Source organism: Pinus tabuliformis, chromosome 5_2 (genome assembly GCF_031772625.1).
Source record: "Pinus tabuliformis cultivar Carrire ecotype Pingquan chromosome 5_2, CPIR1, whole genome shotgun sequence".
NCBI lineage: Eukaryota > Viridiplantae > Streptophyta > Pinopsida > Pinales > Pinaceae > Pinus > Pinus tabuliformis.
In genome coordinates this window covers 369,429,869-369,718,226 of record NC_142306.1, presented here as the reverse complement: position 1 = coordinate 369,718,226, position 288,358 = coordinate 369,429,869, and the positions used below count along the sequence as shown (strand labels likewise).

The 288,358-nt window shown below is 40.5% G+C and overlaps 1 protein-coding gene and 1 pseudogene across 1 annotated transcript; one reads left to right on the top strand and one right to left on the bottom strand.

The window, feature by feature from the left end:
* Window positions 1-65,831: 65,831 nt before the first annotated feature.
* Window positions 65,832-232,808, bottom strand: LOC149158990 (uncharacterized). The gene is made up of 10 exons (XM_089434146.1): window positions 232,642-232,808; window positions 216,790-216,926; window positions 216,513-216,686; window positions 127,834-128,069; window positions 127,610-127,711; window positions 127,413-127,485; window positions 126,755-126,823; window positions 126,431-126,538; window positions 92,958-93,083; window positions 65,832-65,897 (listed from the first exon to the last, which is right to left on the bottom strand). Exons 1-10 carry the CDS (start codon window positions 232,796-232,798, stop codon window positions 65,832-65,834), a joined length of 1,248 nt encoding a protein of 415 aa, XP_089290272.1. The 5' UTR covers window positions 232,799-232,808.
* Window positions 204,932-206,648, top strand: LOC149158991 (putative glycosyltransferase At5g03795 pseudogene; annotated as a pseudogene).
* Window positions 232,809-288,358: the final 55,550 nt, after the last annotated feature.

Below are 288,358 nucleotides of genomic sequence, written 5' to 3'. Positions count from 1 at the left end.
TCGTTTACCGGCACCCATCGGAAGGGAGCTCCTACCCCCTGATCTAATTTACCAACTACCCCTGGAAGGAAGCTTCGAATCCCTCATTGAAGGCTCTAACCCTCGGCTCCAACCCTCAGCACCACCGTGGAGCACGTTTCATAAAATTTCACATTGGATCCACCTGTTACAAAACATCACAAATTGTAGGCCACTTTTCATCAATTTTTCAAACTGGACCCACTACCATAATTTAAGCCCAATAGAAAAAATCAAAATTGACACTGATCACTACAACAAATCACTCAATCATTGAACCCACTGAATCAACAAATCACTGAACCAAATGAGACCCAAATCAATCAACTTATTCTCAAACAACCAAAGCAGTTAGATCATTGTAACCATAATACCAATCAACATATTGTTGTTCATTACAGAAACTAGATTCTGTCACTACAAACCCTCATAAACCATATACCAAAATATGTACGCTATTGTTCTCAAGCATATTCACATATATACACGCTTTCCATGAAGCATACTCACACACAAATCTCAAAACAATGAACCCTGAAATTGAATCATTGTCATATTGAAATAAACATTGAGTCACACACAGAACCACTGAATCATTCTGAAATAATCACAGAACCATCACTGATCTTCAATCACATACAACTAGTAGCATCATCACTCTTCAACATACCAATCCTCAATCAATTCATCTTAAAACATCACATTAAGCCTAGATCATAAAGTAAGACTTCATTGATAGACAACATAAACATAGCAAGACTGATTAGACTGATTAGACATCTTATTCAATAAAACTCTAGCTTATATACGTGCTTTCCTCAAAACATTTCTGCGTATATACATGCTTTTCAGGAATCAAACCCGTGTACAAATCTGAATCGATACGCGACTTACCAACATTAAACTCGCGTATGTATGCGCCTTTCAACTTATCGAACCCGCGTACATATATGCAATTATTGACTTATAACTTCGCTGCACATCAAACCTTCAGAACAAACCCATCTCTTGACATACATAATAAAAACATGCATCAAACATAAATATTACAGATCAACTCAATCCATTATCAATATAGTCATTTCAGATCTATTGGATCTAATCCATCATCAAATTCCCGGGTGCATACATAGTTTCAGATCAAACAAATAATTAATAGTCCATTACATGCACACTTGCTTCAGATCTAACTATTCATGAAATATTCATTACTTGCACACAAAGGTATTTTGATTTTCATCTCCTTATATAGCTTAGGCCTTGTCCAATACCACTAGTCAAAACCACACTAATGTCGATGGTATTCTTTGATGGGATCAAATATCCGTTGTTGGGCTCAATACCATGGTAAAGACCTTTGGTATTTATAATACCCGAAGAATCATGTGGTATGTCACATCGCTAGCAGAGGGACTGCTAAAGAGATGTGGGATGCATTGTCTATGCTATATCAAGGATCTTCAGAGCAGCGGAAGATGTACCTTGAACAGAAGCTGAGATTTGCTCAGATGTAGAAGGGGGAGCGTCTGGATCCATTCCTCACGAAGCTTCAGGAGACCCGTGATGAGTTATCTATTGTGGGGTCTACACCTCAAGACTCAGAGTTGGTGAGACTGGCCCTCAATTCTGTCTCAGATGAGTGGCAAGTCTTTGTTAAGAGTATCCTGGGCAGGGCGGCTTTGCCAAATTAGGATGAGATGTGGGAAAATCTCAAACAAGAGGAGCTGAGAAGAGATTTGGTCAATTGCAAGCTTGACGGAAGCAGCAGTAGTGGGTTAAAGCCTAAGGAGGAGGAGGATAATGCAGCCCTTGCATCGAAGGGATAGAAGGAGCAACAGAGACGTAAGAAGGACGTTTTGAAGATCAAGTGATTTAGGTGTGGTGAGATGGGTCACTATGCAACTCAATGTCCTCTCAGGAAGAAGGACAAAGATGAGAAGCACGATCTGAAGGCGGTGCCTACGAAGATCGAGGAGGAGGAGTTCGCCAAGACAGCTGAGATACCTCTAGGAGGGAGGTGGGATGATTTGGAGTTGTAGTTCGAAAGATCTATAGATGGGGAGGATCCTTGAAGAGCCCACCTCTTGGATCAATTCCTTGCTACATGAGCCCATATCAGAGGTAGCAAGATGGGCTAGTGTTGGATGATGCCGAGGAGCGTCAGAGAAACAGTTGCAGTGGCTAGGAGCGTCAAAGTCTGAGCAGAGTTGGTAGTAGTGCAGATGGCACAGAGCAGAGGTCGGCAACAACGCATTAGATTCGAAGGGTCAACGTAGAGACTAGCAGTAGTCAGGCTCCAAGATTCATGTGGTATCATACTGAACACAGTTAGTTCAGTAATTTGGGATGTTTTTCCATTGCTGATGCAATAGCAGCAACAGTTTGTCGTGCAATAATAGTTCGCAGTGGTGGTGGCAACAACAACACAGATGAAGAAATTCAGAGGGAGTTGTAGTACAGATGTAGTGGTAGGGTTAGAAACAGTACATATGCAACATTTGCGCAGTAGTTGGTGGAAAGGATGTCAGAGATCAACAATGCATAAGAAGATGTTACAGAACAGAGTGATGCTTCAGTAGGGTGCATTGCTAGAGCACATTCCTCGCTAAGAGGGAGTGTTGATTTCTGGTAGCATCGAATGTGCTCTAAGTCTCAAAATTTGCAGGGAGGCTTAGACACATGCATTCTCTAATACCCAAACATCATTTTGGGAAATTCCACTCAGAGACAATTTTATTAAAATAATTAATTATTTTTAATGGGACCCTAACTCTAAACTTAGGAAATTAAAATAATTAAAGGGTATTAATATAAATTGTGGGTGAAACTTCTAGAAGAAGGCGGAGATCAAGTCAATATGATCCTAGCCATTGATTAGATTCTAACCTGGGTCAGTGATTGATCAATGAGAGGATTATAAGAGAAGGCTTGATGGACACTTGGAGAGCACATATAGAGGGATTTCAGAGAATCGATTTTCTGAAGCAGAGCAACTGCTGGGAGATTTTCGATAGTGAGCTTTTGCAGTGAGGGGCATAGATAGATGGCTTGAAGTATCTTCTCTAGGACCCAGGATCAACAACAGAGAGGCAAAGAGACACCTGGATGAGGCAGCGCATACCCACGAGGGGTTGATGCTGGGCCAGAAGGGCCCACGCAGAGCTGACACAGAGCCAGAAGGGCTCACGCAGAAGCAACACATTCTTCTAGTGCAAAAATCTAAAATTTGTCGTGAAGTTGAGATTTCTGAGTAGGGAGGGCTGGAAACTACTCCAGAGGGCAGGCGTTTCCCTGTTGGGCTGACGCAGGCCCAACGCAGAGATAGCTGGGGACAGTTGGTTCAACTACCAGAATAGTTGGAATTGGCTGGTAGAGTGAGGTAACCTCACTAAGTTTTTCTGCCAATTTATTTTCTCTATAATTGGATTGTTGGAAGGGCATCCAGAGTTGTATTTAGAAACTACTACTTAATAATATAAAACCCTCAGAGCTGTTGCATTGGTTTTCCTGCATTGGGATTTTCCGGGGACATTTGTCCAAAAAACACTGTCACTTGTGCATCTTTCTCTATTTGTTATGTTCTTGTTTTGGACAAATTAATAAATTAAGAGAAGGTTGCAGTTTGTTAGCTTCGATATTTGTTGTAGGAAACAATAAATAATTTGTTTCAGTATTTAACAGATAGGAGAAGTTTAATCAGTTGCAACAGTAGTTGATTCGAGTGGGATTCTCGAATTTTCACAATACCATGGTGTGGAAACTGTACACGCCTTTTCCTCTTAATACCCACGTATGTACACGACTTTGTTTCACAAAACCTGCGTATACTTCTTCAAACATCACCTTTATCATTCTTTTGTCCCTGAACTACTATGCCTTTAACTAAACTCTCTGTCACATGTAGACACATCCTCTTGACATCTTCATCAAGTAGGTTGCCATCAAAAGACAACTCATCAAGTAGGTTTCCATCAAGGACAACACATTAGTCATAATGCCAACAAGATTAAAACTTAATCAATGGATGATATTTTTTCCTAGTCGATCCATGTGAGTTTCTAGAGAATTCTCACGTTTCTCAATTAACACTGATTAATTAATCCCTTTTCCTAAGTTTACACTTGGGAAATATTTAAAAATAGGCTAATAATCTAATTGAGACACTCCTAGGTGGAATTTTTAGAAACGATTTCTGGGTTATGGAGAACTCTTGCGTTTTACCCTCTCCACAAAGTTTTGAGACTAGAACACCTCTGATGCTACAAAAACTAACAGTAATCCCATGCAAAAACGTTGCCCCACTCTCTGGTAAAACCAGTTAGAGCAATTCATACCAGTTCGCACTCCTCTGGTTTCTCTCCCACAACTTCTAGCTCATATCGGACATTCTAAATTCTGGTGAGATAGGAGTCACGCCTTCACCCTTCTGCATCTTCGTGGTCCTCAAATTCTCCTTGAGAATCATCTTATATTTACTTGACAGATCCTAGTATAGTTTCACGACAACATCCCACATTTCCTTTACTATTGCCTTATTTTCAATATGTGGAACAATATGATCTTGGACTCCATTCGAGACTGTCCTTTTGCTTTGGCCATATCCTTCTTATACTCATGAAAATGGATAGGGTTTGCGGGTACAACTATGGATGTTGTCACAAACTCCTTCATGCCATGCTCATCCAAAAGGAATTACATCTTAGCCTTCCAAACACCAAAGTTTGAGGCTTCGTTAAGTTTATCTAATCTTTGAGACCTACTGCGGCCATCTCTACGAAACTCAAATAACCTAGAGGTTGAAACTGGAAATCTCCTTCTTCTTACTGCTTGGCCTTTCATCTGCTACTAGCACTCCCTTAGGAATGTGCATATCTGGGATTGTTTGCCTCTAGAAATCATTCTCCAAGTCTCACTCTGTCTGCTTCTTCCTACTAGGCAACTCGCTGAACCTTTCAGAATTCCTTCTTCGTAATCTAGCACATGATCCACTGCTCTTGATTCTCGCATTGGTTAACTGTCAAAATTGTTATGGTCTTCTGCTTCTGGAAATTATGGATGTCCTCCTGAAAACTGGATCTGGAAACCCTTTGAGAAATTATGGAAATTTATCTTAGTGTGCTTTTGTCCTCCTTTCCCTGCACAGATTTGTAGTTGAAACCCTTGCCGCAAAACTTCTGCACCTAGATTTGCTCGATGAATTGACTGATGTGCTCACCGGAATTGCTTCCTGACAAATCCATTGCCTGCAAATTCTGTTTCTAAGGCTATTCAAACTTTTTTAGCACCTGCAACTGGAAATTGAACCCCACTGTCTCTGCAATTCGCACCCCTGGATGGCCTACGGAGATCTAGAGAAATTGTGTCCAGATCTCTCTATGAAGTGACACAATTTTTCTCCTCTTACTTCTGAGCCTTTGATATGTTCTTCAAAATTGCTCTGCTACCATGTGAATTTTTTTTTATTTCAATTAACTAGAAATTTATATTTTAACTGTTCCGTAATCTATTTGTTATTACGACAAATATTGAAAAACTCACAATTGCAATCTTCACCAAAATAAATTACGCCGTGGAAAATAAATTGGAAGCTGAGAAAATAATGCACACACACAATAAAATCGACACAATAATTTTGGACTAATAGTCCCTGGAAAAACCCCGAAAGGAAAATTGGTGCAACAAATGAGGGTTTATTTTATTATTATGTAGCAGTAAAAATATGAGTACAATAATCTGGATGCCCAACTAGCAATCCTATGGAAAATACACTGGCAAAATAATTTGGAGAAATTTTCTCCCTTCTACAATAATTTGGCCTCTCTCTGGCCTGCTCAAATTCTCTCATTGGCAACTCGCTTTGCCAGAATTCACACTGCCTGCCCTGGGAAAATCATACAACTTGCTAGCTAGCTCCATATGAGTCGTACCTCTGCCTCTAGAATGAAGTCGCTCTGCCTCTCGGATAATCTTTCGGCCTCCAACAATTGAATTGACCTCCTTTTTGACACTTCTTACTAGGAACTCACTCACTTGCACTGGCTATGCAACTCTCTCTGCAGAAATATTTGGCCTCCTCTCTCCTTCCAAACTGGAAATGGAGAGACATTGGAAAATTCTCCTATTCTCTTTGCTGTTGCTCCCTCAATCACTGATGCTCCTCCACTGGATCCAATTCTTCCCTCACTGAATCATTGTGCACTGGGAAATTCACACTGCCTAGATAATTTACTCTCCCTCTCGTGTCTATCTTCATCCCATCGATTCGCTCTTATAATTTCTTGCTGGAGCTTCAACGACCATGATTAAATCTTCATCAATGGCTAAAATTATCTCAAACTCGATCTATGTGAGTTTCTAGAGCATTCTCGATCTTTCTTAATTAATTCCCATTAATTAACTAGTTTTCCTAAGTTAGATTTAGGAAAAATTTAAATGATGGCTAATTAATTTAATTAAGACATTTCACAAGCTTACCGCACGTCAATTTTTCTAGGTTTTGAAGATCTTGTGTTCCTTAGCCTCTTAGACACAAATCGAGACTAGAATACCTGTCCGATCCTACAAAATCTAACACAGCTCAATTGGCGATGGCCATGAAATTGAAGTGTTATGTGCAAGGAGGTTCAAGGTTCAAATCCCTTCGATTCACTTGTGTCCATAGAAGAGGCATATGTAGGTACTTAGAGGTTATAGTGGTCATGGTTGGAATCAAACCCATGTCACGCGAGTATGAGATCAACCTAGTTTCCGATTCCTCTAGATACAAAAAGAAAAGTAAAAAAAGGTCAAAGCAAAAGAGGGCACTACAGTGTAATAGTACCCATTCTATTCAATTTAATTTAATATCTATACTCTTCAGCTTTGATCTTGTCCTTATTTGTTATGTAGACTACATTATTTTTCATATATTTTTATCTGCATTAGTTGTTTCTTATTTCTTGCATGTGTGTGGCTGTCACATGTCAAATATAACTTGCTACCAGATGAGTTTGATTTCTGTAAGTTTCGAAACTACTGTTTCTCATTGCTTGAATATGTGCAGCTGTCACATGTCACATCTAACTTACTATCAGTTGAGTTTGATTTATGTGAGTTCTTATGTTCTAACCAATTGTCTATTCTAATGCAAGCCAATGTTAAGTTTTCCAAGTAGTGTCAAAGCGTATTTATTCATTCTTAGCATTAGTAAATGAGTTCTACTTTGTAATTTCTAAACAAATTTTTAGGTATTAAAACTATTTCAAGTATTTTGAACCGTCGAAGCTTGGACCTTGAACATTCCCACCTTCTCATGTGGCTTGGGAGGTCTGCACCCAAAATAATATGGTATAGCCACATGCAAATCAAATGGCGGAAAGGCACTAGGAAATATGTTTACTACAGAATTTTAATATGCATATAATGTTCAAGTTAAATAAAGTATCAGACTGCATAAAATATTCAAGCAATAACAATAAAAAAAAAAAAAATGTTGTGATATCGAGGGCTAAAAACAAATTCTGTTGCTAAGTTGATGTCATAAATACCTACAAATTGACCTACAAAATAACTACTGTGGATTAATTCCAGAGGATTTGCATTCTGAAGATAAAGACATGTATCACTCAATCTGCAATGTAACACTTCAAGTGAAAAGGAAGATGCTAAGCCAAAAACAGACATGATTGCTAAGAGTTGTTGAACAAATAGTTTATAAAGAAGAACATGAATGAAATAGTGATACTGATGATTGAAAAAACAAATTCTGTCACTCAGTTGATGTAATATATAAGATAAATACATTTGCCACTTCATCCTGTAATGTGACACTTCAAGTGAAAGGAAGATGGTAAGCCAAAAACAGACATGACAGCTAAGAGTAGTCAAATAAATGGTTTGCAAATGAAGATGTATGTATCTATCTTATTAGAAATAATTGCTCCAGAGAAACAACACATGGCTGGAAAAGGTATTAGAAGACAGGCTTTTTCCCTTTCAACATTCCCATTAAGTAATCAAATACCCGACTTCCACTGTCATGAATGCCAGAATGCCTGAATTCATTTGTTATCCAAAGTCTGATGCCAGCAATCCGTGAAGCCGTATCTTGAGAAATGTGGACGTTAACATACATGTCTTCATAATATACTGCTGCTGCAACCGGTACCTACACAGTATTAAACCAAGTTTTCAATTCTTTAGAATTCTGTTCACGTGCATCTTTTTATGTTCAGCATAGTCCTCTTTTCATTCTGTTTTCTATTCAGCAGCAATATAACAGCCAGAATATGAAATGCAGTGCCAATATTCTTAATGAAATTGATTTTGAGGCTTAACCTACAGATTCCATCTTATCTTATCCCTACAGTCCGAACATTTTACTTGCATCTTGATAGAAATTTTATAACCTCAGTTTTCACTTTCATATGGGGATACTTTTGAAGTTTTATACTTCCTCCATATCCACGTTTTTTTAAATCCAAAACATTTCTCTCAAGGCCTATGAAGCCCTTGCGCTGCACAAAGAAAATTTGTGTTTTTGGCAGGCTATGATGTGTATTGTTCATAATCATGCACAACCACTAATTGAAGTGCATAATGTTTGTAAGTATGTGCCATAAAATTCTAGTAATTCAAACATGAATTGAACAGAATACTTAGATGTCCACATTCATGACATTAGAACTACATCAACTGCATTTTCTGTATGGCATGATTGATCCAAATGGCTCTAGGCACATGCAAAAGTCCAAGGGGACTCAGAAAGAGTCAAAATTCAAAGTGGTCAGATTGCTCCCAAACTAGCACCAGATCGAGGTGCTCGTCGCTCTGATTCCAGTGGTGCGAACGGCACTCAAATCCGAGCTTGTATGGAGGAGATAGAGTCAATCAAAGTTGCGGTCAAAGTCGGGAAAGTGCCCTACAAATTTACCATCAACCGGCTTAGGAACTTAGCTTTCGAGAGCGGGCGAAATTATTGCCTCTTTAATTTGTCTAATATCCCTTATATTAGACAAAAGAAAAAATAGCCTATTATTATAAAAAAATATATATTAAATTAGGAGGCAGGCCATGACCCCTGCCACCTCCATCCGACTCCAAATTATATATTAACAAAAGAACAAATTTTAATGGGTCGACAGGCCGTGACCCTCACCGGCCCCAACCACATCATATTAAAAAAAAACATTAAAAAGCACTGGCGGCCATGACCTCGCCGGACCCTCCAACAAACATAACATAAATGTATTTTAGGGTGGGTAGGCCACCTCCGATGGACCCGGCCCACGCCCCCATCCCCATATCACTTTTAATATATGGAGGCCGGCAGGTATCGAACCCGTGCCGTCCATGTGGGCCGGCCTGCGACCATGCGGCAGCCCCATTTAACGCCAATACACAACACCATATTGTATCAAACATAAACATTAACAGATGCCGCAGTTAAAGGGTAGGCCGCCCCTAAATTTAAATCACGGTATGTTAAAAAATAGGAGGGGCGGGATTTCATCCCCCAACCCCTCCTCAACCACTTGTTTGTTTTTACCAACACGCCGAAGGCCTTTTCCTTGGGAAACTTCGCCGCCCATTTATATTTAAACATTCAAATTCATTTGCATAGAGAAGGGAGGCGCCAAACGGGGAACGAAGAAATGAATGAGCAGTGGAACCATGACACAATCCATAGAGGCGGAACCATGATGGCACAATTTTTGAGACAGAATTTTTGCAGAGAATCTTAAGATGCTAAAAAGATTCCTTGGGAGGTAAAAATTCATTTTGTCAGAATGTAATCAAGTTTACAGTCATTTTTCTCAAATTTTCGCAGGGAATGCAATGGCGAGGTCGGATTCGCCTTTTGAGCAACGGATTTGCAGATTCCCAGTGGAGGAGAATCTTGAGGGAATCTTCCAAATTCCTTGGAGGCTGAAATTTCCCAGATCCAGAATGCAGCCAAATTTATACTCATTCTTCTCAGAATTTCGCAAGGATCTCAATGGCGAGATCAGTTTTCTAATTTGAGTTGCAGATCTCCAGTCAACCCAGAGGAGGGAATCTTTGGAGAATCGCGAGGGAATCTAAAAGATTCCTACAGGCCCAGATTTTTCCGGTGTCAGAATTCAGAAAATGGATAGTCGATTTTACACTTCTCGACAACACAAATTCAGTGGTGTAGTCAATTTTTGCAACTGAGCCTTTTATTTTTTGGCCATTTTCCAGATTGGAGTGACAGTGTCAGATTTCAGAGTGTGGACAGTTGATTCTATGCCATTCGACTCCACGATTTCGATGGTGCATTCAGATCCAGCAGCTGAGTATTCTATTCTTCAACCAGCAACAGATTTGAGGTATATGGAGTGTTGTTGTCATGTACTTCTTTGATCATTTACTGTGAGATGTACTATGTTGTTTTGATTCCCGCTTGATGTATGATACGGAATCTTTGTGTCTATTTCATGTGAGATGTATTCATCATGGACTGTTATGTATGTTTTGATTGAGATCCCTTTGTTGCCATGATGGTGGGACACTCATTGTCACCATGTGTAAGTTTATGTCATGCTAATAGGAGGTTTGTTGTGAGTGATAGTTCTTGTAGCGGAACGTCTCGTGGAGAGAATTTGCCACTCATGTAGAGGGCACATATCCTTGTATGACAGAAAACATAGTCCATGTACATCTTCACCATTTCCATGTAGAAATTTCTATTTTCCCACCCCGGTTTTCAGTTTCTCCTTATTTCTCCCATGTAGTTAAATGTCCATTCCCATAACCATACATTTAACAGACTGAAAAAATAAATATTGCTGAAAACACAAATTCTGGAAATTTTTCAGAATGCTGGAAATTGCAGAATTAAAAATCAGCAATAAAAAACAGCCATTAAAACACATTAAAACACTGATATTTTTGGTCAACTTGACCCTGGAAAAACCCCCTACAACTCTTGGGGAAAACCAGTTTGAGAGCTCTTCTTTATTTCTGAAAATTGCCTTTTTACAGTGAGAATTATTCAGCAAAAAATCAGCAAGCAAATTTACAACTTATCTCCTTTCCCGTGCCTCACAGCAATCTGGAAATTACAGCAAACAGGACAGCAATAAATGCTGTACGGCCTCCGTTTTGTGTGCAGAAAAATCAGCAAACTGCTCCTCGATTTTTGTGCAAAAATCTTCCTTTCACTATGTGCTGAATCAGCTGTACAAATCTGCTCAACTGCTGCCTTGGAATGTGTGCCAAGCTGCTGTCTCCTTCTCCTCCCTGCTCAGAAATCTCTCTTGCTCTCTTGCTCTCCTTCTCCCAATCTGCTCATGAAAGAATGAATGACCTTTTCCTCCTTTTCCTCCTTTAATATAACTCCAAGTGACTTTTGGGTGATCCAAGTGACTTTTGGGTGATCTCTAAATCCAATGGCTGAAATAGATTTAGATCAATGGCTGAGATTAAATGCTCATTTAAATCTCACTTTCTATTTTTTAATTCACCCCACTTTAATAAAGACCCACTTAGTCATTTATTTCCAAAGTCACTTTTCATTTCTAATTTTTCATTTACTTTAAAATTAGACTTAGTAACTTTATCACTTAAAGTCACTTTTAAATTAGATTTAACTTTATAAAATTATAAAGTCACTTTAGGAGAAAAATTAAATTCTTTTGGACACTTTTCCCTAGGCCAAAGATCAAAGCCTAAGGGAACCACCTGTCCTCCGGTACCAAATTTCAACACTCCCTCTTACCGAGGAAGGTGTTCCTCACCACACCCATCTTGTCTCTGAAGTAGACATGCTTGCCCCGTGGTAAGGCTTTGGTAAGAATATCTGCAACCTGCTCATTAGTGGAAATATACTCAAGCTTCACAGCTCCCTTCTGAACATAGTCTCTGATGAAATGATATCTGATCCCGATATGCTTTGACCTGTCATGAAATACTGGATTCTCCGTGAGTTTAATGCAACTCTGATTATCACAGTAAATCACTGAAGGTCTCAACGGCTGACCAAATAAGCCAAACAACATCTTGCGAAGCCAGATGGCCTCACAACTAGCTAGACTGGCTGCCATATACTCTGCTTCCGCTGAACTCAGTGCTACTGACTACTGCTTCCGGCTGGACCATGACACTACTGCTGAACCCAACCCAAAACAACACCCTGAAGTGCTCTTCCTATCAGAAGCACAACCTGCCCAATCAGAATCAGTGTATCCTGCCAATCTCACTCCATCTCCCTGCCTGTAGTCCAGACCATAATCCACTGTCCCCTGCAAGTACCGCAAAATGTGTTTTGCAGCCACCCAGTGAACCTTCCTAGGCTCACACATAAACTGACTCATCGTGTTGACTGCAAAACAGATATCTGGTCTAGTGTTGACCAAATACATCAAGGAACCAATCAGCTGCCTGTACAATGTGGGATCCACCAACTCGGAATCCGAAGCATGAAGCTTCTTCCAGTTGGTGATCATCGGTGTCGACATGGGTCTACAATCCTCCATGTGGAATCTGCTAAGGATGTCCACAATATACTTCCCCTGCCCCAGGAAGAAATGCCCCTCCTCCTGCCACACCTCCAAACCCAAAAAGTAATGCATCAAGCCGATGTCCTTCATCTCAAACTCCGCCGCAAGATCTCTCTTGCAGTGCTCTATGAGTCTCTCTGCACCTGTAATGATCAAGTCATCCACATACAGCACCAGAATGAGAGGCTCCTCACCAATCACAATAAAGTAAAGGTTCGGATCTGCCTCACTCTTTGTGAAACCCATCCCCTGCAAGTATGCATCTATCCTGGAGTACCAAGCTCTGGGAGCTTGCTTCAGGCCATAAAGGGCCTTCTTCAATCTGCACACATGGGACTCCTTCCCATGCACATCAAAGCCCTATGGCTGCTCAATGTACACCTCCTCCTGTATGAAGCCATTGAGAAATGCGGTCTTCACATCCATCTGGTGGATCTTCCAACCCATCTCCGCTGCTATCGATATAATGGAGTGGATCGAAGTATATCGAGCCACGGGAGCGAAGGTCTCCTCATAATCAACTCCCTCTACCTGGGAGAACCCTCTAGCCACAAACCTCGCTTTGAATTTCTCAATGCTGCCATCTGCAGCATGCTTTACCTTGTAAAGCCATTTGGAAGTAACCACGGATTTGCCCTCAGGCCTCGGCACCACCTCCCAAACATCATTCTTCATGATAGAAGAATACTCCTCCTGCATGGCCTCTCTCCAGACCTGCTGGCTAGCTGCCTCCTCATAGCTAGAAGGCTCAGAGTCAAGGATGCTGGTAACCATCGCCATATAGCTACAAAACCTCTCAGGTGGTCTACTCTCTCTGACCGGCCTCTTCGGCTCAGCAACAGATGTGGCATCTCTCAAGGTGTCCTGAAGCCACTTGGGCTTCCTCTTCCCTGAGCGCACTTCTCCCACCGGAGAATGAAACTCCTCCTCCTCATCATCATCAGTAGCCTGAACTCCTGACTGTCTGTCTGCTGTCCTCCTGCCTGCACTTGAACCTGTAGAAGCTGAGGTACCGTGTGAACTGTCCATCAATGGACTCCCTAGTGAACTGCTCTGCATGTTGCCCGGAGCACCACCCCTCTGGCTCGATGAGCCACTGCTCACTGACGGACCTGACATCCTCATAGATGTACCTTCGGATCCTCCTGATCCCTGCCCACTGGATCCCTGCGACTGACTCAACTGCTGCTGAGGGTCTGGCTGATCCAGATACTCTAACTCCCGTGACTTCCTAAAGGCCCTGTCCTCCTCGAACTTCACATCCCGTCTGACAACAACTCTCCTCTGTGCAGGAATGTAAATCCGAAAGGCCTTTGAGGTCTCACTGTAGCCCACAAAGATACCCTTCTCTGCGGTGGGCTCTAGTTTGGTCCTCTTCTCCTTGGGTATATAGGAGTATGTTATGCATCCAAAGATATGAAGATGACCAATATCAGGCTTCTTCCCAGAGAAAGCCTCCTCCGGAGTCATGTGCCCCAAGGCACGATGCGGACTCCTGTTCTGCAAGTAAACAGCTGTGTTGCAGGCCTCTGCCCACAAGAACAATGGCAACCCCTGATCATGTATCATGGCTTTGGCAGCCCCTATGATGGATCTGTTCTTCCTCTCCGCAACCCCGTTCTGCTGGGGGTTGTAAGGAACAGTGAACTCCCTCCTAATGCTTGCCTCCGCACAATAGTCAACAAACTCTCCAAGGATGTACTCTCCTCCATTGTCCGACCTCAAGGACTTGATCTTTCGACCTGTCTGAGTCTACACAAGAGCTCTGAACTCCTGAAACCGCTTGAAGACCTCACTCTTGGTCTTCAAAAAATAAATCCAGGTCCTCCTGGAGTGATCATCAATGAATAAAACATAGTACTCATATCCACTCAAGGAAACATGAGACATCCGACCGCTCACATCGGAATGAATCAAATCAAGTATCCCCGTCGCTCTGCTGTCACTGCTGGGAAAAGGGGATTTGGCAAACTTGCCCATCGCACAACCTCTGCAAGTATCAAAGTGATCAGTACTGAAATCTGGCACACCTGTAGTGATCTCCCGCAATGTCCTCAAGGCTCCATGATACATATGTCCCATCCTGCGGTGCCAAATCTCACACAGCTCAGAACTGCTAGCTCTGCTGTCGGTACTACTGCTCAATGCCAAAAGGGGCTGAAATGCAAACTTGTACACCTTTGCATGGCGTACACCTATCACTCTAGCTGAATCAACTGGAGCAATGTTGCACGAAGCGGGAGCGAAGCGGAAGCGCGGAGCGCGGAAGCGTCATTTTCCAAAAATCTAGGGAGCGAAGCGTCCGCGGAAGCGTCTGCTATATATATATATTTTTATATATTTTTTTGCATTTATACTCAAAACAAACATCCCAAATACCAAATTAATTGTAGAAGACATGAAAACATGCATATTTTTGCATAAATCAAGATAGATATGGCATCCATGATTCCATTGTAGTTACTAGTATGTACAACAATCATCTATATTCTAGCTATTACAAACATACATCAAATTTTTAAGCATATTATAAAACATAAAACATTTAAGCATATTATAAAACATAAAACATAGAGCATATTATGATTTATCTAGCAAGTGAGCAACTGTCAACATTTGTCATGTCCAAAATTCAAATAATAATGTTTACAAAATATGTCACTTGGTCACCGCCAAGCCAAAAAGGTTCAAAATTCAAATTCACAAGTCTACAAGTCTAATGAGTAATCTATGACAAAAAGAAGTAGATTGTGAATATATCTACTAATCTCTCCTCCTTCCACCACGAATAGAACGTGATGGCGGGCCTCCACGTGGTGGCAATGAAGAAGATGGTCCCTGTGTAAGTCGTGGCACTGGAACTGATGAAGAAGAACCCCCTGCCGTTGGTGTTGAACCATGGAATCTAGAAACCAAGGGACCAGATGGGGGTGGGGGTGGTGGCATATCAACACCCGTGTCATCATCCTAGAATCGCTCAAAAAATTCATGCAAAAAAAAAAACACTAGTTAACAAAAAAATTAAAAACATGAATTCTTTATAAGGGAAAATTGGAAAATTCATACCACAATGGACATACCTGGATAAGAGAATCCTCTAATTGCTCTAGTCGCAACACTCCATCCTCCAAATTGGGCTCCTCTGGATTCTTGTCCCAAGTCAACAAGTCTTTATTAGACTTTGCATCTTCACAGTAATGGGACAACAATCGCAAGTTGTAATGAACATAAACCAAGCTCTCTGCCCGGTCTAAATTCAACCTGTTCCTTTTAACACTGTGGATGAAAGAATAAGAGCTCCAACACCTCTCTGCAGAAGAAGTGTTTACCACCTGTGATAGCACCCGCAATGCCAAACTCTGTAGAACTGGAGTAGGCCCTCCATGCATGTTCCACCACTCAAGAGCAGAAAAATTCTCTCGATCTTGAATTGCATGCATGCTCGAAAATGGACCAGTGCTGCTCGTATAGTTGCTCACGTGTCTCCGTACCAATGCAGCCTCCTCCTCATCGGGGATTAATCTACTCAATGCAGCCATATATTTTTCGTGAACCTCTTTATCTTGGTGTGGTTTTCTCCTGACTCCCCCCCCAGGTGCTGGTTTTGAAAGCCATGATGGATGATAGTATTTAGGTGTCAAAACATATGCTAATGCATGCAATGGAACATTTAGCATATCCCATCGTTTTTCCACCTCTTCACGAATATAATTGTACAAGGTGGTATCTCTAGGCTCAACAATGTCTTTAATCTGCCCCAACATGCTATCCATTTGCTCATACACCTCCCCAATTACTGGTCGATCTGAATCTGCAAACTTGATCATGTAATAAATTGGTTTGGTGAATTGCAAAACATATTTAACCTGTGACCAAAAGTAACTGTCAAGAACAGTGTCCTTGACTTCATTAGCACCATCTGTACTGACGTTAATTTCATCCCATGTTTCAGCACACACCAGATTAGTTAAAGCTTGTCTCACCCTCACTAGCCGCCTAAAGGTGAGGTAATAACTAGCAAATCTTGTCTTTGCAATTTTAAGCAATTGCAACTTGGAGTAAGTGCCATAGAAGTAGTTTACCCTTGTATGCCCTGTGATGAATTTAATGAGCTGCTTCCCTTTCCTGTAAACCTCAGCAATCCACCCACAATCTTTGTGTTTCACAATATCATGCATCAAAAGGTTCAATGTGTGAACCAGGCACCCAGACCAAAAGATGTGTGGATGAGTACGCTCAATAATTTTTCCTGCTAACTTACAATTTGCTGCATTATCTGTGATCACTTGAACCACATTATTCGGACCAACATCTTTGATTGATTTCAATAGGAGATCTGCAATGTTTGGTGCAGTTGCACTGATGGAGGAGGAGTCATGAGATGCAATAAATACTGCACCACTAGAAGAAACACCAAGAACATTTATCAAATGTTGGTTTCTAATATTTGTCCACCCATCTGATACAATGGATACCCCAGAATCCACCCACTCATGTGTAAAACGTGTCAAAGCTCTTTGAACCTTAGCTTTTTCTCTTTCTAATAACACTGTTCTAGCTTTCTCATAGTTGGGGGCCTTGTATCCTTTTGGGGCTTCATTGATGGCCTTTACCATGTCATGCCAATAGGGAGAGCGAAGCACATTGAATGGTACACCGCAAGCACAAAGAAAACGGACTATCTTTCCATCCACATCATCCCTCCCAGCAACATTAAGGAAATCCCCTATTGTTTTTCTACCTCCAGAGGTTGCAAAAGTACCATGAGGAGATGGGCAACTACCAAATTTAGAGGTTGCACTTGATTCAGAATGAGTTTTTTGTTTCTTGTTTTTTCGTTGTGCAGCCATCTCTATTTTGATGTATTTTTGTCTTTGTTCACTTGAAATGTTTGGGCAAATGGTTACCCCCACGGAACCCTTTTTTTCATCACTGTCTAGCACCCCACAAAGATGCCTCCTCAGACGGGTATATGAACCCGTATATGGTTTTCCTCCATGACAACCATGAGGGCACATCCATTTGTAAGATCCACCACCCTTTCCCCCTTCAAGTTTGGTCACATAGTTCCACAAGGGATTTGATGTACCTTTCCCATCTTGTGCTTCAGTGTCCTCTTCAAGTTCATCCCCTTCCTCTTCAAACCCTTCCTCCTCATCATACATTGGGTCACTACTATTAGGACCAAGTTCATCCCCTTCCTCTTCCCCTCTATTCCTCACCCTTGCCATCATTAAAACCAAGAGTGGAATGATACATAGAAGCCAAAAGAACACCATCTTGGAATATGGATATAGGTGGTGGACAACCTGTAAATAAAGGAGCAAGTAGAAACAATGGGAAAGAGTAGGAGAGGGAGGAGAAAAATACAATTTTTTTTTCAAAAAAACAAGGGAGTTTGGGGTTTGAACTTACCTCTTTAGCTCTTGTAGATGAAGTCCTCCAAGCTCTTGCTCCAAGCTCCTCCTCCTTCTCCTAGCTCCTCCTTCTTCACTCCTCCAAGCTCTCCTCTCTTCTCCTCTCCTTTCCTCTCTTCTCTTCTCCTCTCCTCTCTTCTCTTCTCCAACTCTCATAAACTCAAAGTGAGAAAATGAGAAGAGAATGGGGGCTTTATTCTTTTCTAAAGTCACCCTAAACTCACCCTAAACTCACCTAACCCACCCCCTCATGCTAGTTAAGTTACATTTTAAAACAAATTAAAAAAAAAAAGAGTAAAAATCGCTGGCCCGCGGGGTTGCGTCCGGGTTGCGCCTGGGTGGCGTGCGCTTCCGGGCAGGTTGCATGGCGCCACCCCGTGCCCGAAGCGTCCTCCGATCCGCGGTTCCGGGCGGCCGCAACAGCAATTGGCAGGAATCGTTATTTTCTGCCGGAATCGCGCCACCTCCAAATCCGATCCGCGCTTCCAGGGTGGATTCCGGGACGCTTCGCTCCGATCCGCGGTTCTGGGTTTGGATCCGGCGGGGGGGGGGGGGCGATTCCTGCAACCCTGAGCTGGAGTGCCCCTGGGATACATCAACACCTGTCCTCCCCTGAACAGTACCTCATATCCTGTGTTGCATGGGTACCCGCACCCGGGGGTGGGGTTCTCGAACCCGTCCCGGGTTCCCGCACCCAAGTACCGGATTCGGGTACGGGTTCTTCCCAGACGAACCCAGAAGAACCGGGTTCTTCCATGAAGAACCGGGTTCTTCAAAAAAAAAATTGGGTTCTTTTCCTTTAACAGGTTCTTGGGTTCTTGGGTTCTTCGGGTGCTTGGGTTCTTGGGTTCTTCGGGTGCTTGGGTTCTTCGGGTTCTTCGGGTTGGGTTCTTTGGGTTCTTCGGGTTCTTCATAAAAAAACTATATTAAAAATTTAATTTTCAAATAATTTTTTTTATTGAAATTTAAAAAATAACTTATAACAAAGGTAAAACTTATAACAAAACCTAAAAAACCCTAAATCAATTCTTGTAAATCAATTTGGAATGAAACATTCTTCCACGGTCCTTACCATCAAAACCTGTGTTGCATGGGTGCTCGCACCCGGTTTTTTAAGTTTTTTACAAGTCTTGTTTTTTAAGAATTCTTGTAAATCAATTTGGAATGAAACATTCATTCCCGAGCCAAATAACCATCAAATTATAAACTGTAAATGCACACATACAGGTTCAGACATTGTCGGTCAAATAGAAAGTAGGATTGAGACCAGCCATAAGTTGTAATCAGCTGATGCTGTTAAATGGCGAAGGGCTATTTTGGACAATGGTTAAATTAAGTATCAAAATCTGCCAATTTCTCACAGCATTCTGATAACATCATGTTAAGATTAAAACTAGGAAAATATGCCTAAATAATATATGGTCTCTACAGACTTGTACACCAAGTAATCTCTAAAAACTGCGAAGATGTTTTATGTTTATATAAATAATATTTAGGCAGAGCTTCACACTCAAAGACAAACTATCCCTCAAGCCATCAGATGGCTGCTGTGCATTTTATTGGGAAACAAAGACTGATAAGCGTGTTTTGTGGAAGGGTAAGGCTGCCACTGTTTTTGGGATTGCTTTACCACAGAGCACACCATGCATGGGGCAGGTGGATGATTAGACATCAAGAAAATTCTAGACCACTATCAAGTTGAGAAGAATCTCCTATGAAAAAATTGTGTTTTTATATGGGAGAGACTAAACATTCAAAGCAAAGTTACAAGCTCAAGCTCTAGCCAGAATGAGTAATTTCAATAAGGAGAGAAGCTGTCTTGAAATTAGAGCAGGAGGCAGAAATGCTAACACTCCTTGGTTGTGTAGGAGGAAGGGTCCGTACGACCACAGCCTGATTCATTGATAGGCATCCTTGCAAATGAACCTAAGCTGCATAGTTATTTTAAAGCCTGTGCGTGACAAAATCTGTCCCAAGTTTCACCAAAATCGCTGAGTCTAGCATTTATCCTAGTATGTATTTTGAATTTTCAGTTTTAGTAGTAGCCTTGAGCTCTCTCACATAGCTGTCACAGTGTCATGGTTACACGGAAAAGATTCAAAAGAATAGTTTTTTGGTGATAAATTTTGAAATATCAATGTCAATGTTGAATGTTCAATGATGTGCATGTTTAAATGATTATCATTAAAGTTTTCTTGTTTAAAGTTGAAAAAATATACAAATTCAAATTTCATATATATTATTAATTATAAATGTATAATTTATAAAATATAATTATTAAAATTTAATATTATTATATTACCCGACGAACCCACGCACCCTGTTTCCAAAAATGCCGTCCCCGTCCCCGTCCCCGCACCCACGTTTCCTGGCAACATAGCTCATATCCTCTGTCCTCCAAAGCTGAGACGGATATGAGGTTCTTCCTCATCCCTGGCACATAAAGAACCTCTGACACCTTCAAGGGAGGTTTGGACTCCCTCTGAAATGTCACTGTCCCCACCCCGACCGCTCTAACAACTCTGTCATCACCGAGTACTACCTCAATATCAGTGCCACTCTCTGAAAGCTCTGAGAAGTACTCACGGACTCCTGTCATGTGACGTGAAGCCCCACTGTCCACATACCAGATACCTGAAGATGCTCCGCTAATCGAGGGAAAAGCATGCTCCCTCTGAACTTGTGTGGCAGGTGATCCTGCACTAGAGGACTCACACGTAGTGAACACAAACTCCAGGTCAAACCGACCTGCAAAGTCCTCAATCTCTGCTGAAGCTGCCACATCCTGGTTCTTCCCCTTCTTCTTCTTCTTCTCCGGACACACAACTGCATAGTGTCCCATCTTTTGACAATTCCAACACTTCACTTTGGAATAGTCCTTCTGTGTGTTCCCCTGTTTACCTTTACCTTTGCCTTTGCCCCCACCACTGCTTGTGGAAGCCTGCTTCTTCCCTTTGCCTTTCTTGCCTCCTGCCACCAGTGCTACATCCTCATCCTGCTCAACTGGCTTGGCTGCCCCAAGCTATCCTTTCCTGATCTCTGTCTGAATGCAATCATCCCAAAACCTCTCCCATGTGGGAAGGGTCTCACGTGCACAAACCCCATCAGCAAAGTTCAACCATGAACGGGGGAGGCCATTCACTGCAATCCGCACCAACTCAGTGGGTGGAATGGCCTCTCCAATCGCTGCCAACTCATCTCTCACATTAGTAATCTTTGTGAGATATCCAGCTGCACTATCATTACCCATCTTAATGTTCTTCAGCTTCTCCTTCAGGACCATCTTCTGGTTCTCATTGGTACTCTGGTAGAGATTGGACAATGTTGTCCACATCTCATGGGCATTGCTCTTTCCTCTCACATGAGGAATGCAATGGTCTTTGATTCTGTCTAGAATCAGCCTCTTACCCTTATTGTTCTTCTTTTTATACTCAGCCAACTGAGTAACATCAGTGGGCACAACAACAGGGTTCTGTGCGGTATGCACCATGATATCCCAGACTTCTGCCTCCTCAAAGATACTCTGCATTCTCTCCTTCCAAACGCTGTAATTTATATGCCCATTCAGCCTATCTTCCACCCTCAATTCCAATGACATCCTGCTGTCCTAAAACTGAAAAATAGCACTGCTGTAGTAAAGATAAAACTGCTGTTTATGAAAAAATCAGCTTGCTGGAATTTTCTGAGTGAAAAATCAGCAACTGTAATTTTTCCTTTTGCTGTCCCAAACTGCCCTTCAACACTCAAGCTCTGATACCATGTAGAAATTTCTATTTTCCCACCCCGGTTTTCAGTTTCTCCTTATTTCTCCCATGTAGTTAAATGCCCATTCCCATAACCATACATTTAACAGACTGAAAAAATAAATATTGCTGAAAACACAAATTCTGGAAAATTTTCAGAATGCTGGAAATTGCAGAATTAAAAATCAGCAATCAAAAACAGCCATTAAAACACATTAAAACACTGATATTTTTGGTCAACTTGACCCTGGAAAAACCCCCTACAACTCTTGGGAAAAACCAGTTTAAGAGCTCTTCTTTATTTCTGAAAATTGCCTTTTTACAGTGAGAATTATTCAGCAAAAAATCAGCAAGCAAATTTACAACTTATCTCCTTTCCCGTGCCTCACAGCAATCTGGAAATTACAGCAAACAGGACAGCAATAAATGCTGTACGGCCTCCGTTTTGTGTGCAGAAAAATCAACAAACTGCTCCTCGATTTTTGTGCAAAAATCTGCCTTTCACTATGTGCTGAATCAGTTGTACAAATCTGCTCAACTGCTGCCTTGGAATGTGTGCCAAGCTGCTGTCTCCTTCTCCTCCCTGCTCAGAAATCTCTCTTGCTCTCTTGTTCTCCTTCTCCCAATCTGCTCATGAAAGAATGAATGACCTTTTCCTCCTTTAATATAACTCCAAGTGACTTTTGGGTGATCCAAGTGACTTTTGGGTGATCTCTAAATCCAATGGCTGAGATTAAATGCTCATTTAAATCTCACTTTCTATTTTTTAATTCACCCCACTTTAATAAAGACCCACTTAGTCATTTATTTCCAAAGTCACTTTTCCTTTCTAATTTTTCATTTACTTTAAAATTAGACTTAGTAACTTTATCACTTAAAGTCACTTTTAAATTAGATTTAACTTTATAAAATTATAAAGTCACTTTAGGAGAAAAATTAAATTCTTTTGGACACTTTTCCCTAGGCCAAAGATCAAAGCCTAAGGGAACCACCTGTCCTCCGGTACCAAATTTCAACATTCCAGCACTGAATGAAGCGGCCAACACCATCTTGACACCGGGCCTGAAGACATAATCCATACTGGACGAACTCCGATATCAATGTCTCATGTCTATGATTTGTTGATTGCCATTATGTTTCCATTTGATTAAGCATTCATGTATGTTCATTTATGCTCTTCTAAAATGCAATTCTAATGACATCACGGAAGCAAAAGATCTTGGTTAAATCCAGAAGTTGAGTAAACTCGGATCAAGTTTGTTATTAGAGCAGTCTTTGCGTGGATGTGAATTGAAAGCATGAACAATCGAACGTGTAGCGATAGAAGATGACAAAGCGATGTACGAGACCATGCTCAGAGTGTCCCAAAAGATGGACACAAGTATGAAGCTCTACAAGAAGTGACAGAGGAAAAGCAGTGATTGCAGCTTCAGTTGCTAACCACAGAAGAGGCCATGGAAGAACTGAAGCACAACAACCAGAGTCTTTAAGCAGATAACGATGGATTGAAGATGCTTTTATGAGAAGAGAAAGAGGAGAAACAAAGGCTCTTACGACAGTTGCAAGCTAAGGACAAGGCCTTGGAAAAGCTGCAACGTGACCCCTATGAGGTAAAAAGTAATTCTCCGACTTCACGTATGTTTCCTGATGATGATTTTGCTGTTTTTGAAAATCATACCACAGGAATTGGCTCCAAACTGTTGAGGAAAATGGGGTATGAAAGAAAAGGCTTGGGCATTAATGGCCAAGGCATTGTCAACCCCATCAAAGTAGAGGAATTACCCGGTCACGCAGGACTTGGGTATGTCGGGAAGGAAGTTGGGGAATGCGCTAAGACAACCAAGTTGGAAATGTGGAGAAACCAATTACAGGAACAAACATGAGGCTCCTTACCAGGATGAGGTACAAGGAAGAAGGAGGACTTGGTGTTAATAGCCAAGGCATAACTCAGACATTGGAGGTTGTGCAGAGACCTAGATTTGCAGGCTTGGGATACACCGAAGGAGAATGCTCAAAGGTGTCAGATGCTTCTGAGACATCGTCGAAATCGTCAAGGAAAGAGAATGATGGGGACACATCACCATCATCCCATGGCAGTTCCCACTACAGGGAAAGAGCTGAGGCAAGCTCTCATCGCCATAATTACACCAAAGACAAAAAGGAAAGGTATAACAAGTCTCAATGTTCGAATGTTCATTTCGATTACAGTCATTTTGTTAATGATGAACATAAAACGTGGCATCGAAAAACATGTACTTTTTGTGGTTTACATAACCATGTATTTGATGAGTGCTGGAAGAGAATGGCAACATGAAAGAGGATGAGGCGTGAAAGGCCTTCTCCACAGCAGAGAAAGAAGCAGGTTAAGCAGATCTAGAGGAAGAAGACTTATTGCAGTCATTGCGACAGAGGTGGCCATCAAAGAGCCACGTGTTGGAGGCTCCATCCAGAGCAACGCCTTAAAGACAAAGCGTCGGTGCATGAACCAGTTGAAAAAGACGTTCGACAAGCAAAACCACCACAGGGGGGTGACCCATTCACATTGATAAGTGAAAAATGGTTTCTAGATATGTTAGCTTGTCATGGCCGTGTTTTTGTGAATCATTTGTTGCAATTTAAAATGTAAAAGTGATGATGTGTTTTCCATCACTTGTTAAACAACAATGATGTCTGGTCTTATTTTGTGATGCATTTTAAACTGTGAAAGTGATGATGTGTTTTCCATCACTTGTTAAAGCAACAATAATGTTTGGCCTTATTTTTGTAAATCATGTGTTGCAGTGATGATGTGTTTTCCATCACTTGTTGAAGCAACAATGATATTTTGGCCTTGTTTTCATAGCTGGGGTATTGTTTCCATTTTGATGTAAACTTGACCACCGAGTATGTGTTATAAACTCGTGGAAAGTATGGGATGCTTGGGTCATTAGTTGGTCTTGTAAATCAAGCATGTAATTTGCAAAAACAATGTACTACAGGTTTGCAAAGGTTGCAGGTGTCGGCTCATCGCTTATGGCTTTGAAGGACAAAGGTGAAGGAGAAGGAAGGGTGACTTATCAGACACTTGTAAGTGCAGACAGGGTACAAAGAAGTTGCAGATTATTTTCATGCTTTTGGAGGACCAAAAGTTCCCCAGTGGGGAGGATTGATCCAGATGGCTCTAGACACATGCAAAAGTCCAAGGGGACTAAAAAAGGGTCAAAATTCAAAGTTGTTAGATTGCTCCCAAACTAGCACTAGATCGAAGTGCTCATCGCCCTGATTCCAACGATGCGAACGGTACTCAAATCTGAGCTCGTATGGAGGAGATAGAGCCAGTCAAAGTTGTGGTCAAAGTTGGGTAATGAGTCAGGGTTAAGTGTCCTACAAATTCACCGTCAACCGGCGTGGGAACTTAGCTCTCGAGAGGGGACGAAATTGTTGCCTCTTTAATTTGTCTAATATCCGTTATATTAGACAAAATAAAAAATAGCCTATTATTATTAAAAAATAAGAAAAAATATATTAAATTAGGAGGTGAGCCATGACCCTTGCCGGCCCCAACCGCATTCATATTAAAAAAAGACATTAAAAAGGGTCGGCGGCCATGATCCCACTGGACCCTCCTGTTGACCACTACCGGTCAACTGCCCATAGCAGTCCCCCCCCCTTTTCTTTGCAAAAAGGGTAGCGCTTGATCGACATGTCCGTGCCATTCTGCAGTCATCGACAACTTGATCAATCTATGTTGTAAACCCAGTCTGCATGTATAAATTGTAAATAATCTTAGCAGATATGAGTCATGTATGTAAATTGCCTAGGTGGACCTAATTTTCTAAGTGATAATCTACGTTCCGGAAGGTTTTTTGTCTCACCGATCCATGATCGGCAGAGTTTTCCTTCAGCCTAACCCCAAAGCCGGGATGGATTTTGTCATTAGAATCTTAGGAGAATCCTAGTGTGTTAATCTGCTAGATTATAGTTGTGTCGCAGAACTGGGTGGTTTATGAGGGTCTATGTCAAATGGGTTTTCCCCCTTGAGATGTAAAGTTGTAAAAGTCATGATGTAAAGTGTCTTGAGGGTTAGAAAATGTTTTAATCCCCTCATAAGTCCTAAGTCCTAGGTCCTAGGTGATTTTTCCAAAGGCTAAGTTCGAGGATCCATTTAAAAATGAATTAAAAATTAAAAAATTAAAAATAAATAAATAAATAACTGAAAAATAAAATAAAAAAATAAAAGTAATAATAAAAAAATTATAAAATAAAGCAAAAACCCTAAAAAATAATAAAATAATAATATTTTGAGTAAATACATGCAAAATTTCATTTTTTAATGAATTAACAAATTCGACGGATGAGATTAAGAGATGTCTTGATCCTCATCGACGGTCGAGATCATTTCGACATGGATCAATCGAACTAGCCGTTGGGATCATTTCCTTTAAATAGGGTGCTAGGGGTCATTTGAGATCAGAAGATCTAGGAGTCTTGTGCTGAAGAAGCTCTCTTGTAGTTCATTTTTTTGGTGCAATAAAGAAGACTTTGGGGTTAAAAATCTTGCTGGTGTTACTCTTCTGAAAATGCTGTAAGATTGTTCTATTTGTTCTGCATGATTTTATTTTCAGCCATTAATGATAGCTTAATGAAGATTGATCTAGGCACAGGTATCTTGTCTGATCTTTGAGGTTTTGAATGATAGTTCAGATTCTGAAATATATTGGCAGGTATCTCCATTTGATCGGGGTTTCACTATTGTTTTCTCCTTCTATGTTGATGGTTGAATTTAAGCTGTGCAGGAAATCCTTTTTTCAGATTACCGGGCATTAGGGGAAGTTCTCGGCTGAACCAGCCAACTCCCGAGTTGTGTTTTCTGAAAGAGCCCAGGTAGTTCTTGATCCCGGGCTTATCATTCGAAATATTTTATATGAATGCATGCAGGGTTTTCTGAAGCGTTTTACATTTAAATTAAATTCTGATAATATTACTGTGATTATTGATAAATCTGGCTACTAAAGAGCCTTAGATCTGTAAATACTGTAATTATTTAGTTGGCTTTAGGGTTTTGTCTCTAGCATATTTTATTTCTGGGTTTTCTGTTATTGTAGGTTGCAGGTACAAGTTTTGAAAGTTTTGCAGGGTCACTGTTTCGCTGTCCAGGGGTTTTTCAGATCTGGAAAAATTTTCACATCAGTTTCATTTGATAATCAGCTCCTGAGTTCTCACTGTCAGATCATCATTCAGCAAACTCAAACCAGCGCAGCTGAGCCTCTCTACCAGGCTGCCAACTGCCTCACGTCTATCCCATTTGCTGCGAAATCTGCCATTCAAACCCTCTTCCTCTCCAGCTCAGCCATCCATAAACGATTCTATTGATCCCCTCTGCCTACCATCACGTCCTTCAATTTCCAAGCTCTTTGCAAAAGATCGTGCCTTTTCCCGCCTGCAAATTTCCTTCTGTCTGCCGCCACGAAGAAGCACGTTCTTCTGGGGTATATACTGGTCATCGCATTGCAAATACAATATTCCGCCTGCACAAAACAGCGAGGACGCAGAGCCGAATTTCATGTGCACACATTGGTTGATATACTCTCAGAGCGTTGTCGTTGATCAGGTGTTTAACGTGAGGCAACCGCAGTATTTCGCAGGGGCAATCGGGATCAGCCCGCAGGCCTGTCGTGCGTTCCACCGTCACCTGAGCATATCATAAGCTTCAGAGGCATTACGATTTGGTCAGCCTGTCGGACGTCAAACTTGAAAAAATACCCACGCGTTTTTCTCACCGCCGCCTGGTTGCTGGAGGCTGCACGCTTCAGGTCTACGCAAAAACCAGTTGACGTGAGGCATCGATTTTCATTTTTCTATGCGTGGGCATGACTGCGTGTGATGCCAGGTTGCTTGAAAGCTTTCCGGCGTGAACCATTTCGCTCCAGGTTTTTATCGTAGATCTGTTTTCGATATCTCGTAGCCACCTGAGCAAGAACGAAGTTGCTGCCGTCAATTTTTTCTCCATCATCTGCGCAGTAGAGCAGTAAGCAAGACTTCAAATTTTTTTTTTCAGGTGAACGCCGTAAGGTATTTGCGTTTCAGGTTTTGACGTAAGTTAAACTGTAAGCAAGTATATTACACAGCAAGTGTGGTGATCGTTTTCTTTTGCTGAGTGATTCAGGCATAAGTTACGTCTTCGCTTTTTTTTTTTTTAAGGTATAGCTTAGTCTAGGATCAGTTTAGTTTAGGTTTAGATTTCTTTTAAATTAAAAAAAATATGTATATATAAAAAAAACGGATTCCATTTTCTTTTGAGTTAGATTTAACGTTGATTTTATTTTTATTTTATATAGTTTAGAACTTTATAAGTTTTGCTGAAAGATCCGTTTTCATTTAAATTAGATTAGATTACCTTTTTTTAATCTTAGGCTTTAGTTTTAGTTTAGATTTAATTTTTTAGTCTTGTTTGATTTAAAAATAAATAAATAAAATATGTATATATTTTTATTTTTGTTCATGAATTTAAATTAGGGTGTAGTTCTAGATTTAGAATTAGGTTTCATTTTGTATTTTTTTTTTTTTTTAGAATCAAACCAAAAAACCTAAAAAATATATAGATATTATAATAAATAAATAAAATAATAATAATAATAATAAAAGGGTTCAATCTTTAATTTTTATTTAGTCTTAGATTAGATTTTAATTTCGGGTTTTGTTCTAGTTTTAGCTTTAGATTATATTTAAAGTTTTTTTTTGTGTTTAAAAAAAAAAAAAATTTCTTCTGAAGTGTAGACTGAGTTTTTTTTATTTTTTTATTTAGTTTTATTTCTTAGCTTCAAATTTTTTGCCGTATTTGAAAAGCATAAAAAAAAAATTGTGGAAATTTTTTTCCAGATTCAGTTTTGCTCCGGGACTTATCACATTTTTCTGCTGAGATTCAAATTTTTTTGATGTGGAATAAATGTTCATCATTTTAAGCGAGTCCGCACATGAATGATCATTTTGAAGATTAGTTGCATGAATATGATATCTGGTTAATGTTCAGAATTGCGTGGTTGTTTAAAGCATTTATCTTTCGAAAATTTTAATCGCTGGATATCGTCCTTAATTTTTAATTATTCTAAGAACATTGTGGTTTTACTGGATATCTTGCATTGTTCAATTTATTTGATGATAAATGATTGTTGTTCAGGGTTTATATTTCTAGAACATCTGGCAAGTAATCATTTAAACATTAACTCCATAAGGCACTGGTCTATTAAATTCAGTAAAATCAATTTAGTGCTTGTTCCTTCGTGTCTCCCAACCCAACTGGTTGACAGTTGGTCTTCATCATCTCATAGGGTCTACCCCCCTTAGCCGCGGGAGACAGGCTTAAACGGAGAGATTGGGGATCAGAGTGACAGCCCCCGGTTTGAGCGTTGTCGTGTCAATCTGTGCGACAACACCTCCAACTAACATAACATAAATGTATATTGGGTTGGGCGGGCCACCTCTGGTGGACCCGACCCACGCTCCCATCCCCATATCACTTTTAATATACGGAGGTCGGCGGGTATTGAACCCGCGCGGGACATGTGGGCTGGCCCACCACAATGCGGTGACCCCATTTAATGCCAATACACAACACCATATCGTATCAAACATAAACGTTAATGGATGCCACAATTAAAGGGTTGACCGCCCCTAAATTTAAATCACTATGTTAAAAAATAGGAGGGGCAGGATTTGATCTGCCGACCCCTCCTCAACCACTTGTTCATTTTTACCAACACGCCAACGACATTTTCCTTAGGAAACTCCCTTGCCCATTTATATTTAAACCTTCAAATTCATTTGCATAGAGAAGGGAGGCACCGAACGGGGAACGGAGAAACGGATAAGCAGTGGAACCATGACACAGTCCACAGAGGTGGAAACATGATGGCACGTTTTTCGAGACAGAATTTTTGCAGAGAATCTTAAGATGCTAAAAAGATTCCTTGGGAGGTAAAAATTCATTTTGTCAGAATGTAATCAAGTTTACAGTGATTTTTCTCAGATTTTCACAGGGAACGCAACGGCGAGGTCACATTCGCCTTTTGAGCAGCGGATTTGCAGATTCCCAGCGGAGGAGAATCTTCGAGGATCTTGAGGGGATCTTCCAGATTCCTTGGAGGCTGAAAATTCTCAGATCCAGAATGCAACCAACTTTATAATCATTCTTCTCAAAATTTCGCAAGGATCTCAATGGCGAGATCAGTTTTTTGATTTGAGTTGCAGATCTCCAGTCAACCTAGAGGAGGGAATCTTTGGAGAATCACGAGGGAATCTAAAATATTCCTACAGGCCCAGATTTTGTCAGTGTCAGAATTCAGAAAATGGATAGTCAATTTTACACTTCTCGACAACACAAATTCAGTGGTGTAGTCAGTTTTTGTAGTTGAGCCTTTTATTTTTCGGCCATTTTCCAGATTGGAGTGATGGTGTCAAATTTCAGAGTGTGGACAGTCGATTCTATGCCATTCGACTCCACAATTTCGATGGTGCATTCAGATCCAGCAGCTGAGTATTCTATTCTTCAGCCATCAACAAATTTGAGGTATATGGAGTGTTGTTGTCATGTACTTCTTTGATCATTCGTTGTGAGATGTACTATGTTGTTTTGATTCCTGCTTGATGTATGACGCAGAATCTTTGTGTCTATTTCATGTGAGATGTATTCATCATGGATTGTTATGTATGTTTTGACTGAGATCCCTTTGTTGCCATGATGGCGGGATACTCATTGTCACCATGTGTAAGTTTATGTCATGCTGATAGGAGGTCTGTTGTGAGTGATAGTTCTTGTAGCGGAACGTCTCATGGAGAAACTTTGCCACTCATGTAGAGGGAACATATCCTTGTATGACAGAAAACATAGTCCATGTACATCTTCACCATTTCCAGCACTAAATGAAGCGACCAACACCATCTTGACACTGGGCCCGGAGACGTAGTCCACACTGGACGAACTCCGTTATCAATGTCTCATGTCTATGATTTGCTGATTGTCATTATGTTTCCATTTGATTAAGCATGCATATATGTTCATTTATGCTCTTATAAAATGCAATTCTAACTACATCACGGAAGCAAAAGATCTTGGTTAAATCCAGAAGTTGAGTCAACTCGGATCAAGTTTGGTATCAGAGTAGTCTTCGCGTGGATGTGAATTGCGAGCGTGAACAATGGAACGTGTAGCGATGGAGGATGACAAAGCGATGTACAAGACCATGCTCAGAGTGTCCCAAAAGATGGACATAATGTATGAAGCTCTACAAGAAGAGACAGAGGAAAAGCAACGATTGCATCTTCAATTGTGAGCCACAGAAGAGGCCATGGAAGAACTGAAGCACAACAACTGGAGTCTTCAAGCAGATAACGATGGATTGAAGATGCTTCTATGAGAAGAGAAAGAGGAGAAACAAACGTTGTTACGACAGCTGCAAGCTAAGGACGAGGCCTTGGAAAAGCTACAACGTGACCCCTGTGAGGTAAAAAGTAATTCTCTGACTTCATGTATGTTTCTTGATGATGATTTCGCTATTTTTGAAAATCATACCACAGGAATTGGCTCCAAACTGTTGAAGAAAATGGGGTATGAAGGAAAAGGCTTGGGCATTAATGGCCAAGGCATTGTCAACCCTATCAAAGTAGAGGAATTACCCTGTCAAGCAGGACTTGGGTATGTCGGGAAGGAAGTTAGGGAATGCGCTAAGACAACCAACGAACCACCAACAACAGATGATGAGAAGCCCTCATCAGTGCTTTCCAACTCGACAGTGGAGGTAAAAGATGTTGATTTCCCTTCAGTTTCATCTTCACATAGTATAATTTCTATTGGAAATGTGGAGATACCAATTACAGGGACAAACATGAGGCTCCTTACCAGGATGAGGTACAAGGAAGAAGAAGGACTTGGTGTTAATAGCCAAGGCATAACTCAAACATTGGAGGTTGTGCAGAGCCCTAGATTTGCAGGCTTGGGATACACCGAAGGAGAATGCTCAAAGGTGTCAAATGCTTCCGAGACATCGTTGAAATAGTCGAGGAAAGAGAATGATGGGAACACATCACCATCATCCCATGACAGTGCCCATTGCAGGGAAAGAGCTGAGGCAAGCTCTCATCGCCATAATTACACCAAAGACAACAAGGAAAGGTATAGCAAGTCTCAATATTCAAATGTTCATTTCGATTACAGTCATTTTGTTAATGATGAACGTAAAACATGGCATTGAAAAACATGCAGTTTTTGTGGTTTACATAACCATGTATTTGTTGAGTGCTGGAAGAGAATGGCAACATGAAAGAGGATGAGGCGTGAAAGGCATTCTCCACAACAGAGAAAGAAGCAGGTTAAGCAGATCTGGAGGAAGAAGACTTATTGCAGTCATTATGACAGAGGTGGCCATCAAAGAGCCACATGGTGGATGCTCCATCCAGAGCAATGCCTTAAAGACAAAGCGTCAGTACATGAGGCAGTTGAAAAAGACATTCGACAAGCAAAACCACCAGAGGGGGGTGACCCATTCACATTGATAAGTGAAAAATGGTTCAAATATAGATATGTTAGCTTGTCATGGCCGTGTTTTTGTGAATCATTTGTTGCAATTTAAAATGTAAAAGTGATGATGTGTTTTCCATCACTTGTTAAACAACAATGATGTCTAGTCTTATTTTGTGATGCATTTAAACTGTAAAGTGATGATGTGTTTTCCATCACTTGTTAAAGCAACAATAGCGTTTGGCCTTATTTTTGTAAATCATGTGTTGCAATGATGATGTGTTTTCCATCACTTGTTGAAGCAACAATGATATTTTGGCCTTGTTTTCATAGTTGGGGTATTGTTTCCATTTTGATGTAAACTTGACCACCGAGTATGTGTTATAAACTCGTGGCAAGTATGGGATGCTTGGGTCATTAGTTGGTCTTGTAAATCAAGCATGTAATTTGCAAAAACAATGTACTACAGGTTTGCAGAGGTTGCAGGTGTCGGCTCATTGCTTATGGCTTCGAAGGACAAAGGTGAAGGAGAAGGAAGGGTGACTTATTAGACACTTGTTGAAAAGTGTGCAACAAGAAATGCTTGTTGAGATTGCAACAAGATGATGGAGCTTAGTGAAAAGAGTCGCCTTCACTAAGTGGGCCCGCAGGCTATTTTTGGCGCAAGTCTATTTTTAGACTATGTCTATTTTTAGACATATGGATCATATCTATGGATTGCAGATTGCAGTTTATGGATGATTGGTCAAGTTGGGAAAAATAGATGGACTTCTATTTTTGATGAAAGTGTGAGTGATCACAGTGTGAGTGATCAAAGTCTATTTTTAGACTGGCTGTCAAAAATAGAAAAGTCAAATATTATTGTCTCATAATAATATTTGGACTATAAACTTGATCTTATTCTCTTGGAGCACTTCAGTTTGAGCTACAGAGGTGGCACATGCAGCTGTCAGAAGGAAATACGCTTTTCTTATGAGTCATTTGAGTTGTTGCATGCATGACTTCAGTTAGAACTCAATCACTTGAGTTTGGTGGAGTTGATTGTGGAGTTGATGGAGTTGTGTTCAGTTTGACTTGGTTAAACTAGTTGTAGTTAGTCTAACTGCAGATAGACTAATGATGAGTTGTTAAACTAATTATTAACTCATGATGCAACTAATGAATACATCAGTTAACTCAGTTGCATGTCAGTGCATGTTCAGTTCAATAGGGACAGGTGGTAGAGAATCAGATTGCTATCAGTTGTGACTATAGTTGTGCACCAGATCTTGCACAATCAAGGGATTGAGTATGCCAATGAGTTTGCTCACGTATTTGCCCAGTATTGTAGCCTTTGCTCACATCCAACAAAGTGTGAGTGATTATTTTGAGGTGAAATACGAGTTTGGTAAGCCATTCTCATCAGTTCTTGAGTAGGTATTGAGCAGTGGAGGCAGGCAAGCAGTGGAATAGATTTGGAGATCAGATCTGAGCTGTATTGTGTGTAACAGGTGGAGCTGGTACTGGAATGCTTGTGATAAGCATTGTACTTTGTAATGTTACATGATTCAATCAATATAATATACAGATAGTGTGGGGTTTTTAGCGAGATGCTTTCCCCGGGATACATACTGTGTTAATGAGTTTGAGTGATGCTTCTATGTGCGCCTGTGAATGTTTCTGCTTCTGTAAATTGATGATCAACGTAGAGGAGATTATGTATTATACATGTTCCGCTTATAATTGTATGATCAGGATAATCTCTGTGAATATGTGTTAAATTATTCAAAATTTCTACATGGTATCAAAGCTAGATGATTTGTAGAAAAAATTTCTACATGGTATCAGAGCTAGATGATTTGTAGAAAAAGTTTCTACATGGTATCGGAGCTGCTTGATTTGTAGAAGAGATTTTTACAGGATATCAAAGCGAGGATTGATCATCGGATCTATTATTCAGAAAGTGTTTACATTTTATTTCTTTAGGCAGAGTCTGTAATCGGGCCAGGTAGCCTCTGGATTCATCCTTCGTTTGGAAGGTGAGATATCCGGTGAATGCCCATGCAGTCGATCTCTGTACAAGAAATACTTTGTTCTCACGAATTCTAGATCAGAAGCGGTTGAGTTTTGAGCTGGTGGAATTCGAATTTAATTCCAAGGCAAGAGATAAAACTCAGAAACATTCAGTGTGAGTCTTGAGAATGGAGACAGTATGCCCCAGTATCTCACGAAGTTCACCCAATGCCAGGATGAGCTGGGAAGTGTGGGGGTGACTGTCGGATGAGGATGGTGAGTCTAGCACTCCTTGACCTTCCTAAGAGTTGGCATAGCTACCAGAACTCGGTGAATGGAAGGGAGAAACTGCCAGGATGGGAGAGACTTTGGTCGGATCTTGTGCAGGAGGAGATTAGACGGAGCACCAGAGACAGTTCTTCATCCATGCAGGATGAGGAGAACTGTGCCTTAGCGAGTAAGGCGAGGAAGGGGAAGGAGAAGGTTTCTCTTTCCGAATCCAGTTCTTCCAATGATGGGAAGAAGGTTGACAAGGCGAAGGTGAGATGCTTTCGTTGTCATGAGTTGGGTCATTATGCTACTAATTGCCCAAAGAAGAAGTCCAAGAAGGGATCCGGGAAGGATCTGAAGGTGAGGCAGCCTCACTTGCTTCACAGTTTGAGTTGGACTTCACACTCTTCGCATGCATGGTTTCATCCATGGTGGGAAGTGGTTGGTTTCTTGACAGTGGAGCTTCTTTCCACATGACCGGTGACAAAAGTTTGTTCAGTACTTTGGAGGAGAAAGATCTCCAGATACTCATAGGGATGGGTAATGATGAGAAGTATAGTGTCTCAGGTGTAGGCACGATTATTTTTCAGAGGGAGCATGGAGCTCGCCTTACCTTGACCGATGTCAAGTATGTACCAGGATTGAAGAGAAACTTGGTGTCGATCGCGATGTTGGAAGACAGAGGCTATGATGTGGTCTTTAGTAAGGGAAAGGTTTTCCTTAGACACATCATCACTAGACAGGTGAAGCAGATTGGTTCACGGGTCAAGAACCTGTATGCTCTTGAGGTTCAAGATGCATGCAAAGCCTTGAGCAGCGAGGCAACTGATGGAGACTTGGTGGTTGAGAGGGAGCGTATATTACCTCTCAACATGCAGAGCCAGAAGAAGTCTCAGACGATTGTGGAGGAGCCACGATTGGTGCAGCAGCTTCAGGAGATTGTGGAGGAGCCACAACAGGGGAAGCTGAGAGGAGATCGAGTAGAGACATCTACTCATGCAGAGACCTCCAGTAGCGGGAAACTTCGAGCTAGGTGGGCTGAGGGATCGCATGCAGCCATACTTCCAGGTAGGAGGTGGGGTGATGTGGATTGATCATCCCAAGGAGGAGGGGCAGGATCCTTGAGGTACCCAACCTCTTGGATGAGACCTTGCTACGGGAGCCCCAAATGTGTAGTAGCAGGAACTGACTGATTGGGTAGAGACAGATGCGGATGGAGCGGCAGAGAGAGCAACAGTGCAGGGAATCCCAGGACAGTGCATAGCTAGCAGGTTGTAGCAATGCGAGAGGCACAAGTGTTTTGCACAGTGCTAGGTGGCACAGAGAGGTGTGCAATGGTGCGAGATGCATGGAGATGTTGCAGTAGCGCAGATGTCAGAGAGGGAGCACTTGTCAGTAGCAGGTAGAGCTTCAGCATCAGAGGGTGTTTTTATCCCAACAGGGAGGTCAGTTGGGAGGTGCAGTGCGGATGCAATGCTGGGAGAAAGAACCAGCAGCAGCACGGATGCAGTCAGAGATCAAAGTGACAGAGGCTAGAGCAGTCAGATACTGAAGAGCACAGAGATGCAGAGTTTCAGTCGACAGAGGCAATAGCAGTCAGAGACTTTGATGACAGAGCAAGTGGACCGACCAGATGTGTTGCATGGAGAACATTCCAGAGTTACAGGATCGGGTTTGAGAGGAAGCCTTTCTTGTTGAGAGGGAGTGTTGAAAAGTGTGCAACAAGAAATGCTTGTTGAGATTGCAACAAGATGATGGAGCTTAGTGAAAAGAGTTGCCTTCACTAAGTGGGCCCGCAGGCTATTTTTGGCGCAAGTCTATTTTTAGACATATGGATCATGCCTATGGATTGCAGGTTGCTGTTTATGGATGATTGGTCAAGTTGGGAAAAATAGATGGACTTCTATTTTTGATGAAAGTGTGAGTGATCAAAGTTTATTTTTAGACTGGCTGTCAAAAATAGAAAAGTCAAATATTATTGTCTCATAATAATATTTGGACTATAAACTTGATCTTATTCTCTTGGAGCACTTCAATTTGAGCTACAGAGGTGGCACATGCAGCTGTCAGAAGGAAATACGCTTTTCTTATGAGTCAGTTGAGTTGTTGCATGCATGACTTCAGTTAGAACTCAATCAGTTGAGTTTGGTGGAGTTGATTGTGGAGTTGATGGAGTTGTGTTCAGTTTGACTTGGTTAAACTAGTTGTAGTTAGTCTAACTGCAGATAGACTAATGATGAGTTGTTAAACTAATTATTAACTCATGATGCAACTAATGAATACATCAGTTAACTCAGTTGCATGTCAGTGCATGTTCAGTTCAACAGGGACAGGTGGTAGAGAATCAGATTGCTATCAGTTGTGACTATAGTTGTGCACCAGATCTTGCACAATCAAGGGATTGAGTATGCCAATGAGTTTGCTCACGTATTTGCCCAGTATTGTAGCCTTTGCTCACGTCCAACAAAGTGTGAGTGATTATTTTGAGGTGAAATACGAGTTTGGTAAGCCATTCTCATTAGTTCTTGAGTAGGTATTGAGCAGTGGAGGCAGGCAAGCAGTGGAATAGATTTGGAGATCAGATTTGAGCTGTATTGTGTGTAACAAGTGGAGCTGGTACTGGATTGCTTGTGATAAGCATTGTACTTTGTAATGTTACATGATTCAATCAATATAATATACAGATAGTGTGGGGTTTTTAGCGAGATGCTTTCCCCGGGATACATATTGTGTTAATGAGTTTGATTGATGCTTCTATGTGCGCCTGTGAATGTTTCTGCTTCTGTAAATTGATGATCAACGTAGAGGAGATTATGTATTATACATGTTCCGCTTATAATTGTATGATCAGGATAATCTCTGTGAATATGTGTTAAATTATTCAAAATTTCTACATGGTATCAGAGCTAGATGATTTGTAGAAAAAATTTCTACAACACTTGTAAGTGCAGACAGGGTACAAAGAAGTTGCAGATTATTTTCATGCTTTTGGAGGACCAAAAGCTCCCCAATGGGGAGGATTGATCCAGATGGCTCCAAACACATGCAGAAGTCCAAGGGGACTCAGAAAGGGTCAAAATTCAAAGTGGTCAGATTGCTCCCAAATTAGCACTAGATCGAAGTGCTCGTCGCCTTGATTCCAACGGTGTGACGGTACTCAAATCTGAGCTCGTATGGAAGAGATAGAGCCAGTCAAAGTTGCGGTCAAAGTTGGGCAATGAATCAGGTTTAAGTGTCCTACAAATTCACCGTCAACTGGCGTGGGAACTTAGCTCTCAAGAGGGGGCGAAATTATTGCCTCTTTAATTTGTCTAATATCTGTTATATTAGACAAAAAAAAAAAAGCCTATTATTATAAAAAAATAAGAAAAAATATATTAAATTAGGAGGCGGGCCATGATCCCTGCCGGCCCCAACCGCATTCATATTAAAAAAAGACATTAAAAAGGTCGGCTGCCTTGACCCTGCCGGACCCTCCAACAAACATAACATAAATGTATATTGGGTTGGGCAGGCCACCTCCGGTGGACCCAACCCACGCCCCCATCCCCATATCACTTTTAATATACGGAGGTCGGCGGGTATCGAACTTGCGTGGGCCACGTGGGCTGGCCCGCCACAATGCAGCGACCCCATTTAACGCCAATACACAACACCATATCGTATCAAACATAAACGTTAACGGATGCCGTAGTTAAAGGGCTGACCGCCCCTAAATTTAAATCACAGTATGTTCAAAAATAGGAGGGGCGGGATTTGATCCCCCGACCCCTCCTCAACCACTTGTCTATTTTTACCAACACGCCAACGACCTTTTCCTTAGGAAACTCCCTTGCCCGTTTATATTTAAACCTTCAAATTTATTTGCACAGAGAAGGGAGGCACCGAACGGGGAACGAAGAAACAGATAAGCAGTGGAACCATGACACAGTCCACAGAGGTGGAAACATGATGGCACGTTTTTCGAGACAAATTTTTTGCAGAGAATCTTATGATGCTAAAAAGATTCCTTGGGAGGTAAAAATTCATTTTGTCAGAATGTAATCAAGTTTACAATCATTTTGCACAGATTTTTGCAAGGAACGCAACGACAAGGTTAGATTCGCCTTTTGAGCAGCGGATATGCAGGTTCCCAACAAAGGATAATCTTCAAGAATCTTGAGGAAATCTTCCAGATTCCTTGGAGGCTGAAATTTCTCATATCCAGAATGCAACTAACTTTATACTCATTCTTCTCAGAATTTCGCAAGGATCTCAATGGCGAGATCAGTTTTCTTATTTGAGTTGTAGATCTCCAGTCAACCCAGAGGAGGGAATCTTTGGAGAATCACGAGGGAATCTAAAAGATTCCTACAGGCCCAGATTTTGCCAGTGTCAGAATTCAGAAAATGGATAGTTGATTTTACACTTCTTGATAACACAAATTCAGTGGTGCAGTCAGTTTTTGCAGTTGAGCCTTTTATTTTTCAGCCATTTTCTAGATTGGAGTGACAGTGTCAGATTTCAGAGTGTGGACAGTCGATTTTATGCCATTCGACTCCACGATTTCAATGGTGCATTCAGATCCAGCAGTTGAGTATTCTATTCTTCAGCCAGCAGCAAATTTGAGGTATATGGAGTGTTGTTGTCATGTACTTCTTTGATCATTTGCTGTGAGATGTACTATGTTGTTTTGATTCCTGCTTGATGTATGATGCAGAATCTTTGTGTCTATTTCATGTGAGATGTATTCATCATGGATTGTTATGTATGTTTTGATTGAGATCCCTTTGTTGCCATGATGGAAGGATACTCATTGTCACCATGTGTAAGTTTATTTCATGCTGATAGAAGGTTTGTTGTGAGTGATAGTTCTTGTAGCGGAACGTCTCGTGGAGAGACTTTGCCACTCATGTAGAGTGTTGAAAATAGCAACAAGAAATGATAAAAATAGAATCTAGTATATTCCAATTTTAATTTGTCCTTGAATTAAAATTCGAATTTAGTTTCATCAGCTGCTTGAAAAATAATTAATTAATTCATTATGGATTAATTAATTGGAGGAAATCAAGCTAGAAGTCTTTGTGAAGTCATGCAACAGTTATCCCTTAATTAAGGAGATAAGGGTGAGTTATAATTGAGTTGTAATTAGTTAGCTCAGTGAACTAAGTTATGTCAGTTAAATTAGTTCCAAACAATTTAAGGAACTAATTGTGAGTTCAGTCAGTTAATGCATGCATGCATGCAACTAGTGTACTCCAGATAATTGAAGATTCTCTCATAAATAACTCATGCATGTCTATTCAGAGAAAGACCCAGTGGAGATTAAAGATAGGGACAGTGTACTATTAGTTGGAGGAATTTTCCTATAAAGGAAACTCATCCATGCAGTCAAGGCAGAGGTTCCTTGAGGATTGCGCAGTTTTATAGGGTGTGAGATCAGTGTGAGAGATCAGTGTTACACTTGGTAACACGAGGATCACCCAAGAGAAACTGCGCAAGGAAATACGAGTTTGGAGGGCAGAGGAGAAGGGTTGTGAGAAGCTTTGATTCCCTGTGAGCATCCACGAGGATTGTACTAAGAGCTGGCTAGCTGTGAGAGCTAAGCCTTGTATAATTCTGATGTATTTCCACCTTGTATGATAATACATATAGTGGAGTTTTTAGCTAAGGCTTTCCCTTGAGTATTTTCTGTGTTTCATATGCATTGATTCTTCTTCTTTTGGTTATATGTGTTCAGCTCTGATTCAGCTCGATCTTTAAGTTTCCGCAAAGCAAATTGATAGTAGAAGTAGATTATAGTATTTTGCTTTGGTATATTGCATTATCGGGTTAATCTACAATCAAATTTTCTACATGGTTTTAGAGCTAGATTTGTAGAGAAATTGCAGAATTTGTACATGGTATCGAAGCAAAGGTTATCAAAGCAGTAAATGGTATACTGAGAAGAGACTTCGAAGTTTGAAGTTTGGGGTTGCAGGTACAAATCTGTAATGCCCAAATTTCGAGATACAGCAAACATATAAATTCTCATAAACTGGAAAACAATAATGCATAAAACTGTAATCTGCACATACCTGAACTGCTAGCTGATTGTTGATTCTACTACTGAACTGACGATCCCGCTGCTGGTGATGCCGTGGCTGTTTTGACCCAATTTCGAGATGGCCAATACCACCCAACCAGACAGAGCAAACCTAGTTGCTCAATCCAGAAAGCTCTCCACAGAGGCTCTCTGTCCCTCCGTGCCCAGAACCCCAGACCACTTAAAGCTCTTCAATTGGTAAAATCCCTTCTCTCGGCTTCCTGTTGATGAATTTATCTTTCTCGTCCTCTGCTGCCCCTCTCTGGTTTTTCCCCCCTTCTCTCGGTTCAGACCTCTGCTATTTATTTACCGGCTTGGCGGTGGCCGCCCTCCCACTTGCAGCCACCGCCTTCCACGCATTGATGGCTCTCAGATATTTCTCACTGTCCTCTGCGCTCTGCAATAAGTATTCAGCTGGTTCGGGCGCCTTTATTAATGGACTGTGGTATATATATATAGATCTTTTAGGACAGCTGAGATTTACGCTTACAACTTCCCTTTATGTTTTATAATACTTCCTGTATATTCGTTATAAAGTTTAAGTGATATCTTTTATAAATTTTCATTATAAGTATTATAAAGTTAAATGACATATTTTATAACATTTATATTATATAAGCTATAAAGTTTAAGTGATATTTTTATAAATTCATATTATAAGTCTAATTAAATACTTTATAAAATTTAATATATATATTATAAAGTTTAAAGTTTTAAAATTTTATTAATGGGTCGTTACATACATTCCCCCTTCTGAAAACTTCGTCCCGAAGTTAGAGCTTTAGGTTCAAGGTTTTAATGGACATGCCCTTTTCTATCCAGGTCCCCAAGCTATTCAAACTCATCCTATCCTCCCTAATCTCTTCTGCTCCCATCTTATCCGTCCTCTATTAGAGTATGCCATGGCGTCAATTTACTGACCTAACCATTCATAACACGAAGGTAACAGCGTCGGCTATATCGACCTGATTCCTAGTAGGCATCTGGCAGTCATCATCACACATCTAGGGGAGCGTGACTCGCACAGTCCTCCCATGACTCCAGGATTCGGAGGATAAACGGTGGGTAACACCTCCACCCCTCCAGTAGAATTAAGGCTACTACCCTATCATAGAATCGCTTTGAGCTTTAACTGATCTGAGGTTCTGTCATCATGTGGCCATCTCGAAAATTGGATCAATTATCTGCAATCATAGTTTATCTGCAATCATACACTTACCCATGCATTTGTAAAATGTGCATCAGCATATTCAAAATAACTCATGTATTCTTTACATATGATACTACAGCATAACATAATTTGTCATATTCTATGCATGTAGTTTGACTTTTATTTAGGATGTATTCACTTCCTGTCTTCCACTTCAGTTGCTCATTTTTGACATGCATAAATGAAACAGATTTATATTGTTTTAATTTCTATCAGAAGTAAAATCATTTAACGGCCTTTAACCTTATTTGACAACTATAATTTAGTAAAACGAACCACATATATTATTTTGGTATCCATGTACCAGCAGGAATTAAACATATATTATGCCACAAAGTTTCATGTTTATCCATAATTATTCAAAATGTTTATGAGTCTCTGATTGTAGTGAAGTAAATATATACAAAACATATTGTAAAGTTTTTCAAAATGGACATAAATTAGGGTATCTCTGACATATTTCCTCTGTATTTTCCCAAGTTGCTGATCCAGGACTATACTTGTCCCATTGGACCTTAACTTGGTCCACCAGACGGTTCCTCAACTGTTGAACTCTACGTTCCAGTATACGTAAAGGTTCCACCGTTATGACTCCCTCGTCCGATACCTGCAATTCTTTCCACTGGATGTTATGAGATAGATCAGCTACATAATGTCTTAATACAAAAACATGAAATACATTATGAATTCTATGCAGGTGGGGTGGCAGGGCAAGACGGTAGGCAACAGGTCCAACTCTTTCCACGACTTTAAACGGTCCTATAAATCGGGGTGACAGCTTTGTCCCTTTTCCGAATCGAATAGTACTTTTATTTGGTTTGATGCGGACGAAGACCTGGTCCCCTACTTCATACCTCCTATCAGTTCGGTGAGCATCAGCATAACTCTTTTGTCTATCCTGTGCTTCCTTTAATCGCTGTCTAATCTGTCTGACCTGCGCTTCCATTTCATGGATTAATTCTGGTCCTATTATCACTCGATCTTCTAACCTGTCCCAACTTAACGGTGTTCTGCAAGGTCTGCCATATAAAGCTTCAAATGGAGGCATCCCAATCGAACTGTGGTAACTGTTGTTGTATGCGAATTCAACCAAGGGTAAATACTTTTCCCAGTGTGATTGCTGATCCATTACATACATTCGCAACATGTCTTCAAGTACTTGATTTACTCTTTCAGTTTTCCCATCAGTCTCAGGATGGTAAGCAGTGCTTAAATTTAGCTGAGTACCTAAGGCTGTCTGCATGCACTTCCAGAATCTGGAAGTGAATCGCGAATCTCTATCGGATATAATCTTCTTAGGTACTCCATGAAATCTGATAATTTCATTTATGAATACTCGAGCCACGTCAACAACATCATAAGTATCTCTTACCGGAATAAAATGGGCGCTTTTTGTTAATTTATCCACCACTACCAGAATGGCATTGTGTCTTTGAGAAGTAAGAGGTAGTCCAGTGATGAAATCCATAGAGATGGTCTCCCATTTAGACATAGGTATGTCGTGGGGTTGTAAGAGGCCCGCTGGGTGACAATGATCTGCCTTTACTTGCTGACATTCCATACATTTTGCAACAAATTGAGTGATATCACGCTTCATGCCTGCCCAAAAGAAGAGTTTCTTGGTATCCGCATAAATTTTCCCTACTCCAGGATGAGCACAATATACTGCTTTGTGAGCTTCCTTAAGGATGGTATCTCGAAGATCTTTATCATCAGGGATGTACATCCTTCCATGGAATCGCAGGATCCCATCGTTTTCTAATTCATAACCCGCAAATTTTGAGTCTTTTGCCTTAATTCCTTCAAGACTCGCCTTCACTTTTAAATACCAGCTGTCTTTTATAAGACGATCGTAATGCCCAAATTTCGAGATACAACAAACATATAAATTCTCATAAACTGGAAAACAATAATGCATAAAACTGTAATCTGCACATACCTGAATTGCTAGCTGATTGCTGATTCTGCTACTGAACTGGCGATCCCGCTGTTGGTGATGCCGTGGCTGTTTTGACCCAATTTCGAGATGGCCAATACCACCCAACCAGACAGAGCAAACCTAGTTGCTCAATCCAGAAAGCTCTCCACAGAGGCTCTCTGTCCCTCCGTGCCCAGAACCCCAGACCACTTAAAGCTCTTCAATTGGTAAAATCCCTTCTCTCGGCTTCCTATTGATGAATTTATCCTTCTCATCCTCTGCTGCCCCTCTCTGGTTTTTCCCCCCTTCTCTCAGTTCAGACCTCTGCTATTTATTTACCGGCTTGGCGGTGGCCGCCCTCCCACTTGCAGCCACCGCTTTCCACGCATTGATGGCTCTCAGATATTTCTCACTGTCCTCTGCGCTCTGCAATAAGTATTCAGCTGGTTCGGGCGCCTTTATTAATGGACTGAGGTATATATATATATAGATCTTTTAGGACAACTGAGATTTACGCTTACAACATCCCTTTATGTTTTATAATACTTCCTGTATATTCGTTATAAAGTATAAGTGATATCTTTTATAAATTTTCATTATAAGTATTATAAAGTTAAATGACATATTTTATAACATTTATATTATATAAGCTATAAAGTTTAAGTGATATTTTTATAAATTCATATTATAAGTCTAATTAAATACTTTATAAAATTTAATATATATATTATAAAGTTTAATGTTTTAAAATTTTATTAATGGGTCGTTACAAAATCGATTTCATCTCACTTCAGGTTGGTTAATGGCATTCTATGGCTTGAGACTCGAGTATGCCTTGGATGGCAGCTCGAATTACATAGCATGGAGGTTGTATTAGAAGACAATGGTTTGAAGGATTTCATTGATCAAGAAGTCCCAAAGCCAGGTTCAACTAATGCACAAGAATTGGCTGAGTGGAAGAAGTGTATGGCGAGGGCAAGAAGGATCATCCTTGAGGGAGTTCGAGACCATATTGTCTCGAGTCTCCATGGGAAGGATACTCCATATTCAATGTGGAAGATATTGAAGGACCTCTACCAGAACAACAACGACTAGAGGAAATTGGCGCTCAAGGATAAGCTTCGAAGAATCAAGATGGAGAACGACGATACTTCTACATATCTGAACAAGCTCACCACCTGCAAAGATGAGCTTGGTAGTGTGGGAATAACTATTGCCGATGATGATATGGTGAGCCTCACTCTCCTTGGTCTTCCAAAGAGCTGGAATAGCCACCAGGACTCTGTGAATGGAAGGGAGAAACTGCCGGATTGGGAACGACTGTGGTCGGATCTCATGCGATCAGGAGGAGCACACGAAATGGTTCTTCATCCAAGGATGATGAAGAAAATCTGGCCTTAGCAAGTAAGGCAAGGAAAGGGAAGGAGAAGGATTCTCATTCCAAACCGAATTCTTCTCATGGAGGGAAGAAGGTTGACAAGTCTAAAGTGAGATGCTTTAATTGTCACGAGATGGGTCATTATGCGACTAATTGCCCATTGAAGAAGTCCAAGAAGGGATCTTCGGAAGGATTGGAAGGTGAGGCAATAGCCTCTCAGTTCGAAATGGACTTCACCCTCATCGCATGCATGGTGTCTTCGATGATGGGTTGTGGTTGGTTTCCTGACAGTGGAGCCTCATTCCACATGACCGGAGATAAAAGTTTATTCAATACCTTGGAGGAGAAAGACCTCAAGATACTCATAGAGATGGGTGATGACGAAAGGTTTAGTGTTTCACGTGTGGGCACGGTAGATTTTTAGAGGGAGCATGGAGCTCTCATCACCTTGACAGATGTGAAGTATGTGCCTGGACTGAAAAAGAACTTGGTATCGATTGCGATGTTGGAGGACAAAGGTTACGATGTTGTCTTTAGTAAGGAAAAGGTTTTCCTTAGAAACATCACCACGGGACAGGTGAAACAGATTGGTTCATGAGTCAAGAACCTGTATGCTCTTGAGGTTCAAGATGCATGCAAAGCCTTGAGGAGCAAGGCAAATGTTAGAGACTTGGTGGTTGAGAGGGAGAGTAAATTACCTCTCAACATGCAGTCCCAGAAGCAGTCTCAGACAATTGTGGAGGAACTACAATTAGAGAAGTGGGCAGAGGGATCACATGCAGCCATACCTCCAGGTGTGAGGTGGGGCGATGTGAAGTGATAGTCCCAAGAAGGCTGAAATAGGGGCAGCATCCTTGAGGTACCTAGCCTCTTTGATTAGACCTTGCTACGAGAGTCCCGACGAGGAGTAGCAAGACTGGCTGAGTGGGTAGAGATGGATGCGGATGGAGTGGCAGAGAGAGCTACAGTGCAAGAGAATTGAGACTGCGCAAGGCTAGCAGGCTGCAGCAGTGCGAGAGGCACAGGAGTGTTGCACCAGTGCAGAATGGCACAAAGAGGTGTGCAACGGTGCGAGATGCAGGGAGTTGTTGCAGCAGTGTAGAGGTCAGAGAGGGAGCACTTGTCAGCGGCAGAGGGAGCTTCAGCATCAGAGGATGTTTCTAGCCCAACAGGGAGGTCAGTTACTTACTTCTCAATAACTGAGTCGCAGTGCAGCAGTGGGCAGCACGATGCAACATGATGAGAGGAGGTGCAGTGCGGATGTAGTGTTGGGAGAAAGGACCAGCAGCAACACGGATGCAGCGGGAGGAATCCGTGGGATTGATGCAGTAAGAGATCAAAGTTTTCAGTTGACAAAGGCAATAGCAGTCAGAGACTTTGATGACAGATGCATCATACTGATTCAGGTTGGATGTTTTTCTTTTTGTTTCTGGAGTTGCTAGAGCAACAACACTAGAGAGAAGTGTTGCATGCATAACATTCCAAAGGTTCACAATCAGGATCAAGTTGAATTCCTTTCTTGTTGAGAGGTAGTGTTGAAAATAGCAACAAGAAATGATAAAAATAGAATCCAGTATATTCCAATTTTAATTTGTCCTTGAATTAAAATTCGAATTTAATCTCACTAATTGCTTGAAAAATAATTAATTAATTCATTATGGATTAATTAGTTGGAGGGAATCAAGCTAGAAGTCTTTATGAAGTCATGCAACAATTATCCCTTAAATTAAGGAAGTTATCCCTTAATTAAGGAGATAAGGATGAGTTATAATTGAGTTGTAATTAGTTAGCTCAGTTAACTGAGTTATGTCCAGTTAAATTAGTTCCAAACAGTTTGAGGAACTAATTGTGAGTTTAGTCAGTTAATGCATGCATGCATGCAACTAGTGTACTCCAGATAACTGAAGGTTCTCTCATAAATAACTCATGGATGTCTAATCAGAGAAAGACCTAGTTGAGATTAAAGACAGGGACAGTGTACTATTAGTTGGAGGAATTTTTCTATAAAGGAAACTCATCCATGCAGTCAAGGCAGAGGTTCCTTGAGGATTGCGCAGTTTTACAGGGTGTAAGATCAGTGTGAGAGATCAGTGTTACACTTGGTAACAGAAGGATCACCCAGGAGAAACTGCGCAAGGAAATAGGAGATTGGAGGGCAGAGGAGAAGGTTTGTGAGAAGCTTTGATTGCCTGTGAGCATCTAGGAGGATTGTACTGAGAGCTGGCTAGCTGTGAGAGCTAAGGCTTTGTATAATTCTGATGTATTTCCACCTTGTATGATAATAGAGATAGTGGGGTTTTTAGCTGAAGCTTTGCCTTGAGTATTTTCTGTGTTTCATGTGCATTGATTCTTCTTCTTCTGGTTATATGTGTTCAACTCTGATTTAGCTCGATCTTTAAGCTTCCGCAAAGCAAATTGATAGTAGAAGTAGATTATAGTATTTTGCTTTGGTATATTGCATTATCGGGTTAATCTACAGTTAGATTTTTTACATGGTCTTAGAGCTAGATTTGTAGAGAATTTGCAGAATTTTTACATAGAGGGAACATATTCTTGTATGACAGAAAACATAGTCCATGTACATCTTCACCATTTCCAGCACTGAATGAAGCAGCCAACACCATCTTGACACCGGGCCCGGAGACGTAGTCCACACTAGACGAATTCCGTTATCAACGTCTCATGTTTATGATTGGCTGATTGTCATTATGTTTCCATTTGATTAAGCATGCATGTATGTTCATTTATGCTCTTATAAAATGCAATTCTAATGACATCACGGAAGCAAAAGATCTTGGTTAAATCCAGAAGTTGAGTCAACTCGGATAAATGATTGACCTACTTACTAGTCCATTATATATTTTGAGGGCATTGAAGACAGTTCATTGCATTAAAAAGGAAAAGAGAAAAAAAAATTGCTTGGTTTACAAAATGTAATGTCCCCGACCACTTAGGAGGCACAAGGAGAAATTTTGCTAGCCAAATAAAGTCCTTGTAGGCCAAGGCAGGGAAAAAATTAACCAAGGGAACATGATTCACATAGGAGAAACATTACAAATGCTAAATTGGTGAAAAAGGGGGACATGTCCTAGGCTAATGAAAAGACACTTCTAATTATAAAGTGAAAAAATCACTGAAGTGACTTTATAAAAATAAAAGGGTAAAAGGGTGGTAAAAATGGCAAATAGGTTATGAAAAGGGGAAAATGAGGAGTCTCTCCTCATTCTATCTTTTGCCATTCGAGAAAAAGAAGTTTTGGAGAACTCTTGGAGAAGAGTCTAGAGTTTTGGAAGCCTTACATGCATACTGCTAGTTTTAGTGTTGAAACCATACACCCTAGCTAGTTGGAGAGCATAATCACTCAAATTTCGCCATTATGTTGCATTGAAGAGGAATATTTGTGGAAACCCTAGCTAGTTGGAGAGCGGAATCACTCAGATTTTGCCATTATGTTGCATTGAAGAGGAATATTTGTGGAAGATATTGGAGGTAACAATGTTATTAGTTGATTTTATCATATGATTTTGTTTATTTCATAAATCTCTTTCAGGTTGAGTTTCCAAGCAAAAATCTGAGGACGAGTTGCTAAGAAAAGGGGCTGAGTCACATTTGATGAAGAGGCCGTCTTCTAAGTTTCCAAGAGGCCGAGTTCGGCAGCACTTCTAGGTTGCATTTATCTTCATTTGACTGAGACTGAGCTACTTATTGAAGGCTGATACAAATTTGTGTTGGAGGGATGGGTTTTATCTTTAGTTGGAGGTTGAGTCAAACATCTTTTTGTGGGTTGAGATTGCTGAAAAGTATTGCTACACATAGTTTTAAAACTCGGTTGGTTCAAACCAGACATCGACCAAAGCAACTGATTAGCTAAGCTCGGGACCAAACTGGTCCAATAAATCAAATCCATAGGCTGGTCAAGACTGGTTAGGTGCCAAACCGACCGTTTTTTAACCAAACTAGCCAATTTGGCACCAAACCGGTCCAGACCGACTGATTCGATCACAAATCGGCAGGTTCAGTTGGCAACCCTTTCTCTTGTTGCGATAAGGTCTAGCCCTACCCAGTGAGGCTTTGCATCGGGTCTACTTGATTTTGCAACAACAATCCCTTAAATGACTCCCATAACCAAGCCATTTATATATGTCATGGTTTGTGGATTATAAGATTTACATTTCTCAAGTCTGCATTTTATTCATAATTTGGAGTCCTATTTTAATCCTCTTGTATATGATACTATATTTATTCAGTTATTCAAGCATCTATTTTGGGTTCATATGTTAGCTGTGTATTTGCGCATTGCATTCTATCCTCAGCTCCCAATAGTCTATACTTAGGCTACGTAACTAGGGGTTCCTAAAATTTTATTTAAATGTGGCACCTCTCTATTTGGTTCACTGCAATATATAGTACATTCCCTTGCTTAAAGAGACATTCTACCAAAGTTATCATATGCAACTGGCAATCGGTTTTCTAGTGTTTCACAAATCTTTCTCATCTTTGATTTCTTTCCAACCTCGATTTTATCTAGAATTTCAAGTATTATTTGATAGATTTGGGGGGTAATTCAACTACTCATAGGAACTATACTATTTCAGGGCCATATAGAAATTTCAATATTCAAGCCTCTTCGCCTTCTATATCATTTAAAATCAACAAATGGAAATTCTCATCATTGACGATTAGATGGCTCACGAATTAAAAGCATCACCGTGTTCAATTCTTCATTGAACTGAGTATTATACCAATTGTGAAATAATTCCTTTTTTACATCAATTTTGTAACTTTCTCTCAAAGTTCTATGTAGAAATTTTTAGTTATAAAACTAAGAAAGGAAGGATTAAATCATTATTAATGGGTCTAGGGCCTAGGCCATATTTTGCCTACAATAGAAATTTGTGCAGTTGCCAGCCAACTTCAGAATGCTACCTCCCTCTCATAGTTTGGACATTCACATGCAAAATTTATTCCTTAAACAATGGGATGAAAGAAATTACATCAAAGGGTAATCACCACAATAAATATGATCTATGTTTAGTGATAACAAAAGGTACCCATGTAGATATGGGTTCATTAAGCAGACAACCTTCAATTAACTCCCGTTGTCATCACATTATTATGTTAAGTAAATCCAACATGATCTAGGCACAAACCCACATATAAGTACATAGTATAAAATCCTTCTAACATCATGGTTATTACCAAGTTCCTAGAAGCATTGCTTGTTGCAAACTAGAAGCAAAACCTTCCTAGGAGAGAGTAATAAGCATTCAATCTAAATGAATTTAATACTGGTGTGAAGCCTTGTGCCTCCAAAATTTAGATAAAATACTAATGTAGTAAAGTAACTAATAATCATGGCAGAGATGCACATTTGATTTGAAAGTAGAATAAGAGGCACTATTAGTGGAAATGTACTTATTACTTTGGAATAAGCAAAGCCAAATTATCCAATGCATAGGCATGCAGGGTGCGTTATCCACCAAAATGGGTAACCCTATAGGAGAAAACCTTTCTCCCATTGATTACAGCCAGTCGGTTAGCCATGCAACCAACAACCCCTGATAGCCACCACTAGCTAAAGATATGCCATTATATCTCTGCCACTTGCATCAGCCATATGCTTCTCACCCATTCAGCATAAACACATGGCCTAAGGTGGGCATCCGATCAAAAGGTACATTGATCATTTTGCAATCAGGTGGTTATGCTTGTTTGTATTTGAGCATTTGATGTGGATTATGGGCTATCCTGGAAGGAGGGGTTTTGACCGTGATCTTGTTATCTCACCTTAAATGGAGGGTTAAGCTTTGATCCTAGTCCAATGGGACCTCCCCTAATGGCCCAATGGATATGAGAGGGGCACTACTTGGGAAGCCCTGATTTAGATATCATAGTTCCATCTATCCCTATGACATACTTAACACTTTCCATCTTACAAGTCCTTATCTCACATCCATTCTTCAGGTTCAACTAACCATTGATTCTTTGGGATTTGGCACTCATATATCCTCATACCTGGGTACGTCCCATAAATTTTCCCTAGGAGGTTGATGTAGTTAAAAGAAATAGAAAGAGCATATCAACGCTACAAAACAAAATCAAAAGAAAGAAGATCAAAAATGCAAAAGATGGTCGGGACATACAAATTAGCATGAGCTCTAACTCACTCCTTATGGCCATCACCCGATTCTTCGGCACATGTTGCTCCATTCATCATTAAAAGGAACCCTTGCATGTCCCAAACCTGATGACCAATGAACTGATTCATCATTAAGGAGTAATATAATTGCTATAACATTCAAAGGAAACTTTGACCCTTGAGCTATGAGTAATATTACAAAGAAAAATCAAGAAAAAGTAAAAGGTGCACAAGAGGGGTGGAAAACAAATGCCGAGTTTGTAGATCATGCATCCATGAATCCTCCCTCCTCACATATATACACTAAGGATGTGGATACCACCATTAGCCGATCCCTTTGACCATGGCACTTGGCCATGAAGTCTTGTCTGTTAGTTTTTGTAGCATCGAATGTGTTCTAGCCACGAAATTTGGTGGAGAGGCTAGAATACATGAGATCTCTGAAACCTAGAAATTGTTTTTGGAAATTCCATTTAGAGATGGCTTAATTAAATTATTAACCTATTTTTTAATGTTTCTTAAGTCTAAACTTAAGAAAACTGGTTAATTAATCAGAATTAATTACGTCAAGGTGAGAATTCTCTAGAAATTCACACAGATTGATCTAGAAATGGTCTGAGCCATTGATTAAGATTTAATATTGGTCGTTGGAGTCCCAATAGGAAGATATAAGAAGGGATTGATGTGGTGATGGAGAACACACCAGAGTCACTTGAAGAAGTCGATTTTCCAAAGTAGCAGTAGTCAATTGCCGGAGAGTTCGAAGTTCAATGAGGAAGCAAAGATAGTGATACGGAGGAAGTTTCCCAGATCTAGAGAGGCAGCAACAAGGAGGCCGAGTTATTCCCAGTGAGGCAATGTAGAGGACTGCACAATTGCTTCAGAAAAGCAACTTGATTTAGCTGGAGGAAGAATCATTTTCAGTTCCAGAGGCTGGATAGAGGTTCCAGTGAGCTCGAGAAGCGATTTCCTCAGTAGACACAGGTAGAACAATTTCATCAGAGGCAGTTCAGAGGTTAGATGTCATAGTGCCTATGCAAGCACTGCGCAGAGGCTGACGTAGAGTGTCTAAGAGGATGAATTTTCTGAAGGGAAGTTGTGTTGGGGTTGCTTGTGGAAGAAGGGAAATTCCCTTAAAATAGTTTTGCCAGATTTCCTTGCTGTTTAGATTGCCAGTTGGGCATCCATAGATTGTATTCAAAATTTCACTGCTGCTTAATAATAAAAACCCTCAGTGGCTACACCGGTTTTCCCAAGTTGGGTTTTTCCGAGGACTTTGGTAAAAAAATAACAGTGTCATTTTATTTTGTGTGCTAGTAATTTCTCAGTTTCCAACGCTATTTTATTTCCGCAGATTTAATTTTGAAGGTTGCAGTGTGATTAATTTGGTATTTGTCGTAGCAAATAAATTGTTAAATTAATTAACAATTAGAAGAATTAATTCTAGTTGCTGCAATAGGATTTAAATTTTGAAATTTTCACATGGTATCAGAGCGTAAGCGATCAGTCGGGAAGCGAAGAAGAAAATTTCACTACTTAGAGGGAGTAGTAGGCCGAAATTCTTAGAGGCAACACAGTCCATTGCTAGGCAGACCGAGTTGCTTGGGGAAGTTCAATTTTTGAGTGCAGAGTGGGAGAAAAATTTGACTTTCTAGATTGAGTGATTCCAACAAGTAGAGGGAGTAACAACATCTTAGATTTTCACTGAGCAGCTTCCTGGTTGGACGCAAAGGTTTTTGCAGCAACAAAACCAACGTTGGGTGGAAGAGAAAAGCACACACAACAGAGGGAAAATTTCTCTCAGGGAACTTCTAGTCTCGAAAGTTTGATTTTTCCAAGCAAATTAGCAATAGCAACTAGCAGATCTGCACATTCCAGGAGGGAGTGCGAGTAGCAGTGAAGCAGAGGGAAAGAGAGGGTTTTCGACTTGATCAGAGATGGCCACAACAGGGCTTAGAGATCAGGATAGGTTGGATGGAGCTTCCAACTATGTCATCTGGAAGGCTAGGATGTCCTTCCTTCTAGATGAATATGGCCTAAAAGCCTACATAGATAATGTGGTGGCAGTTCCCCAAGATGCAGATCAACTGAAGGAATACAGGAAGGAGATGGCATGGGCGAAGAGGATGATTTTGGATGGAGTCCAAGATCACATAGTCTCGCATATTTCTGGCAAGAATATTGCCTCCACACTATACCAGGGTACTTCTGAGTAGCGGAAGATGTTCCTGGAAGAAAAGTTGAGATGCATCAGGATGCAGAAGGGGGAAGGCATAGATCCCTTTCTCACCAGGATTCAGGAGGTCCGAGACCAACTTGCAGCTGTTGGGGCAGCGCCTCAACCATCAGAGCTAGTGAGGTTGGCACTGAACAATGTCTCTGAGGATTGGCAAGTCTTTATCCAAAGTATATTGGGTAGAGACACACTACCAGGATGGGACAGAATGTGGGCTGACTTACAGCAGGAGGAGTTGAGGCGAGCTCTTCTAAAGAGCTCCATCAGTGGCAGTAGTAGCAATGGATCGAAGGGTGTGAAGGAGGAGGAGAATGTGGCCCTCGCATCAAAGGGTCCCAATCAGGGATAGGGGGAGCAAAAGAAAAAGAAAGATCTGTTGACCACTAAAGTTGCACCTGAAATTTTTTTGACGACTCCATGCTCGAGGACGTGTCAGAGGCTTCAATGTACCATCAAAGTTCTTATTATCATCAGAGTTTTTAAACTCTAGCTTCTTCTTCTTCTCATTTTCTTCTTCAGTCCTCAAATTTTGCAGCCCTATGGGGATATTGTATAAATGTCACTAGCATGATGAATAAAGCCATGTAACAGGCATAGGGTGTTGGGACTCGATCAGCAAGCGAGTACACCTTGGAGTGGTCTTTTTACTTGGCTAATTATTCCTACTTTTAAGTGGCGAATAATTTTCCAGGTTTTTTCATTCATCGCATACCACAAAGCCGGGGTGATGGCTTGAAGCTTGAGCTCCTAACTCATCTTAGTGTCTAGAGTCAATGTATATTACCAGGCTAGGTCATCTCTGAATTTTCGTGGAATTTGACTAGGTCTAAGTAGGATTTTTTCATAGTTAAAAATTTCCCACAAAACAGGTTTTTTAATTAATTTCTATGTAATGATATAAATAAGTGATCTTCGGAAATGTCTAGGGCGTGTGACTACTCGAATTCATTCTCAGAGGCCCAACATCACCTTACGACCCACTTTGGGGGCCAAAAAATGACTTATAGTCCCTCAAAAGATGATTTTCCTAATGCCAATGGCAAAAATGAGGAAATTGTTTTAAAAAATGAATAATTGGAAAAATTTAGAAATTTTTTCAAAGTCAAAGTAAGTCAAATTTTAACACGGCAGATTCAGTGAAAGTCAAAGGTGATGTGGCAACCATGTGGGCCCACCACATAAGGTACAAGTCAAAGTCAAAATGCCAAGTGCCAAGTCAAGGGCAATCAACAAAGGTCCAATGTTGAGTTCATGAAATGCTACGAATTGCTGAAGACTTAAATTAAATTCAATTTGGGTATGTTAAAGTCTAATGATAAAGTAAGTGAGTGGGGAATGGACCCCACCTCACTCTCCTCTTCTACACATGGTTATTGAAGGAAATAGGCACATGCTGAAAGAAAAATCCACGCTACAGCAAGAGGAAATCAGCGTATGGTTACAAAGATTGGGTTAATATTTCATGGAGAATATTATGGAGATATGTCTCCACAAAATACCTACCATATTACACTTGTACGCAGGCCCTTTTCCTCAGCATCTACGCACAACAACTCTCATCTACACACACAATAGTTCTGGCAGCTTCTACGCAGGGCAGATTGGGTTTGGTTTGTTGTGGTGTCATCACAACAGGGATTTGTGACATATTTGATGAGGATTTCATGCAATTTGCTCCTCATTTCACCCATCATTGATCACACATGGCAGCTACTAAGAGGAAATTCGAATTTGGCACATGAGGGAAGAAGAAAACACTATCCACTTGCCAGAAATCAATTTTTATGCTTGGAATTGGAGCTCCATTCAACAAATTCAAATTTCTCTTTGGGATTGTCACCTCATGCCACTTGTTTGATCACTTCTACATTGAGATTTTCTCCATTCTTCTATAAATTGAGCCATTGGGCTCTCATGATATCTTTGTAACGAGCTGTTGTGCTTGGGAAAGCTCTACTTCGTACTCTTGTTCTTCATTTGAAAAAAAAGGCTTTGGAGTTCATTCATGATTGTTATTCCATTGGAGCCTAAGAAACCAGATTCATTCCCCCCCCCCCCTCGTGTCCCAAATCCCACGAATCGGACACGATTCTCTAGGACACGTGTTTGATTCTCGTGTCCAGCGTGTCCTAGAGCGTGCCCAATGTGTCCTGGAGCGTGTCCTAGAGTACACCCATCTATCATTGTTGAAGATTGTAGATACAAGGTTTGCCTCTTCATTCATCATGTTGAAGAGGTTAAGAGAGGTCAAGACTGCTCTTAGGGCCATGGTTATTTCAGAGTTTTGGTATTTCTGGAGAAAGACAAATCAAGCAGTCTCACAATGAGTGAAGGACACAATGTTAGATGATGCTTGGTGGGAGAGGGTAGATCTCATTATTAAGATCATGGACCCTATCATTACTTTGCTACGATTTGCAAATATTGACCAACCAATCATAGGAGAGGTTTATGAGGGACGGGATTCCATGATTGAGTCCGTGAGGACCATTATTTTACAGAGTGAGTGCCCTGAGTATGAGACATCATTAGAGGCCTTCTTCACCACCATACAGGATATTCTTGTCAATAGATGGGACAAAAATTGCACACCTTTGCATTGTTTGGCTCACTCATTGAACCCAAAATACTACAACCATGAGTGGCTGAATGGTGGACCTTCCCGCAGATTCCCTCCTCACATGGATGGTGAAATTTCACAGGGAGGAAGGATGCATTGAGGCGGATTTTTCAGGATAGAGCATCCCTTGATGAGGTGGAGGATGCCTTTGTAGAGTTTTCCACTGGCACTGGGCAATTTGCAGGTTATGATGTGATTAGAGACAGGGGGCTAAGAAACCCTATTCTTGGTGGGAAACTCATGGGCAACAAGCCCTCCTCCACAACAATTAGCCATGAGGCTCCTCTCTCAGGTGACTTCATCCTCTTGTTGCAAGAGGAATTGGAGCACGTATGGGAATTTTGATTCTGATGACTTAATGAGAAAACTGCAATTTCTTGTCTTTCTCCTATTGGATCATTGATGAATTTGTCACAATTATATTTGTATGCATAATGTTACTTTGTAAAATTTACAAATTTTATATTTACAATGTTGAATCTAGATCTATGTCTGAATTTGTATCATAAATAAGAATTTGTGTAAGAAATATGTATTTAGTATTAATTTATAATATATATATATATATATATATATATATATATATATATATATATATATATATAACGTGTCCTAACTGTTAATTTTTGTAGCATCGAATATGTTCTAGCCACGAGATTTGGTGGAGAGGCTAGAATACATGTATTTTCCAAAAGTCAGAAATCATTTCTAGAAATTCTACATAGAGACGACTTAATTAGATTTATTAATCAGTGTTTAGTATTTCCTAAGTCTAAACTTAGGAAATATGATTAATGAAGTCATGGTGAGAATGTTCTAGAAAAATACATGGATCAATTTCTAGTTAATCCTAGCCATCAATTAAGATTTAATCGTGATCGTTGAAGTCTCAACGAAGGATTACAAGAAGAAGTTGATGGGGCTTGGAGAAGATACACCAAATTAGTTGAGCATTTGATTTTGTTGGGAAATCGATCTCTAGAGTAGCGACATTCAGTTTTCGGAGGAGATTCAGTGAGAGAGGGGCAGAGATAGTGAGGACGGAAGAAGCTTTTCCAATTCCCGTGAGTACATTGCAGAGAGGTAGTGATTGCCACAAAGAGGCAGCGCAGAGCCCTCTTGGGGAGATTTCCATTTTGCCGGGGAGAATTCGAAATTTTGAGCTAGAAGTTGGGCAGAGGATCCAGAGGCAAAGAGTATTAGTTTCCCAAATAGCAGCTCACGAGACAGTAGGAGGAGACGTAGTTTTGAGCTTGTGGGACACAGTAACTGCGTAGGCTGACACAGTGACTATGTAGAGGGAGTAAGGCACAACTCAATTCGAGCTGAGGTTAGTGTTGGATTGCCTATGGAGTGAGAATTTTTTTCTCACTAGTTATTATTGCCAGTTATTTCTCTGTTTGGATTGCTAGTTTAAGCATCCATATATTGTACTTAGATTTTCACTACTGCATGGTATTAAAACCCTTAGCTGCTGCACCGGTTTTCCCGAGTTGGGTTTTTTCGGGGTCTTAGTCCACAAATAACGGTGTATTTTGTGTGTGCATCTATTTCTTCAAGTGTTTTTATTTTTTCCGTAGTATTTTATTTGTGAAGGTTGCAGTGTATTTATTTCGATATTTGTTGTAGCACACAAATAATTTGTTTAATTAAATTAACAAATAGAAGAAATAACATCAATTGTTGCAATAGGATTTGGGGTTAGTTGAATTTTCACATGGTATCAAAGCGCAGATTGTAAGTCGGAGAGCTCAGTAGCAGAGGGGAAAAGGAATTTCGTAGCTTTGCGTAAGCAACAGTTTGAAACCCTCATAGGCAACGCAGTTTCTTGGCTAGGAGAGTCAATTTCTTGAGGAAAAATCAATTTCTCTGAGAGAGCTACAGAGAAATCGGATTTCTCCAGTTTGAGGATCACCAGAGGCAACCAGTACTTTCCTTGCAGAGCAAATCTCTAGCTGGACGCAGTGTTTTGTAGCAGTTGCTAGTGAAAAGTAGCGTCAGGAGAAAGAAAGAACACAAATTGAGGGAAATTTTCCTCAGGGGACTTCTAGCTTCAGAAGTTCAATTTTCTCTTACAGATTGTTAATTTTGGGTAGCATCAGATGTGATCTAGCTCCGAAATTTTGTGGAGGGGCTTAAATTCATGAGATCTCCAAGACCCAAAAATCGTTTGGAGAAATTCCACCCGGATGATGAGTTGTTAAAATAATTAATATTTTTAATGGGGTTCCTAAGTCTAAACTTAGGAAAATAAAAATATTAATGGGTATTAATAAAGATATGGGTGAGAAGCTTCTGAGAGATGAGGATCAAGTCTATTTTAATCTTAGCCGTTGATTAGGGACTAAGCCATAGGACACGTCCCTTAGGGTCATGTGCCTTTGTTAAAATTGGCAACTAGGGCCAAACTCCATTTGGGTCATCTTATTCATGGCTGATAATATTTTTATTAGATTCTTCTCGTCGAGAGGTGTAGGATTGATCTAAAGATCATCCGATTCCGATAAGTATTTATGGAGATATGAATTTATTTTGATTATGGAATAATTATCAAGCCGACCTACAACTCATGTAGGCTCAGAAGCCCAACAGTCGCATCTATTCAAACATCAACAGTTGTGTATAAATACAGGAGGACTTTTCCTCATTTGTACTCACTCATCCCATCACATCTCTCTCTCTCTCCTGGGAAGAAAAGAGGTTGTTCTCTACTACGCAGAAAAGAGACTCTCTCTTACACATATGGAAGGAAGCTGCTGAACCTGACGCTGCAACTGCAGATCCAAAGTTTGACTAGCGTTGACCATCAGATCTCCTCCTCCGAACTGCGCTGTAGGTCCATCTGGACCTCTTCTAAAGGCCACATTTTTTGGTGGTGGAATCAAGCCGATTCGACGGTCGGTTTGCGAGATATCGACTGCCCTAGTTTTGATGATGAAGCCGCTAATGTTGATGCTGCTGATCTAGGGTTGGCTATTGCTGATATAAATCAGATTTATTGTACTATTTCTCTCTACTGAATTATTGAAGATAAAAGAAGATTTGATCAAAGGGTTTCCCCACACATTGTGAGGTTTGTCCCTAGCTAGCCGCCACATCTTGTGTCTCTTGTCTTGGCTTGTTTTCGGTTGATTGTTTAATGTTCTATCTGCACTTATGCACATGTGATTGCTAATTTATGAATAATAATAAGAAAGAAAAGTAAATTGCTCTAAGCATAGAACATACCATAACTTAACATGGTATCAGAGCTGAGGTGAAGACAAAGCCCGAGCAAGAGTAAGAGCAATCACCAAAGAGAAGATTAGCAGGCTATCCTACAAGAACTATGGGGTCCTCAACACTCTTTCCTGCTGAAGACAAGCTCTGTGAGAAAGCTGACTATCACGAATGGAAGATGTCTATCGATCTAACCTTAGAAGATCAAAGAGTGTTGGACCATGTGAGAGGCAATATTGTTGAGTCTCCATCAAGTGCACTCGCTGCTGTTAGGAACAAATGGAAAACCGGTGAAGTCAAAACAAAGAAGATCATTCGGGACTCTATTGACAAGCGCTTGGTGGCCTACATCTACGATAGGCTAGTGAGTTTATTTAAAGTTAATGATGCAAATCAAGTTTTGTTTCTTAGAAATAAGCTGAAGGAAATTAAGAGGGGTAAAGATGAGAGCATGCAAGCATACTTCTTCAGAATCACCGAGATCAGGAACGATCTCCTATCTATTGGGGAGACTATTACTGATAGGGAAATGGCACTCACGACTCTTGGAGGATTACCATCCGAATGGTACGTGTTTAGGACTACTCTTCTAAACAATAATGTAATTCCTGGTTTCGAGGAATTAATGGCTAGATGCATCCAAGAAGAAACAAGGGTAGAAGAGCAAGAAATGCCCATGCCTAAAGGTCCTCCTATTGCCTTTTCTTCTCATGCTAAGAAAAGAAACACTTCCGGGACTAAATCAAAAGGAAAGGCTGGACCTAAGGGTGGAAGAAAAGGATGATGTTACATTTGCGATAAAGCAGGTCACTATGCAAGGGAGTGCCCTGATAGAAAGGACTCACACCCGGACGATGATCAAAATTCCTCTCATGGCAATCAAAGGAATGGCAAACTCAATAGCAAAGGTAAAAGTAGTGCTGGAAATCAAGAAAGAGGACAACCATTCAAGAAGGCTAGAAATTCCAGGTATGAATCCAACATTGTTGAAAATAAGCAGGATGAATATTATCTACCAGCTACTCTATCTACCTTTGCTCCTTCGGACTTAATGGGAATTTGGCTCATTGATAGTGGTGCCTCAAGGCACTTCATTGGTTACAAAGAAGTTCTCCATAATCTGATAGAGAAAGAAAATAACCTGGAAATTGTCCTTGGAGATAATATGAAATATCCCGTGAAAGGTGTAGGCAATGTCTCTCTCAAATTGAATCAAGGTAATACGATCCACTTACAGGATGTATTATATGTACCTGACCTAAAAAAAAACCTAGTGTCTATCTCGGCAATGGAAGACAAAGGCTACAAGGTGACCTTCATCAATGGCAAGGTACGTGTATGGAAAAATAATGTTAAAGATGCCTTTACTCTTGGGTTTCGTGTTGATTCATTATATCGGTCGGTGGAAGTTCGCTAGGTGTCATGTCTTATGACACATCTCTTCAGTCTGAACTTTGGCATCGGAGGTTTGCCCACCTTCATTATAAAGCTCTACCCAATGTAAAACAAATAGTGACAAGGATGCCTGAATTCTGAGTAGAGAAAGAAGGTGTATGTCAAGATGTGCCGAAGGAAAGCTCAAAAGGGGACCATTCCCCTCAAGCCAAAGCAAGACCTTCGATATATTACAGTTGGTTCACTCAGGCATATATGAGGCTGGCATTAAGAGGGAGACTATTGCACCACATACTCCCGAGCAGAATGGTGTGGCGGAAAGGAAGAACCGTACAATTGTGGAAGTTGTTCGTGCTATGCTCCATGATCAAAGACTTCCGAAGTTTCTATGGGTAGATGATGTAACAATGCCTGATATGGAGGAACCCATGGATCCTATTTATCCACCTAAGCCTTCCTCTTCTAGGAAGAGGCCTTCATGGCTTAGGGGGTTACTTGATGATGCTGAAGGACATGCTGCACCCCGAGGAACCTTCCATGAAAGTAAGAAACCTAACAGGTATCAGGGATACCTAACCATCATGAGCACGATCATACAAAATGAGCCTTCATCTTTCTCAGATGCCGTCAAGCATAAAGTATGGAAGGATGCTATGACCGAAGAATATGAGTCTATTATGAAGAATGATGTCTGGGAAGTAGTTCCCAGACCCCAGGACAAGACAGTTGTCACTTCTAAATGGCTTTACAAGATAAAGCATGTAGCAGATGGAAGTACGGAAAAGTATAAGGCACGTTTTGTTGCTCGTGGTTTCTCCTAGAAGGAAGGTATAAACTATGATGAGATATTTGCCCCTGTTGCCAGATATACGACCATCCGCTCGATCATAGCCCTTGTGGCCTCACAAGAACGGAACCTACATTAGATGGATGTCAAGACCGCGTTCTTGCATGGTCCGATCAAAGAAGAGGTCTACGCAAAGCAACCCGAAGGATTTGAGATTTATGATCGAAAATCTCATGTATGCAGGTTGAAGAAAGCTCTCTATGGGCTGAAGCAAGCACCTCAAGCATGGTATGAGAGGATCAATAGCTACTTGATGAAGCTGGGATTCACTAGGAGTGAAGCCGTCCTAAACTTTACTTTAAGGTTGAAGATGACAAACCTCTCATACTGGAGCTGTATGTAGATGACCTCTTCCTAACAAGCGCAAACCCTCTTATTCACAAATGTAAGAGGGAGTTGGCTTCTGAATTTGAAATGAAGGATCTAAGACTGATGCACTATTTCCTTGGACTTGAAGTATGGCAGAAGCCAGGGGAAATTTTCCTATCTCAAGGAAAATATGTGGTGAAGATATTGGAAAGATTTGGTATGGTAGACTGCAAGCCTGTAACTACCCCGATGGAGCTTGACTTCAAGAAGTTAAGCGGTAGTGTTGCTGGACGTGTTTTACAAAATGCTACCGAGTATCGGCAACTCATCGGAGCATTAATGTTCTTAGTGAACTCCCGTCCAGACATATGCTTTGCAGTCAACACATTGAGTCAACATATGGTTGAACCTCACCACATACATTGGATTGGTGCCAAGAATCTGTTGAGATATCTTCATGGCACAATCACTTATGGGTTAAGATACACTACCGGAGATGTGAGACTACTTGGATATACTGATGCTGATTGGGCAAGCAATGTGGAGGACCGTAAGAGCACTTCCGGGTGCTATTTCTCCTTGGGATCTGCTTCGATATCCTGGATGAGCAGGAAGCAGAAGTCGGTGGCTTTGAGCACCGCCGAAGCAGAATATATTGCTGCTAGCATGGCCTCCTGTGAGGCAGTCTGGTTGCGAAAGCTCTTCAGTGAGCTGTTTGGATTTACATTGGATACCACCGTGATCCTATGTGACAACCAGAGTGGGATTCGTTTGTCAGAGAATCCCGTATTTCATGATCGCTCCAAGCATATCGATATCAGGTATCACTATATTCGAGATATGGTGCAGCGGGGAGCTATAAGGCTCCAACATATTGGTACAGATGAACAGGTCGCCGACATTCTGACAAAGCCCCTAGGGAAAGTCAAATTCCTGACTTTCCGAGAACAACTTGGTGTTGTTCAAAGACCCTCTGATGAGGGTCCTGTATGATGCATTGAGCTTTGGGAGCTCCGAGGGGGTGCGGGGTACTTCTTGGAGCGACATATGACCACAGGGTGATTCACCATCCCCTAGTGGTATACATGTACACCCCGTGGCGACTATGTAGCAGGATGATTGGTTCTCCTGTGAGGTCTGGATGATGTGTTCTCCATGACAACTATGTAGCAGGATGATTGGTTCTTTTGTGAGGTCTGGATGATGTGTTCTCCATGACGGTTATGTAGCAGAATGACTAGTTCTCTTGTGAGGCCTAGATGATGTGTTCTCCATGGCGATTGTGTAGCAGGATGATTAGTTCTCCTGTGAGGACGGGATTGATTAAGTTCTCATGTCAAGGCATCCTACCCATGCAGTCAGGGACTCATGGGGAGTACCTCTCATCTGATCAATGAGTAGGGAAATGAAGTTAGGGACCATAGTAGTACCGATGGACGCATTGCTGTATCTACCGCACTCCCTATGTTAGGATGATCTTCATTGATTTGGGATCAATGATACTAGTCTGGGACCAGTGGTAGGAGTTGTACCCACTATGACACTGACTTCGGGTCAGTTGAGACTGGTCTGGGACCAGTGGTACATACTCTGAGACTGATCTCGGGTCAGTGCAGGACTGGTCTGGGACTAGTGAGAGTGGTACATACTATGATGTTGACTTCGGGTCAGTTGAGACTGGTCTGGGACCAGTGGTACACTCTTTGAGACTTCAATACTGGTCTGGGACCAGTGGTACACTCTCTGAGACTGCGATATTGGTCTGGGACCAGTGGTAGGAGTGGTAGATACAATGACGTTGACTTCGGGTCGGCTGAGACTGGTCTGGGACCAGTGGTACGCACTCTTAGACTGACTTTGAGTCAGTGGAGGATGACACTGGTTTGGGACCAGTGGTAGGAGTTGTACTCACTATGATGCTGACTTCGGGTTGGTTGAGACTGGTTTGGGACCAGTGGTACATACTCTGAGACTGACTTTGAGTCAGTATGATACATCCTCGATCATTTCTTCTTCTTCATAATTCGAACAAAAGCAGAGCAAAACAGAACAAAGCAGAGCAGAGCAGTACAGATCAGTACAGGGCAGAACAAGACAAAGCAGAACAGGCAGAATAGAGTAGAGCAGGCAAGGGTCAAGCTGTACAGGGCAGTGCATTTGATGGATGAATAGTAGCGACCGACAGACAGATTACAGATGGAGTTCTCCCTAGTTGAGAGGGAGTGTTAAAATTGGCAACTAGGGCCAAACTCCATGTGGGTCATCTTATTCATGGCTGATAATATTTTTATTAGATTCCTCTCGTCGAGAGGTGTAGGATTGATCTAAAGATCATCCGATTCTGATAAGTATTTATGGAGATATGAATTTATTTTGATTATGGAATAATTATCAAGCCGACCTATAACTCATGTAGGCTCAGTAGCCCAACAATCGCATCTATTCAAACATCAACAGTTGTGTATAAATATAGGAGGACTTTTCCTCATTTGTACTCACTCATGTCATCACATCTCTCTCTCTCTCCTGCGCAGAAAAGAGGCTCTTCTCTATTGCGCAGAAAAGAGACTCCCTCTCACACATGTGGAAGGAAGCTGCTGAACCTGAAGCTGCAGATCCAAAGTTTGACCAGCCTTGACCGTCAGATCTCCTCCTTTGAACTGCGCTGTAGGTCCATCTGAACCTCCTTTGAAGGCTGCATTTTTTGGTGGTGGAATCAAGCCGATCCGACGGTCGGTTTGCGAGATATCGACTGCCCTAGTTTTGATGATGAAGCCGCTAACGCTGATGCTACTGATCTAGGGTTTGCTACTGCTGATATAAATCAGATTTATTGTACTATTTCTCTCTGCTGAATTATTGAAGATAAAAGAAGATTTGATCAAAGGGTTTCCCCACACATTGTGGGGTTTGTCCCTGGCTAGCCGCCACATCTTGTGTCTCGTCTTGGCTTGTTTTCGATTGATCGTTTAATGTTCTATTTGCACTTTACTTATGCACATGTGATTGCTAATCTATGAATAATAATAAGAAAGAAAAGTAAATTTCTCTAAGCATAGAACATACCATAACTCAACAATCTCGTATTTCACGTGTCAGACACGAAATACAACCTAAAACATGTCCAAAACGGTTTTTATCATGTCCTCCAATCGCGACATGCGTTTTCGACGTGGAAAAAATGTGCCCTAACGTTTTTGCCTCTTAGGACACGTGTCCCACAAAAAGTCACTCATAAAGCCCGCACATGGTTCATTTTTTTGGTTTTTTCGGTCATTTTTCGTCGTCAAAGCTCGCTGGAGTCGCTGCTGTGTTGGAACTTGGTCATTGTTTGCTCGTTGGAGTCGTTGTTGTGTTGTGTTGGAAGTTCCTTCAACGATTCCCAACTATCAACTTCACATCGACCTGGGTCCTGGATAATAGCGTTCATGGTTTGGAGCTCGTGGTTTGGGGCTTAAATTTCTTGTTTTGGAGCGCGTGGGGGCCAGGTCAACATTTTCTTGTATTCCATATGCCCATATCTATATAATTTGTATCAATGTATTCAAGTGCCTTTTCAGGTGTTAACTGCCATTCACAATTTTTAACTTTTGAAATAGCTTTCTTCATGGTCTCTATAGCTCGATTCATTTGCTTGTTCTCTAAATATCCATCCACAAACATTTCCCATGTTTTGAAATTTGGTTTTCCTCCTTTTTCTAAAACATGTTCAAGAAAGACTCTATGGCTTGCCTTTTCAATCATTCCTTTTGTGATATAGGCATCAATTAGTACATTGGGCACTCTGATATCATAACTTAGGCCATCAAATTCCCACTCTTCAAAACATTTTTCGACTCCCTGCATATCTCCAAGTTTGACCAATGAAGAAAGCATGCATATATAGCCATTGTATTGTTTTAATTGCAAATTTCAATGGCTACAGAGAGTTGACTTAAATATATAGGGCTCTACCTAGTTGAGTCTATCTTGCAATTGCCCACATTTTCCAGGATGTGCAACTTGAGTAAGTCAGATTCATATACTAGTCAACAAGAGAGCTAGAACTATTGAGAAAGAAAATATCAGTCTGATGTCACATGTGCAATACGCAGAATGCCCCTGTTGAGATCCTTGATTTGGTTCTCAATCTGTTTAATAAGTTAATAACATGAAGATTCAAGAATGAACATTGAACTGTGAGCAATGAACATCATTGATGTAGTAAATTAATAAACTAATACTATATTTCAGTAACTTAATATGGACCGATAACTTAATATGGATCAGGAATTATATTTCAGTATTATATATATATATATATATAAAACGTGTCCCTCGTGTCCTATTTCCGGGGTCATTGTATCTCGTGTCAAATACTCGTATTTACGTGTCCTTTGTGTCTCGTGTCCTCGTGTCATGTGACTTAGATTAGGGACTTAATCTCGGCCATTGATTCATCAACAGGAAAAGTATAAGAGAAGACTTGAGAGTCATTTGGAGACACACTGGGCAAATACTCAGTAACCCAAGGGAAATTGATTCTCAAGGAGAAGAAGTTCGATTTCAGAGGGAGAGTAGCAAGGTGAAGGAAGAGGAGGGTATCAACATCAGTCAGAGACTGAGGAAGAGGTGACGCAGAGCATTTGAGAGACAATGCAGAGGGAAGATCAGTGAGACAGCGCAGCTGGAGACGCAGTCCTCACGCAGGCTGATGCAGAAGTGACGCAGAGGAGGGTAGAGGGTCTCCAGGGTGTCAGAACTTCTCCAGGAGGAGGAGAAAAATTGTCTCAGGTGTTTCTCTCAGAAGTGTCTCAGTATTCTATAGAATCTTTCTTTGTAAAGAGATTGTTGCTGAAGATTAATAAATAAACCCTCATCTGCTGCACCGGTTTTCCCGCATTGGGTTTTTCCGGGGACAATTGTCCAAAAATAACTGTGTTGATGTGATTGATTCTTGTGCTTGTATATCACTGTTATTTTTCTCTATGCTATTATGTGATAACTGTAGTAGAATTTATTTTAATGTTTACTGAGAGTTTTGTAAATAACTTATTGTGGAAAATAAGTAGGAGAAATAAATCAGTTACTGCAATAGAATTTCGTGTTAGAAATATTCACATGGTATCAGTGTAGAGATTGTGCAACAAGATTAAAGGATCTGCTATGAGTTAGGAGCATGATGCTAGGGCATCAACTTAGAAGGATTCATGCAGATCTCTAGAGAAAGAAGAGAGCACGAAGAACATGGATTATGATTATTCTATGTTAGCTTCCAAACTAGAAGAAGAAGATGCTTGCTTAGTGAGAGGTTTGGTATATACATAGTGGAGCTTCCTGGCACATGACAGTAATATGACATTGTTTTTCGAATTATCCGGAAGAACGGATGAACTTTCAGATCACCATGGGAAATAAGTCAGAATGTACCCCCGTAGGAAGAGGTACTGTAGTCTTTCAAACAGAAGCAAGGGATTGTCTTTGAGCAACCAATGTGTTGCATGTGCTAGAATTGGGGATGAACTTACTCTCTATATCTCAGCTTCAAAACAAGGACTATGATGTTTTCTTCATTAAGGAGAAAGTATATGTCAAACACTCGAGTTGGAAAAAGAAGACCTAGATTGGAGTCAAAAGTAACACAGGCTGTATAAATTACAGCTAGAATCTCCAACAACACTAATAGGCGGCAGTGGGGAAAAAGATTTGAATGAACTATGACACAGGAGGATGGGACAGTTACACCATGGGTCTCTGAAAATTCTCGGAAGAACAATAACAAGAGTTCCAGAGTTGAGTACCAAACGACATGATGTATGTAGAGGGTGTGCACTAGGCAAGTACGCCAAAGCAGCATTTTCCAGAAGTAACAATAGGGCTAAGAGTGTTCTAGGATTGATATACTCAGATATCTGCAGACCCATGTCCACAAAAGCTCTTAGTGGTGCCGAATACTTCGTCACCTTCATTGATGACCATTCCGGAAAGACTTAGATCTACTTTCTAAAAACCAAGGATGAGGTTTTTGGTTGATTCAAAGAATTCAAGGCTCTAGTTGAGAATCTGACAGGAAAGAGGATAAAGATATTGTGCTCAGACAATGGTTGAGAATACATCGATGTAGAAATTTATCATTTCCCACCCCGGTTTTCAGTTTCACCTTATTTTCCCATGTAGTTAAATGCCCTTTCCCATAACCATACATTTAACAAGCTGAAAAAATAAATATTGCTGAAAACACAAATTCTGGAAATTTTACAGAACGCTGGAAATTGCAGAAATAAAAATCAGCAGTAATAAACAGCCATTAAAACACATTTAAACACTGAGATTTTTGGTCAACTTGACCCTGGAAAAACCCCCTACAACTCTTGGGGAAAACCAGTTTGAGAGCTCTTCTTTATTTCTAAAAATTTCCTTTTTACAGTGAGAAATATTTAGCAAAAAATCAGCAAGCAAATTTACAACTTATCTCTTTTCCCATGCCTCACAGAAAACTAGAAATTACAGCAAACATGACAGCAATAAATGCTGTACGGCCTCCTCGATTTTCGTGCCCACTTTCAGCATTAAATGTTGCTGTACGACCAGCATTAAATGCGCTGTACGGACTGCAATAAATTCGATGTACGACCCTCGTTTTGCGTGCAGAAAAATCAGCACACTGCTCCTCGATTTTTGTGCAACCCACTCCTCGAAAATCGTGCCAAAATTTTCCTTTCACTGTGTGCTAAATCAGCTGTACAAATCTGCTCAACTGCTGCCTTGGAATGTGTGCCAAGCTGCCGTCTCCTTCTCCTCCCTGCTCAGAAATCTCTCTTGCTCTCTTGCTCTCCTTCTCCCAATCTGCTCATGAAAGAATGAATGACCTTTTCCTCCTTTTCCTCCTTTAATCTAACCCCAAGTGACTTTTGGGTGATCCAAGTGACTTTTGGATGATCCCTAAATCCAATGGCTAAAATAGATTGAGATCTAAGGCTGAGATTAAATACTCATTTAAATCTCACTTTTTATTTTTTAATTCACCCTACTTTAATAAAGACCCACTTAGTCATTTATTTCCAAAGTCACTTTTCCTTTCTAATTTTTCATTTACTTTATAAAAGTCACTTTAAAATTAGACTTAGTAACTTTATCACTTAAAGTCACTTTTAAATTAGATTTAACTTTATAAAATTATAAAGTCACTTTAGGAGAAAAATTAAATTCTTTTGGACACTTTTCCCTAGACCAAAAATCAAAGCCTAAGGGAACCACTTGTCCTCTGATACCAAACTTCAACACTCCCTCTTACCGAGGAAGGTGTTCCTCACCACACCCATCTTGTCTCTGAAGTAGACATGCTTGCCCCGTGGTAAGGCTTTGGTAAGAATATCTGCAACCTACTCATCAGTGGAAATATACTCAAGCTTCACAGCTCTCTTCTGAACATAGTCTCTGATGAAATGATATCTGATCCCGATATGCTTTGACCTGTCATGAAATACTGGATTCTCCGTGAGTTTAATGCAACTCTAATTATCACAATAAATCACTGAAGGTCTCAACGGCTGACCAAATAAGCCAAACAACATCTTGCGAAGCCAGATGGCCTCACAACTAGCTAGACTGGCTGCCATATACTCTCCTTCCGCTGAACTCAGTGCTACTGACTGCTGCTTCCAGCTGAACCATGACACTACTGCTGAACCCAACCCAAAACAACACCCTGAAGTGCTCCTCCTATCAGAAGCACAACCTGCCCAATCAGAATCAGTGTATCCTGCCAATCTCACTCCATCTCCCTGCCTGTAGTCCAGACCATAATCCACTGTCCCCTGCAAGTACCGCAAAATGTGTTTTGCAGCCACCCAGTGAACCTTCCTAGGCTCACACATAAACTGACTCGTCGTGTTCACTGCAAAACAGATATCTGGTCTAGTGTTGACCAAATACATCAAGGAACCGATCAGCTTCCTGTACAACGTGGGATCCACCAACTCAGAATCTGAAGCATGAAGCTTCTTCCAGTTGGTGATCATCGGTGTTGACATGGGTCTACAATCCTCCATGTGGAATCTGCTAAGGATGTCCACAATATACTTCCCCTGCCCCAGGAAGAAATGCCCCTCCTCTGCCACACTTCAAGCCCAAAAAGTAATGCATCAAGCCAATGTCCTTCATCTCAAACTCCGTCGCAAGATCTCTCTTGCAGTGCTCTATGAGTTTCTCTGCACCTGTAATGACCAAGTCATCCACATATAGCACCAGAATGAGAGGCTCCTCACCAATCACAATAAAGTAAAGGTTCGGATCTGCCTCACTCTTTGTGAAACCCATCCCCTGCAAATATGTATCTATCCTGGAGTACCAAGCTCTGGGAGCTTGCTTCAGGCCATAAAGGGCCTTCTTCAGTCTGCACACATGGAACTCCTTCCCGTGCACCTCAAAACCCTGTGGCTGCTCAATGTACACCTCCTCCTGTATGAAGCCATTGAGAAATGCGGTCTTCACATCCATCTGGTGGATCTTCCAACCCATCTCTGCTGCTATCGATATAATGGAGCGGACCGAAGTATATCGAGCCACGGGAGCGAAGGTCTCCTCATAATCAACTCCCTCTACCTGGGAGAACCCTCTAGCCACAAACTTTGCTTTGAATTTCTCAATGCTGCCATCTGCAGCATGCTTTACCTTGTAAAGCCATCTGGAAGTAACCACGGATTTGCCCTCAGGCCTCGGCACCACCTCCCAAACATCATTCTTCATGATAGAAGAATACTCCTCCTGCATGGCCTCTCTCTAGACCTGCTGGCTAGTTGCCTCCTCATAGCTAGAAGGCTCAGAGTCAAGGATGCTAGTAACCATCGCCATATAGCTACAAAACCTCTCAGGTGGTCTACTCTCTCTGACCGGCCTCTTCGGCTCAGCAACAGATGAGGCATCTCTCAAGGTGTCCTGAAGCCAATTGGGATTTCTCTTCCCTGAGCATGCTTCTCCCATAGGAGAATGAAACTCCTCCTCCTCATCACCATCAGTAGCCTGAACTCCTGACTGTCTGTCTGCTGTCCTCCTGCCTGCACCTGAACCTGTAGAAGCTGAGGTACCGTGTGAACTGTCCATCAGTGGACTCGCTAGTGAAATGCTCTGTGAACTACTCTGCATGCTGCCCGGAGCACCACCCCTCTGGCTAGGTGAGCCACTGCTCACTGACGGACCTGACATCCTCATAGATGTACCTCCTGATCCTCCTGATCCCTGCCCACTGGATCCCTGCGACTGACTCAATTGCTGCTGAGGGTCTGGCTGATCCAGATACTCTAACTCCCGTGACCTCCTAAAGGCCCTGTCCTCCTCGAACTTCACATCCCGTTTGACAACAACTCTCCTCTGTGCAGGAATGTAAATCCGAAAGGCCTTTGAGGTCTCACTGTAGCCCACAAAGATACCCTTCTCTGCGGTGGGCTCTAGTTTGGTCCTCTTCTCCTTGGGTATATAGGAGTATGTAATGCATCCAAAGATATGAAGATGACCAATATCAGGCTTCTTCCCAGAGAAAGCCTCCTCCGGAGTCATGTACCCCAAGGCACGATGCGGACACCTGTTCTGCAAGTAAACAGCTGTGTTGCAGGCCTCTGCCCACAAGAACAATGGCAACCCCTGATCATGTAACATGGCTTTGGCAGCCCCTATGATGGATTTGTTCTTCCTCTCTGCAACCCCGTTCTGCTGGGGGTTGTAAGGAACAGTGAACTCCCTCCTAATGCCTGCCTCCGCACAATAGTCAACAAACTCTCCAAGGGTGTACTCTCCTCCATTGTCCGACCTCAGGGACTTGATCTTTCGACCTCTCTGTGTCTCGACTCTCCACAAGAGCTCTGAACTCCTGAAACCGCTTGAAGACCTCACTCTTGGTCTTCAAGAAATAAATCCAGGTCTTCCTGGAGTGATCATCAATGAATAAAACATAGTACTCATATCCACTCAAGGAAACATGAGACATCCGACCGCTCACATCAGAATGAATCAAATCAAGTATCCCAGTCGCTCTGCTATCACTGCTGGAAAAAGGGGATTTGGCAAACTTGCCCATCGCACAACCTCTGCAAGTATCAAAGTGATCAGTACTGAAATCTAGCACACCTGTAGTGATCTCCCGCAATGTCCTCAAGGCTCCATGATACATATGTCCCATCCTGCGGTGCCAAATCTCACACAGCTCAGAACTGCTAGCTCTGCTGTCGGTACTACTGCTCAATGCCAAAAGGGGCTGGAATGCAAACTTGTACACCTTTGCATGGCGTACACCTATCACTCTAGCTGAATCAGCTGGAGTGCCCCTGGGATACATCAACACCTGTCCTCCCCTGAACAGTACCTCATACCCTTTGTCCTCCAAAGCTGAGACGGATATGAGGTTCTTCCTCATCCCTGGCACATAAAGAACATCTGACACTTTCAAGGGAGGTTTGGACTCCCTCTGAAATGTCAGTGTCCCCACCCCGACTGCTCTAACAACTCTGTCATCACCGAGTACTACCTCTATATCAGTGCCACTCTCTGAAAGCTCTGAGAAGTACTCACGGACTCCTGTCATGTGACGTGAAGCCCCACTGTCCACATACCAGATATCTGAAGATGCTCCGCTAATCGAGGGAAAAGCATGCTCCCTCTGCTGAAGCTGCCACGTCCTGGTTCTTCCCCTTCTTCTTCTTCTTCTCCGGACACAACTGCATAGTGTCCCATCTTTTGACAATTCCAACACTTCACCTTAGCATAGTCCTTCTGTGTGTTACCCTGTTTACCTTTACCTTTGCCTTTGCCTTTGCCCCCACCACTGCTTGTGGAAGCCTGCTTCTTCCCTTTGCCTTTCTTGCCTCCTGCCACCAGTGCTACATCCTCATCCTGCTCAACTGGCTTGGCTGCCTCAAGCTGACCTTTCCTGATCTCTGTCTGAATGCAATCATCCCAAAACCTCTCCCATGTGGGAAGGGTCTCACGTGCACAAACCCCATCAGCAAAGTTCAACCATGAACGAGGGAGGCCATTCACTGCAATCCGCACCAACTCAGTGGGTGGAATGGCCTCTCCAATCGCTGCCAACTCATCTCTCACATTAGTAATCTTTGTGAGATATCCAACTGCACTATCATTAGCCATCTTAATGTTCTTCAGCTTCTCCTTCAGGACCATCTTCCGGTTCTCATTGGTACTCTGGTAGAGATTGGACAATGCTGTCCACATCTCATGGGGATTGCTCTTTCCTCTCACATGAGGAATGCAATGGTCTTTGATTCCGTCTAGAATCAGCCTCTTACCCTTGTTGTTATTTTTATTATAAGCTGTCAACTGAGTAGCATCAGTAGGCATAACAACATGCTTCTGTGTGGTATGCACCATGATATCCTAGACTTCTGCCTCCTCAAAGATACTCTGCATTCTCTCCCTCTCATCATGACAATCTTCTTTAACAAAGCATTAACATCCTCATGGTTCATCTTCATATGAGTCTACCTTTATCAGAGTGCCCAAGGATCCAATTTGATTACCAAGTTACTATTATCTTCATTCATCATGCTCTTTATGGCATAAGATCAACATTTCTTTTATGTACCTGCAACATTCACTAACAAGTACCACCAAAAGTATACAAGAACAAGAGTATGATTACAAACTAGGGATTTCATGGAATCTTTAGAGAGAGAAATCCTAGGGTTTTCAGATCCAAACCCTAAGTTTATTGATGTTACCTTTCAAAACATCAACCCTAGGATTTGAATTTCAAATCCAATTCTATCTTTACTAGGGTTTTCCATTTTACCTACAAACCCTAGAGTTCAAAGCTAGGGTTTTTATGAGGGAATAAAATAGAATAGGGTTAGGGTTTTTCTACCAACTAGGGTTTACAATAACTTAGATGCCAACAACCTTCAACAATATGAAGGCTACAAACCCTAGATCCAAAAAAATGAGATCACAAAACCCTAATCTAATTTGGGTTAGACCTTATATGGATAAAAACAATTATACGTACCTCAAGGATTACATACCTTAGTCCTCCAAGATCACAAGAAGTCTGCTGCAATGGTTTCTTCAAGATGCCATGATCTTCTTAGTACTTTTAAGAATGAATACTTTCAAAGATACTGAGGTCAAAGACTATCTTGCAACTTTTATTGATGTCAAGATCTTCTTAAGAGGAATGCTTAGTATAAATTTCTTCCAACCAGGCATACTTTCTTCACCAATTTGAATTTGAATACAAATATGGATGCAACCTGCTTCTCATTTTTACTCAAGAATTTATGAAGATTGTAATAAGGGTAACTTATGAACTATATGATAATCCTTTATTGTAGAATGAGGCTTTTCCTATGGTCTTCAGTTGCCTTACTTGCTGGATTGTAAGTTTTGAAATGTCACTTGTGCAATTTTTGGATGGGTAACCTTTTTGTAATTTTGATTTCTAAGCTACTTGTAGATTTCAGACTTTATGTATAAGACTGTATATATTATCTTAGTCTTCTTCATATAAAAATTTATGCCTTGATTCGATTTCTTATAGTGCCTTTATTTATTTTGGTCTTGGTTAGGCTTGTAGTTTAGCCTTTTGGATCCCCAACAAGATGCTTCTCAGCTCCTTCAACTGATCTTTAAAGGTTCAAAAGATAATACTTCTCTACTCCTTATGATCTACCTTGAATCCTTATGAGAGAAATTGACCTTCAAGCTGCCTTTTCCCTTCTACTTCACCTTAGCTCTAATACCATGTTAGAAAATCATAAAGGCATAAATATTTTCTTATCTTGATAATTACTTGTGATTTCTTAGTATTCTTATTATCTTCTTTTATCTTCTTATCATCAAGCAACCATCAAAACATAAATGCATGAAGATCAAAACAACAAGGAGATAGAATGTAGGCTCTCAGCCAGGGTAAAACCCCTCTTCTAGGGGAAAACCCAAAAATTTTCTTCTCTTCTTCAAGAACCAAATCAAATGAGACAACCAAGACCCTTGACCCAACAATAAGACCTCCTCCAACCCACCAAGTCAGCCTCCCAAGAAAACAAGTCAATCCTTCAAAATCAAGTCAAGTCAAACACCTCAAATCAAGTCAACTAGGGTCTCGTCCCTCTCTTCCACTTCTGCAATTTTTGGCCTGCTATCTCAGTCCTACACCTTTGGCCCTGCAGTGCTTCAGTCCTCTAGCACATCTGACAGAAAATGACAAAGTTTTAGACCTTTTCTTCTTCGCTTGTCTTCTAGTCTTCTTCGCTAGGATTCCTCTTCTTCTTGCAACGAGATAGGCTCCTTTTCATGTATTTCACACTTCCTTTTCTCTTCTAGAATTGCAGATCGAAATATTCTTTGTGAAAATTCTATCACTGCAGCAATTGATTTACTTTTCCTACTTATTTCATCATAAGTTATTCATGAAATTACTTCAACAAACATTAAAATAAATACTGCTGCAGATATCACACCGTAATACAGAAACAAACATATGCACACATTGACACAGTTATTTTGGACTAATGTCCCCGGAAAAACCCAATGTGGGAAAACCGGTGCAGCAAGGGAGGATTTTATTATTCAGCAATTTTCTTGTACAACAGGGTGCCAAACTGGCTTACCCATAGATAGACAAACTTCCAGCACTTTTCTAAACCTAGCGTAGGCCCTACTGACCTCTGCTACAGCCTGAAACCCTCTGCGTCAGCCTACTAAGGCTCTGCGCAGCCTCTTTGGGCTTCTGCGTCACTCCTGCAGCCTCTGCGTGGATGACGCAGGCCCTTCTGGCTTTGTGCAGTCTCTGCTACCTCTGTGTGGCTTCCTCTGGCTCTGCGTCTGCCTCTTCTGTGTTGATATCCCGTCTCTCTATTCCATACTTGCTGCCTCCTGACTGCTCTCCAGATCACTGGTTCAATTTCTCAGCAAACCCCGCTCCAGAAATTGAACTAATTGGTCTCCCTCAGTGTGTTCTCCAAGTGCCCCTCAAGCCTTCTCTTATACTTTTCCTATTGACATCTCAACAGCCGAGATTAAGTCCCTAATCAACGGCTAAGATTAGATCTGGCTTGATCCATGTCTTTTGGACCATTCTAACACAGATTCATATTAATACAAATTAATATTTTATTTTCCTTAAGTTTAGACTTAGGGACTGTTGACCACTACTGGTCAACTTCCCATGCAGTACACCCTCTTTTCTTGGCAGAAAGGGGTAGCACCTGAACGACGTGTCCGTGCCAGCCTACAGTCATCAACAGCTTGAGGATTTCAATTGTAAACCTAGTCTGCATATATGAATTGTAAATAATCTAAGCAGACAAGAGTCAATGTATGTAATTTGCCTAGGTGGACCTAACTTTCTGTTGATAATCTACGTCCCGGAAGGCTTTTTGTCTCACTGATCCACGGATCGGCAGAGTTTTCCTTCAAACCTGACCCCAAAGCCGGGATGGATTTCGTCATCAGAACTTTGGGAGAGTCTTATATGTTAGTCTGCTAGATTATAGTTGTGTCGCAGAACTGGGTGTTCTATGAGGGTCTGTGTTAAGTGGGTTCATCCCTTTGAGATGTAAATTGTAAAAAATCATGATGTAATGTGTCCTGAGGGTTGAGAAATGTTTTAAATCCCCTCGTGAGTCCTAAGTCCTAGGTCCTAGGTGATGTTTCCAATGGCTTAGTTCGATGATCCATTTAAAAAATGAAATAAAATAATAAACATTTAAAATTTTTAATAAAAAATAATAAAAGATTAAAAATTAAAAAAAAAAAAAAAAAAAATAAATAAATAAATAAATAAATAATAATAAAAATTCAAAAATTCAAAAAATAATAATAAAAAATAATTTAAAAATTTAAAAAATAATAATAAAAAATTAATTGAATAAATCGACGGATGAGATCAAGAGATGTCTTGATCCTCATCAACGGTCGAGATCATTTTTACATGGATCAATCGAACTAGCCGTTGGAGCATTTCCTTTAAATAGGGTGCTAGGAGTCATTTTCAATTCATTCGATCTGTGAGTCAGTACTGAAAAAGCTCTCGTGTAATCTGATTTTCTGGTTAATAAAAGAAGACTTTGGGGTCCAAATTGTGCTGGTGTTACTCTCTGGAATTGCTGTGAGATCTTAAAATTTTCTGCATTATTTCAGTTTTCAGCCATTAATCATAGCTTGTTTTTTGAGTAGTGTGAGCACAGGTATCTTGTTCACCTGCTAGGGTTTGAAGGCTGCTAGGGTTTCTGAAATAATGGCAGGTATCTCCATTATTTTCTGAGATCTAGCAGTTTTCCTTCTCTCTGTGCTGATGGTTGCTTGAGATGTGCAGGAAAACCTGTTGATAGAGAATATTGGTGGGCGTTTGGGGAAGTTCTAGGCTGAACCAGCCGACTCCCACAGGCTTTTCTGTGCAGAGCCTAGCTGATTTTGGCCCTGGGTTTATCATTTAAAATTTCTTTTCTGGTTTACATGAGAGATTTCTGAAGCATTATCTGATACACTGAAATATTTCTGTGCCCATTGTTTAAATCAGGCTTTTAAGGGGCCATATCTGTAATTCTTTTGCTGGATCTAGGGTTTTCATTTTATTTTTATTCTTATTTTTATTTGTGACTTTAGGTTTTACTTTAAAATTTTGTGCATCTGCCAGGTCTTGTTTTTCTTCTTGCAGGATGCAGATCTGAGGTAAGACCTGGAAGAAAACTCAAGATTTGAAGGTTCCCTGTTTTGCATTTCAGGTGTTTAAAATTTTTCAGATCTGGGAATATATTGCCGAGGGTTCCATATGCAAAAGTCAAATCAGTTGCTGCCTCAGCAAAATTTTTAACTTCAAACAAAACTCTGCCATTCAAGCGCTCTATACAGGCCATTCTCTGCATCACGTGATCCTGTCAGAGGCTGCGACTTTCTTTTTTGCTGCGTCCAAATGCATGGTTATAGCAGCATAAATACGCCACCCTCCCACCTGCGTTTCCATCACGCATCAAACTACCAAATAGCAGTAATCAAAGCAGCGTTCACTTTCGGAAAACGTCTGATCACCTGCCATATTCACCACCGTGTCATCACCTGTGTGCTATAAGCTCTATTGTTCAGCATTTCTTGGGCCGCCGACAAAGTTCTCTGCATAACCAAAGACAGAGAGCAAATACGACGCAGAGATCAGAGTGTTTTTTGGGACGGTTGACGAGTATTTGCAGACACTGGAGCTCTAAAAACGATTTTCGATCAGAGGCATCAAACATTATTCGTGCCGGCAGCATCAGGGCGTGCGTTTTCATCCTGCGGGTGTGGTTCTAACTGGTATTACCTCCATCGAAAAACTTTGCAAAACGATTTCTGTCACGTGGTCGATTGTGCATCCATCACTATACACGCCATCAACGCATCCTGCCCATCGATTTACGCTCAGCGAATTACATTCCACGATTTTTTTTGTATCCTCAGTAGCGGGCCAATCTCCCATTGAATCTTTCACGCAGACGGAGCAGGCATAAGCTGTCCACCGTGGTTTCACTCGACATTTGCTGCGCCATACTCGAAATCTGCAGGTGATCTCTTCCCCGGTTACGCATAAGGTAAATCGATTATCAAGGTTTGTGGTTAACGGATAGGGTTCTTAAGATTTTTCGTGGGTTTCGTTGTTTTATAGCAGGCGTAACCTTGAAAGGGTCATGCGTATTTCCCTTTTGTCACCATAGTCTATAGTTTAGATTTTGTTAGGGTATAGCCTTTTATTTTAATTTTATTTCTTTGTTAAATTTTAAAAGGAAAAGGGTTAGCGTAGGTCTAGGCTTGGGTTAGAAATTAAATTTTAGATTTTAAATTTTAGATTAACATTAGATTTTAATTCATTTAGTTTAGTTTAGATTTACTTTGTTAAGTTTTAATATTTTAGCTTTAGTTTTGTTTTTTTTATCTTAAAGAGTTTAGATTCAAGTTTATTTTTTTTAGATTTAAATAATAAAAATAAAAAATAAAAAAGGATTTTTGGGCTGATTTTTTTTTATAGCTTAGTTTTAGCATAGATTTTAAGTTAGATTTTTTTTAAAAAGTTTCATTTTTATAATATAAAAAATAAAAAAGGGATTTTTGGGTTTAGTTTAATTTTTTTATTTTTTTTAATAGATTTTAGATTTAGGTTTTAGGAAAGTTAATTTTTTTTTAATTTAGGAATTAACTTTTTTTTGTTTAAAAAAAAAAAAAAAAAATTTGAATCTTTTGTGGAAAATCAATTTTGCCAATTTCAGTGGTTTCTCATGTTATATCTTTCATGCTGAATTTTCAAGTCGAGATGCGAAGTTAACATATGATTACTGTTCATGGTTCATGTTTCTATATCATTTAACCAGTGATCGTTTTTATAATCATCCCTTAAGGCACTGGTCTGCTCAATTAATCAAATCACTTTAGTGCTTCTCTTGCTCGTGTCTCGTGTCTCCCAACCAACTGGTCGACAGTTGGTCTCATCATCTCATAGGGACTACCCCCCTTAGCCGCGGGAGACAGGCTTAAACGGAGGGATCGGGGATCGGAGTGACAGCCCCCGGTCTGAGCGTTGTCGTGCCAATCCGCGCGACAACAGGGACTCCATTAAAAATATTAATTATTTTAATATCTCCTGATCTGTTTAGAATCTACCCAAACCCTTTTTGGGTATTGGAGATCTTATGTGCCCCAAGCTCTCCACCAAATTTCATGCCTAGAGCACATCCGATGCTACCCCAAATCAACACTACCTCTTAGCGAGGACTATGCTCTAGCAATACTCCTCACTAAGTATTACTCTAATCATCCGGCATCAATACCTGTGCTGATGCTAGGCCTTCCTGCCCAACATCCTCTGCAAAGTTGCCTCCTGTATTGCTGCCCATGACTCTGCTACTGCCACTGCTGCATCTGTACGACAACTCCCTCTACATTCGTGCTGCTGCTGGTCCTTTCTCTCGACACTGCATCCGCACTGCAACTCCCTCTGCATTTGTGCTATTGTTGGTCCTTCCTCCCAACACTGCATCTGCACTGCAACTCCCTCTTCATTTGTGCTGCTAACACACTACTTCTGAAAGGGGTTCTTTACCATCCCCATCTTTTCCCTGAAGTAGTCAAATTTTGACTTTCCAAGGGCCTTGGTGAGGATATCTGCCAACTGTTCCCCCGTAGGAGTGTAACTCAACTGTACAGCTCCTCGTTGGACACAATCTCTGACAAAGTGACACCGGATATCAATATGCTTCGACCTATCATGGAATACTGGATTCTCAGAGAGTTTGATGCAACTCTGATTATCACACATGATCCTAGTTGCCTCCATATTTCTTCTGAATAGGTTTACCAACAGTTTTCTAAGCCATATGGCCTCACACGAAGCTGTGCTTGCTGCCATATATTCTGCTTCAGACGAGCTCAGAGCCACAAACTTCTGTTTCCTACTGCACCAGGAGGTTATTCCTAATCCAATGTGGAAACAGTACCTAGAGGTACTTTTCCAATCCACTGAACTTCCTGCCCAATCTACATCAATAAATCCACTCAACCTGATATCCTTCCCCTTGTTTTACAAAAGCCCATAATCAACTGTTCCTTGTAAATACCTGAGAACGTGCTCGGCTGCTGCCCAGTGAGCCTTCTTTGGTTCCACCATGAACTGACTAAGGTGTTGACAACGTAGCAAATATTTGGCCTAGTATTGACTAGATACATCAGGGACCCTATGAGTTGTTGGTATAGGGTGGGATCGACGTCCATATCTTCTGATGCATCAATCTTCTTCTAGTTGGTGATCATTGGCGTAGCCATAGGTCTACAGTCTCCCATCCCGAACCTTTTTAGGATTTCTGTAGCATACCTTCCTTGCCCAAGGAAGATTTCTCCTTTCCGTTGCCAAACTTCCAACCCTAGGAAATAGTTCATCCGTCCTAGATCCTTCATATCAAACTCTGTGGCCAGATTCTTCTTACAGTCCCCAATGAGTCTGGATGATCCTGTCAGAAAGAGATCATCCACATATAATACTAAGATAAGTGGCTCGCTCTCTACAACCAGATAGTAGAGATTCAAATCCGCGTCACTCTTGACAAACCCCATCTTCTGCAAGTAGCCATCTATTCGACCATACCACGCTCTTGGTGCCTGCTTCAGCCCATACAAGGCTTTCTTCAGTTTGCATACATGAGACTTCTTCTCATGAGTTTCAAAGCCCTCTGGTTGTTCAATGTATACTTCTTCTATTACCCCGTTCAGAAATGTCGTCTTGACATCCATCTGATGGATCTCCCATCCCATCTGGGCTGCAAGAGATATCACGGTCCTAATAGATGTATACCTGGCTACCGGGGCAAAGGTTTCCTCATAGTCAATCCCTTCCTTTTGAGCATACCCCTTAGCCACAAACCTGGCCTTGTATTTTTCAACACTGCCGTCCGCAACATATTTGATCTTGTAGATCCATCTTGAACCTACCACAGATTTGTCTTGAGGCCTTGACACCACCTCTCAGACATCGTTTACCATTATGAAGTTATACTCCACCATCGCATCTAGCTAGACCTGATGCTGAGCTGCCTCCTTGAAGCTGGCAGGCTCTCCATCCTGAGCTACTAACGCCTGATACCTATCTGGCTGTTTTCGCTCCCTTTTACTGTTCCTTGGCTCTCTGATGAAGTTCTCTGCATCACGCAGAATCTGACGAAGTTCCCTGCTGGTTCTTCCTCTGCCAACAGGTGCTTCTGTTCGCTCCTCTTCCTCATCCTGAGAATCTTCCTGATCTGAGGAAGGATTCTTCACTTTCGTTGGTTGAAGAGGCATGACCAACGGATCCTCTTTCGACTGCTCCTTGGAAGGCATTTCGCGAGATCTTCTGAAAGCTCTGTCCTCCATGAACTTTACATCTCGTCGTACTACTACCTTCCTGCTCCCTGGAAGATAGATCCTGTATGCCTTAGCGTTCTCGCTATATCCTGCCAGATACCCCTTTTCTGCAGTCTGATCCAGCTTCTTCCTCTTTTCTTCAGGTATGCGACAATATGCCAAACTCCCAAATATCTTGAAATGACTGACTTCAGGTGTCTTCCCAGTGAAGACTTTCTCTGGAGTAATCTTGCCCAATGCCCGATGAGGAGTCCTGTTCTGAACGTAGACAGCTGTGTTGCATGCTTCTGCCCACAGGAATTTTGGCATATCCTGATCATACAGCATGGCCCTAGCTGCTTCTACAATAGTCCTGTTTTTCCTTTCTGCCACCCCATTCTACTCCGGATTGTAGGGAGTTGTCCACTCTCTTCTGATGCCCTCCTTAGCGCAATAATCAGTGAAGTCCTTATCGACATATTCTCCACCATTATCTTAGCGTGATAATTAGTGAAGTCCTTATCGACATATTCTCCACCATTATCTGAGCGCAAGACTTTTATTTTCTTACCTGTCAGATTCTCCACTACAGCCTTGAACTCCTTGAATCGATAGAAGACCTCATCCTTGGTTTTCAAAAAATAGATCCAAGTTTTCCTCGAGTGGTCATCAATGAAGGTAAGGAAATCCTTGGCACCACTGAGAGCTTTGACAGGCATAGGTCCGCAGATATCTGAGTGTATCAATCCTAGAACACTCTTGGCCCTGTGGTTGCTCCTAGGTAATGCTGCCTTAGCATATTTCCTAGAGCGCATCCCCTGCATACATCATCTCGTTCCGTACTCAGATCTGAAACTCCTGTTACAGTGCTCATAAGAATTCTCAGAGCTCCATGGTGCAAGTGACCCATCCTCCTGTGCCATAGTTGATTCAAGTGTTTGTCCCCATGACTGCCTATTAGTGCCATTGGAGATTCTAGTTGTAAGTTGTACAACCAATTACTTTTGATCCTGATCTGCACTTTCTTTTTCTAGATTGGGTGTTTGACGTATACGTTTTCCTTGATGAAGTAGACGTCATAGCCCTTGCCTTGTAGTTGTGACACAGAAAGTAAGTTCATTCCAAATCCTGGCACATGCAACACATTTGTGGCACGGAACCGCTCTTCCTATTCTGTCTGAAAAACTATGGTACCCTTTCCTACTGGAGTACACTTTGCCTTGTTCCCCATGGTGATCTAAAAGTTCATCTTCTCTTCTCGATATTCTGAGAAACACTCCCTGATTCCCGTCATATGCCACGAGGCTCCACTGTCTATATACCATACTTCTAATGATGCAACACTAGTCATGCACGCCACTTCTTCTTCCAACCTGGAAGCCAACATAGAGAAATCAAAATCTCTCTCTCTTGTGCAATCTTCTGAAAATCTGCGTGAGTCCCCTGAGGTGGATGCCTCTGCATCGTGGTCTTGACCCATAACTGATTTTCCCTTTCTGTCTCTGATTACTTGCTCTGATACCATGTGAAAATTCTATCACTGCAGTGACTGATTTACTTTTCCTACTTATTTCATCATAAGTTATTCATGAAATTACTTCAACAAACATTAAAATAAATACTGCTGCAGATATCACACTGTAATACAGAAACAAACATATGCACACATTGACACAGTGATTTTGGATTAATGTACCCGGAAAAACCCAATGTGGGAAAACTGGTGCAGCAAGGGAGGATTTTATTATTCAACAATTTTCTTGTACAACAGGGTGCCACACTGGCTTACCCACAAATAGACAAACTTCCAGCACTTTTCTAAACCCCTGCTGCCTCTGCGTGGCTTCCTCTGGCTCTTCGTCTACCTCTTCTGTGTTGATCTCTCGTCTCTCTGTTCTGTACTTGCTACCTCCTGACTGCTTTCCAGACCACTGGTTCAATTTCTCAGCAAACCCTGCTCCAGAAATTGAACTGACTGGTCTCCTTCAGTCTCATCTCCAAGTGCCCCTCAAGCCTCCTCTTATACTTTTTCTGTTTACATCAACGGCTTAGATTAAATCTCTAATCAATGGCTAAGATTAGATCTGGCTTGATCCATGTCTTTTGGACCATTTTAACACAGATTCATATTAATACACATTAATATTTTATTTTCCCTAAGTTTAGACTTTGGGACTTCCTTAAAAATATTAATTATTTTAATATCTCCTGATCTGTTTAGAATATGCCCAAACCCTTTCTGGGTATTGGAGATCTTATGTGCCCCAACCTCTCCACCAAATTTCGTGGCTAGAGCACATCCGATGCTAACCCAAATCAACATTCTTGTTGAGTAAACAAATGAGGTCGAGTTCCTTTTTATTTATAGTGGTTGGATCACCCCTTTTGAGGTCGACTTGAAGGAAGGGTAGGCCGACTTGATGGAGGAGGTTTACATGACCATTTTACATAAAATATATTTTCTTTCTTTGACAAAATAAGCCCAATAAGCGCCTAGAACATAACAACAATGACAATGAATCATGACTGAATCCTAAGTTGTTAAAATTGGCAACTAGGGCCAAACTCGATGTGGGTCATCTTATTTATGGCAGCTGATATTTTTCTTAGATCCCTCTCATTGAGAGGTGTAGGATTGATCTAAAGATCATCCAATTCCGATAAGTATTCATGGAGTTATGAATTTATTTGCATTATAAGACAATTCGTCAAGATCAGCCAGTGACCAAATAAACCCCACATGTGCTCAACGTTTTAGTATAAATAGAGGTGGCCTTCAAGTCATTTCAACACACTTGGGATCTAATCCTCTCTCTACTTCTCTTTGGGTTTTAGTAGGAGGAGAGATCCTAAGGAATAATGTTGCCCTGATCCAGAGGGCAGAAAGTTGGAATTGCCGGAAAAGCCGGAACTGTCGGAAAAGACGGAAAAGCCAGAAAAGCCAGAAAAGCCGAAACTACCGGAAAAATTGGAACTGCCAGAAAAGTCGGAAATGCTAGAAAAGCTAGAACTGCCAGAAAATCCGGAAAAGCCAGAATTGCTGGAAAAGCCGGAAAAGCCAGAAAAGCCGGAAAAGCCAGAAAAGCCGGAAAAGCTAGAAATGTCGGAAAAGCCGGAATTGCCAGAAAAGCCGGAAAAGCCGGAACTGTCGGAAAGGCTGGAATTGCCAGGACTGCTGGAACCGCAGGGAACAACCGGAACTGCCGGGAACAGCGGAAATTGCTGGGAACAGTCGGAACTGCCAGAATTGCCGGGAACAGCCGGAACTGCCAGAACTGCCAAGACTTGTAGAAATAGTTGGAGCAACTGTCTCCGAAGGAGAGCAGCATGCAAGGGACAACTAACTAACATTGGGATAGTCGTATGGTGCTTAGCAGTAAATACACCAAGCATGCAATATTACAGCTAGCATGCAAGGGACAACTAGCATGCAACAACAAGCATGCTAAGGACAACAAGCATGCTAGGGACAACAAGCAAGCAAGGGACAACAAGCATGCAAGGTGTAGCCAACACATAGGTGAGGATGGCAACATGGTGCAGCAATGGCACATAATGCAGTACAATGATGGATACAGTCATGATTAATGAAGCGTGATGAGATGCAGCATAGTGATGATGGGTGCATCATGGTGCAGCGCGGTGAGGTGCAGCATGATGACGAAATGCAGCACAACGATAAGTGAAGGAGTCACCTTGGAGAATTAGTTGAAGCAACATGTCTTCAACTGATCTCATGTATCATCTTCTTAGAAATGATCTATGCTCTTATCTAGATAAGTCAAAGTGTTGACTTCTGTTGTAAACGTACTATCTCTCTCTCTCTCTCTACTGAACTATTGAAGAACATATAAGAAGAATTGATCAAGGGTTTCCCCACATTGGGGTTTGTCCCTGGCTAGCGCCACATCTTGTGTCCTCTTGTCTTGGCTTGTCTTATGCGATTTATGTTTATGTTCTATCTGAAGTTTACTTTAATGCTGATGTGATTGCTAATTTGGAAAAGAAATGGAGCTAATTGTGAAATTGAAATAAATTGCTCTAAGCATAGAAGATACCTAAAATTAACATGGTATCAAAGCTGAGGTGAAGACAATGCCCAAGCAAGAGTGAAAGAGCAATCACCAAAGACAGTTGGGAAAGGACAAAAGGATCAGTGGATTCCTCATCCCTCTTCAAATTCACCAAGGATGAAGTCGAAGCAGAGAATATTATCAGAATGGTGCAGCGGAATATGGCCTACCTAAAGATCACTTCATTGGAAGACTGGATCTCAGGGTGGAAGGAAAGGCAGATAACTAGTTCGGCCATTATGTGAAGGAGTGTCCGAATGGCAGGGACACATTACTTGATGATGATAACAATCATTCCAGGGACATCTTCAATGATCGAAGGAATGACAGGTAATGCAGGTCATCAAGGAAATGGCCGACTCTTCATAGAAAGCAAGGAACCTCAGGTATGAAGAATCAAATGTTGTTTCTGATAAGATAAAGAAGCGTTATCTTGTATTGGCCCCCTCCTTCAGATTCTTTGGGAAACTGGCTTATAGATTGTAGTGCTTCAAGGTACTTCATCGGATAGATGGGTGCACTCTCTAATTTGGTAGAGATGGAAACAATCGTGGGATTATACTTGGAGCCAATGCCACCTATCCTGGAAAGGGTGTAGGGAATGTTAACTCTCAATTGAATAAGGGTAACTCGATTCATTTACAGAATCTCTTTTATGTACTTGATCGCAAGAAGAACTTGGTGTCTATCTCGAAAATGGAAGTCAAAGGTTTCAGGGTGGTATTCATCGATGGAAAGGTACGTGTTAAAAAATATAATTTTCAAAGATGCTTTTTCTCATGGGTTCAGGGTTGGCAATTTGTATCAAGTTGCAGGATGGTCCATTGGGGATCATGTCAATTGACATATCGCATTTATAACACCGGAGGTCTACCTATGGGGCCCTACCTGATGTGAGTCAAATGGTGATAGGGATGTTTGAATTCAAGTAGAGCATGAAAGTACATGTCTAAGATGTACCGAAGAAAAATCTTATAAGGGGACCATTCCTCTCATGCAGCAGGTCCACAGGTTTGGAACAACCCGAGGAGTTTGAGATTCATGATTAGGAATCTCATGTATATAGGTGGAAGAAAGCCCTCTATGGCTTGAAGCAAAACAATTCGGGCATAGTATGAGAGGATTGATAGCTGTCTGATGAAGTTGAGATTCACTAGGAGTGAAACCGATCCAAACCATTACCCGAAGGTTGTGGATGATAGACCCCATACTAGCACCTTATGAGGACGACCTATTTCTGACAGGTGCAGGCCCTCTCATTTGCAGAAGAGGGAGTTGGATTCTGAATGTGGAATGATAAACTGCAATCCTGTGACTACCTCGAGGATCTTAACTTTCAGAAGTTATATGGTAGTGATGTTGGACCAGATTTGGGAAATGCCTCTAAGTTTCATAAACTTATTTGCGTTGATGTTCTTGGTGAACTTCCGTCCGGACATATGTTTTGTAGTTAGCATGGTGAGATCATATTTGGTTGAGCCTCACTGGATTGGTGCCAAGAATCTTCTGAGATATCTTCGGGGCACAATCTCTCATGGATTGAGATACACTGCTGGAAATATGAAACTGCATGATTATTCGAATGTTGACTGGGTAGGCAGTGTGGAGGATCACTAGAGCACTTCTCAGTGCTGGTTCTCTTTGGATTCTGCTTCGATATCATGGATGAGCAGGAAGCAGAAGTCAGTTGCTATAAGCACCGTCGAGACCGAATACATAGCTACGAGTATGATTTCATGTGAAGCTGCATGGTTGCAGAAGCTCTTAGAAGAGTTGTTTGTACACATGATGAATACCACTATGATTCTCTGTGACAACCAAACGGGGGATTCAATTATTGAGGAATCCCGTATTAGATGATTGCTCCAGCAGATAGACATCAGATACTGCCTTATCTGCGATATGGTAAGTCAATGAGCGAGGAGGCTCCATTGCATTGAGACTGATGTACAGGTCGCAGACATTTTGTCAAAGCCCCGGGGAAAGGTCAAATCTGTGACTTTCCCGAACGACTTGGAGTCGTTGAGAGACCTTCTTATAAGGGTCCTACATGTTGCATGCATTGAGCTCTGGGAGCTCTGGGGGGCTTGGGGTACTTACTGGAGCAACATACGACCACAGGGCGACTCACCCTCCCCTGGTGGTGTGCTATGAACAAGATGATTAGTTCTTCTATGGGCTGGGATGATTAGTTCTCTCGTGGCAACTGTGGAATAGGATGATTAGTTCTCCTGTGGGTCGGGATGATTAGTTCTCCTGTGGCAACTGTGGAACAGGATGATTAGTTCTCCTGTGGGCTAGGATGATTTGTTCTCCGTGGCGACTATGGAACAGGATGATTAGTTCTCCTGTGGGCTAGGATGATTTGTTCTCCGTGGCGACTATGGAATAGGATGATTAGTTCTCCTGTGGGCCAGGATGATTAGTTCTCCGTGGCATCCACTGACAGGATGATTCGTTCTCCTGTGGATAGGATGATTAGTTCTCCTGTCGAGGCATCCTACCCATGCAGTCTGGGACTCATGGGAAGTACCTCTCATCTGATCAATGAGAAGGGAAATGAAGATTGGGACCATAGTAGTACTATCGATGGACGCATCGCTGTATCTACCATACTCCCTATGCTAGGATGAGGCAAAAGGGAGCAGCGTATTTTTTCCTTGCAGAGCAGATCTTCAGCTGGGACGCAGATATTTTGCAGCAGTTGCTGGCAGAATAGCATCAGTGAGAGATAAGGAGACACACTGAGGGAATTTCTTCCTCAGAGAATTCCTAGCCAGGGAATTCAAATTCTCATTTGCTGAGCAGCAGCAAGGGGCAGCAGATCTACTAACTCTAGCAGGGAGTGTGTAGGCTAGCCCAGTAGCAATGCAGAGGAGAGAGGAGGTCATTCGACTTTTTCAATTGGTAGAGATGGCAGCCAGTGGGTTGAGAGATCAGGATCGGTTGGATGGTGCATCCAACTATGTGATCTGGAAGGCGAGGATGTCATGCCTTTTGGATGAACATTTTCTCAAGATCTACGTCGACAGTGTGGTAGCTGAGCCTGTGGATCTAGATCCGCTCAAAAGGTACAAGGGAGAAATGGTGAAGGCCAAGCGGATGATCCTCGACGGAGTGAAGGATCATGTAGTATGTCACATCTTAGGCAAAGGGACTTCCAAGGAGATGTGGGATGCCTTGTCCACGCAATATCAGGGATCTTTCGAGCAACGAAAGATGTACTTGCAACAGAAGATGAGATCCACACAGATGCAGAAGCGAGAATGCATTGATTCGTTCCTTACAAAGCTTCAGGAGACTCGAGACTAGTTGGCAGCTGTGGGGTCAACACCTCAGCCTACTGAGATGGTGAGGCTGGCCCTAAATTCAATTTCAGAAGAGTGGCAAGTGTTTGTCCAGAGCATCTTCGACAAAGAGAGATTGCTAGATTGGGAAAGGATGCAGGCTGCTCTTCAGCAGGAAGAGATGTGGAGAGACTTAGTCAAGTGAAAACTTGACAGTAGCAGCAGTAGCAGTGGGACGAAGCCTAAGGAGGAGGATGAGAATGCAACCCTCGCATTTAAGGGACAACAGGAGCAGCGAAAGAAAAAGAAAGATGTTTCTAAGATCAAGTGTTCCCGGTGTGGCGAACTTGGTCATTATGCTACACACTGTCCTCTCAAGAAGAAGGACAAGGATGAGAAGCATGATTCAAAGGCAACTTCCACACAAATCGAGGAGGAGAAGTTTGCCATGATCGCCCAGAGGTGGGGTGATATAGAACTGTAGTTCGAAAGAATTGCAGATGAAAAGGATCCTCGAGGAGTCCATCTCTTGGATCAATACCTTGCTATGGGAGCCCAGAATAGTAGTAGTAGGATGGACTGGGTTAGTTGATGCAGATGAGAGTAAGAGTGACAGTTGCAGTGGCTAGGAGTGCCAGAGACTGAGCAACACAAAGTTAGAGTTGGAAGCAGTGCAGTTGGCACAGAGCAGAGTCAGCAGCAGTGCAGAGGCTTCAAAGGGTCAGCGCAGAGACTAGCAACAGTCAGAACTCCAGCAACAGATGCATCATATTGAACAACAGTTCAGTAATTTTGGATGATTTTATGTTGCTAATGCAGAAGTAACAATAATTGGAGAAGCAGGGCCAGTAGCAGCACGAATGAAAAATTTGAGAGGGATTTGCAGTACAAATGCAGTGTTGGCAATGGCAGTGTTAGTAGCAGTATAGATGCAACATTTGCATAGTAATTGATGGGGAAAGATGTCAGGCATCAGCAACATAGAGGGAGATGTTACAGAGTTCGAGTGATGCTTCAGCAGGTTGCGTACTAGAGCACATTCCTCGCTAAGAGGAAGTGTTGATTTTTGGTACATCGGATGTGCTCTAAGCCTCAAAATTTGTAGGGAGGCTTGGACACATGCATTACACAATACCTAGAAATCGTTTTGGGAAATTCCTCCCGAGACAACTTTATTAAAATGATTAATTATTTTTCATGGCTGCCTAAGTCTAAACTTAGGAAATTAAAATAATGAAAGGGTATTAATATAATTGTAGGTGGAACTTCTAGAAGAAGACGAGGATCAAGCCAAAATGATCTGAGTCATTGATTAGGATCTAATCTAAGCCGTTGATTCTCAACAGAAGGATTATAAGAAGAGGCTTGATGAGCATTTGGAAGACACATCTAGTGGAGATCAGAAGATCGAACCTCTGAAGCATAGTAGTTGTCAAGAGAGAAATTTGAAGTGATCTTTTGCAGTGACAGGGATAGTATCTGATGGGGAGTTTTTGCAGGTCGAAGAGTACAAGGCAGAGAGGGTAGAACGACTTCCAGAGAGGTTAACGCTGGGCCATGTAGAGCTGATGCAATGGCAGCGCAGAGCCTGAAGGGAGATCGGATTCTTGTTGAGGAAATCGAGTTTAAGAAGCTGAGAGTCGGAGTGTGAGACTGGGAGGTTGAGAGGTGAAGTTTCCAGCCAACAGAAGGTCAGAAGGAAGAGCAGTGTAGTCCCCAGCATAGGTGACACAGACACTGTGAGGGGTTGACGTAGTTCTGCACAGAGGCTGATGTAGAAGGGACGCAAAGGCTCACTTCCAGTAGATCAGAGCCAGATCTTCTAGTGACAAGGTGAGATCATCTCACTATTTCGTTTGTCCAATTTCTCTCTATATCGGATAGCTAGTTAGGAATCCAACGAATTGTACTCAGAATTACTATTGCATAATAATAAAACCCTCAGTTGCTGCACCAGTTTTCCCGCATTGGGTTTTTCCGGGGACTTTTGTCCAAAAACAATGGTGTAATGTGTTGTGTATTTCTTTCTTGCTCAGTTTCTTGTTTCCGCTTATAATTTAATTGGTGAAGACTGTAGTGTATTAGTTTCGGTGTTTACTGTAGGAAACAGTAAATAATTTGTTCAGTAATTAACAAATAGAAGGAGCTTAATCAGTTGTTGTAGTGGTGATTCGGGGTTTCTCGAATTTTCACATAAGATTCTCAACCCTTGCATTGTTGGCAATCAATGGTAATGTTAAATTCTTAAAGTAAAAGTGACATTTCCTTTATCTTTCATTTTCATCCTTTTACTTAAATTTTTAACATTACCATGAAATGACTTCGGATGTTTGAGAGTGGATTCAACCTCACTGATTTCATATGAAGAAACTAGATTTTTAGATATCACTCAAAATTTAGCAGACATAATGGTTTTTAGGATTTCAAGATTTAGGGGATTGCAATGTTTCCAATTGATTCTGTCATGCGTGAGGGTATGAGATTAACATTTGATCAAGAGCATGAAGCCCTTTAAGTACCTTGATGTTGGTGTCATTGATTGTTGAACTTCATTGATGTTGGTGGTATTGCTTGTTGAACTCCTCTACCATGGCCTTAACTAAAATGTACCCTTCACTCAAAGGAAAATAATTGGTTAGGCATGCTAAGCTTTTTCTACCATATTATAAGGTTGAGGAGATGAACCCTTCACTCAAACCAAAATCATTGGTTAGGCATGTTAAACTTTTTCAATTTCTACCATATTATAAGGTTGAGCAATCCAAGTCTGAAGACTTTGAGCTAGATGATGTTTATGTAGCTCTTGTTGATGATCCCATTTCTAGTAGTGCTAAATCAATGATGAGTTTCATGAGTGATCATGTTGATCAATGATTTGTAGTTTTGATGTCTAGTTTTGCTGCTACTACTACTACTATTGAGGTTGTAGAGGAGTCTGAGGAGTCCTTAGACTCTGAGCCAGATGATGTTTATGTAGCTCATGTTGATGATCCCATGTCTACTAGATGATTGATGTTATATGGTTTAATCCATGTTTTTATGCTTTTTATAACTAATTCATCATTCTACATGCTTTTGTTGACATATATGCATCAAAATATATAAAAATATATATTATATAAAATTCGCTCCCAATTCACTCCCGACTCAGAAGATTTAAAAAATTGTCGCTCCCCCCTCTGGCTTCCGCTTCTGCTCCCCACTTCCACTGCTGCTTCCAAGCAACCTTGGTCAAGAGTGCCCTAGTTTGGGCTCTCTAACAGAAGTGAATTGCCTTTCCTCATTGCTTGAGCTTTGTACCTAGGTTGTGTCATCCCTTAGAAGCCTATTGTGTCACCTTATACCTTTAAGCCTCGAATCTCTTTTAGGTGACCTATATGCTGGAACTCCTCCCATTGGTGAAAATCCATAAAGAGTGGAGGTAGTAGCTGTGGTGACAGTGGGCTACTACCTTATTGTTGTCACTTGGTATAATGAATGCCTTCTAGGGTACCTCTCTACAAGGCTAGCTAGATTTTGTGGCAACAAGGTGCATGGATCTTAGAACTAAATAACACATCTAATTCTGATTTTCAATTGATAACTTGGCTTCTATGTATCACAGCCCACATAGGTTATAAACATTTGTATTTTGTATTCACAATGTATAGTGAGACTGGACACAGGTCAAATCTGTTTTATTTTTATTTTTATTTTTATTTTTTATTTTGGTTGAGAAATCCATATAACAACATGATTCAAGATTTTTCCTCACAAGGGTCAATGCATTTCACTAAATAAGAAAGAAAAATAAAAGTGATTGATAAAAAATGTCATTGCTCCGTATTTTAAAAATCATTCAGGACTTCATAATAAAATCAGAATGATAAAGCACATCAGAACAGTCTTTAATCCATACATAGTTCAAGCAAAGCATAAACAGATTGGCTGTCAAATTCTAGGCCTAGAAGCTTCACCAAAGAACAGCATTGTTTCATTTTCAAATCCTCCAATTAAACTTGAAACACACCTGGTTTTGTCTTAGTCTTTCAGTATCATAAAGTGGTGACCAATCTTTTTTCTCAGCCAACATATGAGCAGCCTCTTTGAAAGGACGGAGAACAGAAATCTCGTCGAACATCCAAGGGAAGACCATCTGCTTGGCAATATTCATTCAAATATCCGTGCATCAGTCCCGGAGGAACACAAAGGTTAATGTTAAACTTTAAAATTCTTGCCTTGGAATACAGAATTCCTGTCTGAGACCAAGATTAAGTTTCCTATTAAGTCCAAGCATTGTGCTACTCTACCTTTTCTTCAAATTTGAGCAAAAACATGATACCAATCAGTACACTTCAAACTGTAAGACCAGAAGCACACATAGTACCTCCTATATGTAATTCAACTAACTAAAACATCAAACAAACTCATAACCAAATTATCCTTCAAAGTCATTTTGTTCATTTCAATCCCAACCTGGAGTACAGCCAACTTGAGGAAGTAGATGGTTATAAGGAAGCATGTGTCATTCACTGAGAGTTGTGCAGTGAGATAGAGCGCAAGAAGTATTTCATAGGAGTTGCATACTCAAGCAGAACAGAAACCAGTACAATAGCAAACACAACACAAGCAGAACATCAAGACACCAAATCTCCTACTCTATAGCTATAAAATTGCCATTATACATTACAATGTATGAGTAGTTGGCTGTGAGACTGTGTTCCAAAACAAAGATGGAATGTAAGGCTAGCCCCTGAGAAGGCTTAGAGACTCTGTTCCAAAACAAAGATGGAATGTAAGGCTAGCCCCTGAGAAGGCTAAGAGACTGTGTTCCAACACAAAGATGGAATGTAAGGCTAGCCCCTGAGAAGGCTAAGAGAAATAAATGCAATCAGCTGAAAAACTGTAGAGAGCCTTGTATGACAGTTGAGCCAAGAGTGCTAAGAGTACCAAGAAGAATTACAGTAGATTTGGAGCTCTATTCATACATCAATATACAAGAATCAGTTACACGGTGCCACCAAGAACTGACAGTTATAGTTGAGCTCATTGGTGCTACATGTCTGACTGTTTGTGGTGGTCTAGCACAGGTCTGCACAAAGTCCATATTTGTTGGAATGATAATGAGAGTCACTGGTTGTTGGCTCTTTGCCCAGCATGAAATATACCCTAAGGTTTCGTTGCATGACCCTGTCATTGTCAGTTTTTTACCTTCCATTGCTCAACCAGTATTATCCAGCAGTAATGGTGCTCCAGCTAGGGCCTGGGCTGTTCTTGATTCCTATGCACAGCAGCAGAAAGAGGACAGTTTGTAGGAGGACACAGCACTAGTGGATTAAAGAAGGCAGACAGTTGTTATGCAGAAGAGGGTACATGCATGTCTCTAGCATGGTGCATTACAATATTTTCAGAATTAGAGCTGCTGTTCCAATTTTAGCACCTTAGTTAATTCCAGTTTATGTCCAGGTCAGATTTAGCAGTTCTAGTTTTAGATGAAGTTAGTCTATTTTCAGAGTATTTCTTTTGTTATTCTTCAGTTCATCTATCAGTCACCAGTGCAGCTTTCAGTTCAGTTTGTTTTTAGTATGCATGGATGATCTAACTTTAGACAGATCACATGAGAGAGAGGAGTCTTCCAGGTTTAGATGGGGCACTTCTACTGAGGCAAGCTGTAATGTCCCAAATGAGAATTTGAACAATAGATACCAGAAATAAACTTGAACAGCAAAATAAACATAAATAGACACACAGTCAGCAAATAATACACAAACAGATGCCGATCAAATCACTGAGCCATTTTATTAATCAACTGAAAAGAGTACATCAACATGGAGGAATAGTGGAACCTGAGCTTGCTAAGCAAGCAGAGCAAAACCGATCTCTAACCCAACTGATGAATGGCTCTGGCAGCAATGTAGATGGCTCAGTGAGAAGATTGCTGCAAACTGGCTACAACAAAACTGCTCTCTCCAAACTCCACTGAAGCATTGTGAGATTTCTGAGTGAAATCTCCTCAAGAGTATTGGGTTTTCATCCAACACCCACTAGCACACCCAAGGGTTTCCGTCCTAGGGCTACCAATGAAGTAGAGAACCGGGTTCTCAACCTCTCATACAAGAAGTAATATCAAATCCAAGATGTCCTCCAATGGCCTCCTCCTCCTCTTTAATAGATCTGATGGACCCCTCTAGACCCTCCTATTTTATTATTATTTTAATTATGGAGCACTTTTCCCTCTTTTATTTTAATTAAATTATTTTTTTTAATGCAAGAAAAGGGTAAATTGGCCACCATGACTCCCCAGGTCATTGAAACTCACATCTAACCATCTCATCATGTAGATTTTCTCGTTCTGGTTCCAACAAGCTATTACATTAAAGCGTCCTGTCAAGTAATGCCACCTTAAGCATAATTAATTGAGTCAGGCCCAATAATAACTCTGTTTTCTAAAAGTTATCAGAATGTGTCGGAACGAAAGACAAACTGTACCGCTGAGGGAATATACCAAGCGAATTCCATCGGACCTCATAGAAACTCCACAAAACCCCTCCAAAAGCCCTTGGGCCCGCTGATGACACCAACCTGCACCTATGACCTGTCTACCCCTAACTTTGAAAGTCCATCCTAACCATGTCATAAGGAACACCAAAAAAAGGAACATTACAAATCCTCCCGCCCCAAGATTGCTTTCCCTCAAGCAATCCAAACTTGTGGACCATTCTGGTGGCCCAACGCAACTGAGACCCAATGCCCGGATCCCATACGAACCACTGGGTGATGTTCTGCCTCTATGTCAACACATCATGAATGGACCCCTCAATGCCCGAATCCCAAACTGATCTCTGATTGTACTGGTCATCAACCAACCCTCCTAGATCCCAATGCCACCATGGCCAATCATTGCCCAAGTCCCATGGCTCAAACTGTGCTCTGTCTCCGACTATAGTTGTTGCTCCATAAAGCGAATACCAACTCATCAACTCTCTCCAATCCCACCTCTGGCATAGGCCGAGGTCAACCCCACTCTGCTGATGCTGGGCTAGTGCTACTGAAATATTGATGAACTGTCGGTCCACATCCCACTACCCACTGAGACATGTAGTAACCCTCTCATCTAAGTGCCCTTGTTGTACTGTGCCCCAGACTAAGGTTGATACTCCATCAAAAGGATACCAACTCATGATCTCTCGCCAATCCATCTTGTGGGAAGGATCAGATGCATAGGCACCTGTATATGTGATAAGTCCCCTATGTTGCATCGTGCCCCACTCATGCAACCCTGCCTGGTCAGTCAACAATATCCATCAAGAAACCCTACCTCTCTCCCTATAATGGGTACAAGTGGCCAAACTATGTTGCAAGCCCTATCTATGTACTCCTGGAGAGGGTTGCTCCCTAAAAGTACTGCAGCTCTGCCAGCTGCCTGTGCATCTACTTGCACCTCATCAGTGGGTCGACCCAAAGATGGATGCACCACCATCTCCAACAACTCCTCCCTCCTCTGATCGGAAACTCCATGCTCCTGCCATCTACTAGCCTCCTGCAAGACTACCCTGTCAACCTCCAACACCTCCTGAGGACAAGTGTCTGCAAATACTGCCACCCTGCTAGATGTCTGTACATCTGTCTGCTCCTCATCAATGGCTGACCCCAAGGGTGGTTGCCCATCCTCCTCCATCACAGGCTCAATATGAACCTCCAACTGGCTCTCCACAAGGCTCATCATGCATATTGTGTGCATCATCCTCCTCAACTGACTCATGCTCCATCATATGCTGCTCATGCTGACTCATCATTGGTGACACACCATCTTGAATGTCTCCCATAGGGTCCACTGACTGCTCATCATATAAATCTGGCCTGTTGTCAACAACTCCACATGACTCATGCTCCTCAGAGGCATCCTCGTATGAACCCATGGACTCGTCCAAAGAAGAATCCTCACCCTGAAAGTCAGAAGGAATCTCCTCCTGCTCTACCTCTATCATCTCCTCAGTGTCACTCAAGCATGAGTGATCAGGTCCCCAAGGTCCCTTGCAAATGAAGCAAAGACCCTTCCTCCTCAGCTCATTCTGTTGCATGATCCACCAAACCTGAGCAACTCCTCCCTAGTCAACTGTCTCCTGAACAACCCAATGTTTTTCTCAACCAACCTTTTAGCCAGTTCATAAGCAACAGGTGAAACTAGTTGTTCTCTCCTCCAAATGGTCAACAATCTAGCCCGCAACTCCCTGCAAATGGCATCACGATCTCCCATAACTGAAGACAAAATGGACAACATGTTTGCTTTGACCGTGTCAGGGTGATGTTTCTTAATGCTAAAGAAACATTGGAACATCTGATGGATCAAGTCATCACACCCCAAATCAAGCATGATGTCATAAGATCTAACCAGGGCCATGGCTTTTAGAATCTCAAGCTTCTTCCCAAAAGTAGGACCCTCATTGTTATCCAAGTCCTGGAAAGTCTCCACTATCAGTCTGAAAACTCTCCATTGAGACAAGATGCAACTGGAAGTCTAACCCCTTCACAAGGTTCCTCCAAGAACTTGTGTTGTCTGAAAGCAAGCATCGCTGGTTTTAGAGCCCAAATTAGTTTCTTCCCTTCTAACTGGCTCACTTTGGAAAGGTGTGCATCTAGTTCATCCAATTTGAAAAGAGCTTTCACTGTGACTCTCATGTGTTTCAAATTTGTCCCAAGTGAAAATATTTTGTGTTCAATCTCTAACTTTTTCTGCAGATGCCTTGGCTGTTCTTTTTGAAGAATAGCATAGACCCCTCTGAAGAAAGGTCTGTTGTTTTGTTTTTCTTGTAGCTGCTCTGAAGTGGTACCGCTACTAGAAGGTTCGAATTGTTGTTGACCAAGCCTTTTGAGGATGCCCTTGAGGATTCCTAGGGACCTTTCAAAGTCCATCTTAGAATACCACTGTAAGATTTCCTTGAAAAACAACTTAGGAATTCACTGAGTTTTTTGAGTGTGTTTGAGGTTGTTTTGGGGAGAATCAATTTATTAAGTGCTCAACAAATACCCACAGAATTTGAAATTAACTTGCACTAATTCATATCCGACTCAAAAATTGACATATTGTTGATGTTTGACAATATGGAAATAGCACCAACATAAACAATGTTTTCTTCAATTTGAAATATAAATAAACAATGAGCGGATGAGAGCGATTAAAACCCGGTATTATGTATACATAACAAGATGTTCTTCAACAACCTCCAGATTTCAGCAAGAATATTTCGTGGGTTGCTTCTCTGTTGATGTCCTCTATTTGCTGCAACAATTGTGTTGACAAATATGTCAAGAGAACAATGGATAACTTCAGAAAATTTATCTCTATTGAGTTTGCTCCAAACTTAGTCAATTCGGCTGAGCACTATAATATCTTGTGAAAATTCTATCACTACAACAACTAATTTACTTTTTCTACTTATTCTTCAATAAGTTATCTATGAAATTCCTTCAATAAACATTAAAATAAATTCTACTACAGATATCACACCGTAATACAAAAACAAACACATGCACAAGAATCAACACATTGACACAGTGATTTTGGACAACAGCCCCCAGAAAAACCCAATGTGGGAAAACCGGTGTAGCAAGGGAGGATTTTATTATTCAACAATTCTTCAGTACAACAGGGTGCCAAACTGGCTTACCCACAGAGAGAAAAATTCTCCAGCACCTCTCCCAATCCCAACGTCAGCTTGGCTGACCTCTGCGTGGCTCCCAGACACTCTGCGTCAGCCCTGGGCCTCTCTGCGTCACCCACGCAGGCCTAGTGAGTGACTGCGTAGTCTCCTACTGCCTCTGCGTCTGCATCTCTTGCCTCAGCACTGGTCTCCAGTTGCTGATCCCATCTCTCTGTTCTGTACTTGCTGCCTCCTGACTACTCACCAAACCACTAGTTCCAATTTCTCAGCTAAACCTGCTCCAGAAATTGAACTGACTGGTCTCCCTCAGTATGTTCTCCAAGTGACCCTCAAGCCTCCTCTTATACTTTTCTCGTTGACAATTCAACGACCGAGATTAAGTCCCTAATCAACGATTAAGATTAACTCTGGCTTGATCCATGACTTTTGGACCCTTCTAACACAGTTTTATATTCATTCATATTAATATTTTATTTTCCCTAAGTCTAAACTTAGGGACTCCATTAAAAATATTAATTATTTTAATATCTCCAAAACTGCTTAGAATCTGCCCAAACCATTTCTAGGTATTGGAAATCTCATGTGCTTTAGCCTCTCCACCATTTTTCATGGCTAGAGCACATCCGATGCTACCCCAAATCAACATATCTTCACTTGGAAATTTTTCCAAATTATCCTTGAATTTTCTGAGTTTTAGTGAATTTCTCCAGTGAGAAATTTCGTCAAACATCTTGAGAGTGTTATGTAGATGTAGTTTTGTTGGTTTGGTTTTAAAACAATCAATAGCAAAGGAATGCAATCAGATCTCCACTAGCAACAGAAATAATATCGTTCATTGGATTGCTGTAGGAATACATTTCAGACCAAATTACACTGGCAAATGTGCTCCAACATTAAAAATGACTGAGACTATAAATACCAGCGAACAGAAGCACCACTAAATGGCTGCAAGTGAGAGGCTTCTGTGTTGGCCCTGGATGCTGCAATTCGTGCTGCCTTCAAGTAGAAATCTCATGCTCTAAAACTCGTCCAAAAGGCTGATATCCCACTGAAGCTTCTATACCAAAATTCTCTCGGCAATTGCTACCCAGAAGACTCCCGAAATGACACCAACGTGTTCCCTTCCTGCGACCTCTTGGAATACGCACTAGCTGAGAAATAGGCTGAGTGATAAGCTCTGAATCCCCTCCAACTCTTCTCCAAAGTGGTACGTGTTGACCTTGCCGCCTACACCTACCTACAAGTCAGTGAGAAAAGCCTTCAACCCCACAAGGTGTGGTTGGTGGCAGGGAACTCAGAGAAGGGGTTGTCACACTAATCCCGACTCTCTCCGTTTGAGCTATCTCCTAGGTTAGCTAAGGGGGTGGTCCCTAATGAAAAGTTAAGTTAAAAGATGTGAGTTTCTGGGAGAGTGTTATAGTGAAAATGGATTACTTTTAAAAATTTATGAGCAAAAATGAAGTGAGCAACTTGAAATAACAATGCCAATCATTAATATGATTAAAAACCATAAAACCAGTGTCTTATAAGGAATTTGCTCAACAATTTAAAGATATATTTGCTTAAAGTAAAATGCAATGCTCTCAAAAGAGAAAACAAAGTCACCCTGAAATGTAAATAAGAATTGTTCACACAAGATATGTAAGATACAAAATGCTTTTGAGATAATCAACTTTATAAATCAAAACATGTGAAACATATCTTGCCAAAACACAAAAATTAGTAGTTAACTTGGAAATGTAAAAGAAAGGAAGTGCTAAACTAGGACATCAATATGCAATAGACTCGAAACATGAAAAGAAAACACTTGTTTGAAATTATTACAATACTTGTTTTTGGAATAAACTTTTGCATATGAAAACTCAAACTATCAAGAGACAAGTAAAGTAAATGTAATGGAAAGTGCTTTTGGTTAATTTTATTAATTAGCTCTATAATAAAATTACAATTTAACTCTTCAATCCTCAGACCTCACCCTCACCCAATGATATGGATCTCATAGTGAAGAGTCAATAGAGGAGTAGAGGATCCCTAAGATGTCTACTTCAACCAACTTATGTTGGAGGTAAAATTTTAATGAGGCTTGAAGCCTTTCTACATTAAAATGCCTAGATGAAATGCAAGTTGTGTTAATTCCCCAAATTAAAATAATGATACATGCAAATGCTTCAAAGAGATTGATTTGCAATGTTTGAGAATGAAATAGTGTTCAACATAAGTTGCAATTATAACTTCAACTGGAGGAATAAAATTAGCTTACAAGTGTTGCATGTGTTTCATCAATGAATTAAAATGATACAAGTAATTTGCTTGAAAGTAAAATTTGTTTCAAATAGACAATGACAATAAATTGCTCCAATATTCAAGATAACAATGTAGCATAAAATTGAAGCATGTATTCAAGTGCTCATGAAACAATTTACGAAGGTAAATGGAAATGAATCAAAGTTTGTTAAAAATATAAAATGCTTGCATGTAAAGGATGAATTTCCCAAAGTAAAGTGTAAGCTTGTAGCTTCAAGCAACAATGAGATAGATAATGCAAAGCTCAAATGAAATTGTAACAAACTTTAACTTAATGAAATGTGATAGTGAGGTTGTGTTAATTCCCAATTAAAGCATGCATGTAAGTGAATGAAGTATGAAAGCTTAAACCATGCAAATGTCAATCCACCCAAGAGAAACCTCCCTCTAAATGGGGAGATAGGATACCATGGGGGAAATCTCAAGCTCCCACAAGCAAGTTAGATCTTTTATTAATATTACAATGAGAAGAAGGCCCTTCAAATTTCTCAACTATACTTCAAGGAGAGTCCTCACAATAATTGTTTGAAACTTGGACACTAGACCTCTTTTCTTGAGAAAGTAGTGACAAGATCTCACAAAACCTATGCAAGGGAAACAAGGTGTGAGTTTCCTCCAAATGCCCACGACTTAAAGAGAAAAATGGGCAACCCTCTAGTGAACTCGACTTGGCCAAAATAAGCCTCAAAAGGGCTCACGACATCCTTGAAAATTGAACCCCCAACACTTGCCAAAGGTCCTGCAAACAATTGTTAGATGTTGTGGGAAGTTGCTCTTCAAAATCTGCCACACAAGAGTTAGCAAACAATCCAAACAATGGTTGCAAAATAAGTTAAGTATTAATGGAAAAATCAGCAAGATAAAATGTATATGTACAATTATAATTTACAAAAGGCTAAGCTAAAGAATGAGAGTAAACTCTCGTCTTTGCTTAACCATCTTCAAGCTCTTAGATGGCAAATGAAAGAAATGAAGTACAATGTTTTTTTAAAGAGATTTAAATTTAGAAGTTCTCGGCTTGGGTACAAGCTATTTGCCGAAATACCTGCAAAATCACTTTGTAAGATAAGACTATGAAGGTTCAAAGAACAAATGAGAGCTCCTTTAAGAATGTATCAAGAGTGGGTTGGTTTCTCTAAAGACTTCCCCTCACACTTGATTCTGTAATCCCAACAAGATGTTCCCTCTACAAAACTTCAATCAAGAATTAGTTCCATATAGATTTAGCAATAAACAATGATAAGAAACTCTAGAAATTTATTTAAAACCAACTAGAGCATTCTATACCTAGAACATACTTCTAAATCAAATGTCAATGTAAGATAACTCTACATTAACAAATCTACAAGAGCATATGGAAGCAAATTAGATCAAAGCATGAGTAAAAGGAATTATACCAATGCTCAACAATTCATCGCACTCGAAAAGGAGGAACACCTCATGAATGAAACCCCAAAGTCTTTAATGATATTTCTGAAAGTGTCTAAGGCAGTAGCGCTTCAGCAAGCACAATAGCTAGTAACAATATTCTTACAATGTGAGAGCCCATGGTTCTATTATATAGAGAGTTGGGAGCAAATCCCAATGAAGAATGACAATGACAAATGGAATTGGAGCCAATCCCAATGTAAAAGTGATTAAACAAGTGGCATGAGGTGACAATCCGAAAGAGAAATTTGAATTTGTTGAATGAAGCTCCAATGCCAAGTGTAAAAATCGAATTCTGGCAAGTGGACATCAATTTCTTCTTCCCTTATGTGCCAAATTCGAATTTTATGGTGGAAGTATATGGGTGGTAACCCATGTGAGGACAATTTCCCACAAAAATCTCCACCAAATATTCTTCCAAATCCTCCCAAATGTGCATTAACTTCACAAATTCGAATTTCCAAGTAGCTTTTTCATTTAATGCCAAAAATTCGATTTTATTTGAGCACATGTCCTTCCCTTGATTTTAGAGTCCACATCACCTTGGGACTTCACTTTAACTCCCCCATAATTTTCCACCTAATTTAGCATGTGTGGATATTTATTTTTCTCCATTTATTTAATTTCTGGCTTAATTAATTGCCAGATTTTCCACTAAACTTAGGAAAAGTGGGTTTTGAGGGTCCAAAACACATTATTAACCCCTCAAAGTGTGTTATATTAGAAAGATGAAGGTGAGAGGTGTAATTTTGATTACTCATACCCCGTACAACTTCTCTAGACTACACTTATTACAATTTAAATACAATTTTATTTGCAATTTTTGACCTGCGGGAAATCTAAAAAATTAAAAAATGACTACCTAGACTTAACCAAATTCCACGAATTTTTTTGTGTGATCTATTATGGTAATATACATCGACTCTAAACACTAAGATGTGTCAGGGCTCAACCTTCAAACCGTCACCCCAGCTTTGGGGTAAAATGTGAGTGAAAAAAACTTAAAAAATTATCCGCCTATGAAAAAGAAGGGATAATTAACTAGATAAAAAAACACTTCAAGGTGTACTCGTTTGCTGATCGAGTCCCAACATCCTGGGCCTATTAAAGACTCAAAACTCATCATTACTAATATCACTTATTACAATTTCCCATAGGGTGTGGAATTTGGGTACAAGAAAGATGATGAGAAGATAGAAGTAGAGTTAAAAAACTCTGTTGAATGACGATATCTGATGGTACAAGTGTCCTCTGGATCATCCTTGGGCATGGAGTCTTCATATAATCATCAGGTGCCACTCCAGTGGTCAACATTTGGCTCCATATGGGGATGCATGCTAGATACGAAGTGATAGTGTGCAAGAACCTGGAATCTGCATCAATTGACAAAAGACATATATTAGCAGTAACTATTCAAAATATCATCAAATGAAATAAAGTACAGAAACGAAGAAATGGAAATTTATTCTAAGAGCATAAATGACAATTTATTCATGAAATAAAACTACTTAAACAAAAATGACACGAGATAAGGTTAGAAATATGATACAAAAAGATGCCCCATGGCATCAAATGTCTTCGGTGAAATCCATCTTGAGAACCTGTCTTCTCACAGGCAAGTCCATAGGTTCTTTCTTTGTGCCTTGCCCAATTCTAGTTATCTTGGGATTATGACTTGCCCAATTTTAACATGTTTGTGGCCATCAGATATACCAAACCTCTTCCTTTTCCTTTTCCAACTATTGATGCGTTGAGGCTTGATCCTGCTCAAAACTGGTGGTTCATTTTTTATATCTTTTTTCTTTTTTCGCTTTTTTCTTTTCTTCTTGGTTAGTTGCGATGGTGATGATGATGCATTTATTTCCAATCCTACTGCTTTGTCTTGAAAATGCTCTGATGGAAAATTTGAAGTACCCAAGCTTTTTGAGCTATGCCTAATCTCTTCGTTTTGAATCTGTTTTGTTAAGGGGGGAAGGAAATTTGTCAACACTGCATCACTCTCTGTCTGACATGATCTATAGATAATCTCATTGTTGGGTTTCCTTGGATCTTCAACATGATATATTTTCTCTAACTCTCGATCAAGTCTGACAAAGGTATTATCAGGCATGGGGATGGTGGCATATGATAAGTCCATTTGAAGGCTGCCACCTAGATCTGATGCCCATTTTCTTGATAGGAGCATTCCCCATGAATCTGTAACATCTATCACAACAATATCCACAGTCATTATTCTATCTGTGTATGCAGCTAGGAAAACATGTAAATCTTTATTTATCCCACACACTTCAATTCTTTTAGAATCCATTGAACATATGTTGTGATAGGGGCCTAGAAACCCTTAAATTCAGTTGCTCCATGACTTTCTTGGTCATAACGTTTGATGAAGCCCCTAAATCAAGCATGCAATTGTGTAAAAGACGATCATTCACTATCAAAGAAACATAAAATGGTAGATGATCTTCATTCCCCACATAATAGTTCATACTTTTCAATACAATTTCCTCATCTTCTGGTTCGTCACTAGGCTTTTCTTCCCTTTGAGTAACTTCAATGGCACTTAGTAACTTGGCCCTTTGAGATGGTATCTTTAAAAGTTCTGTCACTGGAATAGAAACCTTTGCATTATTTAACCAATTGCCTAAGCCAAAATTCAATTCTGAAGTAGGAGGAGAAAAATTTATGTGATTATTTTGGTCTTGGATATCCCTTCTTTGATAAGTCATCCCTTTGTGTTTTGCCATAGCAAGAATCTGTCCAGATGTAGGTTTTTCCCCAAAAATCTTAGTGACCTCGTCAAAATTTGCAATCATATTGTAAACCCCAAGATTATTAGGCATATGGTCAATCTCTTGATTTCTCTCAATGGTGTATATCTGATCCTCCATGGAGAACATATTGATTTGACTAGTTGTCCCTACATGTTCATCTCCTAACATGCCACTTTCCATGATTCTCTTCACATATGGGCATGTGGCTTCTTCATGGAACTGATTACATGGCCTACAAAAAGGGGGAATTTGATCTACCATGTTGGTGGATTCCAATGGATTTGGAGGCCTATGCTCCTGTTGAGGGCCTTTATTCTTTTGCCATCTATCATTTGGCCTAGGTTGGAATCTTTGCACTTGTGATCTCTCCATGGCCACCAACCTATTTTGCATGGCTTGCATTTCTTTAATGTGATTTTCTTCCATGCTCTTGATGAGTTGAGTTAATTCTTTAATAGGATCATGTGTAGTCTCTTCCTTGGCCTTGCCTTTGGAATCATTTGATTTTGATGGCCCTCTATTGAAACCAGGAATTTCAGATTTTCCTAATTGTTTTCTAGCCCTTTCTATCTTCAAGGCTTTAGATTGAGCTACACTTAGATTCGTAGGCTCCTTCCTCCTCAACTCATAGGTAGTGTCAACCCCAAAAGCATCTAGATATGAGCATAAAAGAAATTCACCAGGAGGTTTAACAGTAGCAAGCATGCTTTTTACTAATTCATTGAATCTCTTGTTAACCTCCTCCATGGTCTCATTCTCATTGTTCTTCATGTTGCTAATGGCATTGATCAAATGCCTATTTTCCTTCTTCTCTCCAGACTTATCTAAAAATGCAATCAGAATGGCTTGTAAAGAGTTATATGAGTTAGCAGGTTGCTCAGTGAACCAATCAAGAGCATCCTCTTCTAAAGATAAAACAAAAAGCCTCATCTTCACATCCTCATAATTAGCAGTGTTACACCATTTAGAGATACAAACATTAAAGTTTTTCACATGTGATGTAGCACTAATGGCATTGTTACCTTGAAAGGAAGGCAACTTTTCAATAGCCTTGTCAGGGTTATTGTGAGGATAGCCATTTATGTTAGTGAAGTCACAAGGAGCAAAAAGATCATTCATAATGTTAGGCTCTACTTGTTCTTGAAAAAGCAAATGAATATCAGAAATAGCCTCTTGCCCAAAACTAGCAAGAGCTCTACTACGAGAAAGTCTATTCAACCTCTCTCTAAAAACCCTTTCAGGATCAGGAGAGGGGCTAACTAGACCACTTGAATTTCTCCTAGTAGAGACTCTTACAAAATTTGGATTCAGCAAAATCGCCACTTGAGCAAGAATCTAAATCTAAAGTTCAAAAATGCTAAAACCAAAAGGTTAGTCGATTTCCCAGGTACAAGAAAGCTTGTCTCTGGCAGCGGTGCCAAAGATGTTGACCCTGCCGCCTACACCTACCTACAAGTCAGTGAGAAAAGCCTTCAACCCCACAAGGTGTGGTTGGTGGCAGGGAACTCAGAGAAGGGGCTGTCACACTAATCCCGACTCTCTCTGTTTGAGCTATCTCCTAGGTTAGCTAAGGGGGGTGGTCCCTAATGAAAAGTTAAGTTAAAAGATGTGAGTTTCTAGGAGAGTGTTATAGTGAAAATGGATTACTTTTAAAAATTTATGAGCAAATATGAAGTGAGCAACTTGAAATAACAATGCCAATCATTAATATGATTAAAAACCATAAAACTAGTGTCTTATAAGGAATTTGCTCAACAATTTAAAGATATATTTGCTCAAAGTAAAATGCAATGCTCTCAAAAGAGAAAACAAAGTCACCCTGAAATGTAAATAAGAATTGTTAGCACAAGATATGTAAGATACAAAATGCTTTTGAGATAATCAACTTTATAAATCAAAACATGTGAAACATATCTTGCCAAAACACAAAAATTAGTAATTAACTTGGAAATGTAAAAGAAAGGAAGTGTTAAACCAAGATATCAATATGCAATTAGACTCGAAACATGAAAAGAAAACACTTGTTTGAAATTATTACAATACTTGCTTTTGGAATAGACTTTGCATATGAAAACTCAAACCATCAAGAGACAAGTAAAGTAAATGTAATGGAAAGTGCTCTTGGTTAATTTTATTAATTAGCTCTACAACAAGATTACAATTTAACTCTTCAATCCTCAGACCTCACCCTCGCCCAATGATATGGATCTCACAGTGAAGAGTCAATAGAGGAGTAGAGGATCCCTAAGATGTCTACTTCAACCAACTTATGTTGGAGGTAAAATTTTAATGAGGCTTGAAGCCTTCCTACACTAAAATGCCTAGATGAAATGCAAATTGTGTTAATTCCCCAAATTAAAATAATGATACATGCAAATGTTTCAAAGAGATTGATTTGCAATGCTTGAGAATGAAATAGTGTTCAACATAAGTTGCAATTATAACTTCAACTAGAGGAATAAAATTAGCTTACAAGTGTTGCATGTGTTTCATCAATGAATTAAAATGATACAAGTAATTTGCTTGAAAGTAAAATTTGTTTCAAATAGACAATGACAATAAATTGCTCCAATATTCAAGATAACAATGTAACATAAAATTGAAGCATGTATTCAATTGCTCATGAAACAATTTACTAAGGTAAATGGAAACGAATCAAAGTTTGTTAAGAATATAAAATGCTTGCATGTAAAGGATGAATTGCCCAAGGTAAAGTGTAAGCTTGTAGCTTCAAGCAACAATGAGATAGATATGCAAAGCTCAAATGAAATTGTTACAAACTTTAACTTAATGAAATGTGATAGTGAGGTTGTGTTAATTCCAAATTAAAGCATGCAAGTGAATGAAGTATGAAAGCTTAAACCATGCAAACGTCAATCCACCCAAGAGAAGCCTCCCTCTAAATGGGGAGAAAGGGTGAGTTCTCTGCTTGGAAAACTCGGTACTAAACAACAAGTGACCCGAAAAAGCAACTCGAGCAACAAGAGTGAGTTCAATTGACAAAAGACCCCAAATGAGGCTGAGCTTCTCCTATTTATAATTAGTGAGCTTCCTTTTCCCACGTGGGCCCCTCCATCTAGCTTTTCGACCTCCCTTCCTTGGCTATTCGAATTTCTCCTTAGGAAAGTGTGTTTTTCCTTGTGTGTGTGGCCCCCATGCTCCACTAACCAAGTATTTCGGCCTCCCTTTTTCTCCCAAAATTTCATGGGTCCCATCGTTACCAAAAATGTCAAAATTGTGGAAAAATAAACTTGGGACAAATTAATTTAGGAAGGGACATTACACACTAATGATGTGGATGCTACAGTCATCTTAGCAATCCGCCTCCTACTCTTTAGTAGAATTTAACCACACCGGAGGCTGTATAGTTTGGGTCATCTAAAGGATATTGTAGGTTTAAGGTTCAAAGGTGACACTTCAATGGGCTTATTCAAGGTACTCAAGCTAAGAACAAGGCTCAATTTCAGGAGATAAGGAATAGTGTACCTACAAAGAAGCCTGCAAGGATGGACTTGTAGCCTAGGGTTTTCAATGTATGAGTCAAAAGGAGCCCAAATAGGCATACAAGGAGAGAGAAAAGGCTTGCTTAATGACATGACCAACATAAGTAACCATCTTCAAGTGACCCAAAGTTGAAGCCTTAGTGCATAATTAGGTTTTTTTCTAGACCTAAAATTGGTTGATGACATCAACCCTACAGAGAGATTTCCAACCATGAAAATTGCTAGGTTTTGATGTTCTAATGCTCAGCAAGGTAGAACAACCTCCAACCAGATCAACGCTAATGCTCTAGTTGAATTCAACCTCAAATGCTAACCCTAGTTGCTTGCCTTGAAGGGCTAAAATTACAGGATTAAGGTAAAAAGGTAAATTTTATGATTTTTTACCATCAATGTGGATTCCAATGCTTTCTATCTACTTGGGTGATGGAGTCTTAAGGGAATTTAACCATGGAAATATCAAATCCTTAAAGGGAGTAAGGGGGAAAACCTTAGGTTTTCACTTGCTAACCCTAGCTATCACTTTATGCAAGGATAAATTTACTAGAGAAAAGCTCTCTAGGAGGTTCTCTAGGGAAGTTCCAGGATACAAATTAAAGCATGCAAAAATTAACCAAGTATTTCATATAAACATAAGCATTTAGACATGGAACATAGAAAAAGCTAGAAACATTACATGCAATAATCATGAGATATATTCAATAATAAGGTACTCATAATCATTAATGTATCCACAAAATAAGCCTTTTTTATCCATCGAACCTAGTTACATTCTTCAACACTCCCTCTTAACTAGGGAGGTATTCATAACAAGTACACGGAAGATCTCGAAGTCTCTCAACAATTTAGGCACTGCAATTCCATAGACTAGATTCTTGACCAAGGCAATCTAGATTCTATCCGAGTGGGACTAATATGGACTAAAGCTTTCAGCCTCTCTAGGTACCATCAAGCTTACTTGCTAACCATCAACCTAGGGATCTAGGCACACATCTGAGGTTAGAGCTCCATGACCAACGCCACGCTCCCTACTTCGGGAACTAGACATCAACACATAGTGCTGACCAGATGTCCTCCCAGGCAATATGTCTCAAACACAAGGCCTTAAAAAATCTCTTCCAAACTTTTAACATCATCAACAAGATCAACAATATCAACTAAACCAAGCATGCTTCTAAGATATTCAAACTTCTTATTAGGAAGAGACTTTTCTAGTTATCAACCACCTATTCGTCTGTCAGGACATATTGTAGCTTCACGATTCCATCTTGCACCAAATTCCTAATGTAGTGGAACTTATTGTTGATATGCTTCGTCCTAGCATGAAACAGGGGATCTCCAGACATCTTGATACAACTTTGATTATCACAATTTATCACAGTAGGATCTAGAGGCGTCTCGAACAAATCTGTTAGAAGCTTCCTCAACTATACAACCTCCTTTCCTACTTCACATGCAACCATGTACTCTACTTCAACACCACTCAAAGCAACGGGATCTTGCTTTCTACTCATCCATGAGATCATGGCAGATCCCAAACTAAAGAATCCACCGATAGTGCTTCTTCCATCAGTGTCACTACCACCTCAATCAGAATTTGTGAAGCCAATCAGATTGACTTCCTTGCTATTGTACTTTAGGCAGTGATGTATCATGCCACGAAGATATCTCAATATATGCTTGGCAACTATCTAGTGATCATGATAAGGCTCCAACTGAAACTGACTAAGAATGTTCACAACAAAGCATATATCCAGCCTAGTATTTACCAGATACATCAGAGAACCCACCAACCGACGATAGGAGGTGGGATCCACGAGACTTGAGTCAGAGTTCCTTAACTTCTTGAGATTGGTGATCATAGGAATAGTCATGGGTTTGGAATTCATCATCCCAAATTTCTGCTATAACTTGATGATATACTTTCCTTACCCCAAATATATCTCCCTAGGATTTTGCCATACTTTCAGACCTAGGTAATAGTGCATCAGTCCTAGATCCTTCATCTCAAATTCAACTTCCAACATCTTATTGCATTCTTGTATTCTTCTCTCCACATCTGAAATGAATAAATAATCCACATATAATAGAATAATGGCTGGCTCATTATTCACAACCTTGATGTAGAGATTTGGATCAGCGAAACTCTTCACGAACTCAATTCTTAGAAGGTATGCATTCATTCTTGCATACCATGCCCTAGGAGCTTGCCTCAACCCATATAGGGCCTTCTTGAGTCTACAAACATGAGTATCTTTTCCATTTACTTCAAAGCCTTCGGGTTGCTCAATGTATACTTCCTCATCGATGGTCCCATTCAGAAATGTTGTCTTCATGTCCATTTGATGGATATTCCATCCCATTGTAGCAGCCAATGAAACCAAAGATCTAATGGTAGTATACATTGCAGTGGGTTCAAAGGTTTCTTCATAATGTATGCCTTCCTTTTGAGAGAAACCCCTTGCAACAAATCTAGCTTTGTATTTATCTATACTTCCATCAACAACATGTTTGATCTTGTAGATCCATTTTGAGGTGACAACCGATTTGTCACTAGGTCTAGGAATGATTTCCCAAACCCCATTCTTCATGATGGATTGATATTCTTCCTGCATAGCTTTCTTCCATACTTCTTGATGAGCAGCTTCTTCAAATGTAGATGGTTCAACTTCAATTAGTCTTGTCATATATGCAGCATATCCAAAATATCTCTTCGGCCTTTTTCTTTCTCTAAAGGTTCCTTTCATAGCTCCATGTCCTTCAACATCTTCAAGAGTAGCTTTTAACCAATTTGGCCTCTTCCTTGCATTCAGTATGATCACAGGTTGAATAGGCTCACTTGGTCCTTCTTCTTCTTCTTGAATTGTAGAAGGATTGTTGGGTTGTACTTCTTCTTCTTCAAATATAGGTAGATCTTCGTCATCAAAATCAATAAGAATATCCTTGGATCTTTTGTAGGCTTGATTTTCATCAAATATAATGTCCCTGCTTACTTCAATGTGTCTCCCTTCCTTGATGTAGATTCTATATGCCTTTGAGGAGAGACTATAGCCAATGAAGATCCCTTTGATTCTTGTAGAATCTAACTTCTTTCGTTTGTCCTTTGGAATGTGGATATAGGCAGGACTCCCAAAGATTCAGAGATGGTCCAGGCTTGGCTTCTTCCTTGTGAATGCTTCCTCGGGTGTCATATTTTCAAGAATTTTATGAGGACTTCTATTTTGAATATATACAACTGCCATTGTTGCTTCTCCCATAGAAATTTTGGTAAGTCTTGACTAGGGAGCATTGTTTGTACACCTTCTTCAATTGTCCTATTCTTTCTTTCGACCACTCCATTTTGTTTGGGATAGTAGGGAACAATAAGCTCCCTCTTAATTCCTGCTTCTTTACAATATGCAATCAATTCTTTAGAAGTGTATTCCCCACCATTGTCGGATCTCAAAGTCTTTATTTTCCTTTCAGTTAGGGTTTCCACTTCACATCTAAACTCCTTGAATTTCTCAAATACTTCATCCTTTTTCTTGAGAAGGTAGAGCCATGTATTTCTAGAGTGATCATCAATAAATGTTACATAGTAAAGATGACATCCAAGTGATTTGTTAGACATGGGACCACACATCAGAATGTATGAGGTCTAATATTTCTTTAGACTTTGTTTCACTATTTGAAAATGGATTTCTTGTATGTTTTCCCAAAGAGCATCCCTTGCAAACTCCTTCACAATCTTCTTTGATATTGGGGGTGTCCTGAACTATATGTTTAAGAGTGGGAATGACCTTGTAGTGAAGATGACCATATCTTCTATGCCATAGCTCAATGGGATTGGTTTCCATATGAACTAGGGCTTGAGGAGGTGGTGTAATGACTCTATACAAGCTTTCTTCACAGAGCAAGGCCATAGGAGTTGCTATCGAGGGTTTCTAGCCAAGGAACCCAGATCGGTGGTGCGATTGCACAAGACGATCAAAGTAGGGGACATCTCGATAGCGGCAAAAGGATTTCCAGGAGGGAAATTAGGACTTAAAGGGAGTCCAGAAGAAAACTTCCAGACGGAAAGTAGAGACTCAGAGGAGTCGAACAGAGAACTTCCAGGAGGGAAGTAGAGGAGCATCATGGCACTACACGGAGTAAGAGACCAGGATAGACTGGACGGAGCATCGAACTTCGCAATCTGGAAGGCCAGAATCTTATCCGTACTTGACAGGAATCGTGTCAAGAACTTTGCCTTGAAGGTAATAGCTATCCCAGTCGACCCCAATGATAATGACAGGTACGAGGAGGCGATGGCGAGGGCCAAGAGCATTATCCTTGATGGGGTCAAGGATCATGTAGTACCACACATAGCTGAGAAGGAAACAGCATTTGAGATGTGGGAGGCTCTCAAGAAGTTGTACCAGCATACTTCTGTGCAGAGAAGAATGCTGCTTGAGAATCAGTTGAGGTCGTATCAGATGAAGAAGGGAGAACCGATTGACACCTTCCTCGGAGGACTGAATGAGATCGGAATTCAGTTGACTGCTATAGAGGCGACACCGGACCAGGAGCTGATGGTGAGGACAACCCTGAATGCTGTCTCAAATGACTGGGAGGTATTTGTCCAGAGTATATTGGGCAGAAGGACTCTCTCCTTGGGACGAGATGTGGGCAGCTCTTCGCCAGGAAGAGATCAGACGGCAGTCGAAGACGGGTAGCAGCAGCAAGGGGATCAAAGTCAAGCAGGAAGAGGAAGATATGGCCCTAGCATCCGAGGGAAAGCAGGAGAAGTGGAAGAAGAAATATCTCTCCAAGATCAAGTGCTTCCACTGTGGGGAGTTGGGTCATTATGCGACCCAGTGTCCAAGGAAGAAGAGTAAGGGAGAGTCTTCTGAGACTAAGGCAGTGCCAGCATGGGCAGAGAAAGAAGTTTTGACAGACGATGATTGTGCCATGAGTGCACATGCGCCACTTGAGAATAAGTGGGGAGACATCGAGTTGTAGTCAGGCGGACTACAGGCGATGAGGGGCAGGATCCTCGAGGTACCCAGCCTCTTGGATTAGACCTTGCTACAGAAGCCCCGAAGAGGAGTAGCAAGACTGGCTGAGTTGGGTGGAGACGGATGCGGATAAAGCGGCAGAGAGAGCTACAGTGCCCCGAGATAGCGCGAGGCTCGCAGGGTGCAACAGTGCGAGAGTCACAGGAGTGTTGCACCAGTGCAGGATGGCACAGTGAGGAGTGCAACGGTGCGAGATGCAGGGAGATGTTGCAGCGACGCAGAGGTCAGAGAGGGAGCACTTATCAGTGGCAGAGGGAGCTTCAGCATCAGTGGGTGTCTCTAGCCCAACAGGGAGGTCAGATTGGGAGATTAGTTATTTACTTCTCAGTAACTGAGTTGCAGTACAGCAGTGGGCAGCACGATGCAGCATGATAAGAGGAGGTGCAGTGCGGATGCAATGCTGGGAGAAAGGACCAGCAGCAGCACGGATTCAAAGGGAGCTGTCGTACAGATGCAGCAGTGGCAATGGCAGAACCATGGGCAGCAGTATAGGATGGAACAGTGCAGAGGATGTTGGGCAGGAAGGCCTAGCATCAGCATAGGTATCGATGTCAGATGATCAGAGTAATACTCAGTGAGGAGTATTGCTAGAGCACAGTCCTCACTAAGAGGGAATGTTGATTTGGGGTAGCATCTAATGTGCTCTAGCCACGAAATTTGGTGGAGGTTGGGGCACATGAGATCTCCAATACCCAGAAAGGGTTTGGGCAGATTCTAAACAGATCAAGAGATATTAAAATAATTAATATTTTTAATGGAGTCCCTAAGTCTAAACTTAGGGAAAATAAAATATTAATGTGTATTGATATGAATCTGTGTTAGAATGGTCCAAAAGACATGGATCAAGCCAGATCTAATCTTAGCCATTGATTAGGGACTTAATCTCGGCCGTTGATATGTCAACAGGAGGCTTGAGGGTCACTTGGAGGATACACCAGAGTGACCAGTCATTCTATTCTCTATAACGAGGTTTGCTAAGAGAGATACAATTAGTGATAAGGAGATGCAGCTGAGGGGTATTTGAGTACAGAGAGACAGGGAGGCAGAGATAGTAACTGGAGAGCAGTGCAATAGCCAAGGAGAGTGACACAAAGCCAGCTAGGGCTCACGCAGGGGCAGCCAAGAGCTGCGCAGAGCCTCGGAGAGGCCAACGTTGCTGACACAGAGGGCCAGAGGGTTGACGCAGGGCATCCCAGCGCTGACGCAGGGCATCCCAGGGTTGACGCAGACCCATCCGAGGTGATGCATGGCCAACGTGGGACAGAGAGGGGCTGACGTAGTCCAGAGAGAGGCCGACGCTGGGGTTTCTGGGGAAGATTTGTGCTGAATAGCTGCTGAAAGGATTATCCGGGGTTTCAGCCACGAGATTTGTCAGAAACTGAGAGGTATTACTGCCAAGGAAATTCTCTGTTGGGTAGGCCAGTTTCGGCACCCAAATTGTACTCTGATATTGCTTAATAAGAAAACCCTCAAATAGCTGCACCAATTTTCCCACATTGGGTTTTTTCGGGGACATTAGTCCAAAAATAATGGTGTCATATGGTGTGTTTGTTTCTATTTCTTTTAGTTATTGATCTGTAATATGTTGAGAATGCACTAGTGTTTATTTTCAGTATTTACATTGTAAATAACTTGTTAAGGAAAATAACAAGTATGTAGTGACTCTCCTAAGTTAAAGAAGTTCTTACCGAAACTGTAAAGATTACTGAACTGTGAAACTGTATGAATTGGTGAAATGGAGTACTTACCTGATCTGCTACGGCTGTTGCGGTGATCTGCTGCAGAACTTCTCCCGTTACCGAATGACCAAACCACCCAGCCGAACCGAGTATACCTGGATACTCAATCCAGTACGCCTCTCAACCGAAGCATACCGTTCCCCCGTGCCCAGAGACTTCAAAACAAGTAAGGCTCATAGTTCCGAATTATAAGCAGTATGGATAAATTTCCTCTCCTTCTTCCTTCAACAGCACTCTCCTTCGTCCTTCAACAACCCCCGGTTCAGTTTTTCCACTCACAGTCAATCCAACCTCTCCTCTTGAGACATAGAACACCCCCTTTTATAGCAGAGGTTCCTCCCTCTCTACGCATCAGTTAACCGCCTCTATGAAAGGATCAGATTTTCTTTAGGCGGTGACTGCTTTGTCATGATATCTGCCTTTAATAGAATCAGATCTTCATATATCGAATGGTGTCACAACACTTTAATTATGACAGATGGTACTTTAATTTAAATAATATAAAACCGTGATCATTTTAAATATTACATATTACTTTATGTCTAATAAAATATCAAGTTTAAACATAAGGTTTATGGGTTTAGTTTTATTAGTACACAATTTGGGTTATACATGTAGATATATGAATAAACTCAACTATATTTCTTACTGAGTGTATTTTTCTTCTATTTACGAGAATTAGGTGTTTAATTTACCCTTGATAATTAATTCATTTATCTTATATTTAGACATTCTCCATGAATAGTCGATATATAGTCGATGTATATATATATATATATACATATACTAGTGCAATGTATATGATGCATGCATATGTAGCTATCATATGCATGCCTCACATGCATGCTAATATTGCTATGCTGTTCGTGATTTGAGATGGGTTGTTACATACACCCCTCCTTCAAAAGAACTTCGTCCCGAAGTTAAGGGTTTATAAGGTATATTGATAATTCCTTTAAGGTATGTAAGGATTGTATTATGTGATTGAATTTTCATTTATGATCGTGAGGACACTTTAAACTTTGTGATTTTGAACGCTGATAGATTTCCAATTTTAATAGTCATGCCTTGCCCAAACCAGGTTCCCAAGCTATTCTAAAATCATCCTATCCTTCCTAATCTCTTCCGCTCCCATCCTATCCGTCCTCTACTGGAGTATGCCATGGCGTCAGCTATACTGACCTAACCATGCATAAACTCTAAGGATGGCAGCGTCGACTATATCGACCTGATTTCCCAGTAGGCATCCGGCAATCATCATCACACGTCTAGGGGAGCGTGACTCGCACAATCCTCCCATGATCCCAGGTTTTCAGAGGATAAACGGTGGGCAACACCTCCACCCCTCCCAGTAGAATCAGGGTTAATACCCTATCATGGAATCTCTTTGAGCCTTAATTGTTCTGAAGTTTCTGTCATCACGTGGTCATTTGGTAACGGATTTTATCTGCAATCATAAACACTTGTTCATGCATTTATAACATGTGCATTAATATTTTCAAAAAAAACACATAGCTTATGTATATTTCATACATGTCATCTAAAGTATAACATACCTTGCCATAATCTATTCATGTCATTAGCTTTCATATTTACAATATAATCATTCTTTCGTGTATTGTTTGTGCATAAAACTCATGACTTTAAATTGCTAACTGACACTTGATATTGATCTGTATGTGTTTGCTCAGTAACAACTAACTGGGTTATTGTCTTACTTGGTAACAAAATGCATCATATGGACAGTCATTAGCAAGGACAATTCTCAATTCCTTCTTTTTAACAATACTGTTAATTGCTGTGTTCTTTTATATATAAATTGATTGAAATACCTAGCTCAAAGTATGGTATGCAACACATTTTGGGAACATATTTTGTACTCCACATTTCTTTTAACAATAATACACCGAACACTGCTCTATGTTTAAATGGTAGTACTCTTTCAACACCTTGGCCCTATAGGTTGAATTTATGCTCACGGAACCTTTGCTCAGGTTGTATTCATCACTTATCTTATTGCTAAATTAGGTCTGAATGTTGCGTAGTATCCGATCCTTTTGACTGTTCCACTACCAAGGACTTGATATACATGCCAAGTAAACTACTGTTTCCAGATCTTTTGCCAGCGCACATTCCAGGGTCCGAACTTAAGTTCTATGCATTATACCAGTTATTTTTATGCCTCTATATAAATGAGTTAATGACTGTTGCAATTCTTAGTTAGTTCCTCATCACACGGTGTTTAATAGTAGTGTATTCCTGGTTGAATAATTGTGAATGGTATATATAACCGCTTGAGCTCAATTGGCTGGTACTGTTATCATTTAACTGGGAGTATAGTGGAAAACTGTTTACCTACCGCTAACAGATAATAACTGATGTGAAAAAAAAGGTCACTGTAACCTTCACAAAAACTCAGAAATTTATTAGAAACTAAGAGAATATACAGGAGGGAATTCTACATCTTTCACTGTGGTATAGAGATAATAATATGGCTAAATTATGTATAACAGCTGGGGCGATTTGGAGTAAGGAAGATATTATATGTGACTCTTTAGAGACCTCATTGAATGTTATTTGTCCACAGTATATATATATATATATTTTCTGAGGTAAAAACTATTATGAAGACATCTACAGAAGTTTTCATACGAAATTGAAGAAAGGTCTTATAGAAGAAATTTATACAACTCAATCATCAAGGAGGGATATCTACGAGGTTGTAGTAGAGTAGAATTATTATCACGTCTCAGCAAAATATCTTAGAGATTGAAATGTCCCGAACAATAACTACAGGAGCCAAATAACAAAAGACTGTATTAACTGTAATCAAATGCACCAGCAGTAGAATGTGTGAGGTTTAAGGTTTATGCCATGGTTCTGTTTATGTGTGAGGCATGTAATAACAGAACTAGCTTTCAAACAATTGTTAAAGATGATCCTAAATTGCATCAATCCATCAGTGAAGAATATATCATTACAGAGCACCATTGATTATAAAAGGCGAGAGCAGATTCTAACCATTCAACAACTTGTGGTTTTTATGTAAGATAGAAGAAGACAGTTTGAGGAGTGGGTCCCCTAGTAATTATAAAGGAGGATGACTAAACAAAATGAATATCTAGAAGTTTGTAAAAATATAAACATCATTACCACTTGTGTGTTACTGGAGCATAAAACGAATTCATCCAAGCAAAATTTACAATTACAAGAGACTAATAATAATTAAAAGCATGATATCAAAATATTCAAGAAAGTACTTATCTCTAGAGAATACGTCAACTCCTTTTCGTTCAACTCTTCAAGGAGTTAATCTCGTCCATACTATCCTCATCAGGAAGTCCATATCATCATCGGCAGGAAAGGCCAGTTTGTATCATCAGGTGGAATATCCTTCAACCACTCTAGGTCAATGCTGCCAATGTCTGTGTGAAGCATCTCAAGAAACCGTTTTATTCTCCCTGCAAGAACATTGTTCATCCCTCGGTCCTTGATGGTATCTGCAGTATCTTCATGATCAGCATATCTGACTGCATCCTAAATCACAGCATCCTCGGTATTTGAGTCCCTTTCTCTTTTAATCTACAATCTTCTACCTTTGTATTCTTCGTGATAGTTTCCCAATCAAATTTGTTCTTTCTACAGTTCCCGTCAATGTGATAATGGTTTATGTGATTGATAGTTGAAATTGAGGTATATAAGAAGGAAAGGTCGAACTCGTCATATAATCTTCAGAATGATAGAAGTTTCATGGTAGCATGATCTCGATTGCAAACCTACAGAGATGCCCTTGCCAACCAATAGATCTTTCCAGAAAAATACCTCAGATTTAAAATGCCACAAAGATTATAACTTGGCTACAGAGGCAGATACGAGCTCATCAGAGAGACTTTGCTTATTGGGTCCAGGGACTTGATTTTGATTGCAGAGATTCAAGAGAACCAATACCACGACTTCTTGATATCGATTCTTCTTACTCATATATATTTGGACCATACCCTTTAACCATTCTTTCACTGGTACCTTCCAAGATTGAAACTTCTGAGAAATACCGCTGATGATTCCCAGTGCAAGGATTGATACTCCAACTGCCACTTCAGGAACCAAGTAATCTTCGACCTTCTTCCTTAACCTAGCTCGGGTTCCTTGTTAGAAAACCAAATATAGTGTAGTACAAGCAATATTTTCTAAACTTCAGATATTATTTGTGAGGTTAACAGTACTTCTTTTAGATTTATTCTTCTATCAACAAATAATTGTACCTCAGAAATTAACCACAGTAGTAAGGAGAAAGCAGAGATCACAATACACAATAAGAGATACCAGAAATTAGGTCCAAGACCAGGGCAAAACCCAACCAAATCCTTCTTAGAGAGATCCTTCAAAATATGTAAAGACAAGGACTATACTGACCCAAGAAGACTTCCACAAGTGCAAGGTTTCCACAATTGAATGTCCTATAAAGATCACAAAGGAAAGGTTGATTCTCTCACAAGACTGGAATGTACCCTTCCTATACAACATTAGATCCAGATCTTCAGGTTCTAAAGCTCGAAGAAATTGTTGGAGTGTTGAATTCCCAAGCAAATCAGAAACCCCTGGGTAAAGCATTTAATTTGCTCTGCAACAGGTGTCACAAAATGACATTGAACCAGCAGTTTAACATATCGATGTCGATTCTTACTGTTTACAACCAAGTCCCTGACTTATGAAGTCATTATAAAATGAGAATAGAAACATCAAATACGGAAGAAACATTGATAACTTGGTGAGCATTGAGATGAAAGACAAGAAAAGTTCTGTTCTGTAGAATGAAATTTTTTTTTTTTGTACCACAGGAGATTTATACAAGTTGTTGTAGAGCTTGTTCTTTACCAACAGATGAATTTTATAGGAAAACGGGTAGCTAGTTTTATAAAAAAAAACACGTCAGTGAGATGCCACATTGACAATGAACTATACTGACACGAGGAGGAACATATTTTATTTATCATAGATATAAGTTTGCAATCACCTGAATCTTGAGAACCCCTTTGAATCTATTGTATACCTGCAATATATGCATTGAAATTCCTTTTGAAAACCATACACTATAACTTCACTTCATAAATATTAAACATGAATGATATAAATTCTCCTAGGAATGAATAATGTCAATTCAGAGAAACACTGAGTTACTTGATAGTTCATTCCTCGGGGATGTGAAAGAAGTGAAATTGGAATAATCAGGTATCTCCTACAATAATAATATAGTTTGAAAATTTCTGGTCTTCTTGTTATTGTAGAAACATCAGACTCGGTGAGAATACAAACAAGAACAGTTGTGTAATAATAATTGTGCAAAGTGTGAATTTTTGTGATACGAGTCATTGCATTAGACTAACAATATACCAATAGTTATGCACTTGGAACTTGTCAAGGCCAGCTTCAAGTTAAAAGGTCCACAACTAATAATTCCGATTGTGAATGCAAGTGCATGCTTGTGATATGACCCAACGCTTATGAGCAGCTACTGTGTTCATTGTTAATCATTTGCATGCATGTAATATAATTCTCAAGCCCCAATAGCAGAATACATTAATTATGTGATAATGTACATCGTACACAGTCAATGAGTCTCTGGTACCAACAACTAAAACTGTTTGTGTAGACCCAACAATAATAGCAGTCTAGATCAGAAACCACTAGAACAATAGTAAATACATATATTTATGTTTTTCTATAGTACCTCTTCTTAGAATCAAAACTGAAACTGAATAGTTTAATTTAAGAAGAAATTCTAAGGTCAATACTTTGACAGAATGCTTATGTGCATCCAGAAATCCTAACTATAAACACAAATTAAAGGTGACATACCCACCAACAATAGCAGTCTGTTTGAGAAACCATAACAATCATTCATATCATATAATTGAAAATTCTAATGAACACTTTGACAAACTGATTATGCTCATACAGAGCCCCTAAGTCCTAATTATAACAACATACATGAGCCAGTAACTTGGCTCAGATTCAAGCCACAGGTTTTAAAAACATAATTTGAAACAAATCAGTCACCAAAATTATATGTAGAGATGCATCTCATGCATTTTCCCTACTTGAAGGAAAGGCTATTTTGATGAAATGATGGCTAGAAGTGTACTCTTTGAAGGGTTGCCAATTGCATCTCTTTTAGAAATTTAAGTATCAGCATTTTCAAAATAGAAAACTAGAAATAAAAAAAATATATACATAAAAATATAATGAATTGGCCAGAGTTCAAACCTTGCCTAAGGCCATCTTAGCTGCTGCTTTCTCTGCATCCTTCTTCTTGGTGAAAACCGCAGAAGTTACTGAAAACAGACTACCAAGTTTATTTTTCAAGGGAAAGAAACAGTTTTGACATTCAGTCAGATTAACTGCAAGTGACGATTACCAGATGGAAGCGGATTCGATCCCGAGGCGAAATCTTTAATTGAAATTCTATTAAATGCGATGTGGTCAAGGGGTCGTAGGACTTGGGACCTTCGTCCGAGATGATCTCAGGCACGAAAATCCTACTGAACTTAAAGGCAAACATAATTCACAGAAAGAAGAAAGTAAAAGATTGTCCAAATCATCAAACACAATGCGAAGACAAATCAGAAAAAGAAAAGGTGCTGCGCAGGAAAATGGAATGAGGGAATCTTATGAAAAATCGGTGTGCCGGGAACATTATGAATTTCGAATCAGGTAATTATAGGTTATTTGGTAAAAAGAAAATATTTTATCTCTTTAAATAGAGAAGTGAGATGCGTTCTTAATTTTCTTTTAAAATTGGTCGCAAATGGGAAGTCGGTGGAGTTCATCCTGATCACTAATGAAATATCGTCGTATCATGACTCATAAGAGCCCACGGGGCACGTATTTCTTTACGCGTCGATTATCTACCAAACTCACGCTTTATTTTAACACGCAATCGTTTAGCTGGCATCAAATTTATGTAATCTGGCGTGTTAATACACCAGTGGTTGAGATACAATGGATTTCGATTTTTTTATTTTTTATTTTTTTTTAAATCTAACCGAACGCAGGGTCAGTGCCAATGCCAGTCGTGCACCCTGTTTCTATATTGCCTACAGCAGCTCGTATTTCTACTGATGGTGCAGCCACTAAAACTGCTCAGATGAAGGACGGTCAAAAATCCCTGAATGCAGAAACTGAACCGAAGCATGATAATGCCATGATGTTAGAGACTGTCTCTCCTGCAAAATCAGATGTTGCGGCCGTGATAGAAAACCTTGAATATGGATTGCGATCTCCACCGCGAAGCAGTTTTTTCAAAGAATAGATCCGTGGAGAGAACAAGACACGGGATTGGATTGCAATCTCTCCCCACGCAGAAGTTTATCGAAAAATAGAACTGCAGAGAGCATTAAATTATCACATGAAAAACTCGGAAATGGATCGGAATCTTCTCCCCGCAGCAGTATTTCAAAGAACAAAAATGCCGGGATTATTAAATTATCGCCGAATGCGGCAGAGTCTGAATCTCCCGTAGAATGCATGGTAAATGGGTCTCCCTCTGGATCTGAGTCTCTTTCACGACAAAAGCCTTCAAAGAATAAAGAAGAGCCGAGCTTTAGATTGTCAGCAGATGCTGCCGAGTCCAAATTTCAAGCGGAACACATTGCTGATGAGTTGCCATACGTGCTACAGTCTCCTCCTAGAAGCAGTCTTTCCAAACACAAAGGAGGGGACAGTGATACATTGCCAACAAATGCAGGAGACTTTGAATCTTTGGCAGAATCCATCATTATATTTTTATCAATAATGTGAAGTACAGCAATAGAAACAGCCGGAAATAATTTAAATCTTCAGAAAACAATCAGTCTTATATGAGTAGGAAGGCAAGGAGAATAGATATATCCCTAATGTAAACAGAAGACGCAATACATTGCAGATGATTTATCAGCAGAATGAGGAAATGCAAGGGGCCAGACAGCGAAAAGGGCAAAACTGAATATAGAGGATGATGCAATAGGTACTTGCAGTCACAGAGCCACATCCAGATTGATGTGCCAAAGTTCAATTTCATGATCAGCATTCACGGAATGAACATCAAGGATCTATTAGATGTTAATGTTATAAAATCAAGTGACTTTAGGCATACTGTGGTAAGATCATATGTCATATAGTGCAGGGGAATGCCCATTCTCCTATGCATGCATAGGTTGAACCTATTACCACATGGAACTTTTGATGAAAATATATGGAGAACACCCTTGTTTGTGACACAACAGAAGCCACTGATGCAGAACCAGAAGCTGCTGATACTTCTAAATATGATCAGAAAAGTATTTCATCTTCAGTGTTGAATGAAAATAGTGAAGGAACAGATATAGCTGAAGCCACTGATACAGCCTCAGAAGCTCTTGAAACCTTTGGTGATGAACAGCACAAATTTTCATCTTTTGCTCTAAAGGAATATGGAAAGGATAAGGTTCATGTGCTGTCGTGACGGGCACAACTATAAACCAATTTCTTCTGAAAAATAATTGAATCTTTTAACAACTTAACAGGTCCGAAAGTTGAACCAGCTCCGATACCATATGTAGTGACTCTCCTAAGTTAAAGAAGTTCTTACCGAAACTGTAAAGATTACTGAACTGTGAAACTGTATGAATTGGTGAAATGGAGTACTTACCTGATCTGCTACGGCTGTTGCGGTGATCTGCTGCAGAACTTCTCCCGTTACCGAATGACCAAACCACCCAGCCGAACCGAGTATACCTGGATACTCAATCCAGTACGCTTCTCAACCGAAGCATACCGTTCCCCCGTGCCCAGAGACTTCAAAACAAGTAAGGCTCATAGTTCCGAATTATAAGCAGTATGGATAAATTTCCTCTCCTTCTTCCTTCAACAGCACTCTCCTTCGTCCTTCAACAACCCCCGGTTCAGTTTTTCCACTCACAGTCAATCCAACCTCTCCTCTTGAGACATAGAACACCCCCTTTTATAGCAGAGGTTCCTCCCTCTCTACGCATCAGTTAACTGCCTCTATGAAAGGATCAGATTTTCTTTAGGCGGTGACTGCTTTGTCATGATATCTGCCTTTAATAGAATCAGATCTTCATATATCGAATGGTGTCACAACACTTTAATTATGACAGATGGTACTTTAATTTAAATAATATAAAACCGTGATGATTTTAAATATTACATATTACTTTATGTCTAATAAAATATCAAGTTTAAACATAAGGTTTATGGGTTTAGTTTTATTAGTACACAATTTGGGTTATACATGTAGATATATGAATAAACTCAACTATATTTCTTACTGAGTGTATTTTTCTTCTATTTACGAGAATTAGGTGTTTAATTTACCCCTTGATAATTAATTCATTTATCTTATATTTAGACATTCTCCATGAATAGTCGATATATAGTCGATGTATATATATATATACATATACTAGTGCAATGTATATGATGCATGCATATGTAGCTATCATATGCATGCCTCACATGCATGCTAATATTGCTATGCTGTTCGTGATTTGAGATGGGTTGTTACAAAGTAGGTAGGAATAAATAAGATAAAGTGCATGGAGGGTTTCTAAGTAAGTTCAACACAACTTAGCGCTAGTACTCTTGAGAAATTCGATCTCTTGATCTCTCTCACTTGATGTGTTCTCCGAGTGCCCATAATGCTCCTTATAATCTCTCGTTGGAGCTCCAACGGCCAAGATTAAATCATAATCAAAGACTAAGATTAATTGAGAGTTGATCCTCGTCTTCTTCTAGAAGATTCACACCAGATTTAATTAATACCCTTTAATTAACTAGATTTCCTAAGTTTAGACTCAGGGAACCATGTAAAATTTTTAATTATTTTAATTAAATCATCTCTAGGTGGAATTTTCTCAAACGATTTTTGGGTATTCGAGAATGCATGTGTCCTAAGCTCTCTGCAAAATTTCGAGGCTAGAGCACATCCGATGCTACAAAAATTAACATTGTTATCTAAAATTAACAATCACCCAAGTAGAAATAGACACTGGCATCCTTAGTGTTGATAAAAAATCTTCAAAATATAAATATTTTCTCTTTCTTTTACTTTCTAAGCCTTTCAAAACAAGGTGCTAGGGCAAATTCATAGGGCCAAATTCAATTAGGGCATAGCTAGATGAACATTGGAGGTAATAGGCCTTGAACTTAACCTTGTTGATCCATTTAACTCAAAATCTAGCCTTTTGCATGGTTAAATCTACCCTAGAAGGGTTGGTGTCATCATTTTCTAAGTAATTTGTGCCCTAGAAAAACCCTAACCCTAGCTAGGGCTTCAACTTAGGGCTTAATTTGAGGGTTTGCCTTTCTCCTTTGTTGATTACATCTTTTGTAAACCCTTTCTTTGATGCATGTATGCCTAGAAGTACCTTTGTTGCTATAAATATTGAAAACCCTGGGCCATATGTGTCATCTATAGGCCTGATGCATGATATGCTACTCCTTTATAGGAAGAATTGTTCCTTTGTCCATTAAAGAGTGTCTTCACCTAGCCTATATCTACATCACCTTGAGCCGTATAATATAGAATACCTTTAGGTGATCACTAGGAAGCCTCCCTTGTGGTGCAATTCCACTAAAGAGCAGGAGGAAGATTGCTGAGGTGACAGAGGCAATCTCCCTCATTGTTGCGACAAGGTCTAGCCTTTGCCTTGTGAGACCTCTCACAAGGCCTGCTAGATTTTGAGGCAACAGTGACTGAGCTATTACAATTACAAATTTCATTACTTATTGAAGTTTTGTCATGTCTAAGCACACAATGTCTCTATAGGGCAAGGGAACAAGGATCTAAATAGTGACATCCAAACAGGGTAGAGAATAATAAATTAAAAACTAATTAAATGGTTATAAATATAGCCACACAAATGGCCATATTCTTACAAAAGGGTTTTGAAGATTATTTCATAAAGTCTGACCAAAACAATCAACAAATTTAAAAGAATGACACAATCATATAGAAAAACAATATCAAATAAAGGCTGGATTCATAACATGTGCCTAAGAATATAATAAGAGTTGCCAAAAGATACCTCTCCTGTGAAGAAGACAGGCCGGCCTTCTTTAGCAGCTTTGACAGCATCGAAAATATCCCCAGTTTCATCTCTGATTCTATGAGCAGACCATCTTGACGCAGCTCCCTAAAATGTATAAGGTTCATATGATGTTAGAGAATGAACTACATCCCAAAATAACAGCGCAAAAATCTGCGTACTCATCCTCTTCTATCTCCCTCTTCTAAGATCTTGTGATGGTGACATGAAAATTGAAATTCTGCTTAAAAATACGGATACAGTAGTGCCTTATATTTGTCTTTCATCAATATCACTGGGGTAAAAAAGGCAGAAATGACTTACTTGGCAGTATACCATCTCTTGCATCATGGCAAAAAGGGGATTGGTATCAAATGCTATCCAATTTTCAAACTATAGAACCACAGATTAAAAAAGAGGCTATCATGATTCAATACACCATGTGAACATTATGTATGCAAGCATGCTTTAAAATTCTTAAATTATCATATAGAAATACAAATCTACTTAGAGTCTCTTCCTACCTGAATTAAGGAGCACTAAGGTCAGTCCAAAACAGATTAACGACATAAAAGCCCAATATCCCAAGGGAAAATATGGCTACTTATGCATGACAGGTGCTAAATGTTCTGTAGTACATATGTGAATCCAGTGCAAGAGAATGCAAAATCAAAGGAAGAAAATACTTTTGAGAATGAATGTTGCATTGTCATGGCTCATGGCTCCTATCGCTGCAATCAGGTCTCTTATTCTCTTATTTCCTGCTCTCCTCTAGTAGTATCTCAACCCTCCTGTCTTGTTACTATGTGAACAGACATGTAAAAGTCACAATACCTCTCATTCATGGCAGTGACTCTCGATCAATTATCTCTTCAGTCCTTGTATTATCTTATAGTTGTTCATGTCGAATAAACATACCAATAAGTAAAGTTTAAGAGAGAACAGGAAATCTAAAAACAGTAAAAAATATCAAAACACTTGCCTTCCTCTTGAAGGTATAGCTGAGTTGCTTTTTAGCTCCAGGTACCAACACAGGATCCCAAGCCCTCTCAAACCTGAAGAAGTAAATATAATGAGTAAATATCTATGAAAATAGCACCTTGCTTGAAAAAAAAGTATATTGCTCTTGCTTAGATACCACAGCAACTTTTCAGACAAAGAAATGTTGAAACCACATACATATAATGTAACCGTTCAAAACCACTGCTACAACCCAATCCTAAGAGACCAAGAAGTTGTAAGCCCCATGGGGTCAACAGACCTCCAGATGGTAGAGGTACCTATAAGAAACATAATATATTACAACCTACACAGCATGTTCTACTGTGGCCAATAAATAAAGTAACAATTATACACCATTGAAAAATGGATTAATTCATTTGCCAGACAAATGGTGACCTTCCCCCATTCCATCAGACTCTGCCAAGTGAAGAACAACTTCACGGATAATTTCTTTGTCTTGGGGAAACCTCTCGTAGTACTTCTGGTTTTGCAATAAAACATTCTTATAGCATGCCCTATATACAGTATCTGCGGTGCATTCATTATCAATGGGTGGAAGGCCTCCTGTCAAAAGGACGTGCTTGAGACCCTCTGGGGCAAAGCTTAGATATGTAACGGCACAGAAACCACCAAAGCTCTGCAAATGAATAAAAGGTCCTATATTTAGTCAAAAACCTGAATACAAATATACTTACTGACATAATAAATGAAAATATAGACACAAAGATCAAGAGGTGCTAAAATAAGAAAATGAATGGAATATTAAACTTAGCAACTGTGAATTGAGAACAGCTTCCATGCAATGGATTCAGCGTTGAGGCAAGTGTATCTTGCCACACAAACTACTATAGTCAGGAAGCATACCAAGAAAAGAAATATCTACAGGAAGCACACCAAGAAGAGAAACATCTATGCAAGTTGCCCTCATGTCTTAATTTTTAAGAATTCATTTGTAAATGCACCTATAAAATAATATGTTCGCAAATTGAAGGCATCTAATATGAGATATCACACCCGTAAAGCCTTTGCAAATTATTGAATACTGTGCAAGGAAGCGGCCAATAAGATAATTTTATTTATGTCTGAAAAATGACCACAAGGAGGTCAAAGGGACTGAAGAGTACAACCAGTATGGGTACAATGTGGGGGTTCCAGTGTGTTGATTTGTGGTAGCATCGGATGTGCTCTAGCCATGAAATTTGGTGGAGAGGTTGGGGCACATGAGATCTCCAATACCCAGAAAGGGTTTGGGCAGATTCTAAACAGTTCAGGAGATATTAAAATAATTAATATTTTTAATGGAGTCCTTAAATTTAAACTTAGGGAAAATAAAATATTAATGTGTATTAATATGAAACTGTGTTAGAATGGTCCAAAAGACATGGATCAAGCCAAATCTAATCTTAGTCGTTGATTAGGGACTTAATCTCAGCTGTTGATATGTCAACGAGAAAAGTATAAGAGGAGGCTTGAGGGTCACTTGGAGAGTATACCAGAGTGATCAATCATTCTATTCTCTAGAGTGGAGTTTGCTAAGAGAGATAGAATTAGTGATCGGGAGTTGCAGCTGAGGGGCATTGAGTACAGAGAGACAGAGAGGCAGAGATAGTGCCGGGAGAGAAGCGCAGTAGCTAGGGAGAGTGACGCAGAGCCAACCAGGGCTCATGCAGGGCCATGCAGAGGCAGCCGGGAGCTGCGCAGAGCCTCAGAGAGGCCAGCGTTGCTGACACAGAGGGCCAGAGGGTTGATGCAGGGCCTCCTAAGGCTGACGTAGACCAATTTGGGGTGCCACACGGCTAGTGCTGGGCAGGGAGGGGCTAATGCAGTCTACAGAGAGGCTGACGCTAGGGTTTCTGAGGCAGATTGGTGTTGAAGTAGTTGTCGGAAGGGTTATCCGAGGTTTCAGCCAAGAGATTTGTCAGAAACTGAGAGGGATTACTGCCAAGGAAATTCTCTGTTGGGTAGGCCAGTTTCGGCACCCAGATTGTACTCTGATATTGCTTAGTAAGAAAACCCTCAGATAGTTGCACCGGTTTTCCCACATTGGGTTTTTCCGGGCACATTAGTCCAAAAATAATGGTGTCATATGGTGTGATTGTTTTTGTTTCCTTTAGTTGCTAATATGTAATATGTTGAGCATGCACTATTGTTTATTTTTAGTGTTTACATTGTAAATAACTTGTTAAGTAACATAGCAAGTAGGTAGGAATAAATCAGATAAAGTGCACGGGGGTTTCTAACTAAGTAGACTTAGAAACTTCAACACAACGCAACTCCTAGAAAATACCAAAAATAATACAAAGAAAGATACCTTTTTATATGCATAAATATTAAAAATCAAATATAGGTAGAAGAAAGTCTCGGCAATATATTGAAAATGAAACTAACTCAAACAAATTACAGAAAAACACATATAAAAACCAGAGACAAAATATTGGCGGAAAAAGGCTGAAGCCTCATGCTTCTCTCTCACTCTCATTCTTCATTATTAAAATAATTGAATATAGTGTTACAAATAAATAGATGAGAGATAGTGTTCTCAAGATAGTGCGTGCTATCTTAGACACTTTTGGTTGAGATAATTTCTCCTTTGGTTGAGATAATTTCTCACCAGACACACACCAATATAGGAGTTACCTAAACTAACTCCTATCTTAGAGGAACAACCCAAGAGTTAGGCACAAATTCCTAACTTGGAATTTTTAATTAATTTTTGGATTTATTATTGTTTTATGAGAGAGTCTAACATTCCCCCCCTCAATGATAAATCCAAAATAAGAACGAGGAACCATCTTCCAAGTTCTCATGTTGATCCTCAAAAACATTGCCTGAAAAAACCGCCAAAACTGGATGCTGGAAAAAACTCAAATCTGAAGAGAACATGAATCAACTGCATGCTTGATTCATCTCTGAAGGACGCTTGACAACTCCATCATGTGCCAAGCCGCAAAAGGATCCAACTGTCCTTTGCTTGAAAACAGCATCCGGTGTCCACTGACACAATTTGATGAACGCCCACTGGCGTGTTTGCTGATGATGATTGCCCACTGGCTGAAGATGTCGAAAAACAACTCAATGTTGTTTTTGCTATGATGAAAGCTGCTCACTGCTGCTTTGGCTGTCGATCGCCCACTGGCGAATTTGCTGATGCTCACTGCTGATGACAAATGCCCACTGGCTGATGAAGATGCCCACTGGCTACTTCGCTGATGTTGTCGAGACTTTCAGTCTGACAACCACTTGTCAATTTCATTGACATTTTCCCCCCTTTGTCAGTTGAAAGGAGAGACAATCTTCAAAATATATTTGAACTCCCCCCCTTCAGGTGTAGGAGAGTTTCACTGTCGTACTCCCTCATTCAACTGCATGAGAGTACCATCATCTGTTCACTGCTGGCTGCACTATGTGAGATTGTAGTCGGTTGTAGAACTGAGACAATCGTTTGACTGTGGATGACCATTCCCAAGGATCAATCCATTCATAATGTATCTTCAATCTGCCTGATTTTTGTTGGTTGCGACATTTTTCTGAGGAATGATTGTGCTTGCCACAATGGCAACACGGATGGAGATCAAAACATTGATCTTCCATATGACCGGCTCTTTGACAATGAGAGCATTTCGGTTGAACATGAACTTCAGGTTGCATGCAATTTCGTTTGTCTACAACTTTCTCAGAACCTGCTGAGGTGAGTGGTTCAAGAAATCCTGCACTCACAAACTTAATTGGCTTGGAATAATCTGGGATTTGTAAGTTGGTGTCATCAGGGACATATCCTAAGCCACGTCTATTCTTGTTATTTTGAATTTCTTCCCAGGGCTTGATGATGGGTTTGGAAGAAATTTGAATTTGATCATGAACAACTTCGACACTTGAAGTTGTTGGGATGAATGACTTATCATCTGGATGGTTCAAAGACTTGAAAGTATCACTCTTTTCTTGCAATTCATTCCTTTGAAGTTGGGACTCAAGTTGAAGAAACTCAATGGTTTCATGCGTTTGTTGTAGATGCCGTGAAAGATCAGCAAGAATTTCTTTGCTGACGTGCACCATGTCTTCATCACTGGAGATGATCAAACTGTGAAGAATGTTTAACAACTGAATATGCTGCGCCATCTGAACTTGCTCACTTGAAGTCAGGCTCTCTTGTCATAGATGTCGTGCTTTGAACTGTTTCACGTTACTTGAATGACAGGCTCACTTGTTATGAGACTTGAATGGCACGCTCGCTTGATTTGTTGATCTCAACTTGCTTGATTAGTGTTAGAGTTGAACTTGTTGTAGTTGTTGTGATGGTTGTTTCAAGGAGTTAAAACTCATGGACTCACTTGATTGTGCTTTTAAAGGAAGGGTGTCGAACACTGTCGAAAATGCACCCAAAAAGCTTACAATGATTTCAATGATTCACTACAATGACTCAATTCAAGACGTGGGTGTCGGTTTCAACCGAGAATGCACCCTTACAATTCAATGTGATTTGAGTTTGATTACAAGTTCAACAATGTTGATGTAGACTGTGCGCTGAAACGTTGAAGTTTACAGATTCATTAACTTGATTGTAGTGATGTAGACTTTGCTTTGAAATGCTGAAGTTTGCAGATTCATGAACTTGATTGTATTTGAGTGAATTTGTTTGTTGAGGTAGAATGCCGATGTTGAAAACTTTGATTATTTGTTGTAGTGTTGATCTTGCAGCTATGTGTTGTGCTTGCTTTATGTATGCGATGAAATTATTGATGTGTCACAACTAGGCACAGATCGAAAAGCAAAAACATGAATCCATAAAACACATGCGCCATCAAACACACACAGTGTACCTTAGATCCCCTTATTCAATTTCGGGCGGATCTAGGACACAATCACCACAAATAATACGTCTTTATTGAGTATTGAGTTCATCAACCTTTCATCTTTTACAACATTGCCATGAAAGCTTTCTCAAACAATGAGAATTTGACACTCACAAATTTGGAAGGAAATGCGTTCAAAAACCTGACTCAACCTCCTACATCAATGAGCTCTCCTTTGAAAAATCTATCACTTCAAAGATTTCAAAAATTAAAGCAGCCTTTCTCATCTCTCATCATATTCAATCAAATGCGACAGATCGATTCCTTGGTTGAGTTGCAGCTCCGCAGGCTCAATTTAACAGTAATAGAAACCCCTTAAAATTGCATCCCCTTAAAAATCTATCAGATTGAATGCCAAAACAGCATCAAACAAATCCAGATGTGATAAATGGAACTCGGCTTCTGAATATATATTACTTGTGACTGTAGCGTTGTTTACTCCATTTATGCTAATCAAAGCTATGCAAAAACGCCATTAAAAGATGGACGGAAGACTGTTGTGAAAAGTCAGACTTTGGAGAATTTATTTGCATGACGGAAGAGGGACCACGGATAATTGAAGAAGGGCATTCATTAAAATCGGAACAATTTAAGCAAAAAATACCTTTCCAACGCTACTTGCAGGTTCCACGTTCCAGATTAAGCTCCTTTCTGTCAATTTCCAGCATCTCCAGGTCGTTGAACATCACATCGAATTCGGGCAGATTCTGTAAGGGTGGAAAGTTCAGTTGAAACAATGCCTTTTCCAGCTGCATCAAGAGTCGAGAAGATCTGTGCTCTGTAGCGGAGTGGTGAAATTTATAAATACCACGACGCAGGTTTCATAAGACAAACCAGCAAAGCAATGCAAGGTGTGAGCGTACAGGTCCATGTGCCAAAAACGAACTTAAAGGTATGAATGAATTGATTCGTCTTCGTCAATGGAAGTTGTGCCCCAGATCGAAGCCGACCCTGTCACCAGCTATTGGAAAATATATTGAAAGTCGTAATGAAGAGAGAAAATGGACACATGCAGGCTAGAAAGTTCTTAACAATGGTCTCCAACAGGACTACTAAATCCTCATTCGCAGATCCTCTCACGGCGGTACATTCCAATAGCGTATCATTGACTTTCACCAGAGATTTCAGATAGTCAAATCAAAAATATTATAATACATAACCAGCTGTTTTGAAGCTAGCCTTAAATAGCAGAATGGAGAATGATAACAAATATACGACACTACATGATTGGTGACATGGGTATTGAGTTTATCTCATATCTGGAAATTTTGATAAAAATTGCTAAAAATAAAACTTTTGAAAACAGCAAACATTTTCAAGGCGGCGGTATAATAGGGTTCAAGATTGCTATCTGCCCAGAATCTCCATTCAAAAGATAAACTTGTGCAGGATCATAATCATATGTGTCGGACAATAGGGATGTGAACTTGCAAGATGGCTGCAGTTTTCTCCAATTACGCTTCCACTGTGTTGAAGACCGAATGGCCCTCAGAATGATTGCACAGAAAAATAAGAATGGCATCGACGAGCTATTGCCGAATTCGGGCCTCACTGTGACCAGCCTTCATTTCTCACACCATGTTCTCAACATTCCTTTACAAATGCCCCGTCAGCAATATGAAGCCAATTTAACTGCTCAAATTTTTCAGTAGGGATGACAACGGTAGGCGGCCATGGATGCGTTTAAATCTAAAACGCTACCCCTTTTCTTTGAAAAAGCATACAGATCAATATATAAACTCGACAATTCTGATCAACTCACTCTCCATTGCTGCACAGATTTATAGTCTCTCCACCATGGCTCTGATACCACATATTGAAAATGAAACTAACTCAAACAAATTACAGAAAAACACATATAAAAACCAGAGACAAAATATTGGCGGAAAAACGTTGAAGCCTCATGCTTCTTTCTCACTCTCATTCTTCATTATTAAAATAATTGAATATAGTGTTACAAATAAATAGATGAGAGATAGTGTTCTCAAGATAGTGCGTGCTATCTTAGACACTTTTGGTTGAGATAATTTCTCCTTTGGTTGAGATAATTTCTCACCAGACACACACCAATATAGGAGTTACCTAAACTAACTCCTATCTTAGAGGAACCCAAGAGTTAGGCACAAATTCCTAACTTGGAATTTTTAATTAATTTTTGGATTTATTATTGTTTTATGAGAGAGTCTAACACAATAGAGTTGCAAGATCCAGCTTTAATTTTTTATTGGCATACATGTATCATGTATGTCTACATTAGACATGGTTAAGGCACAATCATACTCAGCAAAATGGCATGTTCATCAAAATGACACTTACGTTGGCTCATGAATACAAAATGGTTCTACATAAAATAGCCAAGGTGGCTCACATAATTTAATGCATCTATATAAGAAAGAAATGAAGATGCTTTGTAGGTTTGGTATGACAAGGAGCTTAGAGATCCAACAAAATTTGAAATGCATTTAATCGCAATGCCTTATTTTTCCATGTTTTTGACTCATTCTAAAATTCAGTCAGAAAGAGACAGATTTGTATCTTACAAGTTTTGATTTCCTGGACCTACTCACCATGTAATAAATAATAGGCTGATCAGAGTTTGTAGATTCAACTTTCTTCTAGTAGTTGGTTAGTAAATGTGTAAAGCTCTTGATATTACAAAACTGAAACCATGAAGTGGGAAAAGTACTGTAGTGTAGCACATTGGAAATTGGTGCTTCCACCATGGTTTCATAAAGAGAATGTAATATCCCGAAAAATAAATTGACTACAATTTCTGGAATTTTGCACCATAAATTTCTTTATTTAAAAACCAATAACATTGCACAATTTACACCATTAAATTATTGGTGCAACAAGCAAATTTTGGCAATATGAAAACCCAGAAATGCAGCAACTCAAAATAAACATGAGACATATGCAGCAAATCTCATCCTTATTATATTAAATTTGGATCTGGAAATACATGCCAAATATGGTTCTAAGAACTTGATAAAAACACCAGCAAATATCTGTATGGCCGATGACGACTCCAATGTTATGCCCCTACGAGAGATCTCATTGACCTCTCCTCGGGATCTCTACATTAAGCCCAATCAGTGGATCTGATTTGATCCCTCCCATTTGAGTGGCTAGGTTATATCTCTCAATACCAAACCCCCTCCTCACTATATTAGCAAAGGTGGACCATTGACCACCGAAACTAACCGTCTACATAATGTGGGCTCTCACCCAAACAAGCTCCAAGAGCTCAACTCAACAACAACAAAACGATAATCCCAAATGTATGCCTATGGAGTGAGCTCTCATCTCCTTTAATAGTGTGATGTTCCCAATTTTTGTCGATGCAAAAATCACTTAGGAGATATGTAACCGGATTCGTCCTACAGGGGCTATGTGTCGCGAATCCAGTGAATCCAACACAATTCGTATGGATTCGTGTCCAGATATCGTGACACATCGTGTCCGATCGGGACACGATCGAATTCAGAGCGTGTCCCGATCAGACACTACGTGTCACGATTTCCAGACACGAATCCGGCAAAACAGCGACCCGCGCAGCTTTTTAAGAGGGCTTTCCTCATTTCTTTTTTCACATTCACTCATTTACTTTGTTGTGGGTTTGCTGTGGGTGTTTGGGAGCAAGGAGCAAAGGGTGTGGGAGCATTTTCAAGGAGATTCAAGCAACAAGTGCATTTTCTCTCTAATATTTTTGCATTTTTATTATAGTAGTTTGCAAATGCATTTCTTTTACAAATTTGTGCATTTTTTGTTTATTTTTTTACAGTATTCATGGCTCAATCAAGGGCAGCAGGGAAGGGGCAAAGGAAGGGGAAGAATGTCCCCATTGGAGATGCCCCTCCTCTCCCAATTTCATCAGAGTTTGCTGCAAGTAATGTTGAGGGAAGACTTCCTCCTCAATGTAACATTGACAAATATCCCTTGTGGAAATATGTCACAAGACAGCAAGGGCCAAACATCAAGGTGAAGGGAAGAGGCAATGTGAGTTGGAAATGCAACTATTGTCACAATACTTTCATGAGCACATATTTCCGTGTCAAAGGTCATTTGTTGGCTTTACCAAGTTGTGGGATTGGAGTTTGTACAAAGGTGCCTTTATTAAAGAGGAAAGAAATGGAAAGAGAGTCCAATGTGTAAAAATTCCTACACTCTGAAGGAACCCCTACTGCAACAAATCTAAACCTAGTTCACCTACTTGATTTTAAATTACATTCATCAAGTTATTCTTCTGAATACTGAAGCAAATTATTTCTATAACCTACACTAATTAAATATTTGATCTCATGAAATAGAAAACAAAGCAAAGAACAAGATACATAGAACACACGTATTTTTGGACACAATAGTCCCTGGAAAAACGCAATGCAAGAAAACCCATGCGGCAGTTCTGAGGGTTTTATTATTATGTAGGAGAAATATTTGAATACAAATCTAGGATGTTCATATAGCTATCCTTTATAGAGAAAATACTGGCGGAAAATCTGAGTGAGTTTTACCTCAATTCATCCGGTAGAATTCTGGCAGATCCAGCACAAGATTGGCTAATCCTGGCTATTCTTGCGTTGGCTCTGCATCACCTTCTCTGCCCTTTGCGTCAGCTCTCCCGGTAGTTCCGGCAGTTCCCGGTAGTTACGACGGTTCTGACAGTTCTGGATTCTGCGTGACAGACAAATTTTCTGTGTCAGCTCTCTCGGCTACTGCGCTGCCTCTACGTCATCTCTCCTGGCTGCAACGATGCCTCTCTGCAAGCTCTCTCTACCTCTCTGTTCTGTATTTTCCAGAAAGTCCTCTCGGATTCTCTTTGCCCCTCAGCTACAAGATCTCCCCAATCGATTTTCCTCCTGGAACTTCTCACCTCAGAAAATTGATTTCCTCAATCTCTCTGTGAGTGTATCCAAATGGACCCCAAGCCTCCATTTTATACTTTTCCTGTTGAGTCTTCAACGACAGTGATTAAGTCTGTAATCAACGGCTAAGATTAAAACATGACTTGATCTACCTTCTAGATCATTCTCACCCATATTTTGATTAAACCCATTAATATTTTAATTTCCCGAAGCTTAGACTTAGGAACTCCATTAAAAATATTAATTATTTTAATAAAATACAATCCAGGTGGAATTTCACCAAATGGTTTTTGGGTTCTTTAAAATTCATGTGCCTTAGCCTCTCCACCAATTTTCAAGGCTAGAGCAATTTCGACGCTACCAAAAACTAACACTCCCTCTTAGCGAGGAAAGTGCTCTAGCAACAATGTCCACCTGGATGCTACTCTATTTCTGAAGCACCTCCTTTCTGCACTGCTACTGACACCAACACTTTGCTACTGCTGCTACTGTACTATTGCACATGACACTGCCACTGCCACTACTGCATTTGTACTACAACTCCCTCTCAAACACTGCATCTGCTATGTTGCTAGCACTGCCACTACTAACACTGCATCCGTACTGCAACTCAGTTGCTGAGAGAAGCAACTAAAAAAATCCAAAATTAGTTGAACTTAAATGTGTTCAACATAATACAATGAATGTTGGAATCTAACTGCTGCTGATTCTGACCCTATGAATCTTTTGTGCTGCTGCTGACACCTGCATTGTGCCAACTGCACTGCTGCCAACCTTGCTCTGCGTTGATCAACCTCTGGTCCCCAACTTCCGCATCTATCCTCCAAACACTCCACTGCATTATCTGACAATAAGTCCATCTTTGCTATTGCTGAATCTTGGGCTCCCGTAGTAAGGAATTGATCCAAGAGGTGGACTCCTCAATGATCCTTCCCATCTGTAGCTCTTTCGAACTACAACTCTAAATCTCCCCACCTCCCTCCTAGAGATGTGGCTGCCATCTCTGCCAAATGTAGAATGACCTCCTCTCTCCTCTGCACAACACTAGACATGCCTACGCACTCCTTGCTGGAGCTTGTAGATATGCCACTCTCTGCTGTTGTTCAACAAGTGAAGATTCAGACTCCTTGGTTGAAAGTCCTCTAAGGAGAAAATTCCCCTTCTATGTGTCTTCGCTCTTTTTGTACGAACTTTTGCCCCAGTAGGAACTGCACCCTTCAAGCACTACGTTGAGGCTTTGCGTCACTCCCTCTACCTTTGCAAGCTCACAATTCGGAAATCGTACCTCTCTGTCGACTCTCTCAGAGAGAAATTTCCTAGTAATCTTTGCTTCCCGGCAAGGACTGCACAATCCCTTCAAGGGGATTCGAATTGCTTCCAAGTGTAGCCTTTTGCCTCTCTGCTCAGCACTGGATCTACTCTTCCTCTTTCAAAATCAACCCTTTGATACCATGTGAAAATTTCTACACTCTGAAGGAACCCCTACTGCAGCAAATTTGAATCTACTTTACCTACTTGATTTTAAATTACATTCATCAAGTTATTCTTCTGAATACTGAAGCAAATTACTTCTGCAGCCTACACTAATTAAATATTTGATCTCATTAAATATAAAACAGAGCAAAGAACAAGATACATAGCACACACTTATTTTTGGACACAATAGTCCCTGGAAAAACCCAATGCAGGAAAACCGGTGCAACGGTTCCGAGGGTTATATTATTATGCAGGAGAAATATTTGAATACAAATCTAGGATGTTCATCTAGCAATCCTTTACAGAGAAAATACTGGCGGGTTTGAGTGAGTTTTACCTCACTTCACCCGGCCGAATTATGGCTGATCCGGCACAAGACTGGCTAACCTTGACTATTTTTCTAAGTTGCACGAAACGGGGAAATGGGTACAAGTTTCCGAAACGGGCACGGGTACGAAACGTGACCCCCCCAAATTTTGGAAACGGGGAAACGCGATATATATATATATATATATATATATATATTAGGACATCTAAGAAATATGTGCAATCATAAAGCATATATGATACATTCTAATTTATTACATTATGATTAAATTGTCAATTGTCAATGCATAAACTATAAGTCTCTAAATTTACATCACATTTACTCATGAATGATCACATAATGAAAATAGAAATATCCAAAATCAGCCACGAGAAATTTCTAATTTCTTGTCTCGTGCTTGATTGGGAATCTCCTCCTACATAGTCGAACGACCTTAGTGCTTGTAATGACCCATCTCTAAATACACATATTATATGCTCCTAAATAAAAAAATAAAAAAATTAATTAATTAAATAACTAAAAATGATATTAATAAAATAGAATAAAAATTAAGTATAAGTATCAATAATTAATTAATCTAATAAAGTAAAGGTATACATGAATATCAAAAGGTCAAAATGACAAACAAATATGATAAAGTACATATAAATATTATAAAGTGACAAGGGATATGTTATATGGTTATAATGAAACGTTATAATACCTTCATGCTATTAAAACTTTATAATAAAATATAAAGTTTATCATATCAGTTTTAATACAAAGTTTAGAATAAATATGAATTAAACTTAATAATAAATATAAAATTTAAAACCTTACATAAAAGGTGACACATAAACCAAACGGGATATATGACAAAATACATATGACAGTAGAGGAAAAATATCGAAGGGCCGCCGAACACATGGAAGGCGTGTCGGGAGGAGCAAAGGCGGTGGCTGCAGGTAGGAGGGCGGCCGCCGCCAAGCCCGTGGTTAAAAACTGGAGGTCTGAACTGCGAGGGCGGGGGGGAGAAGAACGGAGTTAGAAACCAGGAGGAGGAATTCAGCAATGAGAGAGGTCTGCCATTGGAAGAGCTTTAATCCGTCTGAGGTTCTGGGCACGGGGACAGTGAGCTTCTGTGAGAAGCTTACTGGATTGAGCAGCCAGTCTCTGCTCAGTCTGGCTGGGTGGAATTGGTCTCCCTGGGTAATTGGAGCAAAGCAGCAGCAGCATCATCAACTTCACCGGATCAGATAGCAGTTCAGGTAAGTACAAAATCAAAGTTTTTACGGTTCCTGTTTTCTAGTTTTGATTATTACACATGGTATCAGAGCTGTCGTTCAAACCATTCGGGACCTCACAGGCCCTACGCTCTTGTAAATTTTGTGGTTAAATTTTGCTGCGTAAAAACTTGTAAGAAATTCTGGGTTACATTTTTGCGGTTTCATAGAGACGGCCCCTTCCCTAACCTCGAGACCTCCACCTTACTGAACTATTTCGCATGACGGTATACCGTTCTAACTGAGACGGGAGGCATTAGAAGCACTTTTTGCATCTGGCTTTTCATTCTTGGACCAGCAAATGAAGAGCAGATGGGTACATGAAATCGATAATTCTGATTTCTTAACTGTTGTGATTTCCCTGTACGTTGAATATCCGTACCGAATTTCAAATTGGCGTATTAATACATATTTTCGATTCACATATTTTGTTAGAGAGTGAAATGCCCATGTGGTCCATGGCCTTGAAGTTTTGTTAGAATATTGCCAAATTTACATCTGACCGTCTTGAATTACGCTTGGACCTAGTGAAAACTTGACCTGTGCGCTCCAACAACCACGCCTTACCAACGCGCCACCGGGGTACCATTAGGGGCAAGATTCGCAATGGATCGACGGACGGTTGGAATAATTCGGGGTTCACCATACATGCAGACCACGAATGTGATGTATCCGTCGCATTTGGTTAGATGCATCAATTCGGGATGCAAACCAAGTCGAAGAAGGGAAGTCCCATCCTCAGAGGAGATAGTTCTTCATCCACTTTCAAACTGATACCAACCTACAGTCAACCCAATTATAAAAAAATATTGGTTTCATTCCTCTGACATGATTATCGAGCTTATGTCATGAATAATCTGAATCTATTAAACTGATGGCAAGTTACTCTTTGTAGCTGCCCTGACTATTAAAATCGGTAATTAATCAATCATTGTAAATGTATATATATATATTTAAAATGAAATAAATCATAATTAAATAACTCCTAACTCTAAATAATCTTCTTATTTAATCTCTCAACGAGAAGATCTCTAAGCGTCCATATATTCATGACAGTATCAATTAACAAAAATACATTGAAATATTTGCGCATGCCAAAAATTAATGAAAAATGCTTCAGGTTGAGTTTGTGTAGGTTCTGCCATGCGTTTTGGCTGAACTTGGGAGTTATAATTTTACCAGCCAAATCTTCTTTTGGAACTGGACGAGTCTGAGCATTGCAATAGCAGAGGTATATCCATTTAATAAGCCACTACAGGAACGAGCTGCTGAAATGGACCGATTCTCCCTGTAGAAAGGCACAAATTGGCTAAACTGGTACCCTTGTGACAGTGTGTACTCCTATATTCATATTCCATGTTTTATCTCTCCTGTGTGTGTATTTCCAAACAGATCTGAAGACTGTAATTATATGCTGATGTGTACATGTGATTTCTGGGTTTGCTAAGTGCTGATTTTTCCTTCTATGCGTGAGCCAGCCTTTCTTATGATAATGTTAGCTATTGTTAATGCTTATTTTCAAGTGGCATTCCATCCAGGTCATGAATTCCATCTAAGTTATCAGGATCTGAACTACCTACTGCATCCTTATCAGTGATCAAGTTTTCCTTCTGTATCTTGTTTTCTTGAACTATACCATTCATAAGCACTCAATAAGTTCGATAATTAGGTTGGCATCCTTCATTTATCATCTTACTTAAATAGATCAAAAGCATGATCCACCTTGCCTGATTTGACGTTGCCATCCATCAATGATATGTATGTTACTTGGTTGGGTTGTAAACCGTTCTCCTTCATTTCACCAGTGCATATTTCAGCCTCTTCCAGTCTGCCTTCACGGCAAAGGCCATAGATCAGTGCATTATAAGTGTAGACATTGGACCTCACACACTCTTCAAGACTATGACTCGCACTATAGTATCCTTATGACTATATCGCACTTGCACAAATACAGGACCTTGATTTCGCATTGACATTCAGCTCTCTTATATTGATCACATCACTATGCCATGTATGAAATCAGTATTCACATGCCTCGGCATTATTATAACAGCAATATAGCATGATTGCTCCCAGTTTTGATTGTACTGACTGTCATCTTAGCATGTGTGACATCAAGTTTCTTTAGCCATGTACTGACATAATCATCGCATAGTAAAGAACAAAAGCCTTATGGCAGTGTATGTCTTTGAGCATTTCTGAATCATATACATTCACTCAGAATCAGTTGGGTACAGTTCTGCCCAAAATCTCGAGTTCTGTTGAAACCAAATAAGTTGAGATGCGGCCGAGTCTTCTTAAAGTTGTAAATTTATCCATATGACTAAAGGGCCATCATAAACCTCTGTCGTGTCTTGAGGAATGAAAGAATGTCTCTGTCTTCAGCAAGCCTGCACCAATTATATTACAAATTCAAAGTTGTAATTCGAATCAGATTCTGAGTTTCACATCAAAGACTAAAAGTTTAGGTAGCTCTGTATATCTCTCCTACAGCATTGTTAGCATAGTCTAATGGTGGTAACTGGTAAATGCAGCAGCCTATCAGTAATTGATATGCAATTACTTCATGTTTCCTTTTACCTTTAATCTCCCTGCAGTGTGACCGTGTGAGCCATATAGCTAAGGTGATTAAAAATTCTCACCAGCCAATTTCCGTGCCTCTTGGCATAAGATTTTGTTTTATGAGAAGATTAGAATGTATTATTGAGACTCATGGTAGCCATCTTTTAAAGGCTGACAGCTACCATTTAATAGCTGTGTTATGCATTTTTCAACCATTGGAAAATTGCTGCAACCCTTTCAATTATTTATTTATTCAAAAGCCTTGTTTATTTATTGATCACCATGAATTATAGGTTGTTTTGCTGTTTGCTGTCATAATTTTGCATGTTGTACATTGTGCATAATAGCAACCCTGATAGCAATCATTAAATCAAAGATAGCATGTTTTGGGACCCATTTGAGTATCTCCAGGTCTCTTAGCCATAGGTCCTTTAAACTCCTTATCTCATCTCCTTTATGCCTGTTGCTATAAATATAAAAACAAATAGTAATTTATTGCCATGGGCACTTTTGTAACCACAAGGGAATCATCAAGACCTTGCTATTGCATCAATTCCTTTAATAAGGAATCGAGAAAAAGGCAGCGTTATCAGTTTAAAATAATGCAAAGATTTGGAAAGAGGTCAACCATTTTCGTAGATTAATTGTTCCAGCATCATGAATTTTTGCAACATCTGTGCAATCTTTAGAAGTGGCTAGTAAAAAGTTTAATCCATACTTGTTATCATCGATACTGCTTCAATAATTCTTCAAAACTAAGTTTCATGCTGAAATTTATGAAGGTTCTACAATAATGATTAAACTCAGCAAACTAGTATTTTTCCAAAACCATAACTTTATGATCTTCCAGTACAATCTCGTGAGCTTATAAACAAAAATTAGATGTACATAAACGTACTTACATACAAGGATTTGTGTTTAGGTACAGAGTAGTTTCAATATAATGCATTGCTAGGTCATCTCTAAAGTAGCTCTAACATTGTCATGATCTTACAAAGTTTTGATTTTGTAGTCCCGTTACATAATGCCTGTAGGTGGCTCTTAAACATCTAGAAATGAGATGGTGCACTAATGTAGGAAAGGATAATATAGATCATTTTATTTACATACTATTAAACTAACCTCTTATAATCTTTACATTGTCCCCAAATGCATTCAAGTTTACTGAATGCAAATGCCAATTACCCCTCTGTCATGTGCCAAGGTGAACTGTTAAATTGCATACCTTATATTGCTTTTATGCTACATTATCTGCTGAATGTCCACTTTAAAAACTTAATTATTTTATGCCAATGACATTTTGAACAGATGCACGGTGGAATAAGTATTGCATTAGCAGTCGAATACTAAATGAGGGATGTTAAATCATGGAAGTAATGTATGCATGGGTTATTCTAAACGGGTGAGGAAGGACAATGGGCCATTCAGTTTCACCTTGGGTATACTTGGGATTAGTTCATTCAAAACAGGGATTTCGAATTAAAGTACAGAAGCACAAAACTGCATGTATGACCTTATACAGAGCATAATTAGGAAACATTGTGTATACTTTACAGCACATAACACTAAGATTAAGGAATAGAAGTCATTTCCAAGTACATCCAATCAGTAGATCATAAAACTCCAATTTGGTCTAGCACACACTTCTATGCCCTTTATATATGCAACATATATTCTTTTAAATTGTAAGAGCTGGGTTTCCAATTAATGGTAAGTTCATACTAAGAAATAATCATGTCTATAAATAGAAGTAAAATATAGAAGCCATCACAATAATTCTTACAATACAAAACTGAGTCTCATTTTAAGAGAGTCCGGTACAAAGAATGAGGAGTAGGTACTTATCAGTTTTAGCAAAAGCAATTCACCTCAAGCAAATGAGGATAATAAGAAAATACTAAACTAGTGTGGCTTGTTCAAAGCCTGGTTACAAAGACATGAAATCTAACTTTGGGAGAAGGGTCAGTTAGGTTTGCTCCTTGAATATCACATGCTGTGAAATTGGGCAACGCAACCGCTCAGGAAGAGAGCTTGGATTACCATGATTTCAGTAAAAGTGGATGTCGCACAGTGTTGGTGCCTTTGGTCCTCGGTCACTCAAATTTCAAAGTAGGATGCTGTGGAAACATTAAAAGAACTATTTTTCTTCCTTGCCTGATCAACTGCAATATGTAGGCCACTGACCTACATTTTAGGTACAATTTGACTATTGATCTGAATTTATCCTTCAGTTGACCCCAACCTACATTTATGGTATACTGCTGAACTGTATCTCTTCTAGATTGTAATCATGACATGTCTATGGTAAATTTTCCGGCTAAAGGACAAACTGATTTGGAACCAGAACAACCCTTCATTTTATTATAGGTTTAATCCATATCTAAGTAATATGTTCAAAAATATAATTATGTATGACCTTCTTTAAAGGTAATAGCTAGATTGAAGTATGTCGGGTATGTTACCGATGTACATTATAACGAGACATTTAACATTTTCATTTTGTGGATATTATTTAGATGTTTGATCTTAGGAGCTAATAACCATACACTTCTGCATTATTCATACTAGGATAGAATACCCTGCATTAGGACAAGGAGGTCGCGAGACCACCCTCCTTGACCTCGGTACCAGTAAGATCCGCCTAGCGGATAAAAATAGCAAAACTATACCCGTTTATGAATGTGAAGTTGCAAAAGGAAAATTATGTGTTAAATTCGGTTGTCTACCTCAATTTTTATATATATAATTTTATTATGTGTTCAGGAACCATTACAATGGTAAGGACGTATGAGCGACGACGACGTGATCGGGCAGCATCACCACCAATAATGCCGCCACCGTCGCCATCGTCATCTCCATCACCATCATCACCACCAAGACCATTATCAACATCAATCGCCCCAGCGCCAGAGTTAACTGTGATAATGAACTCTTTGGAAGCCTTATTGGAGACATTAAAAGAATCAACTAAGGCTAAAACCAAAGAGGAATGTCAACATTTGGCTACCAGTTCAGCGGAACCGAAGAATTTTGAGCCCAGAAGAGCGAAAGAAGACATTTCTAGGGAGCTTCAGAAAATTAAGCTCCCAGAATTCTCAGGAGGTCGAGCAGGTGAACGCGCTGAAGCATGGTTAGAAGGAATGAACAGATGCTTTAGGTTAAGAGAATATTCTTCTTCGGCAAAAGCAAAAATTGTCGTGTTTCAATTAAAGGAGAGTGCCTTAATTTGGTGGGGAAATATAGAGAAGCAGCTGCACCTTACATCAGATAATGTCCCTTGGGCACTGTTTGAGGAAAGGTTCCGCGCAAAGTATTTACCTCCATACTTTCAACAACAACAAGCGAGAGCCTTTCATACATTAATTCAAGGAAATAAAACAGTGGAAGAGTACGAGATAAGATTTATGGAGCTTGTAAAATACACTCACTACTTAGATTCTAATAAACGTCAAGCTGAACGCTTCATATTTGGGTTAAATCCTCGCATTAGAACCTTGGTAAGCATGTGGAAACCGTCCTCAGTTGCCGAGGCGGTTGAATGTGGTCTTTATGCAGAAGAGCACCTTGGAATCAAAAAAGAGATAGGGCTAGCAGAACCTTTACAATCAGGATTTCCAGGAAAGACTCCTCGACATTTCTTCAACGGAGGTAGCTCAATGCCACCTTACGGTAACAAGTCTACCTCGAGAAATATAGTAACAAGAGCTCCCATGGCAGTAAACACTATAGCCTCGAAATCATCAAACACCAGGTCATGGTCATCTCGAGGGACTGTCAGCAGAGGAAGAAATTCGAGAGGAATCAACATGCGAGGACGAAGCTCGTTCTCTAGAAATTCACGTCCTGAGTCCAGAGGATCAACACCGCGAAATTGTTGGGGATGTGGCGGACCGCATTTTCAACGGGATTGCCCAGAAGCTTCGTCGAATATGTTGCGTAGGACTGGAGAGGGACCAATATCAAACAATCAAGGTAATCATAGAATTCATGCAGTAATCAGCAACGACCAAGCAGCGCATCAACCCACTATAGCGGGATCTTCAGGTATGGGACAAGGGAATCGTAACGGTCGAACCATTACGTATACTGGGACGTAGGGTTCGACAGCTGAGGAACCGCCTGGTGGACCAAGTTAAGGTCCAATGGGACAAGTATAGTCCTGGATCAGCAACTTGGGAAAATACAGAGGACATATGTCAAAGATACCCTAATCTATGTCAATTTTGAAGAACTTTAAACTATGTTTAGTATATATTTACTTCACTGCAATTAGAGACTCGGAAACATTTTGAATGATTATAGATAAACGTGAAATTTTGTGACATAATATATGTTTAACTTCTGCTGGTACATGGATACCAAAACGATATATGTGGTTCATCTTACTAAATTATAGTTGTCAAAGTAAAGTTAAGACAGTTGAATGATTTTACTTCTGATAGAAATTAAGATATTATAAATCTGATTTATTTATACATGTCAATATGATCAATGGGATAGAAGTCAGAGAGTAAATACATTTTAAATGGAAGTCAGAAGACATGCATGGAATATCGCAAAATATGTTGTACTGTAGTATCATAGGTGAATAATACATGAGTTATTTTGAATATGCTGATGCACATTTTACGAATGCATGGATAAGTGTATGATTGCAGGTAATAAACAAGTTACCGGGATGACCACGTGATGACAGAACCTCAGAACAATTAAAGCTCAAAGTGATTCTATGATAGGGTATTAGCCCTAATTCTACTAGGAGGGGTGGAGGTGTTGCCCACCGTTTATCCTCCAAACCCTGGAGTCATGGGAGGACTGTGTGAATCACGCTCCCCTAGACGTGTGATGATGACTGCCGGATGCCTACTAGGAATCAGGTCGGTATAACCGACGCTGTCACCTTAGAGTTTATGAGTGGTTAGGTCAGTAAAACTAACGCCATGGCATACTCCAGTAGAGGACGGATAGGATGGGAGCAGAAGAGATTAGGAAGGATAGGATGATTTTAGAATAGCTTGGGAACCTGGATAGGAAAAGGCATGTCCATTAAAACCTTAAACCTAAAAACTCTAAACTTCGGGACGAAGTTTTCTGAAGGGGGAGTGTATGTAACGACCCATCTCTAAATACACATATTATATGCTCCTAAATAAAAAAATAAATAAATTAATTAATTAAATAACTAAAAATGATATTAATAAAATAGAATAAAAATTAAGTATAAGTATCAATAATTAATTAATCTAAAGCTCTAAAGTTTACATTAAAAACAAACATAAATAAAGTAAAGGTATACATGAATATCAAAAGGTCAAAATGACAAACAAATATGATAAAGTACATATAAATATTATAAAGTGACAAGGGATATGTTATATGGTTATAATGAAACGTTATAATACCTTCATGCTATTAAAACTTTATAATAAAATATAAAGTTTATCGTATCAGTTTTAATACAAAGTTTAGAATAAATATGAATTAAACTTCATAATAAATATAAAATTTAAAACCTTACATAAAAGGTGACACATAAACCAAACGGGATATATGACAAAATACATATGACAGCAGAGGAAAAATATCTAAGGGCCGCCGCATGCATGGAAGGCGTGTCGGGAGGAGCGAAGGCGGTGGCTGCAGGTAGGAGGGCGGCCGTCGCCAAGCCTATGGTTAAAAACAAGAGGTCTAAACCGAGAGGGCGGGGGGGAGAAGAACGGAGTTAGAAACTAGGAGGAGGAATTCAGCGGTGAGAGAGGTCTGCCATTGCAAGAGCTTTAATCCGTCTGAGGTTCTGGGCACGGGGGACAGTGAGCTTCTGTGAGAAGCTCACTGGATTGAGCAGCCAGTCTCTGCTCAGTCTGGCTGGGTGGAAGTCTCCCTAGGTAATTGGAGCAAAGCAGCAGCAGCATCATCAACTTCACCGGATCAGATAGCAGTTCAGGTAAGTACAAAATCAAAGTTTTTTCGGTTCCTGTTTTCTAGTTTTGATTATTACAGTGCTCTTGATTGAATACAAGTTTCACACCCTAGTACCCTACATGCTCTTGATTATTGGGAGTCTCCCATGCATAGAGGGCTTGGTTATTTTGATTAAATACAAGTTCCATACCATAGTACATGACAAAATCCAATGGAAACATTGCAATCCCCCCAATCCTGAAATCCTGAAAAACAGATAAGTCTGCTGGATTTTGAATGAGATCTAAAATTCTACTTTCTCCATATGAAATCCAATGAGGGCGAAACCACTCTCAAACATCCTGAGTCATTTCATGGTAATGTTAAAAATTTAATTAAAATGATGAAAATGAAAAATAAAGGAGAATATCACTTTTAACATTACCATGAACTGCATATCAACACTAGGGCCATAGGCTTGAACATTCGGCTGCCCCACTCAAAAACTCTTTTTTTTTTTTATAACTTGAGAGACATCTAGAGGATATTTGAGTCACCCAATAAAAAATTAGAAGCAAAAAAATAAAAATAAAATACAAGAAAAAGTCAAGTTACAAGAGGAAACTCCGACATACGGTCCGGAAACGAGTTTTCGGGCCGTACCGTACGGGTTTACCCATTTCCGTTTCGTTTCCGTACGGAAACGGACCCTGGACCCATGTTTCCTATAACTTAGCTATTTTTGCATTGGCTCTACGTCACCTTCTCTTCCCTTTGCATCAGCTCTCTCGGCTGTTCCAGCAATTCCGCCAGTTTCGGCTGTTCTGACAGTTCTGGATTCTATGACAGGAAACTTTTCTGCGTCAGCTCTCCCAGATATTGTGTTGCCTCTACGTCAACTCTCCGGATTGCTACGCTGCCTCTCTGCAAGCTCTCTTCGACTCTCTGTTCTGTATTTTCCGGAGAGTACTTCTCCCGGATTCTCTCTGCCCTTCAGCTGCAAGATCTCCCCAATCGAGTTTCCTCCTGAGAACTTCTCACCTCAGAAAAATGAATTCCTCAATCTCTCTGTGAATGTATCCAAATGAACCCCAAGCCTCCATTTTATACTTTTCCTTTTGAGTTTTCAACGGCCGAGATTAAGTTTGTAATCAACGGCTAAGATTAAAACATGACTTGGCCCGCCTTCTAGATCATTCTCACCCATATTTTGATTAATACCCATTAATATTTTAATTTTCCTAAGTTTAGACTTAGGAACCCCATTAAAAATATTAATTATTTTAATAAAATACAATCTGGGTGGAATTTCGCCAAACATTTTCTGGGTCCTTTAGAACCCATGTGCCTTAGCTTCTCCACCAATTTTCAAGGCTATAGCATTTCCAATGCTACCAAAAACTAACACCCCCTATTAGCGATGAAAGTGCTCTAGCAACAATGTCCACCTGCATGTTGCTCTATTTCGGAAGCACCTCCTCTCTGCATTGCTGCTGCCACCAACACTGAGCTACTGCTGCTACTGTGCTGCTGTTCATGACACTGTCATTCCCACTGTTGCATCTGTACTACAGCTCCCTCTCAAACATTGCATCTGCTATGTTGCTAGCACTGCCACTGCTAACACTACATCTGCACTGTAACTCAGTTGCTGAGAGAAGCAACTGAAAAACATCCAAAATTAGTTGAAATTCACTGTGTTCAACATAATACAATGAATGTTGGAATCTGACTGCTGCTGATTCTGACCCTCTGAATCTTCTGTGTTGTTGCCAACTCCTGCACTGTGCCAACTGCACTACTGCCACTCTGCATTGATCATCTTCTGGTCCCCAGCAATTGCATTTGTCCTCCAAACACTCCACTGCATTATCGGACAGTAAGTCCATCTCGCTATTGCTGAATCTTGGACTCCCATGACAAGGAATTGATCCAAGAGCTGGACTCCCCAATGATCATGCCCATCTATAGGTCTTTCGAACTACAACTATAAATCTCCCCACCTCTCTCCTGGAAATGTAGCTACCATCTCTGCCAAACGTCAAATGACCTCCTCTCTCCTCTGCACAACACTAGACAGGCCTACGCACTCCCTGCTAGAGCTTGTAGATCTGCCCCTCTTCACTGTTGTTCAGCAAGTGAAGATTTAGACTCGGCTGGAAGTCCTCTAAGGAGAAAATTCCCCTTCTATGTGTCTTCGCTCCTTTTCGATGGATTTATGCCCCGGTAGAAACTGCGCCCTTCAAGCACTACGTTGAGGCTTTGCGTCACTCCCTCAGCCTCTGCAAGCTCACGATTAGGAAATCGTACGTCTTTGTCAACTCTCTCAGAGAGAGATTTCCTTGGAATCTCTGCTTCCCGGCAAGGATTGCACAATCCCTTCAAGGGGATTCGAATTGCTACCAAGTGTAGCTTTTGGCCTCTCTGCTCAGCACTAGATTTGCTCTTCTTGTTTCAAGATCAATCCTCTAATACCATGTGAAAAGTCCTATACTCTGAAGGAACCCCTACTATAGCAAACCTGAATCTACTTCACCTACTTGATTTTAAATTACATTCATCAAGTTATTCTTCTAAATACTGAAGAAAATTACTTCTGCACCCTACACTAATTAACTATTTGATCTCATGAAACAGAAAACAAAGCAAAGAACAAGATACATAGGACACACTTATTTTTGGACACAATAGTCCTCGGAAAAACCCAATGCGAGAAAACTGATGCAATAGTTTTGAGGGTTTTATTATTATGCAGGAGAAATATCTGAATACAAATCTAGGATGCTCATCTAGCAATCCTTTACTAAGAAAATATTGGTGGAAAATATGAGTGAGTTTTACCTCACTTCACCCAGCAGAATTCCGGCTGATCCGGCACAAGACTAGCTAACCCCAACTATTTCTGCATTGGCTGTGCATCAGCCCTGCGTCACCTTCTCTGCCCTCTGCATCAGCGCTCTCGGCTGTTCCGACAGTTCCCAACAATTTCGTCTTTTCTGGCAGTTCTGGATTCTGTGTGACAGGTAGCTTTTTTGCCTCAGCTCTCCTGGCTGCTACACTGCCTCTCTGCAAGCTCTCTCTGCCTCTCTGTTTTGTATTTTCTAGAAATTCCTTCTCCTGGATTTTCACTGCCCCTCAGCTACAAGACCTCCCTAATCAATTTTCCTCCTGAGAACTTCTCCCCTCAGAAAATCGATTTCCTCAATCTCTTTATGAGTGTATCCAAATGGACCCCAAGCCTCCATTTTATACTTTTCCTATTGAGTCTTCAACAATCGAGATTGAGTCTCTAATCAATGGCTAAGACTAAAACATGACTTGATCCGCCTTCTAAATCATTCTCACCCATATTTTGATTAATACCAATTAATATTTTAATTTCCCTAAGTTTAAACTTAGGAACTCCATTAAAAATATTAATTATTTTAATAAAATACATTACAGGTGGAATTTCTCCAAACGGTTCCTGGGTTCTTTATAACTCAAGTGCCTTAGCCTCTACACCAATTTTCAAGGCTAGAGCACTTCTTATCTTACCAAAAACTAACACTCCCTCTTAGTGAGGAAAGTGCTCTAGCAACAATGTCCACCTGCATGCTGCTCTATTTCTAAAGCACCTCCTTTATGCACTGTTGCTGCCACCAACACTGTGCTACTGCTGCTACTGTATTGCTACCCATGACACTGCCACTGCCACTGTTGTATTTGTACTACAGCTCCCTCTCAAATGTCGCATTTGCTACGCTGCTAGCACTGCCACTGCGAACACTGCATCCGTACTGCAACTCAATCGCTGAGAGAAGCAACTGAAAAACATCCAAAATTAGTTGAACTTAACTGTCCTCAACATAATACAATGAATGTTGGAATCTGACTGTTTCTGATTCCGATCCTCTGAAGCTTCTGCGTTGTTGACTCCTGCACTCTGCCAACAACATTGTTGCCAACCTTGCTCTACGTTGATCAACCTCTAGTCCCTAGCTATTGCATCTGTCCTCCAAACACTCCACTGCATTATCTGACAGTAAGTCCATCTCGCTACTGCTGAATCTTGGGCGCCAGTAGCAAGAAATTGATCCAAGAGGCGGACTCCTCAAGGATCCTGCCCATCTGTAGCTCTTTTGAATTACAACTCTAAATCTCCCCACCTCCCTCCTGGAGATGCGGCTTCCATCTCTACCAAATGTCGAATGACCTCCTCTCTCCTCTACACAGCATTAGACCGGCCTACGCACTCCTTGCCGGAGCTTGTAGATCTGCCCCTCTCCGTTGTTGTTCAGCAAGTGAAGATTTAGACTCCTTGGCTGGAAGTCCTCTAAGGAGAAAATCCCCCTTCTATGTGTCTTCGTTCTTTTCTGACGGATTTCTGCCCCAGTAGAAACTGCACCCTTCAAGCACTAGGTTGAGGCTTTGCATCACTCCCTCTGCCTCTACAAGCTCACGATTCGGAAATTGTACCTCTCTGTCGACTCTCTCAGGGAGATTTCCTCAGAATCTCTACTTCTCGGCAAGGACTGCGTAATCCCTTCAAGGGGATTCGAATTGCTGCCAAGTGCAGCTTTTGGCCTCTTTACTCAGCACTGGATCTGCTCTTCCTGTTGTTGATTTGGGGTAGCATCGGATGTGCTCTAGCCACGAATATTGGTGGAGAGGCTAAAGCACATGAGATCTCCAATACCCAGAAATGGTTTAGGCAGATTCTAAATTGTTTGAGAGATATTAAAATAATTAATATTTTTTAATGGAGTCCCTAAGTATAAACTTAAGGAAAATAAAATATTAATGTGAATTAATATAAAACTGTGTTAGAAGGGTCCAAAAGTCATGGATCAAGCCAGAGTTAATCTTAGCCGTTGATTAGGGACTTAATCTCGACCATTGAATTGTCAACGAGAAAAGTATAAGAGGAGGCTTGAGGGTCACTTGGAGAACACACCGAGTTGATCAAGATTTCGACTTTCTGGGGCTGGGTTTGCTGAGGAAGTCAAGAGAGTGATCAGAGTTGCAGCTGAGGGGTAGTGAATACAGAAGCAGAGAGGCAAAGATAGCACCAGGAGGATCAGCGCAGTAGCCAAGAGTGAGGGACGCAGAACTAGCCAGGGGTTCACGCAAAGGCAGCCAGGAGTTGCGCAGTTCCTCAGAGGGCCAACGTGAGTGACGCAGAGGGCCAGAGGCTGACGCAGGCCAAGCCAGAGTGACGTTGGGCTAATGCTGGGCTAGATAGGGTTGATGCAATCCCTAGAGGCTGACGTTGGGGTTTCGTGGGGCAGATTGGAGTTGTGAAGCTTCCGGAGTGTTTATCCGGGGTTTCAGCTGGAATATCTGCTTTCGAGTAGAAAGGTACTATTGCTGAGATTTTTTCTCAATTGGGTGAGCCGGTTTTGGCACCCAGATTGTATTCAGAAACTGCATAATAATAAAACCCTCAGATAGCTGCACCGGTTTTCCCGCATTGGGTTTTTCCGAGGACATTGGTTCAAAAACAACGGTGTCACTTGTGTGCTTGTTTTGTTTCCTTCAGTTGACGATCTGTAATGTGTTGAGCATGTACTTGTATTTATTTCCAGTAATTACATGATAAATAACTTGTTAATTAATAGAACAAGTAGGTAGGAATAAATCAGTAAAGTACATGAAGGGTTTCTAACAGTTAGACTTAGAAATTCCAACCCCTGTTTCAAATCAATCCTCTGATACCATGTGAAAATTCCTACACTCTGAAGTAACCCCTACTGCAGCAAATCTGAATCTACTTCACCTATTTGATTTTAAATTACATTCATCAAGTTACTATTCTGAATACTAAAGCAAATTACTTCTGTAGCCTACACTAATTAAATATTTGATCTCATGAAACAGAAAACAGAGCAAAGAACAAGGTACATAGGACACTTATTTTTGGACACAATAGTCCCCAGAAAAATCCAATGTGAGAAAATTGGTGCAGCAGTTCTGAGGGTTTTATTATTATGCAGGAAAAATACCTGAATACAAATCTAGGATGCTCATCTAGCAATCCTTTAGAGAGAAAACACTGGCAGAAAATCTGAGTGAGTTTTACCTCACTTCACTCGGCAAAATTCTGGCTGATTCGGCACAAGACTGGCTAACCCCGACTATTTTTGCTTTGGCTCTGCATCAGCCCTGTGTCACCTTCTCTGCCCTTTGCGTCAACTCTCCCAGTTGTTCTAGAAGTTCTGGCAGTTCCCAACAGTTTTGGTTGTTCCGGCAGTTCTGGATTCTGCATGACTGGCAACTTTTATACGTCAGCTCTCCCGGCTATTGCGCTGCCTCTGCGTTAGCTCTCCCGGCTGCTACGTTGCCTCTCTGCAAGCTCTCTCTGCCTCTCTGTTCTATATTTTCTGGAAAGTCATTCTCCCGAATTCTCTCTACCCCTCAACTGCAAGATCTCCCCAATTGATTTTCCTCCTGAGAACTTCTCACCTCAAAAAATCAATTTCCTCAATCTTTTTGTGTGTATCCAAATGAACCCCAAGCCTCCATTTTATACTTTTCTTGTTGATTCTTCAATGGCCGAGATTAAGTCTTTAATCAATGGCTAAGATTAAAACATGACTTGAACTGTCTTCTAGATCATTCTCACCCATATTTTGATTAATACCCATTAATATTTTAATTTCCCTAAGTTTAGACTTAGGAACTCCATTAAAAATATTATTTATTTTAATAAACTACAATCCAGGTGGAATTTCACCAAACGGTTTCTGGGTTCCTTAGAACTCATGTGCCTTAGCCTCTCCACCAATTTTCAACACTAGAGCACTTCTGATGCTACCAAAAACTAATACAATGTTGGTATGGAAAATGTGGCTACAAAATTTAAAAAAAAACCAAGAATGATGACCCCCTTCCATTCTTGAGGAAAGACAGCAACAAATTCCCATTTGAGAGTTCTAGTGGGGGACAAGCAACAGAAAAAAAAACAATTTCACTTGGTCCAATGGACAAGATTTTTGAGAAGGAAAAACAGGAAGAGCTTGATCTCACCATTGCCTTTTTTCTATCAAAACTTCATATCCTTCAATGTTGCACGCTCACCTCTATTTATTGAGATGTGCCGAGCTCTAACTGAAGGGGCTCCATCAGGGTATGTGTCTCCTAGGTCAGAGAAGCTTAGAACCACATTGTTGACGAAGGCAAAAAAAGAGGCGGAAAAAATGCTTGAGTGGATTAAAGCATCATGGCCAACATCTGGGGTTAGCATTTTTTCTAATGGATGGACATATCCAGCACAACACCCACTCATCAATTTCATGGTGTCTTCCTTGAATGGTCCAGTTTTCTTGAAAGCAGTGGATGCACTTGGACAATACAAGGATGCACAATATATAGGTGAGTTGTTTAAAGTTATTGAAAATGTAGGTGTTGATTCTTGTGTGCAAATCATTACAGATAATGCACCTGTTTGCAACGCTGTTGGCATGATTGTGGAAGATAAATATGTTCATTTGGGGTAGCATTGAATGTGCTCTAGCCATGAAAATTGGTGGAGAGGCTAAAGCACATGAGATCTCCAAGACCCAGAAATGGTTTGGAGAAATTCTACCCAGTTAGAGAGATATTAAAATAATTAAAATTTTTAATGGGTTCCTAAGTCTAAACTTAAGAAAATAAAAATATAAATGGGTATTAATATAAAACTGGGTGAGAATGTTCTAAATGACATGGATCAAGCCAAATCTAATCTTAGCCATTGATTAGAGATTTAATCTCGCCGTTGAAGACTCAACAGAAAAAGTATAAGAGGGGGCTTGAGGGTCAGTTGGAGACACATCAAGATTGATTAGTCAGTTCGATTTTCTGGAGGGGGATTTGCCGAGAAAAATTGAACCAGTGATCAGAGTTGCAGCGAGGGGCAGTGAGTGCATAACAGAGAGGCAAAAATAGTGCCGAAGGATCAGCACTGAGTCAGAGGAGGCTATGCAAAGCCAGTAGGATCCACACAGAGGACCAGAGGGATTGCGCAAAGGCTACCAGGGCCTTCTGAGTGACGCAGAGGGCCAGAGAGCCTGCGTAGAGTATCAAAAGGCTGACGCAGAGGCGAGGAGGGCTGACGTAGGGCCTCAGAGAGGCGTTGGAGAGTTTATCGTGGAGCAGACTTGCTGAATATCTGCTTCCGAAGAGAGGTATTACTGCCAAATTGATTTCTTTGTCGGGTGAGCTAGTTTGGCATCCAGTTGTACTCAAGAAAGCCGCTTAATAATAAAAACCCTCAGAACTGCTGCATCGGTTTTCCCAAGTTGGGTTTTTCCAGGGACAATTGTCCAAAAATAATGGTGTCCCTTGTGTGTTTGTCTATTCTTTCAGTTGATGATCTGTAGATGGTTGAGACTGCATTTGTGTTTATTTTCAGTATTTATATGGTTACATAACTTGTTAAGAAATTAAACAAGTAGGTGAAATAAACTAGATAGTGCAAGAAGAATTTCTAACATGTTAGACATTAAAATTCCAACATGGTATCAGAGCATTGCAGATCACAGGAGAGCTGAAGGCACCATCTAAATTAGAAAATTTGCAGCAAAAGCAGTTGTACCGAGAGACAGAGTTGTTCTTAAGAAAAAGGCAGTAGAAAATGAGTGACGCAGCGGGCCTGCGTCACTCATTTCGAGCCAAACAGAGGTCAACGCAGAGGCAAAGGAAGGAAGAAGAGGCTCACGAAGGGCCACGTCATCCTGCTCAGCCAAGTAGGAGTGACGCAGTTGGCCAGAAGAGCGATTCAGCCTTGTCGAGATTGTGCAGAGCTAGGAGGCTCAGTTTCTTTAGCTGGTGGGGCCTAGGGAGTTGTGGGTAGATTGTGGGTTATGAAGCTGCTGCGGTGTTGTTGCTGTCGAAGCAGAACAGTACCTAACGGGACAGAACCAAGGTAAAGGGAGTCTCTACCTAGCCGGATTTCTAGCCAAGAAATCCAAATCAGTGTTTAAGAGCAAAGGGGAACGGAGAGGAGCGATTCCACTGTTGGCAAAAGGATTTCCAAGAGGGAAATCGAGACTCAAAGGGAGTCTAGGAGAGGATTTCCAAAAGGGAAATTGAGACTCAGCGGGAGTCTAGAAGAGGACTTCCAGGAGAAAAGTAGAGACTCAGAGGAAGTCGGAGAGAAGAGCGGAGATGGCAATGAACGGTGTTGACCACTACGTGTCAACTACCCATAGTAGTACACCCCCTTTTCTTCGCAAAAGGAATAGCACTTGATCGACGTGTCCGTGCCATTCGACAGTCATCATCGACCTAATCATGTTATGTTGTAAACCCAGTCTGCATGTGTAAATTGTAAATAATCTTAGCAAATCTGAGTCATGTATGTAAATTGCCTAGGTGGACCTAATTTTCTAGTGATAATCTACGTTCCGGAAGGTTTTTTGTCTCACCGATCCATGATCGGCAGAGTTTTCCTTTAGCCTAACCTCAAAGTCGGAGTGAATTTTGTCATTAGAATCTTAGGGGAATCCTAGTGCGTTAATCTGCTAGATTATATTTGGTCGCAAAACTGGGTGGTCTATGAGGGTCTATGCAAATGGGTTTTCCCCCTTGAGATGTAAAATTGTAAAAGTCATGAATGTAAAGTGTCTTGAGGGTTAGAAAATGTTTTAATCCCCTCATAAGTCCTAAGTCTTAGGTCCTAGGTGATTTTTCCAATGGCTAAGTTTGAGGATCCAAAAATAAATAAAAAAAATAAATAAATAATAAAAAAAAAAATTAAAAAAATTTAAAATAACTAAAAAATAAAATAAAATAAAATTTAAAAAACAAATTAAAAAATAAATAAAAATTTGAAAAATAAAATAAAATAATAAAAAATAATAAGTAAAATTTTTGAGTAAATAAATGCAGAATTTTAATTTTTTAATATATTAAAATGCATTTAAAAATTCGACGAATGAGATTAAAAGGGATTTTGATCCTCATCGATGGTCGAGATCATTTTGACATGGATCACTCGAACTAGCTGTTGGGAATTTTTCTTTTAAATAGGGTGTTAGGGGTCATTTGAGATCAGATTGGATTTGAGAGTCTGGTGCTAAAGAAAGCTCTCTTGTAGTCATTTTTTTTGTGCAATAAAGAAAGACTTTGGGGTTAAAAATCTTGTTGGTGTTATTCTTCTGGAAATGCTGTAAGATCTTTTATTTTCCTGCATAATTTTATTTTCAGTCATCGATAATAGCTTGATGAAGATTGATTCAGGCACAGGTATCTTGTTTGATCTCTGGGGTTTGAATGATAGATTAGATTCTGAAATATAATGGCAGGTATCTCCATTTTATCTGGATTTCACTATTTCTTTTTCCCTCTATGTTAATGATTGATTTTACGCTGTGTAGAAAATCCTAGTTTTGATTTTACCGGGCGTTAGGGGAAGTTCTCGGGTGAACTAGCCAACTCCCGGATTGCGTTTTCTGAAAGAGCCCAGCTAGTTTTAATCCCGGGCTTATCATCTGAAATTTTTTATGAATACATGCAGGGTTTTCTGAAGTATCTCACATTAAATTTAGAATTCTGAAAAATATTACTGTGCATAATGACAGATCTGGCTGCTTAGAGCCTTTAATCTGTAATTACTGTAATTATTTAGCTGGTTTTCTGTTAGGGTTTTTTCTTTGTACATTTTATTTCTGGTGTTCGGTTTTTGCAGGTTGCAGGTACAGATTTTGAAAATTCTTCAGGGTTTTCCATTAGGCAATCTGAAGCAGGAAGGGTTTAAATTTTTAATTAAGTTTCTGGACTACGGGTTTGCTACTGTGTTTTCATTTTTCACTGCTGCTTGGCGTTTTATTGCTGCAGAAAAAATTTTGAATTTTTTTATAAGGGTTCACAGGTTTTCTGGGGGATTTCTGCATGTACGGCTGCTGCCACCTGCCTCAGTCTTTCCTATTCACGCTGCCTCCATTGCATCAATCTCCACGCAGCTGCCATTCGATTTTCTTTTTCCCCTACGCTTCTCATCTATCAGCTCATTCTCACATTTTTTTCCTCACGTTGCTATAACCTGCAAAGCACAAATAAAAAAATTAAAAAAAAAAAAAGAAAAGAGCTGCCCACCATCAGGAAACCTCAGCTCCCCTCCACGCAGTCAGCTTCCCCACCTGCGTGCTGCCTTTCCACAACATTCATACTTTCCTATGCATTGCTGCTCCCTCCATCGATTTACCAGAAACCCTCACGCAGTTATTGCTGTTCCTCTGTGGTTTCACGTCCAGCTCTCACGCAAACCTGCAAACAAATATTGGAACCAGTGGCTCCCTGCGTTGGTTGCTCCACGTTGTCAATCCTTAACCTGGTCCGAGCCTCTCATTCTCTCTGTGTGAACTGCCGATTTCTTCACCCGTCACTGCAACTTGCCCTCGACCTTCCTTTGCGTGGACCTGCCATCAACAACGATTTTTTATTTACATACTTTAGAGTTTAGCTTCAAAGTTCGATTTCAATTTTTTTTTTGTAATATGCGTTGGTTTCTTATATATTAGATGTCAGTTCTTTTTGTTTAGCTTTTTAATCTTAAGTTCTAGTTTTAAATTTAGATTTGCTTTTGTTTAAATTTTAATAAAAAATCGATTTTCATTTTCTTTTAAGATTGGCTGTAAGTTCAAGTTTAGTTTTGTTTAAAAAAAAAAAAATTCAAAAATTCAAAAAAAGTTAAAAAGTTTCTTTTTATTTTTATTAGATTTTAGTTTAGATTAATATTTTAGTTTTAGTTAGGATTTAGATTTTTTTTAAATTTTTCATTAGATTTTAGTTTTATTCAATTTTGATTTTAAATTTAGAATTTTACAAAAAGAATAAAAATTTAAAATATAAAAATAACAAAAAGAAATTTGATTTTGTTTATATTTTATATTTGATGCTATTAGGTGTTAGCTCTTTACTTTTATTTAGTTTAGGTTCTAGTCTTAGAAATGGGTATTTTTAAGTTTAGTTTTGGTTTGATTTTGATTTTAAAATAAATCAAAAACCATAAAACATAAAAAAAATTCCCAAAAAATCATAGAAGGTTGATCCTTAGGCCTTTTTTAGAGTTTTGTTTAGATTTTTAGATGTTAGTTTTGTTTTATCTTAATCTTAGAATTTTATTTAAAAAAATCAAAAAATCATAAAAATTTTAAATTTTAGATTTTAATGGGTTCATATTTTGTTTAGATTTATTTGATTTTAGGATTAAATTTTAATAATTTTGAGTTTCATTTAGTTTAGAATAGTTTTAAGTTTCATTTATTTTAGTTTTATTAAGATTTTAGTTTTGTTTTATTCTTAGAAAATATAAAAATAAAAATAAAAATATTTAAAAAATATAAAAAATTAATTTTTTTTGAAAAGGCTTAGCTAAAAATTGAAAAATTCATTTTTGATGTCTCTATGTTCCATTTCTCTATAGTTAAATGCACTTAATGTTTATTTTGAAGTTAGCTATGTGAAAATGGTAATTGGTCAGCATTTAAATTTTATGATCATTTAAAGCATTTAATTTTTCTTGAAGTTTAATTGCTGGATCATCGTTAAGGCGTTGTGCATTTGTTGAAAATCTTACATCGCTTGGGTTATTTGATGATAAATGATTGTTCTACATGGTTTATATTTCTGCAATATTCAATAAATAATCATTTAATCATTAGCTCCTTAAGGCACTGGTCTATTAACTTAATAAAATCAATTAAGTGCTTGTTTCCCCTCGCGTTCCCCAACCCATCTGATCCACAGTTGGTCATCTATTGTCCCATAGGGTCTACCCCCCTTAGCCGCGGGAGACAGACTTAAACAGAGAGATCGGGGATCAGGGTGACAGCCCCCGGTCTGAGCGTTGTCGTGACAATCTGTGTGACAACAAACGGATTGAGGGATCATGACAGGTTGGACGGGGCATCCAACTTTGTCATCTGGAAGGCCAGGATCCTGTATGTTCTGGATAGACATCGCATCAAGGCTTTTGCCTTGAGAACTGTGCCTATCCCAGTTGACCCAGCTGATAATGAAAAGTATGAGGATGCAATGGCCAAGGCAAAGTGTATAATCCTTGATGGGGTCAAGGATCATGTAGTTCAACATATTGCCGAAAAGAATACGACAAAGGAAATGTGGGATACCTTGACAACATTGTATCAAGGCACTTCCGTGCAAAGGAGGATGCTACTAGAGAATCAACTGTAGTTGTATTACATGCAGAGGGGGAGCAGATAGATCTATTTCTCAGCAGGTTGCAGGAGATTCAGGACCAACTTACTTCCATAGGGACCACGCCGGATCAGGAGTTCATGGTGAGGACCACCCTGAATGCAGTCTCCAAGGAGTGGGAGATATTTGTCCAAAGCATTTTGGGTAGAGCGAATCTTCCAGGTTGGGAAGAGATGTGGGTAGCTCTTCGCCAAGAAGAGATCAGATCGCTGACCAAGACGGGAAGTGGCAGCGAAGGAGGTCAAATAAAGAAAGAGGATGCGGATCTAGCATCTGCGGGACAGCAAGGGAAGAGGAAGAACAAGGACATCTCCAAGATAAAGTGCTTCCATTGTGGGGAGCTGGGTCATCATGCAACCCAATGTCCCAGGAAGAAGAATAAGGGAGAGGCTTTTGACTCCAAGGCAGCACCGGCTAAGGCAGAGAAGGAAGTAGAGACGGATGACGACTGTGCCATGAGTGTGTTGATTTGGGGTAGCATCGGATGTGCTCTAGCCATGAAAATCGGTGGAGAGTCTAAAGCACATGAGATTTCCAAGACCCAGAAATGGTTTGGACAAATTGTACCCGGTTTGGGAGATATTAAAATAATTAATATTTTTAATGGAGTTCCTAAGTCTAAACTTAGGAAAAATAAAATATTAATGGGTATTAATATAAAACTGGGTTAGAAGGTTCCAAAATTCATGGATCAAGCCAAATCTAATCTTAGTCGTTGATTAGAGATGTAATCTCGGCCATTGAAGGACCAACAGGAAAAGTATAAGAGGAGGCTTGAGGGTCAGTTGGAAGACACACCAGAGTGATTAGTCATTCATTTTGCTAGAGCAGGATTGCTAAGCAAAAGTGAATCAGTGATCAACAGCGAGGGGCAATGAGTACGGACAGAGAGGAAGAGACAGTACTGAGAGACCAGCGCAAAAGCAGAGACAGTGAGAGCAGCAACCAGTTCAGGCCACGCAGAGCCCAACAAAGACAACACAGAGGCTAGAGGACTGCGTCATCCACGCAGAGGCTGTTGGAGTGACGCAGAGGGTCGTAGAGGCTGCGTAGTGCCTCAGAGGGTCTTGGGATGATGAAGAGGCTAGAAGGGCCAGCTCTGAGCTTCAAAGTCGCCGGAGAGGATTTCATGGAACAAGTTTTCTGAATACTTGTTTCCGAATATAGAGGTATTGCTGCGATATATTTTTCTCTATCGGTTGAGCCGATTAGGCACCCAGTTGTACTCAAGGAAATACTGCATAATAAAAATCCTCAGAATAGCTGCACTGGTTTTCCTGCATTGGGTTTTTCCGAGGACATTTGTCCAAAAATAATGGTGTCACTTGTGTGTTTGTTTTCTTTTAGCTGATGATCTGTAGATGTCATGATTGTATTGTGTTTATTTCGGTATTTAAATGTTTTAAATAACTTGTTCATAATTTAAACAAATAGAACAAATAAACCAGTGGAATACAGATTAATTTTCTAACGGATAGACTTAGAAAATTCAACAGAGTTGTTGCAGCAGCGCAGAGGCAGCATAGGGAACACAAGATAGCAGTAGAGGGAGCTTCAGCATCAGGAGGGCTTCTAGCCTGACAAGGATGTCAGTAGTTGGGTAGATCAGTTACTTCTCAGTAACTGAGTTGCAGTGCAACAATAGCAGTGGTAGTGCTATGGGCAGCACGATGCAACATGATGAGAGAGAGCTGCAGTGCAGATGTAGTGTTGGGAGGAAGGACCAGCAGCAGCACGGATGCAGAGGGAGCTGCAGTACAGATGTAGCAGTGGCAGTGGCAGAGCCATGGGTAGCAGTACAGGAGGTAACAGTGTAGAGGATGTTGGGCAGTAGGCCAAGCATCAGCATAGGTACCGGTGCCAGATGATCAGGGTAATGTTCAGTATTGGAGCATTACTAAAGCACATTCCTCACTAAGAGGGAGTGTTGATTTGGGGTAGCATCGGATGTGCTTTAGCCATGAAAATTGGTGGAGAGGCTAAAGCACATGAGATCTCCAAGACTTGGAATGTTGAAGTTTCTAACTCTACTTAGTTTAGAAACCCTTCATGCACTTTTTCTGATTTATTCCTACCTACTTGTTATTTTTCTTTAACAAGTTATTTACAAAGTAAATACTGAAAATAAACACCAGTGCATGCTCAACATATTACAGATCAGCAACTAAAATAAACAAGAACAAACACACCACATGACACCATTATTTTTGGACCAATGTCCCCAGAAAAACCCAATGTGGGAAAACCAGTGCAGCGATCTAAGGGTTTTCTTATTAAGCAATATCAGAGTACAATCTGGGTGCCGAAACTGGCCTACCCAACAGAGAATTTCCTTAGCAGCTATACCTCACAGTTTGAGAGAAATCTCCTGGCTGAAACCCCGGAAAACCCTTTCGGTAGCTCCTCAGCACAAAACTGCTCCTGCAACCCCAGCGTCTGCCCAATCTGGATTGCGTCAGCCTCTCCTAGCCCAGCACTGGCCCTGCATCAACCTTCCTTGGCCTGTGTCAGCCCCAGGAGGCCCTGTGTCAGCTCTGGGAGCCTCTGCGTCAGCCACGCTGGCCCCTCTGGTGCTCTGCGCAGCACTTGGCTGCCTCTGCGTGGCCCTGCGTGAGCCCTTGCTGGCTCTACGTCACCCTCCTTGGCTGTTGCACTGCTCTCCTAGCACAATCTTTGCCTTCTTTGTTCCTCTGTAATCAATGCCCCTCAGCTGCTCTCCCGATCACTGATTCTATCTCTCTTAGCAACCCCGCTCTAGAGACTAGAATGACTGATCATCTGGTGTACTTCTCCAAGTGACCGTCAAGCCTCCTCTTATACTTTTCTTGTTGACATCTCAACGGCCGAGATTAAATCTCTAATCAACGGCTAAGATCAGATCTGGCTTGATCCATATCTTTTGGATCACTCTAACAAAGATTCATATTAATACACAATATTTTATTTTCCCTAAGTTTAGACTTAGGGACTCCATTAAAAATATTAATTATTTTAATATCTCCTGATCTGTTTAGAATTTGCCCAAACCCTTTCTGGGTATTGGATATCTCATGTGCCGCAACTTCTCCACCAAATTTCGTGGCTAGAGCACATTCGATGCTATCCCAAATCAACACTCCCTCTTAGCGAAGACTGTGCTCTAGCAATACTCCTCACTGAGTACTACTCTGATCATCTGGCATCGGTACTTGTGTTGATGCTAGGCCTTCCTGCCCAACATCCTCTGCATTGCTGCCTCCTGTACTGCTGCCCATGGTTCTGCCACTGCCACTGTTGCATCTGTACGACAGCTCCCTCTGCATCCGTGCTGCTGCTGGTCCTTTCTCCCAGCACTGCATCTGCACTGCACCTCCTCTCATCATGTTGCATCGTGTTTCCCACTGCTGCATTGCAACTCAGTTACTGAGAAGTAAGTAACTAATCTCCCAACTGACCTCCCTGTTGGGCTAGAAACACCCATTGATGTTGAAGCTCCCTCTGCCGCTGACAAGTGCTCCCTCTCTCTAACCTTTGCACTGCTGCAACAACTCCCTGCATCTCGCACCATTGCACACCTCTCTGTGCCTTCCTGCACTAGTGCAACACTCCTGTGCCTCTCGCACTGTTGTAGCTTGCTAGCTCTGTGCTGTCTTGGGACTCCTGCACTGTAGCTCTCTCTGCCGCTCCATTCACATCCGTCTCTACCCACCCAACTAGTTCTGCTACTCCTCGTCGGGGCTCTCGTAGCAAGGTCTAATCCAAGAGGCTGGGTACCTCGAGGATCCTGCCCCTCATTGCCTGTAGTCCGCCTGACTATAGCTCGATGTCTCCCCACTTTCGCTCAAGTGGTGTGTGTGCACTCATGGCACAGTGATCGTCTGTCAAAACTTCCTTCTCTGCCCGTGTTGGTGCTGCCTTAGTCTCGGAAGACTCTCCCTTACTCTTCTTCCTTGGGCACTGGGTCACATAATGACCCATCTCCCCACAGTGGAAGCACTTTATCTTGGAGAGATATTTCTTCTTTCGCTTCTCCTTCTTTCCCTCAGATGCTAGGGCCACATCCTCCTCCTCCTCCTTGACCTTGATCCCCTTGTCGCTGCTACCCGTCTTCGACTGTCGTCTGATCGCTTCCTGGCGAAGAGCTGCCCACATCTCGTCCCAAGGTGGGAGAGTCCCTCTACCCAGGATACTCTGGACAAACACTTCCCAATCTTCTGAAACAGCATTTAGGGTTGTCCTCACCATAATCTCTTGATCCAGTGTCGCTCCTATAGCAGTCAACTGGGCTCGGATCTCATTCAGTCCTCCGAGAAAGTTGTCAATCGATTAACGCCTTCTTCATCTGATACGACCTCATCTGGTTCTCGAGCAGTATTCTTCTCTGCACAGAAGTATGCTGGTACAGGTTCTTGAGAGCCTCCCACATGATCCTTGACCCCGTCAAGGATAATGCACTTGGCCCTCGCCATCGCCTCCTTATACCTGTCATTTTCATTGGGGTCGACTAGGACAGCTATTACCTTTAAGGCGAAGTTCTTAACACGATTCCTGTCAAGCACTGATAAGATTCTGGCCTTCCAAACTGCGAAGTTCGATGCTCCGTCCAGTTTATCCTGGTCTCTTGCCCCGTGTAGTGCCATCATGCTCCTCTACTTCCCTCCTAGAAGTTCTCTGTTAGACTCCTCTGAGTCTCTACTTCCCGTCTGGAAGTTCTCTTCTGGACTCCCTCTGAATCCTAATTTCCCTTTTGGAAATTCTTTTGCTGCTTGCGAGATGCCCCCACTATGATCGTCTTGTGCACCTGCACCACTGATCCAGGTTCCTCAGCTAGAAACCCTCGGTAACAACTCCTCTGGCCCTGTTCTTTCAGGTACTGTTCAGACTATAGTACCTCACCAGCTCCACTCTGCAATACTTCTGCAGCCTTCTAGATTGCAGCAACTGCCTCTTTATGAACTGCGTCAGCCCCTCTCTGCCCCATGCTGGCTCTGCGTCACCCCAGATGGGTCTGCGTCAGCCCTCTGGCCCTCTGCGTCAACAACGCTGGCCTCTCTAAGGCTCTGCGCAATTCCCGGCTTCTTCTATGTGTCTCTGGCTGGCTCTGCGTCACACTTTCTGGCTTCTGCGCTGCTAGAAACAGCGTCTGTCACCTCGGGACAGCTGTTTTCTGCTGCTATTGCCCCACTCGGCTGATGTCTCTTAGTCCTCCTGTGATCTGCAATCACCCTCTGATACCATGTTGAAGTTTCTAACTCTACTTAGTTTAGAAACCCTTCATGCACTTTTTCTGATTTATTCCTACCTACTTGTTATTTTTCTTTAACAAGTTATTTACAAAGTAAATACTGAAAATAAACACTAGTGCATGCTCAACATATTACAGATCAACAGCTAAAATAAACAAGAACAAACACACCACATGACACCATTATTTTTGGACCAATGTCCTCAGAAAAACCCAATGTGGGAAAACCGGTGCAGCTATCTGAGGGTTTTCTTATTAAGCAATATTAGAGTACAATCTGGGTGCCGAAACTGGCCTACCCAACAGAGAATTTCCTTAGCAGCTATGCTTCACAGTTTGAGAGAAATCTCCTGGCTAAAACCCCGGAAAACCCTTCTGGCAACTCCTCAGCACAAAACTGCTCTTGCAACCCCAGTGTCTGCCCAATCTAGACTGTGTCAGCCTCTCCTAGCCCAACGCTAGCCCTGCATCAGCCTTCCTTGGCCTGCGTCAGCCCCAGGAGGCCCTGCATCAGCTCTGGGAGCCTCTGCGTTAGCCACGCTGGCCCCTCTGGTGCTCTGCGCAACACTTGGCTGCCTCTGCGTGAGCCCTTGCTGGCTCTGCATCACCCTCGGCTGCTGCACTGCTCTCCCGGCACAATCTCTGCCTTCTCTGTTCCTCTGTATTCAATGCCCCTCAGCTGCTCTCCTGATCACTGATTCTATGTCTCTTAGGAACCTCGCTCTAGAGAATAGAATGACTAATCATCTGGTGTACTTCTCCAAGTGACCCTCAAGCCTCCTCTTATACTTTTCCTGTTGACATCTCAACGGTCGAGATTAAATCTCTAATCAACGGCTAAGATTAGATCTGGCTTGATCCATGTCTTTTGGACCACTCTAACACAGATTCATATTAATACACATTAATATTTTATTTTCCCTAAGTTTAGACTTAGGGACTCCATTAAAAATATTAATTATTTTAATATCTCTTGATCTGTTTAGAATCTACCCAAACTCTTTCTGGGTATTGGAGATTTCATGTGCCCCAACTTCTCCACCAAATTTCATGGCTAGAGCACATCTGATGCTACCCCAAAACATAGAAATGGTTTGGGGAAATTCTAACCGGTTAGAAAGATATTAAAACAACTAAAATTTTTAATGGGTTCCTAAGTCTAAACTCAGGAAAATAAAAATATTAATGGGTATTAATATAAAACTGGGTGAGAATGTTCTAAATGACATGGATCAAGCCAAATCTAATCTTAGCCGTTGATTAGACATTTAATCTCGGTCGTTGAAGACTCAACAAAAAAAGTATAAGAGGAGGCTTTACGGTCAGTTGGAGACACACCAAGATTGATCAGTGGGTTCTATTTTCTGGAGTGGGGTTTGCTGAGAGAAATCGAACTAGTGATCATAGTTGCAACGAGGGGCATTGAGTGCATAGCAGAGAGGCAGAGATAGTGCCGATCGTTGAGTCAGAGGAGGCTACGCAGACCCAGCAGGAGCCACGTAGAGGGCCAGAGGGATTGCGCAGAGGCTACCAAGGCCTGCGTGAGTGACGCAGAAGGCCAGAGAGCTTGCGCAGAGCATCAGAAGGCTGACACAAAGGGTTCCAGGCTGACACAGAGGCCAAGAGGGCTGACACAGAGCCTCAGAGAGGTGTTGGAGAGTTTATTGTGGAGCAAACTTGCCGAATTTCTGCTTCCGAAGAGAGGTATTACTGCTAGATTGATTTCTCTGTCGGGTGAGCCACTTTTGCACTCAGTTGTACTCAAGAAAGCTGCTTAATAATAAAACCCTCAGAACTGCTGCACCGGTTTTCCCAAGTTGGTTTTTCCGAGGACAATTGTCCAAAAATAAGTGTCCCTTGTGTGTTTGTCTATTCTTTTATTTGATGATCTGTAGATGGTTGAGACTGCATTTGTGTTTATTTTCAGTATTTATATGGTAAAATAACTTGTTAAGAAATTAAACGTGAAATAAACCAGATAGTGCATGAAGAATTTCTAATGGGTTAGACTTAGAAATTCCAAGAAGATATCCACAAGTGTTTTGGACACCTTGCATTGTCCATTCATTGAACTTAGCACTAAAACCTATTGTTTCTGATGTGCTTTGGATTGGTAACATTATTGAGGATGCACGACATATCCATAACTTTGTACAAAACCATACAAATGCCCTCACTATCTACAAGGAGTACAACAATCTATCATTGTTGAAGATTGCGGATACACAGTTTGCCTCTTCATTCATCATGTTGAAGAGGTTGAGGGAGGTCAAGACTGCTCTTGGGGCCATGGTTATTTCAGAGTTTTGGTCTTTTTGGAGAAAGACAGATCAAGTAGCCTCTAAAAGAGTGAAGGACACAGTGTTAGATGATGCTTGGTGGGAGAGGGTAGATCTAGTTATTCAAATCATGGACCTTATCATTTCCTTGCTTCGATTTGCAGATACAGACCAACCCATCCTAGGAGAGGTTTATGAGGGATGGGATTCCATGATTGAGTCTGTGAGGAGCATTATTTTACAGAGTGAGTGCCCCGAGTATGAGACATCATCAGAGGCCTTCTTCACCACTATACAAGATATTCTTGTCAGCAGATGGGACAAGAATTGCACACCTTTACATTGTTTGGCTCACTCATTGAACCCAAAATACTACAGCCATGAGTGGCTGAATGGTGGACCTTCCCGCAGATTCCCTCCTCACATGGATGGTGAAATCTCACAGGGGAGGAAAGATGCATTCAGGCGGGTTTTTCAGGATCAAGCATCCCTTGATGAGGTGGAGGATGCCTTTGTAGAGTTTTCCACTAGCACTAGTCGATTTGCAGGATATGATCTGCTTAGAGACAGGGGGACTAAGAAGCCCTATTCTTGGTGCACAAATCATGGGGAAACAAGCTCTCCTCTACAGTAGTTAGCCATGAGGCTCCTCTCTCAGGTGACTTCATCCTCTTGTTGCGAGAGGAATTGGAGCACATATGGGAATTTGTATAGTGTCAAGAAGAGCAGGCTTGAGTAGTCCAGGGCAAAGACAATGGTGTATGTGCACACCAACCTTCGTCTTATTTATAGGCAGAGGGATGAGTGGTTGAAGGGAAAGACAAAGATGTGGGATGTCTTTCCTAATGATATGGGTCTGGACAACAGTGTTGAGTTGGCATTGGCCAACTTGGATCTCAATGATCCAGTGCTAGAGCCTGTCAGATTTGATGATGGTGATACTGTAGAGGGGTCATCCTCCACACCAGCAGATGCAGAGATGACTTTGGATACAGAGGAGGAGGATGCAGCAGAGGAGAGCAGTGGTACTGGTGACCATGATGATCAGGACAATGATGTTGATTTTGATGATGACTATGAGGATTGATGACTCATGAGTCATGAGCTACCTACTACCTTAAGGCTTGTATACTTGTAGTTGTTTTGTATTTGCTATTTGCTATTTCTATTTGCCATTGGCATTGCACTACAGTTGTCAGTATCTTTATCTTACTATCTTGTCTTTCTCCTATTGGATCATTGATGAATTGAATATGTATTATGAATCATGATTTATCATTTATGTCACAATTGTATTTGTATGTACTATGTACTATGCATAATGTTACTTTGTAAACAGTAAAACTTACATGTAGATGAAGATCTATGTTTGAAATCAATGAATTTGTATCATGAATGAGAATTTGTGTAAGAAATATCTAATTTTTAATATATATATATATATATATATATATATATAACGTATCCTAATGTGTCTTGTTTTGGGGGGCCAACATGTCTATATCCGACACTTGAATCCCCATATCCGTTGAATCCCGAATCCACGTGTCAGGTGACTTAGCTTAGGAGTTTTGCATAATTTTGTGAAATATTAAAAAGGGGAAATATTATTTGGTGAGAGAAGAAAGAAATCATTATTTTAATGGAATGGTATTTAATTGGAAAAGGGAGGAAAATTATTATTTTATTGGAATGGCGACAAATTATTATTTTATTCAAATGGTGGCAAGAAAGTGGAAAATGACCCCCACCAATAAAATAATATGGAAAAAGGGAAAATCTAGAAAGAGGCTCCATGAAGAATTATAGGAGGAACTCAATTGCAAAGGGATGCTATCTATCTCATTGACAAATTGAAAGGATCTCAAGCGAGTTCAAAAGTTTCAAGTGAAACTCAAGTTGATTTCGGTGGACTTCGTGTGCCACCCTAGTTAGCTTATAGGGAATATTATTTCAAATCTTCCATTGGTGCTCAGTGGGTTTGGTTGTTTGATGCAATATTGAAGAGTTGATCATAAGTTGTTGCAAGGATGGTTGGTATCACAGTTTGCATTTACCAGTCTATTGTTCTTATGAAGGGGATCCCTGTCGTCTCCTTGACATTCAGGGACTTTTGTCAGCTAAAAGGTAATAACAAGGGGAGAGGACAAGGTGGAGGAAGCTACACTCATGGCAGCGATCTACAACGCACCATGGGGAGATTCTTCCTCCCAACTTTCAATGGGGCTTCCAAGAGTTCAACAACAGAGTGGGTGGAGAATCTGGATGTCTATGTCCAGCTCAATTAGATGATGGAAGGAGAGGCAATTAAAATTGCCACTTTACATTTGGAGGAAGAATCCCATGGCTAGTGGTTCCATGGGTTAACCACGATGGGGCATGTCAGAGTGGCAACCTATGAGGAGTCACTAGGAGTGTGCTAGAGCGTTTCGAGAGGAGAAACTCGAAGGAGCATTTTGGGGAGCTAACAAAGCTCAAACATACGGGAAGCGTTGAGACCTACATTTCAGTTTTTTTGAGGTTGTCAGTGATGGTGCCTGATCTGTCAGAGGCCAGGAGGGTCTTCACGTTTATAGAGGGGCTAGCAGAGCCACTGAAGGGACTAGTGAGGTCCAACAGGCCCACTACCTTGCAGGACACAGTGGGCAGGGCCCAAGATTTGCAGGATGCCATGCCCAGGGCTAGAGCATCATTTCCACCTAGACAAGGATTCCAGTAGAGGGGAAGATGTTGGAAACACTGAGGAGGGGGGTGAATCAGTATTCCTTAGCAATTAACACTTTTAAAACTTTTCAGAGCATTAGTTAATCTTCAATTATTATTAATGTTTATGCAGTAATAACAGTAAATAAAAGAACACAGTAGACACAAGAATTTTAGGTGGAAAACCCCCTCCGGGTCAAAAACCACCAAAGACTTTTCTAATAAATTATTTAATCTTCAACCCCAACTGAAATGAAAGCAACAACTTCCTAGAATTCTAGAAAAGCATTCTTCTCCAGCTGCCACTGGAAGGACGACCCAATGCCTTGGTTTCTTTAGTTTTCAACTGAATGGATGCCCCAACGCCCTAGACCGACCTACCACCCTGAAGTGTTCACAGGCTCCAACCTATAGGCGACTTCATGCACCTACCAAGCACCTCCCTGCCACCCTATAATGACTGAAATGAGACAAGAGTGTGGATTCCCATACCAGGGACACTGATCCACGATACAATATGATTTACAATGATTTTGACCGAACACTATGACCTGCAACCCAACCATAACATCATCCCAACGAAGAGTCCTATACCTCCCAACAATGCCTTTTTGACTCTAGGCAGATTGACTCTTTTACAATAATGACTCTTCCAATGATGACACTTTTACAAATGACTCTTTTACAACTTTACAATGATGACTCTTGGCCTTGACAATTCACAATATACAGATGTTGTCATGTCTTCAAAGGATGTCCCGCTGCAATGCTTCCTTTGATTTGATACTTCTGCTTTTGAATTATTGCTTGAAGTTGTACTTGAATCTTCTTCTACCTACATGCAAAATTTTCCTGGCGAAACCAATCCCAAAACAAAACAAAATACCCTTCAACTTACCTCTGCCTGCAAAACACATGTAAGTGCATGATAATGAATAAATACAAATTAAAATTACAATGCGTCCCTGAAGTGTGCTTGACACTTTTGTTGTTGACTTGTTGCGGCAGTATACAAATACTCCCACTCTTGATATAGGCCTGGACTCTATGCAAGACTATATCCAAAACTGACCTAAAGATATATACAATAAAAACTGATGACAGACCCTAGACTTGTGATGGACCAAGTTCTAAGTACAACAACAGAGACCATTCTATCAACTATGAAAAGACAAGTAACATGAACTTACAACATCATATAGATTTAGCAGACTTGGTGTAGCATCAAGAATATGTAGCATCAAATGTGTAGTATCAAGAATAGGACATCTATAATGTGGTATCAAAACTAACTGTGACATATAGAGACATCGAGACATCACTGAGACCCCATATATACTTACGATGTCCTACAAAAACATGTCAGAGATGATACTCATATTTCAAATGTAAACACTAATCATACATACCTTGTTGTAGGAGACTTACCCTTGACTGTTGATGTGTGGTCCTTACTGCAGTGATCCTTGAATGCATACTTTTTCTTGCCTTCTAGGAGCTCGATATTGAATCTGTTGTATCTATGTAATTTCAGATCTCCAAGGTCTGAAATTTCGTCATGTCGTAGCCTTCTGAGTCCTCTTTCCAACCCCACAGGTCTGATCAAGATTGGATTCTTCAAGAAAGAGTTATACCCAATCTCCCACGATGACCTGATAATAGATTGGTTCCGTAGATTGAACTTGTATGAAGTGCCACGTGTCACTGTTGCGACCTTTTGCCCTGAAAACGCTACTCAACAAACTACACTCCGTCCTCGTTCTGTGATTATTTACGAAATTTGAACCCAATGCTCAGAGAGAAAGTTATGACGATTTTCCGAACGTCACAGGTTTGACATGGAATTCTGGAGCCTGCAAAAACCCTAACTTCCTCAGATCATATCTCCGAAAATATAGCGAACAAAGATCTGAAATCCGGTCACGAGGTTCATCAAGATTTCAGCTCACATGGATTTTAATTTCAGCTTCTGAAGCTTCGAAGAAAAAAAATCATAGCGAAAATTCCACGATGACCTATTTGAAGCCACAAAATCCCTACTAGAGGAGGATATGAGGGTCATTATTTATATGAATGTCTTGAGTTGAGAGGGTCCTCAACAAGTGAATGTTGGAGGGATTTTAGGAGCAATTTTTTTATTATTAATTATTGAATATTCAATGACCACAACCAATTATGAGTGCCATGCCACAACGCCATAGGGTTTTATCCCACTAATTGGGGTTACTAACTTCAAACATGAATATCTCTCAAACCGTGAAGAATTACTTGGTGTGTCATATATCAACGGAAACATCGCTACGAATAGAATCCATCTAAAAGTTCCTTGACTCAGAATAGAGTAAGTTGTCAAGTCAAAATTCCCATGCAAGATCAGGGTAGCCCCCGGTGCTGCTTGGGTTGACATCAATGACAACCACTGATCAACAGAAGAGACACGGGGGTTGCACCGCTGAGAACCAACCAGGGGTGAGGGCAACTAGATGAGGAGACTAGGAGGGACCTCCGAAGGAGGAAATTGTGTTTCACCTGCAAGGAACCATGGGCACCACGCCATAGATGTATAGCAAGCAAGGCCCATTACATTGAGGTTTGGACGAGCTAGAGTTGGAAGTGGGTGGAGATGACAGCGCAACACATGTGGAAAGGGGACCACCACACGAGGAAGCTTCTTTCGCACCAATAGGAGGGGTCGTTGTATCTTTGTGAGGGGTACCCAAGTTTTTGACCTTGAGGATTAGGGGCACAGTGCAGGGGCAGCGTGTTTCAGTTTTGGTGGACAATGGGGCTACCCACAACTTCATTGATGCACAAATGGTTCAGAGGAGGGGCATCACAACCGAGGAGTTTGAGGGATTTTCGGTTCTTGTGTCGGGAGATAGGACCATGCAGTGCACTCGCTATGTTCCTGCCTTGACAATCACCATGGGGAACTATTCAGTGACAAACCACTTTTTTGTGGTAGATGTACCGGACACCAACATGGTGATGGGTGTCCAATGGATTTATTCACTTGGCTGAGTCATTACAGATTGGAGGAAGTTGGATATGGAGTTCACGGGGCTAGATGGCAAATTGGTTTTGCTGAGGGGTATGCACTCTTACCCTCCGCAGAATGTTTCGGCCCATAGGATGGAGGCTGATCTGAGGCATGGCGATATTGAGTGGGCCGTGGAGTTGAGGATTTATGAGGCTAGGGCTCAGCCCAAGCCACCACACCCAAACATACAGGCTATTCTAGACAGGTACCGGGTGGTGTTTGGAGACTATTGCCCAGGGAACCTCCTGATTGGGGTTTTGAGCATACCATTGAGTTGGAGCTGGGGGTACAGGCAGTGATCACTACACGATACAGACATCCCAAGGCATATAGGGATGAGATTGAGAGGGTCATCCATGAGTTGTTGGCACTTGGGCACATTAGGCCTAGCTCCAACACTTTTGCTTCATTAGTTGTCCCGGTGAAGAAGGATGGGTCCTTACGCATGTGCATAGATTTCGAGCCCTCAACAAGAAGACTATGAAGAACCGTTACCCCATCCCACGTATAGATGAGCTGAGGGGGCTAAGTTCTTCTTGAAGATTGACTTGCGCTTGGGATACCACAAGATTAGGGTGAGGGACCAAGATGTCCCTAAGACGACTTTCAAGTGCCACTATGGGCACTTCAAGTTCTTGGTTATGCCCTTCAGGCTGACCAACGGACCAGCCACCTTCTAGTCATGCATGAACCATGTATTTCGTGGGCAATTGAAGAAGTCCATGTTGGTGTTCTTCAATGACATATTGATCTACAACCGGACCTAGGAGGAGCACTTGCAGCATGTTGAGATAGTGTTGCATATTCTGGAGGAGCAACAATTCTGCGCTAATCTATCCAAGTGCGAATTCGGCTTGACAGAGATGCTCTATCTAGGGCACATTATTGGGGAGGATGGCGTGAGAGTTCATGAGGAGAAGATCAGGGCCATCTGGGATTGGCCAAAGCCCTAGAATGTGACAGAGTTGAGGGGTTTTGTGGGAATTTGCACCTACTATCAGAATTTTTGAAGGGCACCTCACAACTAGCAACTCCTCTCACTGATTTGATGAAGAAGGGGGTGTTTGAGTGGAAATATGGGACGCAGGAGGCTTTTGAACACCTCAAACAGGTCATGAGCAACTGCCCAATGTTGGCACTCCCTGATTTCACACAACCCTTTGTGCTTGAGTGTGATGCATCAAGGGAGGGTGTAGGAGCAGTTTTGATGCAGGGGGGACACCCGATAGCTTTCGAGAGCCGGAAGCTACTGCCCCACGAGAGATTGTACTCCATCTACGATAAGGAGATGCTAGCCATCATGCATGCGCTAGCCAAGTTCAGGCAGTATTTGGTGGGAAACAGGTTCAGGGTCAAGATAGACCACAACAGTCTCAGATTCTTCTTGGAGCAGAAGCAGTTGCAGGAGAGACAGCAGAAGTGGGTGAGCAAGCTCCAGGCATATGACTTTCATTGAGTATGTCAAAGGGAAGCACAACGCAATAGCTGATGTGTTGTCCAGCTACACTTTCATTGATGAGCATTGCATCGGATTGGCGGGCAGAGTTACTAGTAAAGTATTCCAAGGACTGTTTTGCACGTGAGGTCCTTGACTGCACAGTGGTGGATGACCGGTACCGAGTGATGAACAAGGTGATCTACTTTCAGAACCGGATTTATTTGGTACCCAGCTCCTATTTGAGGGAGAAGATCCTGCACGCAACCCATGACTTACCATTATCAGGGCATCAGGGGTTTACCAAGACTTACAGGACCATCAGAGAGTGCTTTGCATGGAAGGGCCTCAAGGATGATGTTCTGAGGCATGTGTTAGTTTTTGGTAGCATCGGAAGTGCTTTAGCCTTGAAAATTGGTGGAGAGGCTAAGGCACATGAGTTCTAAAGAACCCAGAAACCGTTTGGTGAAATTCCACCCGGATTTTATTTTCTTAAAATAATTAATATTTTTAATGGGTTTCCTAAGTCTGAACTTAGGAAAATTAAAATATTAATGGATATTAATCAAAATATGGGTGAGAATAATCTAAAAGGCAGATCAAGTCATGTTTTAATCTTAGTTGTTGATTAGAGACTTAATCTCAACCGTTGAAGACTCAACAGGAAAAGAATAAGATGGAGACTTGGGGTTCATTTGGAAACACACACGGAGAGAACGGAGTTCGATTTCTGGGGCTAGGAAGCTGAGAATTTTGAACTAAGTGATCATTCAACAATAGAGGGGCAATGAGAATTCGGGAGAAGGATGTTCGGGAGAACACTGACAGAGAGGCGAAGAAGGCTTGTAGAGAGGAAACACAGTAGCCGTGAGAGCTGACATTGGGTCAATCTGGGCCCACGCAGCCTTGACGCAGAGCCAAAAGGGCCAGCGCAGAGAGGAAAGTTACTTGTCATGCAAAAGCCGAAACTGCCGGGAACTATCGGAACAGCTGGGATAGCTGACGCAGAGGGAAGAAGAACAGACACAGGGCTGACGCAGAACCTGAAAGGCTGACGAAGGGCCTACGCAAGGCGAGCACAGAAGTAGCCGGGGTTAGCCAGTCTTGTTGCCGGATCAGCCGGAATTCTGCCAAGTGAAGTGAGGTAAAACTCACTCAAATTTTCCGCCAGTATTTTCTCGGTAAAGTATTGCTAGATGAGCATCCTAGACTTGTATTCAGATATTTCACCTACATAATAATAAACCCTCAGAACTGCTGCACCAGTTTTCTCGCATTGGGTTTTTCTAGGGACTATTGTGTCCAAAAATAAGTGTGTCCTAAGCAAATCCAGTGTTGAGCAATGAGACCGAAAGCTACACTTGACAGCAATTCGAATCCCCTTGAAGAGATTGTGCAATCCTTGCGAGGAAGCAGATCCGAGGAAATCTTCCTCTGAGTGAGACGACAAAGAGGTACGATTTCCAGTTCGTGAGTTTGCAGAGGCAAAGGGAGTAACGCAAATCCTCAGCGCAGTACTTGAAGGGTGCAGTTTTTGCCATGGCAGAAATCCGCTAGAAAAGAACGAAGACACGTAGAATGGGAATTTTCTCCATAGAGAACATTTCGCCAAAAAGTTCGAATTTCTCACTTGCTGAGCAGTGCTAAGCAGTGACTAGAGGAGTCAGTTCGATAGTTGCGTGAGATGGCATCGCATGGGCTCAGAGATCAAGATAGGTTTGATGGAGCCTCCAACTATGTCATATGGAAGACCAGAATCTTAGCTGTTATGGAGGAATATGATCTCGAGGCCTGTGTCAAAAGTGTTGTAGCTGTTGTGAAAATTTCTAAACTGAAATTCTATCACTGCAGCAACTGATTTATTTCACCTACTTATTATTCTCAATAAGTTATTTACGAAATTCCTTCAGCAAATATTAAAATAAATTCTACTGTAGTTATGACACAATTACCCAGAGAAAAAATACATGCACAAGAATCAATCACATCAACACAATTATTTTTGGCCAATTGTCCCCGAAAAAAACCCAATGCGGGAAAATCGGTGTAGCAGATGAGGGTTTTATTAATCTTCAGCAACAATTGCTTTTACAAGGAATGATTTATAGAGAACCAAAGAAAACACCTGAGAATTTCCCTCTGAGACTATTTGACTCTTTGGAGACACTGCTCCCACTTCTGCGTCACTTTGATTGACCCAGCGTGGCTCTGAGTGGCTCTGTGTCCCTCTGCGTCAGCCTGCGTAGGCCCTGTGTCTCTTCTCTGGATTGCGTCTCTCCTTCTGCGTTGTCTTCCACTGCCCCTGCATCACCTCCTCCTCGACCTTTGCTTACTACTGAAACCCTCCTCTTCCTCGACCTTGCAACTCCCTTTGAAATTGATCTCCTCTTCCTTGAGAATCAAATTTCCTTGAGATACTGAGTATCTATCGGTGTGTCTCCAAATGACCCTCAAGTCTTCTCTTATACTTTTTCTGTTGATGAATCAGCGGCCGAGATCAACGGCTAAGATTAAAACAGACTTGATCCTCGTCTCTTAGAACCTTCTCATCCTTATCTTTATTAATACCCATTAATATTTTTATTTTCCTAAGTTTAAACTTAAGAACCCATTAAAAATATTAATTATTTTTATAACTCCTCATCCGGATGGAATATCTCAAAACGATTTTTGGGTCTTGGAGATCTCATGTGCCTTAGCCTCTCCTCCAAATTTCAAGGCTAGAGAACATCTGATGCTACCACAAATCAACACTCCCTCTTAGTGAGGAATGTGCTCTAGTAATGCTCCATCACTGAAACATCACACTGATCCTCTGCACCGGTACCTGTGCTGATGCTTGGCCTGCTGCCTTACATCATCTGCACTGCTGCCTCTTGTACTGTTGCCCATGACACTGCCACTGCTACATCTGTACTGAGGCTCCCTCTCAATCTGCTCCATCATGCTGCCCATAGCACTACCACTGCTAACTGTTGCACTGCAACTTCTGATACTTATCCATTATTGAAGTGAATTCTTTACCATCCCCATCTTTTCCTTGAAATGAACAAACTTTGTTCTTCCTAGAGCCTTGGTGAGGATGTCTATCACCTGTTCTGCTGTAGGAGTGTACCTTAACTGTACTGCCCCCCGTTGGACAGTCTCTGACAAAGTGACACCTGATATCAATGTGCTTCGACCGATCATGAAATATTGGATTCTCAGAGAGCTTGATGCAACTCTGATTATCACACATGATCCTAGTCGCTTCCATCCTTCTCATGAATAGATTCACAAGCAATTTCCTAAGCCATATGGCTTCGCACGAAGCTGTGATAGCTGCCATATTTTCTGCTTCAGCTGAGCTCAGATCCACGGATTTTTGTTTCCTACTGCACTAGGAGGTCATCCCTGATCCAATGTTGAAACAATACCCAGTTGTACTTTTCCGATCCACTGAACTTCCAGCCCAATCTGCTTCAGTGAACCCATTCAGCCTAATATCATTGCCTCTGGTTACAATAGTCCATGCTCGATTGTTCCTTGTATATACTTGAGAACATGTTTGGCTATTGCCTAGTGCGCCCTCTTAGGTTATACCATGAACTGACTGAGGGTGTTGACAGCGTAACAAATGGCTGGCCTGGTATTGACCAAATACATCAAGGACCCTATGAGCTGCCTGTACAAGGTGGGATCAACATCTTTATCCTCTGATGCATCAATCTTCTTCCAGTTGGTGATCAATGGAGTAGCCATAGGTCTACAGCCCTGCATCCTGAATCTCTTCAAGATTTCTGTAGCATATCTCCCTTGTCCCAGGAAGATCTCACCTTTCTGCTGCCAAACTTCCAACCCAAGAAACTAATTCGTTTGTCCCAAATCCTTCATGTCGAATTATGTGGCTAGGTTCTTCTTGCAGTGTTTGATGAGCCTGGATGATCCTGTCAAGAAGAGATCATCCAGATATAACACTAGGATTAAAGGCTCATTTTCTACAACTAGATAGTAGAGATTAGGGTCTGCGTCACCCTTAACGAACCCAATCTCCTGCAAGTAGTCATAAATTCGACCGTACCATGCCCTAGGTGCTTGTTTCATCCCATACAAGGCTTTCTTTAATATGCATACATGATATTTCTTCTCATGTGTCTCAAAACCTTTTGGTTGTTCGATGTATACTTCCTCTTCTATTACCCCGTTCAAGAATGTCGTCTTGACATCCATCTGATGGATCTCCCACCCCATCTGCGCTGCAAGAGATATCACGGTCCTAATAGAAGTATACCTGGCTACTAGGGCAAAGGTTTCTTCGTAGTCTATCCCTTCCTTCTGAGCATAACCCTTTGCCATGAAACTAGCTTTGTATTTCTCCACACTGTCGTCTGCAGCATATTTGACCTTGTAGATCCATCTTGAACCTACCACTAATTTGTCCTGAGGCCTAGGTACCACTTCGCAGACATCATTGACCATTATTTCCACCATATCATATACCCATACTTGATGCTGAATGGCCTCCTGAAAACTAGAAGGTTCCCCCACCTGAGCTACTAAGGCTTGGTATCTGTCTGCCTGTCTTCGCTCCCTTTTACTATTCTTGGGTGCACTAATGAAGTCTTATGCATCTCGTAGAATCTGTCAGATTTCCCAGCTCATTCTTCCACTGGTAGGCGGTATATCTATCAACTCCTCTTCTTCCTGAGATTCCTCCTGTTCTGAAGCCTTGTCTTCAAGAGAATTTCTAGTACCAATTTCCACTGGTTGAAATGGTCTGACCAACGGCTTGTCTTTTGACTGCTCCTCGGAAGGCATTTCTAGGGATTTCCTGAAAGCTCTATCCTCCATGAACTTTACATCTCACCGAACTACTACTTTCCTATTCCTTGGAAAATAGATTTTGTATGCCTTATCATTCTCTCTATATCCCACAAGCTATCCTTTCTCAACGATTTGATCTAATTTCTTTCTCCTCTTCAAGTATACGGCAATATGCTAAACTCCCAAATATCCTGAAATGACTGACTTCAAGTGTCTTCCCAGTGAAGACCTTCGCTGGAGTGATTTTGCCCAATGCCCTGTGAGGAGTCCTGTTTTGGACATAAACTGTCGTGCTGCATGCTTTTGCCCACAGGAATTTAGGCATATCCTGATCATATAGCATTGCCCTGGTTGCTTCCACAATACTCTTGTTTTTCCTTTTTGCTACTCCATTCTACTCCAGATTGTAGGGAGATGTCCACACTCTTTTGATGCCTTAGCGCAAAAAACGGTGACGTCCTTGTCAACATACTCTCCACCATTGTCCGAGCGCAACACTTTTATCTTCTTTCCTGTCAGATTCTCCACTAGAGCCTTGAACTCTTTGAATCAACCGAAAACCTCATCCTTGGTTTTCAGAAAGTAGATCCAAGTCTTCCTGGAATGGTCATCGATGAAGGTGACGAAGTACTCAACATGGTTAAGAGCTTTTGTGAACATCGATCCATAGATGTCTGAGTGTATCAATCCTAGCAAACACTTCGCCCTATTGTTACTTCTGGAAAACGCAACTTTGGCATACTTGCTCAGAGCACACCCTCTTCATACATCATCTCGTTCAGTACTTAGTTTTGGAACTCCTGATTATGTTTTCCTGAGAATTCAGAGAGCCCCATGGTGCAAGTGTCCCATCCTCCTGTGCCATAGCTCATTCAAGTCTTTGTCTCCATTACTGCCTATCAGAGCCATTGGAGATTCTAGTTGTAACCTATACAACCTATTACTTCTAATTCCAATATGAGTCTTCTTTTTCCAACTTGGGTGTTTGACATACACATTCTCCTTAATTAAGAAAACATCATAGCCCTTGTTTTGAAGTTGAGATACAGAAACTAATTTCATCCCCAATCCCGGCACATGCAGCACATTGGTTGCCCGAAGTCGCTCTCCTGCTTCGCTTTGAAAAACTATGGTACCTCTTCCTATTGGAGTACACTTTTCCTTATTCCCCACGGTGATCTGAAAATTCATTCTTTCTTCTTGATAATCTGAAAAACATTCTCGGATTCCTGTCATATGCTAGGAAGCTCCATTGCCTATGTACCAAACCTCCGAGGAGGCAGAGCTTGCAAGGCAAGTGACTTCTTCCAATCTAGAAGCTAACATTGAATATTCGTCCCTTGTGCATCCTTCTAAAAATATGCGCGAGTCCCTTTGAGTGGATGCCTCTGCATCATGCTCTTGACCGATAATCGATTTCCCTTTCCTGTTGTTGGATCTCTACTCTAATACCATGTGAAAATTTCTAAACTGAAATTCTATCACTGCAACAACTAATTTATTTTATCTACTTATTATTCTCAATAAGTTATTTATGAAATTCCTTTAGCAAATATTAAAATAAATTCTACTGCAGTTATCACACAATTACCTAGAGAAAAATACATGCACAAGAATTAATCACATCGACACAATTATTTTTGGACAATTATCCCTGAAAAAACCCAATGCAGGAAAACCGGTGTAGCAAATGAGGGCTTTATTAATCTTCAGCAGCAATTGCTTTTACAAGGAATGATTTTTACAGAGAACTGAAAGAAAACACCTGATAATTTCCCTCTGAGACTATCTGACACTTTGGAGACCCTGCTCCCACTTCTACGTCACCCCTACATCACTCTGATTGACCCAGCGTGGCTCTTAGTGGTTCTGCGTCAGCTTGCATAGGCCCTACATCTCTTCTCTGGACTACGTCTCTCCTGCTGCACTGTCTTCCATTCCCCCTGCATCACCTCCTCCTCGACCTCTGCTTGCTACTGAAGCCCTCCTCTTCCTCCACCCTGCAACTCCCTCTAAAATCGATCTCCTCTTCCTTGAGAATCGAATTTCCTTGAGATACTGAGTATCTGCGAGTTTATCTCCAAATGACCCTCAAGTCTTCTCTTATACTTTTCCTATTAATGAATCAACGACTGAGATTACGTCCCTAATCAACGGCTAAGATTAAAACAGACTTGATCCTTGTCTCTTAGAACTTTCTCATCCTTATCTTTATTAATACCCATTAATATTTTTATTTTCCTAAGTTTAGATTTAGGAACGTATTAAAAATATTAATTATTTTAATAACTCCTCATCCGGATGGAATTTCTCAAAACGATTTTTGGGTCTTGGAGATCTCATGTGCCTTAGCCTCTCCTCCAAATTTCAAGGCTCGAGAACATCTGATGCTACCACAAATAAACAGTTGTTCCTGTTGACAACAATCAAAAGAAGTACAAGGCTGAGCAAGGGAAGGCAAAGAGGCTCATTCTAGATGGAGTTCGAGATCATGTGGTCCCACACTTGCAGGGAAAGGATACAACCTAGGAGATGTGCGAAGCCTTGTCGTCACTGTATGAAGGCTCTTTTGAACATCTGAATATGTATTTAGAGCAGAAGTTGCAGTGGACCTTGATGCAGAAAGGAGAAGGGGTGAACCTCTATCTTCAACGTCTTTGGGACACCAGAGACCAACTTGTTGCAGTGGGGTCCACTCCTCATCCAACCGTGTTGGTGAGGATAACCCTGAATGGAGTCTCGGATGAATGGGAAGTTTTTGTCCAAAGCATATTGGGCAGGGAAAAACTACCTTCATGGGAGGAGATGTGGGCGGCTCTTCAACAGGAGGAGTTAAGGAGGAACCTAGTGAAGGTCAACCTCAATGGCAGCAGTGGGAGTGGCACAAAGACGAAGGAGGAGGAAAACGCAGCTCTAGCATCGAAGGGACAGCAGAAGCCGTAGCTGAAGAAGGACATTTGGAAGGTTAAATGTTTCACTTGTGGTGAGATGGGCCACTATGCATCCCAGTGTCCTTTGAAGAAAAAGGATAAGGATGAGAAACATGATCCTAAGGCTGCTTCAGCAAAGATTGACGAGGATGAGTTTGCCATGAGTGCCCGCGCATTTCTAGGAGGGAGATGGGGCAATATTGAGCTGTAGTCAAGAGGACTACATGTGCGCAGGATCCTTGAGGAGTCCACCTCTTGGATCAATTCCTTGCTACGAGGGCCCGAGATTCAGCAGTAGCGAGATGAACTTTGTCAGATGATGCAGTGGATTGTTTGGAAGACAGATGTAGTAGCTTGGGACCAGAGACTGATCGACACAGAGCAAGTTTGGCAGCAGTGCAATTGGCACAGGGCAGAACATTCAGAGGGTCAGAGAATAGCAGTCAGATTCCAACATTCATTGTATTATGCTGAACACAGTTAAGTTCAATTAATTTTGGATGTTTTTCAGTTGTTTCTCTCAGCAACTGAGTTGCAGTACAGATGCAGTGTTAGCAATGGCAGTGCTAGCAACATAGCAGATGCAGTGTTTGAGAGGGAGTTGTAGTACAGATGCAACAGTGGCAGTGGTAGTGTCATGGGAAGCAGTAGGGTAGCAGCAACAACATAGTGTTGGTGGCAACAACAATGCAGAAAGGAGGTGCTTCAGAAATAGAGCAGCATGCAGGTGGACATTGTTGCTAGAGCACTTTCCTCGCTAAGAGGGAGTTAGTTTTCGGTAGCATCGGAAGTGCTATAGCCTTGGAAATTGGTGGAGACGCTAAGACACGAGTTCTAAAGAACCAAGAAACTGTTTGTTGAAATTCCACCCAGATTGTATTTTATTAAAACAATTTATATTTTTAATGGGGTTCCTAAGTCTAAACTTAGGAAAATTAAAATATTAATGGGTATTAATCAAAATATGGGTGAGAATGATCTAGAAGGCGAATCAAGTCATGTTTTAATCTTAGCCGTTGATTAGAGACTTAATCTCAGTCGTTGAAGACTCAACAGGAAAAGTATAAGATGGAGGCTTGGGATTCATTTGGAAACACACACGGAGAGAATGAATTGATCTGGAGTTCGATTTCTGGGGCTAGGAAGCTGAGAAATTTGAACTAAGTGATCATTCAGCAGCAGAGGGGCAGTGAGAATCTGGGAGGAGGACTTTCCGGAGAATACTGACAGAGAGGTGGAGAGAGCTTGCAAAGAGGCAGCGCAGTAGCCGAGAGCGCTGACGTTGGGCCAGTCTAGGTCCACGCGGCCTTGACGCAGAGCCAGAAAGGCTAGTGCAGAGGGGAAAGTTGCCTGTCATGTAGAAGCCGAAATTGTTGGGAACTACTAGAACAACCGGGATAGTTGACGCCGAGGGCAGAAGAACTGACACAGGGCCTACGCAGGGCCAACGCAGAAGTAGCCAAGGTTAGCTAGTCTTGTTTTCGGATCAGTCAGAATTCTGCCGGGTGACGTAAGGTAAAACTCACTCAGATTTTCCTCCAGTATTTTCTCGGTAAAGGATTGCTAGATGAGCATCCTAGATTTGTATAAGATACTTCTCCTACGTAATAATAAACCCTTAGAACTATTGCACTGGTTTTCCCGCATTGGATTTTTCCGCGGACTATTGTGTCCAAAAATAAGTGTGTCCTATGTATCTTGTTCTTTGCTTTGTTTTTTGTTTCATGAGATCAAATATTTAATTAGTGTAGGCTACAAAAGTAATTTGCTTCAGTATTCAGAAGAATAACTTCATGAATGTAATTTAAAAAATCAAGTAGGTGAAGTAGATTCAGATTTGTTGTAGTAGGGGTTTCTTCAGTGTAGGAATTTTCACAGCATGTTTGGGAGTGTGACACAAGCTAGAGGAACAAGGGTGAGTAGACACACCCTGTTGGGCTACTACAACCTCTTCCTATTCCTGAGGAGAAGTGGGAGAGCGTGTCGATGGACTTTATCACCGGGTTGCCCAAAGTGCAAGGCATGTTGCTTTTTGTAGCATCGGATGTGTTCTAGCCACAAAATTTTGTGGAGAGGCTAGAATAGATGTATTCTCCAAAACCGTGAAATCGTTTATGGAAATTCCACCTAGAGACGACTTAATTAAAATAATTAATCTTTTTTTAATGGTGCCTAAGTCTAAACTTAGGAAAACTGATTATTTAAAGGGTATTAATTAAGTCATGGTGAAATCTTCTAGAAGAAGACATGGATCGAATTCTAGTTAATCTTAGCCATCGATTATGTTTTAATCTTAGTTGTTGAAGCCTCAACGAGAGATTATAAGAAGAAATTCGATTGGGGTTGGAGAACACACTTGAGGAACAAGGAATTCGATATTGCTGGGAAATTGAACTCCAAAATAGCAGTTGTGTGTTGTCGGAGGTGTTTCAATAGTTTCGAAGCAGTGAGAGAGGCGCAGGGATAGTAAGGTTGGAAGGAAGTTTTTTCAGTCTGGTGAGTGCATAGCAGAGAGACAACATACTCCACAGAGAGGTTGACACAGTGCAGAGCTTCAGATGGAGATCCGTATTTTGCCGAGGAGAAGTCTAGATTCAGTGGTAGGAGCTGTAGTGGGAGCCCGGAGGCCAGAAGATCAAGTTTCCAGAGCAGCAACTAATCACCAGAGTGAGAGAGACACTAGTTTGAGCTGGGTGATGCAGAGGCAAGAAGGAGCAACTCATCTTGAGCTAAGGTCAGTTTCGGATCACTAGTGGAAGCGATATTTTTCTCACTAGACTTCTATCAGTCATTTTCTCTGTATGGAAAGATAGATTTGAGCTTCCATAGATTTGTACTCAGATTTACCACTGCATAATAATAAAACCCTCAGCTGCTACACTGGTTTTCCCAAGTTGGGTTTTTCCGGGGACATTGGTCCAAAAATAACGGTGTTTTATTATGTGTGTGTATCTATTCTTCCAGTGTTTTATTTCTTCCGCAGTATTGAATTTGTGAAGGCTGCAATGTATATGTTCTGATATTTGCCGCAAGAAACTGCAAATAATTTGGTTGATCAATTTAACAAATAGAAAAAACATTATCAGTTGTTGCAGTAGGATTCGGGGTCACCGAATTTTCACATGGTATCAGAGCATAGATCGTAAGCCAAAGAGCTCAGTAGCAGAAGGGAGGAGGAATTTCGAATCTCTACAGAGGCAACAGTTCGAAACCCTCAAGAGGCAGCACAGTCCTTTGGCCAAGAGGGTTGAGTTTCTTGAGGAAAGGTCTATTTCTCTAAGAGAGTCGACAAAGAAATTAGAATTTCCAGATCAGAGGGAATTCTTTTCTCAAGGGACTTCTAGCCCAGAAGTTCGAATTTTCCTAGCAGAGTAGCAGTAGATGTGAGGAGATTTGCCCACTCTAGCAAGGAGTACATAGATCTAGTTAGCAGTTGCGTAGAGGAGAAGAGGAGGAATTCGACATTTGCAGAGATGGCCACAGACGGGTAGGATCCATGGAAGAGCAACAAATTAGATCCAGTTGCTCCAAATTAGCCCAGAAGTTCGAATTTTCCTAGCAGAGTAGCAGTAGATGTGAGGAGATTTGCCCACTCCAGCAGGGAGTGCGTAGATCTAGTTAGCAATTGCGTAGAGGAGAAGAGGAGGAATTCGACATTTGCAGAGATGGCCACAGACGGGTAGGATCCATGGAAGAGCAAAAAATTAGATCCAGTTGCTCCAAATTTCTCACATAGATCAATATCCTTGCTATGGGAGCCCAACAAAATCAGTAGCAGGAGGATCATAGTGTCAACAGACGCAGCTAGTCATTCAAATGATAGTTGCATAGCTAGTTGCAGTCAGTTTTTAGAAGACAGTTGTAGAACTAGTTGCAGTGACATAGGTAGTGTGAATTGCCCAGTTGCAGTATGCAAGTGCAGTTCTAGCCAGGGCATTCCCAGCGCAGAGCTTCGCAATCTAGTTTCCAGTGTAGGAGGACTGTGTGAATTGCCAAGAGGGAGTAGAGAGATCTCCCATAGGGAGATCGAGACTCAGAGGGAGTCTAGTTTCAAAGGGAGCAACCCTATGGAGGCTAGTACTTCTAGATCTAGGGAGTTCGGACTCATTATTGCAGTAGTTGCAGCAACAATTCAGAAGCATTAGAAGAGCAGTAGGAACCGCAGTATGAGTATATCATATTTCTCCATGTTGGTAGCCATACCTCCAGGAGTGAGGTGGGGTGACTTGGTTTTGTAGTCCCATAGAGCTACATGATGGGTAGGATTCTTGAGAAGGTCCACCTCATGAATCAATACCTTGCTACGGGAACCCATAGCATTCAATAGTAGGATGGACAGTGGCAATTTGTGCAATCAGTGCCAGAGTAACAGATGCAGTGGCTAGTAGCAAGTCAAATACTAGGCAACGCAATGCAGAGTTGGAAGCAGTGCAGTTGGTGTTGATTTTGGGTAGCATCGGATGTGCTCTAGCCATGAAATTTGGTGGAGAGGCTAAGGCACATGAAATCTCCAAAACCCAGAAATCGTTTGGAGAAATTCCACCCGAATGAAGAGATATTAACATAATTAATATTTTTAATGGGTCCCTAAGTTTAAACTTAGGAAAATAAAAATATTAATGTGTATTAATATAAAATGGGCGAGAAAGTTCTAAGTGACGAGGATCAAACCAATTCTAATATTAGTCGTTGATTAGGAACTTAATCTCGGCAATTGAATCGTCAACAGGAAAAGTATAAGAGGAGGCTTGAGGGTCAGTTGGAGACACACCAAGTGATCAAAGAATTCGATTTTTTGGGGCGAGGTTTTCTGAGGAAATCGAGTTAGTGATCAGAGTTGCAGTTCAGTAAGGGATTTTCATCCAAGGCTCACATTGGAATTGCGCCCTGCGCAATCCCAACAGTCAGCAGCCAAACTGGACTGTGCATTGTGCAGTTCCAGTGGTCAGTTAGTCTCCCAGCAACCCAGACTGTGCCTTATGCAGTCTTGGCAGTCGATCTCCCGACCTCCCAGCCGAAATTGCACAACCTTCGTGATCATGCACCCAGGTATGTTGCAAGTCAGTTCTCATGTTCATTTTGGTTTTCGACTGACAGATTGCTTTCCATGAGTGTTTCCATGTCTTCAGGTATCCCAGGTGTTCATCTACCTCTTAGCAGTACAGGTACAATGGTTTCCAGGGGAGATGAGACGAAGACACCATTCAGAGCACGCTTGGGGATGCAGTCGATCAAGTGTCTATGAGCTTGCCTACTCACGAAGACACCAAGTTGTTCGTAGACAAGGACATCAAGCAACAACATCACAACAAGCAGCATCATGAACAACAGCTGAAGGCATCATACCGAATGCAGCGAATGCAAGAGGAAGGATGTTGACAACACAGAGGCGGAACAAAGTTGCAAGATCAAGCAAATCCACTGATAATGGAAGGCAACTTTGGAGACTCGGGTTATGAGGTGACGATGCGACATGAAGGTCGCGCGGATACAGAGAATGGAACGAAGGAGTTGCATGTGCCGAAGCAGCATCTCAAGGAAGAACATGAAGCTGCACAAATAGATGAATGAGTTGCAGTAGGATCAGGGAATGGCAGTGGGCGCAACATGCACTCACGGATGAAACTGTGCCCGCACAAGATAAAGATCCATCCCAATAGCTAACACGGAGCAGACATGGTGAGTAGTGTTGTTGATCGCATGCAAGGGATTCAGCAACATGCATGTCATTGTACGCATGCATGCAACCCAACCCATTCAGCACACTCACCAAGGCAGAGACAAGAAGCAAGTTCAACTGGAGCTGAACATGTACTTCGTCGAGTTGATGCTCATGACCACCAGCACACCCTTGAAGATCGGCACGTACACTATGCATCAGTGTGTTGTCGGTTCAACCATACCCAAGAAGACCATGCACATGTTAGCAGATGAGTTGGATGAAGGGGCCGAGCCAATGCACCGGTTGCAACGGAGGCAAGAGTTCGCTTCAGCAAGATGTCACCATGAGGTGCATGCACACCATCACGGATGACCAAGCTTGGCATCAACTCACCACCTTCACCATCACAAGCATGTCAAAGAGTTGGTCTCACCACAGCGGACTGAGTGTTAGAGATGTCTTGCAAGGCTTGCTCAAGCCACGTTGTCTCACATGAGTACATGTGCATTATAATGTTGAGTCATGTCAAGTGTAGGTCAAGTGTCAATAGTGGATGCAACAGTCATAGAGTAGGTGAAAAGTCATGAGGGTAGTTGAATGGTCACAAAGGGGAATGTCAAGGGTCACCCCACCCTTTGCTATAAATAGTCCCTCATAACTCATTGTATAGGCTTTTGGTCAGCCAAGCTTCTACTAAGACTATTTCGAAGAAGGCTTGGACAGTATTATAACACGCCTTGGCTTCTCCACTGCACAGAGCTAGTACATCTCTTTGGAGGAGCAGGCCTGAAACAGCTCAACCAATTACTGCGTCAACCCTATAGCCTCTGCGTCAGCCCTACAGCCTACAGCCTCTGTGTCAGCCCTTCTAGGGCCTGTGTCATCTCTCCCGGCACTGTGCTACCTCTCTAGTATGTATTCTTCAGCCTTGGATGAAAATCCCTTGCTGAACTGCCCCTCACTACAACTCACTAACTCGATTTCCTCAGCAAACCCTGCCCCAAAAAATTGAATTCTTGATCTCTCTTGGTGTATCTCCAACTGACCCGCAAGCCTCCTTTTATACTTTTCTTGTTGACGATTCAATGGCTGAGATTAAGTCCCCAATCAACGGCTAAGATTAGAACTGGCTTGATCCTCGTCACTTAGAACTTTCTCACCCATTTTATATTAATACACATTAATACTTTTATTTCCCTAAGTTTAGACTTAGGAACCCATTAAAAATATTAATTATTTTAATATCTCTTCATCCGGATGGAATTTCTCCAAACGATTTCTAGGCATTGGAGATCTAGCACATCCGATGCTACCCAAAATCAACAAACTGCAGATGGGCAGGATCCTTGAGGAGTCCACCTCTCGGATCAATACCTTGCTACGAGAGCCCAGATAAGAAGTAGCAAGATGGACCAGTGTTAGTTGGTGCAGAGGAGTGACAGAGTGACAGTTGCAGTGACTAGGAGCGCCAGAGACTGAGCAACGCAAAGCAGAATTGGTAGCAGTGCAGAGTCAGTAGCAACACAGAGGCTTCAGAAGGTCAACGCAGATACTAGAAATAGTCAAAACTCCAGCAATAGATGCATCATGCTGAACACCTGTTCAATAATTTTTGGATGCTTTTCTGTTGTTGATGCAGTATCAGCAGCAGTTAGAGAAGGTTGCAGTGCAGATGTAGTGTTGGCAGTGGCAGTGACAGCAACGACACTGTTAAACACACACATGGCAGCAACAGAATATGAAAGATAAAACATGAGAGTACATTTTTTATTAACAAAACATATACATTTATAATACATGGTTTGACCGTTGGGTTCCACATCCCAAGGTCTCTTGGACTTCCTTAGTCTATTCCGCTTCCACACTAACCCATAGAGGATTAGGTGTCCAACATTCCCCCCCTTAATCCGAAGGGTTATGTATGAGTCCAAGAAGAGAGTTGTAATACAAAATGTGCAAAAATGCATGGCAGCACTAGGCTGAATGTGCTCTCTGAAATGTTGGTATAAAGGGCGGTGGTTTAAGGATGACCACCAACATTGGAACGCTTAGTGCAGTTCCCGAAACTCTTCCAAGTCTAGCATGAAGCTCAAGTCTTCTGCTAGAGGAAGTGCTCCTGATGTTTTGAAGAGGGAAACCTTCAACCATGAAAGGGAGGTCTCACCCCGCATAAAAGGGAGAACTTCAACCTGAAAAGGGAAGTCTCAACCTATGATGGTTTAAGGATGACCAACAACTCTGGAATGCTTAATGCAATTCCTGGAACTCTTCCAACTCTGGCAAGAAGATAAAGTATTCTGCTAGAGGAAGTGTCCCCAACTCTATTCTTGGAATTCTTCCGAAACTAGCAAGAAGCTAAAGTCTTCTGCTAGAGGAAGTGTCCCAGATTCTTTGAAAAGGCATTACCAACAGAAGGCATGCTCAAGGGCATCTTTGTCTCTTACTACAACTCTGAAACGGGCGTGGCAAGTTGCGGCTCAGGCTCGCTTGATGTGGCTTTGAAGCTTGTAGATGACCATCATTTCCCCCCCTATTAGATACGAGGTGAGATGATGGAGAAAACTCAATTGCAAGATTGCTCAATACTCTTGAACAAGTTCTGACATGTGACTGAAATATCTTCTTGGCTGTTGATGCCCATTGCCAAGAAGCGATCCATCCAAGATGAATCTTTGTTCTTGCAGGAGGTTTGTTTCTGAAGCATCTGTTTGAAGAATGATTGGTTTTATGACAGTGCTTACATGGATGAAGATCAAAACAGTGATCTTTCAGATGGCCAACTCGGTCACAGTGTTGGCATTTCACAATCTGTTGTTGTTGTTGTTGTTGTGGAAGAGGGGAAGAGTCTAAAACAACTGGAGATGAACCGTCATGAAGAAATCCAGCACTCTGAAACTGAATGGGATTTGAGTAGTCTGGAATATGAAAGGACACGTCCTTGTCATATCCAAGACCAATTCTGTGATTGTTGTGGACAAGCTGTTCCCAAGGTCTGATGATGGGCTTGGGAAGTGCAAACTAAACTTCTGCATCTGCATGTACAACTGCTGCTTTATGGGAGTCTGTTTCAATCTTCTGAACAGAAACAGGTTCAGAATGATGACTCCTCTGTTTTAATTCTTCTTGCTGTAGCTGAGATTCGAGCTGCAAAAAATCAATTTTTTCTTGTGCATTTTGTAGACAGACCTGAATGTCTATGAGAGAAACTTTGCTGACTTTTAAAGTATCATGAGTAGTAAACAATATCAGAGTTTTGAGAAACTCTAATACTTCATTGATTCTGGCCATTTTTTTTTCTTCAATGTCAGAATTACACCTTAAAAATTGATCACGGCGACTACTCAATGCAGAAAAGTAATACCCACTCACAGTACACAGCAATATCCTTTATAAATGTGCAGCAAATGATTAGTGTGCAAACAGCAAGCACCAATTACAATCCATTGCATAAAAATAAGAGTTTACTCATGACCAACACTATGTTCTCACAATACAACCGACTAAACTTTCCTCCACAAAAGACTACTTTTAATTGTCAAACAATCATTGCCTTTATAGAGCCCACCAAACTCTTATGCAGCAGTCGAAGTACCAAGGAATATGTAGATTGTGTTTATATCCCTTTGACCTCCAAATCTACAGGTTGCTTGTATTTCGCATGACACACAAGCGCCACAAAATTATGTTAATTGAAAAATACTGCAAGTATACAAACTTTAAGCCTTCTGCAATGACTGGCACAGGGATATAAAAGCTGGAAATGTATTGGTAATGTTACCCTTCACTATCAAGATTTGTGACTTCAATCTTTCGCGCCCAGTCCAAGAGGTAACCAGCGATGTGAACATTTACAGATGTTATTCAATATCTATTATGACACCTACTTATCATCCTCCAGAATTTATCATGTCACCTGGAAACTACGGCTCAGCAATAGACATATGGGGAGCACGCTGCATTTTTAGTTGTCTTCTCCTGGAAAACTTCAAATAAAGCATATCTTCCATCAAAAGCACACCATGGATAAATATCTTCAAGCTCAGGAGAAATTACCTGATTCTGAATTGGAGCCACTGCTCTCTCGAATGCTTCAGTTCAACCCTGAACGTCGTTGCACTGCAGAGGAAGCTCTTTCACATCATTATGTAAATCCATTACCATTTTAAGCAGAGTGTGGAAGTTGTATCATTCGACACATCTTCTGAATCATCTTGACCAAGTAATTGCAAAATTGTCTGCACGAGTTTCCCAGCCAAAGAGGTTCCTTCTTTCTTGACACTGGGGAATCTTCCCAATCTAGTTAAAAGGTCTGAAAGCGAAGCACATGCAGCCACTCTAAGAAAAGTTGAATCAAAAGTACAGAAGCTTTTGAAACCAAGGGGAGTAAGATTCCAAAAATCGTTGGTGATTACACTCCTGGCAAGTCACTCCTAGCATGCATATTCCAGCCCAACACTTATCTGGCATTTTGCTGGAAACATAACTGAGAATGCGTTCGTTCCAAGCATCAACGGCAACTTTCTAGCCATCAGTTTGCTTCGCTTCCTTTCAAATGAATGCTTTCGCTTTGGATGAATACTTATGCCTGACTAGTTCAAAATTGGGCTTTTGAAACCTGAAATCTGTGAATCATTGCATTGAAGTTGTGGTTTAAACTCATCGGATCATTCTCAACCTTGTTCTCATAGTCTTTTGGCAGCGCTGCTTTCGCCGGATCACAATCACTTTCCAATTGCGTAGAGAATACACAATTGTGACTCCTCTTTAAAACTTGTGTTGATGATGAATAGATTGATATATTTAGCATTTATGTATATGAAACACTGCATTTTGGAGAAATCCTTTATATACCAGCGTTATATATATACCAAAGAAAACAATGGTGTGCCGATTTGGTATCTTCATTGCATTCTGAAGCGCCTTCGATCCTTTCATTCTACTTGCTTTCAATTGTCATTTTCCTCCATTCTTACCGAATGCAGGAAATAAGGCGGCGACTGATGAGAGAAAGCGTTATTGGAGAAGTTGTGGACGATTTCCATCCTCTTATGAAGTTCTGGCCGCTCTATAGTGAAAAGCAAATCGACCTCGGCGATGAAGTATCGGCCGATGATGTGCAATCTGCACCCAAATATCTTGTTTATGACGACACAAATATTAATCCCCAAGAGCAAGAAATCTTTCGGCACTCCATATTAGTATGGGTTTTTCATAAATCCAAATAATCAGGTTATGACGGAGCCACATCTTGTCCTTCCTGGGATCTAGCACTTGCACTGGCTTATTACGATATTGTAACAGTTGGACGTGATGATGGCCTAGATCCGCCCAGGAGCAATCGTACCCTAAGATGGTTTTCACCTTGTTTAAGCAAAATGCAGGACAACCCATAACTCGGCCCATCTCACCAGACAACTTCAGTACCAGAGATTTTGCTTAGATGAACAGTCTTGGACCACCGTTGTTTGTTGGTTTCTTTTTATATCAAGGATGAAAATGAGAATGGTAACATGGGACTATCATCTACAAGACCTCATGAGAATGGTCACATCGCATCATCATTCACATGGCATGAGAATGGTCACATCGCATCATCATTCACATGGCATGAGAATGGTAACATTTAGTCATCACAGGTCAGACCAGCGATATTCACCGAGCATAACGGTTGGAGGGCGGACTATTTAGAGAGAATAAAACGTATACTGACACCATCTGCATGGAGCAGGCTTCAGGCAACAGACACCACAACGTTTACCATGGGCAGTGTATTATATGGGAAACTAAATCGATATGGGCAGCATACCAACAGCGTATTATATGTCAGAGCAGAGCAGAGGAGCAGCGCTTTTATATGCAGGTGAATAATAGACAGAGAGCAGTGTTTTGTATGCAAGGCAGAACATAGGTAGAATAGGGAGTTACAAAGTAGAGGGAAGCCAAAAATGGTGTTGGAGAAATGACAGAGGTTGCAGCTAGAATTTCGCTAAGAAAATATTCATGAGCAGAATTGATGGCAGAAATGACCTGCACAAAAAGGCCATAAAACAAATGGCTCAAAGTAATTATGCAGGCCAGGAATACGCCTGCTCTGATACCATGTTAAACACACACATGGTAGAAACAGAATATGAAAGATAAAACATGAGAGTACATTTTTTATTAACAAAACATATACATTTATAGTACATGGTTTGACCATTGGGTTCCACATCCCAAGGTATCTTGGACTTCCTTAGTCTATTCCGCTTCCACACTAGCCCATAGAGGATTAGGTGTCCAACAAACACAAATGCAGAACTTATGAGGGTTGCAGTACAGATGCAGTGTTGGCAGTGACAGTGTCAACAACAGTATAGATGCAACATTTGCGCAGTAGTTGGTGGGCAGCAATGTCAGACATCAGCAGCGCAGAGAGAGATGTTACAAAGAAGGGTGATGCTTTAGCAAGTTGCATTACTAGATCATATTCCTCGCTAAGAGGGAGTGTTGATTTCTAGTAGCATCGAATGTGCTCTAAGCCTCAAAATTTGCAAGTAGTCTAGGACAGATGTATTCCACAATACCCAAAAATTGTTTTGGGAAATTCCACCCGGAAACAACTTTATTAAAATAATTAATTTTTTTAATGGGTGCCTAAGTCTAAAATTAGGAAATTAAAATACTTAAAGGGTATTAATCAAATTGAGGGTGAATCTTCTAGAAAAAGACGAGGATCAAGCCAAAATGATCTTAGCCATTGCTTAGAATTTAATATGGGTCGTTGCTTCTCAACGAGAAGATTATAAGAGGAGGCTTGATGGGCATTTAGAATATAAATCAGTGAGAGATCAAAAGATCGAATTTCTCAGAGAGAGTAGCGCAACAGTTGCTAGAGAGAACGTCGAAGTGATTTATTGTAGGGAGGGGCAGGGATAATTTTCCGGTTAGAGGTTCCTGATCCGGGAATACATCGCTGAGAAGGCAGAGAGAGATCCAAAAGACGCAGCATAGAGGCCACGCAGGAGCAGCGTAGGCTGATGCAGAAGTAGCGCAGAGCCTAAGAGGAGATCTGTATTTTGCTGGAGAAGTCGAGTTCTGGAGCCTGAAGCCGGGGTGTGAGACCGGGAGGGCAGAAGTCGAAGCTCTAGAAGCAAAACGATCAGCGAAAAGGAGTGACGTAGGCCCCAGAAGCAGTGACGCAGAACATCGCATTGATTGCGCAGAAACTATGTAGAGGCTGCTAGGGACTAGCCATTAAGTGACTGGATCAGTCTTGGATCACCAATGATAGTGTGAGCTATCTCTCACGAATCTCTCTGTCAGTCAAATTCTATGTATTGGATAGCCAGCAAGGCATCCAAATTTTGTATTCAGAAATTACTGCTTAATAATACAAACCCTCAGTTGTTGCACCGGTTTTCAGACATTGGGTTTTTCCGAGGACATTTGTCCAAAAATAACGGTGTAATGTGTTGTGTATTTCTTTCTTGCTCAATTTCTTGTTTCCGCATATAATTTTAATTGGTGAAGGTTGCAGTGTATTGGTTTCGGTATTTGTTGTAGGATGCAGTGAATAATTTGTTCAGTAATTAACAAATGGAAGGAATTTAATCAAATTTTGCAGTAGAAATTTGGATCTTCCAAATTTTCACACGTAGGTTGTTCATTGCAGCTACTTTCTTTCCTGATCACTTGAGAAAACAGCCCTCCTAGTTTTATCCTTTGCCTCCACTTGCCCAATGTATAAGAACTAGTCTTGGTCCACCCATGATGCTAATCATAAAGTCTATACTATGGTTTCAATTTTGCTAAAGTTAACTCTTCATTTAGCGTTGAACCTCCATTGAATAACTATAGCAATCCTATTCTAGGAATACCTCCCTTGTGCCAAAGGACAACCATCATAAAGTGAGAGGGAGATACTGTGGTGACAGTTGGTAGCCTCTGTTAGTTCATCCAAGGTCCTACTTGTGCTTTAGGACTTTATCACAAGAAGTGGGATTTTGGGTGGTAGCACTCTTTATATTTGTATGCCTCTGATTGGCATTATAACATTGTGCCGTATAGAATCAGATTATTAGTTGATTAGCTACTTAAAGACAATATGCTAAGATGAAGATTGTTAAATTTAGGTATGTTCTATGCTTAGAGCAATTTATTTCAATTTTCACAGTTAGCTCAATGTCTTTTCCAGATTAGCAATCACATCAGAATTAAAGTAAACTGCAATTAGAACATAAACATAAATCGCAGAAGACAAGCCAAGACAAGAGGACACAAGATGTGGCGCTAGCCAAAGACAAACCCCAATGTGGGGAACCCTTGATCAATTCTTGTTATATGTTCTTCAATAGTTCAGCAGAGAGAGAGAGATAATACATTTACAACAGAGGTCAACACTTCGACTTTCTAGATAAGTGAATCAATCATCTCTACATGAGATCAGTTGAAGACATGCTACTTCAACTGATTCTCCAAGGTGACTCCTTCACCTGTCATGTGCAACATCTTGTCCATATGTTGCACCTCATCGTGCTGTACCATGTTGCACTCATCATCACAGTGTTGGACCTAGTGACCATGCTATGCACTTCATGTTGTTGTTCCTGTCACTGTGCTGCTCTCATCACGGAGCTGCACCTCATCATCAGTTGCAACCTAGTAGAGCAGCTAGGCTATAGTTACTTAAGACTACCTTATTTATCTTGTTGTTACCAAAGATATCAACGTTGTCCATCTAGACTTCTATACGCTATGATGAGGGTTCCTCTTGCTGTGGCTAGGGCTTCATTGTCCTTCATATGCTGCGAATTATGGCTGCACTTTACAGCGGATTGACAGCAGATTAGGGCTCCTCCTGGGACAACAAATTTGAGCTCTTCTTAGTTGCGGATCAGGCTTCCTCAACTGCAGATTAGAGCCTTCCTCCAAACAGTGAATAGGGCACATCCCAACTGTGGCTAGGGCATGAACTGCGGCTTGATGTCTCCTCCTAGGACTGCGGCTAGGGTTCTTTAGGACTTCTTTTGTAGCATATAGATGTTCCCTTAGACAGCTGATAGATCTCTTATCAAACTGCAGCTAGGCATCTCCTTTACCTGTGGCTAGATAACTTCATTCACTGCGTATAAGGAGACTCCTTTGATCAGCGGATTAGGGCTCTTCTGTATAGTGTTTAGAACCCTTTTAGGATAGCGTATAGGTCTCAATTAGGCCCCTTCCTTCACTATGTCTAGGGCTTCTCCGTGACTGTAATTTAGGGCAGCATATAAGTTTCTCCATGGCTGAAGCTTGATCTTCATTAGGGCAGCGTAGACTTTATTTCCATGCCAGCACAGGCGTTTCTTCATGATAACAAAAGGGCTTCTTCCATGGCTGCATTAGGCTTCTCCATTAGAGCAACATAGAGCCTATTCGCCCATGACTGCATTTAGATCTAGGGCATGTTATCTTAGGGCAGCGTATATCCTAGGGCACTCCCTCTAGATCTCATCTTCATCAAACCCAAAACAGGATGAAGAGAGATCACAAGAGTGAGTGAATGTCAAATGACTTAAAGTCCTCTTCTATTTATACGAAAACGTAGAGCACAAGACGGGGTTATTTGGTTGCTGGCCGACCTTGACGAATTGTCCCATAACACAAATAAATGCATATCTCCATGAATACTTATCGGAATCGGATGATCTTTCGATCAATCCTACACCTCTCGATGAGAGGGATCCAAGAAAAATATTAGCTTCCATTAATAAGATGACCCACATGGAGTTTGGCCCTAGTTGCCAATTTTAACACTCCCTCTCAACTAGCGAGAACTCCATCCGCTGATCCATATGTCCAACTATACTATCTCTGCCATCGGTGTCCTACACTGCTCCGCTCTACTCTGCAAAACCATGAAGAAGATGAATTGATCGAGAATATCTCATACCATTGTCTACTGACCCGAAGTCAGTTTCATCTGAAGAGAGTGTATCACATCACTCTTACGGGCCCGAAATCAGTTTTATTGATCCCAAATCAATATCACAAGAGAGTGTCTCAAACCACTCATACTAATCCCAGATCAGTTCCATTGATCCCAAATCAATGGAGATCATCCTAACATAGGGAGTACGGTAGATACAACGATGTGTCCATCGATAGTACTACTATGGTCCCCAACCTCATTTCCCTACTCATTGATCGGATGAGAGGTACTTCCCATGAGTCCCAGACTGCATGGGTAGGATGCCTTGACAGGAGAACTAATCATCCTGTCCACAGGAGAATGAATCATCCTGTCCAATGGATGCCACAGAAAACTAATCATCCTGGACCACAGGAGAACTAATCATCCTGTTCCATAGTCACCACGGAGAACGAATCATCCTGGCCCACAGGAGAATTAATCATCCTGTTCCATAGTGCACCACCAGGGGAGGGTGAGTCGCCCTGTGGTCGTATGTTGCTCCAGTAAGTACCCCAAGCCCCCCAGAGCTCCCAGAGCTCAATGCATGCAACATGCAGGACCCTTATAAGAAGGTCTCTCAACGACTCCAAGTTGTTCGGGAAAGTCGTAGATTTGACCTTTCCTGAGGCTTTGACAAAATGTCTATGACCTGTACATCAGTCTCAATGTGATGGAGCCTCCTCGTTCATCGACTTACCATATCCCAGATAAGGCAGTATCTGATGTCTATCTGCTAGAGCAATCATCGAATACGGGATTCCCCAATAATTGAATCCCCCCTCTGGTTGTAACAGAGAATCACAGTGGTATTCATCATGTGTAAAAACAAGTCACTTAAGAGCTTCTGCAACCATGTAGCTTCACACAAGATCATACTCATAGCTATGTATCCGGTCTCGGCGCAACCGACTTCTGCTTCCTGCTCATCCATGATATCGAAGCAGAATCCAAAGAGAACCAACTTTGAGAAGTGCTCTTGTGGTCCTCCACACTACTTGCCCAGTCAGCATTCGAATAATCATGCAGTTTCATATTTCTGACAATGTATCTCAATCCATGAGAGATTGTGCCCCGAAGATATTTCAGAAGATTCTTGGCACCAATCCAGTGAGGCTCAACCAAATATGAGCTCACCATGCTAACTGCAAAACATATATCCAGACGGAAGTTCACCAAGAACATCAACGCGAAAGAGTTTAAGAAACTCAGACGCATTTCCCAAATCTGGTCCGACATCACTACCATATAACTTCTGAAAGTTGAGATCGACGTAGTCACAGGTTTGCAGTTTATCATTCCACATCCGGAAGCCAACTCCCTCTTACTTCTGCAAATGAGAGGGTCTGCACCTGTCAGAAATAGGTCGTCTTCATAAGGTGCCAGTATGAGAGGTCTATCATCCACAACCTTTGAGTAATGGTTTGGATCGGTTTCACTCCTAGTGAATCTCAACTTCATCAGGCAGCTATCAATCCTCTCATACTATGCCAGGGGTGGTTTGTTTTAAGCCATGGAGGGCTTTTTTCCTCCTGTATACATGAGATTTCCGATCATGAATCTCAAACCTCCTCAGATTGTTCCAAACCTGTGGACCTATTGCATGAGGGGAATGGTCCCCTTATAAGATTTTCCTTTGGTACATCTCAGACATGTACCTTCATGCTCTTCTTGAATTCAAGCATCCCTATCACCATCTTACTCACATCGGGTAGGGCTCCATAAGTAGACCTCCGGTGTTATAGATGTGATATGTCAATTGACATGATCCCCAATGAACCATCCTGCAACTTGATACAACCCTGAACTCAGAAACATCTTTGAAAATTCTATTTTCAAACATGTACCTTTCCATCGATGAGTGCCACCTCATAACCTTTGACTTCCATTGCTGAAATGGACACCAAGTTCTTCTTGCAATCAGGTACATAAAAGAGATTATGTAAATGAATCGAGTTACCCTCATTCAATTGAGGGGTAACATTCCCTACACCCTTTCCGGAATAGGTGGCATCGGCTCCAAGTATAATCCCACAACTGTTTCCATCTCTACCAAATTAGAGAGTGCACCCTTCTATCCCATGAAGTGACTTGAAGCACTACAATCAATAAGCCAGATTCCCAAAGAATCTGAAGGAGAGGGCCAATACAAGATAAAGCTTCTTTATCTTATCAAAAACAACATTTGATTCTTCATACCTGGGGTTCCTTGCTTTCTTTGAAGAGTTGGCCATTTCCTTGATGACCGGCATTACCTATCATTCCTTTGATCATTGAAGATGCCCCTAGAATGATTGTTATCTTCATCAAGGGATGTGTCTCTGCCATTCGGACACTCCTTCGCATAATGGCCAAACTTATTGCAACCAAGGCATATGCCTTTCCTTCCACCCTTAGATCCAGACTTCCCAATGAAGTGATCTTTAGGTAGGCCATCGGAAACTTCCGCTGCGCTATTCTGATAATATTCTCTGCTTCGACTTCACCCTCGGTGAATTTGAAGAGGGATGAGGAACCCACTGATCCTTTTGTCCTTTCCCAACTGTCTTCGGTGATTTCTCTTTCACTCTTGCTTGGGCATTGTCCTCACCTTAGCTCTAATACCATGTTAAATTTAGGTATGTTCTATGCTTAGAGCAATTTATTTCAATTTTCACAGTTAGTTCAATATCTTTTCCAGATTAGCAATCACATCAGCATTAAAATAAACTACAGATAGAACATAAATATAAATCGCAGAAAACAAGCCAAGACAAGAGGAGACAAGAAGTGGCGCTAGCCAGGGACAAACCCCAATGTGGGGAAACCCTTGATCAATTCTTCTTATATGTTCTTCAATAGTTCAGCACAGAGAGAGAGAGATAGTACATTTACAACAGAAGTCAACACTTCGACTTTCTAGATAAGTGAATCAATCATCTCTACATGAGATCAGTTGAATACATGTTACTTCAACTGATTCTCCAAGGTGACTCCTTCACCTGTCATGTGCAGCATCTCGTCCATATGTTGCACCTCATCGTGCCTGTTAAACTCACATGGACAGCAAGACACATATGAAAGATAAATCAGTGAGTTCATTTTTTTATTAACATAAGATACACATTTATAGTACAATAGGTGACTCTTGGGATTCAGATCCCAAGGTCTCTTGGACTGCTTATTCTTTCCGGCTTCCACACTAACCCTTTAGGATTAGGTGTCCAACATTTCCCCCCTTAATCCGAAGGGTTATGTATGAGTCCAAGAAGAGAGCTGTAATACAAAATGTGCAAAAGATGCATGGCAGCACTAGGCTGAATGTGCTCTATGAAATGTTGGTATAAAAGGGCGGTGGTTTAAGGATGACCACCAACACTGGAACGCTTAGTGCAGTTCCCGGAACTCTTCCAAAACTGGCAAGAAACTGAAGTTTTCTGCTAGAGGAAGTGATCCTATTGTTTTAAAGAGGGAAACCTTCAATCATAAAAGGGAGGTCTCACCCCGCATAAAAGGTAAAACTTCAACCTGAAAAGGGAAGTCTCAACCTGTGATGGTTTAAGGATAACCAACAACTCTGGAATGCTTAATGCAATTCCTGAACTCTTCCAAAACTGGCAAGAAGCTGGTGTCTTCTGCTAGAGGAAGTGTTCTCAATCTGTGATGGTTTAAGGATGACCAACAACTCTGTAATTCCTGGAATTCTTCCAAAACTGGCAAGAAGCTGGAGTCTTCTGCTAGAGGAAGTGTCCCAGATCGCCAACTGAAGGCATGTTCAGGCATCTTTGTCTCTGGCTACAACTCTGAAACTGGTGTGGCAGGTTGTGGCTCAGGCTCGCTTGATGTGGCTTTGAAGCTTGTAGATGACCATCATTTCCCCCCCTGTCAGATACAAGGTGAGAAGATGGAGAAAACTCAACTGCAAGACTGTTCAATACTCTAGAACAAGTTCTAACATGCGTTTGGAATATCTTCTTGGCTGTTGATGCCCATTGCCAAGAAGCGATCCATCCAAGATGAATCTTTGTTCTTGCAGGACGTTTGCTTCTGAAGCATCTGTGTGAAGAATGACTGGTTTTATGACAGTGCTCACATGGATGAAGATCAAAACAGTGATCTTTCAGATGGCCAACTCGGTCACAGTGTTGGCATTTCACGATCTGTTGTTGTTGTTGTTGTTGTTGTTGTTGCGGAAGAGGGGCAGAATCTGGAACAGTTGGAGGTGAACTGTCATGAGGAGCAGGTGAACTGTCATAAATGAATCCAGCACTCTGAAACTGAATGGGCTTGGCATAGTCTGGAATATGAAAGGACAAGTCCTTGTCATATCCAAGACCAGTTCTGTGCTTGTTGTGGACAAGCTGTTCCCAAGGTCTGATGATGGGCTTGGGAAGTGCAGACTGAACCTCTGCATCTGCATGTAACTTTGCTGCTTTATCTGAATGAACTGTAACATTATTGACTTGCTGTTTATGGGAGTCTGCTTCATTGTTCTGAACAGAAACAGGTTCAGAATGATGACTCCACTGGTGTAATTCTTCCTGCTGTAGCTTTGTTTCAAGCTGCAAAAACTCAATATTCTCATGTGCAGTTTGCAGAGAGGTTTGGATGTCAAAGAGAGTTTCTTTGTTAACTTTGACCATCTCATCAACAGTGGAATGAATTAGGATATTCAATAACTTTAATGCATCTTCAAGTCTGGCCATTTTTCTTCAATGTCACTTAAAAAACACAACTGAGGCAAGAGCAACAGAAAAATAATATTGTACTCTTACTACAAGATATTGTAAGGGCTTATCAAGTGGCAACAATGTCGCGAAAAAGGTTGATGGAGCAGGACCTGAGTAAGCTGGATGTTACCAAGTTAAGCTACAATAAACATTTCTCGTCAAGCTACAATAAACATTGGTACAATTGGGCACATGGTAAATCAACAGTCCACAGTTCGTTTTAAGAATGAACTGGAGCATAACATCACCAATGCAAAAATATATAAATGTGAAGATGAGCGTTGTCCTCAACTTCAAACTTCAGAGCATCTAGCTGCTATGGAAATCATGCAAAATCTCTACAAGAAACTGCTCCAAAATCTCTACAAGAAACTTGCAAAAAAATGACTTCCAAAAATGTCTTCAAAAATGCTTCAAATTCACTTCACAATGCTGATCACTTCTCCACGAATCACTTCACTCAGAGGTTGTTTCAAATTGTTCCATGGACAACACCAAATCTGCTTCGAGGTGGCTTCAATACTGCTCTTAAAATCTGCTTGAGCATGTGCCAAGTCATAAAAAATTTGACTTACAAATCATCTATCAGCGTTAACTCCAGAAATTTGGGCGTTTACCCCCATATAAGTGGGGGGTGGCGATGTGCCATGAAGACTGGCTGTTATGGAGGGAGTGCGCAGCCTTAAGTGGAGTCTCGCCCTGGTTCTGGTATTAATCATCGCCAGCTTTTCCATCTTTGACACATATCATGTTAATCTACTGTTATCGTATATTTCATCACAATCTCATGCAATACCGAATTATGGATTGCCTTCGCATGGTTCATCCTTGGTCGGTTCACCTGCTGTAGTTCCTCATAACAGAAGCCCTGTCAATGAGAAGCAAGAAAGACGTGGTATTCCGAAGGTGGAAATCGACCTGAGGCGCGCTCGGGCTTCAATAAGGAGAGCGGTTTTGCATGGAGAACAGAAAGGGGCACCCGGGGGTAACATTTCCACTAGTGACATCTACAAAAATGTCGTTGCCTTTCATCAGAGCTATTGGGAAATGTGGAAGCGTTTCAAGATCTTCTTATACCGAGATGGGGAACCGCCTCTGGTACACATTGGGCCGTGTAAGAATATCTATACGACGGAAGGCAGGTTCATTGACGAGCTTGAACTGGGGAATCGGTTCCTGACATCGAATCCGGAGGATGCCCATGTTTTTTTTCTTCCCTTCAGCGTAACCCTGATGGTGAGCTACATTTACAAGCCCTATTCATATGATCTCAAGCCCTTACAACGCTTCATGGCAGATTATATTCACATGGTTGCCAACAAGTACTCGTTTTGGAACAGAAGTCAGGGGGCCGATCATTTCATGCTGTCATGCCACGACTGGGCACCGATTGCATCTAGCGCAAATCCATTATTGTACAACAATTCAATTCGTGTTCTGTGTAATGCCAATGCTTCAGAAGGATTCAATCCGACAAAAGATGTAACACTTCCAGAGATGAATTTATATACTGGTGAAATGACTGGCTTGGTTGGTGGTCAATCTGCTCTGGAGAGACCTATTTTGGCATTCTTTGCGGGTGGAAATCATGGACCTGTGAGACCCCTATTGTTCAAGCATTGGAAAGAGGGCACTGATAGTGATATACATGTCAGTGAGCGTGTCCCCAGTGGATCATCTTATCATGAGTTTATGAAGAAGAGCAAATACTGCCTATGCCCAAGTGGATACGAAGTGGCCAGCCCTCGAATTGTGGAGGCAATTTACAGTGAATGTGTGCCCGTCATAATTTCCAAAAGCTATGTTCTCCCCTTCAGTGATGTACTGAAGAAATTCATTAAAGAATCGATGATGCCGCCATTACTGGACAAGGCGGAGTATCGGATTGTACATGCTACAGCAATCTATTATTCGATTTGAAATGCACAGCGAAGTGGAGGGAGGTCGGAGCAGTTTGAATGACACGCACACCAAAAGGAGAATCAAACGAAAATGAAGAGTTTTGTTGAGTAACGCGCAAGCGGAATTGGGATACTACGTTACCATACCATACGTTAGCTCTGAGACCATACATTACCAGGCGTTTCAATTCAGCACTGGCGCCACTGCTATCAGTGCAACTCCTCCAACTGAGCCAGCGATTATACTGGTAGTCTTCAGAAAAAGAGTCTTCAGGCAGCGTGCTTTTCACTCAGCAGTGTTTCAGGCAGCGTTACCGTTTCAGCTCTGACATCATTTGGTATGCAGCTTCAGAAGAGCAGGGCGCAGGTACAGCGCAGGGATGGCAGAATTAATGGAACGTTACAGAAGACTAGGCCAGCTCTAGTCAGCACTATTCAAGGCAACTTAGACCAGTTGCTCAGGGAAAACAGGCCACTCATCATGGCTCTGATACCATGTTAAACTCACATGGACAGCACAAAATATATGAAAGATAAATCAGTGAGTTGATTTTTTTATTAACATAAGATACACATTTATAGTACAATAGGTGACTCTTGGGATTCAGATCCCAAGGTCTCTTGGACTGCTTATTCTTTCCGGCTTCCACACTAACCCTTTAGGATTCAGATACCATGTTGCACTCATCATCACAGTGCTAGACCTAGTGACCATGCTATGCACTTCATGTTGTTGTTCCTGTCACTGTGTTTCACCCAATCATACACTCAAGGCATGCTTAATACATCATCATCATCATGTTGCAATACCTTGTTGCTACATCATTGTAATATTCCTAATTAGCCACGGCTAATTGGAATATTCGATTTTGCTCAATTTTGTCTTCTATAGTTATTTATAAATAAAAAGGTGAGGAAAGGGGGACATAACTCACTTTATGAATAAAGTCACTCCCTAGTAGCACAAAGTTGTAACTTAAAATGGGAGCCAAGGGGGCCCAAGGACCACGTAGAGAAGGGGCCCACATAGACACTTCGAGGGACTGCGCAGATGGAGAAGGAACACGTGGCAAGAGAGAGGCTACGTTGGAGGAGGTGGGCCTTAGGGTTTTGAGAGAGGCCAACGCTATAAAGGAGAGAGGAGCCTCCTCATTTTGATAATTCGATTATGTTGCATTTGAGCTAGTCACTTCGACTTAGAGCACACTAGCTGTTTAGCCTGTTTGCAACACTGTTTAGTGCATCGAGTGTCTCCGTTCGGAGATCTCAACTTTAGCCCCAGGGGACTTCGAGTGCCTGCTCGGGCAAGGTAGTTTCATCAGTATTTTGCAGGAGGAGTGATTTCTGGAGTTGAGGAGCTAAGCATTTGATGACTGCGCGGTCTTGAGAGGGGAGGATGCAGTCTCTTTTGGTAGGAGCTCCAAATTGGGTTTGTGTGGAGGATTTGAGCTAGGAGATTGAGCAAGGGATCAGCCCTTGCATATTGGAAGATTTTGGCAGAGTTTCGGGTGGAGTTTTGGAGGATTCTCTTGAGGGGCTGCGCAAAGCCTTGAGGGATTGCGTAGATCCCCAAGGGGGTGATTTTCGGGGGTCAGCTATTTTAGAAAAGCTTTCTGGGCTTTTCTGGGTTTATTGAGCAGAGGCTGATTCCAGAGTTTCAGCATTTTCTGAGGAGGGGAACAGCCCCAAATCCTCATTTGATTCCAGCAGTAGTAGCAGCACAGCAGTTCTCCAACAGTTTCGACGTAGTTCAGAGAGAGGCCATTTCCTTACCATTTTGAGTGTATTTCTTCACTTGCCTTGTGCAAGCCGAGGTGTTGTCTTTCTGATCACCTCTTGTACTCTTTCCATTACTCAGTATAATAAAATGGCTTAGCATTTCTCTCTGCATTTCTCGAGTTTTTGCTTATATTCCATGTATACATTATTGTATGTTGCATTACTATTATTTCTCTGGTTGGAGTTTGCTTGTGTTTGAGGGATATCTCTGATAAGGGATATTACAGTGGTATCAAAGCATAGATCTAGCTCAGCCTGTGGAGCTAGCAGTCTATGACACCGAGGGAGAAACCCTACATCTATTACAGAGGTAGGAAATACAGAGATATTGAGCGTAGGTTGGAGAACACCTACGGAGAGGGAGACTGTGTTCGGGTGGTGGACACAGAACAGGAGGAGCCTGTGGTGAACACAGAACAGGAGGACCCTGTGGTGGACGCAGAGCAGGAGGATCCGATGGCAGATGAGGACGGGAAGAGATTTACAGACATGCTCCTCAAATCAGTGCAGGATCTGTCGAGGCAAATCGAGGTGATGGGGCAGAGATTCACAGCGATGGAGGCTAGACAGCAGGAGAACCCACGGGTTTTCCAGGTTGGTGAGGGATCGGGTACATCCCAACATTTTCCAGAGCAGGGTGCCACTCAGCATGATACTACTCAGCAGATGGCCTCACATGCCCCTACACGCTCTACCATGCCCACTTTCTTAAGAGCAGACACTGGGGCCGGAGCCCAACAGGAGGCAAAGCCTGGTCATATGGGTGATTATTTTGCAGAGTACCAGGCCTATGGGCAGGAGTTCAGGGATGCTCTCTCATTCAGAGACTTTGTTCAGCTCCAGCAGGACAGTAGACCCCACGACCATCACAGAGGGTACCGACATTATCATGATGGAGACACCCACCGCACAGTTAGTAGATTACACTTGCCTACGTTTGATGGCTCATCAAACAGTTCGGCAAAGTCTTGGGTGGAGAAGCTGGACATCTATTTCCAGCGTAACCAGATGTCGGAGACAGAGGCCATCAAGGTGGCGACATTACATTTGGATGGTGAGGCCCAGGACTGGTGGTTCCATGGGTTGGTTACACTCGGACACTCCACAGTGATGACATATGCCGAGTTCACCAGGAGACTGATAGAGAGGTTTGACCGAGGGATCTGGAACAGCACTTTGTTGAGCTGATGAGGCTCAAACAGACTGGGAACCCAGAGACCTACATTGCAGACTTCTTGAGGGTTTCAGTGATGGTGCCAGATCTATCCACAGCACGGAGGATCTACATGTTTGCTGAGGGGTTAGCAGAGCCACTTCAGGGTCTAGTCAGGTCCACTAGACCAGCCACACTCCAGGATGCTATTAGCAGGACCCGGGACTTACAGGATGCTTTACCCAGGACCCGGACACCTCACCCCTAGAGACAGGCTTTCCAGCCTAAGGGGAAGGATGTGAGGATTCTGCCTCCAAAGGGGAATCCAAGATGAGCACAGATTGATGATGATGCCAGGAGGGAGTTGAAGAAGAAGCGGTTGTGCTTTACCTATCAGGAGCCATGGGCACCGGGACATAGATGTGCTGCTGGCAAAGCACATTTTATTGAGGTCTTCTCCAAGAGCAGCGGGGAAGAGGATGAGGAGGATGATGTGGAGGTAGGAGATAGTCATGCCGCACAGGATCCTTTGCCACCTCCACCACCAGCAGCAGGTGGTGCAGCTTTTGCACCTACCAGAGGGGCCCTTGCAACATTGCGAGGAGTTCCCAAGTATTTGACGTTGCGCGTACGAGGGATAGTACGTGGCCAGCGAGTATCAGTTTTGGTTGATTATGGGGCAACCCACAACTTCATCGATGCACAGATGGTTGAGCGGAGAGGTATACAAACAAAGAGCTTCGATGACTTTTCAGTTTTGGTCCCAAGAGATCAGACCATGATGTGTGCTCGTTATGTTCCAGAGTTATCAATGACGATGGGCACCTACACACTGACTGACCACTTTTTTGTGGTCGATATTCCGGACACCAACATGATACTAGGTGTTCAGTGGCTTATCACTCTAGGGAAGGTCACGACAGATTGGAAGGCCCTAGAGATGGAGTGGAAAGATGAGAAGACAGGGAGGCATGAGAAGATACGGGGACAGCACACATATCCGCCTCAGACTGTTTCAGCTCATCGGATGGAGGCAGTCTTCCAGAAGGGAGATGTAGAGTGGGCAGTGGAGCTACGTGCATCAAAGGCAGGGACTACAGGGCAGACGGTGCACCAAGAGATACAGTCCATCCTTGACCAGTATGCCACAGTGTTTGGGGAGATTCTGCCGGGACAGCCACCAGACCGGGGGTTTGAGCACACCATTGAGCTTGAGCAAGGCATACAGGCAGTAATTACTACCCCCTATAGGCATCCCAAGGCCTATCGGGATGAGATTGAGCGGTCCATTCAGGAGTTGCTGGCTTTTGGGCACATTCGACCAAGCACGAGTCCTTTTGCTTCTTCCGTGTTGTTGGTGAAGAAGAAGGATGACACATTGAGGATGTGCATTGACTACAGGGCCTTGAACAAGAATACCCTGAAGAACAGGTACCCCATACCCAGGATCGATGAGTTGATGGATGAGTTGATGATTTGAGATCTGGGTACCATCAGATTCGCGTGAGGGAGCAGGACATTCCCAAGACCGCCTTCAGGTGTCACTATGGGCACTTTGAGTTTTTGGTGATGCCCTTCGGGCTAACCAACGCCCCAGCTACATTCTAGTCCTGCATGAACCACATCTTCCGCAGTCACTTGAGGAAGTTTGTGTTGGTGTTCTTTGATGATATTCTCATTTACAGCAGGACTTGGGAGGAGCATCTCCACCACATTGAGACAGTGTTGCGCATATTGGAGGAGCAGCAGTTCTATGCCAAGCTCTCCAAGTGTGAGTTTGGGTTGACGGAGATGTTGTACTTGGGACACATCATAGGAGTGGACAGAGTGAGAGTCCATGAGGAGAAGATTAGGGCCATCAGAGATTGGGCGGAGCCGAGGAACGTGACAGAACTTCGGGGATTCATTGGCATTTGTACTTACTACCGAAAGTTCATCAAGAGTTTCTCACAGCTTGCTGCACCCCTGACAGATCTGACGAGGAAGGGGGCATTCAGTTGGACGGATACAGCGCAGCGGGCCTTTGCCAGGCTCAAGGAGGTTATAAGCAGCTTCCCAGTGCTTGCATTGCCAAATTTTTCACAGCCATTTGTTTTGGAGTGTGATGCGTCGGGAGAGGGGATCGACGCAGTCTTGATGCCGAGAGGTCACCCTATAGCCTTTGAGAGCCGGAAGCTCCTTCCACATGAGAGGTTGTATTCTATATACGACAAGGAGATGTTGGCCATTATGCAGGCATTGGCCAAATTCCGGCAGTATTTAGTGGGTAACAGGTTCAGGGTGAGGACTGATTACAACAGCCTCAAGTTCTTTTTGGAGCAGAAACAGCTACAGGAGAGGCAACAGGAGTGGATCAGTAAGATCCAAGCGTATGACTTTGACATTGAGTATGTCAAGGGTAGGAACAACGTGGTAGCAGATGCCCTTTCATGTAGACCAGCCACGTTGTCTCTTATGAGCTTGGATACAGACTGGAGGGCTCCACTCTTAGTAGAGTACTCCAAGGATAGATTTGCATGTGAGGTTCTGGATGGGCAGGTGGCAGATGACAGGTACAGGGTAATCGATGAGATCATCTACTATAGGGACCGGATCTTCTTGACTGAGGGATCTCAGCTCAAGAAGGAGATACTTCAGACATCACATGATTCACTATTGGCCGGCCATCAGGGGTTTACCAAAACTTACAGGGCCATTAGAGAGAGGTTCTCATGGAAGGGCCTCAAGGAGGACGTACTCCAGCATATCCGAGAGTGCGATATTTGCCAGAGGAACAAGGGGGAGATGAACCATCCCGCAGGATTATTGCAGCCTCTTCCCATTCTGGAGGGGAAATGAGAGAGTATTTCGATGGACTTCATCACAGGGTTGCCCATGGGGTAGGGCAAAGATTGTATCTTTGTCGTCGTTGATCGACTGACAAAGTACGCACATTTTTTCGCCATATCCGCACACTACACAGCAGTGCAGGTGGCCGAGATGTTCTTCAGAGAGGTCTTGAGGCTACATGGTCTTCCTAAGACCATCATCAGTGACAGGGACAACCATTTCATGGGCAGGTTTTGGCAGGAGCTTTTCCGGTTGGTGGGGACGGAGTTGACACCGAGTACCAGTTATCACCCATAGACAGACGGGCAGACGGAGATAGTTAACAAGTGGCTGGATGGCAGACGTGATGTTTGGTGCTAGCAAGGCTCCGAGAGCCAAGATTTGGATCCAAGAGAGTCAAGATATCCTACGAGCTCTCAAGGATAATATGGCTACAGCGCAGAACCAGCAGAAGTTGTATGCTGACAGGGGTCAGGTGGAGAGACAGTTTGAGTTAGGGGACTTGGTCTACCTACGATTATAGCCATACTGACAGTCGTCACTGAAGCAGAAGGGAGCTAATAATCTCAAGCCTCGTTTTTATGGGCCATACAGGGTGATACGTAGGATTGGACAGGTTGCGTGTGAATTGGAGCTGCCCCAAGGCAGCAAGATTCATAACGTTTTTCATGTATCCTACCTCAAGAATGCATTGGGGCAGCAGGTGACAGTGACAGATGAGCTACCATCCACGGATGATGAGGGGCATTTGGTGTTGCAGCCAGAGGTTATTATTAATACCAGGGAGAGGCAGCTATGGAGCAGGACGGTCCGGGAATTCTTGGTGAGGTGGAAGAATTTACCGAATGAGGATGCCACTTGGGAGAGTGAGAAAATTTTGCAGCATCCATCACTTCAGTTGCTTGAGGACAAGCAACATTTTGCCGAGGGAGACTGTAATATTCCTAATTAGCCATGGCTAATTGGAATATTCAATTTTGCTCAATTTTGTCTTCTATAGTTATTTATAAATAAAAAGGTGAGGAAAGGGGGACATAACTCACTTTATGAATAAAGTCACTCCCTAATAGCACAACGTTGTAACTTAAGAGGGGAGCCAAGGGGGCCCAGGGACCACGTAGAGAAGGGGCCCATGTAGACACTTGGAGGGACTACACAGATGGAGAAGGAACACGTGGCAAGAGAGAGGCTACATTGGAGGAGGTGGGCCTTAGGGTTTTGAGAGAGGCCAACGCTATAAAGGAGAGAGGAGCCTCCTCATTTTGATGATTCGATTATGTTGCATTTGAGATAGTCACTTCGACTTAGAGCATGTTGGCTGTTTAGCATGTCTGCAGCACTGTTTAGTGCATCGAGTGTCTCCGTTCGGAGATCTCACCTTTAGCCCCGGGGGACTTCGAATAACTGCTCGAGCAAGGTAGTTTCATTAGTATTTTGCAAGAGGAGCGATTTCTGGAGTTGAGGAGGAGCTGAGCATTTGATGACTGCACAGTCTTGAGAGGGGAGGACGCAGTCTCTTTTGGTAGGAACTCTGAATTGGGTTTGTGTGGAGGATTTGAGCTGGGAGATTGAGCAAGGGATCAGCCCTTGCATATTGGAGGATTTTGGCAGAGTTTCGGGTGGAGTTTTGGAGGATTCTCTTCAAGGGCAGCGCAGAGCCTTGAGGGATTGCGTAGATCCCCAAGGGGGTGATTTTCGGGGGTCAGCGATTTTAGAAAAGCTTTCTGGGCTTTTCTGGGTTTATTGAGCAGAGGCTGATTCCAGAGTTTCAGCATTTTCTGAGGAGGGGAACAGCCCCAAATCCTCATTTGATTCCAGCAGTAGCAGCAGCACAACAGTTCTCCAGCAGTTTGGACGCAGTTCAAAGAGAGGCCATTTCCTTACCATTCTGAGTGTATTTCTTCACTTGCCTTGTGCAAGCCGAGGTGCTATCTTTCTGATCACCTCTTGTACTCTTTCCATTACTCAGTATAATAAAATGGCTTAGCATTTCTCTGGTTGGAGTTTGCTTGTGTTTGAGGGATATCTCTGATAAGGGATATTACAATCATGCTGCTGCAATACTTCTGTTGCTCTTATCAAACAATGTCCACTTTGCTGCAAATGTATATCAGCCTTAGCTGCTTGCTATGTCTTGCAGCCTAGCAGAGCAGCTAGGCTATAGTTACTTAAGACTGCCTTATTTATCTTGCTGTTACCAAAGATATCAATGCTGTCCATCTAGACTTCTATATGCTATGATGAGGCTCCTCTTGCTGCAGCTAGGGCTTCATTGTCCTTCATATGCTGCGGATTATGGCTGCACTTTACAGCGGCTTGACAGCAGATTAAGGCTGCTCCTGGGACAGCAGATTTGAGCTCTTCGTAGCTGCGGATCAGGCTTCCTCAACTGCGGATTAGAGCCTTCCTCCAAACAGTGAATAGGGCACATCCCAATTGTGGCTAGGGCATGAACTGCGGCTTGATGTCTCCTCCTAGGACTACGGCTAGGGTTCTTTAGGACTTCTTTTGTAGCGTATAGATGTTCCCTTAGACAGCTGATAGATCTCTTATCAAACTGCGGCTAGGCATCTCCCTTACCTGTGGCTAGATAACTTCATTCACTGCATATAAGGAGACTCCTTTGATCAGCGGATTAGGGCTCTTCTGTATAGTGGTTAGAACCCTTTTAGGACAGCGTATAGGTCTCAATTAGGCTCCTTCCTTCACTGCGTCTAGGGCTTCTCCGTGACTGTAATTTAGGGCAGCGTATAAGTTTCTCCATGGCTGAAGCTTGATCTTCATTAGGGCAGTGTAGACTTTATTTCCATGCCAGCGTAGGCGTTTCTTCATGATAACAGAAGGGCTTCTTCCATGGCTGCATTAGGTTTCTCCATTAGAGCAACGTAGAGCCTATTCTCCCATGACTGCATTTAGATCTAGGGCATGTTATCTTAGGGCAGCGTATATCCTAGGGCACTCCCTCTAGATCTCATCTTCATCAAACCCAAAACAGGATGAAGAGAGATCACAAGAGTGAGTGAGTGTCAAATGACTTAAAGTCCTCTTCTATTTATACTAAAACGTAGAGCACAAGAGGGGGTTATTTGGTTGCTGGCCGACCTTGACGAATTGTCCCATAACACAAATAAATTCATATCTCCATGAATACTTACTGGAATCGGATGATCTTTATATCAATCATACACCTCTCAATGAGAGGGATCCAAAAAAATATCAACTTCCATTAATAAGATGACCCACATGGAGTTTGGCCCTAGTTGCCAATTTTAACAGTATGCCTCTGACTGGCATTATAACATTGTGCCGTATAGAATCAGATTATTAGTTGATTAGCTACTCAAAGACACTATGCTAAGATGAAGATTGTAATAGTTGAAGCCATATGGCACAATACCCTCCTAACAGGGATTATAATGTAGACATGGTCTGTAATTTTGTCTCTTTGAACTGGACTTTGACTACTTTTGCTTACAGAGCTTAGTTTCTTGGGCAGTTTTGGTGGCTAAGAAGGTTCAATTTTGAGCTTGTGTTAGTGGTGGCTCCATGCGTGAACCCCCTATGTACATATTGCAATATCAATAGTTAAAAGACGCTTTTTATTTAATAATAATATAGACATTAAAACAGGTCATCAATTCTCCAACAGAAGCCAGCAAATACAAACTCTAGTATGCCTGTCAGGCCTTCTCTGCCCAAGTACAGTAGGTAGGTTACTGCATAAGGTCAAAAGGCATTGTACATGTTTCCAATCAGATTTTTTGAACAATAACACTACAGCAAATTATTTGTAGTAACTATAGTCGACGATTATTTGCAATAACGTCCTTGAGACAGCCTGTAAACAGATGTGAAAAACATTACACTTGTGTTCCTTTTGGCTTTGACTTACACTTTCAAACTGTGGGGGTTCAGCATTATCAAAAAAATACATTTTTTTAGTACAAGACCCAGCAAGGAGAATTCTCAAATACTACAAATTTCCCTGTCCGTGGAAGTAATATAGCAAATAAGTTTTGCCATAATGGATTACAAAGCTTGCTTCACAATTCTAGCTGCAATGTTTTATTGATTCCTTTTTTCTTCAATATATGTTATTGTCATGGGATATCAGTTGTTGTGATAGGAAAAAAAAACCGGATACTCATCACATTAGTGAAAATGATTCTCCACCCAGCTTCCAATGTAATAGTACTTTTCATTTTTGCATGTGAAAATTTATAACAAATCAAAATGAAATTGGGAAGACAAAAAAGTATATGCTCTAGATTCTAACCGTTCCAAGAACCGTCCAAGGTTCTTCATTTGGTACTATACGAACTCGAATAAACTCTGCATCATTTATTATGTTATCTGCACGAAAATGTTGCAAATAATCTGCCTGCTGCAATGCAGATGAGAACTGAGAAAGTGAAGATACTGTTAAAGGAGTTGACAAGCCTGTTCCCCGCTGCCACAACAGAAAAAGTCATTTGCCCCAAAAACAGATATCATCACGAAATCCAACACACACTTGCACTAGTAAGCTTGAAATCATAACCACACTACCCTACCTGGTCTAACAGAATCACACGGTATTCTTCACAAGCTTTCATCAGCCATCCACTAGCTCCTTGTGGACGTGGACTCTCAAAGCCTGGTCCACCTTGTAAGTAAAGAAGGTATGGAAGTGATTTTTCTTCATTCCCAGCTGTGAAGATACATTGAACATACTTGAAAAATTAGAAAACAATTGTTTTAAGCTGTAAAACTATGAAATTATGAAATTGTCTGGATCAAACTCTGAAGGGAAGTGATCTCTTAGGCTTGTTCTACTTTAAAAATTTGCATATTTTTATAACAGAGAATAGAGTGTGACTGATGATAATCATATTGGTTGAGAATTGGCTAAAATCAGTATATTCTAGGAAATCTAATTACAGAAATCACAATCATAGAAATCTAAGAACCTCATCTTTTACCAGTTCTATTGTCAATTTTTGGGGTTACTTTAAAAGCATTTAAACAACTTTCTGGGGTGCTTCATGAGATTTGGCGCACATGGTGTATGACCGGAGCCTAGATGGTCTGAGATGGATTGGGACATGGGAGATGGTCCATGATGGAATTAGACAATGGTGACAACTTGCTCAATGATGGCTTGGGTTCTATTTGTGTTGGCTTGGTATTCTTCCATAGGGCATTGGAGTTGGTGTTGACTTGGTATTCTTCCTTAGGGCATTGGAGTTCTCTTGACAACTTTGGGGACGTCCTTCATGATGGCCACATGGAAAGGTTCACTTGCCTAGAGAATGCCCTACTTGGGAAGTAGGAGCATAGTGCATCCTAGAGGAGGGTATCAAGCCATAGATAGCATGGGGTAGCCTAGATTCATGCTGGCCAGGGGATGCCTAGGCAGTGATAGTGTTCTTGCAAAGGCACCTAACAGATAGATTGCATGGTTTAGGAGGATCAATGGAGTCCATGGAAGCTTGTGATAGACGGGAGTGGACATACCATTTTGTAGCTATATCATCTTGGAGTCCTTATTGTTTACAACAACACCTTGTAGTGTGACAAGTGTGGTTTGGAGAGGAGCACTTCACTTGTGTAGGCCTACATGAGCTTATTGCAGGTCACTTGTAAGACTTGAACCCACATTGTATTGTTTGACACCCTTACCTCTCATATATATAGAGGGGAAGGAGTAATTCTCATTCATATCATTTTCTTATCATATATTTCATTGTTTTGTAGAGAAGTGATCTTGAGGAATGGACACTAATCTTCTCTGTATCTCTTGGTCTTCATTTGTTCTCTCCCTCTCTCTCCATCTCTCAAGTTGTTAGGGTTGTTTTATCTTTGAGTATCTTGGAGCATCTTGGAACTCTAGGGTTAGGGATGATCCCTTGAAGGTTTGAGATTTGGGTTGTAATAAAACCCTAGGGTATATTTTGTGAAAAGGAAGAAGAGAAGAGGGCATCTTCCCTTGCAAGACTTGTTGGAGTGATTCTTAAATGTTGGAGCTCCTTGGTTGAGCTAGAATTTTCATTATTTCCCCAGCTAGGGTTTTCGAGATCTAGTAGTTTGTACTAGACTTGAGAGAAAGCAATGATATGTACATGAACTTCATTTTGAGCATATTAATAAAGTTTCTAGCTGTCCAAAACTTGTACAATTTCCAAATTTGATTTACAGCCATCTATGTTGTCCATATATTGTTATTTGCAGCTATATATCTCTTGATGATTTGACATAAATAAAAGGTAAAATTTGTCGAGTGACTTTAAATCATCATTGAAGAAATTAAGTGTTGTTTTTCTGCTGCTATATTTGTTGTATTATTGCCATTATAACTGCTGTAAAAGTAAATTTTCAGATTTGGTATATTGTGCCACAAGGGGCTCCACATCCCTCTGTAGGGGAGATGTTGTCACGTAGCATGAGACAATGTTACACTATTGTGCTGAGAGACGCTGTACAGCCCAATATGGGGGAGATGTTGTCATGTACCATTAGATAATGTTACATTAAGAAATAATTTAAAAAATAAATAAAGAAAGAAAACAAGTGGACTTTAAGTTAAAAATACAAGTTAGCTTTAAGGAAAATATAAATTTATGTTTTTGAATAAGAACTAGAAATAGAAAAGACAGTAAATTTTACCATATATTACTAATAATAATAACAAAGATTTCTCCCCACAGCAAGTGCACAAGCATGAGGAATCTCTTGGTAATTAAGAGATTAGATGGCTAAGGGAGTGGGGATCAATAGATCCACTTGTTGAAATTTCTAAGCCTTACCCATTAGAAATTTTATCTGTATTCTTTTGGTTTATTTCTCCTACTTGTTAATTACGAACAAGTTATTTAAACTTATAAACATTGAAATAAACACAATACAGTCTAAACCATCTACAGATCAACAGCTGAAAGAATAGCAAACACACAAGTGACACCGTTATTTTTGGACAACTTGTCCCTGGAAAATCCCAACTTGGGAAAACTGGTGGAGCAATTCTGAGGGTTATTTATTATGCAGTATATCCTTGAGTACAACTGGGTGCCAAACTGGCTCACCCGACAGAGAAAAATATTCGGCAGTGTTGATTTCGGGTAGCATCGGATGTGCTCTATCCACGAAAATTGGTGGAGAGGCTAAGTCACATGAGATCTCCAATACCCAAAAATGGTTTGGGTAGATTCTAAACAGTTTGGGAGATATTAAAATAATTAATATTTTTAATGGAGTCCCTAAGTCTAAACTTAGGAAAAATAAAATATTAATGTGAATTAATATAAAACTGTGTTAGAAGGGTCCAAAAGTCATGGATCAAGCCAGATATAATATTATCCGTTGATTGAGGACTTAATCTCGGTTGTTGATTTGTCAACGAGAAAAGTATAAGAGGAGGCTTGAGGGTCACTTGGAGAATACACCAAGAGATCAAGATTTCGACTTTCTGGGGCTGGGTTTGCTGAGAAAGTTGAAAGTGATCAGAGTTGGAGCTGAGGGGCAGCGAATACAGAAGCAGAGAGGCAGAGATAGCACTAGGAGGATCAATGCAGTAGCCGGAGAGAGGGACGCAGAAGCAGCCAAGGGTTCACACAGAGGCAGCTAGGAGATGCGCAGTGCCTCAGAGGGCCAGAGGACTGACACAGTGCCTCCAGAGGCTGACGCGGGCAGAGCCAGAGTGATATTGGGCTAACGTTGGGCCAAAGAGAGGCTGACGCAGTCCCTAAAGGCTGGCACTGGGGTTTCGTGGGGCAGATTGGAGCTATGGAGCTGCCGGAGTGTTTATCCGGTGTTTCGGCCAGAATATCTGCTTCCAAGTAGAGAGGTACTACTGCCGAAATTTTTCTCTGATGGGTGAGCCGGATTTGGCACCCAGATTATATTCTGAAACTGCTTAATAAATCAAACCCTCAGATAGTTGCACCGGTTTTCCCGCATTGGGTTTTTCCGAGGACATTAGTCCAAAAACAACGATGTCACTCGTGTGCTTGTTCATGTTTCCTTCAGTTGATGATCTGTAATATGTTGAGCATGCACTTGTATTTATTTCCAGTATTTACATGGTAAATAACTTGTTAATTAATGGAACAAGTCGGTAGGAATACATCAGAAAGTACATGAAGGGTTTCTAATGGGTTAGACTTAGATATTCCAACATGGTATCGAAGCGTCGTTGCAGATCACAAGAGAAATGAGGACATCATCCGAGCAGAGTAGCAGCAGCAGAAAACAATTGTCCCGAGTGACAAAAGTTGTTCCTAGCAAAGTAGCAGCAAGGAAGGGGTGACGCAGCGCCTGCGTCATCAAGATTGAGCCAAGAAGAGGCAGCGCAGAGGCTGAGGAAGGCAAAAACAGGCTCACGTAGAGCCACGCAGAGGCCAAGAGGGGTGACACAGTTGGTTGAGGAAGTTGATTTGCTGGTGTCGGGATTGCGCAGAGCCTAGGAGCTCTAACCTTCAGTTTGTTGGGGTTTAGGAGGTTATGGGTAAGTTGCAGAGTGGAGATGGTGGGGTATTGTAGTCAGAACAGTATCTATCAGGGCAAGGCCAAGGACGAGGGTGTTTGCTAAAATTGGAAACTAGGGCCAAACTCCATGTGGGTCATCTTATTTATGGCAGCTGATATTTTTCTTGGATACCTCTCATCGAGAGTTGTAGGATTGATCTAAAGATCATCCGATTCCGATAAGTATTCATGGAGTTATGAATTTATTTGCGTTATAAGACAATTCGTCAAGGTCGGCCAGCAACCAAATAAACCCCACATGTGCTCAACGTTTTAGTATAAATAGAGATGGCCTTCAAGTCATTTCAACACACTTGGGATCTCTTCCTCTCTCTACTTGTCTTTGGGTTTTAGTAGGAGGATAGATCCTAAGGAATAACATTGCCCTGATCCAGAGGGCAGAAAGCCGGAACTGCCAGAAAAGTCGGAAAAACCGGAACTGCAGGAAAAGCAGGAAAAGTCGGAATTGTTGGAAACGCCGGAACTACCGAAAAAGCCGGAAAAGCTGGAACTGCTAGAAAAGTCGGAAATGCCCGTAAAGTCGGAACTGCCAGAAAAGCCAAAAAGTCAAAACTGCCATAAAAGCCGGAAAAGACAAAACAACCGAAAAAGCCGGAACTGCCAAAAAAGCTGGAAAAACCATAAATGCCAGAAAAGCCGGAACTGCCAGAACTGCCAGAAAAGCCGGAAAAGCTAGAACTACCGAAAAAGCCGGAAAATCTGGAAATGCCAAAAAAGCCGGAACTGCCAGAAAGGCCGGAAAAGCTAGAAAAGCCGGAAATGCCGGAATTGCGGGAAAAGCCAGAACTATCGGGACTGCCAGAACTGTCGGGAACAATAGGAACTGCCAGAACTGCCAAAACAGCTGGAGCATCTGTCTCCGAAGGAGAGCAACATGCAAGGGACAGCTAACTAACATTGGGACAGTTGTATTGTACTTAGCAACAAATACACCAAGCATGCAATGTTAAAGCTAGCATGCAAGGGACAACTAGCATGCAACAACAAGCATGCTAAGGACAACAAGCAAGCAAGGGACAACAAGCAAGCAAGGTGCAGCCAACACATAGGTCAGGATGGCAACATGGTGCAGCAATGCCACATAATGCAGTACAGTGATGGGTACAGTCATGATTAATGAAGCGTGATGAGATGCAACATAGTGATGATGGGTTTGGCCTAGTTCAGATTCCTGAAATTCGACCCTCAAGGAACCAGTCCTTCTACTCAAGCTTGCAAACTCGGCCTGTCTGAATGATGTTGGGAAAGCTCTCCAAAACTTCCCCAAATCACCGAGATGTGATCCCTTATGAATTTCCTCCCTTCCCTGATGTGATCCCGGTGTTGTGGCTCTCTCCCTCAATGCCCACGTGATGCCCAGTTTGGCCCTCTGCGCAGTCCTCCAAGGCTGAGTTTCGAACTGCCCAATTGCTACACCCACCTGCTCCAAAACTCCTCCCCAAGGTTGGCCTCCTGATATGCTTCAACTCTCCAAGTTTCTTTGGCAAGTGCTGGCCCAATGAAGCTCTGATCACAACTGCGTGTTCCCTTCTCTGTTGGCCCAGAAATACGCACTATTGGTTTGTGGGCTGAGTGTGTTGGCTATGAATCTTCCCTGGTGCTCTGAAAATGCCTTCCTAGGGTGGCACTCGTAGTCCCCCGAAGGTAAGGTTGAATCTCCCGCTTGAGAGATTCGTGGCTAAACAGCCAGTTGACTCAGCTAAGCAGCTCGAGCAAATAGTCAAGTGATTTCGATGTGCAAGTATGAATGAATCCCCAAGTGAGGAGCTCTTCCTCCTTATAACTTCATGGGCCTCCCTTTTCCTCATGTGGGCCCCTCCACCAGCCATACGATTTCCCCTCCAAGGCAATTCGAATTGCCCAATGCATTTTCCCACGTGGGTGGCCCCCACCTTCCACTAGCAAATTAATCCAACCTTCATTTCTCCTAAGTCCCTAAGTCAAAATTGCTTGGGTCCTTTACTTAACAAAATTTTGTACAAAATTGGGGAGAGACCAAAACCTGTTACAAATTTATTTGGGAAGGGACATGACAATTCAGTAGCAGGATGGATCAGTGACAGTTGATGTAGTCATATGCCGGAGTGACAGTTGCAAAGACTAGTAGCAGTCAGATGTTGGGGAGCGCAGTGCAGAGTTGGCAGCAGTGCAGAGTCAACAGCAACACAGATTCTTCAGTGACAGTGCAAATACCAGCAGCATTCAGAGACTCGGGTGACGGATGCATTATACTGATCACAGTGGATTCAATATTTAAGATGTTTGTCAGTTGCAGCAACAACAGATGAGAGGGAGTTGTAGTGCAGATGCAGTGTTGGCAGCAGTATGGCAGAGTCAGCAACAACACAGATGCAACAAATATCAGAGTTGTGCAGTGGTTGGTGGGCAACAGTAGCCAGACATTAGCATCATGGCAGGAGATGATGCAGAGACAGGATGTGCAGTAGAGCACTAGAACACATTCCTTGCTAATTAGGAGTGTTAGTTTTTGTAGCATCAGATGTGTTCTAGCCTTGAAATTTTGTGGAGAGGCTAGAATACACGAGATCTCCAAAACCCATAAATTGTTTCTGGAAATTCCTCATAGAAATGACTTAATTAGATTATTAACCTATTTTTTTTAATGTTTCCTAAGTCTAAACTTAGGAAAACTGGTTAATTAATCAGAATTAATTGAGTCAAGGCGTGAATGATCTAGAAACTCACACAAATCGACTCCAAGATGATCCTAGCCATTGATTATGTTTTAATCTTGGTCTTTGGTGCTCCAACAAAGGATTATAAGAGGAGGTCGATGTGGTGATGGAGAAGACACGCGAGAGATTCGATTTCATGAGCAGATCGATTTCCAAAGTAGCAGTAGTTAGTTGTCGTAGAGAGAGACAATGAGATCGAAGCAGTGTGAGGGGCAAGGACAGTGATCTGGAAGAAAGATTTTAGATATCCGGAGAGGCAGGAGCAAGAGAGCCAAGTTATCCCAAAGAGGCAGCACTGAGGGAGAGTGCAGTTGCTTCAGCCAGGCAGTTCGATTTCGAGGGAAGAAAAATTGTTCTAAGTTCCAAAGGTCGGGAAGAAAGCCCAGAGGGTCAGAGAGACAATTTCCTCAGCATCCAAAGACAGAACGACTTTATCAAAGCCCAGTCTGAGGCAAGTCGTTCAGCCAGCTACACAGAGCAACACAGAGGCTAACGCGGAGCTCCAAGAGGTCGAGTTTTGGTAGGGAAAGTCAAGCCAGAGATTTCTTGTGGGAGAAGTGTAATTCCCTTCAGTATTTTGCCCATATTTTCTTGTTGTTTGGATTGCTCGTTGGGCTTCCATAGATGTGCTCAGATTTCATTACTGCATAATAAAATAAAACCCTCACTGTTGCACCGGTTTTCCCAAGTTGGGTTTTTCCAGGGACATTTGTCTAAAAGTAATTGTGTTATTTTATGTGTGTGTGCTATCATTTCTTCTAGCGTTTATTCTTCGGTAGTTTGATTTGTGTAGGTTGCAGTGTGATTTATTCAGTGTTTGTTATAGCAAACAAAAAATAAATTGTTAAATTAAATTAACAATTAGGAGAATAATTTCCAAGTTGCTGCAATAGGATTTCGGTTCTTGGAATTTTCACAGTCGTCTTTAAAGCAAATTGGACACCCTTGGAAGGCTATAAATACAAGTGACCTCAACCTCATTTGGACATCATCATGATACATTCTTCTATCCTCTCCCTTGGTTTGGTTTGCGCAGATCTGAGGTGTTGATTTGGGGTAGCATCAAATGTGCTCTAGCCACAAAATTTGGTGGAGAGGTTGGGGCACATGAGATCTCCAATACACAGAAAGGGTTTGGGAAAATTATAAACAGTTCAGGAGATATTAAAATAATTAATATTTTTAATGGAGTCCATAAGTCTAAACTTAGGGAAAATAAAATATTAATGTGTATTAATATGAAACTATGTTAGAATGGTCCAAAAGACATGGATCAAGCAAGATCTAATCTTAGCCATTGATTAGGGACTTAATCTCGGCCGTTGATTTGTTACGAGAAAAGTATAAGAGGACGCTTGAGGGTCACCTGGAGGACACACTGAGGGAGACCAGTCAGTTCCTGGAGCGGGGTTTTCTGATAAATTGAACCAGTGGTCTGCAGAGTAGTCAAGAGGAAGCAAGTACAGAATAGAGAGACGGGAGATCAGTGCAGAGGCAGAAGAGGCAGACGTAGGGCCAGAGGAAGCCACGTAGAGGCAGCAGAGATTGCGCAGAGCTAGCAGGGCCTGTGTCATCCACGCAGAGGCTGCAGGAGTGACGCAGAAGGCCAAACAGGCTGCACAAAGCCTCAGTAGGCTGACACATAGGGTTTCAGGTTGACACAGAGGTCAGTAGGGCCTACGCTGGGTTCAGAAGAAGTGCTGGAAAATTTGTCTATCTGTGGGTAAGCTAGTTTGGCACCCTGTTGTACTAGAAAATTTGTTGAATAATAAAATCCTCCCTTGTTGCACCGGTTTTCCCACATTGGGTTTTTCTGGGGACATTAGTCCAAAATAACTGTGTCAATGTGTGCATATGTTTGTTTCTGCATTACAATGTGATATCTGCAGCAGAATTTATTTTAATGTTTGTTGAAGTAATTTCATGAATAACTTATGATGAAATAAGTAGGAAAAGTAAATCAGTTGTTGTTTTGATAGAATTTTCACATGGTATCAATGCAAGTAATCAGATACAGAAAGGGAAAATCAATTATGGGTCGAGACCACGATGCAGAGGCATCCACCTCAGCGGACTCACGCAGATTTTCAGAAGATTGCACAAGAGAAAGAGATCTCGATTTCTCTATGTTGGCTTCCAGGTTGGAAGAAGAAGTGGCGTGCATGACTAGTGTTGCATCATCAGAAGTATGGTATATAGATAGTGGAGCCTCGTGGCATATGACAGGAATTAGGGAGTGTTTCTCAGAATATCGAGAAGAGAAGATGAACTTTTAGATCACCATGGGGAACAAGGCAAAGTGTACTTCAGTAGGAAAGGGTACCATAGTTTTTCAGACAGAATTGGGAGAGCGTTTCCGTGCCACAAATGTGATGCATGTACTAGGATTAGGGATGAACTTACTTTCCGTGTCACAACTATAAGGCAAGGGCTATGACGTCTACTTCATCAAGGAAAAGGTAGTCAAACACCCGAGCTGGAAAAAGAAAGTGCAGATCGGGATCAAAAGTAATTGGTGGTATAGATTACAACTAGAATCTCGAATGGCACTAATAAGCAGTCATGGGGACAAGGACTTGAATGAACTATGGCACAGAGGGATGGGTCACTTGCAACATGGAGCTTTGAGAATTCTCAGGAGCACTGTAACAGGAGTTTCGGATCTGAGTACGGAACGAGATGATGTATGCAGGGGATGCGCTCTAGGAAAGTATGACAAGGCGACATTTCCTAGGAGCAAACACAGGGCCAAGAGTGTACTAGGATTGATACACTCAGATATCTGCGGGCCTATGTCTGTCAAAGCTCTCAGCGGTGCCAAGTATTTCCTTACATTCATTGATGACCACTCGAGGAAAACTTGAATTTATTTTCTGAAAACCAAGGATGAAGTTTTCTGTCAATTCAAGAAGTTCAAGGCTCTAGTGGAGAATCTGACTGGTAAGAGAATAAAATTCTTGCGCTCGGATAATGGTGGAGAGTATGTCGATAAGGACTTCACTGATTATTGCACTAAGGAGGGCATCAGAAGAGAGTGGACAACTCCCTACAATCCGGAGCAGAATGGGGTGACAGAAAGGAAAAACAGGACTATTATAGAAGCAGTTAGGGCCATGTTGTATGATCAGGATATGCCAAAATTTCTGTGGGCAAAAGCATGCAACACAGCTGTCTACGTTCAGAACAGGGCTCCTCATTAGGCATTGGGCAAGATTAGTCTAGAGAAAGTCTTCACTGGGAAGACGTCTGAAGTCAGTCATTTCAAGATATTTGGGAGTTTAGCATATTGCCGCACACCCGAAGAAAAGAGGAAGAAGCTGGATTAGACTGCAGAAAAGGGGTATTTGGTGGGATATAGCGAGAACACTAGGATGACCTCCATTGATCTATCTTCCAGGGAGCAGGAATATATCTTCCAGGGAGTAGGAAGGTGGTAGTATGACGAGATGTAAAGTTCATGGAGGACAGAGCTTTCAGAAGATCTCGCGAAATGCCTTCCAAGGAGCAGTCGAAAGAGGATCCGTTGGTTATGCCTCTTCAACCAACGGAAGTGAAGAATTCTTCCTCAGGTTAGGAAGACTCTCAGGATGAGGAGGAGGAGCGAACAGAAGCACCTGCTGGCAGAGGAAGAACCAGCAGGGAATTTCGCCAGATTCTGTGGGATGCAAAGAACTTCATCAGAGAGCCAAGGCACAGTAAGAGGGAGCGAAACAACCAAACAGGTATCAGGCGTTAGTAGCTCAGGATGGGGAGCCTGCCAGTTTCAAGGAGGCAGCTCAGCATCAGGTTTGGCTAGATGCAATGGTGGAGGAGTATAACTCCATAATGGTGAACGATGTCTGGGAGGTGGTGTCAAGGCCTCAAGACAAATCTGTGGTAGGTTCAAGATGGATCTACAAGATCAAATATGCTGTGGACGGCAGTGTTGAAAAATACAAGGCCAGGTTTGTGGCTAAGGGGTATGCTCAAAAGGAAGGGATTGACTATGAGGAAACCTTCGCCCCGGTAGCCAGGTATACATCTATTAGGACCGTGATATCTCTTGCAGCCTAGATGGGATGGGAGATCCATCAGATGGATGTCAAGACGGCATTTCTAAACGGGGTAATAGAAGAAGAGGTATACATTGAACAACCAGAGGGCTTTGAAACTCATGAGAAGAAGTCTCATGTATGCAGACTGAAGAAAGCCTTGTATGGGCTGAAGCAGGCACAGAGAGCGTGGTATGGTCAAATAGATGGCTACTTGCAGAAGATTGGGTTTGTCAAGAGTGACACGGATCAGAATCTCTACTATCTGGTCGTAGAGAACAAGCCACTTATCTTAGTATTATATGTGGATGATCTCTTCCTGACAGGATCATCCAGACTCATTGAGGACTGCAAGAAGAATCTAGCCACAGTTCGATATGAAGGATATGAGACGAATGCACTACTTCCTAGGAATGGAAGTTTGGCAGCAGAAAGGAGAAATCTTCCTTGGGCAAGGGAGGTATGCTACAGAAATCCTGAAAAGGTTCGAGATGGGAGACTGTAGACCTATGGCTACACCAATGATCACCAATTGGAAGAAGACTGATGCATCAGAAGACAAGGATGTCGATCCCACCCTATACCGACAGATCATAGGGTCCCTGATGTATCTGGTCAATACCAGGCCAGATATTTACTACGCTGTCAACACCCTCAGTCAGTTCATGGTGGAACCAAAGAGGGCACACTGGGCAACAGCCAAACACATTCTCAGGTATTTACAGGGAACAATTGATTATGGGCTCTTATACATCAAGGGAAAGGGTATCAAGTTGAGTGGTTTTACTGATGCGGATTGGGCAGGAAGTTTAGTGGATCAGAAAAGTACCTCTGGGTATTGTTTCAACATTGGATCAGGAATGACCTCCTAGTGCAGTAGGAAACAAAAGTTTGTGGCTCTGAGCTCGTCTGAGGCCAAATATATGGCCTTAAGCACAGCTTCGTGTGAGGCCATATGGCTTAGAAAATTGTTGGTAAACCAATTCGGAAGAAATATGGAGGCGACTAGGATCATGTGTGATAATCAGAGTTGCATCAAACTCTCTGAGAATCCAATATTCCATGATAGGTCAAAGCATATTGATATCCGATGTCACTTTGTCAGAGACTATGTCCAACGAGGAGTTGTATAGTTGAGCTACACTCCTACAGGAGAACAAGTGGCAGATATCCTCACCAAGGCCCATGGAAAGTCAAAATTTGACTACTTCAGGGAAAAGATGGGGATGGTAAAGAACCCCTTTCAGAAGTAATGTGTTAGCAGCACGAATGAAGAGGGAGTTGCAGTGCAGATGTAGTGTTGGGAGAAAGGACCAGCATCAGCACAGATGCAGAGGGAGTTGCAGTGCGAATGCAATGTTGGGAGAAAGGACCAGCAGCAGCACGGATGCAGAGGGAGTTGTCGTATAGATGCAGCAGTGGCAGTAGCAGAGTCATGGGTAGTAGTACAAGATGCAACAGTGCAGAGGATGTTGGGCAAGGAGGCTTAACATCAGCACAGGGACCGATGCCGGATGATCAGGGTAACACTCAGTGAGGAGTATTACTAGAGCACAGTCCTCACTAAGAGGGAGTGTTGATTTGGGGTAGCATCGGATGTGCTCTAGCCACGAAATTTGGTGGAGAGGTTGGGGCACATGAGATCTTCAATACCCAGAAAGGGTTTGAGCAGATTCTAAACAGTTCATGAGATATTAAAATAATTAATATTTTTAATGGAGTCCCTAAGTCTAAACTTAGGGAAAATAAAATATTAATGTGTATTAATATGAAATTGTGTTAGAATGGTCCAAAAGACATGGATCAATCCAGATATAATCTTAGCCGTTGATTAGGGACTTAATCTCGGTCGTTGATTTGTCAACAAGAAAAGTATAAGAGGAGGCTTGAGGGTCACTTGGAGGACACAGTGAGGGAGACCAGTCAGTTCAATCTCTGGAGCGGGGTTTGTGAGAAATTGACCAAGTGGTCTAGAGAGCAGTCAGGAGGCAGCAAGTACGGAGACGCAGGGCCAGAGGAAGCCACGCCGAAGCAGACGCAGGGCCAGAGGAAGCCACGCAGAGGCAGCAGAGACTGCGTAGAGCCAACAAGGCCTGTGTCATCCACGCAGACGCTGCAGGAGTGACGCAGAAGGCCAAAGAGGTTGCGCAGAGCCTCAGTAGGCTGACGCAAAGGGTTTCAGGCTGACGCAGAGGTCAGTAGGACCTACGCAAGGTTCAGAAGAAGTGCTGGAAAATTTGACTATCTGTGGGTAAGCCAGTTTGGCACCCTGTTGTACTAGAAAATTTGCTAAATAATAAAATCCTCCCTTGCTGCACCGGTTTTCCCACATTGGGTTTTTCCGGGGACATTAGTCCAAAATAACTATGTCAATGTGTGCATATGTTTGTTTCTGTATTATAGTGTGATATCTGCAGCAGTATTTATTTTAATGTTTGTTGAAGTAATTTCATGAATAACTTATGATGAAATAAGTAGGAAAAGTAAATCAGTTGCTCCAGTGATAGAATTGTCCAAAAATAATTGTGTTATTTTATGTGTGTGTGCTATCATTTCTTCTAGCGTTTATTCTTCTGCAGTCTGATTTGTGTAGGTTGCAGTGTGATTTATTCAGTATTTGTTGTAACAAACAATAAATAAATTGTTAAATTAAATTAACAATAAGGAGAATAATTTCCAAGTTGTTGCAATAGGATTTCGGTTCTCGGAATTTTCACAGTTGTCTCTAAAGCAAATTGGACACCCTTGGAAGGCTATAAATACAAGTGACCTCAACCTCATTTGGACATCATCATGATACATTCTTCTATCCTCTCCCTTGGTTTGGTTCGCGCAGGTTTGATGCAAGTTCATGGAAATTGGTTGGTACAAGTCCGAGATTACAGGGTCCGAAACTCGCGCATGTTTCTAGGGTTTTGGGTCACAATCGCAAGCTTGTCAAAGGCAATTTTCGACTGTAGCCGTAGACTTGCAGGCTCAAGGTAGCGACTAGAAGCTCTCAGTCACATGCATGTTTCTTCCTCCATGCGACTAGAATCTAATGTTTGGTTTTTTAGTTGCCGAAGTTTTTGCCAGTTGACCGCACACAGTGACAGTTGATTACAGGCTCCTGAATCAGGGTTTTTGATTATTGGCATGGTTGGGTTCATCTCATGGATATTGTTTAGTTGATTTTTTCTAGATAGGTTTATGGTTAAAGATATGGATCATTGTACTCTCTCTTTGTTGAATAATTCAATGACAATTTAATAAGAAAAATCATTTGAAAGGGTTTTCCCCATAGTGGGTTTTGCCCTGGTCTTTGACCAATCCTGGTGTCTCTATGTGTGAATGTTTTTCTTCTATTGTTCCTTTATGTTCTGTTGCATTGATGATGATATTGTTCTTTCTACATAGTTGCATATGTTGTTGAATAATGATGTAAATATGAATATTGATATGATGCCATGGGGTGAATTTAAATATGGAAATAATAAAATGCAATTATCAAAGCAAAGAACAATATAGCCCTAAGAAAAATTAACCATAACCAATTGTGGTCCCTTTTTATAATGTGGGTCAACCACTTACAATGCTTACGGGCTTTATTTATTAAACTAACTAATCATGACCCTTACGAGGCCCCTTGGGCTTATTACATTAATAAAGGGGTTAGAGTAGGACCCTAACATTATCCAACATCAAAATGGGTAGAGGCGTCTCACTCAATAGAGTTTGATCTTGATTATGATGTTGATGACTTCGGGTGGATTGATTTGGATCTAGATAAACTAGTAGCAGTAGGCGTAGCAACAAGCATGACATAGGCAAGCACTAGTCATGCAATTCACTTTTATACTAGTACTACTACTACAATTGCAGATGTCCTTGAGGAGTTCAACAAGGTTGAAGACTCTGAACCAGAGGATGACCTTATAGCTCATGCTAAGGATCCCATTTCTAGCAGTGGTGATGAGATTGATATTTAATCATGTTTATGGGTGATTTGCATTAGACTAATAGCTTGCAGCATGTTTTTTGGACTCCATAGGCCATTTAGAGCATCATTGATTATGTATTTTGTTTTTTATATGTATTATACTTTGTGCTATTTTAATGTATTCACCCTTACATGGATGTCATTTAGACCATCATTGATTACGTATTTTGTTTTTGATATGGATTACACTTTGTGCCATTTTGATATATTCACCCTTACATAATATATGCATGAGTAAACTTTGTAATTTTGTCTCCAATAGTTTGGAATCTTTAAAATGTATTTTTTTCATTAATATATATATATATATATATATATAGGTTTGGAATCTTTAAAATATATTTTTTCATTAAAATTTAAGCATTATATATATAGTAGTTGTCTTTAGTGCAACTTTTTGGACTTTCCGGTGCCGGAATCCGGTGGGAAAATTTGACCTGCAATCTTGATTTGTGTTATTTAAACTGGGTTTTTGACTGTATATATGGATTCAACACTTTGAAAAACCCCTAGGGCACTTCGATTACGTAAAGGTTACCCATCAAGCTTGTGATTCAGTAAATTCCGACAGGATTTTAAACAAATTAGACCGGAAAAACTTGCAAAAAGTCACACTAAAGACAACTCATATGTATATATATAAACCCAGTCATTTAATTCAAACCAGTCTGAGCCATGGCCCAGTCTGAGTTGACCGTCAGCCGATGCCACATCCGTCTAAGTTTTAGAACATTGATCTGAAATAACCTGAATAATATACATGAAGCATCCAAACATGGAAACTTTCGCCTACAGGGCATTGGTTCACTGGTTAGGTTGATAAAGTGTTAATCCATCCACCAAGATTCCATTTTCACTGTGGTTTGTCCTGACCAAACGGCATGAATTTAGAAAGGGATGAGGCAGGGTGCAAGGTCACAAGTAATTTGGCAAAATATCTACCCCTCACACGTAATCCAAGCAAGTCAAATCTTAACAGTGCTGCCCCTCTAGACATGTTTCTCCTATAACTTGAAAAAATAAACATCGAAACTTTTGATAAGCAAGAGAGGAAAATGAAACATACCACCAACACCTTTCCTTGTAAAAACTGATATTTCTAGGCATGTTTCTCCTAGCACTTGAAAATATAAACATCAAAACTTTTGATAAGAAAGAGAGGAAAATGAAACATACCACCAACAACTTCCCTTGCAAAAACAGATATTACAGAGCTTGCAGGGGACTTGTAATCGAGAGGTACACTAAATCTATGATCACGAAGACTCAATTCTGGCACGGAGTACCAGCTTCCCACCGTATGGTCCTTAGAACTTCTTTCATCGTTCTCCATAGATGTTGTTCTGTCACACGCCATCCAAAATTAAATGAATACGAAGTTAGTCAAATTTTGTATACTAAGTTCCTCGGCATTGCAGTTACCCGGGCTCAGCATTCATTCAAACCATATACTGTTAAAGGTGATATGTGAAACACCAGACAGCAATTTCTCCTCGCATTCCAACATTAAATGAAGAATAAGAAGTGAATGAAATTGTATATTAACTTCCTCACATTGGAATCACCCGGACTCAATATTCATTCAACAATCACAGATAAATGTGATGTGAGATCCCCGGGCAGGAATTTCTCCTCTTATATTTATAATATTTCTAATGTGATCTGGGTATCCTCAATGTCAGTGCATACCTCGTTAAATGGGCTTCTTTCTGATGGCTAGCAATGCCGTTGAGATAACCCTGGGATTATGAATTCGAGAGGAACATAGACCTGGAAAAAGAGCACGCTTTAAATAGGATAGATGACTTGCAACACTAAATTCCTCTACAGCAAGTAACCTAAGTAACCTTTAATCCTTGTGTGACATGTATATTGGGGCCTAGGCTCAGCTTACTTCTCCATTTCATTTCAGAGTGAGAGGCCTTAAAAACAGTTTTCCCCATTTCATTTTCCCATATTATTTTAGTGTGAAGCGTTCAAAAACACGTTTTGAAAAATAAAATCATTTCCCCATATTATTTTAGAGTGTGACGCGTTCAAAAACACGTTCTGAAATAATTATATAAACATGCTGATAGCTAATTCTTAAAATAATTTATGTAAATATGCTGGCACCTCATTGTCACGTTGCATAAGCTGACTTATGCAGAAGACTTTCGAGAACAGAGCGTTCATTGTAACATTGAATAAAGAAAGCAAATTGTGAAGCGATTTGTCGCATAGGCATAAGATAAGATATTGGGCATAGATTTTTGCCTCGTGGACTTCAAAATTTATCCTCCTGCTCATTCATATGCCTGAATTTTGAGATTTTTGACCGTGAATGCATTCATCGTAACAGCATTTTATCTTAAAGTATGGAGTTGGGACCCTGTCTTAAGCTGATTTTTAAGAAAAGCAGAGCAATATATGAATGTTGAAAGGAGTTGTTTATAATGCGATTTTTTGGAGATTTTGGTGATGGAATCCGGCGGAAGAAATTGAGATTAAATCTTGATTTGTTGCAGTTAAAATGGTTTTTTAACTGCATATTTGGATTCAGCACCCTCGAAAACCCCTGAGACGCTTTCATTGTGCAAAAACTAGCTATCAAACTTGCGACTCCAATAAATTTCTGCCAGATTTCGACCGAAAAACCCGGCGGAAAAACTTTCAAAAAATCGCGTTATAGACAACTGCAATGGAGAAAGGAAATATACCTCATATTTAATATCTGACAGGTTCGGTTCCTGGGGAATATTTAAAACCCAATACAACGAAAATCGTAGGTGAACAGCGAAGTATATTTAAGACTTAGTTTTAAAAGGACTAAGCGGGTTTTTAAGAAACGAAAAACAATGCATGTAACGACGAAATATGGTTATGCTTCAAGTTTTATGGTTAAATTTTTTTTATTTATTTTTAAAAGTAATTTGTAATATATTATTTTATATGTCATTATCATTTTGTTTTGGAAAATCAGTTTTTCAAAACAATATATCTAATTTAGTGAGCTACAGCGTGTAAATTTGTTCTCTTTTTCTTTTTAAAATAAAATAAAAGTTAAACATTATGTTTTAAATAGAAAAATAATGTTGGCTATAATAAAATATAAGTAAAGTAATTAGAAGTATAAAAAAATGTGTAAAATGTTTAAATCTATAATTTGGTTATTGATAAAATATTTTAATACAAATTAATATTGACATATACTTAAAAATATGTTAATAATAAAAAAATCATTATAATTTGCGTCATAAAATGTCTCCATATACATGTGATGTAAAATATTTTAATGTCATTTGTGTATATATTATATATCATTTAAGAAAAGTATGTATATATCATGAAAAATTAAGTTTTTATTTATTTGGTCTTATATATAGTCTATTTAGCATTCAAAAATATAATTTAAACGATGAAAAATAACACATTTTATTTTACACTCTAAAAAAGTTTCCACGTGAAGAAATTTGATTCCTTCTGATTCCTCTCGGCTCATGTTAGATCTCGGCCCTTTGATCCTTCTCGGCTCATGTTAGATCAATGCTTAAGATGGATCTATCTAATTTATTATTAGTGTTTGAGTTATAAAATTATACTTTATTAAAAATGTTTTTTTATCAAATAATTCTATTTACAGCGTAATATATAATTCTCTTTGCATCTTAAATTTAATAGAGAATGGTCTTCCCAAATAATATAAAATACATAATTTATTGCTAGTAATATTTGAGTTATAAAGTATTATATTAGAGATATTCTTCATTTATATCAAATAATTTCACGTGTAGTTAATGCAATATACCATTCTCTTTACATAATAAATATAATTAATTATTTGTGAAATTTTATTTATGGGTAGAAATTATTCTTTTAACTCGAAAAAAATATATATAGTTTATTTGCTACAGCAAATAACGAGTAAAATCACCACTGCAATTTTCACCATAAAAACATTGTGGAAAATAAAGTACTGGAAACTGAAAAATTCTAGCACACACACAATAATTTCAACACTCTTATCTTTTTACAATTCTCCCCGGAAAAACCCAACTTGGGAAAATCAATGCAACACATGAGGGATTTATTATTAATATTCAACAACAATTATGAGTACAATAATTTAGATTCTCAGCTGGCAATCTAATTTGAGGAAAAAAATACTGGCAAAAATATCGTGAGAATTTTTTCTCACCCCACAGCTATTTTCTGCCTCCAAAATAGCTTCCCCAACCTCTACGCTGAGCTCCATGCGTCACCCTCTACGAAGAGCTTACGCTGACCCTCTAGAGATTTCAGCCTTCCTTCCTTCGACTCTTTTGGGAACTGGAAATCTTCCTCCCATAATGCTATTTCTCTCCTATTCCATCTGCTACTCACCCTATGGCTATTTCTTCTCTGTTGAGTTGCTGCAACAGAGAAAATCAAACTATCTGGGCAAATGAGTATTTGCATCAGATGATCTTCATCACCAGATCGACTTCCTTTTATAATCCACTATTGGAGCACCAATGGCCAAGATTAAAACTTAATCAATGGCTAGGATTATTTCTGGATCGATCTATGTGAGTTTCTAGATGATTCACACATTATGTCAATTAATATTGATTAATTAACTATATTTCCTAAGCTTAGACTTAGGAAATATTTAAAAATCGATTAATAATCTAATTGAGGCACTTCTAGGTGGAATTTCCATAAACGATTTCTGGGTTTCGAGATCTTTTGTATTCTAGAGTCTCCACAAAATTTTGTGGCTAGAACACATCTGATGCGACAAAAACTAACACTCTCTCTTAGCAAGAAATGTGTTCTAGTGCTCTATTGCACATCCTGTGACAACACCCTGTCTTTGCATCATCTCTTGTCACATTGATGATGTTTGGCTACTGCTTCCCACCAACCATTGCACAAATCTGATATGTGTTGCATCTATGTTGTTGTTGATCTTGTTAAATTGTTGCCAACACTGCATCTGCACTACAACTCCCTCTCATTTGTTGTTGTTGCAACTGCAATTGAGAAGCATCCTAAATAGCCTGTCCCTACTACTAAAATGGGTTCTCCACCATACCCATATGTTCTCTGAAATAAACGAACTTAGCTCTTCCTAGAGCTTTCGTGAATATATTTGCACCCTGCTCTTCTGTGGGAACATATTGTACCTAAACTGCTCCTCGTTGTACACAATCTCTGATGAAGTGACACTGAATATCAATGTGCTTCAACATGTCATGAAACAATAAATTCTTAAAGAGATTTATGCGACTCTGATTATCACAATAGACATTGGTCACCTCCATCCTCTGCTTGAACAAGCTTACTACCAGCTTTCGAAGCCATATAACTTCACACATAGTTGTGTTGGATGCCATATACTCTACTTCTTCGCAGCTTAGTGCTACTGACATTTGCTTCCTGCTACACCAAGAAACCATCCTTGATCCAACACTGAAGCAGTACCCAGAGGTACTTTTCCTATCCACTAAACGACTTGCCCAATCTGCATTTATGTACCCACAAAGTCCTACATCATCCTCTCGAGTATATTTCAACCCATACTCGACTGTGCCGCGAATATACCTTAGAACATACCTCGCTGCTGCCCAATGTACCATTTTCAGTTCTACCATGAACTGACTAAGGGTATTGACTATGAAGCAGATGTTTAGCCTAGTGTTGACCAGATACATCAGAGACCCAATGAGTTGTCTATACAAGGTGGGGTTGACATCCTTGTCATCTGATGTGTTTATATTCTTTCAATTGGTAATCATGGGTGTAGACATAGGTCTGCAATCCTGCATTCTAAACCTTTTCAGAACATCTTTAGTGTATCTTCCTTTCCCAATGAAAATTTCCCCATCCTTCTGCCACACTTCCAATCCTAGGAAATAGTGCATCAACCCCAAATCGTTCATGTCAAATTCTGCTTCCAAGTTCCTCTTGTAGTCCTTTATGAACCCTAATGATCCTGTCAAAAATAGATCATCCACATACAAAACTAGAATTAGTGGATCATCCTCTACCATAAAATAGTAAAGGTTTGGATCTGCGTCACTCTTGACGAACCCCATCTGTTGCAAATAGGTGTCAATTCTACCATACCATGCCCTGGGAGCATGCTTGAGTCCGTATAGGAATTTCTTCAATTTGCACACATGTGTGTGCCTCTCATGAGTCTCAAAGCCCTCTGGTTGTTCTCTTTACACTTCTTCCTCTATCATCATGTTCAAGAAGGTTGTCTTGACGTCGGTCTTGTGAATTTTCCATCCCATCTGAGTTGCTAGAGATATAACTGACTGGATAGAAGTGTATCTGGCAACTGAGGCGAAGGTCTCCTCATAATCTATCCCTTCTTTTTGTGCATACCCCTTTGTCATGAACCTAGCCTTGTACTTTTCCACACTTTCGTCTGCCGCATATTTGATCTTATAGATTCATCTCGAACTTAACACTCATCTGTCTTTTGGCCTAGGCACTACCTCCCAAACATCATCCGTCACGATAGAGCTATACTCTTCTACTTGTTAATTTTTTCTACTACGGAAAAATTCCACTTTGGACAACTCAGATGACCAAGATGATGATTGCATTAGATTCCTCTTTTCGAGAGGACCAAAATTGACATAAAGATCACCTTATTCGGAGAAGCGAAAGTTGGTTTTTGAATTTATTTATTCACTCATGCATATTGGGTTAAGTTGGACCTAAGCACATGTTAAATTGGTCAGGTCAGCCTCAACCCCTAGTGGACCCTCATGAAAGCCTATAAATAGAAGAGACCTCAAGCTTATTTGGACACACATTGATCAAACCATCTTCTCTTCTCTTATTGTCTTGGTTCACAGAGGTCTGTTAGAGGAAAGTTCACATAAGGGTCTAAAATATCAGGGTCGAAGCTCGCACTGATCTAGGTTTTTCTGGATCTCAGATGCTGGCACAAAACTGGACATTTTAGTCCCTAGATGTTGGCACGGAGTGGTCCTCACGGCGTTCAAGGAGCCTTGGACACTGGAACAATGCGTTATGGGAGCGTTCAAGGTTTCATAGACAGATCGGTTATATTAGTTCATGGATGCTTGCACAGAGTGGTCTTAAGAGCGTCTGGGCTGCCATAGATGCTCGCACATAAGCCTTATGAGAGCGTCCAGGGCTTGAGGAATATTTGGGTATGTTTGACCCCAGACGCCCTCATCTAGTTCACCTAGGAGTGTCCATATCTGTTCTAGACACAATCATCCAGTTATGAAGAGAGCCTCTAGATTTGCTATAGACACTCGCACAGGTCCTCCCCCTATGTCCAAGACTCATAGATGGGATTTCTATATTCTGAAGATTCCGCTCAGTGACAACAATATCCAACAGTTGACTACAGGCAGTGACAACACTTTATAGTCCTTAGAATCAGGGTTTTGATTATAAGCATGATTAGATCTTTTTCATGGATATCATAGTTGTTTTGTTACATAGATAAATTTATGGATAATTGTACTCTATTTTGTTGAATCATTTGATGATGATCTAAGAAGAAGAAGATTTGCAATGATTTTCCCCATAGTGGATTTTTCCCTGGTCTCGGACCAATCCTGGTGTCTCTATGTGTGTGCATGCTTTTCTTCTATTATTCCTTTATGTTTTGCCCACCCTCATCTAGTTCACCAGGAGCGTCCAGGTCTGTGTCGGATGCAATCATCCAGTTATGAAGAGAGCGTCCAGATCTGTTATAGATGCTCGCACAACTCCTCCTCCCTATGTCTGGGACTCATAGATGAGATTTTTGTATTCTGAAGATTCCACTCAGTGACAACAGTGTTTAGCAATATCCAACAGTTGATGATAGGTAGTAACAACACTTTACAGTCCTCAAAATCACGGTTTTGATTACAAGTATGATTAGATATGTTTCATGGATATCATAGTTGTTTTGTTGCATAGATAAAGTTATGGATCATTGTACTCTCTTTTTCTGAATCATTTTATGATGATCTAAGAAGAAGATTATTTGCGAGGGTTTTCCCCATAGTGGGTTTTTCCCTAGTCTCGGACCAATCCTAGTGCCTCTATGTGTGTGCTTGCTTTTCTTCTATTGTTCCTATGTATTAATGATGATGATGTTGTTGTTCTTTCTATATAAATTGCATATGATAATGAATAATGGTGTAGATCTGTATAATGTAATGATGATATGGGGTGAACTTAATGCATAAATTATGAAATGCAATTATCAAAGAAAAGAACAGTGTAGCCCTATGAAAAATTAACACTACCATGACATCTATCCACACCTGATGTTGTGTGGCCTCCTAAAATATGGAAGGTTCCGCAACCTGAGCCACCAATGCTTGTTACCTGTTAAGTTATCTGCATTGTCTCGTATTTGTCCTAGGATTTCCAATAAACTCCTATGCATCTCTTAATGTCTAATGAACCTCTCTGCTGGCTCGACCACTAGTTGTGGGAGGTTCTGCCAACTCCTCCTCGTGTTATCTTTGTTGCTCCATTTGCTGAGAACTCCCTTGATTTCCTACACCTGAGGAAATACTGGTGCTGGTCACAGTACTTGTTCCTTATGACTGTCCTTTTGCCTATCCCACGAGCTTCCCCTGTTACTGGACTAAAGGAGCTTCTGCTAACTAATTTTGATCACCTATAGGCATCTCATGAGACCTCCAGAAAGCTCGATCCTCCATGAACTTCACATCTCTCCTTACTACTATCTTCCTATTACTAGGAATGTAGATTTTGAATACCTTTGAGGTTTCTTTGTACCCAACGAATAACCCTTTCTTTGCAGTCTGATCCATTTAGGTTCGTTTATCATCTGGCACGCGACAATAAGAAACCCTACCAAAAATTCTTAGGTGGCTAACTTCTGGCTTCTTCCCTGTGAAGACTCCTTTTGGCATTTTCTTCCCCAATGCTCTATGAGGAGTCCTATTCTTGATGTACATTGTTGTGTTACGTGCTTCTACCCACAAAAATATGGGTAGTTCCTGGTCATATAACATAGCCTTTGCAGCTCCAACAATGGTTTTGTTTTTATGCTCTGCTACACCATTCTTCTATGGATTATATGGAGTTGCTCATTCTCTCTTGATGCGTTCCTTTGCACAGAAATCTGTGAAGTCTTTACCAATATATTCTCCACCATTATCTGAATGAAGCACCTTGATCTTCCTCCCTATCACATTCTCCACGAGATCTTTAAAATCTCTTAAAAGGTCAAAGACCTCATCCTTGGTCTTCAAGAAGTAGATCTAGGTTTTCCTGGAATGATCATCAATAAAGGTGACAAAATATTCGGTACCACTGAGAGCTCTAGTGGACATCAGGCTGTAAATATCTGAGTGTATAAGTCCTAACGCACCGTCAGCTCTGCGGTCACTTATTGGAAATGTCGCCTTAACATACTTCCAAAGTACACATCCTTTGCATACGTCATCGTTCTCAATGCTAAGTTTTGGAACCCTTGTTACTGTTTATTTGAGTATCCTGAGTGCTCCATGATGTAGATGTCTCATTCTCCTATGCCATAACTCATTCTGATCCTTCGTACTGCTACTGTCACTGCCTAACAATGCCATTGGAGAGTCGATTTGTAACTGGTACAGTATGTTACTTCGAACTCCAACCTGTCTTACTTTTTTCCAACTCAGGTATTTGACATACACTTTCTTTCCTACAAAGTGAATATCATACCCCTTATCTTGTAACTAGGATACTGAAATCAGGTTCATACCCAATCCTGGCACATGCAATGCATTTGTAGCGTTGGTGCTTTCTCCTGACTCCCCTTGAAAATCTAAGGTATCTCTCCCTACTGGAGTACATTTCATTATGTTTCCTATAGTAATCTGGAAGTCCATCTGCTCCTCTTTGTAGCTAGAGAAATATTCTCTAACCCTTGTCATGTGAGTTGATGTTCCACTGTCTATATACCAGACTCCTTGTGAATTTGATCCTACTAAGAAAGAAAGTTCGACTTCCAATCTGGAAGACAATGGTGAAGTCTCCTAAATGTTACATTTGTCTATGGCTATGCTTGAAAAATTTAATGTGTTATTCTTCTTTTCCACTCGACGTGGATTATGCTTATGTAGTCTACAACAAAAAACCTCTACGTCCAACCAGGAATCTGCTCAGCGAAAATCTGAGCTGCAACTGCTCCCTATGACTACTGGAATCACCAATCTGGGCAACTCAATTTTCCTACCTCCCTACAACTGAAAATCAAACTACTGCCCTAGCAACTCGGCCTATCAGTTAATGGATTGTGTTGCCTCTAAAAAATTCCAGCATGTTGCTCCCTCTGAGCAGCAAATTTTGTCTCTCTGCTACTAATCTTCCCAACTGATCACTTATGCTCTTATACCATGTGAAATTTTATCTATTGCAACTAGTAGATATTATTCTTCTAACTCAAAAAATTAATTTGTAGTTTATTTGCTATGACAAATAACAAATAAAATCACAACTACAATTTTCACCATAAAAATAATGCGGAAAATGAAATAGTAGAAATTGAGAAATTCTTACACAAACACAATAATTTTGACATAGTTATTTTTGGACAATTGTCCCAAGAAAAATCCAACTTGGGAAAACCAGTGCAGTGGATGAGGGTTTTATTATTAGTATTCAACAACAATTCTGAGTACAATAATTTATATACCCAATTGGCAATCTAATTTGAGGAAAAAAATACTGGCAAAAATATCGTGAGAATTTTCTCTCACCCCACAACTATTTTCTGCCTCTGAAATAGCTTCCCCAGTCTTTGCGTTGAGCTCCTCACGTCACCCTCTGCACAGAGCTTACGTTGGCCCTCTAGATATTTCGACCTTCCTTCCTTCGACTCTTCCGGGAGCTAGAAATATTCTTCCCAAATTGCTACTACTCTCCTCTTCCACCTGCTACTCACCCTATGGCTCTTTCTTCTCTGTTGAGCTGCTGATACTGAGAAAATCGAACTGCTTGGGCAAATGAGTATTTGCACTAGATGATCTTCATCACCACATCGACTTCCTTTTATAATCCATAGTTGGAGCACTAATGGCCAATATTAAAACTTAATCAATGGCGAGGATTATTTTTGGATCTATTCGTGTGAGTTTCTAGATGATTCACACCTTATTTCAATTAATATTGATTAATTAATCATATTCCCTAAGTTTAGACTTAGGAAATATTTAAAAATCGGTTAATAATCTAATTGAGACACTTCTAGGTGGAATTTCTAGAAACGATATCTGGGTTTTGGAGATCTCCTATATTCTAGCCTCTCCACAAAATTTCGTGGCTAGAACACATCTAATGCTACAAATACTAACATTATCGGTGTACCATTCTCAATATTGAGAATGTTCTTCCAAAATAATATAAAATTCCTAATTTATTGCTAGCAGTGTTTGAGTTATAAAGTTATACTCTATTAGAGGTATTCTTAATTAATGCAATACATAATTCTCTTTGCAATGTAAATTTAGTAGAGAATAGTCCTCCAAAACAATATAAAATACCTAATTTATTGTTAATAGTGTTTAAGTTATATTGTCCTCCAAAACAATATAAAATACCAAATTTATTTCCAGTGGTGTTTGAATTATAAAGTTATACTCCATTAGAGATATTCTTCATTTTTATCAAATAATTTCTTATAGTCATAAATTTAACTAATTATTGGAGGACCATTCTCAATATTGAGAATGATCCTCCAAAACAATATAAAATACCTAATTTATTATTAGTAGTGTTTGAGTTATAAAGTTATATTTTTAGAGATATTCTTCATTTTTATCAAATAGTTTTACTTATATTTAATGCAATACATAATTCTCTTTGGATCATAAATTTAATTGAGAATGGTCCTTCAAAGCAATATAAAATACCTAATTTATTACTAGTAGTGTTTGTGTTATAAAGTTAGATAGTCCTCCAAAATAATATAAAATACCAAACTTATTGCCCATAGCCTTCGGGTTATAACATTATACTTTGTTAACCTTGATGGGGGTGTTGCTTTGGATACCAAGTCTTCTTTGAAAGGTGTTTCATCCTCCCAAATGTCTTGTCTCCGTAATGGCATGGCGGAGGTTAGTTGTGGAGTGAATGATGTTTAACAAGTGGGCTCGCCAATTTAAATTGGCAGTTATGGTGATTGCAAGGCAATGGTATGAGATTTGTGTGGGTGGAGGCGAGGACAACTCCTCATCCTCCTGTAATATTTTTATGCAAGTGAGATTTCATTCTAATCTTTGCTTTCAAGTTTTATGTAGGTTTTTCTTGGATAATGTGGACTCTCTCTTCACTCAAGTAGAAGGCTTCCTTGTGAGTGATTCTCCCTCCGGTGACCTCACAAATCCTTTGGTTGATAGTGTGTTGGCTCCTACTATAATTCCTCTTATCACAACTATAGATGGTGGGTTTCATGAAGTTTAGCTATAAATTTTGATACGCATCCTTCAGGTATAGAATTTCCATGGCAGTTCTCTTCGTGTTTTGGCTCTGAAGTACAATGCACTAGAATATTTTGCATGTTGACAATTTGGTGCATTATAGAAAAATATCTAGTCCCTTGCTACTCTTCTTATGGATATTTCAATTGTAAAATTGACATTTTGTTGTTTATATGATCTTTAGAAGGACTATTATTATGGGCACTCTGTTTTTGGTTCAAAATTGGATGGTTATGGTCCTCATTGCTATGTTGGTGACACTATTTCAACGTTTCTTTGTGGAGTGTTATGATTGTTGTTAATTTTTTGTACAATTCTATGTTTCAATGCATATTGTTATTTTATGGGTTGTAGTTGGCTCACACACACTATGTAAAATAACTCATCATGGATGTCTTTTGCCATGAATTATGGATTGGGTTCCCTTTATCTAGCGAGGGGCGTATTAGTCACAAGGAAGGTTATTGGTTGTTTTTCTCTAAAGGCATAGCCCAATGTTTCTGTTGTTGAATTTCTTGTTATTTACTGCCTTCTCTCGTGATCGCAAGATCGCAACTCTAACCCTTCATGATTCTGGGTGTTTTAAGTATACTTGTTGGTTGTTTGGCGCAAAGTTTTATTGCTTCTCCATTCTGGTTGCGGTGATACTAGAACTATGGTATGTATTGATGACAAAATTGGCATGTATACAATCTATGTATGGTCTATAGTATTGGAAATTGTTGCACTCATGAGCATTTTGGGCTCTGGATCTGTAATGTGGGTGATCAGGGTTCTTCAACCTCTTTTGTAGTGCTAGATGGAGTTGGTAATGATTATGATGTAATCCATGTATTCTATGTTTTGATAATGAATATTAATTATTGAAATTCACACAAAAAACTTTATAATATGTTAGAGATATTCTTCACTTTTATCCAACAATTTTACTTACAGTTAATGCAATACATAATTCTCTTTGCATCATAAATTTAATTAATTATTGAAGGATCATTATCAATATTGAGAATGGTCCTCCAAAATAATATAAAATACATAATTTATTGTTAGTATTATTTAAGTTATATAGTTATACTGTTAAAATTTGAGTTAACATGTTCTCCGCTTTATTTAGTTACTTCATTATCAATTTTATTGGACCATAACCCACCAGTAACTAACGAAAGAACATTAAATGTAAATGTAGAAGACAAACCGAGCCAAAAGAACACAAAGATATGGCACAAGCCAGGGAAAAATCCCAAGATGGCGGAAACCCTTAATCAATTATTCTTATTATTATTATCAAATGTTTAGCAGAGGAAGAGAGAGTACAACCATAGATTTGCCGATATGAGTATCAATACCATTGTCCAAATTTCAAGGAAACTTCTTCTTCAAGACTGAGTTATGGTTAGGTTTTACTTCATGTCGATTTAACTCACTTACTCACCCTTAGTTCCCATTTTAGGGCCTTCCTTCGCAATATTTTGTGCACTTCAGATAGTAGATCTTGACTAATGTATAAGCCTTCCAGTCCACCTGATCATGGATACTAGCCCCACGACCTAGCTATGATGAAAACCAATCTCTCGGCCTTCTGTGACAAGTATTGTGGTTTATCTGAACCATGTTAATAGGAGTGTGGCTCACTGTTGGAGAGGATACCCATACAAATATATACCAAAAACACCATCCAATAACCCTTGCCAAGTGCGGCTCCCTATCTGCTCTAACTTGGTCCTGTAAAAGATGATGAATGAGCCTAAAATTATTCATAGATAAGCCCAGACTTCCTCCATACTAACCTTGGATTTTTCCCTGAGGAACACGGTTCATGAAGAAGACTAAACAAGTCCCGATCTTGACCTTGATACCTTCTCTAAAGATCTTCCTCAGCCATTTCAGAGAGAATAATAAGAAATGGATGTATACAAATGAGGGTGAAGGCACATTTATTTATACAATTCGGTGTGGGTCAAGGGACATGTCTATTGGGCTTGATGAGATGACATAGAGGAGAGGCCGACCTTGGTAATTTACATGTGAGAGAACATAAATTCAAAACATATTTCTCCTTATCCAAATTTGTCGATATTTAGGTCTATTTTGGTCCTCTTGAAAAGAGGAATTCAATGCCATAATTATCTTCTTCAAAGGAGAAATCCAAAGTGGAAATTTTCCCTATTTTCTAATTTTAACACTTCCTCTCAACTAGGGAGAATTCCACTTGTCAAACCATCAACCATTTATACCAATCATCATGGCATCCTGTCACCATGAATCATCTTTGAATCTCATCTCATCTTTGCTCTGCTGAACACTGATATGAATAATGAAGAAGAATCGATCAAGAGTGAGTCACAAAACCTTACAACTCTCCATCGAGTCCACATAACCATGTGAGGAACTGAAATCATACTTGATCTGAATTGATCAAGCTTGTTGAACATCAACATCCTAGACATAGGGAGTATGACAGTACACGATGTGTCCATAGGTAGTGCTATGGTCCCAAACCACTTTTCCCAGCTCATTGGCTAGATGAGAGATACTTCCTATGTATCCTGGACTACATGGGGAGGATGATGCAGGAACACCAGTAGGGAAAGAATATATCACATCCCGCTCACAACCACACGTAGGGAAAGGAGAAACCACATCCTACAAACACATGTCATAACCATATGTAGGGAAAGGATGAACCACCTCCTACAGTCACATATCACAATCATCGTAGGGAAAGGAAAAACCACATCCTACGCGCATGCAAATCACTGAGAGTAGGGAAAGGATGTACCACTTCCTACATGCATTCCAACCAATCAAACGTAGGAAGGATCCTACTCGCGGGAAAAAGGATGAACCATGTCCCACCAACATGTCAACCATCGATCGTAGGGAATGAGAATCCTACATGTGGGGAAAGGATGAACCACATCCCACCAACATGTCCAAAAGCAGATGCCTGAATGCATCTCTCACTGGGGTATCCGTAGGAGAAGGTGAACCACTCATCCTTCTCATATGCCATAGGAGAAGGTGAACCACTAGTCCTATGAATTTGTCATCAATAGTAAGGGAAGGTGAACAACTCACTCTACACACGTGTCATCAATCATAGGGGAAGGTGGAAAACTCACCCTACACACATGTGTCATCAATCGTAGGGGAAGGTGAACCACTCATCCTACACACATGTCATTTGTCACAGGGGAAGGTGAACCACTCACCCTGTACACCACGCACTTGTAGGGGAAGGTGAACCACTCACTCTATCGTTGCTCATAGCTCAATAAGCACCCAAAGTCTTTAAGAGCTCCCAAAGCTCAATGTTCCATCTTAACCAAAGATCCTTTCATAAAGGGAATAGTGCTAGGCTGCTTTCTAGAAATCAAGATTAGATCTTGAAGATGATATTGATGATCGGAGCAACATATAGATGCATACACAACCTTCTACAAACATATTGATTTACAACAGAGATCTTAGCAACAATTGGCTATCCTTTCTTGCATATCTTGATGAAAATATCTAACTATTCTTACTGCCTCTTACTTAGGGAAACCACAGGCTTAAGCTTGTCTTTCAAGCGTGCAAAGTGTCCATCTGGCAATAAGATCCATCCACTTTGTAATTAAGCATGCCATAATCTTGGTAATGTTCTTCCATAAACAAAAATGTCCCTTGTTGTATCATATAAATTGGTATATGTTGTTAATATGTAAGATACAAGATTTTCTGAATCCTACTATGAAGTATACAACAATGTGTGCATAAATGACTGTTATGGAGTTTACTTAGATGTCCATGTTATATGCTTTATTCATTCAGTCTTAATGGAGTTCCTAGAGTCACAGACTTCAATCTAGCAATGATTTATAATGCACTAGAGTCACAAGGATATCTCAGCAAATAATTGTCCAATATATGAGGCTTATCCATATGCATAAACAAGGATCCACAAGATATATGAATGCAGACTAGCAACTTTTAAGTGCAGGGAACCATGCAACATGGTAAGGTATTTCCACCTTGACTTTAAGAGACAACTCACATGAGGATCAACATCATCGGTTATTATATATTTATACTATAATTGACATATTTATTCCATCCATAAACTTCGAGATAACTGCAACCTATCCTCCTGAGGCAACATAGATCATCGGAGTCATCATACCCAACTGCCATAACTTAAAAAAATTATTGGGTAGGAAAAGTCATCAGGGATTTTTATCGCTCCCTCTGAAGCCTTGCTTCGGGTAAGATTGAGTAATCAAATTACTTAATTCATGATTTCTTATTCAAGAGCTGTGGGTTGGGACAAACACTTTGGAGCCCTTGGTGGGTTGAGTTACTAGTCCTTCGAGATGTGATTGGAACAAACGCTCTAGAGCCCTAGAAGGTTGTGGGTCAAGTTACTAGTTCCTCGAGCCCTAAAAAACTTGGGTAGAGACCAATCTGGTTGATTTTAGTGATTTCTGGACCATAGAGGTGGAATTGTTGTGGTTGAGGGTTGAGGTGGTTCGGCCTCTGGAAGCCCTAGTTAGTTTTGTTTTGGTTTAACCCTTATGATACCACATTCATGCTTGGAATATAGCACATGGGTGATTGGCTGAAAGAGGGATTTGGTTCATACCAATCTATGGTCAGGTGGTACGTGGAAGTCCTTGGCTTGGTTGGAATTTTCATATGTTAATAAGAGCTATTTTCCTATTGTGATTTATGAGCACTTGTACTAGTTATCATGTTGACATTATGGCTGATTTTCCATGGTTTCTATGTTGGTTATATGTTAGTTGTATGATATATGTTATCTATGGTTCTTGTCATGTTTTGATAAGCCAATGATTGGTTGATGAATGCATGGGCTAAAAAATGTTATTATATCCATCTAGAGAGGGCTTAAAGCCTTATTGGTGATTCTCAGATGAAGACTATCAGTTTTTGATCAAATATGCATTCATGACCTATAGCTTACACATTTACCATATGTTTGACGAAATGTCTTATGTGGATCAGCCATGTCTAGCTCAATTTTTTTCTTGGGTTTGAATGGTTAGCATTGTTATTTTATTTTCTATGCTTCTAGAAAGTTACAGGTAATTTTGGGGAGTGTTTTGGAGGCTAACGTGAAAAAGTGGCTTAGATCCTAGAACCACATGCACATGACTGGAGGATTTTGTTCATAACTGCATGGAGACAAGCCTGTGAGTGTATTTATAGGCTTCCAACTACATGGATGCAGTGCCAAGGGTGTGGTTATGGAGATAGATAAGAGAAAAATGGTTCCAGATTGATCACCTGGGGTTAGTCTAGCTCCTAAGAGATTTGTAGTCCTTGTGGGATTTCAGTAAGTGTTCAGTTTGTAGGACCCACTTCCTTAACTGGAACTTGGAGGTCAAGTCATGTCATATTGACACTCATCTCATGTTTACCCTGACAAGCTTGTGAATTTGGGTAGATGTGGGAGGAGGCGTTACAGGGTGGTGTCAGAGCTCCCGAGTTCAGACACTTGGATTGGATGGGCTAGATTTGATTGTTATGCATGCATGTTAGTTGTCAATGTGTTTGTTGTGCATGCATTGTGATGGTCATTGTCGCAGTCTTGTGTCATCGTGATGTTGATGTTGAGATGTTAATATGGTGGTGTCATTATATATATATATATATATATATATATATGTATGTATGTATGTATGTATGTATGTATGTATATAGCGTGCTAATCTGGACTGATTTGTGAGCCTCCCTTGAATTTCACTAAGGCATGCTTTGATTATGATTATATTTGGTTTATCTAACATGGCATGTCTGAAAGTACAATACCAAATATGACGAGCAAAATGGTGGATTACAGTTCATGTGACTCCCCTTATAGATCAGTTGAGCATCAAGGAGATGAGTACTCTCACGATATAGCAGATACATTGAGAAGATTGAAGGCGTAAATCAGAAGTTGCAAGGTAGATAATGAAAAGATAATTGAGTCACGGGAAAGGATTTCCAGAGCTCAGGAAAAGAAAGTCGAGGTTAATGCACTAATCATTTAGAGATTTTCAGATTTACAGAGATAGGGACAACCACATATTAGTCATCAACATGAGGAAAGGACTAATGGGGCATATGGCAGCAGTTATCGATCAGGATATAGGTCGAATAGAGATGACACATTCAAAGTTGGAAGATGGTTGGATACACCTAATAGGAGAGGTAGTGCTTATGGGTTATATTCTAGTTCTGTTTCAAAGAGACATCATTTTCATCACTTCCATCGTCCTTATAGGAGGAGTGAGAGGCAGTACTTTCCAGATGAGTTCAGGAAATCCAAGCCTCTTACATTTGATGGAGAGATTAAGAAACTGGAAGATGTAGAAGCATGGCTACTTGGGATGAAGAAGTTCTTCGAATTGCATGATTATATAGAGAATATGAAAGCTAGGATAGCTATTTTCAGTCTCAAGGGAAAAACACATATTTGGAGGGAAGATGTGAAGCATGTTAAAGGCATCAAGACAAAGAAGCTGATTTGGAATGAGTTTACAAGACTCTTCATAAAGAAGTACTTGTCTGAGAGATATTACGATGGAAAGGCTAAGGAGTTCTATGAGTTGAAGATGGGCTCTATGACAGATGAAGAGTACATGACTATGTTTCTGAAGATGTTGAGCCCTACCTCAAGGATGAAAATACAAAGGTTCAAAGGTTCACCAGTGGATTGTTGTTAGCATTCAAAGATTGGATTGAGTATGATGAGCCTTGGTAATTGGAGGAATTCATTGGGAAGTTGAAGCATTGTTATGAGGAGTCTAAGCGTAATTCCGAGCCTAAGAATGAATGGAAAGGGAATGAAAAGACTACAGGAAAGTGGGTTAAGAAACGAGGAATACCACAAGATGCAAGTGACAAGGAGAATGCAGCGTCGTACAAGAACTTCAATGCAGTTGAAAAAAGACATGGGTATCAGCCTGAGGATCAGAACAAAGGCGATGGCAGGAAGTCTTTGCAATCTTGGACTTGCAGTGGAGAGCATCACAGGAGGGATTGTCCATAGCATGTTATGAGACCAACTCACAAAATAGAAAAAGAGAGAGATAAACAACTTCAAAATTAGCCTCTTCGAGGGGGAAACCTCCTTTACATTACATAAATGAACAATTCTTGGATGATACAAATGACAAGACCTCCTTTCTATATATAGGAGTCTTAGGGGTCACAATATAATCAGAGCCTACATAGAAATAATATTGTAAGGGCACAACAATAATAATAGTGGGCTTCTATGGGGCACAATAGAAACAACAATACAATAAGGGGGTTGCACTAATAAAAGTAAGGGTCCACACTAGTAGTATAGGGACCTAACATGCCCCTCTCCTTCAAAAAAGTGTTGTCCTCAATGCTTGAGTAGTTATGGATGATTCTATATAAAATTCTCATCCTCCCATGCTAAATCTTCAGCGGTTAAGTTCTTCCACTTGATGAGATACTCTGAAATTGATCGATTTTGTAGTTGTCAGGTTCTTATTTTCGTGGCTGCTTCAAGTTCCAATATGATCTTTCCTTCCGTGTCAAGTTCCAACAATATTGTTTGAAATGGGAGCTTGTCACCTATAACCTTCTTTAAGTCGGAAACATGGAAAACTAGGTGCACATGGGAAGATGCAGGAAGCTCCAATTTGTATGCCATAGTATAAATCTTTTGCAACACCTTGTAAGGACCATAGTACTTTGGTGATAATTTATTATCCTTCTTAGCTTGCTTGAGGGACATTTGTTTGTATGGTTGTAGCTGTAAAAATACCTAGTCACCTACATCAAAACTTATTTCACTGCAATGTTGATCTTCCTATTGTTTCATTTGATTCTGCACCAAAGTGAGGTTATCCTTTAAGAGTTGGAGAACTTGTTGTTGATGCTCAATGTGATATTCCACTACTTGAATCTTATAGTTATTGTCTAAAACTTTTTGGAGATCTCTAGAAATAGATCATTACGTTGTTTGAACCTCTAGCGAACATAATTGTGCAATTACGCCCCATTGTTCTTTCTTTAGAATATTTGTCATGACATTAGAGACAATTATCTTTCCTGGTTTCCCCGTAATACCCCTTAATTCAACTTCCTCTCCTTCCTGAAAAAAATTCAAGAAACGTTCTTGAAAATTAAAAGCTATCATACCCAAAGATTGTAACCATTGGAATCTTAGTAGAACATCAACACCACCCATTGGAATGGAAAACATTGGACTATTCAATACATATTCTCCCATGGATATCTGGATATTATGGCACTTTACAGAGCAATTTATGGTTCCTCCATTTTCAACCATTAGTTTACAAGCTAGTGCTAGATATAGGAAGCAATTCAATTCCTTGGTTATCTTACAATGAATAAAGTTATGGGTACTACCCGAATCAAACAAAACTTTTAACTTTTTCTTCTTGATATGTCCTTCTATCTTGAGAGTTTGATGAGTGGTAATTCATGTCAATGCATTACAAGATATGTTCAAATTCATTTATTCTTTCTCTGGGGTTGGTTCCTAGTGTATATCCTCTTCTTTTGACATTTCTTTTTCCTTTTCTTCCTCCTCTTTCTAGTTTATGTAAATTAATTTCTTATCATCACACTTATGAACTTTAGTGTATTTTCTATCACAACTGTAACAGAGACCTTTTGCTCTTTTTTCTTCCAAATTTTGTGGTGTCAACCTTGTAGGTTGTGGAAGGCTAGGAGCAATGACACTTCCATATTTATAGTTGTGAGTGGTAGGATTCCTTGTTGCCATAATTTTGCTTTCAATTTTTCTTTCCAACTTGAATGCTTCTCCAATGAATCAGGTTGCCAAAGATAAACCTCATGTTGGATTTTATCCTTTAAAGTCTCTATGAAGACATCAATCCTATGCTCCTCTAGAATATCCCTAACCCTTGTATTCAATTTTTGGAAGTCCTCAATGTGCTCCACCATTGAACCCTTTTGTTTGATATTTAACAATTGGCTAAAGAAGGTGTTGCTATTTGTATCCTCATAATATGCTATCATTTCCTTCGTAAAAATGACCAAGTGACAATTTTTTATGAGAGCAAAGCCATCGATACCATACAAACTGATTTGGTTCTAACTATAAAGTTGCAATGCGTACCTTTTATGTGTTTTACAGATTATGGAGATCAAAATATTTCTCTATCTATAGTATCCATGTTATGGGATCCTTGCCATCAAAATTCCTCATATCGATCTTTGGAATATGGTGGGTCTTCAATCCAACATTAGAGTCTATGAAATCATGATTAACATTTCTTTTGTTCTCATCATGAGTTTCCTCTACTACCTTTTCGCCATTAGGAAGCATTTCTTGTAGCAACTTTGCCAAACCTCCCTTCAAACCTTCCATGTCTTTCTTCAAATATTCAATGTTGCCTTTCAATTTTTCTTCTAAACCATCCATCTTAGCTTCCATGCCATTCTTCAAACCATCCATCTTAGCTTCTGTTACTTTTTGTGAGAGTGAAATTTGTTGCACTTGGTCTCGTAATTTTGATATATCATGTTGCATTTCTTCCTCTTCTTCATGAGTCATAGTAGAGATTTCAGGTTTCTTACTAGGTGTTTCCATTTTATTTCTTTAGGGTATCAATTAATGATAATTATGCTTCACTATTCCCTTTGAATCACTTCAACTAATTTTTCAAACAATACTCATGCAATTAAGAAAAAAAAAAACTACACACCTTCTTCTTCTTCTTCTTCTTCGTGGTATCCCTATGAGTCCTCTTTCAAACCCAACAAGTCTGATCAAGATTGGCTTCTCCAAAAAAGAGCTATGCCCAATCTCCCACGATGACCTGATTATAGACTAGTTCAGTAGAGCAAAATTGTATGAAGTTACACGTGTCATTATTTTGACCTTCGCCCCTGAAAGTGATACACAACAAACTATAGTTCGTTCTATTTCTATCACTTTTACAAAATTTGAATCCGATTCTTAGAGAGAACGTTATGATGCTTTTCCCAAGGTCACCTATTTGAGATGGAATTCTGGAGCCTACAAAAACTCTAACTTCCTTGGATCATATCTCCGAAAATATAGTGAGACAAGATCTGAAATTCAGATATGAGGGTCACCAATATTTCGGATCAAATGGGTTTTAATTTAAGCTTCTTAAACTTTGTATATAAAAAGTTATAGTGAAAATTCCACGATGTCCTGTTTGAAGCAACGAAACCCTAGAATCCAAAGCTCTGATACCAAATGTTATGCAACCAAGTCATAAAATAGAAGAATAGATAAATCTACGACTTTGAAATTAGCCTCTTCGAGGGGTCAACCTCCTTTACATTACACAAATGAATAATTCTTGGATGATATAAATGACAAGACCTCCTTTCTATATATAAGAGTCTTAGGGGTCACAATATAATCAAAGCCTACATAACAATAATATTGTAAGGGCACAACAATAACAATAGTGGGCTTCTATGGGGCACAATAATAACAAAAATACAATAAAGGGATTGCACTAATAAAAGTAAGGGTCTACACTAGTAGTATAGGGACCTAACATAGCATCAGGGTGGAAGATCTTAGATTTACAATGCTTAAGAGGCACAGATAGTTGGGAATATTGGCCAAAGTATTCCTTGGATCTATGTAGCACTTGGTAACAGGAAAGTGGACCATCAAGCATCCGTTATTGATATGGAAGGTAAGATTTGTGATCGAGTTGTTTCCATTTTGATTGATCTAGGACCTAATTATAGTTATGTTAGTCCTGACTTGGTGGATAAGTGTGGCTTGAATAAAGAAGTGCATGCAGAATCTTGGCTGGTGCAGTTGGCTACAGGGACCAAGAAAAGAGTTCATCATTAGGTGAAAGCTTGTGCATTTGATTGTAATGGTATGCCTACATCAACGCATTTAAATGTGCTTCCTTTGGGTCCATAAATATGTTTTTAGGCATGGATTGGTTGTACATTCACAGAACTAAAGTGGACTACTATGATAAGGCTATTGAGTGCCTGAATGATGATGGAGACGAAAAATATTGTAGGGAAAGAAGAACCTACATCAGTGAGAATGGTCATAGATATGTAGGAAAAGTGCAATTTGCATAAAGGTATGTGTATTGTTTGCAATACATATTTCTAGTGACAAAGGGAAGGAAGATGAGGATGATGAAGTCTTGAAGAGGTACCCTGTTTTGCAGCAGTTTTAGGATGTGTTTCCAACATAGATTTAAGAGTTACCTCCTCATAGAGAGTTGGGTTTCTCTATTGAGTTGGTACCAGGAGAAACACCAACATCAAAGGCACCTTACAGAATGAGTACTCCAAAGTTGTTGGAAATGTAGTTGCAGCTTAAGGAAATGCTTGATAAGGGATACATTAGGCCAAGTGTATCGCCTTGGGGTGAACCAATGTTGTTTGTGAAAAATAAGGATGGTACTCTCAGATTGTGCATTGATTACAGAAAGTTGAATAAGGTGACTATCAAGAACAGGTATCCTTTACCAGGGATTGATGATTTGTTTGATTAGTTGAAAGAAGCAACAATGTTATCAAAGATTAATACGAGATCAGGATCATTAGGTACGCATCAAATAAAAATATATTTACAAGACTGCATTCCGTACCAGGTATGGGCATTGTGAGTTTGTGGTGGTTCTATTTAGTCTTACTAATTCTAAAACCCTTTCACGTGTTTGATGAAAAGTATGTTGTGTCCTTATCTGGACTTGTTTATGATAATTTTCGATGATGATAGAATGATAAATTATAAGAATGAGGAAGGCCATGTAGAGCACCTGGAAGCAATGTTAAGATTGCTAAGAGAGCATCAATTTTATGCCAAGCTCAGAAAGTGCAATATTTTAAGACTCGGGTTCATTATTTGTGGCATGTCGTTTACAAGGATGGGATAACAGTGTACTTGGAAAATATTAAAGCTATCATGGAGTGGCCAACTCCTAGGAATGTGGATGAGGTCTGATCATTCATGGGATTAGTAGGTTATTATAGGTGATTCATCAAGAATTTCTCATGGATTGCCTATCCTATTACATATTTGCAGAGAAAAGGGAAGACGTTTGAATTGAATGAGGAGTGTGTAGCTAGTTTTGAGCAATTGAAAAATTTACTTAAAAATTCTCTAGTTTTGACGATTGTAGATCCAAATAAGGAGTTTGTGCTTTGTACATATATTGCAAGGAAGGATTTGGTGGAGTTCTGATGCAGGAAGGGAAGGTGGTATGCTATGAGTCAAGGAAGTTGAATGAGCATGAGCATAACTATGTGACTCATGATCTTGAGTTAGAAGCTATCATTCACGCATTGAATATGTGGAGACATTATCTCCTTTGTAGGAGGTTTTTTTTCTGATGAGTGATCAGAATGGACTGAGGTATATGTTTGAAAAAACCAATATGAATGTCAGGAAAGCTAGATGGTTGGCTACCCTCAGTGAGTTTGAATTTAAGATCAGATATATTAAGGGAAAGGGGAATAGGGTTGTAGATGTTCTTAGTAGCAGAGTGTAGGTGAATCATATTTCGATTGTGAGTTATGGGACGAATTTTCAAGACTGTATCTTGCATGCAGGGCAGTATGATGATAGGTACCAACAAATGAAGTAGATATTGTGGTGGTAGGGTGAAGGTGATAGGGATGAGGAGTATCAACTCACGAAAAATGGCTTGGTTAGATTCAAGAATAGGATTTATGTGTCGGATAGTAGTGAGATCAAGAAGCTTATCTTGATGTAGTTTCATCTCAAGTCGTATTCAGGTCACTCGGGATATAAAAATACATTGACAACAATTAAGAAGTTTTATCATTGGTTGAACTTGAAGAAAGATGTGGTTGAGTTTGTTGCAAGGTGCTTGGACTTTCAGCAGGTGAAAGCTAAATGCAAGCATCCATCTAGTTTATTGCAACCTATTTCGATTACATAATGGAAATGGGAGGTCATTTCCATGGAATTAATTATAGGTTTTTTGAGGAAATCAAGACAACATGATTCCATCATGATTATGGTTGAGAGGTTGAGTAAGGTAGCTCACTTCATTGCAGTGAAGTTTAAAAATTCAGCTAGTGAGGTAGCTCAGATATTCATCAGGGAGACAGTGAGTTGCATGGTGTTCCCAAGAAGATTATATCATACAGATATGCCAAGTTCACTTCCAGGTTTTGGAAGGAGTTATTTGCAAGCTTGGGGACAAAGTTAGCTTTCAATACAACTTATCATCTACAGACAGATGGATAGATAGAGAGGGTTAACAAGATTTTGGAGGACATGTTGAGGATGTATGTCATGCATCAATAGAGGAAGTGGGAAGAGTATATTCCACTAGGGGATTTTGCATATAATAATGGGTATCAAGAGTCATTGAGGATGACTCCATTTGAGGCTCTTTATGGGTGATCTGTAATACTCCTATCAACCTCAGTGATCCAGTGAAAAGGGTGTTGATTGGACTAGAGATGTTGGCTGAGATGGAGCATGAAATGCAGGTTATCAAGAGGAATCTAAAGCAACCATAGGATAGGCAGAAGCGTTATGTAGATAAACATAGAGAATTCAAGGAGTTTCAGATTGGGGAGCATGTTTATTTGCACATTAAGCCCAAGAGGAGCTCCTTGCGGATTGGATCATGTGCCAAGTTTGCACCTTGGTATTGTAGGTCTTTTAAGATCCTTGAGGGCATTGGACCAGTGGCCTAATGACTTGCACTCCCGCTAATATTGAAATTCCATGATGTTTTCCATGTTTCATCGCTTAAAAGATATGTCCAGGATGTTGATGATGTGATTGATTACTATGTATTGCAGGTGGAACCTGTTAGTGTCAGTCTTTCCAGCCTTCCTCCAGTGATCAAATATGCTCTTACAAAGTGGTCTCAGAGTGTCAAGGTCAAATTTTGTCATTTCAAAGAGTTTTCAAGCAAAATTTGGTCACTAGGCATTAGGTCTAGGATTTGCTTTCACTCCTTCTAAAGTTGTCCAAATGTTGGTCCATGTCACCTATCAGCTGAGTTTATCATCATTCATAGGGTTTTCATTATCATGTCAGTGTCTAATGAGTCATTTTACACCTTGTTCATGCTTCAGTTGCACCTAGGCAAGGTCATTTCCCTCTCCTAGGGTTTTGAAAGCTAATTTCTCTTGAATGGTCAAATCATTAGCAAAACTTGTATCCAGATGTTCATACACCTTCCCCTATCCTTCATGTACCTTATCAAACACTTTCCATCACTGAGATCCCCCAAATTCCTCATTTTTGCACAAACCCTAGTTTCTAGCTACAACCTGGCAATTTTCTAGGTTTGGCCTATGTTTTGCCCTTTTGGACCCCTTCCCCTCGCTCAATCTCTGAGATTCCACTTTCCCCTACTTCCTAACATCCCTCCCCACTCCCAAAAATTTCCCCAAGAATTTAGAAGCCCCCTATCCCCTTCATTTCGCTTCATTTCCACGAAATTCCTTGTTTCACACATCGGGATCAGTTTCACTCAAAAGATGTTTCAGAGTAATCAAAGATGAATTTGGGAAAACTGAGAGAGTTTTTTGTCCACAACAGGCCAAGGAAGAAAAACCTCCTTCACCTTTTTCACAGGTGTCATGGTTTTAAAGAAATGTTAAAAATACAATCGCCAGATCCAAGGAGGTTGGCCAAGGCACTAAAACGACAGAAAAGGCCAGATCCACTCCAAATTTTGGCCAAAGCCTCTTTGACTGAGCATGGTACTTGATTGGGGACTCCCAGCCCAAATTTCAAGAAATTTGGAGAAAATTTTGTCAATTGTGAATTTTTTGTGCCAAACACAGGTTTTTGCCCTCAACGCGTAGCGCGCCGCGCGCTACCCTGAAGATGGGCAAGTCCATTTCTCAAAAACTCAGAATTTTTGGATTTTTCATGCAAAAATACACTTGCTCAGCAATTTCCAAGAGATTCCATCAAGTTTTGAGCCTCCAGAAGGTCAAAAAACAAGCAAAAAATGACTTTCTGCCACCTTTTTGACACACATGAAGCAGTCTTGGGAGATTGCAATTTTGGAGGGGTAAATGGACACCAAATTCAGAAATTCCACTTGGGTTGGAAAGTAGACATCCAGAAATTTCCAACAAGCCCACTTTTGCCTCATTTGGACACCTGGAAGTGCCTCAAAAGTTGCTCCAAAGGCGCGCTACGCGTTTAGAATCAGGGCGCTACGCGTTGGGCAATTTTCACAGAAATGCACCTATAGCGCAGCAAAACGCAGTTTTGACTGGATTTGACTTTTTGGAGTGGATTTTGATCCTCCTTGTTGTAAATGATGTAATTTTATGATACTTTGACACTTATTTATCTCTTATAGAAGATTCATTCATGAAATAGGCAAAAATTTAATGAATGAATTGGTGTCCTAGCTTATAGAGGCAAGTTGTTTTGACTGCCTAGATTTTAGTGCTCAGTTTGGAATTGGTTGAAACAACTCCTAGGATAGTGAGCTCGACCCCTAGAGGCAAGGAAGATGTTAGATTGCCTATATTATGTACTTTCTTGGTCATTTTCATGGTTGGACTCTTGAGGGAGAAAGCTTCTATTGTATTACTCATTGTATCTCTGCAATTTTGGCAAAGGAAGAAAGACCAGGGTTTTGCAGTCCTTTTTGGGATTCCTGTGGTTACATGTATTGATGGTGTGTTTCTCTTTGTACTTGTAAGTTTTTTATGTGAATCATCTTCGTACTTTTCCTTCTGCAAATTAGGCAAATGAAGTGTTAAAGTAGAATTCATGATTGCCATGCTCTGCTTTTAAGTTTGCTTAATATCAATGTTTTCATTTGTTTAAGGAGAACTCAAGGTGTTTACTTGCTCTCCTTAGCTCCTCACCAGTCATTCTTACCCATCTGACTCTTTCAAAGGCATCAATACAGTCTCCTACCTTGCCCCAAAGAACCCCCTGCAAAAACTGTGTCCAATCCCCGCACCCAAAATTGCCTTTCCCCGATTTTCCACCAAAATCCCAAAAATCTCAAATCAAACCTTTTATCAGTTTACTAGCCTAAAATCAGTGTTCTTTATTGGTTATCTCCGCCCTTTGAAGATCTTTGCTGAGATATACTGGAGAGAGCCCTCTCCTGCCCCGTAGGGCTAGCTACGAGGCTAAGTGGTTTGATGTTGCCTTGGAGTTTGCCTTTCTCAGCCTGAGGCGAAATTTCAAGCGCTAACAGAACCTGAGGGAGAATTCCATCCAGAACCTCAATGCATATTGTAGTGAAAACAACTCATGCTCTGGAACCAAGCAATCGAGCAAGTTATAGTGCAGTGGAAGCACTTTGGGCCCGATGAAGCTACATGGGAGATGACTGATCAAATGTGGGCTATGTATCCTTCTTTATTTGTTTCTTGAGCATATGAGTTTGATTTATGTGTTTTGGTTTATGTTTATGCATATGTGTATTGTAGATACTACAATGAGTTGTGTTATAAAGCTCCAATAAGTGGTATGTTGTAAATATTGTATCGAGTTGTGTTATAAAGCTCCAATAAGTAGTATGGTGTTCATGGTTTCAACAGTTTGGTATGACGTAAATATGACATCGAGTTGGGTTATAAAGCTCCATGGGAATCATGTTTTTTTTGTTATAAGCGTCATTGAACACCAAGGACAATATTCCCTTAACAGGGAGGGGTTTGTAATAACCATTGGTTGATTTTCTATGTAAATAAAATAAGACCAAGGTAATGGGACAGGTATTCCAAGCTTAATGTTGGGAAAAACACTTTTGTGGGCATCACTTGTGGATTATTTATGGTTATGGAAATTGACAAAGGAAAAGAGGAATTAATTGGCATTTTAATTATGAAAATAAAGGAAAATAGGAGAAAAAGAAGGTGAAGAGACACAAATTTGCATGTAAGGGAAATTAGAAGGAAAATGAAGAAATGAGAGGCATGAATGATAAGAATACTTCAAAGAATCAGTTCATAATTTTTGTCAGTTCATTTTCTGGCTTTCTCATTCATTCTCCCATTCCCTCATACTCATGCACACTTAGAGAATTCTTCGAGCATTCTCAGAAAATTCTAGTATTCACTTGGATTGGAGAAAGAAAGAAAAGGAAATCAAGGGAACGCAAGGAGACAATTGAATCAACAAATACAACAGGGATACCTTACAGGTAATAGGTTGCATGTGTTATTTCCTTGTTGATTTTTGGAGGCATGGTATTTGCGTGTGATTCCTTGGTTATGTGTTGTCATTGGCATGGATATTTTCCTGGATTGATAGTGGTTTCATCCTAGCCTTGCCATTTCCTAGATAGCCAGGGTGTTGTGAGTTTTCTACTTGTTTTCTTGATTGGTGCTCATGTTCCTTATTGTTGTGGGTTGGAACAAACGCTCTAGAAGCCCTGGAACAATTTGGGTTGAGTTACTCATTCCTCGAGCCTTAGGTTGGGACAAACGCTATGGAGCCCTGGGTGGGTTGAGTTACTAGTCCCTAGAGCTGTGGCTGGAACAAATGATTTGGAGCCTTGGAAGGATGTGGGTTGAGCTATTAGTTGTTGGAGCCTAGGAAAACTTGGGTAGAGATGTTGGAAATAATACTTAAAGGGGGGGTGAATCAATATTAGCAAGTCAATAATTTTTCATTTCCATAATCAGATTCATATACGCTACTTCAGTTAATGGAACTTGCGTGTATACACAACTGTGTTTAAGGCAACTAGCGTATATCTTGCAAAATTATTATTCAGTTAATTCATCATATATTGATCTTTAATCAATGCATCATAACCATATAAACAGTAACTAGGTGCATCAAAAATAGAACAGACAGTCACACACATGAACACAAGATATAAGGTGGAAACCCAATGTGGGTGAAAACCACCTGCTGCAATCGTTTCTATCTTCTTTTTAAATTAGAAACTTATTTTTACAATTTTTGTACTGGTGCAGTCTTATACCAGTACGCAGGCTTCTACTTGTAGAAGGCTTCAACCTTCTCTCATTCTACAGCTTCTTCTAGAAGGGAGCTACAACCCCTAGCTCTTGTACTAACTGATATGTTTACTAGTATGTAGGTGCCGACCTACAGAAAGCTACAACCTTCTCTTTTCTTCCAAGGGTGACGTTTCATAAATTTTCAAATTGGATCCATCAATAGCATCATTCAATCATCAAATCAACCAATCTCCTTTGCACCAACCACAACTGAATCAACCAATCACTTTGACAACCCTTCAATCTGATCTTTCAGAATGCTGTAACCAGAATACAATAACCAGAACCCAGAACACTACAACAGCAAACAGAGGCAGCTAAAACATATTTTATGAGGTATACGCTACTTCAATGTGTTGAACCTATGTGCATACGCACTTTTCTCAAGACAAACCTGCGTACAGATCTATAAATGATGATTTAAACTTTACAACAATTCTAGACTTTAGTTATACCTAGATCGTCATATTTACAGACTACAACATGCACTAGTTATTAAGATAAATGATCAAATCACATAAAGATACTTCACTTCAAGCCTTAAGATCTTGACCCATCATTAGATCTTATCCTTTATCAAGCGCTAAGGTTCATCCTTGGTTCAGATCCAGCTATGCACCATAACCCAATAACCTGTATACTAGATCTTGCTCTTCATCAGATATTCAATGCTTGAGTGCCTTTGCCTAATGATCTTCTCCTCCTTTTATAGTCTTAGGCCTTACTCAATACCATGGACCAAAAACCACTTAGGACCAATACCTTGGACCAAATACCTGGGGTCAACACTTCGGACCAGATACCTTGGACCAATACCATGGATCAAAATACCATGGACCAAATACCACGGACCAAAACTTAGTTTTCCAACATTTACGCGCCTTTCCTTCTATGAAAGTGCGTGTGTACGTTATATGCTCCTTTTGGTCTGCTAACCCGCGTGTACACGTAGCATGATCAGTGGGGAACCTGTGTATACCTCTATTTTCTTCATTCTGTGAGTCTAAACTGTGATCTGTCATTTGAGTGAGTTGCCATCAAGGACAACACCTGTGTCATAGTGCCAAATTTGTGTCATAATGCCAACAAGAGACATATCTGGTTGATGTTAGTGATTTCTCGACCATAGAGGTGAAATCATTGTGGTTGAGGGTTGAGGTGGTTAAGCCCTGGTTGGTTTTGTTTTGGTTTAACCCTTATGATACCACATTGATGCTTGGAATATGGCACGGGGGTGATTGGTTGAAAGAGAGATTTGGTTCAGCCCAATCTATGGTTGGGTGGTACGTCAAAGTCCTTGAATTGGTTGGCATTTTGATATGTTAATCAGAGTTATTTTCCTATTGTTATTTATGAGCACTCTTACTAGTTATCATGTTTGATTTGCTATGGTTTCTATGTTGATTATATGTTCTTTATATGTCAGTTTTATGATTTATGGTATCTATGGTTCTTGTCATGTTTTGATAAGATAATGAATGGTTGATGAATGCATGGGATAACAGGTGTTATTACAACCAACTAGAGAGGGATTAGAGCCTTCTTGGTGATTCTCAAATGAAGACTATTATTTTGTGATCAAATATGCATTCATGACCTGTAGCTTACACAATTACCATATGTTTGACGAAATGTATGATGTGGATCAGGAATGTCTAGGTCAAGTTCTTGCTTGAGTTTGAATGGTTAACATTATTATTGTCTTTTCTATGTTTTTGGAAAGTTACAAGTAGTTCTAGGTAGTGGTCTAGAGGATAGCTTGAAAAAGTTGCTTAGATCTTGGAACTGAATGCACATAACTGGAGGATTTGGGTCATAACCGCATGGAGACAAGCCTGTGAGTGTAGTTATAGGATTCCAACTGCATGGATGTAGTATCAAGGGTGCAGTTATGGATCTAGGTCAGAGAAAAATGTTCCAGCTCAAGGATTAATCACTTGGAGTGGTTGTCTAGCTCCCAAGTGATCTGTAGTCCCTATGGTATGTCAGTAAGTGTTCAGTTTGTAGGCCCTACTTCCTTAAATAGAACTTGGACGTTGATTCATTTCATAGTGATACTCGTCTCACGTTTATCTTGGAAAGCTTGTGAATTTGGATAAATGTGGGAGGAGGCATTACAGTCAGCATGTTCTCACTATTCCTTGTATCTTGACTAGTTTTTTGAATCCACTATGCCAACCATCAATTTTAATCCCCTAAACTTCCTTATTGTTGGTCTAGTTTGTAATTGGATACAAGGTGATAAATATCTTGTATTTGAAAGGAGAAACAACTGATTTCCAATCATGAGCATGCGAAGAGGAAGATACTATAACTCGAAGAATTTGTGAAATTGATTCAACTATATCATTGAAAAATGGAGAATCTTATGGTTTAAGAGACTGATCAGATCAAAATACTAGCTTTAAAAACTGTCATTCGATTAGTCATCATCCCACCATTATATCTAATGATAGTTGTTTTCTTACATTTGTTGATTTCAAAAAGCAACTAAAGTTTGATCGACCAACATCTAAATGTTTAGATACTTACCAGAAAATTGAGGCACTCCAATTCTCACTGACGGTTATGTCAGGCCCTTACGATCTTGACAAGGTTTTTGAACAAGATCAAATACAAGTTTCTTCATGAGATTATCTCCATAGAATCATTGCACTAAATGAATGCCCATATTTGCAAGTTATACAAGGTTTTCAAGATGGCGATTTCGAATATCATGATCGAATTATTGATTGGTTAAAGGACTCCTATATAGCATATCCTTTGTAAACAAGCGACCTCTATTCTCTCGTGTGCTTGGTTTGAACAAAAGTGTAACTTAGTGCACAATTGTGGGAGGTTTTCATGGTTCTTATGTTTATCATTTTGTCTCTCGAGATATAATTGCAACTTGGTTAAAGAAAGCTTTTATGGCACACTTACCTGTTAGTAGGTGAGACATTTTATTTTTTGTGTTAGCTATACAAGTAAATATTCTTAAATTTGCACATTGTTTTATACGGGTATTGATGATTTACACCTTTTGTTTTTCGGTCAAGAACAACTCAATTGGCTTCACTAGAAATTAGATTTCACATGAGCCCGTTCTTTTTTCTGAATTAGATTATGATTTAAGTTTTGTTGTAGTTAATTTTCTTATTAGAGTAGTTGTACTTTCTACATTGTTTGCATACGAATGAAATAGCTCTTAGTTGAATTTAGCTTACCTTCTTGCATTACATTTCATTGCATAAAATTTTCATTCTTTGTTGGGTTGTTTTCATTTATTGCATTTTAGCATTATTTTCTCTTTGATTTACATATGCTTCTTATTTGCATTACATTGCATTTAGCTTTATTTCCTTTCAATCATTTCCTTGTGTAATGCATTCGCTTCCCATTTGAGCCTTCTTCTTGGCATGTTCTTGCAAGTTTGTACATAATGACCCCTAAAGAGCTTCCATTAACTTCTTTACTTTCCTTGACATTAATGTGGAAATCTCATTTATGGTCGTGTATGGTTTTTATGGTCACTCAAGGAGGTAGCATCTTGTTGACCTAGTATTGAAAGCTGGTCCCAATCATTTATACACGAGTCTACTTTATTAACAAGGAAAATATGATTTAATACCTATGGGGAACTCTAATAAGTTTTATGGCCTATATTCATAACCTGAAGTTTGTTTTTGAATTGGTCATAATATTTCATTTTATGCTCTAATGTCCACTTATCGGTTGGAGACGTGATGTGGAAATAAGGATGAGGATAGACCTAATTCATAATGTCTTTCAGTTTATGTAAAACACGAAAAAACCTCTCTTTCCCATAAAGTAAGTCAAGATCCCTCTTCTGTCCTGGAATAATGAACGCCTTAATAAATTATGCCAAAGTGCATCTAAAAGAAAAATAATTAAACAAAGGGTAAAGGAAGAGAAAGGCTTCCTGCACAGAGAAGTGATGCAAGCAACTTCAACGAGGTAATGAATAGGCATGCCTGCAGCGAAGCTATGCTTGTGATTTCTTGAGTGACTCCACCGAGGAGATCAGTAGGCTTGCTGGAAATGCAACAACACGAGAAAATCACTTTAAAATTCTGAATATAATAATCTCTCTATCATGTTCTCTATGTCATTGTTGAAGACTTACATGTGTGAGATGTTGATGTAGTGTTTAAAGATTAATAAGACATAGGGATGAATACAATTGAATGGCAATTTTTATAAATGGTCAAGTAACTCAAGTGGTACCCATGGTACTTAATTCAATATCACCTTAAGATTCAATCTATTGAAGGGACTAAGGTAGAGATGTTGGATTTAACCAGTGGTTTGCCATGTGTTGTAATTGTTACAACAACACCCAAAATTTTAGCCTAGCACTCAAAGTTTGGGTCCCCCCTTCTTCTCTTTCAAGGTTCCAAGGGTTATGATTGTGTTCTATATTGGTAAGATACTTCAATCACTTAGCTGTCATCAAACCCTATTAATGATCATGTCTTCATGACATTTCCTACCTTACTTCATCCTAGTTTACATTCTTCTCAGCACATTAGGGTTTCATAAGTGTTGCTTCATTCACATCTTTGGAAAGCTTCATATCCATATGGTATGCATTTCAAATTAAAGATATGTATATGGTGTGGCTAGACATATTCCATCTAGTTTCTTGTTCTTTGATTTGCCTCTCCGGGACCATCATTAGCATTTCATGACATTTTTTGTTATATTAGAAGATGAATTGTGTATTAATCCCATTAAGTGTTCATATGCTCCAGTGTTAATTTATTTGAAGAAAAGCTTTGATTGCATGCCAGATTAGGTCTTCAAATCTCTATCTTTTGCATTACATATTGTTTTTTTAAGAAATATCTTTGAAGCATTCTTATTATTTATATTTGTAAAATTACATAAAGTTCTATTGAACTTTGCAAAACCTAATGTATTAAAACTAGTTAGTTTAATTAGATTGTGATTTTGATTCCCTTATCTACTGTACAAACTCATAAACTCACTAATTTATATTATATTATGACATGTAGGAAAATATTTCAAACTACACCATTTAACAAGGATTCCAAAAGTTGGTGACATACTTTTGATTCCCTTATCTATTGTACAAACTCATAAGCTCACTAATTTATATTATATTATGACATGCTGGAAAATATTTCAAGCTACACCATTTAGCAAGGATTCCAAAGGTTGGTGACATATGTCACAACTATATCAAATGCATTGCAAGGATACATACAATGTGAAATTGCAAAGATATATATATATATATATATATATATATATATATATATATGCACAAGGGATAATGTAATACAAAACACTGCAATGGTGCATGTCAAAATGTTGTGAGAGTCATATATATCATCATTGGGAAGTTTGATGATACTAAGGCTATATCTTTGTTGCGAATAGTAATATTACATTGTGCTGGAGATGGACACAAATGGTGTAAATGCAAACGCTTCATTGCAATATATACACGCTACAAATAAAGTCCATCATAAAGGGAATATATCGAAGGTGCACACCATGACAAAGCGCAGGTGTTAAAGGCTATTAGAATGCGATAATACACTGAAGAGAGAATGTGATAATACACTGAAGAGATCATAAATTTTTCGATAACGCCAAGTTAAAGGGCTACGGTACAATCCTAACCGTGCCCATACGTTGGAGAATTATTGCGATAAACCATTTAAAGGATGTGACGAGATCAAACGAGTGTTGAAATCGCATTACAGTGCATTGAAGGGATATTTCTAAGGTGCGTTCAAAAGAATACAACAAACTATGTGTCAGGGAATGATAAGAGAATTTGATAACACTGGGGATTTGATAAAGCTGACGAACATTTATTAATATAATGCAGACTATGCAATAATGTACCACCATACAAAACAATGACAACTGGGACCATGCGTTGCAATAGAAAAATGATACGTGCATTAAAAGAGATGCCAAAAGTTATGTCGAAGAGGATCATATATATTGGTGCATGCCAAGGTTATGTTAAGTGCAGGAAAGGACGCGATGTATGCAAACAAGGCATCTACTAACTGGGATCCAATAGAACCATGATTTAAGGAAATACTAGATACTGGATATAAACGTTGTGGCCAACCTTCTAATATGTTGGCATAAGGATATGAGAGGTATCTCAAAAGGAGTGATTGAAACCATCAAAACAAATGCGATAACATTATAATCAAAGCATGTGCTAAGTTACTAAATGGCGAAGTAAATGCAAACAATGAATAATCGCACAATTGCATGATAGAGAGATAGTTGGCCTATAACTATATTACTGGAATGCGGTAGTGCGATAAGAGACATTGGCACACTAGCACAGTCACATTGGCACAATCTAAGGCAACATAGTTTGACCTCCTATTGCAAAAAACTCCCACCCCCTCTAAATCGCATTGCACTAGCGCAAATTAATTTTATAAATGGAGACCTCCAATTGCTAAAAATCTCGTCGCCCATTAAATTCCAACGCAGATTGTAATGACAAGCACATATTTGCACAACCCAATTGCGACTAATATGATGTCGATTCACCTTCCAATGAGGCACTAAACAAAGAAGTTGACATGACACAATTATGAGAGGGGTAATCAAAATAAGGTTGGCGTTGAAGACCATAGAAGATTGTGCTTAAGAATTGTTAATGAGCCAAGCATTGTTATGGTACTCTGTCAAAAGATATCATAATATTGTTTCCAAAAGGTGCGTTGAAATATCAAAATGCTGGTACACTGGTGGAGATAACATTATAGAATATGTGCAAAAGGAACCATGCAATAAGACAAGGGATGAAGAATTACAATAAAATCTTGTGTCGACATATGCATCATAATTCACAATGGTAAAATAATAAGAAGTTTCGTTGGAAGATTGATGCACGACATATTATATGTGTGTATGTTGCGATGGTAACATCCAAAAATGCGAGAAATGATATAATGGAAGACCATCACAAACTATGCAATTGTCATGTTGGGAACCACACGAAGAACATTGAAAGGTTATGTATATAAGGTGATAATACAATATACATATTGGTGCATACCACAACGTATTTCACGCTAAAGAAGGACCACAATAATGCATGCAATGAAGACATTGATAAATGAGGCCATATTGGATAATGTCTGTCGAGCAGTGGAAAATTTTAAGCTTGCACACACCGTCAAAAAGAGACAAAATCACGAGTGTGTGTTATAAGAATAAGGATAAAATTTTATGAAGGATAATTATTACTAGTTTCTTATCTTGTTAAGTTAGAGTCTTATAATATTTTGATGTGACTATTAATTGTGGGTTTTTAGGACTGAGGCTACATAAAGATTGTTGGTTTAAATGTTGCATGGTGTATGATCTCCATCAATGACAACTATTGGATGATTCAACTAGCACTAGGGTTATACTAGGATTTGACAAAGACATCACCTAGTTTCTTCAAGTCTAATGCCTTCTTACAAGATACTACGTCAAAGCTTGTTGAATTTCTTCATATCATATTGTAAATATATTATTTTATTACAAAAATGACAAATATTAAAATCATGGAAAAGGACAAAAGAGCATCAAAGGTCCTAGGGAACATGAAAGGTCATGAGGAATTCTAAAGGGTCTTAGAGAAGTTGAAGAGCCATGGGGCATTGGAAGGTCATGAGGAAGATAAAAGATCACCTCCCACGTCTATAAATGCTCCCTCGTGCCTCATTCAAGAGGACTTTTAGCACTTAAGTTAGGTTAGAAATTAGATTTCTATTTTGTACGTAGAGAGTTGAAAGTATTCAATCTTGGTAGCTTATATGTGGAGGGATTGTGAGGCTAGTGTTATGTTTTGGATATGTTATGAATTGATCTCATCCCACTATTGGGTTTTGGAGATGATATGAATTGATCTTCTCAAACTATTGGGTTTTGGAGATGATATTGTAAGACCTCCTCCCACATTTACCCGCTTTTACAAGCTCTCCAAGGTAAACATGAGCTAATTATTACTATGACATGACCTGACCTTCAAGTTCCAGTTATGGAAGTGGGGCCTATAAACCTAAAGCTTACTGATACTTCTTAGAAAGACCAAATTACCCATAAGTCAGCCAACAACCTTTGATGAGTAGATCCTGAGCTGAAACTTCTTTTCACAAGCTTAACACCCCAACCACGTTGAAAAGTGTAACTAGGTTCAGTCTTCATAATGACATATGTAAATTGTGATTTTATGTAATTGATGAAAATAAGAAAATAAAATTATTTTTATAGTACTTGAATCATGGGTTTCATGATCAAGGAATTTTGTTTTTAGTTAAGGTTCCCATTGTGAACCTTTAGGTTTTTTTCATCTAGTCATAAGCCAATTTGAGTTAATTTCATGTATGAAGGACCCTTCTTGGGCATGTTACATTTTTGTATAAGTCATTTGATATATAAGAAGGCCCTCCGAAACCAAGTAAAATCACCTCCTTCAATTTGGCTTCAAGAAGAAGAATAATATCTTCACCAAAGGACACGTTGGCTCACCTACATGTCATGTAGGCTTATTATCATGGGAAACAACTATAGATAGGGCAACTCAGCCTTATTTCAGAGACATTTTCAGTGATGAATTTCAGTTAAAGTTTGAAATAGAAAAAGTGTGAATTTCACAAGAAGGCAACCTATTAATAAGTGAGGAAGGGAAGAGGAAGATCAAGCCTATTTGGAATTGTTTCTTGGGTAAACTCCTTCACACACGTGGCAAAAACTAGGGTTTCTGCAGTGGGTACATATGTTGTAGTAAAGGATGAGAAAAGGGTCTCCAAATTAGTCCTATTTCTAACCAAGTTCATCTAGAGAAGCCTCCAAGTATAACGAAGGAAGGAAACACCTCTAATCTTGTTCCTACTCCTCACACGTGTGGAATCACAACAATACGAATTACAGATCTGTGGGAAAGAGGTCGAAGTTTCAAGGTAGCCGAGAAGTGTAGAAGAAAGAAGAAGTTTGGACTAGTATTGACTTGGTCAAGAAGAAGGCAGAAAAGAGAAGGAAGGATCTTGTGTCTTGGTCTTGGAGTGGAAAATAGGTCAAGGGTATTGGTCTTGGTAGTTGTCAATTGGAGTCTCTATAAGGAGAAGAATTTGTATAGGTTTTCCTCTCAAGTGGGAGAGGTTTTGGCCCTTGTTGTTAGCCTATATTGTGTGTCTCTTGTCTCTTTATGGTTTATGCATTGGTAGTTATTTGATGCAGAATAACACTATAATAACATAAGCAAAATAAGATCCTAATCTAAGAAGTAAAAATAATTCATAGGCAGATATCAATAGAAGAGAAATCACCTAATTTCTATGCCCTATATTTCTCAACAATCCATACCCTTTCCAAGTTGTGCATGCAGTTGAAAGGCTACAACCACATGCATAAGCTTGTCTCCATGCAGTTATGACCGAAATTTCTTTGTTTTGTGTCAATGGTCACGAGATTTGTGCCACTTTTTCAGGGCTGGCCTATAGACCACTGCCCAAAAGTGCCCAAAACTTTCTAGAATCATGTCTAAGGTAATAACAAGTCTAAACAACCAATACTCAAGCAAGATATTGACCAAAACATGCCTAATACATGATACAAATTTCGTCAAACAGATAGTAAGCATAGAAGCTACAAGTCATGAATGCATATATGATCATAAACTTTTGAACCTCATTAGAGAAGTATCAAGAAGGACCAATTCCCTCTCAAGGTAGCTAAAGCAACACTTGTTATCCTATGCATTCATCAACCATTCAATCACTTATCAAATCACGAACACCATCTATAGCTAGAGAAAATCATATAACCATGCATATAACTAGCATATAACCAAAATAGAAATCATGAAAAATCAACCATAAGATCAACATAATAACCAATACATGTGCTCATTAATCACAATAAGAAAATAACTCATATTAACATATGAAAATGCCAACCAAGTCAGGGACTTCCACGTACCACTCGACCATAGCTTGGGCTGAACCAAATCTCTCTTCAATCCAATCACCCTCGTGCTATATTCCAAGCATGAACGTGGGATCATATGTGTTAAACCAAAATAGAACCAACCAGGGCTTCCAGAGGCCAAACCACCTCAACCCTCAACCACAGTGATTTCACCTAAACGGTCCAGAAATCACTAATACCAAACGAGATCAATATCTTCCCATTTTTTCCAAGGTTTCAAAGACTCCTATCTCAACCCACAGCCTCTAGGGACCCAAGTTGTTACAGGGCTCTAGAGAACTGCCATCTCAATCCATAACCTCTAGGGAACCCAAGTTGTTCCAGGGCTCTAGAGATTCTATCCCAACCCATAGCCATAGTGAATCTGTTAGGTCCCTATAATACTAGTGATTCCCCCATTACTATTGTCATTATATCCTTATTGTTATTATTCTGCCCCTATTGTCCCCATATTGTTATTAGTGTGCCCCATAGAAACCCACTATTGTTATTTTTGTGCCCTTATGTTATTACTGTTAGGTCAACATGATTATATTGTGACCCCTTAGACTCTTATATATAGAAGGGAGGTTTAATCATTTGTATCATCTAAGAATTGTTCATTTGTGTAATGTAAAGGAGGTTTCCCCCTCGAAGAGGCTGAATTCTAAGGCGTTGATCTATCTTTTCTATCTTTTTGTGAGCTAGTTTCCTAACATTTGGTATTAGAGCTTTGGATTCTATGGTTTCGCTGCTCCACACAGGTCATCATGGAATTTTTGCTATAACTATTTTTCTGCGATTTTTCAGAAGCTAAAAAAAAACCCATTTGAGCCGAAATAGTTCTGAACTTTGGGTCCACATTTCAGAGCTTGTCTCGCTATATTTTCAGAGATATGATCTGAGGAAGTTAGGGTTTTTCTAGACTCCCGAGTTACATTCCAAACAAGTGACCCGGGGAAAATTATCATAATTTTTTTTTTGAGCATCAGATTGAAATTTCATAAGAAGTTTTAGAAATAGGACGACCTGTAGTTTTATGTATATCATTTTTAGGTACTAAGGTCGAAACAGTGACATGTGGCACTTTGTACAAGTTCGCTCTACTAAACTAGTCTATAATCAGGTCACCGTGGGAGATTTGGCATAACTCTTCCTTGAAGAATCCAATATTGATCAGACTTGCGGGGTTAGAAAGAGGACTCAAAGGGCTACTGGAGGACGTGATTTTAGATATTCTAGATCTGTAGTTACAGAGATACAACAGATTCAATATCGAGCTCTTACAAAGTGAAAAAACGTGTGTAGTTTTTTTTAAATTTTGCATAAGATTAGTTTGAAAAATTAGTTTGAAGGAATTCAAAGGGAATAATGAAGGATTATTAGCATTATTGATGCCCTGAAGCAGGAAAATGGAAACACCTAGTAAGAAATCTGAAAGCTCTAGCATGACTCGTGAAGAAGAGGAAGAAATGCAACATGATATATCAAAATTACAAGACCAAGTACAACAAATTTCACTCTCACAAAAGGTAACTAAAGCCAAGATGAATGGCGTGGAAGCTAATATGAATGGCATGCAAGTTAAGATGGATGGCATGGACGCTAAGATGAATGGCATGGATGCTAAGATGGAAGAATGAAAGATAAATTTGAATAAGTTGCTACAAGAAATGGTTACTGATGGTGAAAGGGTAGTAAAGGAAACTCATGATGAGAACAAAAGAAATTGTTGAATTGAGACTTATGTGATCCATATCAGTTATAAGAAGAGCTTCGGCGTAAATCACATATAGAAAGACCTTAGTCGACGTGTTTTGAACGAGCAAGTGTGGCTCATCGTCAGGACAAGTTGAAGAAACAGATCCAACTTAGCATGTTAAATAGTCTGAGCAGGGCCTCCAACAGCTATCTAGATCAACGGCTAGCTTTGACTTAGGGATAGTCTAAAAGTCATATTGACTATTTAAAGGAAGATAGTTAATGACCATACCTATATATAAATATATAATTATATAAATGAAATAATTTTATAAGGAGTTTACGTTAATACTTAGTTAAAAATGTATAATTTAATAATTAAAAAAATTTGTTAAATGGGAATTAGTTAAATTGAAGACCTAATTTTTTTATAAACAAGGTAAATGTAAGATGATAGTTAAATAAAATAAATAATAATAATAAAAACCAGCAAATAAATAAATAATAATAATATATATTTTCGTTAATAGATAAATAAATAAATAGATAAAAATATGTATAAAAATAAAAATAATAATATTATATATAAATTAGTTACGAAAGAAATAATAAAATAAATAATAATAAGAAAATAAAAAATGATAATAATACTAATATATATTCGATAATAAATAAATAATTTATAAATAATAACAATATATAAAAATCAGTTACGAAAAAATAATAAAATATATAATAATAATAATAATAATAATATATATTCATTAGTAGATAAATAAATAAATATATTAAAATATATAATAAAATATATATATATAAATAATAATATATATAAATTAGTTACGAAAAACTAATAAGATAAATGAATAAATAATAATAAAATAAGTAAATAAATATTTGTTATACCAATATCAATCAGGGAAAAGGGAGCGACTCAACAATAAAATAATAATAATAATATATATTCGTTAATAGATAAATAAATAAATAAAAACATAGAAAAAAATAATAATAAAAATAATAAAAATAAGTAAATAAATATTAGTTATGATAATAAATACCAAAATCAATCAGGGAAAAAGGAGCGACACAAAATAAACAGGAGAAGGACTGGAAAGAGTCCAGAGCAAGAAGGATAAACCCTAGGAGATAGGAAGGCTCCAGGGGAACGACGAAAGCGAAAAAGATGAAAGAGGGGGGGGGGAGACTAAGATGAAAGGGCAGGGATCCAACATCTACTGATCTTCCAGCCGTCATCTCTATTGAGATTGTTAGGCCTTCTTTCGATCTCAATAGCTTCCCTGAGTTTACGATGATGGAACTGGGAAACTTTGGCAACAACCTTAGCCTCCTTAATACAAACGTGATGCTTGGTCTTATCCACATGCTCTGCTAGCGTTGAAGACTTGGTTCTCCCATGTCTTAGGTCCGCTGCATGTTCGCCAATCCTTTGATGGATGGAGCGCCATGTTTCCCCGATGTAGGGGGTCCCACAAGAACAAGGGATCAAGTAGACACCCTTCATGTCCTTAGGGTTAACGGGATCTTTAACTGATCGGAGGGAATTACGAATAGTTTTGAGGAGTCTAAATGAAGAGGGAATATCATACCTCTTAAGGATCCGAGCAATCTTGTCCGTGGTTCCTTGGACACATGGAAGGTGGACGCCTAGTCGGCGCTCCTTAGGTTCTTTCCTAATAACTGCATTTCTAGATGCTTTAAGGAAAGCCTTCTGACCTAGGCGCCTACTATATCCATTTTCCACAAAGACATCAAGGAGATGGGATCTCTCCTTATCAAAGCTCTCATTATCAGAAATCCTGAGGGCACGAGTAGCGAGGGTGTTAAGGACACCCATCTTCTGAGCAGGGAAATGATGGGAATCGGCATGAAGATACTGCTCAGTATGCGTTTTCTTCCGGAACACAGAGTGGGAGAGATAGCCGTCCTTATTCTTAGAAATAAGAATATCTAGGAAAGGGAGGCAACCATTGACCTCTTTCTCCATGGTGAACTTAATGGCAGAGGACTGACCGTTAAGGTGATTGAAGAAGTGATCCAGCTGCTCTTGGCCATGGGACCAGATGACGTTAGTGTCATCCACATACCTTTTCCAAAGCTTCAGAAGGAGACGAGCTGAGGCTAAAGCTTTGGCTTCGAAATCTTCCATAAAAAGATTCGCAACAATCGAGGAAAGGGGGGAGCCCATGGCAACACCACAAGTCTGTTCAAAGAATTCACCCTCGAAACAGAAGAAAGTGGAAGTGAGACAGATCTCAACCAGATGCGCGGTATCAGGATCTGTTAGGCGACAGATCACTTCCAAGGCCTCCTTTATAGGGATGCAAGTATAAAGAGAGACCACATCAAAGCTGACGAGAATGTCCTCAGGGTCAAGCCTAACATCCTTAAGCTCCTTAATGAAGGAAGCAGAGTCTTTAACGAAGGACTCAGTGCGGCCGACAAGGGGCTTAATTTTAAGGGCAAGGAACTTAGCCAGAAGGTAGGTTGGACCACCAATGGTGTTGACGATAGGCCTCAGAGGGGCCCCTTCCTTGTGGATCTTAGGTAACCCATAGATCCTAGGAGTAATGGGACTGCTCTCAATGAGTTTGTGGCACAGGGAACTCACCGAGCTACTTGAATTGATGGCGAGAGCCACTGTCCTATAAATCTTCTTAAGAGGGTTCTTGGGCAGTTTTTTATAACTGCCACTATTGTGAAGATGATCTAACATCTTCTTACAGTAATCATCCTTGTTAAGGATGACCGTAGCCCCTCCTTTATCAGCCTTCAGAACGACAATATCTTCATTCTGATTTAAGGATTTCATGGCAAAGAATTCCTCATTGCTGAGGTTCTTCCGAGGGGGCTTAGCCTTTCTAAGGACGACAGCACAATCCTGCCTAATAGTGTCCTTGATATTATCCAGAAGATCTCTAATCCCGTATTCTACATCGCAAATAATGTCATCCACCGGGATGCTTCTAGGGGCAATGGAAAAGTTTAAACCCTTACTTAAAAGGCTAAAAACAGAAGGGGAGAAAGAAAAACTAGAAAGGTTAACAACCTTATTATTCCGAGAAGAAGGGGGAGGAATAACCGGGTCCACGTTCAAAACCTCATGGTTATCAAAAACCTTGTTATTGTTAAGAAAATCTTTATCATCATGGGATAAAATATTATTATTAGAATCATTTAAACTGTTATCCGAACCAATTTTATTCATACTATTAATAGAACAAATATTATTCATATTTTATTCTTACATTTACCTTGTTTATAAAAAAATTAGTTCTTCAATTTAACTAATTCCCATTTAACAAATTTTTTTAATTATTAAATTATACATTTTTAACTAAGTATTAACGTAAACTCCTTATAAAATTATTTCATTTATATAATTATATATTTATATATAGGTATGGTCATTAACTATCTTCCTTTAAATAGTCAATTTGAATTTTTGACTGTCCCTAAATCAAAGCTAGCCGTTGATCTAGATAGCTGTTGGAGTCCCTTCTCAGACTATTTAACATGCCAAGCTGGATCTGTTTCTTCAACTTGTCCTGATGATGAGCCACACTTGCTGGTTCGAAACGCGTCAACTAAGGTCTTTCTATATGTGATTTACGCCGAAGCTCTTCTTATAACAAAAGAAATGTTAATCATGATTTCATAGACTCTCATGTTGGATTGAAGACCCACCATGTTCCAAAAATTGATATGAGGAAGTTTGATGGCAAGGATCTTGGAACATGGATACTACAGATGGAGCAATTTCTCGATCTCCATAATGTGCAAAACACACAAAAGGTACGTATTGCAACTTTATATTTGGAACCAAATCAGTTTGTATGGTATCGATGGCTTTGCTCTCGTAAACAAATTGTCACTTGGACAATTTTTACGGAAGAAATGATAGCACATTATGAGGATACAATAAGCAACACCTTTTTTAGCCAATTGATAAATCTTAAACAAAAGGGTTCAATGATGGAGCACATTGAGGACTTCTAAAAATTGAACATAAGGGTAAAAGATATTCCAGAGGAGCATAGGGTTGATGTGTTCATAGGGACTTTAAAGGATAATATCCAACATGAGGTTCGCCTTTGGGAACCTGATTCATTGGAGAAGGCATTCAGGTTAGCAAGACAAATGGAAAGCAAAATTATGGCAACTAGGAAGCCTACCACTCACAACTATAAATATGGAAGTGTTGTTGCCCCTAGCCTTCCACAACCTACAAGGTTGAAACCACAACAATTGGAAGAAAAAAGAGAAAAAGGGCTCTGTTACAATTGTGATAGCAAATACACTAAAGGTCATAAGTGTGCTGAGAAGGCATTATTCTACATAGATTGTGAAGAGGAGGAAGAGAAGGAACAAGAAATGTTAAAATAAGAGGATATACTCCAGGAACAAACCCTAGATAAAGAAGAAATGAATCTGACCATATCTTGTAATGCATTGGCTGGAATTACCACTCCTCAAACTGTCAAGATAGAAGGACATATCAAGAAGAAAAATATAATAGTGTTGATTAATTCGGAAAGTACCCATAATTTTATTCATTGTAAGATAGCCAAGGAATTGAATTTCTTCCTATATCCAGCACCAGAGTCTCAAGTGATGTTTACAAGTGGAGGAACCACAAATTTATCTAGAAAGTGCTTTAATATCAAGCTATCCATGGGAGAATATGTATTGAATAGCCCAATGCTTTCCATTCCAATGGGTGGTGCTGATGTTGTACTAGGAGTCCAATGGCTACAATCCTTGGGTACAATAGCTTTTAATTTTCAAGAAATTTTCATGAAATTTTGTGCGGAAGGAAAGGAAGTTGAATTAAGGGGTATTGCAGGGAAACCGGGAAAGATAATCAGCTCTAACGGTATGACAAAGCTTCTAAAGAAGGAACAATGAGGTGTAATTGCACAATTATGTTCGCTAGAGGTTCCCACATCGAAATCATCTATTTCTCCAGATCTCCAAAAATTCTTGGAAAATCATTCCAAGGTATTTGAGACTCCCAAAGGCCTCCCACCTAGTCGTGATCATGATCATGCTATTCGTTTGATTCCAGGAAATGCTCCTCCAAACACCAGGCCATACAGATATCCATATGCCCAAAAGAGTTAAATTGAACGTATGGCTGCAGAAATGCTAGAGGTTGGTATACTTCAACCTAGTCAAAGTTATTGCTTTGCCCCAGTAGTATTGGTGCACAAGAAGGATGGATCATGGCACATGTGTCCAGATTATAGGGAGCTCAACAAGTTCACTATTAAAGATAAATTTCCCATTCTTGACATTGATGAATTATTGGATGAATTGCATGGATCAATTTACTTCACCAAATTGGATCTTCACTTAGGATATCATCAAATCAGAATGAAGACTGAAGACATTCCTAAAACAGCATTTAGAACTCATGAGGGTCATTATGAATTTTTGGTCATGCCTTTTGGCCTTACCAATGCACCTTCTACATTTCAAGGTTTGGTGAATTCCATTTTCAAACCCTTCCTTAGAAATCTTGTGTTAGTATTTTTTGATGATATACTAATCTACAACAAGTCTTGGAAAGACCATGTTGAACATGTTGACAGGGTGCTCAAACTATTGAAGGAGAAACAATTATATGCAAAAGGCTCCAAATGTTCCTTTGGAGTACAAGAGGTGGAATATGTGGGTCATATTGTATCTCATGAAGGTGTTAAGGTAGACCCTAGCAGAATTCTAGCCATTAAGGAATGGAAAATCCCCACATCCATAAAGCATCTGTGAGGATTTCTCGGGTTGACAGGGTATTATTGCAAGTTTGTTAAGAATTATGGGAGAATAGCAACACCTCTAACAACATTATTGAAGAAAGATGCATTTTCATGGACTCCAGAAGAAACAAAGGCCTTCAAACATCTTAAAGAGGCAATGTGCCAAGCACCAGTCTTAGCTACGCCGGAATTCACAAAAACCTTTATTGTGGAATGTGATGCTGCAAGAAATGGAATTGGTGTTGTTTTAATGCAAGATGAAAGACCCATTTCTTTCAAAAGTCGTCCAATCAAAGGAAAGTATTTACCAAGCAATTAATGAGAAGGAAATGTTGGCAATACTACATGCACTTAAGAAATGGTGACCCTACCTAATGGGAAGACACTTCAAGGTAAAAACAGATCATGATAGTCTTGAATACTTTTTAGAACAAAGATTATCCTCTGAAGAGCAACAAAAATGGGTCACAAAGATGTTGGGTTATGACTTTGAAATCATCTACAAAAAAGGGAAGAAAAATGTTGTGGCAGATGCACTCTCAAGAAAGGATTAGGATGTGGAAGCATTGTTGTGCGCCATTTATATTATCCAACTAGATTCGGTAAACGAAGCAAGGGCTGAATGGAAGAATGACGAAGAAGTGTGGGTACTCATTCAAAAGATACAATAATATCCCAGTACATCTGATACATTTAGCTGGAAAAACGATTCGTTATGGTACAAAGATCGCTTATACCTATGTAAGAATTCCCAAATCAAACAAAATATTCTTATGGAATTGCACACTTCTCCCTTAGGAGGGCACTTAGGATTTTTAAAAACTTACCACAGGGTTAAGAAGGAATTTTTTTGGGATGGCCTTAAATTGGATATTCAAAAGTTTGTGGCAGAATGTTTGGTTTTCCAAAAAAATAAAGTTGAAACAATTAAGACCCCAGGTCTATTACAACCTTTATACATTCCAAGCCAACGTTGGGAGGAGGCTTCAATGAATTTTATCATAGGTTTACCCAAGTCCAAAGGAAAGAGTGTCATCATCGTGGTAGTTGATAGACTTACCAAGTATGCACACTTTTGTGCATTATCGCATCCATTTAAAGCCACTACAGTTTCTACTGCATTTATGGAAACAATTCAAAAGCTACATGGAAACCCAAAGATTATTGTAAGTGACAAAGATCCCATTTTCACTCGAAATTTTTGGATAGAACTATTTTCTTGTCTCGGTACTCAGTTAGCTCATAGCTCATCTTATCATCCTCAATCTGATGGGAAAACTGAGATAGTAAACAAATGTTTGGAAGGATATCTTCGTTGCTTTATATCTGATAAACAGACACAATGGGTCAAATGGTTGCCTCTGGCTGAATGGTGGTATAACACTTCCTTCCATACTTCAACAAAATGACCCCATTTATGGCACTTTATGGATATCATCCACCATCCATCACATCATATTTAAGAGAAAATTCTAAGGTTCAAGCAGTGGAACATCACATCAAGCATCAACAACAAGTTCTCCAACTTTTAAAGGATAACCTCACGTTGGCGCAGAATAGAATGAAACAACAGGCAGATCAACATCGCAGCGAAAGAAGTTTTGATGTAGGTGACTGGGTATTCCTATAGCTACAACCATATAAACAAATTTCTCTCAAGCAAGCTAAGAAGGATAATAAATTATCACCAAAGTATTATGGTCCGTACAAGGTGTTGCAAAATATTGGTACTATGGCATACAAATTGGAGCTTTCTGAGTGCACCGAGTTTTCCATGTTTCATGTTTAAAGAAGGTTATAGGTGACAAGCTCCTAGTTTAAACAATATTTCCAAAGCTTGACGAGGAAGGAAAAATCATATTGGAACCGGAAGCAGTCACAGAAACAAGAACTTGACAGATATGAAATCGATCAATTTCGGAGTATCTCATCAAGTGGAAGAACTTATCCGTTGAGGATTCTGATGAGCCCCAAAAATGTACAATTAGTTGGGCTCATTCAACCTCCTAATTTGGCTTAGTCCACCATTCTCATTTGTTTATCGCATGTTTTTGATTATTTTTATGTTAATAGAGTGAATTTGGTTAGTCATTATGCCAACAAGTCTAATGGGTGCTTTGTGTAGCCTTTTTGGTCAACTTGGAGACAAAATGGAAGGTCTTAATGAGCACTTGGCAGCCAAACTCGTGGGAGAACAAGCTAGAGGATTTGTAGGAAGGTGTCCCCATCATTTATGGGCCCTTACCTCGAATTCTCCACCATCAGCTCGGAGTTCAAGGGCCACTGAATCAATCAGCACAAGGGCAGCCAAGCAAGTCAAGTAGGACTGCTGTTAACTACAAGTCTTGGGCAGCCAAGTCCCTAACTTTTAGGAGTACTGTTGGGTCCTCAAATTGTATAAATAAGAAGGCTTGGGGCCTCATTTTGGTTAGCTAGTGGTTAGTCAATTTGGTTAGCCAATTAGTCATTTTGTTTTAGCCATTAGTTAGCTAGTTTGTAGTTCGATTTTTATGCAATAGATTAGCTTTGCTTTCAGCTCATGTTCAAGTTCTTCTTGTGGACAGTTTTGATGTAACTCTTCATTCTTGATTAATAAAGATGAATCCAGCTTTGCACCAGCTCTAAATCTCTCTTGGGAGGCTGTAGCTCTTGGGGTTGGGCCCATCTCAAGCGCTCAGTACCTCCCTTGTTTATCTTTATGTGTTTGCTGCGTTCTCAAAATGAAATCTTCTCTTTAGATCTTGCTTTGTTATTTTGGTTGTTTTTGATGGTTAAAGTAGCTTTTTATGGTTAGAATCGATTGGTAGGAGTTTGTCATGCATTTAGATCTTTTTGAATGTTCTTACTCACGTGATGTACATGGTTCTCTTTCCAAACAAAGCTGCTGTTTATTCATTTCATTGACAGTTGGATTAAGTTAGCTAGGACTTGGTTTGTTTGCAAGGATTCATTGATTCGTTTGAATGAGCATTGTGCAGGGCATCTCTATCACCTTCATCACCTCCTCGTTCATCTGAGCCTCGTCCAGATCAGCTCCTCCATCACCAAGTCTGTTTCCTCATCTCCCATCTGCTCTTTTGCCACGTAACCCTACCTTCTTGCTTTTCCATTGCCTACACCTTCGTTGATGCAAGTCAGCCTTCCACATCATCTCACCACTCCATCCATCAGTTCCTGGGTCACTTCAGACCCCCATCCTACCTCCATAACCATCCATGCATCTTCCATCAACCATCCATCCTCAAACATCCCATTTCGAAACATCCTGTAGAATTCCTGAGTTTCCTGTAGAATCCCCTGCAGACATCCTGTAGAAGCCTGCAAACTCGGTTGCCGAGCACCTGAATGTTGTGGACTTCTGTGGACTGATGCTAGGGATCCTCTGGGACCTCTCCTAGCCCTCCTGACCTTTCCCAAGCTTTCTCTCCCCTCTGCACAGCCAAACCCTAATAAGAAACAAAATCATAATCACTCCATCCACTTAAGCAAAAATACAAAAACAATGTTCTTTTCAATAGAGGTAGTTTAAGTTCATGCATTTCACATCATTAGAAGTAATGGCATCATTTCCAGACACTTGCACTCCCACCATTGCATCATCGAGGTTGAGCTAGTCAGATTAGGGTTTACTAGGGTTTCCATGTTTTGGTTGGCTTTCAGTTCATTTTTGCAAAATAGATTAATTTCCTTTAAGATAGCCTTCGTCCATCATTTAGCAAGCTTCTTCTGAGAGCATATAGAAGTTAGCTTGAGCCCTAGCGGACTTGTGCCAGCTGACCAAGTGACAGCTGCGACAAGAGCTAGTACTTGTGCATACAACACCGTCGCTTCCAAGTTTGTACGAACTACCGGGTTGATAAAATTAAAGAAGGGAGCTCCAGGAGTTGTAGCATTATTGCTACAATACTGGAGCCCACCATCTTTTTGGCGCCGTTGCCAGGGAAGCATCAGAGTATTGGTGATTGTCGCTTTTCTTCTATTTTCCACTACAATCTTCTGCTAAGTAGTTTATTTCATTTCCATTCTGCAAAAGTAGCATAGACATTTCCTGCTTTCATAGATTAGCATTTCCTTCTTTCATAGATTAGCATTTCCCGCTTTCATAGATTAGCATTTCAATTCTGCAAGCGTAGATTAGCATTTCATTTCTGCAAGCTTAGATTAGCATTTCAATTCCGCAAGCGTAGCTTAGCATTTCATTCCTGCAATTTCATTTGAGCAAAATAGATTAGTCATTTCCTGCTTTCATTTCAATTCCGCATTTTCATTTTAGCAAGATAGTTAGTTGCAGTTCAATCTATTTCAGTTTTGCATGTAGAAGTAGAAAAAAAAGAAAAAATCAACCAAAAAGATTTCATTTCATGCCTTGTAGGAGTAGAGATAAGTTAGAAAAATGATTGCACAACACCCCCACTGCTTCACACAGCCAAGATTCTCTCTTCTTCGATGGCTGTGATTGAAGAACCCCTGGGTGGACATCAAGGCATATCTGAAGAACCTCTAGGGGAGATGAAGAAGAAACCATTCCTCTGGAGCAAATGGCTACAAGTAGAGATGTTGGGAGCAACATCTTGTCCAAAGATGAATTTGAAAATCAGATCAAAGATTTCAAGAGTGATATGAGGCAGTTTCTTGCCATGCAACTGGATACCTTGCGGATCCAAAAGAAGCAAGAGGAAACCAAGAGGGCTTTGGTCATCTTTTGTCCCAGGTGCACTAGAAAGCATCCTAGGAACGAATGTCCAATGCACTCCCTAGAAGTGTGTTTCATCTGTGAAGAATACCATCCTACAGATTAGTGCCCTTCCTTACCCAGATTCAAAGCTGCATATCAGAGAGCCAAAGGAGCCACTGAACCACTCCATTATATGAACCAAAGTTGGCCGCATGGACCTAGATCTTACCAGCAGGAACTGCAAGGGACACCCGAGACCTATTATGACCCCTATCAAGCCACTTTCATGCCTTCTTGGGGCCCCCCTGCTCATCCTTCCTGGTCTACACCTCCTCCTTGGTCATATTCTCCTTGTTCCTTCACAGATCCATATTATGCCCAACCAGTTGCTCATTCATTTCACTCTTATGCTCAGCCACAGCCTCAGTGGAATGCACCTTATCAGGAGTGGAGGCCCCAGTACAACTCTCATCCCGCTCATTTTCCTCCACCACCTGCTCATCCACAACCATCGCCTCCTCCTCCACCAAGGCAACCTCAAATGCCTACCCAATCACAATGCCATCCATCTCCATCTCAATTTCACACCTCCACTCAACTACCCGTACCATTTCCAAAACCATACAATGGAGCAGCTCAACCCCATTACAAATATGAGGCGCAACATGTGCAAATGATTCCTCGTGAGCTCAATGATCTTCACCACAGCTCAGGAAAAGCATTGCACAAAAGAGATCATCTTGAAAACATTGAAGGATCACATCCAGCAAAAGAAGATTCAAAAGAGGAGATCAAAGAACCATGGGTTGCACTTGATGAAGAGAAGAGATCAGAATCAGAGATCGAGAGAGTTCCCTCATGGTTACCATCAAATCCTCCATGTATTCAAGAGAAAGATCAACAAAAAGAGGAAGATCAGAAGGTCATGATAGAAGGTGACATGAAGAATGATCCAGATCAGCAAAAGAACCAAGGATATCAAAGCTATATTGAGATATGGTTTCAGAAGGTCACTAAGTTGCAGCAGTACTTTCTTCCTCAGCTTTGTTTGATCCCTTCAACGCCAGATCATTTGGTCTCTGAGATCTGGATACTTGTCCAAGCATGCATTTCGAGCCTTCACATCATTTTTTCTCTAATCTCGATGTGCACATGGCTCCATTGGAAGTATTCTTATACTTGAAAATGATTTTGTTTTTCAAGTAGGGTAGGGTAGAAAAAAAGAAAAAAAAAAGAAAAAATGAAAATAAGAGAAAAATAAAAATCTAAGGTGAAAACCTCCTTGGAGGCGCCTTAGATTGGCTCATTGATTGAAAACCTCCATGAGGCGGTCAATGGGTTGGAAAAAAAAGAGAAAAGAGAATAAGATCTTTGGGTGAAAACCTCCCTTGGAGGCACCCAGGGCAGGCAATTAGGGTGAAAACCTCCATGAGGCGCCCTAGTTGTTTTTCAAAAAAAAAAAAGAGAAAAAAGAAAAAGAAAAATAAAGCTAATCTCCATTGAATAATTTCATGTTGCAGCAATGACATTGCAGGTTGCAAGAAGGACGTTTCATGACAGGAGGAGCACTCAAATCAAGGTCAAAGTAATTTTTCTTGTGCCTTCTACAGGAAGCTCTGTATTTCTACAGGAAACATCCTATAGAACCTTTGGACGAGCCAAATCCAATTTCAAAAGTAAATCTAATGGTGGGAATCTGTTGATTAGGCCTACAAGCACTTGTGTGTCCATCCCTTGCCTTTCTCCATCATTTTTTCACCTCCTTGTGCTTCTACAGGAACTTCCTGTAGAAATTGTGGGAAACTAGGCATGCATTTCAAAAAGTGGTTTGGCAAGCATGGTAGCTTCCTCAAAGGTTCAGAAGTCCTCCTGCAATCTTCCAACTCCTCCTCCATCATCTCCATACCTGCATCACAGCCAAAATTCATTTTGTCATACCATGCAACCAAAATGCAAAGTGCCTTGAAGCAAAAACACATAGAGCAGAATTTGTTTATGCCATAACTTGAAAACCATGCATCCATTTGACAAACCGTTTTATGGGGAATTGTACAAGGTTGATGACAACATGCCTGAGCAGTTTCATGCAATTCCGGTGCACGGTTTCCAAGAAATCAGCCTCCATCACCATCAGCCATTTTTGCATTTTCTCCATATCCGTGCATCCGTTTTAAAACCTGTTTCATGGGGAGATGCACATGGGTGATAGTAGCCTACCCAAGCAGTTTCAGCCGATTCCGATGCAAGGTTTCCGAGAAATCGAGCTTTGAAATCTTCAGCCATTTTCCATTTTTCTCGAAATCCGTGCATCCATTGATCACGATTTTGCTATGGGAGATGCATAATGATTGTAGGAACATGCTCACCGAGTTTCAGATCAATCCGATCTACCGTTTGGGAGAAATGGCAAAAAGAAGTTCTGGTTTTGTGACCATGCAGCAGCAGCAGCTTGAACGGGCAGAGTTGAACGTGGAAACGATTGCATGCAGCTCAGATCCGGCCAGAGGACACCTGCACAAGGAAAAGAAATCAAAAATCATTAGCCAAGCCTCATGCAATCAAAGGATCCAAGCATGCAGCAGCAGAATCAGAGCATGCAGCAGCAAGAAGCTTCACAAGCAGCCGTTTGGCTTCAGGTACGTGACAAAACCTATTCCTCTATTGCATGAATCTAATTCAAGAACTGCATGAACGAATGGAGTGATGGAATTAAGCCACGAATTTAGGAAGGTTCACTTGATGTCCAGTTCTCTAGCAAGTCACGCAGCATGCATGGGTCAGCCATGCACGTGAAAGTCAAAAAACGGACAGTATGGGCAGTCTAACTCCAGTGCAACTGAATCGATGAGATTTCAAGCAGAGAACAAATAGTGACCACTGCAGTTCATGATTGCAAAACAGTCGTATAAGCCAGCACACGTATGTGCCACCTCACTCCAAAAATCACGCAGAAATCTGAGCGCTCAGCGGTTGGTCAACTTGCACTTGCAACATGATTCACTCGAAGTGTATTCAAATTCAGGTATTGCTTCCCTTTTTGTGAAGTTACATACTCTGAAATGCGAGCTCATGCTGTGGAACTGTTGTTTGTCTTGTCTCAAGATGGAGATAAAAGAAAATTAGCAGAACATCTTGGAGAAAAATATATGAAATGGTTAGCAAAACTTATTTCAACATCTTCAAAATGAAGAAAAGAAAGCTGCCGCAGTCGGAAAGTATTGTCATGTCAGGAACAGAAACGTGAATCAAGGTTAACCAATGGAAAAACAGTGATTTTGCATGAAGCAGAAAGTGAATCTACCATGAAACAAACGGGAAAGTTCTGGTGTTGTTCTGGTTAGATTTGTGTATTTCAATACTTTCCAAGGGGTTCACAAGGTCTTTTGAAAAAGCCAGATTATTCCATGTGAAAGAATTCTTAAAAGTATGATTCGGTATGAAGTTTTGCTCCACTACTGGTTATACAGCAGCTTGAAACAAAACTTGGGAATTCTCATTTTTGGCCTGTTTGGAAGCAATTTCAGATTGAAGGGAAATGCTGATTCATAGCAGTGATATGTGAGCAAGTCATATTTTCTCTGCCCTTGATCTATCTTATGTTCTGTTCTGCTTCTGTTATCAATTCTTAGCAGAGTTCAAATCCAAGATTAAGAATGCCATTCGATTCAGTTAAAGGCCTGGAAACACTTTTTCCCATCCAGCTTTGGCATGCAATATCTATTCTCGGGCAGTTCATTGTACGTGTGTGCTTTTATAATACATTAGACTTGCCATTTGTGTTGGATTCGTCAGCTTTCAGGCAGCGCAGTTCAAGGAGAAGGCACCCCCAGCCAAGCAAGTAAAATCAGTGAAATTGGTTCTACAGGAAGTTAGCAGACTGTTCTACAGGAAGACAGAGGACTGTTTCTACAGGAAAACAGAGGACTGTTTCTACAGGAAGCCAGCGAACAGTTTCTACAGGAAAGTTTGAAAAGAGGGAAGCCAAAGGAGAAATCGGCCGAGATGCTAGCCAAGGAAGCCACCAGGGCCATCAAAGACGAGGAGAGAGATTGGTTGCTCAGAGGATGAGCAACACTTTCAGTAGGGGGGTGATGATGAGCCCCAAAAATGTACAATTATTTGGGCTCATTCAACCTCCTAATTTGGCTTAGTCCACCATTCTCATTTGTTTATCGCATGTTTTTGATTATTTTTATGTTAATAGAGTGAATTTGGTTAGTCATTATGCCAACAAGTCTAATGGGTGCTTTGTGTAGCCTTTTTGGTCAACTTGGAGACAAAATGGAAGGTCTTAATGAGCACTTGGCAGCCAAACTCGTGGGAGAACAAGCTAGAGGATTTGTAGGAAGGTGTCC

Bases quoted from the DNA above. Each gene is read 5' to 3' on its own strand.
- LOC149158990 (XM_089434146.1), bottom strand. From the start codon at position 232,798: ATGGAGAACGATGAAAGAAGTTCTAAGGACCATACGGTGGGAAGCTGG. The intron at 128,070-216,512 runs GTTAGAATCTAG...ATTCATTTGCAG, and splicing joins CTTGGACGGTTCTTGGAACG to AGCTTTGGTGGTTTCTGTGC. The intron at 126,539-126,754 runs GTAAGTCATTTC...TATACATTTTAG, and splicing joins AAGAGATGGTATACTGCCAA to GGAGCTGCGTCAAGATGGTC.